At 38.4% G+C, this 288,358-nt stretch overlaps 7 protein-coding genes across 12 annotated transcripts; 4 read left to right on the top strand and 3 right to left on the bottom strand.

The window, feature by feature from the left end:
- Positions 1–55,241: 55,241 nt before the first annotated feature.
- Positions 55,242–138,505, top strand: DLG1 (discs large MAGUK scaffold protein 1; the record flags this gene model as incomplete). 4 transcript variants are annotated; one of them, XM_082288380.1, is made up of 22 exons in its annotated part: positions 55,242–55,466; positions 78,807–78,899; positions 82,154–82,207; positions 84,637–84,687; positions 85,725–85,849; positions 86,913–87,082; positions 87,595–87,731; positions 89,678–89,822; positions 97,415–97,541; positions 99,316–99,472; positions 100,563–100,665; positions 111,295–111,409; positions 117,806–117,982; positions 118,763–118,832; positions 123,223–123,319; positions 125,639–125,680; positions 128,816–128,866; positions 130,879–130,980; positions 131,225–131,397; positions 134,954–135,063; positions 135,426–135,517; positions 138,166–138,505. In XM_082288380.1, the coding sequence occupies 22 exons, from the start codon at positions 55,242–55,244 to the stop codon at positions 138,270–138,272; spliced, it is 2,523 nt and encodes an 840-aa protein (XP_082144506.1). In that variant the 3' UTR covers positions 138,273–138,505. The 4 variants fall into 4 exon arrangements, with proteins under 4 accessions (XP_082144506.1, XP_082144505.1, XP_082144508.1 ...); XM_082288379.1 differs by having other exon boundaries at positions 123,220–123,319; XM_082288382.1 differs by lacking the exon at positions 125,639–125,680.
- A 4,301-nt stretch (positions 138,506–142,806) lies between these two features.
- On the top strand, positions 142,807–161,082 carry MELTF (melanotransferrin; the record flags this gene model as incomplete). The annotated part of the gene is made up of 15 exons (XM_082288315.1): positions 142,807–142,852; positions 145,269–145,423; positions 149,090–149,189; positions 150,514–150,696; positions 151,018–151,174; positions 152,036–152,103; positions 152,775–152,962; positions 153,145–153,325; positions 154,270–154,421; positions 154,834–154,930; positions 155,750–155,944; positions 156,910–157,066; positions 159,171–159,238; positions 159,334–159,521; positions 160,310–161,082. The coding sequence occupies 15 exons, from the start codon at positions 142,807–142,809 to the stop codon at positions 160,586–160,588; spliced, it is 2,214 nt and encodes a 737-aa protein (XP_082144441.1). The 3' UTR covers positions 160,589–161,082.
- A 1,595-nt stretch (positions 161,083–162,677) lies between these two features.
- PIGZ (phosphatidylinositol glycan anchor biosynthesis class Z) lies at positions 162,678–164,782 on the top strand (the record flags this gene model as incomplete). Its single annotated transcript, XM_082288154.1, has 2 exons — positions 162,678–162,795; positions 163,221–164,782. The coding sequence occupies 2 exons, from the start codon at positions 162,678–162,680 to the stop codon at positions 164,780–164,782; spliced, it is 1,680 nt and encodes a 559-aa protein (XP_082144280.1).
- A 2,505-nt stretch (positions 164,783–167,287) lies between these two features.
- On the bottom strand, positions 167,288–167,976 carry NCBP2AS2 (NCBP2 antisense 2 (head to head)). The gene has a single exon (XM_082287706.1). The coding sequence runs from the start codon at positions 167,971–167,973 to the stop codon at positions 167,719–167,721; it is 255 nt and encodes an 84-aa protein (XP_082143832.1). The 5' UTR covers positions 167,974–167,976; the 3' UTR covers positions 167,288–167,718.
- A 167-nt stretch (positions 167,977–168,143) lies between these two features.
- On the top strand, positions 168,144–171,799 carry NCBP2 (nuclear cap binding protein subunit 2). Of its 2 annotated transcripts, XM_082287851.1 has the most exons (4): positions 168,144–168,326; positions 168,406–168,587; positions 169,362–169,500; positions 170,063–171,799. In XM_082287851.1, exons 1-4 carry the CDS (start codon positions 168,246–168,248, stop codon positions 170,132–170,134), a joined length of 474 nt encoding a protein of 157 aa, XP_082143977.1. In that variant the 5' UTR covers positions 168,144–168,245; the 3' UTR covers positions 170,135–171,799. The 2 variants fall into 2 exon arrangements, with proteins under 2 accessions (XP_082143977.1, XP_082143976.1); XM_082287850.1 differs by having other exon boundaries at positions 169,362–171,799.
- Positions 171,800–183,208: 11,409 nt separating this feature from the next.
- Positions 183,209–203,182, bottom strand: CPB1 (carboxypeptidase B1; the record flags this gene model as incomplete). Its single annotated transcript, XM_082288087.1, has 11 exons — positions 202,734–203,182; positions 202,554–202,629; positions 200,834–200,958; positions 198,385–198,484; positions 197,708–197,809; positions 196,342–196,443; positions 193,870–193,980; positions 193,701–193,791; positions 192,799–193,001; positions 184,633–184,717; positions 183,209–183,396 (listed from the first exon to the last, which is right to left on the bottom strand). The coding sequence occupies exons 1-11, from the start codon at positions 202,802–202,804 to the stop codon at positions 183,209–183,211; spliced, it is 1,254 nt and encodes a 417-aa protein (XP_082144213.1). The 5' UTR covers positions 202,805–203,182.
- A 23,070-nt stretch (positions 203,183–226,252) lies between these two features.
- Positions 226,253–246,349, bottom strand: AGTR1 (angiotensin II receptor type 1). Of its 2 annotated transcripts, XM_082288084.1 has the most exons (3): positions 246,272–246,346; positions 241,607–241,724; positions 226,253–227,979 (listed from the first exon to the last, which is right to left on the bottom strand). In XM_082288084.1, the coding sequence occupies exon 3, from the start codon at positions 227,924–227,926 to the stop codon at positions 226,847–226,849; it is 1,080 nt and encodes a 359-aa protein (XP_082144210.1). In that variant the 5' UTR covers positions 227,927–227,979; positions 241,607–241,724; positions 246,272–246,346; the 3' UTR covers positions 226,253–226,846. The 2 variants fall into 2 exon arrangements, with proteins under 2 accessions (XP_082144210.1, XP_082144211.1); XM_082288085.1 differs by lacking the exon at positions 241,607–241,724 and having other exon boundaries at positions 246,272–246,349.
- Between the last annotated feature and the right edge of the window lie 42,009 nt (positions 246,350–288,358).

Raw genomic sequence — 288,358 nt, 5'->3', positions numbered from 1 at the left:
GCTCATGTGCAAAGCTGTTAACTACATTAAAACTGAAAACCTTCATATGGGGATACAATTAATACAGCATACACAAATGTGATTGTTAAATTCACATATATTGTGGTAGCAGTTTATACCCTTGTGTATTACATGATGTAAGGACAACAGTTCACTGGTTTACATGGACAGTATCCAGAGCAGTCTGTTGTAGTAAACGTGTAACTGTTTAAGGTCATGAAATGCTGAGCTTGTGTGGAATTTCCTGGCATTTATTTAAGAAAAATCATCTATAACCCACAAATGGTCAAGATGCTTAAAGTGTAAAAATGCAAAGCCTAAAAACAGTAGGTTACTCTGACCATTAGAGGAATGGTTTCAATTAAAAAAAAAATAAATCACAGAATCATTTAAGGTGCAAAGGACTTTTATGGTCATTGAGTCCAACCTTTAACACAGCATTGCGAAGTCTACCACTAAACCACATCCCTAAGCACCACATCTGCAAGTCTTTTAAACACCTCTTGTGACTCAACCATTCTCCTGGACAGCCTTTTCCAATGCTTGACAACCCTTTCAGAGAAGAAATTTTTCCTAATTTCCAATCTAAATCTCCCCTGGCACCACTTGAGGTCATTTCCTCTTGTCCTATCCCTTGTTACTTTGAGACCGGCACTCACCTCAACTACAACTCTGTTTCAGGTCGATAAATAGTAAATGCCAATGAAATTTAATTGGTTCCCTCCATACCATAATACAGAGGTTCAATATCAGAAACCAACATCATGTAAAAAAATTACAGGGAGTTGCTTGATGCTTGTTTGAAAACCAGAACATATCAAAAGATGGTCAGAGAGGAACGGAATGGGAGACTGAGTAAAGGGAATCTTTCCCATGGAGGTGCACAGTGTTGAATGTTTCTTCCTCCTCACTGTTTTGTTGAGGTTATTGTTGTTTGCTGACATATTCTATGCTTCACTCTTTCTTCTCTACTTTGCAGTTGCATTTGAATTTCTTGTATGTACTGTGTATTTTATATATGCTGGATGTTCTTTGTTCTGTTACCCCCTGAAATTTTTTTGCCCAGTTCTCAAGGTTGGCTTCCTTTGACCAGTAATTAGCGGTTGCTGAATTGCTTGTAGACTTGAGGCCTCTGATACCATCCTGTGTCTTTGTTTTCAAGGCCTCTGCTGTCATGCTATGCCTTTGCTCTTCTATGCAGCTTTTTTTTCATGAGGTCATAGGTAATCCATTCCCTATGGAATAACCCATTTTTATTGGCATGTGTTAGCTGTTACACACACACAGATGTAAATTTGTACATTCAGTCTGCGTGTGTGCATGTACTTGTATTTATGTACAGGTTTTAGTTAGCTTTGGACAACTGTGTGATGTAACACTGAATGATTTCACATATTTTTGTATACTATTTATGGAATATATGTAGCAAGTATTTATTTATGTATAAGCTGTGTGTATTATTTATAAAAATATTTATAGAAATAGGTGTTGGCTCACACAGTTGTCTGAAGATAAGTAAAAGCCATGCAAGTTAGATGAGTCGCCTGGTCTTTAGATAGTTGGTGGTAGAGTTGGACAAACTAAAACAAAGCTCTGGGCAGGCCAGGACAAGTGCAGAGGCCTGGTTATTCACTTAACACAAGGCCCATGGACTGTTATGAGTAATGCCAACACCTTGTATATAGGGTTGCACCATTCCCTTAAGAAAATGCTATTATAGGTATCCCGTCTTTCACTTGCAAAGTTAGAAGTTATCAAAAGGTTCACATGTAAGTGGATGCAGGGAATAATTCTGATCAGCTTAATTGTCCTAGCTGACTATACTAAAATTAAATATTCCTTTCTGTAGGTGCATGTGGAGAACTTGGCTTGGCAATGAGATTTTTTAGAACATGCACTGACCTTAAGTTATCTTGATTACAAGTGTACCCTCTGTTGAATATATAGCAAAAAGTAGCAGACACTGCACATACCTGTACAAATGGTAAGCAGAGGCCTTATGTTTGATTTCTAAGGAGCGGGGAAGAAATTGATCTTGAGGAATGGTGTCATGTTGCTGGTTGGAATCCTTGTCTGTGGAGGCAGATTCTTTAGACAGAATTGATGTAGTCTCTTGAACTGCCCTCAAATGCACTTTAGGAAAGAAAAGAATTTGTTTCTGCAGTTCTGCTGTTCTTTTAATTACTGTGTTGTGGTTTTTAGTGAAGCTGGATCTCCCTTGTAAAGTCGATTTGGGTTTCAGTTTGTATTTGGCAGATAACTCTTGTTTGCTTTAAAAGTGAGCAGTTTTAGCTTCTGGCATATCATGTTACTGGTGAACAAGCCTGTTCAAAGAACAAAACTAAGATGAGTGGAGAATATGAAAAGGGGGTGAGCAATACACCAGCAAATGGCTTTTAGAGTAAAAAACCCCAGTTTGTCACCGTTGCTTATCTTTTCACACTACTAATAGGCTAAGAATACAATTTTCCTTTTCATAAGAGTGCTCATTGCAGAACTGGTGGTCTGTCACTTTGTATAGGCTTTTGTCCTTTTTGCTGTCAACCGTATTTCTGATTTGGCTACTTAATGTGGTTTTACTTATAGGCAGACCAAATTTCAGGATGGTTTTATGTGTTGCCCACCATTCATCACTTTTTGTCACTTTGGATTCCTAAAACTCTGTGCTCCTATTTTTCAAGTTTCAGCTGTTCCTTTAATGTTCCCCTCTAGTTTTGAAATGTTCCCCATCGGTGTTTTCTTTTGCTGATTTGTGATACCTGGTTTGAAACAGTTTTCTGTAGCTTAGTTTTCTGTAACTTAGTTTGAGATATAATCTCTCTTGCAGTTAATATGGGAGAAAAGTGCTGTAACAAGAAATGGCACATCCTAGCTTGAAGAAGGAATCTGACCATAAATATAACTAAAACTTAGTATTTTACTACCTGCTATTTGTAATAATTAGGAAAACGTTAGAACTTTTCATATGCTAATGTATCCACACATCATTAATGTGTTCAGTACATATTCAAATGTGTTGAGGTGATGAAATATTTTTGTGAGCTGATATATAGCTGTAGAAAAGAAGAAGGAATTTTTAGATTTAATTTAGTATGGTTTAAGTTTCTTGCTTTATAAAAGTGTAATTGTCAACTTGCATTCTTGTGGACCTAATGCGTTCAGGGTTCATAGGTGGCTTGCCTATACTTGTACACACTTAATGTTTGCATTCTGAATAGTAAAAATGGAAACTTTTTTTAAGAAGGTAGATATTATCATATAGTACCAAGTTTCTAGAAACTTTGTGGATTTGGAGCAAGTCCAGGATAAACAGAAACTAATCCCCTCATTAAGTGGTGCATATATGTTTTGCCATCTTTCAATAGCAAGTCTATTGTGGTGTCCTGCATAGAGAAGTGGAGGTGAGGTATGGGAAATGCTGTGCTTTTTGAAATGAGTCGTTCTGCAGGAGGAATAAATGGCTACCTCCGCTGGCAGGGACTTAAAAAGAATAGTAGCAGAATTGAAAATCGGTGTCCTAGATTTCTGTTGCAAAACAGTTGCACAAATAACCCCTTCCCATAAATAATGTAGTGATCTTCCTGGCTTGGTTGCTGTGGATTGCAGCTATAGAATCAACTTAAACCACTGCCTATTTTAATGTACAAAGTACTCTCTGTCGGGGGAAAAAAATCTTTGCTGGGTGTGCTTGATTGATGTATTGATGTTAATGCAGCTGCAAGACAAATTTGCAACTGAGGGAGCTAATGTGAAAGAGATTTAAAGGCAATTTGTATCTCTTAGGCTGCTTTGCTCCTGTATATCTAGGTCACTTAATGTCTTCTGCAACCCTCACTGCTATTTCTTCCAATCAGCAGCGCCAAGAGCAAGTATAACTTTAAAAATTAATGTAAGCTGTTGGTAGGAATTTGACTCTTGTTCAGAGGAAAGATACAAATGCAATTTGAAAATTTCAGTTTTCTGAACTGGTAGAGAGCAAAAGTGCAATGTCTATAAAAACACGTAAGACTGGAGTGCCAGCAACAGTATTTGCAACTCTTAGTTGTGTGGTCTTTGTTTTGTGGGGGTGGCTCTATAAAGGAATTGGTTATTGTGCCTCTGTTACTGATTCTGGGCTGTTGCTAGAAAGCTACAAAACTGCAGCTTAGACTCCTCACTCATGGCTGGGTCCTCTTTCCTTTGGCTTACTGTGTTTGTATGTTTGTCTTCTATGAAGTTGGTGTGATTAAAAATCAAGAGTTTGCAACTCTTGATTTTTACTTTGAATAAGAGACTAAAACCTTTACAGGGCAACTTCTTAGTTTGCCCTTCCCTTAGCCTATAGCTTCTCTGACTTTTTTTTTTTTAAATGTGTGTGTTTATGGATCTGATTGCAGTTGTGATAGCAGGTTTCATACACCTACACTTCATAGGAACACCTTTGGTGCTTCTTTATGTTGCATTTTTTATTGATCCTTCATGTAGTGAGTAGGATGTCAATAAAAAACGCAAGACAGCCAAATTTTTTGTTTCTCAGATGTTTCCAGCTGAGTCTTCAGGGTTATGGAATAAGCTGTTAACTAGTTCATGATGGGTAATTCATACTGTTAAGTTTCAACCTATTTCTGTTACTTAGACTGAAAAAGCAGATGATGACCTATCCTCATCAATCTTCACTTTCCCAACTTCTAGCAGCTTCTCTCTTGCTGATTTCATCAGTATGCTTCTATTCTTCTACTTCTGTGATCATTTAGTTGAAACATGTACAAAACAACCTTCTAATATTGCCCTTGAACAGTAGATTTCAGCTAACCAAAGGCTACATTAGTTGAAATTATGTTTACCAGAAGTTGAAACATGGACACTCATCCCTTCCACTATTCCACTGCAGTTATTTCATGTGCTTCTGCTGTTCCTGCTGCAGCTTGTGCTCCTGGGGTTGGTGGCAGAAGCCCAGAGTGAGTGGGTAATGGAGGCTCTGAGACAGGGGCACAGAGAACAAGTTGTGTGTGTGGTGGGGGAGGTTCATGTGATCGTGCTGATCCCTATGAATTTACCCATGACAGATGAAGCCATATCTAATCCGTTTTGCAGGAGGAAGATGTAGTTAAAATCGGAATATTAGAGGAACTATCAAGCCTAACTGCAATTTTTTTTACATGTTTAGATATTCAAGAATTTTATGAAGTGACCTTATTGGACAATCCAAAATGCATTGATCACTCTCAGCCATCTGAACCAATCCAGCCTGTGAATACCTGGGACTTCTCCAGCCTTCCAAGCACAACAGTGACATCAGAAACATTGCCGAGCAGCCTTAGCCCCAGTGTAGAGGTATGATATAGAAATCGGTTTTATTTTTCTTGTTGAGACTATTAGTTCAACATTGTTCTCTAAGTTTCCTTCATTTTATAAAATATTAATTTTCAAAGAAAATGTACATTATTAAGATCAATAGTCATAGGGGATTTAATTATTGAAATGTTTAATAACATGTATGCATTTTGCTTAGTCAAAAATTTATAAACTCATTTGTCAAATGTACCATTAAGTGACCATTAAATTGGATTTATGCTTTGATTTTGGAACCTCACTGACAGGTTTAGTATGCTTATACTCATCCATGCTCATGACTCTTGAGTCATTCCTTCATTAATTATTTGGGAAATCTGAGACTGTTGTCTTTCTGATTAGTAACCTTTTCAGTCTGATCATAAGAAATTCTCTGCTACTTCTATATCTGTGTTCTGGAAGGACTTGTTTTTGAAAACAATATGCAGCCATTCGTCACTAGTGAGTGGTGAGAAAAATGAGCAGGAAAATGCTCACTGTTGTACATTTTTCACTAAAGCAAAATCTCCCTGATCAGTTTAAACTTAAAATGTTGACTATTTTCACATCAGAGCTATTATTTGTCCTCAAAGAGGTGAACCCTTGAAGTGTGCCCTGGAAACTGACACCACTGGAAAAAGTGTGTGAGTTTCTCAGTAACTGAAGCCAGTGCACTGGTGCTGGTCCATTTTCATGAAATGATTGTGGAGCTCAGGAGGAGCCCTGGGAGAGATCAGCCAAAGGACTGGTGCTGCAGCCTGTAGAGAAGCTTGGGAACTTGTACTACTCAGCAAGATAAAGTGGTTGGGATGTCTTAGTGAGTGAACCTTTATCAGGGGCTGTTGGGACTGTGTAAGAAGGTTCACTTAGCTGCAGATCATTAGTGTGTGATGTGCTAATGAGTTTGTACAGTTAAAAAAAAATGCTTGTGCTCATTGTAGCTTTTTTCAAATCTGTCATATTGAAGCTAGTATGAAATACATCAGGAATGCTTTAAAAGAAGCTATAGAGGAAATCCAAAACTTGTATTCTTTTGGAAAGTAAAAAATGGTGAGTAGGTAAAAAGGTCAGCCAAGCCAGGGGCAAGAGTTATATATGCCAAGAACAGCCATTAAAATATCTTTACATGAAAAACTGAGCAGCCTAGGCATACTGTCTTTTTCAGGTTTGTAAGTAATTGAACACTGAGGAATTGAAATTCTAGTTGAACTTGCAATGTGGGAATAGATTATTTTCTTGTTTGTGAATCTTGGTTACACAAGATTATTATTAAAATTTAAATTTTATATGTCTGTGGAATCTACTACCTGAAATTGCATAGAGAAGGCCACTGTCATTGTAGTCACCCTAATGAATTGTCATTGGAGGAAATGGGGTAATGCTGGAGTATATGAGAAATAGCATGGAAAAGGCTATTGTGCTATTTACCTGTATGCCATCATCTAAATCTGAGGCTTAGAGCTGTAGAACATCCCTTTTTGAAGGTATGGTGGGAATGGTGCCTCTTAAAAGCAAGAGCAAAAGGAGATGTAGTCAAGGAGAGGCAAGGCTTATTTTGTCTACTAAGATGTTTTGAAATAAGCTGGTTCTATTTCATGTTTGCATGTGCAGAGAACTTAATGAGACAATTTGGGAGTCATTGCAGTTGCCCTTAGTCATGGAGGATGCATGAAGTTCCCAAAAATGGCAGATGGACAAATGCCATCTTTTAAAAAGGGAATACATAGGAGTAAGGCAGGAGAGGAGGATTTAGGTTTAACAGGTACAGTGAATGATTCCACAGTTTTTTAGTAGCTCCTTGAAAGTGATAAAGGAGCCAAATAATAGCTCTCATAGTTGTTGATGACAGTTTTGTCAAACAGTTTCTTTCTATTGTGGTAATCATTCTTGTGGTAGGAAGAAACCCTAAATGTGATAAATTCTGACTTGAGTAGAACTTTTGGCATGGTTTAACAGGCTATCTTTTGAGATAATGTATCAGTTAAAGTTTCTCAAAAAATGCATCCTAGGGTTGGGTTTTTAGTGAAAACATCCTTATTAAATTAGAAATTGAACCATGGGAAGAGAATGGTATGTTACTGCTTCATCAGCTAAGACTAGAATGAAGCCTTGGGCAGTTGACGTAATTAATGTCCTACATTTTGGCTGAACTAATAGAAGTTGAATAGCTAAGAATTGGTTTCTCAGAAAAGGTCTGGGTAATTTTTGAATCTTAAGGTGAGTCAACCATGGCATGTTAATAGATGAAAAGAACACCTTATTGACATAGGTATGGTGTAAAACTATTCTATTCTACTTGGTCTGCATAAGGCTTTGCTGGAGATATTGTCAAATTTGAGGTATCATGGTGTGAAAAAGATGTTTGATTTCAGTGCTTAGAAGAGAGTGACATGGAAGATGTCATCTTGGAAAGAAGTGAAGACTGGGATGGTTTGGTGTTGCTTGAAAGAATTGGACACTTAATTGGGAAGAGAAATTTCCTGTATTTATAGAATGTGAAAAAGAAAGATAATATTTTGTTTTTATACAAGATGTGCTAGGCTTACACTATAGAAATAGACTTACAAAAGCATTTAAAATGTTTTTCTGAGCACCAGAATAGCATAGTACATGGCCAGTTTCCCTTATTGAAGGTCTTTTGAGGCAGCATGATGGTCTTAAAGGTCATAAATGTTTTTGTTTTGTTTTGTTTTTTAATCCCTGTAATGCACCTGGGAACAGTGTAATAGACTTGAGGATTCATGTCCCTACCAAACCATTTTGTTATTAGTAAACATGCTTCAAATTCTAGCAGCCTGGACTTGAAGCATGTATTTGCTGCTATGAGATTTGTCTTATGATGTTGCCACTGTAGGACGTTTTGTGCTTCCCCTATAGGAGAAGCAGATGTCCGAAGTGGGGAATAGTTTGTGGTGTTAAATCCATGCTTTGTGATTATTCACTCCCTGCCCCTGCAGAAACGGTTTGCAGCCCTATACAAGGGTAGTGTTGTCCCTGTATCTTTCTATGTTGTACATGAAGGTGTGTTTTTATTCTCATGTGCAGTTGGACTGGCAGGACTTGTCCTTGACACTGCACCAATGACACCAGGCACATTGTCATGGCAAGGTCACTAATGCATTGAAAGAACTGCCTGATTTGGAAAGGCTTACCAGAGACGTGTCTGTTCTCAGATACACTGTTTGCTTCTCCACTATAGTCTGGTGGCCATGCTAGTGTTACCTAACAGAACCTGATATGGTGTGGATTACTTTGTTATTTTTCTAAGTGGCCCAGATTTGAACATTTATGACAAAGCTACCCATCTTCCTTCATATTTTTTGTCTTGAGTATCATGTGAAAGTCACTATTGTTTGACCTTCAGTATATGAAGGTCAGGTTTTAGTTTTACTTCCAGTATTTAAAACCACTGTATTTGTACTTCCAGTATTTAAAACCATTTGCATATACTGGTGTTGATCCCAGTTCATGTGAAACTGAAAGCAAGCTTTTCTCGCAGTCTCTGTCACTTACAGTAAATGTTACCTTGTATTTCATTAGTTAGAGTACTGTTTCCATGTTAAATTGTAAGGTGAACAATTTTGAAAAGTGGTAGTTTGGTGTTGGTTTCTTTTTCTTTTCTCTAATATATCCAAATGTCCAAATATATATATATAATCCAATAAATATATATATAATTCAAATATATACGAAAACTGTTACATAAACATATAATCTTATACCTTTTTATTGACCTTAATTCTTTCTTCTTCAGCGACTGGTTTTTTTATCTTTATATACCTGCTTGGCAATACTTTTCCTTCAATATTTTAAAATTTAATAAAAATTATGAGGAGAAATTTAGCATGCTTGCTATATGTAGTATGTGAAAATTTATGTTTTAATGCTCAATGCATTTTTGGTTTCGGTAATGCTTTTTTTAGCTACTTAGGGTTTTTTTAAAAAGTTCTTTTATATTTGGCTTTAATAAACCCAAGGGAGTAATAATTCTGGTATGTATTTAAGCTAGCTTTTAAATTATAAATTCTCACTTTTCAGACTTTTCAAGGCTGCTGTCCAGTTCAGTATTAGTTCATTAACCAGACTCAAGCAGATTGGAGCACTCCATGCACTTTGAGATTATTTTAACTCTATCCTGTGCCTTGCCAGGCTGGTGAGTTTGCAGGTGATAAGAATGGGATGTTTTTCTTCTTGCTTGGACATTGTTAGCCTTTGAAGTAATGTATTTCAACCCTGTTTCTTTTACCTTGCTGATAATTTTTTGCTGTAGTTACTGTGGACCAAAATAATATTCTTCCAGCTGACACTTTGATGGTATATGTGAGAGTTGTTGTGAGAGTGGGAATGTAATGCTCCCCTAAAGAGATTAAGGATTGAATTACAAGAACTTTCTACACAGCTGACTTTGGGAATGACTTTTTAGCAATGTGTGGTTGTGTATATACATAGAATAGTGGTATACAAGCTTAGGTTGCCTGAGGACTTCTAATGGCACGTAGCCTACTTCTGTTTTTCCCTTCCTACCTCTGAATCCAAAGACTGGAGTTTGTATTCCCCATAGGTCGTGTATTAGAGAAAGCCAGATTGCAAGTTTTCCTGCTCACAGCAATCTGTTTTCTTTTCCATGCTCTATATTTCCTGGAACGTTATTTAACAGTTTTATTTGTTTCAATCTCCAGTACAAAATTATGGGGAAAAAAAAACACTAAAAAAAAAAGTGATTCAAGAAAGTGATAAAGCAGGAAAGGAATGTTAATCCTTTCAGTACCAGGAGCTAGTTTAAAAAAGAAATATATGCAATCTGAAAAGGACGAATGGTTCATGCCTTTTCCTTGTGTGCATTAAATGCTGAGCTCAAGTGTGCCTGGCAAAGCGAACAAATCTGAAACAAGATCTCGGCGCTGTGTGAGAGCAGAGCGTGTGCGGGAGGGAGCGGCTTCGGGAGCTGTTTGCTGTGATCTGTGGTGCCATCTGCAGGTGGGACACTTGGTGTTTGACAAATACGCGGTGAAACTTAAATCACTGGAAGAAATCTCTGACCTAATTGAGTAGTGTATTGCTAAGGAAATAGTAGTCTTGTGACATTCCTTTTTCTCTTTAAATCTGTAGGATTTGTTTTAGTATTTTGATTGTTTTAAATCAGAGAAGTTAAGATGTTTGCTGTTTAGCTTGAATTTAAAAGTAGCCACAATCATTTGATTTTACATGTTGAAAAAAACCACCACTGAACAATGTCTCAAAGGAAATTTTTTTGCCTTAGGACGTGGAACTCAATATGGAGTCTCTTACAGTTGCATGAGGATACCTTTGTATTTAGTGAGTAATGGTGTCTGAAGGACTTTGTTCTGATCTGTGGTTTTCCCATCTATCTGCACTTGCCAATGTGTTTAGTGTCTGGCATGTAGAGACTGGCTAGCTCACCCTCTTCTAGGGCCTTTTGCCAAATTCTTTTTTTATACAAAGAAAGCAAAAGAGGAAGTAAGGAAACAGCTGATAAGTCTGCAATTTCAGCTAAAATTTGATGCCAAGGCAGAGTGGACAGGAAACTCGCTAAACATCTTGCAATTACAAAATAACTCAGTATCACCTAGGAGGTCAGTTATATTGTGAAGGATTTTGACTAGCTAAGTCTTGAAAATCTCAAGAACTGGAAATGCAAAACTTTTCTGTCAGTCTTTTCCAATGCTTGACTATCCTCATGGTGAAAAAGCTTCACCCTATTTTTGATTGAAATTCCTGTTTCAATTTATTTGTAGTTTCTAGGGTTTTTCCATCATACAACATGGACTTGAGTTTGTCTTCTGACATCCCACTGTAGGTACTGGAGGGCTGCTTTTAGGTTCTGCTGAACTCTTTCTCCAAGCTTAAACAAGCCCTGTATCCTCATCCTCTCTTTAAGGGTCAAGTCTTCCAAAAACCCTCTCAATGTCTTAATGGCCCTCGGCAGAACTTGCTCCACATTGTCAAAATCCTTGTATTGGGGCCCTAAAATGGAATGCAGTATTCCAAATGCCCCTAGTGGAAGTGCCAAGCAAAGGGGAATAATAGAGTTTTATGTTACTACTGGTTGTGTTTCTGTTAATGCAGCTCCTGTTCTCCTTTGCTGTTAAGGCCTGCTGCGGGCTTGTGTTCGCTTTGCTCAGTATCTGTCAACATGAATATTTTGGAAAGGGATAAAGTTAAGCTAACATCATTTTCACCTCCAATATGGGAATTGGCTTTGTTTACAAAGCAACCAGTAACGTCTTCTTAACCTTTCTAAAAATGTGACAGTTCTGTATAACTTCTTAATAAGATAAGCTAATGTAGTCTGGAGGAAGGAATTTGGGATGTCTAGTTTCTAGTGCAATGAAAAAGTCTATGTTTAATCAGTAGCAGTTTGTATTCAGGATGGAATGGTACATCAAGCAGTTAATCAGAATCTCAGAGGAAGCCTTGTGAGGAGATACCTGCAAATGTAGAGTACATTATTAAAGTGCAGGATGCTCTAGTTCTGTTTTTCTGTTTCTGAATTTTAACTGCAATATCTTCATCTGGATTTTACAAAGTCATTCTTACCTGTTGTATTAACAAGCTGTTCCTGTGAAAGTCCCCAACCTATTGTACTATGTTCAAATACCTTCTTTGCTTTAATATTTATACAGATTCAGTTTTTTAGCTTGATAATATGCTATATCTGATTGCTGTGCTCCTTGTTATTGTACTGGTCCTTTATGCCTGTATCTGTATGTGTGTATTGCCCATTATTTATATAATCTCCTTTGCTGCACACATGATGTGCTTGTTTTGTTTCAGCACCAATATAGTCCTGGGTTACTCAGAAGCTTTGCTTTCTCTGTGTTAACTTTACAATGAGGAAATGATATTTGGTTTGCTATGTATTTTGCTTTCAATACTTGAAGTCCAGGCTGTTTGTACAAAGAAAAGAATGTAAGTCTTGAATGAAAGCTGAAAAAGTCTTCCAGGGGCAGGCTTCTGGTGAAAGTGAATGCAAAAGCAAATAAACAAAATCCCCATGCTCTGTTCGGGGTGTGTATACGAGCAATAAAACCCTATTATTTCTAAATTTCTCAGTTTAGGAGTAAATAGACAACTTACAAATTCACTTTTTAAAAAAATCTAATAATTACATCTTGCAGCCAGGTTCAAAGATAGCTATATAAATTAATTTATGACATCTTACACTTTTAGTGCTTTCTTTACTAAAGTAGCTGAGAAAATGCTTGCAGTGATGATAGTGCTTGATGTTTACTGAGTCTTTGATATGTCTCCTCAAATATGCTGAGGTTGGGCATTTGACATCCCCTTGCGAAGCTGAGCTGAGCCTGCTTCTCTGGTTACACCTGTGACAGCTTTGTGTTATGTGGCTTTTCTCATAGAATCCAAGAGCAAATTAGCATTTAAATAACCACATGCACTTTTAGATTTGTGAATAGATTAAGAAATTATTTATCTGCAAAATCAGTATTTTCCAAAGCATTGTTTTAATTTGCATGATTTATTTCTATGTGTAGTTCATCTGTGCATGAATTTTCCTTTATTTAGTTATCTGGTGGCTTTGTAGATAGAATCTTCCACACTGGAAAAAGAATAAGCCTGTGAAGGTACAAAGAGTGACTGCCAAACATAACCTAAAAGAATTTATAAGTAATTTTTCTTGTCTTGAATTAATCTCTTACTTTGTGTTTCTCACTTGAGAATCATCCTTTGGTTTTTAATATTAATGCCATGAATAGTGGTGAATGGAAATGCACTTTTTCCTTCTGGCCAAGCTGTATAGAATAGTTGTTACTGGTTGTTACTGAGATCACTTGGAGCTGACGGGACAGAAGGATTTATTTTTAATAAGGATGAATGACATTGAAGAGATCACAATGTTTCTCACAAATTCAGTAGAATAATAGTTTTTTTAATGACTAACAGCACTATGTGAAAATGTCTTACTCTTCAGTGCATGAAAGGATGACTTTTCATGCATTTCATTATTTTGATTCAAGTTTTGGTGTGTTCTTTAATATCTTTCTTTTCCTTCTCACAATATGGTTCAAAGGAAAGAAGGTTCTAAGTTATTTTATTAAATTGTTTAATTACAGTAGTTTTACTTCTGAATTTTTTACCTATTTCTCATTTTGAAAAACTTTCTTCTGCTCTCCAAAATTTAACACATGCTTGCTCATTCAAGGAGTTTTATAATTTGTTTTCAAAAAGCTGTATTATTTTTTTGTATGAGAATGCTAAACCTCCTGAATATTTGAGCCTTGGTCAATATTTTTTGAATGTTTATTTCTTCTACATACAGTATTTCCAGTGAAAAGTCTGCAGAAACTGCTTTAGGGCTAGGAAATACTTATTTTATCCATAGTACTCTTATTTTTGAGTCCTTCTCTCTCTGTGCACTATATTTATGAAAATGTGTATTGGTGTTTGCCACAAAACTTTTTGGTGTACTGGTATGGAATTTTTTCCTCTGTGTGTGGACATTGTTAGCTGAAGATGGATCTTGGGAGAACCATGTGCAGTTACCAGAAGGACTTTTAATCCATTGTAGTGGTGCAGTGCTTGGTAAAGGGCTCTAATGTAGCTTGGCTGTACATCCTGCTCCAATTTGTGCAGTGTATGCTTTACTACTTTTCAAGCACACTTGTTATGAGATGACTTTCTGTCTGCCCTGAAGTGTTTAGGGTCCTTGTTCAAGGTGAGCAGCCTGATCCACAAATCCTCAGCAAAGAAATGCTTTTTCCTTACCTCTCTGGATAGGTCTCTTCTACGTCTCATGGTCTGCATCGGCAACTTGAAGGATGTTCCGTGCTTGTTATGACAGGAGTAATGGGTCTTGTTGGAAGGATGGTGGTGAGTGCGAGAGGAGAGAAATGATATGATAATGATCCTTAGTTCTGAAAGCGTCCCGAAGAAGGCAAGAGAATGGAAAACTGAGAATAAAAGTGATTGATTCTGAACATAAGCTAATTGTAGCCAGGATTAGTCTGCAGAAGCTTAATCTTGAACCAAGGTGGCTGATAGAAATTTCAGTGATGAGCAGGATCGTTAATCTTTGCCCTTCATGGACAGAGCATGCAGTTTCATGCCAGGTTTCCATGTGCTATTGGGATTCCTAGAGCTGTTTGTGCAAGAAATGTACATTTGGACTGACTGCATGTCTTGTATTAGTCATTGAAGATGTTTCTGGCCTGGACACTGGATATGTGCCAAGTTACCTAAAAATGCATTTCCTTAGTTTTCCTTACCTTTTTGAATACTAACACTTTGTTAATTTCTCAGAACCATACAGTTTTCCCAAAAGAAGACTTGGGAAATGCAAGAATAATTTCTTCGTGAGGTACCTTGTGTGCATTCAGCTATGAAAGTAATCCCTCCCTCCCTTTTCTGACACAGGAATGTTTCATCAGCTTAACTTGGGCTTTTTTGTTTTTTCGAGTTAGAACTTTTAGCCTTCTGACTTGAGTTCAGCCAGTTTCAGCAGTCTGAAAGATGCATAGTTTTCCCACTGATGCTTTGAAGCAGTGAGAACTTCACCTAGGTGTTCACAGCAGAAATTCTTCACAGGTTTTATAGACAGTGTAAAAATGAAAAATATCTCTGGCTTGACTTGGACATACAAGGTAAAAATCATAGTCTTAGTGGTTAAATGGTGTAAGATTTATCTTAAAATTCCATTCAAGTTTGTCCCATAAAGATATCACCTGCCCACAAAATAAAATGCATGATTTTGGAAAGATTAGTTTCCTTATATAGTAGGTCACCCCCTTCCCTGCCTCTAGCAGCCCCCCACACCAGACCACTTCTCCCAGTATATATGGAAAAGCTGGGGAATCAAGTGGAGCAAAGTTGCAGAAAGCTTAAAGGGAGTGTTGTAGATACACAGTGTATTCTAGAGTTGTTTTGATGCAAAATACAGTCAGTTGTACATATTGGGTTAAAAGCAAAATGATGCAGATAAGATTTAATAGCTTGAAATTACTCATTGAATTTTTTCAATATACTTCATTTTGTTTGCAGCAAAGTGTTAGTGGGGCACCTAATAGGACAAGATAGTGAAAACTGAGTTTATGAGCTGCTTTCAATGCTTCTTGTGGGAAACTAATGTACTAAGGTTCTTACCAATGTATGGAACTGTCAGGTTAGTGTTTCAGAGTACACAGGATGTTGTTTTGTGCCCAAGTGTTAGACTTTTCCCAGCCGTGCTAATTAGGCTAAGAAGACAATGCCTGCGCATACAAACTTTGCCTTGTCACTGCATTACAGCCTTAGAAAAGGAAATGAAATTCTAGGTTAATTCAAGGCTCAAAATAGCATTTCTCCTGCAATATGCATTACTCTTTCCTTGCCACTTTCTTCTCTCCCTGATCTACATGGAATATTCCATTCATTACTGCTTAGGAAATCAGTTATTTTGCAGTCTGCAAATGCTGAAATGACGTTAGAGGAGAAATACTTGTTTGCAACCAAAACTATTTTTGAACAAATGCTTCATTTTAGAAATTGTAACCAGCTAAGAAAAGCTGAATTGAGATTTTTTGCTGTAAAATAATTTTGTATTGCATTTCATCAAATGATTCCCTGTGATGCTCATGTGTTAGGTAATCCTGACAGAGGAGTATATGAAATAGAATACGAGGAGGTACTTAACTGGTATGGAATAGGATTTGACATCTTTTGTAGAATATTTTCAAGGATACATTTAAGTTTTTCAGACATAGATAACCAAAATAGGTTAAGAATTTTTCATGAAACTTAAAGCATCTGTATTTTAGCCTGCTGCTTTTTCTCCACGGTGTTTCTACCTCTGAATGAATCCAAAGGGAAAGCTGGCACTTACTCAACTGTTTTGACTATTAAACAAGTGGGCTTTTTCTCATTCTGTTGAGATGGTGTTTAGCTGTGACTGAAAATAAACCTTTTAAATGTTTGGAAATATACCTGCTATGCTGAAACGATGGATTGCTTATGCATTGTAACAACAAAGGTAAGACGATAAAGCTTTTGATTAATGCCTACAATCTTGGAAGTTCTTGTTGAATCTTTCTTCCAGTTTTTACTACCTGTAATGAAAATGCCTTGATGGTTTTCTAGTGTTGATTTTTAAAAAATCTTTAAACTGCACAGATCGTCAAAATAAATTCCGTAGTTGTTGCTAAGAACAATTATAGATGTTAATGCTTTGAAGAGCTAATTATGCACATATTGAGAAGTGTAGTAGAATGATTTTTTTTCCTTCATTCTGCAGTAAGACACCCTTTTGTAAAAACTCACTCTCTTTAAATGTGCTAAAATAGTAGTTTGCTTTTTATTCCAGAATAAGGAATTCCAAATGATATTTTACATAACCTTTATCAGGACATGTTTAAAATAATGGTCAAAGAGAAGAAGATGAATCTGGCAAGTCATGTTAGGGATGGATATATTTCAAAATGCTTTATTATTTTGACATCTTGCTGCTTTGAGATGAAGACACCCAGATAACTTAGTGTCATTACTTCTGTGCTAGGATAAAGTTTTATTTAAGTTTTTCTTTAATGCAGTCCACCTGTAACTGCTAAAGATAAAATCTGATGCATAAACGTAATATATTAGTACTGTGCTTGTGAAATATTGACTTGGTGAGTTTGATTTTTTGGAGGCTTTATTTTCCTTCAAGTAGTAAAATTGTTCCGTATTGCTCCCCTTTCCCTGGATGTTGGAATAATTTAATTTTTTTGTTTAATAGTTTAATTTTTTTTGACAAACTGATTTAAGTTCTAGCATTCTTCTGGATAATTTTAAACCATAAAACTTGCTTATACAAACACACGTCTCAAGAAGTAGAATAAAATTGAACATCTTTGAGACTGTTAGGTGGATTTAATGATAGCTTTTATAAAAGAAAACATCAAGATTCTTACCAGGTTGTTTGACACAAGGAAGCAAAGGCTGACTGGAATGAGTGAATTACTTTGTCTCTCACCAGCAAAGGAGTATTTCTGGTGTCTGAACTGTCACAGTTTTTTTAGAAGTGAAACAAACCCCTTTAAATCATGTCTGACTGATATTAATTTGTGGCATTTTGGCTTTATTTATTTTAGAATATTCTCTTTTATTATGGTGAGATTGGGATTGGGTGTCAATTGCTTCGCTTCAGTTATATTGATATGTACCTTAATTTTATTGTACTAATTTAAAAAAAGTAGGGGAGAGGTAGAGCTGTCATTTTTATAACTAAAATGCTCGACTTCAGTTTTATTTTGTGCATTTGTTCACCTTCACATATCTACTTGACTAAGAGCAGAAAGACAATTTACATGGAAAGTTAAGCCAACAGAAAACATATTCTGTGAAAAAAAAGTTGTTTTTTAGTATGATTAGCCTGGCTCTGTGGGTGCTAAGAAAGTAAGACTGCTCACAGAAATGTTGCTTGGGAGAGGGAGAGATCATCTCTGCACAGCACAGACTTACATGGGCTAAGACTGATGGTGCATTTCCACCTGGAGTTATCAGAACTTAATCCTTCCTGCCTGCTTCTTGTGAAGTTTTGGCCTCATTTAATGAAATGCTGTAGTACCTTGCAGCTTCAGCTAAAGGTGTTTATTTAAAGTGGGGCTTAGGAAAGAACTGTTTGCTTCCCTGTGTACCCGTGTATATCTGATTACTCAGAAGTTGTAGTCTAATGAGAAGAACATTCCTTGGTTTTGTGCATAAACCTGTATTTCAAATCTCAAGGAAAATCAATGCATGTAAGTAAGGCAATTTTGCAATCAGCATTAATGTAATGTATGATAGGATTAGTAAAAATGTTAAATGCTTCCCCTTTTTCTACCTTGAGCAGAGGAGTATTTGAAACAATTCATTGTTACCCTTTATTTCTGACTAGGGAAAAGAAGAATTTGGCCAGTGAGATGAATTTTCTCATGAATTTGAGAAATCTTTTGTAATCTGATCTTTGATATTTCTGTTTTATTATTCTGCTTAATTCAGAATTCAGATCTAATTACAATAGGTGAACAAGTCCTTAAACTCATTCCTGTCCTGTCTTTAAAGGTCTAACTGGTTTACTTTGCCCAAATCTAGTGCAAAGAATACTGATTAATACAGTATTTTTTCCTCCTTATGTGGGCACATTGGTTTGATGTAGGTAGGCAAATTTGCATCACTGCAACCATGGATACTATTAAGAGCAGGCACGTGGGCTGAGCTTACAGTAATGATTTTTATTTAAGTCACAGTTTTAAATGAGTTCATGGCACTTAAAAATACAGAATATGAAAAGCCTTTGATTTTTCCAGAAAAAGCCATTTTTAGCAGTCATTCTTAACTTTGTTCCATAGTATACTTTCAGTAAAGCAGTAGAATTTAAAATGACAGTGATCTAAAATAGCTTTAAATAATATGTCTAGCCTGACAAGTGTGAAAAAACAATGCTTTTGTACCATTTTTATTTCAAAATACTAAGAAGCATCCTGCCTGGACTGCATCAGAGCAGTATCAGTGTGGTCCAGTCCTTGTTTCTGACAGAAGCCAAACTCCAGTATTTCGGGAGAGGGGAAATGTATAATGCATCAACCTGTTACTAAGGGAGAAAGATGAAGGGTTTTTTCCTAAGTTGTACAACTTAAGCCGTGAGACCTCATAAATTCTAAGTGAGTTCAGTGGTGTGGCTGCAAGGTGCCTGACCACAGGAGCACAGCTACAGCTGGCATGGATGAAGTGGGAAAGGTGACAGTGAGTTTGTGTGATTCCTGCAGCTTTTCTCACTTGGTTGTGCATTTCACTGTAATTCAGAGTCCCATTGTTATAGAAAGTTTTTGGAATTTGCCTCAGCTTAAATGAATTGTGCATAATTGAATTTTTTTGTGCTGAAAGTGATCTTGTCCAACCATCTGCTTAAAGAAGGGGCAGCATCAACTCAACCAGGTCACTTAGGGCTTTGATTAGGTTTTGTAAGCCCCCTCAGCATTTTTGTAAGCCACTCAGTTTAAAGTTCTCTCCTCATGCTGTGCACAACAAGGGCCCAGTTTTGTTTTCTTGGTGTCTCCTCTTAGACATTAGAAGGCTGTTATCAGCTCCTGCCCAGTGCCTTTCTCTGGGTTGAACAAGCCCAGTCCCCTGAACCTTTCTTCATTGTGCTTCAGCCAAGTGACCATCTCGGTGGTTTTCCACTGTACTTGATCCTATATTCCAGGTCCAACAAGTGTTTCAAGAAACATAAAGAGAGGTTGCAATGCAAGTTTTAACCTTCTGTGTTATGTACTGTGTGCATAAAACCTGAAAGCTTCGATGTTGGTAGGAAGTAAAATGTGAGAGACACTTGTGTGAAAACTGAAACAATTAAAAGCTAAGCTTTTATGTATAAACTTGATGGAAAAATTATTTGGTGGGGCCAAAGGAATTTGCTTTCTTAAGTGAAGGAACAAAATACAGAATTTTGAATTTAATGTTGTAGATGAGATGTAAATGAGTTATATGGGAAATTATTACACTGAAAGCTTAAGAAATACTTTCAGTACTTAATAGTACACAACAGCTCTTCCAAGTTGGCACATGTGAATGGTGTGTCGTAATGGGGTTTGGCCAAGGACTTCATTTTGCCAACATTCCATGTCCTCACTAAAAAGCTAGTTGCTTTCCAAACATATTTGATTGGATAAATCACAGATATCTGGTGAGCCAGTTGAGTAGTGCTATTAGTAAATCACCTGACTTTGCTATGTTATCTGGTTACAGTGTTGAAGAAAAGGATGCAGAATCAGTCACAAAAGCTTTGGGAAGTGAAAAAAATGGTGCAGCTCTAATGTTGGCAGCATCAGCAGATGGTATGATATTGCTCTTGCATGTGAGCTTGACGTATAATGCAATGCCAAAGAAACAGCTGCCTACTAGATAGTTGAGAAGTGTCAAAATCAAGGATGGTTGCCTATATTCTAAAGGATTGGCCAGCTTTCATGTGGAATAGGAGACCAAGTGTGTGAAGTATGTTTGCTGTATTGGGTTTAAAGGGTATTTGACAAGAGCAATGAGGAATACAAGCCAAGAATACTGACCTTATGGTCATGCCAGGAGAAACAATGTCCCAACTGCTTGTTATTTGTGGTTGTGAACAGCCCTTTAAAAAGTTTGAAGTTTTAATATACAGAATGAACTTTTGCAGAGGGTCATGCTTCTAATCTCTACATGGCAAATAAAGAAGCCCAGTGCAACATCAGATAGCTGGTGGGTAATTCTAGAGGTTGTAGCTAAAGAAATTAACAAATACTATATTTTGGATTCTGTGGATGGAACTGAAAGTGGCTTCTCTGAGTTTTGAAGATGAATGTGTTTGAAGGTGATAACTGATGGCACCAAGAGCGATGCAGGTGGCAGAGTGATGATGGAGGAAATGATGAAGGGACCTGATATGCAAAATCTGAAAAGCTGTATGAAGAAGTATGAGAAAATAGACTTACTTAAGGCAAATCATTAGTACAAATTTACATTCTTACTGTGTATTGATTACAAGGACATAATAAACTTTCTGCATTTAACTTCTTTCTAAGGGAGTTCTCTGGATTTCAGAGTTCTCTTTCTGTTAACATGGTTTTTGGTATTCTCCCAAACAACAGCAGTTTAAGACTCAAGAACTTCCTGAGCCAGAAGCACCTGTTCTGTAGTATTCTTTGGCTTTCCCTTACGTGGATTTTCTAGTCTCATCAAAATGCACATAGAATATAAAACGAAGGTATAAATCTGTGGTGTTTTCTTCTTATACAGAGCATCTTCTAAGATAATCTTTGTTTACTTGTGCTTGCTTGCTCTTTCTAAATGGCTGCAGGTATACAGGGTTGTGTAATTGATAACCTGGAAGTTATTAGGACTGTGTAGTTATTCAGGCAGGCAGCAGTGATGTTTATATTTGTTAGTTTGTGTGCTCCAAGAAACTGGATGCCATGCACCCGAGATGTTTATATGAAGCTGATGAATCTTACATGAAGATCTTGTGTCATTGTGTGTGTTTGTACTTATTTCTCCCTCTGTTTTAAATGTAAAAGCTGCTAATTAATACTAGAAATAAGTGATAAATTGTTATATTTGGCTATTGCACTAGTTCTGGGAGTTGGACTGACTCTGAGAACAGGGTGTGGAATATGTTTAGACAGGAGATGCTGAATACAGTAGCAAAAAATCAATCCTACAAATAAAGCCCTTCAAAGTATTTTCTCAACTCCATTGCCTACGTGGAACTGTGTGGGTTTCAGAGGAGCTGATGATCATAACCTGAGTAATTTTCCAGGTATTAATGGCAGCAGAGTGGTGAAGCGTTCATTCCTGATCCCTTTTGCTTTGCTGTCCTTGTTTACTACAGGAGAAGAATTCAATCTATTGCTTCATGAGTGACAATGAAACCCAGTTGGTGCTACTGAGAATGCTTCTGCCCCTTTTTGTTCACTGCTCACCTGCTAGGAACCTGGTAGAACTCTGTATGCTTTTCTGCTAGCTACTGAGTGAAAACAGCTCACGGAAAAGTCAAACAAGCACTAGACCTTTTGAAAGATAGCTGCTGGGATGGAGAGTTGTTAACTGTTGAGTAGCTAAAGTCACTCAGGTGCCTGGAAAAGGCAGGTAAAATGATAAGACTTAACAGCTCAACACTTTTGGAAGGAGAAGGTGAGAAGAGCAGTGATTCTCTCTGCAGCAGAATCAAACTGCTCAGTTTGGAACTGGACCCTTTGCGTGAACAACTTTGGCATAGTTTCCTGTTGTAATGAAAACAGTGGGAGAAAACAGTGGGTGAATAAATGTAGGGTTGTTCATAGTTGGGCATATGGTCTCCAACACGATTCCTTCAGTGTAGACAGAGCTATTTAGATTTCTTGATGGCGAAAACCCCAAAAGACTTCCTCTGTTATTTGAAGTGAGATTTCAGGACGTCTGAGCTCACTGGCTGATTATCTGGTATGCTGCTAGTCAGATTTGTTTTACTAGCCAGCACTGTGCTTGATCATTTCTTTTGTCAATGCAGTGCATTGCACCAGGGCTTTGTTAACATGAGGGGTGTTTTTACACTTTCTTTGAGGCTTAATCATAGTCTGATGTTTTGTCAGGGGGTATTACTCATACTTTCATAAGTGGGAATATCATTACTTGAATCTCATTCCTAGGACTGGTATTTACCAGACCAAAAAAAGTAAAACATTGAAAACATATTCAAGTGGAGACCATGATTATCTAAGGGATATTCAGCCTAGTTATGCTTGTGTGTTTTTAAGGTGCGTTTCTTTGAAGACCATACACTGGCATGTCTTGGTTTGGAGGAGGGAAGGACATTGTTTAATGAAATTCTAATGCATGCTTAAAGTATAACTGAGAGCTGCTGTCTTAAAGGTCAGTGTGGGCAGGAATCATCAGCATTTTCTGAATTCATCTAAATGCCCAGCAAAGAATGAACAGGCCTTAGGGGGTTTTAGAGACAAACCCATATTGCCTGGAGGAATGATTCCCTACCCTCCACGCTGTGAAAACATTAGAACAATAATTAATTCCTTCTTTCAATCTTTGTGCTCCAACAGTGAGTTTACTTCTGCCACAAATAATATTGGTTGAGGACATTTTTGCTCTTTCCTTGTCTTGGTGGGGCTGTGTGTGCCAGCCATCATTCACAGTTCTCTCAAATGTGCCACTGAGATGGAGCACTTATGCAGGAAATTCTCACTCCTCTGCGACTGTTCTTTCTTGCCTGCTGGAAAAAGTGTGTTATAGTTGCATTTAGGCACCTGCATTTGGGGGGCCTTTATTACCTGGTGAAGACACCATTGCTGAGGAGGGCTTTGTTTGCATGTTGTGCAGGTGACACACCAGTTGCACATCTTGTACCCCAAGCTCCAGAGCTTTTCTCTTAAGCAGACTCCAAAGGCTCTTCTGACTTGGGCTTTCCAGCTGCTGTGGTGGTGGGTTGGCCAAATGTAGTAGCACTGAATCTGGAACTGAACAGTCACTTCTTGCATTCTTGCAAGATTCTTGGACTTTATTTATCTGTAGAATAGCTCTGAAGTCCTTAGAGTGTTATAATGATGAACTCGGTCCATTTTTCTGCTGTAATTAAAAGATGGCCTTTCACTGGTATGCTCATTATTCCTTTGAAAATATGTAGTAATTCAAAACTGTGTACATTTGACTTGTAGTATATTCCTGTATGTTTTTGTAAATGTTTTGTCCAGAAGGAGACTTCTTTCTTACTCTTCATTCTGCTATTTTTCTATTTGGAAAGAAAACCCAAACCCAAGCCATTCATATGTGGTAAAATGCAACTATTTATCACATGACTGACTGAGTCTGAAAAATCTACTTTGGTTGCTTTAGCTTTAGTTTAGTTAGTTCAGGTACAGTTCTCCTCAAAAAAACTCCGGACTCAAAATGAAGAAGAAATTTCTGTCATAATTCTGCAGTCTGAAATGCTGATGCTGTTGCAGTTCATTTTAAAAAGAACTCCCAACCAAACCACCTTTCTGCTGCTATTTGTAATTAAATTCCATAATAATTTGACAGTTACTCAAGAAGGCAAAAGGAGCACTATTTTATTACATGAAATCCTTCTTACCTGCTGGGTTTCATCTTCCTTCAGGCTAAGGAAATGGATAATGAATACTTAGTTAACTTAGTGATCTGTTATTAATAAATGCATTTTAAAAGCTGTTTGCAGAGAATTTTGTGGAAATAAATGTCACTTGTATGGTGAGAAATGGATCCATTTTTTTATTTACTAACTTCCTAATAGGTTGTTTACTGGATCTCATGTACACAGCTGGTTTTAGGCCAGGAACTATAGTTCAGGTGACTGGAAAGAAGTCTGTAGTTGGGCTAGAAGATGCATGGTCTTTATAGCTCTGTTCCTGATCTTATTTTGATTGATTGAAACTCTTTGGAGGCCATCAGGTTATTCTGAGGAGATGGAAAAGTTCTGTTTTACAGTGTGTTATATAAGGGCTACTGCAAATTGCACATAGACAGCTGAAAGTACTATTAGAGTGGTGAGGGAAGTGCTGTCTGGGAAGGAGGGGCAAGAAAAAAAAAGCTGAAATAGTTTGCCTTGATGGGAACGTGTTAGGGAACATGTTTCCAAACTCAAAAGATGGTAGTGATTTTTCAAATGAGATGATGCTGGAATGGGAACAATAAGAATTAAGCCAAAATAAATTAAAGCTGGAAATCAAAATGATCCTCGCTGCTAAAGTAATTACTTAATAAAAGACTTTTATAACAATAATGTAGATAACACAAGCTCATTATAATGTAGCTAGATGATTTTAAAGATCATATTAAGTTGTTTATTATGTGTTTAGGTTGTGTGAGTGACCTAGCAGAAAAATCTGTCTCACTTTGCATTTTGAATGAAAAGCATCAGATTGGGTTGGATCCAAAAATGAGAATTTTTAGTCATCTCAAATTCTTTAAGCACCATTTGTAGCATGTTCTAATGTATCTCTGCTGTCACAGGAATTGTAAAAGTACATATCTGATAACTCTAAACAGGGAAGTTAATTTCAAAATAGAATTGTTTCAACTCTGTGACTGCTAACTGGCAACTTGAAAACCTTTACTTTTTCTACCACTAATGAAAATATTTCTTCATTTGTTCATTCAGGTGCTCAAATAAAATTTAGGTTCTGTGCATCGGCTCACCAGTGTACTGCAATTTATAAACAGCACGTTGAAACAATTTGGGCACCAGATTGTGACTGTAACAAAGGAAATTAAAACCTTTCTGATAGAATCAACTTGTTTCTTCTCTGGTTTTGTTTTGAATTCAGATCTGATGCTTGGATCATAGTGAATTTTTTTTTTGTCTTTGTAGAGAGTGAAGTGTGCTTCTGTTAAACGAAGACTTTGGAAGCAGGAATATACTCTCGTCTTTAGCGGTTTGCATCCTTCCCTTTAAAGGCTGCTGTTGCAATCAGGGAAATGCTGTCGAGTGGCAGTGGAGAACTGCTGCCCTCTGCTGTGTTCAATGTGCTTTGTTCAGGTTAAGAAACCGGGACAGTGCGGGATCTGCTTCCCAGAATTTGCAAAGCTTCCTTATCCCTCCGACATGTGAAGTATGTGAGGAAGTTCTTTTGAACGGTAGAAAGAAATGAAGTGTTAACTTACAGGTTACAGAACTGATATTAATTTGTTGACTTGCTGATCATGAAGCTGTAGAATCTTGTTGATACTACATATTTTTTTTATATCCCTGTATTATTTTGGAAATTCCTATATACAGTTAATATTCATCCACCACCCTCATATAAATATATACATGTGGTAATTTTCATTAAAATTGGATTATCCCAGCCCTCATTAGCCTAGGTAATGATTTTCTATAATATGAGAATGGGCAACACTAAACCATTTTTATTTTGGTCATCTCTGCTTTTTTTACTGGAATGTCTCAAAGGACTTTTGAAGACTCTGGCAAGTATTGCTTTTATCTCTTCCTTTCTTAACTTAAGCTTGTGTGTCATCAGCAATCCAAGTGCTATGAAAGTGACTTCAGCTCTGTGTGATGACTTCTCTTACAGCATCAAATAAACATACAAGGAATGTGAAAACTTTCCTGCTTGCATTCTGTGTTGTTGGCTTTGTTAGACACTGCATAGCACTGCAGTTCACAAGTGCATTAAGCTTTTTGTAATTTTCATTCCCTTTGCTTGTCCCCTTTCTGTTGTTCCTGTTTGTTGTTACATCAGCATTTCTTTAACCAATAGTTAAGATGCCCAGGGGAAGCCTTGAGTTGATCAGTCTCTGATGCTCTGGTGATGCAAATGGAATTCTTCAGTGTACAGGTACTCCTTAAAAATGGAGTAGGACTTGTGGGTAAGCTTTGTGGATCTCTTCCAACTGTGACTGGTAATTCATCTTAAGATGAGGCTTAGGTTAGATATTAGGAAAAACTTCTTAACTGAAAGGATGGTTGGGCATTGGAATAGAGTGCCCAGGGAAGTGGTGTAATCACCGTCCCCAGAAGTGTTCAAAAGTCACATTTCATTTGGGGATATTGTTTAGTAGTGAACATGGTAGGGCCTGGCTAATGGTTGTACCTGATGATCTCTTGAGGTCTTTTGCAGCCCTAGTGATTCTATTTGATGATTGTAAATGAAGGACAAGTGCCCACTTCAGTTGCTGTCCCAGTCCATCACACAGCATGTGAAAGGTTTCCTGAGATAGTGATTACACATTTTTATTAGACCCTGGTTTGTTGATTTGCTCTTTTCCTTTTTAATTTGATATCCTGGGCAATGAGCTCTGTGGTACTTTCTTTTGTTTGCTTTCAAACATCTGCTGGGCAATTTAATTGTCTGCTAATGCCTGTGTTGTCCTAAATAGTTAGCTGGTTTTTATGTCTTTTCTATGCCATTCATCTCTTCAAAGATTGAGTGTCATATTTCCAACTCAGCTGCTTGCTTTTTATAAGATGAAGAGCTTTGTCAGTTAAGCTTCTCAATAGAAGCCACTGAGTATCTTTATCCTTGATGTTATTCCCTGTAATTTTTTTTATTTTTCTGGCTTTTATCAGATGAGATGATCAGAAAAGTTTCCAATAGGCAAGACTTATGATTCTCTCAAAGTTATACAGAAAAGAAATACTTTCTGGTTTTCTCTGAGTTTCTTTTTTTTTCTGGAGCTAATAGTTTTGCTCCACTTGGTGGTTTAAAACCCCTCTATAATTTTAGTTGAGGCACTATTTTCCAGGTGTTTTAAAGGCAGCAGAGGGGAGGAAGAAGTGGAGAATGACCTATATTAGCTATAACATACCGTCACATTCACTCAGGTATTTGGGTCCTAACTGAAGTAATTTCAAAGCTGAAGTAGGGTGCTATTTTCTGTAGCATCTTGCTAAAATATACTAAGAAGAAATATTCTATTTTGGACAGTTGTCTTTTTGAAAACAATTGTTATAGAAGCTAGAGAGTGACAGTCCTGTGTGTATTTAGAAAGTATTTGAGCATCCACAGAACAGCACTGTCATCTAGATTCTGTCCTGATCTCAGCAGACTGTTTTATAATTGAGATGTGATCGGTTTTCTGTTTTTAAAACAGCAGGACTGGAGGACTGAGTTGCGTTTATCTCTGGGAACAACCTCACTGTCTGCAGGCGAGGGAAAAACCCCCACTGTTATTAGTATTGTGCAAGCACCTCATCTCCTGGCTATGAGAGGTTGTTAGCCTCAACTCTTTTCTGCTCTGCTGCTTTGATGTAGCACCAAATATGTCAAATTGCAGTCTCTTCTTGACGTGGTGTTAAACAAGCATGAACAGCTATTGAGATGAATCTGGAGTAGTTTGAGGCTTTACCAGATAAAAGACATGTATTATTAATATATTTTCTCTTACTCATTTTCACTTGTTTTTTTACCAGTCTGTCCTTATTTTTTCAAGGGAGGCACAGATGCTTTATTAATTATTTGTGAATTATTCAGCAGCAGGTCTACTTTTTGTGGCTACTTTGCACGGACCATTTAGAAGGTTTTCCACTACTGAAAACTGCTTCTCCTAAAGGTGCTCTTTCAAAAAGATAGGATAGGATGACTTGGATTCTGAGCAATTCTACAATATTTGAAGGATCTTCATATGTTATCCATCTGGAATAAACCTCAAAGGTGTTGTCCCTCTTTCCTCCCATCACACTCCCCCTCCAAAAGTTTCTGCATTAAAGTCTTAATCAAACTAGCCTTCCGTTTAAGCCCAACAGGTGCATAAGGAAAACTATGTTTTGGAGGATGTGCTTAGCCTAGTCAGCCTGGGTCCTACAGAGAACAATCCAGAGTGAAATGACATCCTTGCTCCAGCCTGGTCTTGTCACTGTGGAGAGCAGTTCCAGCTAATCACACTCTGCTGGAATTAATTTTTCCCACTGAGTATAGCCTTGAGAGTATAACCTTGTTTGGCTGGTAATTACCACTTGAGATTAGAGTCCATCCATCAAATACAGATTGGGTGAAAGCTTCACTGAAGGTGTGGGGAAGGGACGAGACAAGGCTGTAAAGCTTTTGGGTCTTTCAGGAGGGCTTTTTATAGTTTATCAGTTTTATCTTTGTGATTCGGTGTCTGTTGTTCACTAGAAATCTTTTTGAGAGTTCCATGGAACCATTTAGGGCTAAATATGAATACTTTTTTTTCTCCTGTGTGGACAGATGGAGGCAACACATCAAAGGCAACTTTAGATTAATCACATACTTTTACTCTGAATGATTTCAGGAATGTTTTTTGAATGCAAATATCTCATAGTTTTTAATACTAAAGGACTTTTCAGGTCAGACTGGTACCAGGTTTGGCTGGGATGGAGTTAATTTTCCTCTCAGCAGCCCATATGGTGCTGTGTTTGAGATTGTGACAAACTGTTGATGAACACGCCAGTGTTTTAGCTGTTGCTGAATAGCACTCACACCGTGTCAGGGCCTCTTATTTTCTCACTCTACTGCCCTGGCAAGTAGGCTGGGGGTGGGCAAGAGGTTGTGAGGGGATACAGCTGGAGCCTCTGACCCAAACTGACTGAAAAGATACTCCACATACTTTAATATCTTGCTCAGCAATAATTTAGGAGGAAGTGGGTGTTGCTGAGGTTGGCCATTGACCTGCTGGTGGTTAGTGATTTGGCTTGCCTCACTTGTATGTGTGGTTGGTTGGGTTTTGGCGTTTTTTATTTATTTTTTTAATTTCCCCTTTCACTTATTTATCTCGTCCTATGAGGCTTCTCCTCTTGATTTTGCCTTTCTGATTCTCTCCCTCATTCCTCTGGGAGGGAGTGAGTGAGTGGCTGGTTAGACGCTTACCTGTCATCCAGGTTCAACCTACCATGGACTGTCTCTGGACATGCTAAATATATTTGAAGCAATGTATTACATTTTGATTTTAGGAATTTTCTGGTTGAGTTGTATTCTAATCACAGTATAGTCTAGTCAAAATACAGTAACATTCTTTTTTTTCCTCACTTAGATGTTGCTAATATAATTTTCCACAGTGAATTTAGCAGACGGTCAGATAGACACATATCTGCTGCAAATACAATGCCTTTATTGGATCAAACTTCAAGTATTGCAAAAGGGAACCACTTATTTTCAGTCATTTCCTAGTCTGTATTGAAGATGTTCTCCTGACTGGTGGTTTCCAGCTAGGGAAAAATAATGTTGAGTTTTGGCTTTCATAGTAGTCATACTAGCCAATTCTGTGACCTCTCTCATTCTAGGGAACTCCTTGTGTGAAAACTAAAGACGTAAATCATGCTCCAGTTGTGCTAAAATACTTTCAAAACATCTAAGAAAAGGAAGATATTTCACTCAGGGCATTTTTAATTCCAAAACATACAATGTCCTCATGCTTGTCTTAGAAAACATGACTGCCTATAACTTTTTGTCAAGGTGTGCGACTGTTTTAATATAAGCTCCTACACAGCATTTTGCTAGACTTTCCCCCCTTTGATAATCTGTCTTGTATAAATTCTGCTTGTTGTTGCTTAGGCAGCCTTACCCTCTCACTTGTTTCCCCTTCCTTTGGTGGGGTTTTTTTGGTGTTTATTCCTATGCTTGCTACCTACTGACAAACTTGCACATGATTGATATCCTCAGAGACCTCTATCCCTCCAGTCAGTTTGGCTGAAGTTAAGCTGTAGTGTTAGAATTACTAAGAGGCAAAATATCTTTGAAATGACACTTGGAATATGTAGGACCTCTATGCAGTGGTAATTGTCAGGAAAGTCTGTTTTTCATGAAGTTTTGCTTCGGAACACTCTTCAGTCTGTCACCACATATTTTGGAGTCTGATTATTTTTGCGTTTAGAGGACATGACAATGCAGACACCTCTGGGTTTTTCTTCAATATGGCATTATATTTTCCTCCTCTGTTTTGGACTGAAAGAACTCCTAAAGCAAGCTTGTACAAATGCCCATAGTGATGGTCACTCAGTTGGGAAGGGAAACAATCTTGTCTTTTTTTTGTCTTGACTTATCAAGGCTTATGAAGGACCTCATCGGAGTGATGTCCCAGATCTGTCTTAGATGTAACAATTTAAGACTTGGAATAAACTGGGAGAAAAATCACAAACACCCACTGAAAAGTTTCTATTCATAGGACCTGTTCTGGGCTTAAATGCTGTTGCAGGGCAAGTTTACAAAAACAAAAAAGGCAACTATTAATCAGCTTCCTCTTTCCAAAGTAACATTTTATGTTCCTTCTTAAGTTAATGAGGCTGTGGTATTCTTCAGGGTTTTGGAAACTTAAGACACAGACAACTGTATTTTGCAAATTTTGTATATGAGAGTATTAAGTTTCTTACAAAGGAGAGATGCACATCAGCATTCTGAACTGGATGTGCAGCAGTGGCTGCTGGTCTAACTCTTGCAAAAGGATTTACCTGCCAAGCTCACAAAAAGATGTTTCTAAACTATGGAGATCTGTAAAAGATGCCCTTTAGAAGGGGAATTTCAGCTCACATTGTTTTGAGCATAAAAACCTCTTTGCCCAAAAGAACGGTGCAAATGATTTTTTTTTGGCTGTTTAGGAGAATGCAGAAACAAGCAGTGCATTTTTTGGCTACTCTCTCAAAATTGGCTTGGATGGTCATCTGATACTTCAGGGAGCAAGAACTGCAGAGCCAAAGAGCTTCCTGGGTGCTGATGGATGCAGTTTGCACCAGACATCAGTTGTTCTCAAACTAGTGTTCATATTTCATTTGCCTTATAGAAAATGCTTAGAAAATTACTACTCCTTGAGTAAGAAATCATTACAGACATTACATTAGAGCTCTGTGCTAGTATGGGGTAATCTTAAACCAGCATCCAAGTTTTTTTTGCAGAGCTCTTTATCATTTTGGAATTCTGTGTACTCTTTGAAGACCTTACAGACTACGATTATGCAGAAGAGAGCATAAAATAAGTTTATTAGATGTAAGTAATTCTGATGCTGAAAAGTGTATTTTTCTTTTTAATTGGATTGTATTACGTATCCCAGAAGTGTACCAGGTCAGGCTTCTGGGGAAGGGACACCTAAGCTTGAGTCCCACCAGCTTGACAGGTGCCTGCAGTGGTACTCAAGGGACATACTCTATACTCTGTCTGAAGAATTATGAAGCCTTTTTCCCTTTGGTTTGGCAGTCTGAACAGTTGGTACATTTGTCAAGTTACACCTTCACCACTCATTTCATTAAAAGCTCCAAGTTTTGCAGCTTATGAGATTGCTGTTTCTTAAACTGTGTTTTATTGAGGATACAGGTGGAATATATGAATCGATGAAATTGGTACTACTTGTGTTCAATCAAGAACAGTTGGCAAGTGCTGAACTGAAGCATTAAGTTTCTAAGAAAGTCTTACAGTATGTTTTTTTTTTTTAATGCTGCATGGCTCCTGTTTCTCTCTATCCAATATTCTTAGTGCTCAGGGAGTTTTGGAAGTAGGAGCTTTCTTATTTTATGGTAACAAAATTAGTCTTGCTCACTAATTGAAGATCATAATGATGTGGGTATTTTTATTGCGCATGTGGGAGCCATACATAAAGATGGGTTATTGCCAAGTAAACATTCAAACAAAAGCTGAAATAAAGACATTTCATTTTATGTAGTGTTTTTGTAAGGATGAAACCAGTTATTTTCACTCAGAACACTTTTGAGGAAATATGGAAATGGTGAGTTCTGACTCCAGGAGCTCAAGCTTTTATGTGATAATACAAAATACAGAGTAAGAAATTGAGAATGAGTAGTGATAGGTAGTTAAAGCCATATTCTTCTAATTAATGGCTTAGTCATTGTGTTAATACATTATTTTTTGTGTTTTGAAATGTTAATTCAACCTTCAATTTGAATCAGAGCAATAATTAAGTGTGGAAATGTTTCTTTAGAGTTCAAAAGTAGACATGGAAATAGTTTCAAATGTTTCTCTATATGAGAACATACTATATGTTCATATTTCAGCAAGATTTATGTTAACTGGTTTTTTTAAAAAACCTTTTGAGCACAAATAATTGTTTTGAACAAGTGAAACCTTCATTACAGTTAAATCTCAGGATTTAGTCAGCAAAATATGTAAGAATATATTTTAATTTTATAAGCTTAAACATTGTATTTTTAAGCTTGTGGGCAGGCAAATGTGTAAAGTTTCATCTTTGTATAAAGGTCAAGACGATTTTATAGTGTAACCAATTTATTTATCTACAGCTGCAAATATATGGCTGAAAGATTCAGATGTTTTATGTGGTCTTCATCAACAATGTAGATGTAATTGCCTGAAGTTACTTAAGCTTTCTCTTCTTTATTGTATCTCACTGATGGAATGCTTTGTGGATGTGTAGACTGTATCTTCCTCTTATTGATTCTTCTATGCCTGTGGCACATTAGAGTTTATATTTTCTGCATCACAAAAAGCTATTTCTGCAACATTCAAGAACTGCTTTTGGCTCTTTGACTTTGTTGTCATGAAATTGCCACACATTTGACTGTGTTATTTCAGTGAGAAATTATGTTATTACAGTGTGATTAGAAGTATGGAAGTAAGATGGATTGTCAATCCATGGTGCATAGAAAAGGTTGTTTTGTGGGATAGGAATATTGCTGTGTTTGGCAAGAGAGAGCGCTCTGTGCCTGTGTTCCTTCCCCTTGTGCAATGTGCCATGTGTGGTGTTTGAGTATGTGCTCTGCCCTGCTTCTTCAGTCAGGGGTCTGTTTACTGTGACCCCCCCAGCCAGCAGAAGGAGCATAAATGGGTTTTAGGTTCTTCCATCAGTGTGTTCTACTTAGGGTTACCCTTGGATATTCTTGCAAGCAAAACATAGTCTAACTTAGCTAGACAAAGAAGGTGCATTTTTGGTTTTTTTTACACTCTTTGTTTCTTTTTCTGTGACAATTAAGTTGAGTGTTAGATTTTTTTCTTTGGTCCTGCCCATATTGCTGTACTCGCATGTGGAAGTGATCTACTGTGGGAAATCCTGTCTAAGGTCACAGCACATGGTGGAAAGAAAACCATGCTTATTAATATGGAAATACTGTCATCGGTAATCCTTGGAGAGTCTACCAAGAACAAGGTCCTCATGCAAATGAAGTTTATTTTGAGGTTTACTGTGGGCTGAGTTACACATTTTTCTCCAGACATCTTGCCTTAGTTTTGGTTTCATCAATCTGCACATTTATATAGAGATGACTGTCTCAGTATAATTCATGAAGTTACTAGTTTCTGATCTGGAAGTGTGGATGCAATTTTACACTACGCTAAACTTGCAACCTCGGGGTGCTTATCAGGTAAACCAAATGAAGTAAAAGGGAGATGACAAAAGGCTGCTACAGGTGTAAACTTAAGTGAACAGTCATGTCCTAAAGAGACTTCTTTACAATACCTCTTGATGCAGTAAAAATTAGGAATGATGGCTAATGTTACATTATTGAAGTTTTTTGCAAAGGCAAGTTAGCTTATGGTACAAGAGCAGTGTAATTGCAGAGGGCATGTTTTGGATCAATTTCTGTAATGCAATTTATTAAAATACATAAATAGATTGAAATCCTGCAGAGACCCCTGGACTTGTAAAAAATGAAATAAAGTTTGAATCCTATAGCATTTGATTAAAAAACAAACCCCAAACAAACCATTTAAAATTTTTGCATCTTAGATTTGTTAGCACACAACAAAGAACAATAAATTCTAAGGAGTCTATGACAGTATTTACCTCAGTTCCAAGGAAAAAAGCCTTTTTTTCTTCAACTCTTTTAAGTGTTCTTTTAAGTGTACGGTTGTTTGAAATGCTTTACCAAGAGCTCTTCTTAATCAAATAGATGCATAGTCCAGATTGTTCATGAGTTCATAAGTGATAACGGGGAAAAATAGCAGTTTCTGATTTCATTGTATTGAAGTTGGAGAGTATTCATGTATTTCTATAGATGTTCCTTTATTACTTTTGGTAGACCATTAGGAATTTTACTCAGCAATTAAAGACCATTTTTTTGGCGTGTCAAATAACCTTGAATTTTTAATGTTCGAAAATGAGGATTAAATATCCCAGAGCCATTCATTTTGTGGTCTGCTGACACTTCCTTGAAAAAGCCAGTGTAAATTGCAGATCAGCAAATTCCCTGCTGTTAAGCTTACAACGTCCCTGGTTTCATAATTACACACAGCTGATTTTAAAATGGGTTTTCACATGCTCATTGGTGCAGTGCGAAAGCACCTTGCAGGAAGCGTTGGGTTTATCTCTATCGGGCCGTGTAATGAGTCCCTTGCTGCAACATCTCGCCCCTCCCCTAAGCAAGCAGCACACACTGAGCAGTGGCTCTGCTGGAGTTGCTTCTGTTTTCATGGAGGAGATAGCAGTCCTTGCACTGCAGCAGGTGGAGCTGCCTTGGATCTAACCCGGGCTTCTGGCTGAGAGGATCCGAGTATTACTTTGGGCTGTGAGACAGTTGTCACTTCAAGCTGGCGCTAACGTAATTAAATACAGAGCTGACTCAAAAATTTTAAAAATGGACACGGGATTTGTTCTTTGCTTTTTTAATAAGATCTGGCTTCTAACGTGAAGCAACATTTTTCCTGAAGGATTCAACCTATTTATATAAAGGCTTATTTTTGAACACTATGGACCTAGATTAAATGTCAAAGACAGGCAGCAAGCAGCGCTTACAGAGGCATTTTTCTGGAATCTCAGTCACGGATCGATTGAAGTGCACAGGGTCTGAAAAAATGTCTCCTAGCATAAAAAACTTGGATTGTTTTTCTCCGATGCTATGCCACTGTAAAGTAGCATGTACCAACAACACAATATCTTTAATGTTTGGATGTAAGGTGGGTCTATAAAAGGACTTTCCTGGAAATGTAAGCTGCATTTAATGAATGATTGCCTTTGTGTATAATGTAACTGTACTTTAAATTTCTGGTTAAATAAGTGTGTATTTTGTTCCATGCCTTACTCAATTATCTGAGCTCTTAGTGATGGTGACAGAAGTAATGAATTGTCATGCCTACTGTTTAAAGATCCCTTTGAACAACATTTTGAATTACTGAATGCCGCATGTAAAATGTCGTCATTCTTCATTAATCAGCATTAATCATCATGTAATCAGTTTATTGCACTTGGCTTTCATTTTCTTCAGCTGTAGAGAATTAAATACACAGGAGACTTGCACTGAGATACAGGGCTGGAAATGCCTCCTGACATCATTTTGATGGAAGCAATTGTTAGTGGCAGGTTTGGGTTTAACAGTGCCCTCGGGCATTAAGTCATTTTAGGACTATATCAGCTGTTTAGGTTTCAGAGGAATAAAACATATATAATTTGGTAATCATCAGAATGGTAAACAATATATTCAGTGTTGTGTCAAAAATGTTTTTTTAAAATTTTTTTCAGTAAAATTAACAGGCAATGTCAAGGATATGAGGAGAATGTTAAGTACTGGAAAGTGCCTTTAAAATTAAAGGGATATGTGTATGAAGTCACTTTTCAGGCAGAAATTAGGAAATCTTTCCTTCTAAAACTTTCTTTATATATTCAAGGTTTCCAAGTCAGTGTTTGGTTTTGGTTTTTTTTAATATTTCAGCTAGATTTTATTTTATAAAGGTGGATCAGTTGTGTGTGTGCATTTATACTCGCATATATGCATGTGTGATGCATTTATATATACATATATACACACATAGATGTATCACAAAATCTTGGTGGTGAATAAATGTCACCAAGGTTGGGAGGGAGGAGTCTGAATTTTTATGGTTCTTTTGATAGTGTAAATATTATAAAACTTGAAGTTGAACGCTTTATTTCCAGGAGGAAGACTTTGCCTTGTTTTGAGTCTGCTTATCCTTCCTGTGTCCAGAGCATTTTTCTCTTGGAAATATGTATCTATTTATTGATGCAATTTGGGAACTACTTGATATAACACTAAGATTTCTTTCCTTCTTTTTTGTTTCTTTTTCTAAGGAACCGCACACTCCTTATTTATAAGATATACTCATGTTTAAACAATGAACTTGGGAAGAAAGCCGTGGAATGAAATACTCTCGGGCTGGATTTTGCCCGTTGAGCTGCAGAGCAGGGATGCTGTTCACTTTAAGGGCAAACTAAAAATATCCAGCCAACACGCAGCCTGCACTTCGGGCATGTTGTGGCGGGGCCGAGCGATGGCGGCGGTTCCCTGCGCTGCCGCCGCCGCCGGGGGGCGCTGCCGCCGCCGCCGGGGGGCGCTGCCGCCGCCGCCGGGGGGCGCTGCCGCCGCCGCCGGGGGGCGCTGCCGCCGCCGCCGGGGGGCGCTGCCGCCGCCGCCGGGGGGCGCTGCCGCCGCCGCCGGGGGGCGCTGCCGCCGCCGCCGGGGGGCGCTGCCGCCGCCGCCGGGGGGCGCTGCCGCCGGCGCAGGGGCCGGGCCTCGCCCGGCGTCGGGCAGGGCAGCCACGGCCTCCCGAGCGCGGCTCACTCGCCAGGGCCGTCTGTACAATGTTTTGGGCTGATTGTGCACAGGCTCGAGTTATCTGCGAGTAAGCATGGGGTGCTGTTAATCCCGAGTGGGTGCTCCATGCTACCTACATACTACCTACATTGTACCTCTCTACTGTCTGCATCCCAAACGAACTGAAGGATTTCTGTTTGAACGGTAACTTGCTGGTAGTGCAGAGAGATTTTGCACCAGGCACTTCTCAATTTTTGAATAAAAGTTGTTGGGCTGGATAGCACTAAAAATAAAATGCTCTTGTCATCTGAAAAGAGGCACCCTTTGAATACTGAGTAAATATTTAAATAACGATGTGAAACATTAATACAGGGTTACCTGTACCAGTCCTTCACGTAATGAAACAGTTAATCTCACACAAGTAATCACATGAAATAGTGTTTTCAGTTTTTGTCTTTTTTTAGACCACATTAAAAGAACACTCACAATCTTGAGTGTTCCTTTTTTATTTTCTTTTCCTTGACCTTCTGGAACAGGTGAACTTGATTACAAATATTTCTGGAGTTTTTGTCAATGTATATACTTATCTTCAACTGTTTGTGGACGTCCATGACATGAAGCATTACATAAATAAGTTTAACACTAGCTGTGCATTTTGACATATGATGGAACACTGTGACCTAAATAATCATGTTATAAGCAGTTATAGTCAAGATACAATGTCAAACTGAAACTATCCAAGAAGGGTGAAATGCTATGTCTTTGTCATAGCTGTAGTTATTAGTAAAAACTTAGTGCTTTTATTTGAGAATGAAGCAGTTTGTTACTCGAAGTACTGAACTTGTGTTTGAAAAAGCAAACCCCAAGATCAAAAACCCTCTTCCAATATTTCCAATCATTCAGCTTATCATATGTTGAAGCCTAAGTTGAAAATAGTACTGAATGTCCTATTCCATGGTCAGTTAAGAAGTTCTAAAAAGACATGAACACTATCATCTTTTCCTACATTACTTTTCTTTTGTTATTCACAGCCTTTCAACTTACCAGTATGATTTGCTGTTTACCTAGAAAGAGTTTTTATTTGGCTTTCTTTATTTCCTTGTTTTTACAAACAAAAACTTTTAAAGTTGACTTCAGTTCTGCAACAGTAGAGCATATCTTCAGTTTCACATCATTTTTTTTTTCCTTTCTGGGGAAGGCACTGTTATTTTCCTAAGCACTAGTTTCTAGTTTAGCACTAGACTACAGGAAAGACTTGTATAAAATGCATTAGCATCTTTATTATATTATTCATTTTTGATTAGTTTTATTTTAGCAAGGTATGCAAAATTTGTCTGTATTGTTGCTCTTGTTATTAGAGTTGTTGGAAGTTGTTTTCTGCTGAAGAGTATCTGGATGACAGAGTTGTGAAAGCTGGGGAGATGTGAGAGCTGTAGGTATTTAGTCTTCTCTACCCATTTGTTTTTGATGTTGCATTCAAGTAATTCTATGCATGAGTGGATGCATTGCATGTCAAACAGTGCTTCACAATAACTTCACTTGCTGGAATTATTTTTGGAAGGGTCCTTTCAGATTTAGTTTAATGGATAAAATGGAGAAGTGACTAAAAAGGGACAAGTATTTAAACTTGGGGAATTCTGTGCAAATGGTGTAAAACTACTTGGTTTTATCACGCTGCCTGTTTATACTGCCTCAGAAAGGGTCTGGCCCTGTGAGATTCTGTATATTTATCAAATTCAAATTATTAGATATACTTACTCAAGTCCTCTTTTGTTCTTAACCTCTTTTTAAACATGGTTGGACCTGTACAGTGAAAATGAAAACCTAATCTAGGGACAGACTATAAGTCAGACTGCACTTTCCCAGGGTTTGTTGTTTTTGTTGTTGGAAGTGAGCAGTAACCTGGGAGTTGTACGGCTGGTGGGTGGGCTAAAGTCTGGAGAAGGGAAAGGAGTTTGAAATATGTTATTTTTAAAATACAGATAAGAGATTAGGAAGACTAAACTGAACCTCTCAGAATAAGTTTCCTAAAACTTTTCTCTGCTTCTCCTGTTAACAGGGGATCTCTGTTCTGAAAAATGGTGCTATAAAATGTCTAGAAAATCCTTGTTTGTCCTGCATATTGTTGCAGATACTTTGTTCATTCTTATTTCTGTCTAACTTTGCTAGGCCTGAGACTTGAAGCAAGGATGTTGCGGGCCTGAAAAATGATTTTGCTGTGGTGAATTGGGTTCATTTTCTCATCTCATGCAAGCTAGCCCTGGTTTATTAAAGTAAATGGATTTTTCAGTAGTTTACACCAGTGACCATAGAGTTTGGTGACATTTCAAAACTTATTGAGGGTATAATTTAGCCTGAAGATATCCTGTTAACTATGTTGTATCAGAAGAGAAATGTTTTAAATTGATTTTGCCACATCTGTATTGTGCAACAGGTGTATATGCCCCTTTGGGGCAGTATCTCTGTCAGAACTGTGTGTTAAATGTTTAGCACTCGCTTGCTTTGGACTTAAAATTATGGTTATAAATTGTAAAGCAATAAAGCTTCTTAAAAAGGAGTTAAACTGCTTGGCCACTACCTAATTCAGTGCTGGGAGGTGTGCAGCTGAGACTGTCTGCAAGTTCAGAGCTGCTTTGGCACACCTTTTTCTTTCTTTTGATGTGTCCATTGCTCGGCTGGCTCTTGTAAATTAGGGTCTCCTTGGAGCCTGGATTTGGGTGCAGGATTGCATTCTCTTACTGGTAAGCAGACTAATGACCTGCTCCTAGGCACTGGAGGTGGGTTGGTCCTACTCTTTACCTGCTTTTCTCCCTGTTATGCCAGCATTGCTGTGTGCCTCAGCTTGTCATGAGGACAAGGGAACTACAGAAAATTTGTTATTCCTGGAAGAGGGGAAAAAAACATTCTGCTGGATTAGCTTGCTGAGCTTGCTCACTGTGTGAAGTCAGCTGTATGCTCCCAGCAAGGGGCAGGGAGATGAAGTTGTACAGCTTGACTAAGAGCAAGTGAATGGGTTCTGCTTCTTCAGACCCTGGCTGCCCTTGGAGTGAGCTGGGCTGTACTGTGAAATCGTGTCTTTAGACCCCTACGGAGAGGAACTTGCACAGGGCTTTGGATGCAGCAGCGTAATTAACTAGGCATGGCTGAAACAGCTGACTGAGTTCTTGTTCAGGGGCTGGAAGCTCCTGGGAGAGGAAGGGAAGGGGCAGTGGTGAGTGGTGGCTGTTTGACCAACCCGCTCACTTGAACGTGCTGCCTCAGTCAAGAGGCTCACTATTCAGGGGTGGTGCTCTGTAGTAGAGCACTAAACACACTTCCATGGAGAGTTAGCTGTTACAAGATACAGTAGTTTGCTTTACTTAAAGCACTTTGCTCAAAAGTAGTTTCTGTGAAGGGCTGTGGTACCTTTCAGAATAGGTAGTAGCGTGCATATTATGTTTTCATGCACTTCACAGAATCAACAAGGTTGGAAAAGACCTTTGAGATCCTCAAGTCCAACCTATGACCTAACACCACCTTGTCAACCACACCATGGCACTAAGTCTTTTCTTAAACAACTTCATCTCAAATAGTAAAGTCAATCTTAAATACTGCAGCAAAATCTAATTAGCAATTCACTTCTAAATTTTTTTTTTTTTTTTTTTTTTTGAGAAGACTGTAAGCCCTGTCAGTGCCTTTTAGGGGAGAATTCTTTACCACAACATTTTCTTATTTTTAATCAAAATAATGACATACTGATCTATTAAAACTGCATATGCACTATTATATTAGAAGCACTGATACACTCTATAGTGTAAACGTGTATTTATTAGTGAAATCTAGAGCCTGTTTGCACTCAGTCATGTTCAAGTATCTGCTTCTAATAAGTATGTCTGGTTTCAGGAAAAAAAGCAAGGTAATTCTGTGCTTTGTCTAAGGTATTACCTGTTCTGTAAAGGAAATTAGTTTTGCTTGACTTGTGATTGTTTGACTAGTTAGTTTGTTCAGGTTTTTCTTTTTGTGTGGATGTTGTTGTCTGTGCCCTGGCCCCCCAGTAAAACTGGAATGATCCACTTTTACTTTCTTCAGGATCTTGTCTGAGATGATCTGGAAACTAAATCCACTTTCAATTAATTTTCCTGTTTTTCATAATGAAATCAAAGCCTGAGGTCTGCTAGGAATATTTTGGATCTCAAGTCCAGCCAAATACAGTCTTCATCAGGGGAGCAGGCTGCTTTAAGCTCTCAGAATTCCTACATTCTCTGATGCTGCAAGACATTTTCTCTGCTTCTTGAAGCTCCAGTGTTTATTTTCTCTAATTGCCAATGTGGTCTAATTTATACTCTGGTAACGTACCCTTGTATTTTTGGCCAACACTTTGTTTAATTTATAATTCTTCTCTGTTTCCAATGTTTAATATGGCTGCTCTAGAGAGCTAATGTCAACTCCTTTCAGGGTTTTATTTTGATAAGTGAAAAACAACTCAATCTCAGAAAAAAAGATGAATGGCAGCAGTCTGAGGCTGAGCAATCCAGTATCTCACTGCTGCAGGGAAAAGAAAGAAAAAGAACTTTTTATCTTCTGGTAGTAGTGAGCCATTAAGTTGGTTATCTCATGAAACCTGTCTACTAAAAATTTGAAAAATTAGGGCTTTTTGAGTAACCACTGTAATTTTTCACAACTGTCAGACCTCACCATCTCTCCTTTGATATACATCCAGCTAAGCAGAAAGTGTGGAAGTGTTTGGAGTTGGGCTCTTGTGGTAAGAGAAGTCTTAATGCTCTTGCTTTCCTCCTTGGAGTTATTTCTTCTGCCACAAGAAGTTGGTCGTCTTCTTCTCTGCTAAGTAGTGTTTTTGGAGAAAATACACTTGAATTGCTTCCACTTTACAATTGGGTCAAGAATGTGTTAAGCATTACAGGAGCTGGTAACTGATAGATCATCTCAAGCAGTTTCTTTGTAGTTTATCCTTTCCCTATGAACTGTTAATAACTATATATGTACTTGGGAGTGTAGCAGTAGTGTGTGAAAGTGAATTGTGCTTAGAAAATATTGGGATGCTTCTTATGAACACAGTAAACCCTGCTGGGGTTTATGTAGCTGTGGGACTAAAAGGGCTGGAACATTTTTGGATAGGACCAGTCTTTAAACTAAAAATGCTAATTAAAACTTTTATTTATAGATTTTATTACTTTGAAGTCAGCAAGGTCAGAAGAATAACTATTTCTGTCTGACTTAGATTTGCTGGATAATCTTTTCTCATTTCTGTGGTGGCCTGATCTTTTCCTATAATTTATTTTTTCAGAAATACCGCTATCAGGATGAAGATACACCCCCACAGGAGCACAGCTCTCCACACATTGCCAGTGAGGTGACGGGTCCAGAGCTGGTTCATGTATCAGAGAAGAACCTGTCACAGATTGAGAATGTCCATGGATTTGTTTCCCATTCTCATATTTCACCAGTAAAGGTAGGCATTTTTAAAGTTAGAGTGAACTGTTTTGGTATGCTCTTTAGGAATTTCATTTTGTGGAGAAAAAAAAAAAAAAAAAGGCATGTGAAACACCTCTTTCTGTTTTTTATGGAACTGCTCATTTGTAAAATTTACTGTGTAGACATTAAAGCATTGACTTAGTTTCCACAGATTCTAAGTAGACATGGATGGTGGTAAAATGCCCAGAAAACAACTATAGGTAACTTAAGATTTTGGATATATTTTTGAGGGGCACTGTAGTTTGTGTTGTCAGTTACATTTTGGATTTTCAGTCAGAATCCCGTAGAGTCAATTCTGAGTTTGTTTCTAGTAAGTATTTTAATTGAGGATCTATGTGCAATATGTAATAAGCCAAGTGCAATAAATGTCTCTGGGGTTTTTCAGCATGCAGCACCATTATTTTCAAGATTGCTCCAGAACTTGAAGACAAATTTAAAGATTAAGACAACAAACTGAGTGTGAGGTTTGGGAGGGGGTTATAACAGGCAGTTTTATTTACTATGTTAGAAGATAGATGTAGTTCAATCATTTTCTGATGAAATGTGCTTTTGTGTGTTAGACTAAGTGCTGTTTTCTATAACACCTCTGAGTCTTTATGGCTGGTTTTGAGGAAAAAGTGTAGAAATTATTTGATACTGGGGACTATTTGGGCTTTAGAGTGATGAGATGGGCTTACATTGTGGTAGGCTTATAGCCTGATACTTTTAGCATGCATTGTTTGTGTGATAGTGTCCTTTGTAACTGCAAAGAACAAATGCTGTCACATTGAGAGCAGCCCTGGGGAGAAGGACTTGGGGGTGCTGGTGGATGAGAGTCTGGACATGACCCACCCACATGCATTCATAGCCTTGAAAGCCAAACATGTTCTGGGCTACATCCAAAGCAGAGTGGACAGCAGGGTAGGGAGGGGATTCTGCCCCTCTGTGCTGCTCTGGTGAGACCCCACCTGCAGTACTCCACCCAGCTATGGGGTCCCCAACCTAAGGAGGACATGGACCAGTGGGAGCAGGTCCAGAGGAAGGCACAAAGATGATCAGAGGGCTGGAGCACTTCTCCTGTGAAGACAGGCTGAGAGAGTTGGGGATGTTCATCCTGGAGATCAGAAGGCTCCATGGACATGTTAGAGCCCCTTCCAGTACATAAAGGGGCTACAAGGAAGCCTGAGAGGGAATTTTTTGCTTGGTAGTGATAGGACAAGATGGGGAATGGCTTTAAACTGAAAGAGGGTAGACTTAGGTTAGATGTTAGTAAGAAATTCTTTCCTGTGAGTGATGAGGTGCTGGTACAGGTTGCCCAGAGAAGGGGTGGCTGCCCCATCCCTTGAAGTGTTCAAGGCCAGGTTGGATGAAGCTTTGAGCAACCTGGTGTGGTGGAGGGTATTTAAGCCCATGGCAGGGAGTTTGAACTTGATGATCTTTAAGGCCCCTTCCAACCCAGACCATTCTATGATATTTTAAGAAAAAAATGTTTTGAACCTAGTTATAGTTCCATTTTTTTAATTAAGAAGAAAAATTTTTTTGAATGTATCAACTCTTTATCATTGACTTGTAAAGATTCTGTAGAAGAACCAACTGTAGTGTGTGAGTGCATTTAGTAGTTACTTTCCAGATTTTCTAAAATTTTAAAAATGTATATGATGATACTGAACCAGTTATTTTTACTTAAATCTCTAAAATGAACTCTCAGTATTTTTCCACAGTCTTCAGCTAGACAAGCTGAATTGTTCAGCCCTAACAAATAACCTTTCTGAAGTGGGCTGTATTGCCCTCTGAAGAGCCTTCTGAGAATACTAATGTGACAAAGCTTTCATTTTTGGGAATGGCTAGGACTTCAAACTTTTCTTGCTTATGAGGTTAGGCACACAATAATACACTTTCGTATGTCTAATTCTCCAAATTTACTGATATTCCGAAAGTAATGAAACACATTTTATGTGCAACTATTAGAAATAAAAAAAAAAAATCCTCTTCCTCTGGGGACTTAAGGTCAACTCTGTTCATTCACAAGATTTTTCTAATTCCTAGAGCAGTTAGTCTTGCCTTTAGAAAGCATAAAGGGATCAAAAAGGCAAAGAGAGGAGCTGTAAAACTGCCTGGAAGAAATTAAAACTTTTCAAAATAGAATTAAGGAGAATTAAGAATTAAGTATAGTTACAAAATATGGTGAGGCCTTTTCAAAATGCTGTGTGTCTTAGGTCTCTGAGGAGGATTGCTGTTATTCTCAAATTGGTAAATGTTGGAAGATCGTCACTCAGTAGGGAAGAAAATCATCATGCAGGAGGGAAATATCACTCAGTTTGTATTACCATTTTTAGCATATATCTGATTATTTTCAGGTAACTCCCCTGTATTAATATCAAAGCAATGTACGGTAAATTGAAATTGTTCAAAGCTTTGTTCATCTAAAACTAGGGTGGGTGCTCCAGGTTTCAGTTGTTTACCAGTGTTTTGTGTAATTTTGAATTCTGATGCTAATTGACTGCTGGCTTGCTTCTCTACTGAAGAAAAAACCCAAGGTTGCTATTGTATTATTAGCATAGCTGGTCTGCTCTGGTTTTGGCCTGATGATCTGTGAGGTATTCATAGTTTTGGCATAGCTCATGCTGAAGATCAATTTAGCAACAACAGCTCTGATTTAAGAGTGCTTTGGGTGATTTATTTGGTAGTTTGGCTTGGTGCACTGTGCAAGGACCAGGTCTTGGCTCATACACAAGATCCTGATCAGCTTTCTTCAATAGTTCATTGCTTAAGGAAACTAAACATTACATGAATAAAATAATAAGAGGAGTTTGGTTTTTGTTTTAAATGTAAATGTTAAATGCACTTAAAATTTCAAATACAAAGTTAGTAGTTTGAAGAAGTCAGTGGTTTTATCATTATATGCTTTTTAAGCAATGCTGCCGAGGGCAGTAGAATTGGATTTTGAGGTATACCTTCTGTTACAGCAAGCTCTCTGCAGTATGGAGCAAGAATATGGACACAGAAGAGAAGGGAGGTGCCTGGTTCTGACTAGTTTGTATATTGTTCTTCAGAGAAGTTTTCAAATACTCTATGACTTAAAACAGCTTTTATAACTTGCTTGGACAGGTGGATGCTATTTCAAAGAGCAGTTTTTGATGACCAAAAATACAAATGTGTATCCCAAATTTTTAGATGATGAGTATGTGATTGCTATTTATCAAATGTTAAGTACTGTAGTAATTGAAGGCAGTTTATCTTCTTGGCAGGAGAACTACCTCAGATTCAGATTGGGTTAAAATATTGCATGTTTGTAGTAAGAGTGAAATAAGAGGCACTAGCTGTGCTGATTTAAAATTTAAGTAAGACTTACAGGTTTGGTCTTGTTAGAGTGGAGCTTTGTCAGTTTAAGAAGAAATGTTTACTTCCTGTGTCTCAAGTAACAAAGAAGTAAACTTGGCCCAGGAGGTTTTGTGTCCTCTGGTCTAATACTGCATGAAATGGAACGCTAATGCTGTAAAACAGCTTTTAAAACAAGTATTTAATGGTAGAGAGCCATGAAGAGATAGTGAAAATGGTCAAACTTCAAATCCTTCACAAATATTCTGTCCCAAAGGTTTTGAAGAATATTTTCAGGTAGCTAGGCAGCGAGTACCGCAATTTCTTCAGTATGGGGTTTCCAAATTCCACCTGGAAACGTGTGGTTCCAATGTGTGGTCCTGAGAGTTCTGAAATTATCTGCTCTGCAGATTTGCCACGAGATGGCGAGCTACAACAGGGTTTCCTTCACTGTAACACTGAATTCAGTGCTGTAGCACAGTGAGATCACAGCCCTTTTGGAGTGACGGGTTTGGAGTTAAAATTTGGTTTTATTAAACAGCTCCAATCAAGTCAATCTGTCACTGATATGATATGGTACCAAACAAGTTTTTAAACTGTGGAGTGGAAGCTGAAGTTTTCTATCAGGGAAAAAAGCTTTGAATAACAGATTATTAAAATGCTATAAAATAGCAGGTCATGGTGCAGTAAGACTAAAAAAAACCCAGACTCTAATCTTTATTTAGAACAACCTATGTATGACAGATCTTTATCATATATATATGATGTAGCATGGCAATTCAGTATTTAAGTGTAGAACTCGATTGGGGCTTCCATATATTTCTGTATTATTTGTGTATTGTGTGTTGGTATTTGGAGCTATTATTTCACTGTTAAGACAGAAGCTCTAAAGGAAACATGTAATAATTTGTAAGATGCTAAACATAACTTGTACTGGAAAGATATACCATGATTAGTATGATAAATCTATATCTTGCTCTGAAATAAATTCCTAATATTGCAATATTCAGTGCATTTCCATTATAGCCGTAATTCCCATTTGAAATTTGCACAAGTTCTTAAAAACTTTTCAAAGTATTTGATAAGTTTATAAATGATATTATCGTGTGGCTGCATGTGGTAACAGGAGGCTAGATTTACTGACTGAGAAAAGTCTCTGCAGCTCTGTCTTTAATCAAATCTTTTTTGATGATTTGTCTCTGGAGATTTTCACCATAGCACCAATCTTCAAAGGGTGTGAGGAAAATGCCTGCACTCGGTTTGTTCCTTACGTGTGTCACAGATACGGGCAGCTGAACAGAAATGTTTTAGTTGGAACATTGTACTGGTTTTATAAGTCTAGTAAGGGGCCTAAAATTGCTTATTCATGCTATATATGGAAATGTTAATTATTGACTGAATGGTACATCTGTAAGGAGCTAAAGACTTTCTACTGGTTGAATATTTGGTATCTCTAGAACAGCCTTGTGCAATCATCAGTGGAGTAGCAGCATACTCTAGGAATTGTAGAGGAGTAGATTGGGATTGGTGGAGGAAGTCTTTAACTTGTAGTTCCATAATCATGGACTCATGTCCATATTTCATGTTGGCCACTTTCACACAGTTGGACACTTCCCTGTCCTCATATGTTCACAGGAATGGTCATCCCTGTTCTAGGGGTGCTGGGGACAGACAGTGCTGAGCAGGTCAGGCAGTGCAGGGATTACCTTCCCATTGCTGGCTGCCTGTTTGATCTCCTGCACAGACCTGTCATTCTGGCTGGGGCTGTTGGATTCTGCTAGAGCACTTGTGCTTCAGGTGATGCAGTGAAAATCCCCACTTCCCTTTACCAAAGGGAACATGTGGATTAATGTTGTTAGCCCATTTAAAGCAATTGGAGGACTCTTTTGTGGTTATATAAACTTACCTCAGTGACTAAAACTGTGGCTTCATAATATTATGACATTAAATGCAAATGAGTTACTGTTTTCCTGTCTCTGAATGATTCCATGATTTTTTTTTTTTTTTGCCTTTTCTTTTATACCCCTTTGATATACCTTTTTATAGCTTTTGTATTCTTAGTGGTTTTTAGCCTACATTCTTAAACTGATTTGTCAAGCTAGGAGACTAAACATCTTAGAAGCCTCGTAGTTAGGGATCAGAAAGCCCCAGACACCAAGGTCCTTTCCAGAACACATTTTGTAAACTGAGATAGGATCATCCAGGGGAAGGTTCCTTGGGGAGGGGGGCTCACTTGAGTCTCTCATTGGGGAATCTACCTGATCTGTTGGGGGTGTGCATTGCAGTGTGCATTTTGGCACATTCCACCTGGACATGGTGCACCTTAGGATCCTTGAAATAAATACAGAGGTGAGATACCTTTTTCCCTTCTAACCGTGTTTGATTCTTGATTTTAAGACTAGGAAAAGGCATCATAAACAATGAAATGCTTCAAACTGAGGTGAAACTGGTCTCCATTGAATAAAAGATGGAAGTTTTACCCCTAAATTTTAACTAAAGGAATCTTTTTGCCTGAGTGACGCACCCAGTGAATACCTTTGAAGCAGTAGCTGTGCCCAGTGTCAGTGCTCCTGTGCTTTATCTCTGCTTACACCTTGCAATGTCAGATCTGGGAGAAAATATTCAGGCTCAGTTTGCATTGGAGTGCAAGTAGTCTTGTATTAGAATAAAAGCAGTAAGACAAGAGTTTACCTTCTTTGGCTCTGTGAACCTCTGTTGGAGCTTGTGGTGGTGTATTGAGCAGGGAAGGATCGCTCTACACCTACACTGTTCACTGCTGAGAGAGGCAGTAGGTTAGTTGGGCATTTTATTTGACCTAGTCCTGTGAGTGCCTGTAGGGTGAGACGTATGTCCTTCAGCCTTTCTTCTCCTCTTACTTAGAAGCAGCAGCTTGTGTTTTTGTGTCCCATATCCTGCACTTTGTGAAGTGGATACATAGTTTCAAAAAAACGTCTAATAGTCTCTCAGTGGTACCCAAACCTTTGCCAAGACAGGCTTTGTAATCCTAGCACAGCAGTTCTGCTGACTACATGCCCTGTAGTTTTACTCTGTGAAATAAATATCTTGTGCCCACTCGGTGTATGCCTGCTTTTTTTCACATGTTTAGTCATCTTTGGAAAAGTATTTCCAGGACCTAATGGTATTTAAGCTTAATGGTTTTAAATTAACCCTGATTTGAAACTGCTTATCTATTAGTGCTGCAGTGCTGTGTAACAGCCTACTTATCCTGACTGTAGTATCACAGGAATGAGATATGGCAAGGTGATTCTTGTTCTTAAAATAGCTTCCAGAAGGGAGAGGAGAAATTGGAACTCACTCTGATTTCTGTACTGGCAAAACACGGTGAAACTGTTCTAAAGAGCAGAATCAATGAGCATGTGGAGAAATTAGAGATGAGAAAGCAGTGAATGCATTGCAAAGAGAATTCCTGCTACACAAATCCCTTAAAGCATGTGCTTAAAGATCATCTTGTTGATGTAGGTTTTTAGGTTTTCTTAGATGCACACAATAGATGCACTCAAAAAAGATTATGGAGAAACTTAAGCTGCCATGAAATAAGGAAAAAAATATTTTGGTATTTAGTTGTTAAAAAAACCCAAGCAAACATAAATGCCCCACCAAAACCAAACCAGCAACAAAAGGAAAGTAGAGGTTAAGGAAGAAGATCGGTAATCATGGATGGAGGTTACCAGAAGAATCTTTGAAGAACTTGTGTTCTCATTGCATCATCTCAGGGGAATAAGAGCTGAGGTTTATAACGGATTAATGGAATAATCATCTCAGTACTCAATTTACAGTCAAAAAGGCAAATGGAATACAAGGAATAATCGGAGACGCAAATGGGAATATAACTGTGTTATCTTATCGCTCTAGAAATCTGCACCATTCATTATCTAGATTAAGAAGGAAAATTTAGATACTCAAAGAAGAACAACAAGAATGGTCAGAGACAGGGCAGCTACTGTGGAATGAAGAATGAACTAGTTTGACCCCTCAGTTTGGGAAAGAATTGACTCAGGAGATACCAATGAAACTAGAGTTAATAATGCTGAGTCTCTAAAATGATGAGAATGACTAGGGAATGGTTATTTCAGAAATGAAAATTTGTATTCAGAACAATAGATTAGCAGGTGACAGTTGTTTTACAGCCTGTAAACACAGTGATCTATAATCAGCCTCTGACTTTGAAATAATCTTTCAACTGCTGATAGCCTTTTGGTTTCTGGCTATACCAATCAAGGTATTACAGCATACATTGCTTGTCTACTCTGCCCTTTTTCTTCAACTGCAAACGAGCACCTTTATTTAACTCCTTCCCATTAATCTGTATGGAAATAGCTATATTATATATAAATATGTATTATATAATAGTTATATAAATGTGCATATTCACACATCCTTCCTTCAATGCCAACAATCTCCCTTCCATGTGAACCCAAATCTTGTGCTGATAGTCTCAATAGGTTCCCTTCTTTTTATCTCCTGGTGTGTCTTCCCTCTAATCCCCTCTGTTCTCTCAAGTGCTTCCCCAGAAGTCTTTTTAGTGCTTGTGGAGCTGCTGTTAAAGCGGCCTTCTCTGTAAATTTGGAGAGTTTTTCTGCTCTTGGAAAGGGTAGTGGTCTTCATGATTTGAACCGTGCAGGTTCAAGGTTAACCAACAGTCAAAGTAATTTTAACTTCCTCTTTGCCCCAGTAGATTTTCTTGTCCTGCTCCAGTCTGAGCAGGTAGGTGAGGAGGTTATCCTGAAAATGAAAATACTGTTTCCATTTAGAAATCAAAGATCATGTAATTTGCAAGATGGGTTATGATTGTGAGAAGGTTGCAATCTGTTACTTTTTTCTAAATTGAGAGCTTTGTAAAGCTTTACCATCTTCAGCAGAAAGGCAGTGCTTCTGGTGTTAGGAGCATACCTAGAATACTGGGAATTATAAAGAAAAACTTGACCATACCCTCAGACATATTTATTTTTAGACTAGTATTGTACTTTGGTGGTCACACTTGAGAGGAGCTGTTATGCAGTCTTTAATTAAAATGCATTGCCCAAGTTCTTGGTAGGTTATTGCTCTTAAACTTCCTGTAATTAAAGAATGTGGAAATACATACAAAGGTGTCAGTTTGTGTTTTATAGTAAGAAACAGTTGACCAAATCTGCCCAGTTCTCCATATGGATCTGCTCAATAAATTCTTGTCAACAGAGACAAGAAAGAAAAACTGTAACAGATGGACTCTGGATTAATCCAAACATTAGAACAACCTAAGATACAGTAATCAACATCAAGTCATCCTAGTAACAGGTTGCACTGTTTTCGCCCCAGATTTTCCTTGAGCTCTCAGTGCAGTTGGGTTCATTTTGATGACTGAAGCAAGCCTAAGGAGACTTGCATTAAACACAAGATGTTTTTATCAGTCTGGCATGCCAAAAAGATGGGCAGGAGGTTCATGAGCAGGGTGCGGAAGACCAGGCAATTCAATCTGCCCAGATTGGTAGGTTGTCTGAGGTGTATTGTGAGTAATAAGGTAATGATCTTTTATATTAAATATTTATACTAAAATAGATCATTATAGTATAATTGTGATGGGATGTTTACTTATAAGTTAGTTCCAGCAGTAAGATATGTCCTTTTTATTGATTATGTGTATGACACTTGGTCAAGAACTATTCTTCAGTCCTATCTGAACTAATAGTTAAAATAGACTTTCTGGCATCTCTTAGCAAAAAGGGCTAACAATTTTTTTTCTCCATAGTATTTGAGTCCTGAACTCCTGGGCTTTGGCTTAAAATATTGCATAAACTTGTTAATGAGACTTAGACTTGTTATGCCAGTAAAAGTTTATTAAATCTAGAATTCTGAAAAGTGTAAGAAATAAACATGAGTTTGTATCTATGTTTTCAGTATTGTTTTTGTTCCCATGCCTGAAGAGTTTAAGTTGCGTAGTCTTATGTTTGAGTATCCAAGTTCTGCACATTTCTTTTGTCTCTTATTTTTTTTGGTCAAAACCTAAGTGATATTGAAAATAAAATAAGTCCCTGCCATTGTTTTAGGTGATTCTTGAATTTTCTCTGTTATTTCAGTCAGGTTTTTTTCCTTTAGGGTCTGTGCTTATTTTAGCCAATACTCTGTTTAGCAGAATAGTAGTAAAACTAATATAAAATACTTTTCAAATGCTTCAGGGGGATTGTTGTTTTTTGTTCAGAAAGGGTAATTGAGGTATAACTGCTGTTTCTGTTTACAAACAAGTTTTGTTCCTGTGCCTTTTTAATTTTTGGGTATGCGTTCTGCTTGTAAAGTTATGCCCAGGAAACCTTTATCTGAGAAATTAAAATAGAGCATTATGTTATGTTTTTACTTGTCTCAGCAAACTGATAATACCCATTTGCTTGGATACTAAGTCAGAGGAATTCTAGCCCATATATTTGATATTGATTTTTACATTTAATAACCACTGCGATTACTGTATCTTGTTAATTGGCCACAGAACAAATAATGTTACTCTGCTGCCACAACAAATGCAGATGAATCTTGCAGTAAATTTCTTAATCTGTAGACAGATATGTGTACTATTGTAGAAATCTTAATTATGTGCTGTTTTATTTCAGGGTAGAAGTCTTTTCAAATCTGCGAATTCTTAATTCTTGCCTAACAGTAAATAGTGTTTTTTGTTTTGTTTTAGTATGTGATGTTTTTTGTTTGCTTTGTTTTTAATTTTATGCCCTTCAGTTCAATATCCAGAATATGAAAAAGAGGTGATGAAAGCTCTCCACTCCTTTTAGGTCTTCCTGCAGTTTTCCGATGAGCCTCCCTGTTCTGCCTCCTGACTCTGGAGGCATTCACAGATGCAATTCCAGCTGCGACATCTGTGTTGATGATTTTCCTTTCTCTGGATATTGCCTTTTCTGTGCAAGTAGAACTTTTTCCAGTTTCTACTCATACATGTTTGACCCTCTGTTGAAATGCTCTTTGACTGAAATGAGCCCTTGTTTTTACTGCCTCTCACTGATTTCTCAACTGTACAAGTGACCATTCTTCTAATCTGGACTCCTTTGTGCTATCCTGATTTTGTGCCACCTCTAGAGCTATGCCTTGCCTTTATCTTCAGGTTGCTTTGTAACATGTAAAAATCAGGGTTTGTATCATCACCACAGTACTGGCTCCTTCTACAAATAACTGCAACTGTGTCTGCTTAGGCGTCAGCAAATCTTGCTCGATATCATTGCATCCATATGGAGTGTAGGTGACACAGATTGCTGGCTTGCATCACCAATGGGGTTGCATAACCTCTTCCTTAAGTACTTTTCTGGATTTCTCTCTCAGTTGAAATTAAATCATTATTGCTTCACTTTCAGGAAGCTTTTTGTCCGTATGATGCTTTCCTGAAGTGCTGATTTCTAAAATGACTTTGTCATTGATGCCATAGCGGATTGTTGGCTGTGTGGGAATCATCCTTGAAAGAAAGTGCCTTAAAACACAGCAAACCTCTCTTATCTTCAGACAGATTGATGTAACAGTAAAAAAAACAGGTACTTGATAGATTGCATGTCCATGTATTATGTTTTCTTCCAGAATTTTAAACAAACTCTTCCATGTGATTCTCTGTTTGGAGCCTAGGGGGAAAAACAGAGAGAGAAATGAATTCTTAAAGAAGTTCTTTTGAATGTTAGACAAATTATTGTGCTCTAAGATATTTAATAAGCTGTATAGCAGTGTTGACATTCAAGGCCAAATGTAGAAAAATATAAAAAATATTTTCACCTTGGCTCTTTATAAAAAGACTTGTAACTCAAAGCATGACATTTGTACCTTGTTCCAAACACCTTCAATTATAGCCAGGGATTAATCGATTTCTCCGGTAATAAATTCATAGAATTTTTCAGGCTGGGTGTGTCTTCTGTGTCTGGAAGAAGGTAGGGCTCAGGAAGGGCTGCAGCCTTCCTGTGACAAAATTCCCATTATAAATAGCTTGTCCATTTGAAAGGATCATTGTATCTACTGTGTCTCAGGCATTTCTCAAGCTCCATTATTTATCTTATGCTCATAGCTTTAAGGGCACGGCACAAGTCAGACCGAGTTTCATATGACTTACAGTGATAAACCATTGTATTTTATAAATATTAATAAAGTCTGTCTGAAAGGTGTGCTCAGAATATTGGCATGTGGTGTGTTATTGAGCTGTACTAGTTACTAGAAGTAAATGGTGCATTGATCTCACTACGACAGATTTCAATTAATGTACTTCTTATTTCTGCTTGTAATAGAAGCCAGCAGGAAAAAACTGTAACTCAGAATAGGATTGCTGTCAGTAAGAATTTGTTAAACAGCAGATTATGTTGCACCCCAAAAAGTATGTGGGGGAATGTGGTAACCCCACTAAAATGCACATCATGAATCAGTGGATTTTTAGAATTATGTGTCTGTAAGGAATTTTTCTGCCTTTGTTTATCATATGGAGACTTTTCTGCTTTTTAAAAATGTTTGCCCTGGTGCTATGATTATGACTGTAGAAATATACCACAAATGGTTTTGATAACTTTTGGCTTTCCAGAGATGAGCTAGTAATGAAAGCTTGACATTTAACTGATTTCCTAAATAATCCCTCTGATGTGAGCTGGAGGATTTTTTTAAAGATAGTCGGCTATAAAAATTTGGATGGTGAGTTCTGTAAGATAACTTGAGTTCCATATAATCTTTCAGATAATTATTCTGAATTCTTTTTTACTATGAAGAGAGCAGAAAAAACCTATAACAGTAATGCTTGTCGTGTGCATGGGAGATCAAAATAATCTTACTGAAAAGTCATTAGTGAATAGTAAGAATTTTTTGGTTTTGAATTATTCTTGTACTTTTGAGAAGTAATGTTGTGTCACAAAGATATGTATTTATTGTTTTCATAATATGCTTACAGTAGCCACAGAAATTTGGGCATAGGTGTTATGAACGTGACACATTATTCACAGAACAAGAACAACAGAGTGTGGACTTGTAGTGTTTAATCTTAGTCTCTCTGATCCTCTTGATAATTAAAAAAATCCCCAAACCACAGCAGAACAACCTCACTAGACATCCTCTGATACACAACACAAAATGACTCTTCTGTGGCACTGTGATTCACTCCCTCCATAGTTGTTTTATGCACAAAAGAACAGGGAAAAACAAGAAGAAACCAGCAAACAGTTGTTTTTTAGATATTTGTTTTGAACATGGTGTTAAAGTAGTTTTGCTCTGTGGAATGTTTTCATAAAGACAGAATCAGTGAACAAGTGCAGTTCTGCTTTATATTCCCTGTTTTGTTTGCTTCAGGTTCATAATTTATGCAAGCAAGGAAGTGAAAAGATGCTATTGGATATTTCTACAGGCAGTGATTGAAACTTGGTTATTTTTGATCTGTGCTTTCTCCACCCAGTAGCTGTTATCATCCACCACCATCCTCATAGCTGTGAATTTGTAACGTTGTACTGTACCTGCTACCCAGCTTCCCTTAAATATCTGTTGGCAGCTAGGAAGAGAAAGCAAGGTTTTCATCCTGTGCATTCCGGAAAGGAAAAATAAGGAAAACCTTTGCTTGCTGCTTTTTTTTTTTTTCCTTAATATTTGAAATTTCTCAAGATTATACTCCTCATTGTAATCAGAGGTAGAAAGGGGATGTAAGGGGTGGAAAGCCTTGGAAGAAAAATAGCATCAGTTAGCAAGAATTTTGTTTTCCTGGTTTGTAAACGATGCTGCTGTAATTCTATCTGCATTTTTTTCCTCCTGCTCATTCACCACTCAGCAGCTGGTAGGGAATTAAGACTGCCTGGCAACCACCTGCAGAGCTGCAGAGATGAATTACATTTTCGGAAATAACACACTTCTCTATTCTCGTGCCAGTCGAGGCAACACTGGCTCCAGCCACAGCTCTGTAGGCCCCAAACAGAAGCAGTGGGCAAAGAAAGGCTCAACAGATGAGTTACGGACTGAGCCTTCCCGGTGGCAGCAGATAGTGGCATTTTTCACTCGGAGACATGGTTTCATTGACTGCATTTCTGTCGCTGCCAGCTCCACCCAGGTAATATGCCACTTGTTAAAGTGATTGTGTCTGCATGTTTTCTGGTTACTTGCTAGTCAGAAAGAGCAATTGTTTATATATGCATGGTTTCATATAATCTCTTATTTATGAATGGCATTTTCTGTCTGCTTTCATTTTCATAATTTAAAGAGATCTGTATAATTTCTAGTATTAAAGCATGAAAATGAAAACACTAAATGAGGTCTGATATTTATTTAAGTTATTTTGCAAGTGATGAGCCTCCAGCAATTTTAAATATGAGATGTTCTAATGAAACAGTGAAATATTGAAAAATGTAGTTTGCATTCTGCTGTGTAGCTCTGGAGGGCAATAATGTAGTTAAGAATTATCAATTCCATAGCTCTAGTAAGATATCAAATCAAATAGACTATGTATTTAATGGTTAAGGAATTTTATCTAAAGAATTAAATAATTTAAAACCTTAACTCGAGGTAACTCAAGTTCAATTCTGTAACAGCTTTCTAGGTTTTTTGGCTACTAATAATACATAAATGAGATGAAGGAATGTCTCCCATACATACAGGGTGTGTATTCAGTAGTGCAGTCTGTAAGAAAAACATGACATTTTTCAACTTCACTGTCCATCTGCTCTATGTGATGTTTGTATTAATCATCATTCAAAGTCAGGTAAAAGCAAGCAAGCTAAATTTTAAGTGTGTGGCTTTCAGATGAGTTCTTAAGGTTGACACTGAGAGAAGTTTAAACTTACTTGCATTACAAAACTAGTATCTCTTTGGAAAATATGACTAAGACCTATGGAACAATGCTGAAATGTCAGAATTATTTAAACATGGGAGATTAGGTTTGTTTTGCTTACTGTCAAGCAAAATTCATCATTAGTCAAGATGTCTTGAATGATTTAACCTGAAAGACTACAAAAACTTATAAAAGAAGGAAAAATTTGTTACCCTCAGACACTGTAATTTTATTAGTATAATTGCTATCTGTTAGTAATTGTTTCAAAGATGGTAAGCTGGCACTTCCTCTGAAATCTGCTTATTGTTACCTGTTTTTTTGCTTATGAATTTGGAGTAAATGAATAGGACAGCTTAGGGTGAATTTTCACTTTCTTGTTGCATCTTGTACATGATGTGGAAGATGGATCCTGTAGTTTCTCTAATGGGTCATTATACAAATCCAAGTGATGCATTAGGTAGACATAATAGCTTTTAAATAGTGTTATTTTTTTAAAGTCAAAATATACAGTATTAACCTTTCGAATAAAAGTTGTAGATGCTCTTATTTGTTTAAAGCTTGAAGAAGCAATGTTGGAATGTTTGAAGCTCACAATTGGACTGACTAGTCAGGCCTAGAAATCTGCTGATAAATAAAATATGGAATAGCCTCTGCTTTGAGTGAGGTTTGGACCAGGTAAAGTTCCTGAGATCCCTTCAAACCAAAGCTGTGATTCCATGAATATGCCAGTGTTTGTTCTGTTTTTCTGCTATGAAAAAGATTGCTTACCTCTCAGCCAGCCTGCCAAATTTTTTCGTAGCTCTGACAGTTCATTAAAAAGAACTATTTATACATGTTCGTGGCCTGAAGGAGGGGAAAAAACATGAAATATTTTGAAGTGGTTGTTAAAAAAACCTTAATGAGCATGTTCAGAAGTAATGCATTAAAAACATAAGAGCTTGTTGAAGCCAGTTCCTCTGGAAAGATGCTGTACTGTGCTCATACCTTATCCACCCATGGCAGCTGTTCTACCTTAGGAGAGGAAAAAGGCATTTGGAGGTTGTTCATTGTGGTGTAGTTTTGTTTTTCAGTTCTCTTCTGTTTGTGTTCTGTGTTGTAGTATTCTGAACATTCTTGATGCCTTTTATTTGTTCATTTGAGATACGTCCCCATCATTTGAATGTAATCACATTTGCAGAGTCCAAATAAGTAATTAAATGCGATATACTTCTCTAACCTGGCCTGTAGAAATTTTACTTGTGATCGTGGGCTTTAATTAGTCTTATTGTTGTGACATCATGATTTTTAACAGATACAAAATCAATTTGACGGTTTTTAAAGTAGTTGTATCCTGCTTCCTCTGTCACTCTGCTACGAAGCCCCCAGTTTCAGCCGTCCCTTCATTTGCTTGGCTTTGTTGGATGGCATGAAATGGTCATACTTGCTTCATTCCATCCATCTCCAGTGCAAGGGAAATGAATCCTGGAGAAGGGGCAGCACATGCCTGTGCTTCTCTGGGACCTGCTTGGGTTACTGTCACCCCAGCAAGGTGGTAAGAGGACTTTGGATTTTGAGGTAGGGTATTTTTTGAGTAGGGTCTTTGTATCCTAAAGAAACAAGGCTTCAGTTGATGATGGTTACGGTAGCACTGCTTTTGCTGTGGTTATCCCTTGGTTTATGCCCAGAAGAATTCACATGTGCCCAAATGCATGGTGCCCAGGTAGCCACACCAGACTTCTTTATGAGTCCTGGAAGCAGATTTAATGTGCTCAGGAATTCGAGGCCGTTATTTTTTCTTCCTGCTTGTTCTCTGTGATATGGTATTAGTCACTCAATTAGAAGAATTAAGGAATTTGATTAGGAGCCGATATATAAATTTTTATCAGCAAATTTATTAATTTCTTTAATAAAAGCCGAATCTGTGGTATAAAATGGAAGGTAAATGAAAAAACCAAGCACACAACAAATTTATACTGTCACAAGGGTGAAAAACTGTGCCATGAGCTTAGGAAATGTGCAATATTATGCAAATGAGAAATAGTGGGTAATGTCAAGTGCTGTCCTAACAGGAGGTATGCATCTTGCATCAAGGAAGATAGCTGTATCCAGAGCACTGCTTTTCCCTGAAGTCTTTCTAGAGCTCTAAGAAGCCCCTATTCTTGCCAGTCAATCCAGCCATCATGTCTCAGAAGGCATTTTAACCCTCGGTGTTTGGCCTGTGCTGTGCTACAAATCCAGAAACGGATTTGTCTGAATGCCACATGTCATTAAACTGTTTTTAACAGCACTGCACTGAGGCTGTTCTTAGCACGTAACCGAGCATGATACACTTGCAGTATTTGATACTAAAAAAATGTTTAGCTCCTTGAATATGCTGTGCTAATTTTTACTTCTATTTTCTGGGACACGTTTTAGGAAAGATGAGAAGGAGCAGGGCAGAAAAATCATCCTAAATCTACTTAACCCTTTCAAAAACAAATTTCAGAGCTTATCAACTGCTTTTATGAGTTATTTGAGCTCAGTCATTTCTCGAATTTGTGTATCTTCCTTTTAAGATCTTGATAGAAGTTTTACTGTGTCATTAGTCCTAGACTATTGCTCTCAGAGTCACTGGAATATTATGGATATAGTTCTAGCATGTGTAAAATGCTATGTCTAGTCACACAACCACATAGAGGTGTTGTAAGGTGTGTCAAAAAGATAATGATTAAAAAAAGTCAGGTCTCTACCCTAATCCCTCTTTTATTGTACTTCTTGAAAATCTGATTTCTTAGGGCAATATTTATCAACCTTCCTGTATTTTGATATCGATTGAAGCATTTATATATTATTACTGCTAATATCGTGATGAATGCAGGAGAAAGCAGCTTTAAATAGTACGTGCTTTGGATGATTTTCTCTATAACAAAGCACCTTCTGAAACTGAAACATGGGTTTTACTGTACTAAGTTTCCTTCTTATTCTTGATTTTTAGATATGTAAAATCACACATTTATAAAAGAGTGAGTTTATTTTGCAAATTAGTTCTGCTACTGGTTGCATTTTCTGTAAGGTGGCATTGTAGCAGTGATGAAAATGGTATGAGTTTATTCTGTAAGAGGAATGCGTTAATATGTGTTCCGATCAATAGGCTAAAAAGTAGGAAATTCTTGGTAGTTTAACCAAAGCATTAAAGGACTTTCTCTGGAATGTTTGGTTCATTTTGTTAACATTTTCTGTGTGCAGTAGAGATTAAAACTTCTCAAGACTGTGAAATTTGCTTGACATTTTAGAGATAGGCAGTTTTAAAATTATAATAGTAGTAATAAATTTTAAAAATATCTGCCGTGACTCATGTAATGCTATGTAGACTTTGTTAGCATCCTGCTGGTTCCCTGCTGTAGGCAATGGTCTCCTCTCCTGAGGTCAGGCCTGTGCAGTGATGGGGATGTGCTATTTCCTTCTGAGCGGTGTGTGTGACTGCAATGCTGGCATGTGCAGTGTGTTACCTCAGCTAATCACCTGCAGCACAGCAGTGCTGATAAGAACTGAAGGAGTGGTGATAAGAACTGAACCTCCAGCTACCTGCAGGCACTGCTTCCTGCGAGAGGCGTTTAGGTTCCACTTACTCTCTCCTGTTCTCTCACAGCTCTTTCTTGCTCAGAGCTGGTAACATAATTTCTTCATATTTCTGTTGCATTGTATTTCAAGAAAATTTTCCAGAATGAGTCAGAAATCTGGTAAACAAAGAAAGAGACACAGAATTTTTTGCTCTTGGAGTTCTGCTGCTGCTGCTACTACAGGGGCTTTCTGTCTGCACTGTGCCCAAGAGTCTGAATCTTCAGGCAAGGCAAACACTGGATCCCCTCTTAATCTATTGTCTTCAGCTAATAACTCAGGTGGACTAACAAAGTCTTGCTGCATGAAGCCAGGTGCATGGAATCCTGTGAAAAAGGTAGGACTCTTTAGGGCTGTTATATAACTTTCCTAATTTATTTTATACTGTGATAGTTGCCCTCATGGTTGAGGCTTGTATTGATTGATAAAGTGTTTTGAAAGTCAAATACAGGCCAGTCTGTCTTTTACCAGCTGTCAGATTACTGAACAGCTCTAGCATGGCTCCTGTAGTATAGCATTTCTGTTTTGCTGCCAAAGCTGCTGCACATGTTTCAGTTAATACAATTATTAACTAAATTACTGTCTGATAGAGCCACTGAATCTAAAATGAAAACCGTCTTCTTCCTCTTCTTCTATTTTGGTCCACAACATCAAGAGCACTCTCAATTATGATTAAGAATGGGCAGGATATTTCCTTTACTTTGAAGACTTTAGCTCAACAGAAACTTACACTTTTAGAAAACATGACCTTGTCTTTTAGAATGATGTGTGCATCCATGTTTGGGAGCTAACATGGTATCATGTTGTGCAATTTAAGACTTCTAGTTTATATCCAGCTCAGAGTCCTGGTAAACTTTGTGTCCACAGCCTTTCTGGGATTTATAGTAACTCAAGGAGAGAAATTGTTTTGTTAAGCAAGAGAAATTGAAATCTTTATGTGCACAGCAGCTATGCAGTATCTTTTGAGAAGAATTTGGTGTATTTTCCTAGGACCTCTACTGGGGCCACTGCTTTTATCTATATTCCAAATCAAAGGAGGAACTTAAATTTCTCCTGATGAATAACAATTACTTTTTAAAATTTTCAGTGAAGCATGTAGGCTCTTGAACTCCCTTATTTTTTTCCTTTTTTTTTTTGTAAAGATGGGCATGGTAGTCTGAGTGAAGAATGTGTCCATCACTCCTCTCCCTGGGAGAGAGTTCAAACTAATTTCAACATGCTGCTCTTTGCTGAACTTCAAGCATAATCATACTGTGAAGCATTTCCAGTACAGTTCAATTCTGAATTATTTTGACAGATCCACAGAAGATGAAAATGCAAGGAAAACATCAACCTCCTCATGTTGTGTTTCTCATGAGCAATTGAAATGAAGTGCCTCGTTCTTGTTTATTGGTTTAACCACATCACTCACATTTTGCTTATCGTATAATGGCTCTGTAGCAGAGGGGTCCCAGTGGAAGCATTCTTCTGTTGAGGAAGGATGCTTCTTTTAATGCTGTTTCTAATATGTCTTTCCAAATTTAATTCAAGTGAAGATTGCATAGTTCTATAGATGATTTTAGGAATGCTCTACAGGTTTTTCCAGTTAGAATTTAGGAGAAATCCTTCTGATCTGTTGGCAGCATTCCTCCATTTTATTCCTTAAAAAATGGATAGGAGCATTCCTGTTTCACAACAAAGGCTGATAACCTGTCATGTCCATCTGTCATGGAAGCTCAGAAAATGTAACACAGAGGCCAAATTTAGTACTGAGACTTGACGACTTGTTAATACCACACCACCTAGCAAGACGTCCCTGAATCCTTTTGAGGATCTGCTTTTTCTGGTCTCTCCCAAAATAACAGTAGCAACAGTCATTTCTATATAGGTTAAAATTAATTTGTCAATATTCTCCCTGAAAGCAGTTTGTCATGACAAAAAACAGAAAAAAAATATCACCTACTCCTTGATATACTCAGAAAGCTGCAATATCTTTTAAACTGTACCTCTGTTTACTTGGGATCATCCACTGACCTCTTAAGTGGTCACCTCTTGCTACTATTTGAGTTTCTTCCAGGAACTGCTTGGACTCCAAGACAAACCAGTAGCACTTCCTGACTCTCCTGAGCTGCAGAAGTTTTCTTGTGCCTCATTAAGGTTTACCAACATTACCTGCTGGAAGCTGCTGCTACAGGAGGTGCTAAAGTTGTTAAAGTTCTAATCCCCACTTGACCAGCATGGGCATATGACCACATGATGGTTCATTCCCTAAGAAAATGTCAAAAATGCCCAAGCTGGTGTGGTTCTGTCACTTGCCTTCTGAAACACTTGAAGCTCCTTTCCATGTACCAGGTTTTTGTGGACGCACACACCAGGTTCAGTATCAAAAGAGCACACTTGGAAGGACTGAAAGAATCCTCAGAAAGTAGAGCAAGGATTCCCTTCTGTCTGTCTTGTATAATTTTAAAAAACCCTTTTCCACCAATCAAAGCACTTCTGGACTTGTTTTCCAGTTTGGTATTCCTCAGGGTATCTCTGTGCCATTTATTGCTCTTCCATGTGACTTCTTGTCACTATCGAATTTCATCTTGTTTCCTATAACGCACCTGTCCAATACATCAGCCTTGCTCTACAGCTTGTTTCTGTTGTGCATTTGCTGCCCTTCTCTTTTTGTTGGTGTTAACTGCACATTAGGATGTAGTTGAGCTGCTGACGTGTTCTCCAGACAGATAACAGACATTTATGACTCATTTTGTTTCTTGTAAGCTGATCTTGGCATTTATGAATTTTCGGTCTATTGCTCCGTTAAAGTGTTTCCTTTGTATATTCTTGTCCCTTGCAACAGTCTTTTTTGGAAATGATACATTTAAGCAATCATTTCCATAAAACCAGATCACCTTATACATAGTTTTCATAGGAGAAAAAAAGAAAATGTCAGGATAAAATAGTTTAAGGTATATCAGAACACTGGTAAAATAGAATTGCTTATCTTTTTTTTTTTATGTCCTTTTAGTCAGCTTAAGAGCTAAAGTTTTGGGTTGTTTTGTATGCTGCCAATGTTTTTTACACTGTATGGCAGTTAGTTTGTTGTTGTTATTGGAGACTAGCATCTATGCAGCTGTGTAAGTCTTCTTATAGGACTTCAGACGTTTATGGGGTTCAGGTATAGTACAGGATTTTTTGTTGATGGAATCTTCACTTCCCACTGCTTTATGTGGTATTTCCTCAAACTGCTGTACCGTGGGAATGTTTTGGATGAGTCTTCTGGCTTCTCCTCCTTTATTCTCTTTATCAGTGCTGCCTCACAGTGTGTGCATTTGCTTATTTAAAAATGTTTCTCTAAGACTGATGCCTGCAGAAGTCGGTTGAGGAGCCTGTGTTATATTGCTCCCAGGTAGTAGTGTTTGGCTTTCATAACAAAGTAGGGAGGGCAGTAAGGATTGCTTGTGCTTCTGGGGTACAGTTCTACTTCAAAGCAAATTTAATTTACTAAGTAAATTGTAGTTGTTTTTCTTAGATAACTAGCTGTAAATACCCAGTATGATGTAGCAGGTGAGAAGGGAGTCAGCTTTCCGGATGGAGAGAAAACGAACTCTGGATTCTGTCTGCAGCATGCAGGGTAATCAGTCTCAAATCATGATAAATTATTGGAGTTTTCAGAAAATTGTTCTATAACTGTAGATGATATTCAGGAACACCTGCTTAATAGTGAAAACTTAAGAACCTCTGCATCGGAAGGAGAGTCAGGACATGATATTATCACAGACTATAAATACGTAGGGATAGATTTCAGAAACTAGAAAGCTTGTTTATTTAGTAGAAAAAAGCATCTGTATTCCAAGTCAGATAGAAAACTTAATTTTAAGGAATCATAATAATACAATAAGCATTTAGAAAGCTTAGTGGGACACTATGTAGTTGCCAAATCAGGGTAATAAATTAGTATTTCCTATGTAAAAAAATATAATAACAAATAAAGTTTCTACTTGAGAATGTCAAAACAGATCACAATCTCTGATCCATCATCTAATATAATGGCTTTAAACTGCCCTTTGAAAGCTGTAAACTGTTGGAAAGCAATTTATATGTTTTTAAAACCCCCTCTTTTTATTGCACTTATTTAGTACTGCTTTTAATTTTTCTTTTAACTCTGTAATTTAAAAAGATGAATGCAGTGGGGGAAAATTCTGTGTACAGCTTTTTAGACTTTGAGCACATTAAGCCTCGTTACAGAGCAGCACTTGAGTAGTTAGATGCTAAATCAAGGGCTATGCAAATTGACCATGAAATACTGCTGATGAAGGTGGTGATAGTAGAGACCTAAAACTATATTCCCAGATAGGTGTGGAATGCCAAAGCAGATGCCTATCTCCAAGCAGAAAACTAGCTAGGGCTGTCCCAGCTTTGAGCACAGAGTATTTCCTACTAGTCATTTTACTGTATTAAAAATAATAGGATTCAGGTGCCAATAGAATTTAGATTAATATATTAAGAGGCACACGTGATCAGTAGGAGATGACATTTATTCAGGATTTCTTATGAAATTTGTGTTTAATATGGCTGAACTGTCTGTTATGTTGTGTGTGACCCTTTTGTTTAAACTGTCGTCGTATTCCTAGAACAAAAATTTTGAAAAGGCAAATATGATGCTCTTTTTAAAAGGAGCAAAGCTGTACTCTCTGAGACTGCATCTAAGCAGGTCTGATTTCCTTACTGTATGAACTTTGGGAAATTCTTTATTATTACAAAAGAATTAACAGGTAGATGGATAAACAGATATTCTTAAGACAAGTCAGCTTCTTTTTGTAATGGGAAGATAAAGACTTGCAGATCATCCAGACATCTTTGAAAACAGGGAACATGTAGATCAAAATCTGCACAGGAACATGTGGTCATCAGAAGGTTGTTATACATACAGAAGTCTTTAAAAACTATGGTTCTTGCACCAAAGTCTGTTAAAATTAATGATGCCATGAGATAAAAGGGATATGATCGACTACAAATGAAGTATTTCAATTCCAGAAAGAGACTTTGGAGTTGCCACTGATTATATAAAAATGTTACCTTAGTACCATGCAGTAATGAAAAGGGTAAATGAAATGTTGGGTATTATTAAAGAAGTAGTAGCAAATAACACAGAACATGATCTGAGTATATTTATTGTGTATAATTTGAATTTTGTGGAGGTTCTGTTTTCCTTATCTTAGAAAGGATATAGCATAACTAAAAAGGAAAAAGATAATAAAGCATCAAGGGGAATAATCTAGTTATCTATGAGGACAGATAACTTAAACCAGAAAAAAAAAAAACTGAGAAAAAATATGATAAAGACTTACAAAGCTGAAATGAAGAGGGTTCTCAACTAGAAATTCTGTAATAGATATCTAATTCTAAATCTGTCACAACTGTCCTGTAAAATTTCTTCTAAAGTTGTGAAAGTCACTGATACAAAACACTGGAAAAAATTCTCTTTTTGAAGGCTCAAAAAGACAATGACTTAAAAGCAGAGTTAAGTGGATTTGCAAGGAGCAGGTGGCACAAAGCTGTTACAGAGAGTGGTTCAGGAAGACCTTGACTGTCAGGTTCTGAGATGGCTTTCTGGGAAAATTAATGGGTGTATGTCTAATTCCCACTTGCCAATCTGTCAGTTTTTACTGCTCGTAAGACTCTCGACCAGTTGGGCCTTTGCTCTCATCCAGTATGGCAACATTTGTGGGTTGTGTGGAGTTCTCTTTCTTCCAGTGTAGAGGGACATGAACTATCTGAATAATTTATCCCTGTCTGTAGTGCACTATGGTTGGTTGTTTTTGTTGTTGTGTTTTGGTTTTTTAATAAATTACACTAGGAAAAAACCAAAGAACCAGAATAAATGTCTAGAGGATGTTTGGAAGCTTGGCAATAGTGCAAGTTGAATGCAGGGAATAGAATCTCAGTTTCTGGCCTTTGTGTCGCTCAGCAATGATGATCACCTGACCTAGAAATCTCCAAGTCTCCCAAGGAAACACAATCTGATAGATTCATCCCCTGAGTGATGTGTCAGTCATGAGATGATCAGAGTGGCAGGAATTAATCTTGAAATGTATCTGGAAAGGACTAGTGGTTAGATTAATAGTCTCAGAGAATGTGATTAATGATACAAGTAACAGGTGAATTCCCAGCTGCTGCCCTAAGGCATGTCTGAATTAGAAAGATTCTTGTGTTTTACTTGCTATACCATCTCCTAAGTACAGTAGATACAATGCTGCCCATCTGGGAACCATAGAATCTTTTTGTGGTCTGATGAAGTTGGGAAATGGCAGGAGTGCTGGCAGGTTGGGTTTTTTCTGGTGTTAATTTTTCCACCATACATTACTGCTGTCACTTAAATTCAAGTAATGCAGGAGTTGAAAAGCGTAATTGACAGTTGCTAATTTGGGTTTGAGCCTCAGAAACCAGCACAAAAAGATACATTTTGTTTTCTGGTTCTTGAAATTTAAAGCAATTAAGTAGTTATCTGTTTATAGCATTATCTCTTGTTTTTACATATCTGTTAGTCTACTCCCTTCTTTCATAGTTTTCAGTGTTAATTTTTAACTTGTTTCACCCTGTTCTTCACCTGCTCATTTTTACCTTTGTTGCAGTGCTCAATTTTTATCAACTTTCGTTCTTCAACTTCAGCAACCATAATCAGATGAAGTAGAATGTCCTGTAAAATACAATTTTCTACTTGCTTTTTTGCTCATTGGTAAAGAAGAACTGCCAAAGAAAACTATTGGGATGTCTGTCACACTGGTGCCCTAGTTTCAGCAGCAGCCAGAGCAGAGGGTTAGGGTAGAGTATAATCCCAGGCCAAAGAGCTGTGATACTTCCTGTGAAGCTTTCAGAGATTTCTGCCTATTCCAGTAGAGGGATTCCAAGGGCTGGAGATGACTTGTGTGTTTAATAATGCTGAGTCCATGAGTTTTCATTAACTTGGCCAGTATTCTTTTAGTGGCAAGGATTCAACAGTCAAAGAGCTGCTTTTGCTTGTTTGTAGCCTAATGAGGGGGAGGAGAGTTGGGGTTATGGGACCTGTTCTTCTGCATTATGTTCAAAGTTTTTTTAAATGCAAGACAGTGTTGGAAACAGAATTCAGGGTATTTTTTTAAGGAAATAGCCTTTTCTTGGATGGAAGAGTCAGATTTGTCTTTTCTGTTCTGTTGTTGACTCTATTTTATTTTAGTTCATTACTCTACAGAGGCAGACAGGGACTAGGCCAGCTTAGAGCAGTCTGGGAAAGGAGCAGCTTGGACTTGGACACTGGACACTGGTTCCAAAGTGGAACCTCACTTGTCAAAGTCAGCCTGAAACTCAGAACTTCATTCATGGCCTCACCAGTGTTATAACAGTGTGGCTAAAGACTGGTATCTTGTTGTTCTGAGGACAGAAAAAAGTGAGTGCTTTTTCAGTAATTGTGGTAGGTAGGTAAATAAATGCCGGCCATAACCTCACTTCTTTTTTTCTTTAAACTGTTTAAAGATTTAATTAATGTCTCTTAGCTTCTCAATGTTTTAGGACTTGAAACATTAGTAGAAATATGTTGTGTAGTGTTGTTGGTTAGAGATTACAAAAAGGAAACTGCAGAATTTTCCTTAAATAGCTGAGACTCTTGAGGGTCTGATTAATCCTGTTTTGCTTTTCCTGAATCATAAATTCAGAAATCAAAGCCCTTGTCTTAGTCCTTTCTACAGACTTTTTTTGTAGTGAAGGATTTGAAATTTCAAACATATTATAGATTAGGCACTTTAATTGCCTTTACCAAATGGAAATAGGCAGAAATGATTGTGTAAGCTAGTATCCTGTCACAATTAGACCAAAACTTAATGGAAGTGAAGTTATAACTCAAGAAAAGCTTACATTGTTTCATATATTTTATAACAGTCTGAGAAACTTAAGCTGTTACTTGTACTATTTATTGTTACCCAGGTTTTTTCAGGTCAGTATAGTTAATATTCCTTTTATCCAGTGTAAATAAGGCAAGGAAGTGCCACACAAAATGGATGTTTTGGTCTGTTTGATATCAGCACAAAATGCTGAGTTTGTCATCCCAGCTTGCAGGGTCTCCGTGGTGCAAGAATGAATGAAATCAGCTGAGGAACCGAGCTGGTAGATGTGGGTAGCAATATAAAGCCTTCAGGACCGTAGTGAAAGTAGCAGTGTATGTTTGTGAAGAATTCAGCTTGTGTCAAGATAAAATGCTACTGCCACTGATATGAATGAAGCCTTTTGTAAATGAAGGAGTGGCTTTAGTATAACACTAATCTAAGCATAAATCAAGTAATTAATTTTCCTTTTTTTCCTGACATTTATGTCCTGAAAGCTAATGGATTTTAATTAATGGGTTTTTATAGATTACTTTCCTGGTGTGGTTTTCTGTTTGCTGTTCACTAATGTGAGGTAAATGATGTTCTGCTCATGTTTAGTGTTCTATGGCAAATTTATTTATTTTATAAAAATATTTTTCAACAGAGAATAGATTGTTCATAGCTTAATACAGTTGTCAGTAAAATAATAAATACTTCTCTTAAAATGGGAAGCTGTAGCTCAGATTCACTGACTTGCTTCAGATCACTTCATTACTCTTTGTTTTGAGACTGTCCTTTAAGTACTTCGAGGGCAGTGGGGTGCTATAAGTGAACCTGAATGTTTCTTACTCTAATTGTACTTTAGGTAAGATGAAGTTCACATGCAAAGTTTTCATATGTTATGAATAATGGTTCTTGTAGATACACTCAATTAAAAAAATCCCAACAAAAAAAACTGTTACAGAAGAGTAGTGAGATAGTTTTGACAATTAATTGCCACATTTCTAGTATTGAGCGAGTTCCCTTTTCAGTATGACAGCTAGATAGGACTTCTTTGATATTTAAATGAATTATAAATAACAAAATGGGCATTTTGTCTAGGTTTAATAATTTTCTGAATAAATTAGAAATTATTGCAAATTATATGTTCTGAGAAACATGTAAACAGTACCTAACCTTTAATGTTGTATTTTGATTTAATAATATTCCTAGGAGTGAACAGTTTATCACATCTCAGTTTCCTAGCACAGCAGACCCTTTCTACTGTGAATATCAAAAATATTGACACCCAAGAGCTGCCATTATTTTTCTGTAATAAAGTCTTAGAATATGTTTTTTTCTTTTTCTGGGCTCTTTCTGATGCTAAAACCCTGCTTGGGCTTCTTTGTGGATGCATTAGCATTATAATGAAAGCTATTATTCTTAAGACTGATGTTTCTTTAAAGGAGCTTTCTAGGCCTTGCTTTAAGTTGCAAATTAAATGCATTAAATTCATACTCAATAGCACTTATGAACTTAATGAGGAGCCTTGTAATTCTGTTTTGAGCTTAGAGTGTTGAGTTGCTTGGTGAATACGGATGACTAACCTGCTGCAAAGAGTTCAGTACTGGACATTTGCTTGGTATTTAAAAAACAGAAGCCACAAATTAGTTTTATTAAAACTTTTATTAACTTTGTGTGTGGATCTGGAATATGACTGAGATTAAACTCAGTTCCTGAGAGATGTGACAGGACAAATTAATTTGAGCTAAGTAAGTCTTTCTGAATACCTCACATAAGAAGTGGACAGTAAGGCAAGTCTTCAAGAGTCCAGTTTTAGGTCTTAACAGAGAGAGAACAGATTTCATTCTGTTGAGGCTGTTGTTTGTATTTGCATGAGATTCTTAGCACCTGGAAATTTTACTCATCGAACAACCATAAGATAATGTGTGGTAGCATTGATGATAGTTTTGTAGGTCCAGGTTCCCCATTTCTGCTCTGCGATGTTCATTTATCTCATACACAAAACTCTAGTTTTGCTACAGCCTACCTCAGCAATAAGAGTCTCTGTCGCTGCCTTCACTGCTTTACTTTGGCTTGGGTAACTGTGGTGCAAATTGTTCCTCACTAGGCTGTTTTTGTAGATAAAGATTGCAATAAGGAATTGAAACAGTAAATAAATTTCTTATTTGTCTTCAAATCAGTTCAGGTCATTCTCACCATCTGTGATTTTACTGAAATTCTGCTGTCTTTGATTTTACCCTTCAAAGCTATTTATTTATATTTTAAGTTCAGAGTTTTAAGTTCATTTGAGTTCATTGTAAAATGCTGTGGGGTTTGAGGAGGAAACTAGGTTAGAGAATCAATTTGTTGACTGAGTTTAAAAAAAACAAAACGAACCAACACAAAATCAAGCAACCAGATAACCCCTACAGTTTAGAATATCTTGCATGCTAATGGTGTGTCTTTAAAATAGAGTGCTCACAGAGATAAAATTTTCAATAGCCGTGGTTCACTCTGAAAAAGGTGAGATCTAAAGTAAAGTCACAGGCACTCAGATTAGTCCTTTTAATCCACAGGCCCTGTCTGGGTATGTCTTTTCCTTTCTGGGATCCAGAAAAACTTTGATATCTTTGTTACAGAACTTACCTGAACTGATGTTACAGCTCCAAGATGAACTTGCCTGTCCTCAAATTCTCATTGTTAAACCATTGTGTACTAACTCATCCCTCTTCATGTAGGCAGACCTGGAGGTCTGGCTTCAAACTCAGCTTCTTTGTTGCTGGGCTTTCTGTCCAAACTCTCTTTGGAGAAACCTGGATATCATCCAGGTGGAGACCTAGGGGTTTTTATTCCTTCATCCTTGGGACACCATGATAATCAGTCTTTGCTCTATCATGGCAAGGTACAAGAGGAGCCCGTGAAAGGGGTGGGAGAGTTGGAAACACAAATCAGAAACCCAAAGTTATCTTTGCATCAGTGCAGAATGTTAGGAAGGCTTAATTGTAACCACCTACAGGTTGAGGCCATTCTGGTTAAGCTTATAATTTACCCTGGTCAGGTAATAGTGAGTTGTTCTTGTATTAACAGTATTGTCTTATTTGTGGGTTCTGCTTCCCGTTCAGTGTATTCAGCATATTTTGTTCTCTAGACTGGCTTACCAGTGTTGACAGGACTCCTGCCTGGCCTGAGCTAGGGCTTGTGTCTGTGCAGCTCTCAAAATTCAGATACATACAGCATATTAACCTGATTGTGTTACATACTGGTTTGACGTATGAATGTTGTTTGAAATGTCAAGACAATACTTCACTTGCAACATGATTACTTATGTTCAGATAGTTCTACATGTTTTTAGCTCTTGCGAAACTTGGTAATTTTTGATTTGATTTCTTTGAAACTCAGTTGGGGCTTTAGGGCTTGTGTTATGTTTTGTTTTCAGATGCTCCTGAAAGCTGAATTTTGTTTAAAGTAGTGCAGAAATATACTCAGGAAAAATATGCATGTCTTCAAATTTATGGCTTAGCAATACAAGTCACTAACATCATGGTGCTAAGGACCTGCCAAAGCCACAGGCTGGCACTGACTTAGAGAGGAACAGGACAGAGATGGTGCATGAGTTTAGTGCTGGCTATGTGCTCAGAGTTAGATCCTCTGGGCAACATACATGGATAGCATGGATTAGGAATGAGGATGAGTGGCAGTTGTGCTTTATTCTTATCACTGTCAGACTCCATTAAACAGCCTATAAATCCCTGTAGGTATTTTTAGATGAGTATTGACTTTTGTGATTTTGAGGAAGATGGATGCAAAGTTCCTAAAATAGCGCACACACTAGTGACATGTCCTGTGGCGTTCTAGGATGTAGTTCAGAGAAAAGACACAAAGCTACACTACCAGGCCTTAAACTATATATCTCTAGAAAGAATCGATGCCTTTTAAATTCAGCTTTGTCAGTGGATATTGGATCAAAATTGTTTCTTACCACTTTTAAAGTTTTGTGCACTACTTTCAAGAAGAGATAATGAATATGGACTTGTTTTCGTCGGTCAAGTCATATTAACAGAAGTTGCTGATTTTGTAGTATCCGCTCGAAGGCAATGGGAAGGGCAAAGTACAAAATTATTTTTGGAGTATTCTTCCAGCTATTAGAATTGCTTTTTGAAGTAATGAAAGTTGGTCATCAAAGCTTTAAAAAAGACCTTTGCAGTAGACATCGTTGGTTAAATATTAGTACTATTTTCCCTTTTAACAAGAATTGTTGTTATTCAGCTGTTGAGTGGGTGGTAGAGAATGTGGAAAGAAAATGATTCTTGAAGAAAAACTACTTATAGAAGATTACTGGTACTTTAACAGATTGCTGCAAAGTGTGCACTGTATATTTGATGCAGTAATTTAAAAGAATAAAATATTGATGAATCAGCTTTGTGTTAGCAACAAATTGTTCAGAGTTGGTATTTAATATGAAAGCACAACCTGATCCTGAACCCCCTCTGGTTATGAAAAATCACTTAGCACTTGATATTAGAGCAGAGCAGCTCATGCTAGTAATTAAAGTAGTCTGCAGAGAACATTTGCTTTCTGCAGTCAAAAGATGATCTGCCAGACCTGTGCAGCTTCAGTTACACAACTGCATTTTTTCCTTTGGGTTGTGCATATGTCCCACTCCTTCGCCAGAGTTTTTTTATTCTACCAGTGTGACTCTAAGGCAGGCTCTGCCTTATCTCACATGTGAATATAATTGGGCAGACTGATCTCTATGCCTCTCAAATATCTGATTAATCTCTTTTAATAACATTCTTCTTGTCTTCTCTTCCTTGTTGTTTTGTTTTGTTATGTTTTTATTTTGTTTATACTGTGATTGTTCTATATAAGCATTACTCTGCTTTGATTATGTGTACTCACTTTCTATACTTGCATAACATGAAATTTCAATGCAGCCTGAGCTTTTTCACTGGAGATTGTCGTGGCACACTATGCAGCCCTGCATGGGGTTAGGTATTTTGCCTGTACCTCTTGTTCCTTGACTGTGTTTAATGATTGGACTGTTGCTTTTGGAACTACAATTGCCTTCGAGTTTTTGTTTTCTTTTAATTATTGTTACCTTACTGATATCACCTCAGGGACCAAAGGCATGACTGCCAGAAAACAAAATCACGCTGTTAGCAGTTTTGTGCTGCATCATGTTCATTCTTCTGCCACTGAAGTCAAAATGTCTGAAAGCACACTGGAGATATGTGAATTCCTTTGTCTCATCTTTTGCATTGTGTCTTCCCCTTTCCTGTTTGGAGGAGAATATAGGAAGCCGACAGCTGAGTTTCCAAGAATGGAATATCCAGCCTCTCGTCCCCTTGCCCTCAATTTTTTTACTTAGCACTCTTAAAAGCTAATTTATTTTTGTTTTAATCAACACACTACTTGTTCTATGTGTTTTCAGCAAAGTTGATGCCTCCAGGAATAAAATGTTCCTTTTGAATCTGGAACATCATGTATTTTAGAATTTATTATGTATGCAAGAGAAAAGCTTTATACCCTTAGCCCTTTTGTTTCTTCTTTTCTACATTTTAGTAATTAGACAATGTCATGCTGGGTACTGATATGCAAGTAAAATGGGTGGTATAAATGCATCCTGCTAAACCTCAAGCGATCTTGAATGTCTCTGGAAAAGAAATGTTTGTGGTCTACAAAAGCTGCCATTTAGCACAGTTGCCAAAGAGGATACTGATATAGGGGCTTCAACACAAGACAGCCTCCATCCAAGTAATCCCTGCAGGCTGGAGAATGTGCCTTAGAGCTGCTCAGTATTAATGTGGATGTTTCTCAAAGGAGAAAAAGTTGTGATGTGCTGGTTTCGAACTATTTACCTTCATGCACATTCACAACGTGCGTATCATCATCTCTGCCTTTGCCCTTGAGTGTTAAAATCTAGAGGTTCTTGGGCTCTCTGGAACAGAAGAACCTGGGTGCACCTGCCCACATGTATTAGTGGAACCCAGTCCTCCAGCTCCCAAATGCTTCACAGGTCAAAGACATCCCTGCCATGTACCTGCTGAAGTCTGAGAATGTTGGTATGGCCAACACGTTTCTGGTTTCCTGTCACTGGCCAGAAACATTTCTGTCTCTGCATTATGAATATTGCATTAATGATATGTTCTGCAGCTCTTGATTACATCCATTCTGGACAGAAGATGAGACATGGCAGCTCTTGGTGATTAGAGGAGCATCTGTCAGTACCCATTTATCTCTTAATATTCATGCTATAAATAACTGGAAATGTTTGTACTTAGGTCTGTATGTTTATTCCTTTATTCTGTGTGTAAAAATTCTGCTGACTCATAATTTAAATACTCACATTTGCTGTAGGAAGGTGTAATGTGAGACAGAGAATAACCATGTTTTAATGCTGTGAACTGATGAAATCTCTCCATGTTATCTAAATACAGTACATCTGCCCTAATCAAGTTGTGTTTCCTATGGGGCTGGTGTCCTTCATTCTCATCATACCCAGCACCAGATATTCACATCCACAGCATATTCCTAGAACAGACCCACTGGGCAAGAGGCAGATGGTGCACGCTGTGCAAATGCTGGTTGTGTGTCCCTGCTGAGAAGACACTGGCCACTGATTCGAGCCCACTTCTTTCCTCTGTAAGGCTGGGAATATGGGTGTCTGTATTTAGCTGCCCATTTTCATATAGATGCTGGGAAATGACCTTTGACCCTTACCTTTTTTTAGAATTTAAAATAGGCTGGTAAAGTTAAATACTCAACAATGTCTTTAAATCAAGCTAGTTCCTCTTTTTGTATTTTTGGGGGGGAATGGGGGAAGGACTCATTTTGGAGCTTTTTTTGTTTTGAATATTGGAATAAAAATATAATATAGAGATCATGCATCCTTGGCATTAAAAATTGAATTAATAATAAGAAACTCATGTTAATTTAAATGCCTTAAATTTTTAAAAAATATTTTATTTTAAACAGTGTGTGCCTTAAAGTTGTGGTTTCATGGTGCTGCTGTATTTCATGGGAATGCAACGCTTAAAATTATTAACACAAAGTAATTCTTCTTAGTATGGTATTAACAAATTTATTTTCTTTGAAATTTTAATGTTGAAATCTTGTACAATGTATCTGCTCATTCGCAATTCATATACTTTCCATTGTGAACTTCTTGTAAATTCATTAATTTTCTGCCCCCATGAAGCATTCAGAAAAGCAGAAGAATTAAAAAATTTTCTAGATGTAAACCTTGAAGAAATTTTGAGGTGGTAAAATGGAGAAAAATTAAGGGATAGTAGGAGCTTATGGGAGAAATAACCTTTTGTAGCTTCTTTATAATAGTCAGATGACTTTTGCCCTCTATTCAATAATTTGTGCATTGCATTGATTATTTATGCTCAGCAAATTGACTGTTGTGTGGTGGTTCAATGGTGCTCTTTAAATAGAGTGAGAGAGCACACAACATGCAGACCTAGCTAATGCAGAGCATGTAGGGTTTCTTCCTATGACCATAATCTAGAAAACGTATTTTTAACTTCCTCAGGAAGAAATATTTTCATTTATTTTTCTTCCATAGTTTGGTTGGGTGGTTTTGGTTTGGTGGGTTTTTTTGGTTGTGGTTTTTTTTTGTTTGTTTGGTTTTTTTTCCAAAAAGTACTATTAGTGTTGCGACTTTGATGACTACTCATGGTGGTGAAATGGGAACGCTCAAGCTCTCTGATTTAACGAGGAACCCAAGAATGGAAATACGTCAAAATCCTCATATGCAGCCAAAGCAGCTGCTCCGGCACCCGCAGTGGGCACCGAGCACTCGGGCACCTTTCAGTTCCTCCACGCTGCCAGTGTCTGCCAAACACAGAGGGAAATTTGTAAACCTACGTGACAGTGTAAAAAAGAGCCCTACAAAAAGCACAGCAAAAGTAAAAGCTGCTAGTGGTTGGGTGTCTGATGGCTCGTGCTCTAATTGCTCTTTAGGAAAGGTAGGTGTTGCACTACGTGTTTAGAGATGTGCATTTTTGATGAAAACTGTAGGAAATGCGTTGCATTTTTTTTCTTTCTGTAGTTTTATCCCTGCTGTTTCTAATGACTTCCTTACTTAATTTTCTTTTGTATTTTATGGCTAGAAATCAAAGTAGCAATTATTGAAATCGGATTAGCAACAGAATAAATGCTCTTATGTTTTCCAGTGAAGGTCGCTGCACTGTATACAACATGGGGGTTTACAGTAATTTCTTCAAACAAGGAAAGTTTGGTTTGCTTGATTTTTGTTCTCCAAAGTGCATCTTTTCATAGTTTACTAAGAGCAGTGTTGTAGAATTTGCTGGCTTAGTTGGTCTCCTTGAGGATGTGTATGGTGCTCTGATTTAGTTACAGATTAGCTGGTATTTCCTCACAGATGGACTTACTGTGTGTGGGTTAAACATGAGAAAATGGGTGAAATTACTTTTCACAACATCTGGATGTAGTGTTAGATTTGGAGGCACTCAGTTGATCACTTAAAGGCATTGTTTTCGTAGCTGTTGTAAACATTCCACTTAAATGATTTTTTAATATAAATTTTAAAGTCCATCTTTAAATAAAGATTTACCACTTTGACAAATATCAAGTAACTTTTTTTTATACTGTTGTAACAGAATGACTTTTCATTGTAGGTGTTAGCACATTTATTTTGGCTGGCAGATCTGTTCAAGTGAGTTATAGTTCAAGTTGTGCATTCCTACATGTAATAATGTATCATAATTGTGTACTGCAGTTCAAACATATTAAAAAGAAGGTTTTAATTGACCTGCTACTTTCTTTCTATTTTATATTGGTTTGTGTCTGTTTAAACCATGATCATCAAATGCTTTAGTCAGACATTTTTATTGAAAGTTATTTTGAGAGTAAGCTTTTATGTGTCAGAATAGTTCAGTGTATGTTTGGAGAATTCCTAAAAATTACAAATGCTTCTTGAAAATTCCTGGAAAGTAGAGCATTGAGATGATACTCTGGGAGCTTATTCAGGTGCTGTCACAGGTACCTGTATTGTATAATTATTTGCAGACTGATTGTGTATTTTAATAAAATCAAATCAGTGTTCTTCTGTTATAAAGAAGTTCCAGGTCATCTTTATCTAATGAGTGAAAATCTTTTAATTTCTTGTATTGTCCTTCCTTGTGATAGACACAGTGCCTGCATCAGTTTAATGTATTCTGTGAAACATTTAAGTGAAGACAGTGTTGCCTTCATTTAGATTTGCATATCCTTTGAAAGTGGTCGCCAGTGTTGCTGCCTCTTTCCTCATCCACATGTTAGTGGAGAAGGTTTTACAGGAACACTGCCAGGATGCTTGGAGGAGCAGTGGATCCTAAACCAACAGCACACAGGGAAAATACAAAGACAGCATGAATAACTTATGAGGCTGGACCCTGGAAGAATTAAAAGTCATGAACAAAGTCAGTTTTAAAATAATAAGGATAAAATCTGGAACTGGTTGGGAGGATTTTTGAAGCACTTTGGGATGAGAAACCCATAGAGAGGAAAGAGTTAGGAATTGGGGAAAGAAAGGAAGCAGGAAAATAAAGCTGACGTTTGGTGCAAAGAGAGGGGTGCAGGTTGTTTGGCCCATAAGGAAATCCACTGCAACAATGGTAATTTTTTTATCTGGTCGAAGGTCAAGGAAGTAAATGGTCAGGATCTCAGAACAACTTCCATTTGACCTTTCGTATTGCAGGAGTGTAACTGTGAAGCCAATGCTTAGCTTTTCAGCCTTAATGTTGTGTTGTATTTTGGTATGTAGTATGTGTATATCTGAAATTTTGGTTAATAGGATTTTTAGTGTGTACCTACATGGAAAGCCACTTACTTTGGAACAAGGCAGACTTGAAGGGGTGGCTTATTTTTTGCATGAGTAGTGCTGAGTGATTGCTTGAGCTGTTTACTTTGATCTGTCCTCTAAAGGCTGTGGTGTTCTTTCAGTAGCCACATGTTTATTGCACTGAGCATTTCCTGCATCCTTTGCAAAAGCCATATTGATATTTTTCTAGACCAGTTTAGATTCTCCCCTACCTTCATCTTTGAAACACTCGATATGTTGTGCTTTAGTCCATATGTGTAAGAGTGCTTTAATTAGGATTGCCTCTCAAGATATCAAATATATTTTGTTCTTGCATCTTTCAGTAATTGCAATGTGTTTCACCAGCTTTCATTTTGGGTGGATTGACTTTGAGCTAAAACAACCCTGTAGAAATACCATCTGTACATTTAATATGTGTTGCTGTTCTTGGACTGCTACAGGTTTCTTCACTATTTGCTATTGCTCTTTAATTTGGTGGCTGCTGTTGATGTATGCTGCTTTGTATTTTAAAATACCTCAAACTTTTAAAACGTGTTTCATACTGTTATGTTCTGGGGGTTTTATTCACTTTCAGGATCTAGTATTTTCTTTTGTCATTATGCTCATTATTTTTAAAGATCACAAGAACATCTTGGAACAACTAAATTGCAAGAACTTTGATCTGCTGTTCAGCTTGTAATTTTGATGATAGTTGCCAGCAGTTTATGTTGCTGACAGCATGTTGACAACCAGTATGTGAACATCTCAAAAATATTTGAGTCAACGTTTTGCTCAAAATGCTTTTTGGAATCTTATTTCCTAGCAGCTTAAGTGTCAGTAGGTTTCCTGGATATTATTTTAATGAAAATTCCTAATACCGAAATTCTCCTAGTCTGCAGATGTTTGGTAAACCTGTGTGAAGATCTTTGAGAGGTAAATTGGTTCTGTTTTAGGACCTTCCACCCATTTGACTAAAAGGTTTTCTTTGATTTTTGTGAAGTTTAGAAACTTTAAGGTACTTCTGATTTTTCCTTATCAAAGAGGATTATTAACTTTACTGAGTGCTATTAACTTCAGCCTCTGTTCCCTGCTTTTGCACTCTGTTGTACATTGGTGAAGGGATTCTGTTGTGAAACCAGCCCACAAAAAGCCTGAGTCTGTTCATTGATCTGGGCAGGTTTTTTGTCAGACCCCAAAGTCTCAGTGCTGCAGGAGTGAGTGCCTTGGTGTGAATAATCCACCTGGACACGTCCAGCTTCTTTGGGTTCCTTGCCGTCACTGCAGTGCTGGGGATGTGCTGCCATGTACAGTGTGGGTCAAGGGGACTGTCTGAGTTGTAGCCTCCAAATCCATGTGCTAGTTCATTGTTGTTTAAGCTGTTAAATTTGAATTTTGTTTGTTTTAAACTGTTTTTCTAGTTTTCATTATTTTTGACATTTTGTTGGTGATTTTTAGCCCACAGAAGCTGTTCCTTCCTCTTCTCCCATTGTCCCTGTGATCCCTGTCCCACCAGTCCCTGCTGAGACCATCCCATCCACCATACCACAGGTTTTTATTCCGTTTTGTTTTGTTCTGTTAAATTTGTTCAACTTTTATTTCTTTATTTTGTTGCTTTGTTGAAATATGCCTTTTGCTACTCCACACTTAGGTTGGAGGCGAGCTGTTAAATACACTAGAATTTCACCCTAACTTTTGTTCATTTTATGACAGCTTTTAGTCCATTTAAATATTTATATTTTCATATGGAAGTAATTAGTAAGTTGTGAAAGAACTAAAGAAAAAACACCCAAAAGAATGGAAAGAGGCAATAGGATATTTTGTGTTCACATAATAACTTTAGAGCCATTTCACCCTTACTAAAGTGTTATTGCTTGATTTATTTATAAATGCTTAATACATGTCTTTCTTCGGTTGCACTTGCATGGTGTTTCTCATGTTCTCCACCCATGTGTTGGTATTACTGTTTCAGGGGGCATTTAGAGTGCAAAAGGGATCTTTTTACCTCTCCATTCCTAACATATTTGACTCATAAAATGTGTTTCCCTTCTGGGCCTTTATCCTTTAGGTCCCATAATGTCCACACCCCCCCCAAAACAAAAACCAAACCCTACCAAGACAAATGAAGGCAGTAAACATGAGTTAATGTTAGTATCTCCCAAGTGACTTGGAATACGTGACCACAGCATGGCAAGCTATGGAGCAATCTAGGATAGGCAGCAATTACATTTTTGCATATAGATTGGCATTCTGCTTTTAGTTTTTTGTAACTTTACTGTAACTTTCAGAGCAGAAATCTGAAATGATGAGTGCACACCTTCTGAAAAGATGGGTCAGTTTTTGGAGTCATTTGGTGACAGATATTTATTAACTTTAAAAGGAAGTTAAGCTATCCAGAATATTACTTGTAAGTTTTTGTAGTATACACGTCAGTATTTTTTTCTTAAGTTTTACTTTCAAGCTACTTGACTAAACTTGCAACAGGAGGTAATTATTGTCTTTGCTGAGTTTTTAATTTTTGCATAATCCATAATTAACAAAAATTTTTTCAGTTGCCTGTTTTATAGTGTAATTTCCAGTAGGTGTGTTTATTTGAATCTGTCACCTGTACTTCTTCCATCAAGAAACCAGAGATTTGATTAGTTTTAGAAATACTCCTATCTTATAGAGGGCTTCTGCCCACGTCAGGATATGAGGTGGACAGGCCAGTGCAACCATGTCCAGACAGTACCTTCGGAATGCCTGGCACAGCTTTTCTCATTCATGTTTGAAAAAGATGGTAAATTGCTACTTCTTGATGGACAGTTTGGATAAATGCAGAAGGAGTGTTAGGAACAATCATGTAACTTACAAAGGGGTTTTGCATTGCTTGGCTGATTTGTGTGTCAAACACGCTGTTCACCAAACCTCACCTACTAACATCAATTTTACTTTTAGTAGTCTTGGTTTTTTTTTAAACATGGAAAGAACATCACGTATCTGCCTCAAAGATAAACATCATGGGGAGCCAGCTTTCACTGGCACTGTGTTTGTTGAATATAATTGTATATTACAGAATCCTAATATTAAATAAAAATACATTCCAAAATGGACTGAAGAGGCCATGACTGAGCAATTAATCATTGCATTCTTCTCAGCATAAACATAAAAAAATATGGTTTAACTATATTTATGGTAGCCTTAATAAATTATGGTGGTGCGTAATAGATTGGTTTTTCTAGTACAGGTTCTTATTTTTAATTTGCTCTTATTGTAATAGAACTTTAACTTGAATAAGAAGCCGAAAAGGAAATTTAACTTAATGGTAGAAAATGGTTGTGAGGAATAGTGTTGTTTTGACAGAGATTTTTATTGTGACATTAATAACTAGTGCTTAATAGCTTTACTGCATGAAGTGTACCCATGCTTCTATTGAGGGAATTGCTGGGTGAGAAAGGCTTTTGATGGCATTTTGACAGTCATATGTGTCATCCTTTTTGTTTCCTTTTACTTTTAATTGTCTGCTCTGTTAACTTGTGTAGATCCCACCTGATTTTAGTACTTACTAAATGACACAGGCTTAATTTCTGACACTTGATAGCAGATTGATGGCTCCTATGTAATGATGGTAGATTATTCATATCAGCCTTTTGAAAGGCACTTCTGAGTCATCACTTCCTAGATTTGGGAGTTTTTAAAAATCACAAAATCTTCAGAAGTATGTTGCTGTCATAGTAATGAAACAAAAATGCAGAATATGAATAGGTTAGTGCAATGAGTTTAATACTTGCTTCTTTTGCAGCCTCTTAAACTATCCCTAAATTTATTTACACACACACACATACCTAGGGGATTAAAAAATGCCTTAAATGTCTTAAATTTAAAGAGAATGTATTTTTATATGTATTAAAACCCTCTCAGATTCATTAAAGCAATAAGGAGATTAACTTTGTTTAGTGCCACTGAACTTAATAATCAGCAGTATTTGGAGTCTGCACACTCTTTGTTTCTTTTATGTTCTTAGAGCAGGCTAGATGCTGCCTATTTTAAAGGCAGATAATTGATGGATAAATCAGTAATCTCTTTTTTTGGAAATATTTTAGAGAAATCCCATCAGTTCCTATGGATTTTCTTTCAGTTGAACCACATTTTTCACAGAAAAATTTTCAGTGGTGTGAGAGACTAGAAGCGTAAACTTACTCTACTGGTTCCTAAATTGTAAAAATGCTAATATTGTTTCAGATTTCTGTGGCAATAATCTGACTGCTTATGTCCTGTTAATCCTTAGCAATTTTCTGATGGAAGCATGTGGTGCTGTGTGGTAAATCAATGTTTGCTGTGGGTTTGCTTTTGCAAGTCAGTTTTGTAGGTCCTTTCTTCCTTAAGTTGCATTCTGCAGGTTTCCATTTTGCAGCTTGCAAAGGGGGGTGGTGACTGTTCCTGATGGGAAGAAACGGAAATCAAATCCACCAAAAATTGTTTTTGAGATACTGACTGGTAAAACAACCTCTGTGTATCATACCACAAGTACTAGGGTAATTGGCATCATGTCAAATGGTAGCATTACTCAGGTTTTCTTTTGAAAAACAAGACAATAAATGTCAGAACTTAGATATTAAATATGGTCTCAGACTTCCCTAACAGTGTGGTTTTGTGTTAGGGAAGCAGTTTGCTCAGGATAGTAACAAGTGTTTCAGGAGGTCAATTTTGAGATTCTCAAGGTGAGGCTGCCTTTTAACAGAACTCTGAGAAAGTCAGCAAGTTAAATATTGTAAAATTACCATTAATATTGCATTTTCTTATGCTGTGTAATTTTTTTTTTAAAGGCAAATCCCCCTCCAGTGCTGGTGAATACAGATTCTTTGGAGACTTCCACATATGTAAGTCTACACTTGCTTTCAATTATAACTTTAAATCATGTTTTATGTACGTAGTTGTGTAGGCCTGTTTTTGCTGTTTAATAAAACCTATTTTATGTCTCTGATGGTGCTTGATTTTGTCAGCTCTCATGACAGTTATTTAAACTCCTTAAATTGCTGTTTCATGGAAAAAAAAGGTTGCAGATTGCAGGTGGGAATTTTTGTGTACCAATGTGTGACAGTACAAAACACAATTGTTTGAGGTTCCAGAGGTTCAGTGTTCAGAGAGCAATCTGTCCAACTGTGCAGGCAGCTGCTTTAATATTTAATATGCCATTTCCATTGCACTTCTCATAAAAGCATTTCTTCATGCAGTGGCTATACTTAAGGTTTTAGTATTCTAAAAGTTCATAAAAATTAGTTGGTTCTGTTTGAAACATTAAGGTAATAAGTGTAGTTATGTGGAGGCTGAGATTTTCGTTTGTCATGCATAATTATGACATTTATATAGAAAATCCTTCATTCAGGGGAAGACCCTGCAAATAAAGCTTAGCTTAGTGGGTCTGAGATCCCTTTAAAACTTGGAAAAGATAGACTAGGTCAATGATTTTTATCATGGGATATATCCTTGCTACTGTTTCTACTAATGTTTGGTTTGTTAGATAAATAAATTCAGAGGTAATTTTTCAAAAAAAGAGGGAGTCTATAGAGCTGAGCTAAAGGAGAAGATAAAAATGATGGAGGTTTTTGTTTGCTCCTGTTTATCTAGATGATATTTTTAATTGGATTACAGAGTTTTGTACATGGAAATAAGAGACTGCTTAAATATATTAGGATCAGCTTTTTTTTTGTCTAATGGCAATGAATAGGGAAATTATTAATCATCCTTGTTATTTATTTAATAAAAAAAAAGAAAAGACCATTGCACACTGATCAATCATCATGAACCTTTTGCAGGTACTGTAATGCTGGATGACTGCTTCAGTTAGCACATGTTGTTATTCCTGTAGATAATAGCTCAAGGACTAAGCTACCATAAAACTTCTTGATCACAGTGTCTTCTTTTGTGTTGGTGTAGCAATAGATTCAGTTTCAGGTATTCAGAAGGTCAGGACCTCATCCCTTTTTAATAGAGAAATATCATGTGTTAAAACCACCTTATCTTTTCCACTGAGCAAACTACTAAGGACATAATCATTTTTGAGGTACTTTGCAAAGATGATAATCTGTTATGTGTGGAATGGATATGGCTCCTATTGTATTAAGGGGAGATATAATTAGAGAGTGAGGGATAAATGAGCTTGATGTTAGCCTGCAAAAGTCATGGCATCACCAGCTTTTGGAGCATTTAAATATGTTAAATAAACATAGGAGAAAGGAAGTAGCTTGATCTTAATTTTTTGGGGGATGAATTAAATTTCCTTTTTAAATTCTCTGCTAGGAAATGGTCAGATTTTAAAATGCTTTCTTCTAAGCATGTTTTTTACCTTTAGCATGTTAAGAGTACAAAGTCTATCAGATACTCTGTATCTTAAGGATAGACCAGGTCCTTTGTAAAATAATAGTATAAATGTTACTTCTTACCTTGTTAAATAGTTCATCCTAAAAGGCTAGAAATAGGTAATTGTCTGTAGCTGCTGCAGGCAGCTGTGGAGGAAAGAATTTGAGTTCTAAGATAGGTCAGTAATGGGAAAAATAAAGCTTACTCTTGAATATTAAATATGAATAAGAATTTGTTATTTAATTGATTTTTCTTAGTTTTGATATTTGTTGCTTCTGGTATTTGATTCTGTCCTACTTCTGTAGGTAGCAAAGAATGTGGGTATCCTTACTAACCTGAGGATGTCAAGGCTTCTTTCTAGGATTTTGCTTTTTCATCAAGATATAAAATATTCTTCTAAACTCTTCTTCTCTTTTTGCCCCTGTTTTAAATTGTTGAACTTTAGTATGTATGTAACATGATATAAACAGTTGTTAAATTTTACTTTGGAAGGGTCTTACGCATTTCTTATGAGAAGGTGGTGTAAAGCATCAGTCTTTGATTTTCTCTGCTCAGTGTGGAACAACAATTGGCAAATGCTGCTCTATTCTTCCTTCCAATTCTTCTCTACCCCACATTCTCTTTATTTTTTCTCAGTTTCAAGTTCCTGTATAGCCTGAGGAACATCTGAGTATCTCAAGAGCATTTTTCTTTCTGGCAATCAGAAGCAGAGGACTTGTGCCCTACAGTAGTTGTGTAGAACAGTCTGTTCTCTGAACTGGCAACTTTTAAACTCGTACAAAAAGATTGTCTGATTCATAAATACAGAGTAGTGTGAAAATCACATGTCCCCTCTGACCTCAGTGGTCACTGTGAATTAGCTGAGATTTGATGGGAGTGAACTGCCAAGCAAACTGTGTCATGGAAAGTATAAGATTCTCTGTAAGTTTCACTTTTCTGTTTTTTATAGGTTAATGGCACAGATGCAGATTACGAGTATGAAGAAATTACTCTTGAAAGGGTAACATGCTAAATGTCGTTCTGTACTCTGTTTGAAATGGGATTTATGATACTTTAATATGAAAAATAGCAATCCAAACCAATTTTTACTCTTTTTTTTTTTGTTTTAGGTAGATTATTTAACCTGAAGAAAAAAAGTACATTCAATTGCTAAGCAGGAATTGAAAGTTTATTAATATCCTTGATCATTGAGAGTAAAATGGGAGGAATGATCTCCTCTAAGACATCCTGCATTTAATGCTGCTACCCAGACTTGTAGAGACTAACAACACAGATTCTGATTTCATCTGTATTGCTATTTTTTTCATAGGCTTTTACTTATATACCATTGAGTTTTATATTGAGATTATGTGACACTTGTCACATGCATTTCTTTGTTAGGTTTTCTACATTGAGTTCTAGCTCAGTTCACTTGAGATGCACTGCTAACAAAAAGACAGAAAGAAATTATTGTATCTAATACCTGTGCAGTTTTGGTGGTTTCTGAGAGGGTGAAGAGGTCTTGCAGTTGATGGTAAGGGCAAGCAATCCTTGAAGAGAAACATATCAGTCTGAATCTCTGCATCTGTGGGGATATATTAGAGGTAGGACACAAGCTATTTAAAGGCTTCTCTGGGAAAAAGAATATGCCACTAATAATTTAATGAGGAGCAAATATTTGTATGAATAACCTCAAATATCTAGCACATTAGAGATAGAAGATTTTATGTAGTTTATTGTAGGAACCCAGAGTGCAGAGAATATTTCTCTGCACTCTGGGTTCCTACAGTTTATCAAGTTCAATGAGAAAGCTGTGGGGCTGGAAATGTATCTCTTAGTTATACAGTGACTTATGTTCTCCTTACATATATTTAAGATGTAATTATACTTATTTTCATAGAAATAAGTTATATATGTAGCATACTGCTTAAACTGTCTTTTATTATTTTTGTTATCAGTGAAAATTATGTAGATCTGGTTCTACAGTGAATCAAATACACCAGAATATCTTTTCCCCAGAAAAGAAATGTATAAATCTTTTTTCCCTTCTATCTTTAGGGAAATTCAGGACTTGGCTTTAGCATTGCAGGTGGTACAGACAACCCACATATTGGGGATGATGCAAGTATTTTCATTACAAAAATTATAGCCGGGGGTGCAGCTGCCCAGGATGGAAGATTACGGTAGGGTGAATTTCTGTGTTGGGTTGCTAAGTGCTGTTATTGTATTTTAAACAGTGGATAGAAAATTTTCTGTTACTTTTAACAGTTTTATCATCCTGCATTAGATGTTAAATAGGGTTTCCTTACAGAAGTGTTTTTTAAATAATGAAGAATGTTTGAGTGGTCCAATATGTGTCTCCCAAAGTAATAATATTGACAGTTTAGGGAAATTAGGTGAACTTTTTCTATTGTGTGGTATAAATTTATTATACCATATGTTTCACAGTCCTTAATTTGAGAAAATGCTTAGACAGGTAGAATAGGTAACTCTTAGAGATAGTTGAGTTTAATAACAACCCTTTTTTATGCTTGGTAATAATTCAGTGTCTTAATTTTTCAGGTACCCATCCACATTGATTGTAGGACTGTCTTTTTTTCTCTTGTGTCACCAAAAACTTGCCCCATCATTTCCTGTGCAAATACCTGAATGTATTATGGGTTTTAGTCCTAATGAGGTTATTTCAAGGCTTCATTTTAGCTTGTTGGCCATTGTCAGAGGTACATCTGGCAGGACATGGTGACAGGTGGGCCTGGCATTGCACTCAGTGTAATGAGGACTCAGTGTTAGTGCAGCAACATGTTAAATGGACTGGAAGGCCAGCACTTAATCTGCTTGTGTAAAGCAAGATTGACTTGTTCCTATCATGGCTTAAAAACGGTGCATTTTCATTGTGTGCCTTCAAGGCTTTGATTTTTTAAATTCTGTTTTATAGCTGTAAACAAAAGGTAATTTTTACAAACATCGGATCAAAACACTGTCTAAATGAGGAACATGTAATATGGTGCCCTCTTCAGCTGTGAACTAAATATTCCTCTTAAATGCTTTCTAGTGATCCTTGATTTATTTTCAAGCAATAATAATTAATTTTAGAGCGTTGTCTTGAATGAGTAGAATTTTGAAAAAATATCTTCGTATTTTAATGTTTTAACATGTATGTTAGTGTATTCTTGATAAAATATTGGGCTCCTAATGTGTGCACTCTGCTATAGCACAACAGCTGAGCATGACTGTTGCTGTCTGCAGGGTTAATGATTGTATCCTACGAGTAAATGAGGTGGATGTTCGGGATGTGACACACAGCAAAGCAGTGGAAGCATTGAAAGAAGCGGGATCAATCGTACGATTGTATGTCAAAAGAAGAAAACCAGTCACAGAAAAAATAGTGGAAATCAAACTTGTGAAAGGCCCCAAAGGTATGCTGGAAATATAAAGCTTCTGTTTCATAAGGATAGGATTGAAAGTGTTCTTGCAGAATGCGGTGTTTTCTTTTAAATGGTAAAAATGTGTCTGATTATATCTAGTAATTTTTAAGTACATTAAAAATTGGAGTAAAATAATTCATTGGATTACCTAAAAAGGATCTTTGAGAGATTAAAAATAATTTAGGGAAAGTACTTTCTGGGAAAAAGTTCTATAAATATCAGCGGAGGTGCTATAGCTCTGCTGTGCCCATACTTCACAAGGCATGAAGTAAATTGTCTAGCTTTTGGTTTTCAGAACTTGTGTACAGGTTATGTCTTTTCTAGAACTTTATTTTTTTAGAAAATTATTCAAGTTCACTTGAAAAGGCATCAGAATTGCTTCAGCCAGAGCCTGATATTATATATATTTACGTGTGATACAAGGATTGTTATTATTTGTGTAAGAATTTGAATACAATGAATGCAATAAAGGTTTCTTGAGTAATGCCTTTATCTTCAAGCAGGTCTTGGTTTCAGTATTGCTGGTGGTGTAGGAAATCAGCATATACCTGGGGACAACAGCATTTATGTAACCAAAATCATCGAAGGTGGGGCAGCACATAAAGATGGCAAACTTCAGATTGGAGACAAACTTTTAGCTGTAAGTAAGAGCTGCATTTTCTTAATGGCCATTCACTTTTAGGCTCAAGAGGGGTATGATTCAATTTGTGGCTAAGCTGCCTGGAAATCAGTGATAAAATTAAATCTGCATCATTCAACGCCATCTCATCAGAAAATCTGAAATCTATTCCTCAGCCCAATGTTCCATGCAAAACCTGTATGAATCAGCATGTTTATTTCTGAGGCCTGCTATTATTTTCTGGGATCTGAGTGACAGCATTTTAAACAAACATACAATGGGATTGTTTCTCTTCTCAAAAGAGAAGAATGGAATGGAACTCCTTGTACTGGTGGCTAGCCAGCCTTTAGTAAAACTGCTGCTTATATTGCATTTCAGTGTTTGTAATGCTTTTGAATGGCATTTTTATTTTTTCAAAAGCTTAAAATAGCTTCAAAGTTGAATTTTTCTATGCACGAAGTAAAAATAACTTTCAACTTTCTTAAATTCAGTCCAGAAATTTGTTGTCCAGATAGAAAAATGAGAGCCACAGCCAGAAATTTCTGAATGTATTTCTGCATTGTTAACTCTAGTAAGGTTAATTGCTCTACACTCCTTCCTCTACCACTATTTCCTTATGTAAGAGCCCTGGGTACATCTGTACTCACAGTACAAAACAGCAGAACATGTATTCTACTGCTCTTCCAACAGTGAAAATGAACTCTAAATGTTTAGTGCAGAGTCTTCCATCTGTAAAAAGACTTTTTGGGTAATTTTGTCGCTTAAAACACAGAGCTAGGGAATATGAAGGTACTTAAATAATACTGGGATTATCCCTTTATGTGAAGAATCCTACTTCTTTTTAAATATTAGGAATGAGATCTTGGTGTTACAATGCATGGTTCTGTGGAATCAGCTCAAGACAGGAACAGATCCTTACCTGAGAACTGGGAGGAAAAAACAGAGAAATATGCTTACAATATTAGCTGCACAGTAAATATTCGTCTTCATATGCCATGCGAGTTCACAAACCTAAAGGTCCAACTGCTTGATGATAATGCTCTTCATATTTCATGGTTTTAAGATTTACAATCTTCATTATAGGAAGTATTTTTATTTATAGGACTTCTCAGAATGCAAGAGCACTGGAAAACTTCCTTCTAATGGTGAATTGCATTCCAGTGTTGTAATTTGTCACCTATACAAAAAATTTCCATGCTAACTTGCTTCTGTCATAAATTATAGGGAAGGCTTAAAGGAAGTTTTGTTATAAGTTCCAAACTTTTGTGACCAATTACTTTGTCCAGCATTACTTTATCCATTAAAAACATTTGGCTGATAAAATTAAATAAAAGAGTTTTAGATCAATATCAGGTACTGTTTCAGAGATACAAGGAGCATGGGCAGTTTGCTACTGGATATACTAAATACCGTGTCCTAGTTGGTGGTAGCTGTAATCATTCCCTCAGTTCATTAACTCAAGAAAGAAGTAAAATGTCATCTGTGATATCTTCACTATGAGGGTGGTGAAGCATTGGAACAGATTGCCAGAGAAGTTGTGGGTATCCCATCCCTGGAAGTGTTCAAGGCCAGGCTGGATGAGGCTCTGAGCAACGTGGTCTAGTGTGTGGTATCCTCACGAGATGGTCTCTGAGGTCCCTTTCACCCAGACCATTCTATGATCTTCTGATTAGCTGAATTTCACTTAGTCAAAGCTTTAGTCACTAAGGTAGAGATACACACCCATATATTGCAGAATGTAACTTTCTCTGTGTTTAGGTTGCACTACAATTACCAAATACTGCAAAATGACTTTTTAGTCTTCAGGAGTGGTAGGAATTAAAATCTATTTATGTAACCAATTATGTCCATGGCACATGAATCCTAATAAAGACTCTCAGTGCCAGTGCTCCAACAGCTTTCAGTGAGTGTCCTATGAAAACAGTACATTTTTCTGTGTTGAGAATTTGGGTTTTTTTTCTCTTTAGGTGAACAGTGTTTGCTTAGAAGAAGTTACTCATGAAGAAGCAGTGACTGCCTTAAAAAACACGTCTGACTTTGTTTATCTGAAGGTTGCAAAACCCACCAGCATGTTCATGAATGACAGCTATGCCCCTCCTGACATCACAAACTGTAAGTTCATCTTATCTTTCTGATTTAATTAATTTTCCCTTAAGGCTTTAACATATTTCATTTTTAGTATTTTAACTGTTTCAAGGTTTTAAAAATTATATGGGGCAAAAATCTGACATATGTTGATAAATGAGGAAAATTATATGCTGTACAGAACAACATCCTATAGCTTGTATCTCGAAAAGACAGCAACAGTGGGGCTCCAGGTGTGTTTTTGTGACTTTCATGGCCCAGTCCTAGAGGCTGTGTTGCTCATCACTTGCTGATGAGTACAAGCAGAGAGAACAAGTGCCTCATGCTCTTGGGGGCTGTGAAGAATAGCAAGCAATGCACTGTGAGGATGTTCAGTATCCTGTAAACTAAGCAAAAGACAATACTGTTTCAGCTAGAGGATAGTGATGCTCTGACATTTTTCCTGTTTTCCTGGTTTATCAGGAGCTTGCATACACTTGAATAAACTGACCTGGGAGGATGGGAAGTTCTTGCTCTGGTGCCTGTCTGTGAATATGCTAAAAAATTCCATGTTAACTTACTTGAAATCTGACTTCAGTTTTGACTTAATTGTTGACAATTCAAATAGAAAAAAAAGTATTCAAAAGTAGTTACAAGAATTTCTTGTTGACATAAGGGTACTACTGACAAGAGTATTTTCAAAGTCACACATACAAATCCAGAAAGTTCAGGGTTGAACTACAATGTAAAGAAATATTTGAGTTGAGTATACTTCGAGACGGTTTATTATCATTTAGTGGCTGGAGAAAGGGAAGAGAATGATATGACTGTGTCTTCCCAAGACTAAACAGACTGACTTTTCTGGATGACCAGTTTTACTCATGTTGTCACATGAAATGGTGAGTTATTTTAGGTATTGCTTTGTTTCCTGCCATTAGATATGTGTAATTGATATGTAGCACTGATCTGTTTAGATACTACTTCATATGAAAAAAAGGAGCACTTTGGGACTGGAAGATGTAATTGAAAACAGTATGTAAAGAACAGCAAACAAAAGTGCAGTGCAACAGAGGACTGAAGTGTACCTTATAAGCCCATCATTTATTGGCAATAGCTATAGTATCTTAATATCTATTTGTAAGCTTATTGAATTACAATTTGGAGGTAATTAGGTTTTATCTCCACTGTGTTATTAGAAGGATGCTCTTGAAGGCTCCATTCTTTGACATACCTAATTTTCAGCCTCCACTGATTCTTCCGCAGTGTTCTACTCATAGATATTATGGTTAAAGAGCAGCCATTTTCCCTTACTGTATCAAGTTTGTTCAATAACCTTTCCCACTGTTTCCTTGGAAAGTAGGCTTCCTTTTCTCTTTGCCTATAACTGATCTTTTCATATATTTCACCTTGAATTCATATGTTTTGAGGCAGAGAAATCTGATTTGTACATAGTGTTCCTGGTAGTGTTGCAGTAATGCAGTTACACTGCTGTGGATTGGGGTGTGACAAACATTGGAGTATCTCATCTCTTACTACTGTACCCTGACTCAATCATTGGAATATTTACTTTGTTAATCTTTTGTGGGGACAAAGGCAAAACCTGTAGAAAGTTTGAGGGGAGGAAGGTAGAGAAGGAGCTGATTCCTGATAATTTGCCTAGTCCAAATAAATAATGACACTGGCAAAGTAGCCACTGGTTGTTGGACCTCTTGTCTCAAATGGTGGATTAACTGGAGACTCAGTTCATTGAAGGTAATTGCATCATAACATGGAGCCATAAGAGAGACAGTGACATCTTCAAGAATACCTTCTCACCATGGCCATTGGCTGGACAGATCAGGAAAGTTCTGTCAAGGGTAATCCCACATAACTGCCGTGAGGATGTCCACTGCCATCTTGCCTTGAGTCCTTAATTTCTCAGTGGGCATGACTCAATGTCACATCCATTACCTGGAGATTAATGGCCTGGTCACACATGCAGGCTCCTTTTGTCCCATTACCATCCTTCCTGCAGAGTTTCTCTCCATTTGCTCTCCCTCTAAGTGTGATTTGAGAGATGGTGGCATTCTGTGGAGCCCAGTATCCCATTCTTTGTGGGAAGTGTCACTTCTGTCCTTTTACTGAGAAGTGAAAAGCCAATCTCCTGACCTTGTCATGTACCTCAAGCTCCAGCAGCTGCTTCTGGGAACATTTCTCCTCCTACTCAAACATTCTGAAAAGTTTTTCTCAGATTCTGGTGTCTTGTCTGTCTGTTAGTGACCATTGACAAGGTTTGTGGGCTGTCTGTACTTTTGAGTAGATTTTCTGAGTTTCATTTCATTTAGCTACAGTTCCCTTCAGTTCTCCATCTGAAGATACTCTGTTTTTCACTGTTTCTGGTAGACCAAAGAACATTCCTCTGCAAAGTGCTGGGTTCTTTGATGAAACTTTTGTCTGTTTCTTTTCCTTATGACAGGGAAGACTTTTCTAGAAACCTAAGACTCCATGAGCTTGTGTCTCTGTTAATCAAAGTGCAGCTGGCTGTTACTGCCGCTGATGCGGAGACTGAACCTACTGCCAGAATTTTGAACACAAAGCAGACCCAAAGGTCTTGCTGAGGTGTTTAATGACTTAATTCCAGGAAATCGGTTTATTTTTTAACTCAATCTTTCACTTATAAGAAACAACTGTGTGTATCTGAGCTGCTAAATGCTATTTTTCTAATACAGGACAGAACAAAAGCTTTTCCAGTACCTCTCAGCATTTGCACATTTACAACGGAAATCTCAAAGGGAGATATCAATCTCTTCAAAGGCTCTTTCTTGCTTTATAAAGGAGTTTGATAACTTTGCAACTAGAAAGCCTCTGCTTTCTGCAAGAAGCTGCTCAATTAGATAGAACTCTTACCAAAAAATGGTGGCACCTGCATGTAGTATTTTATACTGCATTTAGCAGAGCAGTAAAGAGCTCAAGAGCTTTAGCTTAGGGATTCTGAAGAGCTTTCACCAGATGGCAGATATTAAAGAGGTATTTTCTAGGATCACTTAGATTGTGAGTCAGTGTTGAAACAGTTACCAGGCTTCTTTCTTCACCTACTCACCTGCAGCTGTTTTGAGACATGTATTTGCAATCCTCCTTCCCATTTCTGTCCATAAGAATCCTTTTGTCCAGGTTCTTAGGATTTCAGTCCTACCATAAAGAAGTAAGTCGTGCACAGAAGCTCCCTGTGAACGTGTCTATTACAAATGATGTCAAGGTAGAAACTCTGCTCTTGAGTTTATATGTAAACTGCTCACTTACAGAACCCCCTTGGGAGGGTTTTTTGTTTGCTTATTTTATTTCTGCATTTCTTTTTTTTTTTTTTAATTCTCATTTTAACAGAAACATCTAGAAGCACAGTGCACAGTATTTGGTACTGTGCAGAACATGCAATAGATTGCTCACTGTGCTAACTTGTGTAAACATGGTAGTTAATTCCTAAGATTTTGCCTCGGGAACTGGTCTTTTTCAGGTCTGCCTCACCGTGGTGATGGGGATTTAAAATGCAGAGGTGAGGATACTGAAGAACTGTTCGAGAACAAGGTTCACAAATTTCAGTGTCTAGGTTTTGTGCAAAATCTGATTTCTTTTAGAACTCCTGTAGTAAGAATATCAGCCACACAATAGTATGGCCTTGTCAGGTGGTCTGATGGCTCAAAAGAAGGGATCAAATAAGTTAGTATCTATATAGATAATTAAATCATTTGATGTTTCCTTGGGGTTAGTGCCTTAAAATCAAGGGATATTTCATCAAGAGGTTTCTGAGCTTCTGATTTATGGCAGTATTTATTGGGAAGAGTACAGATGTTGTGCCAACACTGTGCACCTGGGGCTGAAAATTGACCTCTGTCATTTGATATTTGTCAGAGTGAGTGAACAGCTTCCAGCTGCCCATGAGGGAAGTTACTGTTGAAAATCTTGTTCAAGAAGAGTTGGGGTTGTTTGAGACTAGAGATTCAGCAGAGAATGAATGTGGGAAAAGTAGCTGATGGCTGTGTGCTGTAGCTCTAGAGACTGGGATGTGTATGTGTGATGAAAGCTTGGTCACAGACCTGGAATAGTTGATTGCTATGCCTGTTTCTATTGCTTCTGTGGATTTATCTTTTAGCTCTTGGGGTGTGGATTGCCAGTCTAAAGAGTTACTTTACAGTGATCTGCATTTTCTAACTCAGGAAGAATAAAATTAGGAAAGATTGTTGTTTCTGAGCACATTGCCCTCTGAGTGCTGTTCTCCACTCTCCATCAGGCTGAAAAATGCAAACTTCCCGTACAGAAAACATGGAAATGCAACAGAAGTCCCCCACTATATTTACTGTGTGCAGAGGAACAACAGCACTGCGGGTGGGATGGTCTTGTGGCCTGAGCATTGACGGCTCAGCTGATATGTGTGGGATAATCAGAGCTATTAGCCTGCTGTGGGGGTCATATGTCAGTAGGAGTGTAAACTGCCTCCATAATCTATATGTAAAATGTGGTCATTAAATGGTTCCTGGAACAAATACCCAGTGATTTGTTCATATAAATGCTTTTAAAGTTATTCAGTTGAAATACTACTAAGAAGGTGTAGTACTTGCTGTTTAAAACACCAACATTACCTGTGAAGTGCATGTAGTAGAATATCAGAGTCAGAAAAGTGGCTAAATGGTTTTTGAGAGAGAGTACTTGCTTCCTATACAGGCCTCCTTTGAAGACATTATTAATGATGCATTTTTGACTCCTAATTAATTTCAAAGTATTTTTTCCTTTGTGTTTTTGTGCCTTGGTACAGTATTTCCACACTGCATTGAGAAATAAAATACTGGAAGGTATGGAATAATCAGTTTCTTCACTAGACATGAATCCCTTATCATTTCTTAAATGGCATAAGTACAGGAAGAGAAGAATATGTAATAACAGTAAAAGAAAATAAAGTTTTAATTTTATTTCCCATTTTAGAGATTGTACTTGTGATTGGTGTCCTCAGTTTACAGACAATAGGAAAATAATAGGAAATCTTCCATTTTTTCTTTTTGTCTAGAACTGTCTTATGTGAAGGAGAGGGTGGATTTGGAAATGGAATTTCTTCTTAAGAGTCTGACTTTTCCTGTCAAAGCAAATTGATTTTATGCATGCAATTTTCTGTTCATCCAAAAGACAGTTCCTTTATCAGTTCCATCAGTAATAATATTTACCTGGAAACAGAAGTTTAGACCTCCTTTAGGATTCAAAAAGTGATGGCTTGCCTTTTATTTCTATCATGTTCATCATGAATATTCTTCAACTATAATTTCAATCTAAAACAGTTTCAGGAAGGGCACAGGCATGGTTTCGTGCCTGAGCTCCACAGAGAGCCTCTTTGTTTCTTGTAGGTTTTCTTTCATAGCACTGAGAACACCAGCCTTGAGAAAGGACCAGACTGTTCCAAGCAAGTAGCATATGTAAAACCCTATAAAGGATGTAGCCAGTGCTGTTGTGGAACAGTCCACAGGTCTGAAATAATAAACTGTTATATTGATTGATAGCTGACTTTTAGTTACATGGTGAAAGGATAAAAAAATGTTTAAAATAAGATTATATAGTAGTTGGTGTGTATGTTTCTGAACACAGTGCAGTTAAAAGCTTTAGGAACTTGAAAAACAATCAAGGGAGAAGCACTGTACGTCAATGAACATAGAATTTGTATCTAATTACTTCCTATAAAATATGCATCATTATGGCTGCCATTGGCTTGTTAAAAGCAATTTCAAATTCATTTTGTGAAATGAGATAATTTAGTGCATGAACAGAATGTACAGAGCTGCTGTACTGTGCAACAGTTGTTCTGGTTTTTTAATCAAAACCCATTTTCCTGTAGTTGGAAAAGAGCTCATAATGTCTTGCATTTCATTTTTTGTGCTTTAGCTTTAAAATTTTCTGAGAAAAGCAAAAGAACTGTATTTATGTGTGGTTTTGTTTTAAGCAAGTAGTGTGTACAATGACGTGGAAATAATAATGGTGTATTAAAAAACATATCTTTTAACTGAAAAGCAAATATTGCAATATGGTTTGGTAATCATTGTGTAAAATCTGTTGCTGAAATTCCTGTGTGACTAAAAACCCCAAGTCCTGAAACTGACAGTTAGGTGTCCGAATCTCTTACCAGTGCACAGAAACTACATATTGTACTGGGACAGATGGAAGGCAGTGGGATCTATAAAATCCTTGCAGGGAGTAGAAGGATGAAGGTGCAATATGTGTGTGTTACTGCTGTTCTAAAAAACTGTATTAGGAATCACATATGTTGAACAGTTCCTAAATTTTAGGGAATTGTCAGATGTGAATGCTTATGTTGATAATTTGGTTTTAGCAAAAGCAGCATTCTCTTTGCTTTAGACCTCATGAAGCCAAGCAATGTGAGGGAGCTTCCATCTGTCTGTTATAGAAGGGCACCAGGTACCTCTTGTACTTCAGTTCTGAATTTTGCTGAAACCTCTTGTGTATCCAGAATTATGATTTCCAAAAATTCTGCACAGTCTCATGCAACTAACTGAGGGCTGGTGTGTCTGAATAGCACAATTATCACCCAGTGCTTTTAAACTGCTGGAGCTCTTAATAGTGGATTTTAGTGCTTGCTGAAATGCTGACAGTGTTGATCTGATGCATATGCCATGTGAAGAATTTATTGCACACAGGTTTACTAGGAATCTAGAACTACAGGCACAGTCTCGCCCAGACCTGGGTGGTTTGAAAGATGCCTATTTAGCAAATATATATTGTGTGTGTTTGTGTGTATATATATGTGTGTATATATGTATTTATAAAATCACATATATAGATAGATATCAAGAGAGTACTCTTAATAAGTTTGTATATGATTGAAACTTTTTGATAATGGTTTAAAAAGAAAAGAAAAAAAAAGGAGAATATGCAGATTGCTTCTGCAATCTGTGTCATGTATGTTCAGTTAAAGAGCTTTGGGTTTAGTGTAAATCCTCAGAGGTCAGGTACCCCATCAGATACAGAAGGTAAGAGCAAAGAGAGTCTGGCAACTTTCATAATATTGAATCTGTGAAGTGTCCCCACCCTTCATATTTAAGCCTCAAAATTTGAAGTACATACACCAGGAAAAACATTTCCAATTGTAGAACATGCTTTGTAATAGCAAACAGTGGGTATGACTGTGCCTTAATGAGCACTTAAAATTGATGTGCCTAACTTGGAAACGTCATGCACCTTCTTAATTATTTATTGAAACAATTCTCCTGGTGTTGTAGAATATTTTCCGTCAATTGTAATCATTAAGATGCTAAATTTCTTCTAGTATGTGCATTGTGGTTCAGTTAAAACTTTGCTTCAGTCAAGTTAAAGACAGCTTTAAAACAGATAAATCTCCAGACTGTCCCCATGGGCTTCAACTACCCACAGTAACTGTTTCTAAAAAAGTTTTCTTTTTTTCAAACTGAAAAATTTGCTTACTGACTTGGTGAGGAGACCTGGGAATTTGCAGACTTAAGACAGTATTTTAGAGCTATGATAGTTATAATATATCATTTGAACTGCTATAGTTCATTTTTAGAAGAGGTCACGCCTTTGTTTCAGTTCCTCCAGCCCTTTTTCTGTCTTATCCTAATGTCTTTTCTTGTTTTTCTTCCACCTCTGTGAAGCTTACTCTCAGCCAGTGGATAACCATATCACTCCATCTGCCTACCTGGGACAGTCCCTGCCCCCAGCATCACCAGGGCGATATTCACCAGTTCCCAAGGGAATGCTTGGAGATGATGAGATTACCAGGTAATGAATAACCAAATCTGAGTGTCAAATTGATTAACCAGGGAAGCTCCAAGATGTGTTTGTGGGCAAAATACTAGTGAATGCTATATTTTATTTCAAGAAATAGATGCTAGTTTTTTAACTCTTGTGAACATTGTTGTAAGGAGAAAACTAGGTATATTTATATGTATCTATACACACAGTTGATGTATCAGTCCAGGAATAGCGTTAAAAAGAGAACGCCCTGGGAATGCTGCCTGCGTTAACAGAGATTTTTAGGATGGTAGTATGAGCAGACCAGGGATTTTCTTATTTTAAAGCAAACAATGTTTGGATCCTCTCTGCCCCCACAGACAAAGGTTTGTTTTGATGGATTCTAAACCCAGAAAGACTGGAGAGCTCTTAATCCTTTCCCATTAACAGACTGTTCATTCCTTCACTGATTCAGTAGATTGCATTAATCTTTTGTTCATCATTGCTGATAAAAGGAAGCTGTTGTAATTTTGTTGCCCTTCTGTTCTGCAAGTATAGGGATGTTATACTGAGTTTTCAGTATGCTGTTGCTGAATTCTGTGTTATACCACCATCTGATATGGATAATGTCACTCAGATTCCAAGGCAGGGTCCACCCAGGATTGAAACATAAGTGGCATAATGAATTGGAGAATTGATTTTAGTGTAGTGGAAGGTAGGATATGTCTTTGTACTGATTTTTAACTGAGGGTTAGGTAGACATATAAGCCAAAATTATTCCATCCTGTTGATATCAATATGGTTTTACTGCTTTCCTTTAAAATTACTGTAAAAGGCTGGTTTTAGATTTCTTCCGATATGCAAGGGCTATTCAGAAAAATGTTTAGATTTTCTTTGAATTACCTTCTCATATTACATTCTCTCCATCCCAAAAAGAAGTTTATAAATTTTGAGTGTTGTTTTAAAAGATACTGCATCTTTCTGTTCTCTCTTCTGTTCTGTTTTTGTTAATGTATTGGTGTGATCCAGAGCAATATATATATATTTTTTTCACAATGTCATTTATTTGTAATAGAATAGTACTCTGAAAAAATGAATATAATAGTTGATAGAGGTGAAATTTAAGAATTCGACCTTAAGATGATTTAATAGCTAGTGCAAAAATTGAGTGATTTTTAAAGATTGGACTAGATGATACTTTTTGTTTTGGAAAAGAAAGCAGCTTCTTACTTTATCCTGTAAATTAATAATTAATGCCTCCAAATACTTAATGTCCATTAATTGTTCTTTAGTGCTCTCTAGTGATTTTTGAAATGCAGTGCACAGTTTCTCTGCTTTATTAGAAATGTCTTTTTCTGAGATCACTTATGCTTTACTTTTATTAGATCGAGTAGCAGGTTAGTAGATTTTTGGAAGGAGTCTTTCTGCATTAGATTTTGACTGGTCTTATCAATATTTCTTCTTTCCTCCCCTCATTCAAGTTAGGAGGGTGTCCTATGAAAGAGATTGCAACAACTTGGTTAAGTTTAACTTTTTCAATTGCAGTTGCTTCACTGAAATTGAAAATGTATTTGAGAATGTCACAACCTATACTGATGTTCTTGAACAAGATGGAAAACATTAAGTAATGACATTTAGTGCTGAACAGCATTGTAGTATAATAGGAATTTATTTATTCATACATACATACATACAGATTTGTTCAGTTCACCTAACAACAGTGAGGGGATTTTATTTTGCATCTAGAAGCTTTTCTAATTGTTTATTTTACTTTTACTCATGTCTAGTGACCGAGATTTCACATTCCTTTCTTTTCCTTCAGAGAGCCTAGAAAGGTCGTCTTACATCGAGGATCAACAGGTCTTGGTTTCAACATTGTTGGAGGAGAAGACGGAGAAGGAATTTTCATCTCTTTCATCCTTGCAGGAGGGCCAGCTGACCTGAGTGGAGAGCTTAGGAAAGGAGATCGGATAATTTCTGTAGGATTCCTTGCTTCTTTTATTTAAACAGCAAGAAAAGTTTCCCCCTCCCTGCATATTAATGCCAATTAATGAGATACAAAGAATGTTATTAACTGAGCTAAATTTGAGATAATGGAACAGATGCCAATATACTTCCAAAGTATCTTCGAGGATTTTAGTCTGCCTGTTTCTCATCTATAACCTGATTAAAATAGCACTTCGTTCTCTCAGAGGCATTCAGTGAAGACATTAACTTATCTTAGTCTGGTAGCTGAGGGCTGTGTGTGTCTAAATTGAAAGAATGCTGGTTTCAGAAATAAGCCTTCTAATGAGATGGAGACACTTGGCAGCAGTGTCTAAAACTGGGTCTTTACTTCCTGCAGTAACTGCTGAACTTCCTGTTAGTCTTACAGAGATCCATCTCATACCTCACTAAGGGCTTTTTCTATATTAGTATTGAAGGTCATATATATTTTGTGTGTTTCTTTGTGAAATTACTTAATTCATGGAGAATCATTTCTTTGGACAATTACATCGTAGTTTGGAAGTTATTTAAGAGGAATTATGTCCTTTTAACAGCTGTTACTAAAACTGATATTAAAGCACATCTTTATTTTAGTTTGAACTATGAAAAGTGCTTTTGGTCTAAAACGTGGAACACACGTTTCTGCTTCATTTTTTTTGTGATGCTATTTTTGAATCTGCTGCATTGAAAACAATGCCAGATTCACAGAGGGTGTTGTCTCTCACTAGATGTGGTGACAGCATGGTCTGTAGGCACTCTTTGGCTAAGAAGGTCCCTGAACCATCACAAAAAATAACATTCTCTGTGTCTCCTTAAAAAGAAAGAAAACACACTTAAACAAGAAGAAAATTGACCATTCACTGAGTGATATACTATGATAGTCTCAGTAATTCTTAAGAGGGGTGTGTGTGAGAGAGGATTTTATTGACACTTGCTTTCAGGAAGGATACTGGGAACAGGGGAAATTCACATGGTATGGAAACTAGTTTGTGTCCAGGTAATTTTTTTCCACAGGTGTGTGTTCTGTGGTGATAAATACAAGCATTAATTTTGATGAAGAGCTTTTTTTTATATTACTTGTAGGTAAATGGAGTAGATCTAAAAGCAGCAACCCATGAACAGGCAGCAGCAGCCCTGAAGAACGCAGGCCAAGCAGTGACTATTGTAGCTCAGTACCGTCCAGAAGGTAAGGGCTGCTTTATACATTCAAGTTCTCTTGTATGACTTGAAAATCAGAGAAAGATAATCTACAGACTCCTTCCACCTACCACATCTTCTGAGGAGAGGAGAAACAAATAATGTAATGGATGTTGTCACACACATGTTAGCATAATTGCAAGTGACCAGATAGGAATATCTGCAAGTGTTGGTGCCGTGGCTTGCTACATTTCTTGCTTTCACCATTTCAGAATTTTAATTTCTTCAGTAAATGTTGCCACTGTCATAATGTGAAAATTAATCTAGTAAATCCAGAACTGAGTAGAAAAACCCTGTTGTTCTTTTCTATTTCCAGTTGTCTTTATCCTTTAATATGGTGGGTTTATATGCTTTAATAGTAGGAAGATAGAACACTAATTCCTTCTTTGCTGTGTTGATTCAGATGACCATCATTCATAAGGTTTTCATTCTTCGGTTTCACACTGAGCTGTTATTTCTATTTATCCCGCAGTTTCTTCTGGTCCAGATTAGAGTGCAGCTGATGCTGATTAACCATCCCTGTGTGTTCTGCAGAGCACTGCATCCATACACGTATTTGTCCCCTTGTATTTCTGCAGCACATTTCAAATGCCTTTGTCTATTTGTGATTTTAAAAATTTAATAGTCTGAAATGAAATGCTTATCTTGAGTCTGCAAACTTATCTATTATTGGTGTTATATATACTAAGACGTTTGTTTTATGAACTGTGATGATCAGCAGATTTCTCCAATTTTGCTAAATTGGTTGGCCCACCACTGAATCTTCCTTGCAGAGACTTGTCTGTTTGAAACCTTCCTTTAGCAGTACTGTCAAGGGGTAAGTGTAGGTGTTCATCAGGACTGGATGTGGAGCAGGATTGCTGCCTTCATCTGTTAGGTGGCTGATAGCAGCACGCTTCTAGTCATTCTTTATTTCTTTTCTGTCACCTTTCTTCTATCCTGAACTCCCCAAGTGTTTGAAACATTAGCTTTCACATTCCCCAACCCCTCCACCTGCATCAATATCATATCTCTCTCCTGACCCAGGAACTCTGTTCATAATAAGGCCAAATGATTGATATGTCTGCTTCCTGGTGAAATCCCTGCAGCCAGCCCTTGTTGCCAATGCCTGTATTGTCTCAGGAGGGTGTATCCTGGTCACATGTTCCATCTGTACGTTGCTGTGTTCCAGGATTCATTTTCTAAGAGCACTCACTCTTCCTTTCAAAAAGAATAGTAAGGTCAGCATTGGTTCTGAAATATTTGGTTTGGCTTTGTGTCAGAATTGTCAAATATTTCTGTTGGTACACATTTGGCCTATCCTCTTCTTGGCTCTTCAGTGCTGTCATGAGTGGGTCAAATTTATGCACCCTCTTGCTTCTTGGGTAGGGGCCCCTCACCTAATTGAGAAATAAAATGTATGCTTTTATTTATCCCTGAGTTGTCCTTTTGAGCGCCTGAGCACTTTTTTTGTTCAAAGAGGGCATTTATGGTCACTATTTCTTCTGCCAGGAAGTCATGGTGAGGTGTGGCCCGTAGGAGAAGAACAAATGTTTCTCTGGTGTAGAATATGTGCTTCCAGGACTCAAACACTTCTTTTTCACTTGCCAAAGGATATATGTAGACTTCGTACAAAATCAGCAGTTTTTCGGTCCTTTCTTTCTAGGATTCAGGCTTTAAGATGAAAAGAATCCTTTCATACTTTGAAAGTCAGAACCTTTTAGAAGAAGAGAAGGAAACATTTTGGATGGTTCCTGCTCTTTCTGCATTGGAAATAACAGCTTTCTTCATTACTACTTGTCCAAGTAGATAATTTATTTTATTGCACTGTGTATTGGGGTACTTGACTGACTGCTGAGATTTGTGTCATTGCACAGTGATTTGCTCAGAACAACATACGCTGCCTCTTAGAAATTACTGTGACTGTCACTTGTAGATTTCAAGGCTAGAGCTGTTCTTATTCCTTCATGGCTACTGAGGCATTCCGAACAAGACTGTGTGCAGTTGAGCTGTATTGAGAATTCAGTTCTCAAAGACTTATAGGGCCCATTTGAGAGGATGCATGTGGGAGATGTTACTCAAATTACCCTAGATTATGGGCAGACATCTGATAAATTAATCAAAGAAAGGATTGATTCCTCCCCTCAAGATGCTTGGTCTGCATTGTGCACCTTTCTTTCTGAAACAGTGCTTAAAATCTCCATTTGGAGTGAAGATGTTAGAGTCACATTAGGGCTTACTCTACCCTTTTGAGGTATGCCATGAAGGAAAAGTGTAACTAGCAAATTGAGATCCATTGTACTTTGGAGGCAAAGAATGAATTGACTTGGCCAGCCTACCTCAGAGAGCTCTAGTTACTGATGTCTGACATCTCTGCCTTGTTCTTACTCCTCGTAATGCAAGTTTGAATGGAAGTCCAGCTGTCAGCTTCGTCAGGTCTGGTGTGGGAGGAAAATTGAATCAGATACTCACTGTTTATACCTCAGAGATTAGTAAAAAAAATATTTCCTTAAAGGTTACTGTTTGTTAACATAGGAAAGCAGTCTGTTTGCAATTTGGCTTTCCAAATAGAAAATATCATCCGTGTGATTGAGTGCACTTTATAAAAGTGCATGTTTTTTGGTCATCTTCATATTTCCTAAATTATATCTTTACATGGGAGTCTTTTCTCCTCACTAGAGTCATTTACATGGAATACTTTATTTATATATATATATATATATACGTGTGTGTGTGTGTATAATTATCTTCATTTTTTGTTTATGCCATTTGGAAACAGGTTAACAAGTATTAAAATATTCATAAAGTAGTTGTTCATCATTGGTACTTCTCAAATGTCTTCATAAAGATGGAGAGCATCAGGTATAACTGCTTGTATTGCATATGTATTTTATTTATATTTACGAATCCAGCAGGATTTTGTAAAAGATGCTGACAGCTAGGACAGATCAAGGAGATTCTAGACATCCATCAGGATTGATTATAACCAAGTAAAGAGATTCAGTATGATAGGAGCATTTGGAAGACACTTGGGACCTGCTCACTTCACTCCCTGTAATTGTATATGACAGTTTGTATGTTCATAGATGTGATGGGGAATGCTAATTTATGTTTTTACATCCTATCACATTTCCTATTTTCCCATCATAAATTTCCCATTTATCTTTCTCCTCCTCTTTTTGGGAAAAGAGGATTTTTGCAAGCAGTTCTCTCATAGGAAAGCCTGAGTTAGGCTATAGAAAAATGAATCACTGAAAACTCTTTTCGTGCAAAGGGTTGAATTTTCCGTATCTGTCGCTTCAAATCCATGGTAACTAAACTCTAATTACAGGATTTGGGGTAGGCTACTATGGCTGAATGAAATTGATTTTATTGAATTTGGGCTCAAATTACGTAACTGCTGACTTCTTTCCCTTAAATCTCCACAAAGTTCCTTGGTTATGGAATTGAGTGAAAACAGATATAATTTCATTCTTTAAAATGTCCTTCTGGGTATTCCTTTAGTTTCTAGGAGTGTTCAGTAAATTTGAGGGATGCCTTACAAAGTTTTTCTACTCTACTGAATTAAATTTCAGCAACTTGCCAGCACTCTTTGGGACAGGTAAAAGTCAAACATGGAATGTGAGTGTGTTCTGCTGTTTACAGAAGTGGCTTATGCATCAGGCATGACCACACCTGTACTCAGTTGACCTTTCTCCTTGTAGATTCCAGGCTTTATCTTGAAACTTGCCAGGAGCTACTGTTGGAAACTGGTCACCTATTGGGTTGTGCTGGTACATCCTTCTGTGGTACATACACGACATGGGTGTGGATACAGAATCTCCCTAGTTGTGCAGATCAGTGGGTTTGGACCTGCTGAGGCTGGATGCTGCTGTAGAGGAGGGATCTATAATAGGAGATGGGCAAGAATTTGTGAAACAGGAATTATCCTGTAGAAATGTGGTTGGGAAGTCAGGATGCTGTTCTCATTTTCACCTTGATTTGGAAGCTTTTCCTTACTCCCTTACTTGTACTACAAATTTCTACCTGCTTTTAAGATGTCACTCATGAATAAAAAGGGATTTTGCTTTACTGTGAATTCCACTGGAAAAGAAGTACTGTGATCTGGAGCAGTTTCAAAGCAGGTGTTGTTGGTTCAGTACAAAAAAATTGTTTTGATAAACCGTTTTAATTTGTAGTGGCTTCTGCTCCATTTCATTGTCATGTTGCTCCCTGGTTCTGCAGACACCTCAGTGCCACACTACTGTGTCTCTGGGTCTCCTGTAGAGGTAGAATGGCAAGGAGGAATTGTCATGCTGGTGAGGAGGAATGAGAGGAAGCACTAAGCAATTTGGATATATGTGTATGTCCTGGGAGTGGAGATTCGGAGTGGTCAGAATTATGATCATGCTGCATTGCAGGGATACAGGAACTTGAGTGCTTGAAGGGAATGTAGTGAGGAGAGGAGCAGCAAGGGGGAAGTATAGGACTGTGCAGAGGCTTACAGCTCTTGGGGGCTCTGTTTCACATTGACATCCATTATTATATTCATTCAAATTAAAAGGCCATCTGAGATGTAATAATAATGTTGCCTCAAAATTCAGAATTTCTGGAAGGTTAGATTTTGCCATTCCAGAAAGGTATGAGGTGCCAGTAGGCTGCCATAACTGTATTATATCTTGAGTACATTTATGTGTTTAAAAATAATAGAACAGCCAAAAAATATATTAAATATATATTTGATTGAAATTGGGTAGAAAATAATTTAGTGAGTTAAGTTTTCTAGTGTAGTTATACTCTGCTAGATCAGAACTGAGCTGTGTTAAGGATATGGATAACATTAACTGCAGTTACATAATCGGTGAAGCTGCTCTTGGAGGGCCTTGAAGAAGGAAGCAGGCCAAGTCTGTTGGCATCAGCAGTCATTCACTGGTCACATCATCTTTCCTGAAAGCAGGGCAAAATTCATATAAGCCTATCATGACAGAAAAGGGTAGCAGTCCTTTCTGTTTCCCAAGGATTCACCTGACATACCAAAAATAAAATTATAATTTCTTTTCTGAAAGAGTGGTAAGATGTTTAAGTGATCAGATTAGCTTCATGTTCTTAGGTGATCTGGTGGATCAGTGTAAGATTAGGAGAAGGTGGAACCAAAACATCAAGAGAAGACTTCAAGGTATTTTTGTAAAACATCTGCTTCTGAACCTACATTGTTCATATAGATAGTTAACACACATTGTTTCAGTTTTGTTAATGGAAACTTTATATTTTTCATTCTCTCTTGTCTTTAAAACAAAAGACTCAAAAGAAAAACAAAAAAGGGGGGGAACACAAAAATGTTTTGTTAGAGCTCTCTGCTCAATGGCCAGTGTGTGGCTGATTTTTCTGTTTACAATGCTGCATCTATGTACTGTTTTCTAGTGGAATTCAAAAGAGAATAACAAAGCTCTGGGAAATGGTACCATTTTCATATGTATAAGCTAAGATTGCTTTCTGAGCATTAGCCTTGAAATATATTGTAAATCTTCTGTCTGCAAAAGTCCAGCTGGGGTAGCATGAAGCCAATAACTCTTGTACAAAACTTAGTTTTCATTAATTGTTTTTTATCAAGGCTGAGCTTCCCTTGCTTTCTAGATGATGACATGGATTGTCTTAAACAAAAGTGGTTAGAAAGATCAGTGCATCCCAATTTCATAAAATGAAAAATTCTTGAAAAAAATACTTCAAGTAAAGTTTGCCCTGTTTTTGGGTACGTGGTCCCTGGTTTTCCAGGCTTCTGTTATTGTTTGTTTTGTACCTGGTTCTACTCATTTGCAAGTAATCTATATTAGTCAATTAGAGTATCTTCAAAGCTGGACCCATCAAGATTAGAAAAAGAGTTTTGCTATATATAGCCCTGATAGACGCTGTAAATCGGCTTACACATGTTTTAATCCTTTAAAACCTCACTCCTACTCTTTAATATACAAAATAAAATTGGTTGTGCATGCTTGCTAAGTCTTCAGCAACATTTTTAGTGGATTCACTTCAGCAGTGACTGGACCTAGTCTCTTTCTGAGTTTTCCCAGTTCTGTAGGAGCTGTTCTTAACTAAATACAACTGCAGTTTCTCTAATCTTTTGAAATTCCTTGGTCTAGTCTTTCAAGTGATTAATGAGATACAAGCTCATTAAACATTAGAGTGCATGAGAGTCACCAATTACACATAGAATTCATTGTGGTCTCTCCCGGGCAATGTTAATATCAAATGACAAGCATTGCAGCAAAATAATATCTCCTCAAAAATGATCTATGATGTTTTTAATGTGGTCCATGAATTTTAAAAGAAAAACAAACGGAAGATCAATACAGGATCAGTGTGATGGTGGCTATCCTAAGTACCAGGCTCCATTTCCCCGTTTGGAGGCACCATGAAAAGGAAAATCGAATATTCTGAGAGTTGAGAAAAGAGTATAAATCAGTAGTTATATAAAATTGTCAGCACAAGAGTTCTGCTTAGACAGATCCAATGGGTCCTGCTAAAGAGGGCTTTCCATAGACAGATGGGAAGAGGGAAGCAAGGGGCATACTTTTTTAATTAAAGCGAACTTTTTCAGCTCTACGTGGGTTCAATATATGTAAGAATCTCTGCTGCTCAGCGCTGTGTTGCCATCTGTTCCCTGTATGCACATCCCTGCTTCCTGGAGTTGCTGTTCCTTCTGTGCTGCTTGCTGAATTTCCCATCCCTTGTGTAGCCTTCTGCTCTCCTGCCCCATTTGCTAGAAAGTGTGTTCCAGACCAGATGCATTTTCATTGTGGCCTCATTTTCCTCTTCCCCTGCCTGCACAGACAATTCACCACTTTCCTGTGTATCTCTGTGTTTTGTTGCCTGCCAGATGGGCAGTCCAGGAGAGTTTCAGTGATCAGATCCTTTCTGGAGTTCCAGTTTTCTGTTCAAGTAAATATTGACATTGAACACACTACAGATTTCTAGGTAAAATCACTTCAGCATCCTGGAATCAGAGTAATCTACTAGGATTTGCTAATCTTCCCTCCTTTTGTTTCTTGCTGTGGAATGCATGCAGACATGAAATAGAGCAGATTTAGTCGAGTTTTGCACCATCTGGTTATCCAGTATAATTTTAAAGTTTAAACTTGAGCCCAGATGTATTCATCCTATGTTCTTAACAACTGATTATGTGTAAACCTGAGTAGGCTTTGGATTTTTTTTCTTTGGTGATGGTGGGGTTCTGTTGGATAAATGCCATGAATCGAAGCAGGAGGTGCTTGTGCTTCCTCGAGCTCTCTGTTATGATGGCAGATACTATTCCCTCCCTGCCTCTAAACTTCTTGGAAACTTTGAGAAAATTCTAGTCAAGTAGAAATGCCCTTATTCTAATGTTCTTATTTTATTTTGTTTCATGTTAGTTTTGCTGCCTGTTACCCTTTATTTGATGAATAGCATCAGCAGCTTTCCTAAAATCTAGACCTTGTGAGAGATTCTGAGTGAAGTTTCATTCAGTGCTGTTGCATATACACCCGATTTTGGAGCCTGATCAAATTCTTTCCTGAAAAGATTGAGAGGTTGGATTGTGTGGTTTTCATTTGGTTTTGAATTTCTTTTTGGGTGGGCGTCTGTGTTTCTTGTACCACCATAGTTTTTATTAAAATACTATTTCAGAGTCTCAGTGTTGTGATGGCTGTGCAAATTGGAAGCATATTTGTAAGTGGAGTTCCTATGACCAGCCTGCTTCATTTGGGTTAAAATCAGTTTTACTTTTTCATTTAAATAGTTTGCGCCCTTTCTATTCGGTTACCCTGATAACACTACACCAGAAATCAAACACATCCCTTCTCTTCATTTCCTGTTGACCAAGAAAGCAGGGTGTCCTTTTCATCTTGTCCACTGTGCCTGTTCCAGCTCCAAATTTCTAGAATGTTGACGTGACAAAACTTTTTTTAAAAAGTTACGTATTTATATATGCATTGTATGATTTTTTCACAGCCATGTGGAAGTTTTTTGTGGTGTGCACTGTGATTTAGGGGAACAAATATCAAATTTGTCATACACTATATATGGTTGTTATGCATACCCATAAGAAAGAAAGGACTTGCAAAGAAATAGTTCTCTAGCATTTGTGAGAATCTAGAGATGAGAAGCTGAAGGAAAGTTAGAGATTGAAGGTGCAAAAGACACTTAATATCCAGCTCTATCACAGAGATAGAAATATAGCCTCTTCCAGTCTAATTAGCAGAGCTCACACTTTATAGTGCTGAAGTTGAACCAACCCTACTTGGTCAACCCTTACCAGGGGACAGGTGATGATCCTTTGGGTATCAAACAGATACTGCTTTTCTGATGCTATCAAGAGTCCTGCTGCTGTCTTATTTTCTGTCTCCAGCATTAGTTTCAGTACCACTGTATGTAATACTAAGGTTTCTTTTTTTAAAAACCAAAATCCTGTGTACTTTTCAGCTCCAAACCCAATGATGGTGAGAATTCTATCCATCCTGTTCCTCACAAAACATTCTGTTATGAGGAATATAACCCAAATTTTAGCTAGCTCTACATCAAGGGAGCTCACCAGATTCTGACTGCACAGTGCTTAAGCTTCTTCTAAATATGAAATTTCTTGGCACTCCTTCTTTTCAAACATAAAGCCTTCTCAGTCCCAGCCCATTAGTTTCCTTTTTTTGCCTTATTCATATGGCAGGAGCTTCTGTGAAATTATTCTCCTCCTTACTCCTACAGATGTCCCTGTCATTCATTCAGCACTTACTTCCCAGGAGTCCTGATGAGAAAAATTAAATTAATTCAGGAAGCTGCAAGACCAGCAACATGAGGATGAGATACGGGGTAGAGTTAAGCAATACTGGGAAATAGCCTCCCTGGTAACCCTCTTACATCTGTGTGCTGCATAGGAGGAAGTCTGATTCTTCAAGCAAATGACACATGATACAGAAATTTGTATTTTTTTCCAGTAGCTATTACAAAGAGCTGCAGATATTTTTAGTACTGAACAGGCAGTAGCACAGGAAAATGCTTGGATTATCTGATCTTTTCTGTGCTTACTTTCCTTTCACTTAGGGGCACACAGATCTTTTAGGTTTGTCGTTTCTTGGGTATAAATGAGTAAAATGAGGTGACTTACCCAAGGCCCTGCAGGGCAGCAGTAGCACAGCACGAGTGAGTTGTTCTCTCACTGCATCTGAGCCCTTCCCCTAAGGAATGTTGCTTTCTAAAAAATGTCGTTTTCTCACATTCCTCCTCAGTTACTCTCCTGTCATCTTACATTCTTTTGTTATTAGTGACAGCATCAGTAGTCGTGGAAATAATGTTTTTTATTCTCTTGTCAAACAACCTCATCAGTTTGATTTAGTGCTGGTAAAGTTTTTGATCTGAACTTTATTTGTAAAAAGGCACTTGGTGCTATTTTAAAAACTAAGACATCTTTAAAAGCCACTAGCTTTTGCTTATAGAGGACAAAAGTTAGGGTTATTTAAGAGACTGTTCATATTGTCATAATCTGGATAGGGTTAATTATAGATGCTATTGGTGCTCACTGTATGATGAGTGTGTGGGGAGAAAGGGTCACAGAACATAATATGATAAAACATTCACAGTTTTTAGATGGATGTTGAAGGAGCCTTAGTTTAAAGATTTTCTCAAGATTTTTTATTTTAGAGCCCTTTCTCCCAGTCTTTCACTTCCTGAATAACTGTGGTGCCCACAGGGAGTGAGGGTGCAGCTCAGGAGAGCGGCTCATTGCCAGTCCAGCAGCTGCTTGCAGCACACACGCCCTGGCTCTCCCAGTGTTGGCTTGTTATAATCTGGCATCACGTGGTCTCCTGGGGAAGGTGGTGGCTGCAGAACATTTCGTTTGACTAGGAAGGGTTTACAAGTGGATCTGTTGATCCTGAAGTCCAAACTATTCAGCTGAAGGAAAAACTTACTTGCTCTGAGTTCGTATTTTATGCTGACAGCATGTAAGTACCTCACTTCAGGAGATGTTTGTCCTGAAGAAGCAATTGTTTTTTTCCTGCCTGCCTTTGTAGCTAAAATCAAATGCATTTAGCATAGTTTTATTAGTACATGGTGCTGCTTAAGAACACAATCCGTTTTTCCAGGATTAACATTGTACATAATTCTGTGGGGCCAGTTTGAATCTCTAATGCTGTTTACAAGTGAATTGAGATTCATGCCAGAATTCTGGATTTTTTTTTTTTTTTCCTTTCCTGAGCTCCCAGAGGAACACAGTCTTATTTCAGAAGATGTTTTGCATATTTCCCACCTTGTAGTGTTAAATTCTTATCTCAATCAAATCCAGTAATTTTGAAGTAAAGACAGTTTTCATTCCCATTTTTTTACATTTTTAATGTAAAATACATAGTTCTTGATTATAAACATGTATTTCATATGTATGTTCTGAAGTTTCCTTTCTATCATGGGCTAAAATTTATCTGTATGAGTCTTTTTATTTCTATGAAATGGATAATTATTAGTAGAAATGTTTGTCTTAATTAGAAAAAAATAGTTACTGTGTACTATAGATTCCAATCAAGAAATTTTGAAGTATAATATTCTTGTGTATTTTCTTCACCTAATCAAAATTATTTCAGATTTTCTTTCAGTTTAATAGCTGAAGTTTGGCAGGAAATTAACTGCCATGCCTTTGTTACAGAATACAGTCGTTTTGAAGCTAAAATCCATGATTTACGGGAGCAGATGATGAACAGTAGCATTAGTTCAGGATCAGGATCTTTGCGAACCAGCCAGAAGAGATCCCTCTATGTCAGGTAATCATCTTTTTCACAGTATTGCTACTGTGTTTTTCTGCTTTTCTGTAGACTTACTATTTTGGCATTTGCATTTTCTTACAATTATTTACTAAGTATTAATAAACGGATACTTATATGCAAGTATAATTTTAAAAGTACTTTATTTAGACTGATTAATGTAATATAGCTGAAAATGAAGTAATATCCCTGAGAACCCTAGATGAACTTTGAAGAGTGGTGCTATTATTTGCTTTTTGTCTTTTGCTTTGAGAAAGATGATAATCCATCAGCAAAAACATGTATTTCTTCTTTAAGTCAGTGTATGTGAAGTCTTAACAACTTGCTTGGTTCAGTTTGTGTTTTTGTGACAGAAGTCTTCATATTCTTCCTTGCTCAGTACTTGAGTTCAAATTTATGGTCTTCCTTTTCTTAAGATTTGACAGATTTCCATCTTCTTTCCTTCAGGTTACTTTAGTTGTTTTCTTGGCTTTATTAAGAAATCTTATTTCGCTATCCAATCGCATTTTGTTATGGAATATTTTTCCATGGTAACCAAGAGAGAAAATGCAAAGCAAATGAACTGAGCATACCTCATTAATTTATTCATATCAAGTTTAACGTAAAGGAGGCTGCAAGGAAGTGGAAATGTAAGCGCATGAAGCAGATGAGAATATAGGTGGTTTCACAGGGAAATTATGGCAAGGTGCAGCTTATTCATGTGTCATTTAACTCCTACATCAGTTATCATGTACTGATAAAGCATAACGTTTCAAGTATGGAACGTAGGTAAAAGGATTGCGTTTTTAAAAATAAATTGATTTTTGAGTTCCCCAAATCAGCTTATCTCTGGATTGAATCAGGGCCAGCAGTAGCCTCTTGGTAGGGGCCAGAATGTTTCAGTAGAGTAGGTAAGGCTTCAAGTAGTTCTGGTGCTTGGGTTAAACATGGTTAAAAATGTTGTAGGACCTCACTGATATACCTGCTAAAAGTAAGCAGGCTCAGTTGCTGTTGACTTTTCCCGTCCAAAGCAGATACTGTTTTGTTAATGGTGTGTTCTATCTACTGAGCTATGGGAAAGGAAGCAAGTCATAGATGAAGCAGTTCCCTGATTGCATTGATGGTCAGAAAAGTCATGGTCCTTTGTAACCTATTTCTCAATGCTTTGACACAAATGTAGCTAAATACTCATAGGGCTTCTGTTTAGCTTGACTCTAACAGGTAGTTCCTATGTTTAGACATATCATTTCAGTAGCTGGATTCTATTTTCTTAGATTTGAGCCTACTTTTTTTTTATACTTCTGTCTGCATTAAATATTTTGGGGGTCAAAATACAAATTTCTTAAAAAAAAAAAGCCGTAAATACTAAGGGTAGGTGCTTGATACCGCAGTTATCCATATCTTTGAATTTCCACAGGTAGGTAGGTAGGTGTACATATGGATATTTTGCTGAGATCTTCCTTTCCATAATCCTAAGATTTATTGCTTTAGCCCTCATCATATAACTAAGCCTAAACAATTCTAAGTGCTTTTATTTTGCTTGGTTAGCTATAGCCTGATTAGGTTCTAAAGCGCTTATGCCCATGTTCGCACTCTGGGCTGATATTTTAACCCACTGACAAGCATTTTATGTTTACGTAGCTTTTATTCCACTGATGGAAGTTGTTGAGCTTTTGACTTTGCCAGCTGCTGCAGAACTTTCAGCCTTCTCCAGGTTGTTGACAGAAGCCTTGTGAGGACTGGTTTCATTGAAGGTTTTTGAGGCTCAATAATCAGTGTTGGTATAAGTCAGTACAAAAATCTAAAATGCAAAAATTCCACTGCAGAAATACTTTCCTACCCACATCTCTTTACAGAGGGTGCTGTTAGGGCTTTTGGGATCTGCTCGTGTCATCGCACCAAAAGTTGCCAAAGACTGGGAGGCAACTTTGTATGCACAGAAAGAGTTCACATCTGTTCTGTCTGGTTTCTGATGCAATTTTGACCACATTGAAGTAACTTTTATGAATATTTTCACATATTGCTAGATACTGACAGAACATGTTAGTTATCCACTTTATTCCTGATAATAAGTCACTCTGGTATAATCATACTCTACTTTTAATTGTACCAATTCAAAGCCAATGTTAGTAACTTCAGCTATCTTTTTTCAGTAGTACTGGGTTTTGGATATGCCTTAAAGGATGCCAGTTATGTAACAAAATGCTGAATTGAATGGTAAATCCAACAGTAAAATGTTTATAGATTCAATCACAATTGCAGAAAACCTATTAAATAAAAATACTCTGAAAATCATCTCTGCTGGTTTCTCAAGATCATGGTAACAAATTAGTAAATAAAATCAGCTACATCACTGTATCCCTGTAAACATGGTATCTTTAAGACTAGTCTACCTGTAAACAGCATTTTTGTGGTATTATGTAATATTAAGGAAAAGGCAATTGTGTTTGCCTGAAGATACAATTTGAAGTAAAATGGAAGATTTTTCTTTGTAATTGTATGTATATCAAAAGTGATGCATAGCAATCTAGGAAACAGTCCTTGGAGAGCAATACAAATACAGCAGTTCAGCAGCAGCTGACTCTTCATTTGCACATCCAAGTCTCCCCCCACACCACCACCCTGTCCCCAGCTAATTCAGATATTCAGATGTACTGATGTGCCTTCTCTTATTTTGCTTTATATTTCTTCTGGTCTTTGTTCTAAGAGAAGACAGATTCTCTCATAATAATGTCTCTGGGTCTGCATCTGAGCTATATCCATATCATCTGCAGCTTCAAAAAGCCCATGTGAGATACCTTCATGGTATCAAGTTTCTGTGATAATATGTTGAGAGAGAGTAAATCTGTTCCATATTTTATCTCATCTTCTATGGCAAATCTCAGTCTGCAATGTGTGTAGCATTCAAAATCAAAAATTACTTTTAAATTTGTGCCTTCTTCTGACCAGCATAATACATTCCAAATTCAAACAATGGTGCAGATTTGTGCTTGAATCAGAGAAAAAAATGGTTATATCTCCAAGGTGAAGAAACATAACAGTTTTTAAATGACTAGGATATTTTAACTAAATCCTTTGGAAAAATAAGATCAGATATTAGCAGCAGGCTAAGTGTACTTGCCTGAAGTTTAATTGGGTCATCTCCATGTTATTCTCAGAGTTCAGACATTAAGTTTCAAATAACTACGAAAAACTCAGAAAAAGAGAACCTCATTTACAGGCTGGCCTTCATTTATTTGCTGCAGGAATTCTTGGTTGCTTTTTTTTGTTGAAGAAATGCTTCAGTCAACAGCCTATGATAGTGGAAGTAATGAGTGGGGCAGGTAAAAAGATACTATGGAATATTTGGCACTGTTACAGAGCCATGAAATTTTTGGCTTTGAAGCATAACCACTTATGAAATATGTAACCCAACTTCAGTTTCTCTAGACTTGTGGATGAAGGAACTGAGTTACCTTTTTTAGTGCTCTTTGGTTCCAGAGTAATACAAAGTGAAATAAAAGGGAGGATTTGGTGCTTTCTCTAGAAAATAATTTTTAGGACTTCCCATTTAAATTTAAATAGAGCTTTACAGTAAATATCATGGACTACACTGAAAGCAGTAGTTGATCAGAAATACTAAATTTATTTTTAAGTAAATTGGGTTTATAACTTACACTAGGTAAATGTATACATGGCATATTTAATCTGTAATAAAAGTCTCCATTCAGGGAGTTAATAGAAGCAGTATGTTTTATATACCAGCCTGTACATAAATGCATCATCTGGGCTGTGAAGTGAGTTCTTGGTTGATGACATGTTAGGCATACAGGAAAAGCCATGTTAATTACGTGGAATCAAAAAAAATGTTTGTTAATTCTATTTGCTTTTGAGGTCATATATATAATCATTAGCAGTTCCTGGTATTCCTATAAATGTTAGCTGCATGGTTTTGTCACTATTGTGTGACATTCGAAACGATCTTTTTCAAAAACCATCTTCATCAGCTTTGACTTTTTTTCCCAATAAAATTATTTTTCTTGGAGTGACTTCCCCAGAAGAAATGATTGAAACTGCCTTTCATTGTGCAAAAACTGTTCTGTGTAGCCATCTATCTAGTCTGATGGTTACACAGTTTGATGATTACATGTTGGTAATGATGACTTTATCCATTTCTGCTTCCATTTCACTCCTGAGTATTTTTTCTCATGTAGTCAACATATATGTTAATGCTGTTAAGCCCAGCTCACAGCTTTTATAAATTTATATGCAAACTCAAAAATAGAAGTTAAAAGAGGAGCTGGTAGAAATCATTACATGAATGCTAACAAGAAATCTCAGGAAATAAATTTCACGGTGCATGTAATTAATTCAGTGAAAATGTATATAACTTAAATCTGCATTGAAAGTACATACTGGATTATGTGCAGTTTATTTTGAGATATGAAATGATATTTGTCCAGAGTGTCTCTTGAAGAAATGTGCAGAATAAATGTGGAGGAATAACCACTTCCTATCTGAATAATTTTCTTACCTGCAGTATTTTGGCTGTTTCAAAGGAAAAAAAAAATTGTTCTGATTTTTTAAAAAATAATCAGGATATCTTAAGTATGCTATGGAATTAACCCAAAAGATCTTATCGTGAAGGTTGCACTGCTAAGGAAGGTGGTATTTCAACCTCCAACCTATTTCAAAATTGAAAGCCTAAATTTTGTTATAAACTTAAATTAATGGTATTGCAGACTTAAATATAAGGCTCTTTGTATATGAAGTGTAAATATTTTGAAGCCATTTTAAAATTTCTGTGGTTTTTTAGATATTTTTTAAAATGTTTATTAAAACCTTCAATCCTTTAGGAAAAGTTGTGTTATATTTTATAACCCAAGAAAGGCACGGTGTCTCAAACAACTCTGGTTTTGCAATAGATGCTGAAGGTGAATTGGTCTGACAAAATATTTTGGATTTTTTCCCTGTAAACAGTTTGTTATTAGTTATGAATAAATGCAGTTCAAACCCAAAGAAATACACTCAGTGCTTTAGAAAGGTAAAATTCACAAAGTGAAGTACATTTTGGAGCAAACAGGTTATGACTTACATGGGTTAAAAATTTCTGTGATATTAAAAATCTAGCAGAAAAAAGTATGTAAGACCAGTGTTTGGGATAAAGTGACAAGCCAAATTTGGACAAGGAAAATGACACCCTTTTAAATCATCACAATTTAATCTGTTGGCACTACTTTGTGATGGCTTGGTATAGAGTAAGTTGGATTCGGGTATTGTTCAGAAATTGCAGCACTGACAACGTACAAACTGGCAGATGAAATGATGTTGAGGATTTTTTGGATGGTGTCATACAAGCACTTATTTTACATAGGTGAGGTTCAGGAACTATTTTCAAATATAAAAGAAGAGTTGTTTAGAAGGCAGAATTTTAGGAGTAATTTCTTGCCGTTTGCTACGAAGCTTCTGTCATCTTTCATTTCCATGTCCTCATTAAACCCTCAGCTGTGCCAGGCAGCAGCATACTGCGGATATCTTCATTTCCTCAGGGAACTTGTCCAGGTATAAAATGATCCAAAAGGGAGAAAAGATTTTACTTGTAAACCAGATCAGTTCCACAGTGTGGTGAACCATGTGCCTTTTCCGGCACCTGTGCTTTCGTAAGCAAGAAGGGGAACAGGAGTCAGTACAAAGCAGGCATGGGTGTGGGCAGGGTAATAGTGGTTTGCATAAACCTTTCTTGCTGCCAGAGGGAATGTTAATAAAACTGTAGTCATGCAGCTGCTATTCAGGTATTGTGAGTGCCTATTATTTGAAAACAGGCTTACCTTAGGAAAAACGATGAGATTCTCTTGAAATGGTCAGGAATTTCCCAAAGGAACATGCATAAGGTTCTCTGCCTTTAGGTACTACAGTAGCAAAGTGGTGATCAGATCATATTTCTAAGTTGGTTTTTTTTTTTCCTGGGAGCAGGACACTGACTTTTATTTGAAAGACAGTACTAAACTGTACAAAATTACTAAATAATTTCAATTTATAACTTGATATGAAACAGTGTACTTTACAGAACTTTTGTCAGTGCTGTATGCTTTAACTACTTGCGTGCCTTTTTTATCCTAGGCTGATACATAACTTGCTCTGCACAAAGTACTTATTGAATTGCAGAAGGTGTCTTCTATAGAGCTTTTGTAAAGCACTAGAGGTTTGCTCTGGATGAAGTTTTTTCTTATTCATTAAAGCTTAGAACTGTGTGTGGATACCGTTCTACATATTCTGTGTGTGTATGAGAGAATGTATTCAGCCTTCTGTAAGTACCTGTCAGAATGATGCAATCATTTATGAATAGCACAGGCAGCTTGCTTCATATTTTGTGCTATTCATACTTTCCTGTTTTTTTTCTTGCTTTTTTCTATGTTTAATTTTTTCTTTTCAATGTAGAGCTCTTTTTGATTATGACAAGACTAAAGACAGTGGCCTTCCGAGTCAAGGATTAAACTTCAAATTTGGCGATATTCTCCACGTCATTAATGCTTCTGATGATGAATGGTGGCAAGCACGGCAGGTAACTCCAGATGGAGAAAGTGATGAAATTGGAGTTATCCCAAGCAAACGGAGGTATGTCGTACTTTATTGACTTTGAGATGTCTGCTATTAAACATCTGATCTGATTAATACATATACTGTATATGCTTTTCTCTTTGTTGTTAATTCTGTACCACATCAGCCACTTGTTTGATTTTGGTTGTTTGGTTTGGTTTGTTTTTTTTTTTTTTTTCAAGTAATCTGTAGTGGGATTCTCATTTACTTAATGAGAAGTTTATTAAAACCCTGTTTAGCCTTAGGAGTTGTGTGCTGAAGTTGATAAAGGTAGTCCACATCCACTGTCTCTGTTCTCATTGTAAGCAAGTTGTGGGTTTAATAACAGTTTAATAACCATTTTTGTATGAAAAGATGCAAAGTGAATTTTATTCAAGTCAGGACACTATCATGAATTCTTTCTACCCAGAACCTGGAAAACTGGAAAATCATCCTTTGGCAGCCAGAGCCAATGGAGATGAGGTTTTGGTTGGCATACTGGAGATTCAAATAAGAGTTTAGGTGCCCTGAATCTTAATATCTGCTGTTAACTGATAATTGAGGCTGTTCACTTACTGTGTCATGTTTCCTCTTTGCACCCTCTGGATTTATTGAATACATATAGCCACAAAATACTCCCAGTACTCTCACAGCTCATCACTTGAGAAATAACAGTTTTCCATTAGCAGGCTTCCATTTTCTGAATATGTCATAAGCAATAAAATGTGTAGTACGAAAGGTACATCAATATAGTTCTTTTGTAACAAGCAGTAACTTGAAGTTCTGATTCTGCCATTGTTGTGTGTGTTTTTGTGGCAGAGTTGAGAAAAAAGAACGAGCCCGTTTGAAGACAGTGAAATTCAATTCCAAAACAAGAGGAGATAAAGGGGTGAGTTAATGAAGTGCTGGCATTGTGAATGGTAACATTTTTCAGTGATTTTGTGTGGAGAATCAGTTTCAGATTTGAGTGAAAAGACTAAATTCTATCAAACAGAAATAAAATAATTCTGAACACCAAAGCAGACTTCAGTTGCCAAAACACTGCAAATTGCTTAAAGAATTAGCATAGAAATATATATGCTTGTTAATACTGTAATGTAGTAGGAGCTGTATATCCTAACCAAGTATTGAATAGTGTGGTTCCTGTCCCAGTACATGTGATGGGAATGAGTGGTGAGAAAGCAGTGAGCCTATGAGTAGTAATAGGAATATTTGTAGCCAAAATTATAGCAATTTCATAATGGCACAACAGTTAAATTTGTTTGTTTTGAGGGTGAGGCTTTTTTGAAATGTTTTGTTTGTTCTGAAATTTGAGAAACAATTCCACAACCTTACCATTTCTACAGTAGTATATGACTAGTAATTTCAAGACTTAGGCATGTGCATTTTAGATGTAAGTCTTCTAAAGTAATAATATATTGCCATTTTAAAAAATCTGAAGTATGCTTTAAGCTCCTGAGGAAGCTATTTCTTAAATAGTGATTATATTTTTAATTGCACTAATGCTGTAGCATTTGTTAGTTGTTATTGTAAATCCTACAAATGCCTGTTAGTAATTTATTTCAGTTACAATGTTTACATAACTTCAGAAATCACATCTGTAAAATATTAAAGCTTCAGTATTATGTCCCAATAGTGTAGGACTGCAAAGTATAAAGATTCTAAAATCCATATATACATCCCTCTGCTATATGGCAAAGGTTTCAGTTATTAACAAAATGTCATGGTTTTCCCCATATGTATTTGTTTAAAAGGAAATCAGTATCTCTAGCTACTTTCTGATGCACAATTATGGTACTGCCTTGGAGATTCACTGGATTAATTGCAGTATTTTTCTGTTTTGGTGCATTCATAATTTGGTATTGGAATAAAATGTTATCAACTGACATGGTAATTTGAGTTTGCTTTTTAGAAGTCATACAAAGAGTGGCTTAAATACTTCAGATTCTTTTCATTACGTTAAGTAATTTTTCAAATGTTACCATGTTCTTTGAAAGATAATTGCATGGTTTTGTAGTTTGTCTACCAATAAACTGCAAACAGTTAATTACTGACGTGTTTGAAGTTAGCATTTTGACAACAGCAGAGTTGGTGCACAGTCCCTGTGTACTAACAGAGCACCAAAGAAATGCATGGAATACTGAGTGGAAAAGCAACTACGCTTGCCATTGATGTAGAACTGCAGTTCTCTTTCTTTAGTAATATTTCATTTTGCAAACACACTTACACTGTTCACAATCTTTTGCTTCAGCTGTAAATGTTTTAACATCAGAGTTTCTCTTGAAAGTATTCCTCCTGTATTTGTCATGATGATACTTTTCCCAGTAAGTTGACTGCACTGTCCATGTTCTCATGGACCACGTGCCTTCCTGTGTCTGTGTATGCTAATACTCCATGAACAGGATGAAATACCCATTTTTACAGTTTTTGAAAATGTCTATTTCCTTGAAGAATAACCCTAGTGATGGCTAACATTGAAATCCATGTTCCTTTCATTGTAAGGAAAGCTAAAAAGTCTGGAGCAGAAATGGTTACATTTTATTCTTGCTCGTTCCTTTCATATACACATTTATCTCATTTTCTGTGCTGCTTCTGATTTAATATATTCCTGCTTATGATGCTTGTGAATGATTGCCAGTGGGCTTATGAAAAATTTAATGCAATTACTATGCATTTTCAACTAATAAGCAAATCCTTCTAGCTTTTTATAATCATGATATCTTTTAAAAGTAATCTTTTGGCTAATCTTTTATGCAAAATCAGTATAATATTACTTTTATTTTTTCTTTTTTTTTGGCAGTGGAACTGACTCTGACCATTATACATGCAGTATATAAACTTTCGTATTGATTCAGGAAGACTTACTGTGCAGAAAGTTAAAATAATTATTATGAAATATTTTCAAAACTATAATGAAGAACCTGATTATGTTTCATGAAGTCCAATAAATCAGCCACTCCTTTTAACTGTAGAAATTGCAGATTCTCACTGCCTCAGCTAAACTGAACCATTTTAGCTTTATTACATTTGTCTCCTTTTACCAAACTGAGGGACTTGCCCAAATGAAACAATTACATAGATGTGAGACTTCTACTTTTTGAATTTACATTACAGTATTTTTCAGTATACTCAGAAAGGATCTCCTCTGGACATATTTCTTTGTTGCCCTTTTTCTGTAGATTACATTACCCTTCCTGGTTGTGAGAAATCATTTGCAGTGACTTGACTTCTGTTAGAGAAGGTCAGGAGGACCATAACGTAAAAATTTGCCTGTGCCAAGTATTGTTCCTGCCAGCATATGATTGGCTTGAAACTTGATCTTTTGTCAATGTGTCAGCTTGATAATTTACCAATTTTTACAGTGGAATAACAGTTTTAGTCGAACACAGATGCAAGGCAATTAAAGGTTTTATGGATTTCCTCCTTATCACAGTATTGTTATTTCCAGAGCTCAATGTCACTGATTGTACTCCCATGGTACCATGTGCCTCTTTAACACCTTTTGATTTCAAGTAATTTTTTAAAAAAAAATTGGTAATAAAAATCACTGGATTTTTCTGCTATTGCCCAGCATAGCAAAAGCATCTGTATTAAAACAGATGGCCAGAAGGATTGTTAGTCCTGTAGCAGGATGCAGCTTTTGTGTTGCGCTGGAGGAAAAGAGCACAGCTATAGACATTCTCTTTAGGAAGGCCAAGTGCTAGTTTTCAACGGTACCAAAATATGTGGCCCACCATTTAAAAAAAAAATTTGTCCTGTTTGACCCCTAGTTGTTACTGTAATTCATTCCATACTTAATGCTGGTAGAAAGGATAATATGCCTTTTTGGAACTGTATTGCATATAATAGAAGAATGTGAGCTCACATGGGCTGAAGAAAGACAATTACTTGAAAGTTAACATGCTCCAAATTTTAGAAACAATTGTTAATAGAGTCTTGATTGCATGATGATTTTTTTTTTTTTTTTTTTACAATAGCTTTTAAAAGATGTTTCTGTGGTGCTTTTCTTACTTCCTGCTGCACGTAGCTTAGAAATAAATAGTTCCCCTACAGCACAGGGTCTCAAAACCAAGTTGGGTGTTTTCCTGTTTTGCCATCCTTCCCATTGTAGTTCTTTTCTGCAAACCAAATGACAAAAACATGGCAAATTTTATGTCTTGGCAAAACTGGTCAGATGAGTCACTCATGCCAAAAGAGGGAAGGAAATTTCTGCTGACTTTAAGTTAGCTGTATTAGCTCTAGTTCTGGGCATAACTGCAATTAAAACATTACTGACTTATTTATACTTTGAGGTTTTTTACTGACTTGGAACAGCAAATTAAAGGTGCTGTAGTCACAAGATGCCTTCAGCAGAAGACATGGCAGATACTACTAAACTCTGTGCTAAGTACCTATAGACATACCTATATATGAATGAAAATGCATTGATGCTCTCCATCACTTGGACAAGGAGCACAATAATAGTTTATATTCATATGGATGTAAATGTCTATGTAAGTAACTCTAGAAATGTTTGTAGCAACTGAGATGCAGAAATTCTTCAGCAACATGAGCAGTTAATGTCAAAAGTTGCTGAACATGATCCTTGATATACAGGGTTTTTCATGTGGTAAATATAAATGCAGTCTTGAAAAACATAATTGCCACAATAAACCAATGAAATTAGTCTGTCTCTTTTGAAAGTTAATCTTTGTATTGGGATGCAGACTTACATAGAACAAAGTCATTTCTTTCAGGGAACTTGCAATGAATTGCAATAGTAAAACATTGATACAGGTTTTGGAGTTGTTTGTTTTAGTTGGTTGGTAACACTGCCAAATACTTCTGATGTTCTGTTACAGTATCAGCTGTTTGCAAAAACCACAGCTTTTTTTTTTTTTTTTTTTTTGGGCTTTTTTGTTTTAAATACTGTAACCCCTAAATGAGATAATATCAGTGATTTAATTGACTTTGAGTCATTATGGTTTGGCCATCTTACAGCAGCCTAGTTTTCACTTTTTTTTTTACACTCACAGTAAGCCTAAATTTGTGAAATACAGGTCAGGCTGTATAGGATGAACTAGTTTTCTCAGTACTAAGCATGTGAAACATGGAGAATATGAGCAGAGTCATGATCCCAGTCTCTATTTCTTATGAGCTGAGAAGATAAGTGTTAAACTGAGATATGCACTGCATAATGTGGTTGTAGGAGTCAGCTTCCGCAAAGCTGCTGGTCTGGGCCTTTGTTCACACAGACATTAGACATCCTTTGTTTTGCCCCTCCTTCTCTTCTTCAGCAGTCATTCAATGACAAGCGTAAAAAGAACCTCTTTTCCCGAAAATTTCCCTTCTACAAGAACAAGGACCAGAGTGAGCAGGAAACCAGTGATATTGACCGTAAGTATGTGGCATTCGATGAAGAGCGAAGCACAGTAGAAGGGCCTGCTAGACTGCACTAGGGTGTTACCATGGAGACAGTTTCATGAGCTGCAACAGGCTGAAGAGCTTGTGGTGCCAATGGCAAACCAGTCTACCAAACCGGTGCAACCCTTTGTTTGCTGCTAAAATAAAACTTAAAACAAGAGTATCCCAGTTTGGAATAAACTGGGCAATGTTGTTGACTAACTGGAGGAGATAACTGCCTTCCAGTGCTGCCAGTGATACTTCCCTGTTTCTGACTTGGAGGAGAAGGCACAATATTGATGAAAGTATAATGGAGCTTACCAGCTTCTCAGATCAGTCCCTTTAGACTGGTTCTTCAAAGTCATTCATTCTAATTTGATTTTGCTAATGAAGAGAGGTTACTTTGATTTTCATTGTTCTTGCCAGTACTAAAAAACAAAGTGTATTCTCAAAACGTAGTTGCATAAATTTGCTAATTTAGACCAGGTTCAAAACACTGTTCTCTGCCATTTGCATTACTGATTGCACTTCATGTGCCAGTCAAGTCAAATTCTAGACTTATTTTCCCTGTGATGTTCTAGGAACTGTCTCCTGTCGTAGCGCCAATTTTATATATTACTGACAATTATTTTCTTTGTGATTGTCTTTTTATTGCTTGCCCTCTGGGGACTACTCTGCAGGAGGTCCCTGACGACATGGGATCAAAAGGCCTGAGTAAGTGATCAAAATACTCCCAAGTTATTTTAACCTCCATCTGAAAAATTACTACTTTTTTTTTTTTGACAGATCTCTTTGAGATTGGTGCTCTACTGGCATAAGGAGGTTGACTAAAAATGGTTCATAAGCTTTTCCTCGTTTGTAATCTTTTGGAGTTTTTGCTTTCAGGAACATGCAAAGTTTATGTGACTGTCACATTAGATTTGTTTTGTTTTTAGAAGCTTACCAGTGCTTTCTTGTTTGTCCTTAACAGTACTGTGTTTTTAAATTTGGTGATTATTTTTTAATGTTATTTATATCTTGTCCTTGTATTTTTATTTATTTAAAAATAACCTTATGGCTTTTTACAGTAATAGTACAACCATTGCCGTGCTACTTTAACTAGTTTCAGTTTTCACTCCTCTCTTTAGGCGACTGATGTTTACAGCTACTTAAAGCAAACAAAACTTTCCCTTAACAAATGCCATGAGAATTTTTCTGTTTGACTTGAATGCTCATGATGCTTTTAGACCAGGTGGAGGGCTAACAGGGGAGACTTATAAGCATTTGTCATATTTCTATTTGAATCCAGTAAGATTCAAAAGTTGCTCTGTACTCTCAACAGATCTGTTTGTGTATACACACCTCACCACTAAATGTATTGAAATGACAAATAAAAAAAGTCAGGACCATGATTTCATCACAGGTATTAAATACACAGGCACTTATGCAATAGGAAGAGTAGTCTCTAAAGGGATGTGCCTAAGGGTCATTAAGGATAGCATTTCTTCCCAAGGCATAACTGTAAGGCTCAGTGTTCGTGAAATTACTTGTAGGCCAGTGTGCTTCCGTACCTGGCCTCAATCATGAAGTAAAAATTCTAGTCACTGTAACATTCATTTTTCAATTCTGAAATGGCTACTTTCAAAGGAATTATTGGTCTAGACCAGAAGAATTTAGCAACCTTTATGGCCTTATGGTTTAGAACAAGATCAAAAGCAGCCTTTATGGCCTTATGATCATACCTAGTTTAAACTACGTAATATGGTCCAGAAATATCTCTAGATGACTCTATTCTGTAAACAATTGGCTTCTAGTCTGTGTTTCAGCACAGACTTTTTGAAACTGCCTTACCACACTTAATGCAAATTGTGTTACATGCTACACTGTACTTCCTCTAATTTAATCCATTATTTTCTGCTACAAGACTCTAAATGTAATCAATGAATTGCCTGCATAAAATTTGAAATGCCATCATTTTTACTCAACTCATGAAATCCCATGATTTTTACTCAAAAAAATTCATCCTGAAGTGAAAACCTAAAAATTGCAGGGTTACATGTGAATCGTGAATTAGTGTACTTTTTGCAATCTTATTTTGTGTGATGTTTAATGTTTTTCTTTTTATTAACATCAATTCCTTTCATATGAAATTAAGCTTGATCCTGAGAGCTATGAGAAGTACCTTAAAACTTTTATATGCAGTATGTATTGATTTCAGCACTTTGATATGAGTATTGTCTTTCATCTGGATTATTTTTTGTCGATTTTCTTTCTGTTTGACTCATGCCATTGGTGTATGTTCCTTATTTTTTTCCCATTGTGTTGCAATTTCAGAGCATGTAACCTCTAATGCCAGCGATAGTGAAAGTAGTTACCGTAAGTGTTTTTAAGTTCTTTGTTTATTCAGAACCTTTGTTTTGTAGCTCTTTCTTTGGTTTTGTTTGTCTGTCTTTTCTGGGTATTTACATGTTAAATAGAACTTCCAATCACCTTCAGGTGAAATCTGTGTTTGTGTATTTGGTGGAGTACTGCAAATTGTTCTATGTCTTTGTTTTTAAAAAACTTCCTAGAATCACTGCAAACCTCCTTTATGGATATTTTTATTGTTGCCTGTGATTTTCTTAGTTCAGTTTAATTTGAATCTGCTCCTATTTTTTTTTTCAAATTATGCAAGCTAGCTAGACCTGTTAAATTTAAATGTAAATTTAATACTGACAAATATAATTATATGTAGCTGAGACTTAATACTGGAAGTGTAACCAAACTGTGTAATCTGTCAAATAACGCCATAACTATCTAAAGTTTTTCACAACTGATAGTCAGATTTAATATGTATATACTTCAGTGAAAGTACAGATAAGCAAACATGTATTTACCCTTGCTTTCAGCTCATTTATTTTGTCAAGCATGGGTGCTTAGTATGAACTGTCTTCAAAGCATATGACACACATTCAGTGCTGGAGTCAGTTTTGATAAATCAGCATGCTAGTTCTCTCTCTCTCTCTCTGAAGACGTAGTGTCTTCTAAATACCACACTCAGTTTGCTTTTTCTACTAGCATAAGCTTCAGTAGTGTTAACTATTACCCAGTAGCACTCCATGTTCATGGTGGGTAATAGGCTGCATGGTGCTGCTCTACTGTGCTTTAACATGTCTTAAACCATAGCAAGAACTCGAATCCCACTGCTCATTTCCAGTGAACAGCTTCCCAGTGAGGTTGCAGTCTAGACCTGTAAGCCATGATAGACCAGAGCAGGACAACAGCAAAGCTGAGGATTTGAAGAGAAACATGAAAAGAAGAAACAGTAGAAGTCATGCAATGATTTGCTGCTCAGCTCCTGGCTGCCTGCTAACTGTGTAATGGGCACTGCAGAAATACGTAATTTATGTCAGGATAATAAGGAAGGTGGTTCATTAACAGATATATTTGTTTGGAAGCTGTAGATCTTTTCAGAGGTGATGAGCCACATATTTTCTTCCAGATGATTACACTGAAGGAGAGAATGTATATACACATATGCAAAATGCTGATGATGTTGCAGACTGTAATTGAAAAGAAACCAATTGAGGGAGGCATCTGTATTCCCTGAGAGTAACACAAACTTGAGCACATATGGAAGTTGCCTTTGACAAGGAGAAATTTTAATCATTTTTAATGACACACCATTAAAACTATCTAACCATGACTATTTCTTCATAAATTTGCTGCTTCGCTCTCTTCCCTCACTACCAAGGTTTTTCTGAGAGCTTGCTTTATATACATTTAAACCTCATTATTGGTACTACTAGTTAGTTTTTTACTCTATTGTTACTTGAGAAGCCAGGATTTTATTGTAAATGTCATGGATTTGCTTATGTCAATGTGTAACTCTGAGCACTTTTTATTAAAATATTCTTTTAATTTCTTCTTACTGCTGTCTAATATGAAAGTTATCTTGATTACAGATGAGTACGGTTGTTCAAAAGGTTCATTCCATTAATACTAATTTTTCTAAAGTATTGAAAAGCAGTGACAATATATACTTTTTGCCCTCAATCAGGGGATGCTTTTCACTTGTTCTTATCTCTTTAGTAGTCTGCATAACTAATCTTTGACCTTATAGCAATGTGACTTCTCCAAAGAAGTATCTAATTATACGTGAGCTGGATCTTTCATAGATGAGTTGATAGTTGGTGACTCCCTATTCCTCTCCCTAGCCTAAAAAGGGTTCTGAAAGTATATACTGTCCTTCTAAAATCCATTTGCATGAGTAACTTTTTGAGATATTAAAATGTACAGGTTGCATGGTTTTGTGTCTGTCTTAAGGTATTCCTCACTTGCAGTAATTTAGGAAATTAAAGTCTTCCTTCATGTATTGCTGTAGGACAGTTTGAATGCAAACTTATTGCAAACTAAGAGAAATATTTCTGTTAATGAAATGGTAAAATTTAGATTTAAAATATCAGTGGCATTTGCTTTGAAATAGAGATAGATATATAGAAGCAATATATGAATTTATAGAAGTCTTTGTCTGTCATCTGTTTCTACACAACTGTGGTGTAGCCTTGGTATGTTCCTTTGCCTGTTTTAAGTATGGCTTATGAACATCAAAGAATGCTCCAAAATTAGACAAGTGAAATACTGGAGGACTGTATTTTCTTCAGTTCAAAGCAATGTCATATAATTTGAGCTTGTATCTTCAGAATTATAAATTCTCTGCTGTCACAGTTAATTTTTAGTTATTTCATTGAAAGAAATTTTACTCAGAGATATGTTAGACTAGAAGTAATCTTTTAGAGACGTGGCAACTGAGGTATATTTCAGATGCTTTCACTAACATTTAAAAAGCCTACAGCTGTCAAAATTCAAGATTTTTGAGTTATTTTAGTTTCATTCACTGCTAATGTGCTTCCTGGAGCTGAGAACAATCCAAAGCATTCCTTGCTTTCAACTTTGTCTTTAAAAATTAATTGATAAAATGGTGGTTGTTTAGTATATACAGTTGTAGCGTTTTTGGTAAAATTAGAGTGGCTGAAGATGTTTATATAAATGCCAGTTCATGGTAAAGTTAATGGAAGATCTGTACACCTTGACATACATGGTTACCAGCCATGTATAAATATGGAAAAATGTAATTGTAAATGCTGGCTTCAGAGGATGGAGAATGCTCCCGATGCGGGTGGCACTGCTCTAGCAGTGAATGACAGCATGCGTGCGTTGCATCCAGGACGTGTGGGGAACAGCATCTCAGCAATGCTTGAAAGTTCTTCTTGTGCTTGACACCAGCTTGACATGCCAACGTACACCAGGAAGTTATTTACACTGTATGTGTCTTATGCTTTAAAGCTTGGTGTTTGGCTTAGCTTTGTGAGTTTTATAATTCATCGCTCTTGAAAGATGTCCCTCATCAGTATCACTGTAATGCATATTGCTGAACAATGTCTGTATCGGTATAGTCCATGGAGTGACTCAGCTTAAATATGTTGCTTTAGGAAAAAAATACATTGATATGTCTTTGCCTTTACATTTTAGGTGGCCAGGAGGAATATGTGTTGTCATATGAACCAGTCAATCAACAAGAAGGTTTGTAGATCTCGCTCAGTAAAAAATAATTTGAGTTGTTAGAATGCTTCATGTACCTTTATGTACTAAGCACCATTATAAACAACTTCACCCTTTTAAACTTACTGTTGTTCAAATGAATAAATCATAAAGGCATAAATTATTAAATAAAATGTCTAAATTATTTAATGCAAAATCCAAAGGTGGGCTACTTCAATAATTTCTTGTGTGGTTTATATTGTGGAAGGAAAATGTAGTATGCTTAACAGTTTCATCAGTGAGAACCTTGGAAATTATCTTTTTCTTCTGTTTCATATTGCCTTAGCATTCTCACTGTTTCTGTCACAGCAAAAAGTGTGTGAATAGATCACTTGTCTATTTACCAACTTTAATTGAAATGTCTCTGAACAGTCTCCCATTTCTGTATGGACTTCTTACGTGGCTAATTTGGTTAACAATTGCCAAGGGATTTTTTCCAGAAAAAAAGTAAAATTTAATGAAATGGAAATCAATAGGAGAAAATATTTTCTCACACTTGCATTTAAAAAAAAAATGCTTTTCACTGATTTCCAGTGGAATGGTTTTGTGTCTCTTCACCTTGGTCTTGATTGTGATTCACTGTGTGAATATAGACACAATTTTTAGTGTTCCCAATCACTGGTACAGGTGCTTTACATTATTTGATACATAGCTCATGTACTTGTAAATTATTCTGATGAAAGGAATGTCCTTTGGGAATACTTATCTGTTACCTATCAAATCAGATGGCAGTCAAAGTAAATATACATCACATATTCACAGGAATTTTGAGTGCCGAGATTTCATTTTTGGTTTCCTGCAGTGAGTGGTGTGGCCAAGTTGTTTTTGTAACACATACACCTGTAAAGACTTTCCACTCTGATTTGATAATCATGGCACAAAGGCCTCAGTTTATCAGTAATCTTCCAGAAGTAGTAAAAATTGTTATACAAGGCTAATATAGACTATATTATTTATGTAATATAATTTGAATTATTGCAAAATGCCAAATAAAGTTATGGATGAGAAATGCTTGAATTAAGACCCTACTAGAAATTGGGAGATGGTAGCCCTCTCTGATATAAAGTAAATTATGCCTAAAGTAGGAAACTGGAGTTTTGTCACCCTCACAGGAGCAGCTGCTGGTCTGTGTGTGCCCCCTCACCAGAGGGACTCACAATGGGAGAAAAAGCAAAGATTTTTGTTATTTAATTAATAAGCTGATAGTTACTGGATTCAAGACATTCCTCTTATGAATATAGTAATGCAGTGGAAAGGAAATAGCTCTGAGTCAAATTAAAATATGTTTAATATGCCAGACTTTAATTAATTGGTACTCATTTGTGCAGACAGATTTGAACCTAAAATTAAAATTTTTACTGCTGAAATTACATGATCATGACAACATACTTGGGCATTATTGTCTTAATGGTTCTTAAAGTGTGATTAGACATAATCTACTTAAGCTTAATTTTCAACTAAAACCCCTTTATTATAAATAATTAAACTACTTTTAAAAGATACTACACTTAATTTTGTAAGGGTGTTAATAGTTACAGAAACTATTTATAGTTGAGTCATTTTGTATGTGAGTGCTTAATTGTGGTCTTACAGGAAAAGGAGCTTCTTCCAACAGACACAGAATGTCATGAACTGTGCTGCTGCTTAGGTGTCTCTTTGAATTGAAAAGATTTTCAAACCTCCCCTCTTTCCTTTTTCCATTAAAATTTGGGATGTTACTTTGTGAAAAGGGTTTTTTTTTTCCCCAAAGGCTTCATAATTTAAGACTCATTTTCAATCACTGAGGATGATGATTTGAGAGTGAAGGTCTAACATCTTACTATGACTATGATATTAACTGATTTATGGTCTTCAACGTGTTTTTATTCTCTTTAGAAGTACATATTCTTTTAAGTATTAAAATCATTGCTATGTGAGAAAGCTTATTTTGATGAACTCTTAAAAGCTAATAATCATATGAAATATAACTGATGTTATTCCTTTATGTTTAATAGTCAGTTACACTCGACCTGTGATTGTTTTGGGACCCATGAAAGATAGAATAAATGATGACCTGATCTCAGAATTTCCAGACAAGTTTGGCTCATGTGTTCCACGTAAGTTTCAGCAAACACTAAGGCAATTTTAAATTATATTTTTCTCTTAATTTTTTAATAGACATCCTCTGTTTCTTGGGTTAAAAAAAAGTTAATATATTGTTTAAACTTTACAGACCTATCTTAATGTTGTCAATCTGTTTGTGGAAATTTTGCAGTATAAATGGGAGACTTTTTGGATATTGTAGGAAAAAAAGTCACTGTTTTTTATTTTCCTTTAAAAACTACTGGTTTATATTTAAAGATACTACTAGACCAAAACGAGATTATGAGGTGGATGGACGTGATTACCATTTTGTCACTTCTCGAGAGCAAATGGAGAAGGATATTCAGGATCACAAATTCATTGAAGCTGGCCAGTACAATAATCATCTTTATGGAACAAGTGTCCAATCAGTGCGAGAAGTAGCAGAAAAGGTAAATCAGTGCCACTTACTTTCATTTACTGAGGTGATTATATGCCTGTGCTGACAGGGAAAAAGAGAAGAATGGCAAGAAGCCATTAGGAACACTGACTTCTAAAGGAAATTGTATAAAACTAGAAACAAAGCACATTGTCACAGATGCATTTAAGGAAATAATGAAGCTTTGGAATAATGAAAGCATCATGATTAAATTGTAGGAAAAGAGCAATGATATTGTGCCCTCTCATTTAAAGAGAATATAGAAGAAATAATTGGAATCATAGGCTAATGAGCTGAGCTCACATACATAGATCATTAACTAATTAAGGTAGTGCTGGTAGAATTAATTAATATGATGATCCCTTTGACATAGACCTGTGCAGAAGAAAACTTGTAAAAATGTTATTCCTTATGCTCCTCATAGTTTTAGCTAACAAAGGGAAAAGAGTAAATGTAAATAATTTAATTTTGAAAGTATTTTTTTCTGTAACTACACTTACATTTTGAAGATTGACCTTACTGTTTCTATCCCAAAGTGATTTGAGTTAACTATTTCTTGCAAATTCTACTTATTTCTAAAGTCAATCTGAAGTTGACTTGATCTGTCTGAAAAAAAAGTGGGAAAAAGAAAGTGTATGTCTGAGAGTGCTCGTCCTAAAGAAAAATTTTTGGTGAAAATTTTTTGCAAATGTTCCATGTTGAGTTGATGAGTGTTGCTCTACTGCTTACAAATCCAGTGCATTTACAGTAGCCAATGTTATCTGATCTCTGTGAGAGAAGGACCAGCTATTTTCTAGGTGGGAACTCACAAGTGTGGGCACAGTCAGTCTGGACATGCAGAGGGTAAGTATGGGTAACCCATGTGCCACAGGAGTGTAGTTAAGTCCTCTGGAAAACTCTGTAGACCATTTTGACCAAATGGGGGAGTATTGCTATTTCTGGCAAATGAATTTACTGGAAGCAAAACCAGGGCAAACACGGTGAGATTCTGTGGGTCAAGTGATGTTTTCTTCTCCTGTCTTTCTCACCATAGGGAATGGAACCTGGCCCTGTGGGATATAGTGAGAAAAGCAAAGGAAAGAATATTAATTACAGAATTGTTCAAGTAAATGAACAGTACTTTGTATGGGAGGCTGAACAAATCTGTGAAATTATCATATGTGGATAAATGATGAAACTGTTGAACAGCTTAAACATCATAAATCTGTTGGCAGTTGCTTCACTTGGTAGCACGAATACAATCCTTCAGTTCCATCCTGGACCTGAAAGTGGCTCTGTTCTTTTGTCCATCTGTTGGGATTAGTAAGGTACAAAATTGCTGTGAATCTTTCACAGATGGACATGAAGAACAAAGTATTACCGAATGTCTCCATGCAGTTAAATGTCTTGCACAGGCACTGTGGGACTTTGGGTAGATGCAGCGACTTCTCAGTTGCAGCTAACTTTATTTTTCTGGGAAGCAATGGCCTGTCCTTCAGAACTTTACTTCAAAATCATGACAGGGCTGCAAACTGATTGATCTGGGACTACTCCCATCCTTGTATTCTTTTCCATCTTGCTGAAAAGATGAGTCTTTTCAGTGGGTTTTATTGCTGGGATACAAAAGATGATTTCCAGGTTTTCTACTTGGATCAATTTAAGAGAAGACAGAACAGAAGTGACTGCTATTACCCCAAAAGAACCAGAAACAGTATTCTTAAAATAGCTTTCAGTTGTGTTCATTTGCCCATGCTTCCAGCTGATCCCTGTCTCTCTCATTTCCTTACCCACAATGGTAACAGCTAAAGATGCTTTCTGATGTCATTGTTCAGTTATAGAGGGCACTGGCTGCTGTGCTGTGCTTCTCAATCAGATGCAGTGCAAGTAAGGAACTAAAATATGTAAAATATTATTCTAAATGCACTGTGCAAAGAGTAAAATAGCTTCCCTGGATGAAAACATGATAGTATCACGATGTACTTGTGTTTCTTTTCCTTGTTTTTCACTTGAAAAGAATTTTCATATCCTCTTTCCTTTGGAATCATCAGCAGTTTGCAAATCTCTGTGTCTTGAGGCCACAGTTAATGAACATTCATTGCTGATTTGGATTAAACTGTCACAGTTTCACAGTTATATCCCATAAAGTCCAGCACAGGTACTGTGCTGGCTCTCTAGCCCTTCACCCTTTGCCCCAAATCCTTTGGCTCCTGGCTTAAGTTGTTGGGCCAAACACAGCAAATAGTGTTTTATTTGAAAAAGAAAAAAGGACTAAGTAATGCTCTTAATTCTCAGTTCTCAGAGCATGTGCCACGTTTAAAGATGTGGACAGATGAGCACATGTAAAATACTCTGCTAGGACATACAGACACCTTTTTTAAATGTTACCAGTTGGCATCCAAACCCATGGACTGGATCTGGGAAACAGCTATCATCAGCTGAAAGCAAACAGACATATGCATTGTTCATGTGGGAAGAACACTTCTCTTTAAGAATTCCTGAAATAAAATTCTGATTTTGTTGTGCAAGAGATCAAATGTAAACAATCCTAGTTATTTCTTCTGCCAGGAAGCAGGAGCATGTCAGTAATTTCAGACATTCCTCCAGGAATGATCTCCCAGGAGTCCAGGAATGCTGTTGTATGGGATGAGTAACCTTTGGTTATATGGTACTTGCGGGTTTGTATCCTGGCTCACAGATTTCTGCAGTTCATATTGGTCACCTGCTAAAGAAAAAGCTTTTCTTAATGTATTCACCTGAGAGTGGTTTTCTGTTCCTCTTCCCCTGTACCCCTCTAAAATGATGGTATGCAAAATTAATCCTCTGCTATTCAGAAAGGAAAGAAATAAAAATGTATGATGTGGAAATGAGCATATCTGAGATGGAAGGAGCTGAGAACAGGAAGAGCCTTTGAAGGGAAGCTGGAAAATTCTTTATAGTGGGAGAATACAGAGGAGTAGGAAAGCAGCCTTACCACATTGTCTTCCAGCTGCCCAAAGAATGGTCAAGTTACATTTGTTTCTCAAGAGATGAACAATAAATCAACACAAATAAATTGCATTCACCATCTCCAATGTGGTATTTCTGCTGGGTGGTACCTGGGGGAGGAGAGGGCTTGTGTGCAGTTCCATCTGAAGGTTCTATGGTGGCATATTTCCCTGCCAACAGGGTTGTCACTCCCTCAGGTATACCAGTTAAGTCATCTGGCTCCTCTCTAAACTGCATCTGTGACATGGCCACCTCCCTAAAGCATCCTCAAATTAGTACCAAAACAAAGCAAAATAAAAAATTTGTTGGCGTGGTTGAAGTCCAGCTGCTCCTCTGTACGATTCTGCGTTGCTGATTGGGCTGCAACCTGTGATGAAGAGAGGAAGGAAGAAAGAAGGGTCAGGAACATCTCAAATGATGTCTGAGCTAACAGAAGAGATTGGGGGACCTTGTGCCAAAGTGGTGAAATCACAGTATCATTGATGCAAATAATCTAATTTTGTTGGTTTCAGTGGAGACATGTTTTCTCTTCTAAATTATTATGCTATGCTACTTCTGACTTAAACTTTACTTAGTGCCATTTTCCCTTCTCTGTCACTTTTTAGGGTAAACATTGCATTCTTGATGTTTCTGGTAATGCGATCAAAAGGTTGCAGATTGCCCAGCTGTACCCAATCTCCATTTTTATTAAACCCAAAACAGTGGAAAATATCATGTGAGTAAAAGTAAAGTACCTCAGGCTAAATTGTTTGAGACTGTTGTATTTGAAAAGCCAACCGCAAGTTATATGCAGACAATTGTAATGTTTGCATTTTAAATAATATTTAATTCCCTGAGTTTAATTTTTAGGAACTTTAAGATGGAGCTTCTAATCCAAATTAAAGTGCTTGGGAACAAATGCCATTGTGTTTAATTCCATGCAACATAATGCCAGAACAGCTCATTTCCACTACAGTCTTTGCTTGGTGTCTTTAGGGTTAACCCTCTTATTAGGATTAATACTCAAACAGTTTAAAACTTTAAAGACTCCAAGTATTTGACAGTAGTTTAAAAAAGGTATGATGTTTTCCCTTTCAGGGAAATGAATAAACGTTTAACAGAAGAGCAAGCCAGGAAGACATTTGAGAGAGCCATGAAACTGGAGCAAGAATTTACTGAACACTTCACAGGTGTGTTTTGCTTGTGACTGCTCACTTGCCAGAGTTGAAATTTTATTACTTGCTGTAAAAATAGTACTTGCCTAACCACTGAGATAGTGAGCTTGGTTTTTCAGATGACCTGTGATTACTTTGAGGTATAGAGTCATCTTAGTATCTCTACACTGATTTCACTTTGATTAATTAATTTAATAGACACAAAAATTTACTGGGAACCTAATTTAGGTGTTAAAAACTCTTAAGACTTTCTACCATTTTCCTGGGTATTGAAATGCAGATGTTTGTTTTGTTGGTGTCTTTTACACATAAAGCTTTTATTTGCAGACCTGAAATTGCTCAGCAAAGCTGCTTGTAGGAGATTGTTAATTACCTTTTTTTCTTTTAAATTGGGAAGATGATCAAGCATAATGGTAAATGAAGCCTCTGAAAATTGAACACGCTACAGCATTATGATACTTAGGGAATCAAATTTGTGCATGCCATGGGCCACACTGTAACAGCAAGGGACGGGCTGCAGTCACTCACACTGTGCTCTTCTTCTCATTGTGGCTTCTAACGCAGGGAGGATGGTCAAGTCATGACCTTCAGGAGCCCAGAAATGAACCTTCCCTGTTCCTACCCTGACAGACCTTTCCTTTCCCTTATATTCTCTTTTGCAGTGTTTTAGTGTTTGCTGCCCCATTCACTTCTTTCCTCTGACATGACTCCTTTGTCCAGTTCTTTTCCCCACATCCTGTGTGGGCAGAGCTGTGAATGCAGCAGTCTGCTCCAGCTGGGCAGAGACACAGGATGTGGTGATGGCTTCACAGGGAGGAAGACAGAGGAACCAGCATATTCCCTGCCCAGTCTTCCTGTGCCTTGTTCTCTGCATTTTGTGCTACCCAGTTGTCAGTTTATCCCAAGACTGTACCTTGCTCTTCCCATAGCTGTCTATCTGTCTGCACCCAGAAAGTTACGGGACTCTGAACATATCTTGAAAATTCTTCCTATTATAGAGTCCCTTACCAAATAGCTTGCAAGTGTATTAGGTTTGTTGTTCAGAAAATGAATGAGTGTATTTTAATACATATCAATTACATATTTAGTCAGTAACTGGTATTATCCCAGGCTGTCTCAGGGCATTATATAGGACACTTTTCCAAGAAATTAAGGGACATAAATCACGATGTTTCAAAAACCTCAAATGCTGTAGTGTTTAGATCCATGATTTTTCTCCAGAGTATAAGGCTTGCTGACAAAGGAAGATGGTCAGACTTCTCTCCTTGATAATCACGTTACAACCTGAAATTCTTTTCTGAATCTGTCTGAGATACTTGAAGGCATTATAGATCCCAGCTACAGTTTGGAGGCTGCCACCCATGTGAGTCAGGTAGTAAAACAGAAAGTGTGAGTATTCCCTAATCTGTGAAAAAATACCACATCCTGTGGTAACTGATACCAACTTCAACAACAGTTTCCGTTTCCACAGACTTTAGCTTAACGTGAAGCATGTGAAAAGCACATCTTTTGCAACTTTCAGGTTAGTGAGGTTTGGAAGAGCTGTCGTTGAACTTAGCTGGAGAGAAGGTGCTGAAGCTTGTGGCCTATTTGCATTGCAGAGACATTTCTAATTCTTCCTAATGCACTGTTGTGCTGTGAACATTGCACTTGGCCTATGGCAATGGAGCAGCCTCTGCCCACAGGCAGTACAGCATTGGGCTGCAGATAGGGAGAAAGTTTTTAAGAGATGAGAATGGAATGGTAGGAATAAAATGGAACTAATTTGCATGAAAGCAAAGCTTGGAAGCTGTAGTACTCTTAATGCACAGAAGAGTGAGTCTGACTTGCCTCCAAAACTCTTTCATGCTAAACTTTCTTGGATTATTGACACTGAGATTGTGACACTAATTAAAAAGAAGTTGCTGTCTTACAGTGATTGTTCTTCCAGGCTGAAGTGTTGGTAAGAACAGCTCAAACTTCATCTTCATTTTCACCAGACCATACTTTATTCTCATATGTCAGAACACATTCATATTGGCTCATTTCTAATTATTTTCTAGCCTTGGCAAAAATATATCTTAACTTACACCATAGAAATGAGTATAGATTGTGCTTTTAACTCTGTTAAGAAGCCTCTTGTCTATAAAACTTAAATCTGTTGTCTGGACAACAAACTCTGTGAGTTTCTCCTCTTTTTAGCCAAAAGCAAAGGTAGAGCTAGCAGGTAGACATCGCAAGGTCAGGCAGCCTTGCTGTGCCAGCTTCAGGATCGAGCGGAGGAGTTCACCAGCCTGTGAGGACACAGCCCTGCACTGTCTTGCTTTGTGTTGGGAACACAAATGAAAGCTGGGCCAAAAACAATACTGGAGGATGTGAATTGACTCAGGCAAATTGGAACATGTGGCTAGGAAAAAGTTAAAAAACTCCTTGGTTGTATGTATATACTTGGTAAGACAGTGGAAGCCACTTCATGTCCCCAAGGATGTTCTGTATGTGTCCTGCAGTACCAGGCTGTGCTTCACTCCAGCACAGAAACCAGGAATGTCCATGGGTGTCTGTTCCTTCAGCAATCAGAAATCCTCCTGCCACTCTGAGGGGAAAGAGCAGCTTGGCGTGGAGCAGCCTGGTTTCTGCACGGAGCGAGGAGGGATGATTGCTGATTGCCACATTATGTTTTGCAGCTATTGTCCAGGGAGACACACTGGAGGAAATCTACAACCAAGTGAAACAAATCATAGAGGAACAGTCTGGTCCTTACATCTGGGTTCCAGCAAAGGAAAAATTATGAAAACAGATTTTTATTTTTCATTTTCTAACTGACATCACCTACTACATCTGACAACTCTTAAGCCCTTCCAGTGGAGCCTGCCTCTAGCTCTTTCCAGCGTGGTTCATACCCTAACCATCACATTCTGCAGTTCCCATAATGCTTTACATTTGGTGTCTCTCTTAGTTTAAATAATTTGTATTATTGTGTGTTGTTGGTTTGCCATTTTTCAAACATGACAGTGGAATGGCCTGACCAGCTATTAGTTTAGGGTGGGGGTGGGAGGGAATTGCTTGGTAAAATTCCTTAATGTTTAAGGGAAAGTAACTTTCAAAGATTTTTCAAAAAGCTTTATAGACATTCTTTTAAAATTTCATAACAATTGAAAGAAATGTTGTATTCAAGGAAGTTGTAAATTATGAGTAACTTTGCACGCTTAACTTTAATAGCATGGTTTGGTCAGGGCAATCAATTTCAGGTTTTATTTTCTGAGTTCAATCCTATTGTCACGGTATTTTCTTTTCTTTCCAGGCAGTTAGAAAGAAACTTTCAAATTTTGAGTTAGCATTTTCATTAAGTCCCATTACTACTCCTGAAGAGATATTCATTTTCATAATTTCATATGGATATTCTTATAATCTATTTTTTCATTTTTTGCCAATAAAATTGCTAGGGACAAAGATGTGTAATGTTTTTAATCTTCCTCATGAAACACTATTTATAGTGTGTTACAGAAATTCTTTATAGATAATGATCATCACACTTTTTGAGCCTAAAAATATGTTTAGGTGCTAGGAAACCTTGTATTTTTCAGAGGAATGCCAAATTTCCATTGGCAGTAATTCAGAAAACAGCTGCAGAGATGGTCATTAGGGCAATGAAAGAATGATTCATAGCCTAAAGATATGTGTGTTCTTAGGGGTCAGATTTTAATGAATATTTTACCCACAATAACTGCCTATTTTGTTATAATAAATATATATATATTAAACTTTCTTTAACTAAACTCTGTAACTATGGGAATTATTTTCTTTACATAGTTGCGCACACATATAAATATATATATAAAAAATATATATTTTTCTTTTACCACCTACTCCTAGCTTTTTGTTTTGAATAAAAAAAAAAAAAAATTAGAATTTACCTTCCTTAATCACGGAAAAATCAAATGGGCTGTGATGGCTGGGCATGAAGTCCAGGGAATATTAGTACAAGAAAAAAATACTTGCAGGTTCTCCTCTTTTCTATGGAACTCCAGGTATTTCTCTTCCCCCGTCCCCTTTGTAATATGCATGTCTTAACCAAAGGGAGAATTCAGAGTCAACAATATATTTTTTTCTGTACATGTTCGTCTTGGATTGCACAGTCACAAGATTTTCCATTTGCAATGCACAAAATTCTGTGCTGAATGTTATGAATACGTTGTACCAAAACCTCCAATAATGAAATTCTCTAATTCCTGTATTACTTGGTACCTGCCATTGCTTGTATGCAACAGATTGTTTTTGAGAGGGATGTACTTATGGCAGTCATGGGGCAGTCACACAACCAAATCAGCTTTGGTTTGTAAAGAATTACCAACACTATCCATTCCATTTGTTAGAAAGAGGAGAACAGCTAATAAACTTTATTGTACAATATATTTGTCAAGTGTGTTTTTAATTATGCTAAATACAGGTGTTATAGCACTTTGGAATAATTGACTGAGACTGTAAATGAAAATCATATGTGATTTTCTGGACAAGTGACCACATTGGGGTCTGTGAAGTTACTGCATTAAAAGCAGGTTTAAACTTGTGACACTATTATTGCTGGTGTTATGTGGAATGCTAATGAGGCTTACAGGAAGTTAAAGCTGTTGGTGCATGGCCCAAAAGAGTTTCTGGTTTTCAAGATTTGGGAAATCAAGTGTGCTGCCTTTCTGAGAATTCCTGCCCATGAAAGTGCATGGTGTACTGGATTGATGCAGCTTTTGATAAATAATGTCATAAAATTTTAAGGCAGCTAGAAGTGTACTGTTGTCTCCCTCTTTGAAAGTGACTGATTGTTTGAGGTGTCTTGTGAGACATCTTAAAAGACCAATTCTAAAAAAAATAGAAGGATATGAGTCTTTATTAAATCTGCAAACACATCTGAGATCTCTGTATTGTAAACACTTCTTTTTACCTCTTTTTTTAACCCATCAGAAAGAGCCCTGTTCAGCTGAGTAGGTCTGTGAGGAATTGCTCTTTCATATGTTGGAGTGTCTGAGTAACTGTCACTGAACTTCACCCCCAGGCACTTGTCATAAACTAGCCAGGTATCACCAAATACTCCACTCAGACTGAAGTCCACAGCAATTACCTTGCACAGGTGTCATGCTGGAGTGAAAACAAGTTTTGGATCAAGAAAACCCAAAGGACTCTGGAGTATTTGCTTTGCCTTTTTTGTTTTGTTTGCTTCCAGTGTTGCCTTGGAGCACTGGCAGAAAAGTTGATTCTGAAAGCCTTTATGCTCCTTGTTGCATTACCTTGTGTAACTGTCAGGGTTTTGCATTACTTAATGTTTCTCTGGGGGGGGGTCTCATTTTTCCAGCATCAGGTGCTGATATATCTTTGATTCTTGGGTACACTTTTCTGTATTTTAGAGTTACATTTTACGATACATGTACTTTGCTTAAGGCTTCTACTTTAACTACTAGAGTAATTAGGAAATCCAAATGGCATCATACTGATTCATTACCACTCTTTTGCTGGCGCAGTGAAGGCATCGTGGGTTTTCTTCCTGCCTGATGATAACCCAACTATTTGTAATTGCTATACAGACACATGCTCGATGAAGTATTTGTTACTCTCTATTATTACTGTAAGTTATATTATTTTCTTGTGGGCATTTTTGCTAAGGTGAAAACTAGGAGAAATTTAATATCTCCTTAAAGCGAAGGTACTCATAGAGTTAAGAATAAAATAGGAAAATTATCTAAATTGTGATGAACTGTGCTTGTGTGATTGTTTAGAGGGGGTTGTGTTTGGAATAGACCTCCTGTACAAAAAGGCTGCTCCTCTTCCTTCTGAACCTTTACCACAGAGGATCAGAAGAGCCACAGGAGAGCCCTGGTACCATATTCATGTCTTACTAATCCTGCCCTTGCAGTCCTAAGCAACTGGTGCTAGGACTGTGCATCAGTCTTGTTATCTGCATATGAATGTAAGCCCTTCTGCAAACATCAGGGAGAGAGGGCTTCAGATGTTAATCTGGCCAGTACAAAGGGCACAGGAGGGATCCAAGCAATGGGTCCTTGAAGGCATTTGGAAATACTGCAGTGGCACCAGGTTATTCTTTAACATGTAAGACAAAAAAGGGACAATAAATTCCAGATGGTCTAGGCAGCCAACAATCAGAGTTCAGCCATAAGGTTTTGTTTGGGGAGAAGGCCTGGAGGGATCATTCTCTCTTTTTTTGAAATTCTAAACTTGAAATAGCAATTAATTGACTCAGCTGTTGTTGTACAGGTGCCTACTAAGGGTTAGAGCATCCTGCCAAACTGCAGTCAGGTAGCTGATGAGTGCTGGAAGCATTCTGCCTCACTCCCTGCTGTACAGGCTGTTGGATGCACAATGCTGTGTGGCTCATGCTCTCCCTGGGTGGGAGGACTCACGGGACACAGCCCTTCTGTTTCTGGGAGCTGGGTGCTGAGCTGAGAAATGGCAGTCAGCAGAGTAAAGCAGCACTTAATGGCTTTCATCTAAACAAAGTGTTACAGGCACCTGCAGTTCACTGACTAATGAGAAATGAAGAAAAGGGCAGCATAAATGAGGCTTGCTCTGTGAAAGTTACACTAAAATTCAGAGAAGCTTTTAACAGAGCTACTGTCAGCAGTTTTGGCTCTTTCTGGGAGAGAGAATCCTTCCTGGGCCTTCTCTTAAACCTTAAAAAAAGTCAGAATAATTCAGCTATTTTATAGGACTTGCTATTAAATTTCAGGAAATGTGCACTTAGCATGTCCTGTACCACCTGTACAGGCTTTGCTGTTGTAAGAGCCTGGGCTTCTGGTTATGGCTTTATGCAATTTCTGACAATGCTGAGAATGTGGCATCAAGTGACTGTCTGCTCTGCCAGATAAACTGCTTACCTTGAATCTCCTCCTGCTTCCTTACCCCCACGTACAAGGGATACATAGACCTCAGCAGGAGTACGTGGTTAGTGCGTGGTTCCCCAGCCCTGCCCCCACCCCTGTGTGCCGGTGTGTAGCCGTTTATTGAATGAAGTCTGTGGGTGGGTGGTGCCAATGCAGAAGCGACCTCATTGGTACCTCAAATATTTTGCAATTTCCAGGTCTGATGTTTTTTTCCAAGTGTAGAGGCAGGGTGGAGAGAGGCATGCTTTCTTTTCCAGTAGTCATTACAAGGTGACGTGTTCCAAGGTAAGCAAGGTATATTGGTGAACAAAGTGCATCGGCAATTGAATGCAGCAGATTTTCACCTAAGAGCAGACTGGAGAGAGCACTCTTGCAGAAGCCTTGATATCTGGGAGTTCTGAAGGCTGAAAAAAAATCACAGATTCCAAAATTTTCACCATGAAGAGCTCCAGAAATATCTTCTATCTTCTCTTCTTTCATGCTGGTAAGTTGTCCAAAAGCTTTTGCTGTGGCATGGGACCTCTGTGTGATGTGAGAGAGCACAAGGAAACTAGAACCACTTCCGAGCCAGTCTCATATGGCCAGAAAATAAACCAAAGGAAATTATAGAAAAGCAGTAGAAAGGCTGTATTGAACACCATGTATGCATCTTGATTCATTGTTATCAAATGTTGTATTTCCTCAGCACAATCAATTTCTGTTCAGTGGTGTCTGTTTCTCACAACAGTGAGCAGTTCTATGACGCTTACTTTGTAAAAATAGAAATAATTGCTTTATTCCACTTATCATGCTCTGTGCAACATGTTGGCTTTCTCCTGTCACTCCTAAATTGTATTGGTGAGTGCTTTTAATTTCACCAGAGGTGTAGGTGCTGTTTCTGAAGCAGTCTTCAGTTCTTCAAAAAAGAAATGGTCCTAGTTTATTCTGTTTTTCCCCCCATTGTTTCTGTTGAAAGCCCATGATAGTGTAGTAGTAACTGTATAAATAGCCATTTGACAAGATGTTACACAATGGAGTACCGTTACTTTGAGGAGTCATTGGGGTATTTGTCAGTTATAGTTATAGTGTGCTTAGGACCCTGAGCATATTTCAAATGGAAGTTGCCAGCTTCTGCCATTTCAAGCTTTAAGTATATCTACTGATATACAGAAGGGCCAGATTTGAGAATAAACTTGGGTTCAGACATTGACCTGATGTTTTAAGCAGGTTTTCCTTGGCAGTAGGAAGAGAGGCTAACTGCAGGCCTTGTCTGTGCTCAAGCCCACTTCAGATGGGTTAACTTGTAAGGATACCTGGTTTTTGATGAGTGAGGAAAAAACCAACAGATTCATGCTGTTTCACTATTTTGGCTGAAATATAGAGCTAAATGAACTTAATGTTTCAGGTGTATGGCTAATGATTTCATCATACAGTTCATGTTTTACCTCCTGTATGTCTATGTCTAAATTCAGAATGCTGAGGCTGAAAAATGGCACTTAGCATCTATAACTACTGAGATGCTCTCCATCTTAATTTCTATTTGCTTATGTTTATAAAAAGAAAACTCCAAAATGAAAAACAGGATTCTTCTTTCAGTCCCAAGGAATTAATGCTGAAAATTTCACCCCGGCAGAGGAGTTAGTACGAACATTAAGTTTCTGTGAGGTGTGTTTTTACCATGACCTGTTATGCCTTTCTCCCAACCATCTTGGTTCTCAGAATTCCTGCAACTCAGAGATGGGCAGTTGTTTCTCCCTCTACTGGCACATGTTGCCATGAAAACTTCCTGTAAGCTTTCCAAGTCTGACTTAATATTTGTTGACAGCAGTAGAGTTGGCTCTGTGTTGCAGAGGAACAGAAAGCCAAACCCACTGTTTCAGTATTGGATCTTTTGGCATCAACAGTCTTGTTTAGTCTGCAGCCGCTAAGTCAGAAAATGTGCACAGAGCACTATCGGGCACTAGTGGAGTAATTTTTAACTTGCACCGTCAGATGTGGCATCTCAGCTGCATGGCACTGGGGGGGAAGTAGAGGGCCAGCTAGAGGTATTAGAAAACCACATGATAAATGGTTTACAGCAGACTCCAGCTTAAAAATGGAAATTGTAGACAAACAGTGGAATGTTGTGTCCCTGCTTACGAAAATGACCCGTGCCTGTTTGTCAGCGTAACCCACGGGTGCGTTTCCATTTCACCGCACTGTCTGGGCACGATGACATCTCCTTACAAAAGCAACCAAGTGTTTGTAACTTTGGCACTTAGGAGGGTGGTGTTTGGGGCCACTGAAAGGCACCTTTCTTTGCTAATTAATGGAAATCTCCACTACTAAACTTGAGTCTTTTCCTTTATGGCTCTGCCCTCCTCTTTTCCTGACTGCAGTTATGATCTCTTATGAAAGACTGTTTTGAAGGGCCAAGTTTACTTTTCTAGTTTTCATAATAAGCCTAGTGGCAAGGCTTTTGAGCACCTAAGGTTGCTTTTTAAATTCAGACCAATATGGGCAGGACTCCAGGTACTAACTAGCAATACTTGAGACGAGTTGTCTTTGGACAGTCTCTGGTTTTGTAGTGTATCATTTTAAATAATAATTTCACATGCTTTTGACTTTGATTAAGATGATGTATTCTGCAAGGTGTTTAGAACAGTCTGGATGCCCTGACCTATTCCACAGTATCCACATTTCTTATGACAGAAACAAATGCCATTGGATTTCGGTATCTGAGTCTGATCTTGTGGTCAGGTCAAAAAAACTTCAGGATTCATGTTAATCGGAATGCAAGTGGGAATCATCTCTAAGGACTCACTGCAAAGTGAGACCTGATTTTTTTCTGTTTAGGGAGGAGAAGCAGAACAAAAGTTTGCTTCTAAATGGTAAAGCTCGGATGTATTCTGTAATATTTTCTCTTGGTGTTGTGTTTGCAGCTCTCGGCCTGGAGCGTATCCGGTGGTGCACAGTCTCTGAGGAAGAACTTTCTAAGTGTAATGGCATGAGCAAGGCCTTTAGTGAGGCTGGCATCCTTCCCCCTCTGGAGTGTACAGCAGGGGGGTCAGCTGCTAACTGTACCCAGATGATCAAGGTGAGTTGTGAGTGACAGCAGTGTCATTGCTTTAATTTCTTCATGTGCCTAATAATAATCCTCTGGCGAGGTGCACAGGTCTGTGGTGAGTGTCTGGCCATCCAGGCAGCTGACCCTCTGCTTCCTGGCACTCATGGCTCTGAAAAATCAAGGCATATCTTTTTTAGAAAAGACACAAAAGTATACATACGAACTTGAACGTCAGAATGGCCCCGTGTCATCTCTTTGGCTGCTCACATATGGCCAGTCGTTAGGAACACAGATAAGGTCTTAAATATTTCCTCCCAAATACTAATCTTTGATTTGGAAATTGTGTCAGATTTATTTAGCAGACATTTAAGAAGGGATGGAGCTACAAGATGCAGACAGTAATTAAAGCTATGCTGCTTAGCCTCTTAAGTAGATTGTATTTTGATAAACTCTGGATCAAACTCCCATTTCAGGGTCCTGTCATGGAAATTGCTGTATAAACAGATGAGCTGAGTGTAATCAAATCAAATCTCCCAATACTGAGTACAAGAGAGAGGCAAAGTAGCAAGTGGGGTGAGCAAAGGGCAAACCTCTGTATTAAGCTGTATTAATTCAGCTGCCCAGGGTATGCTCAGTTTCCAAAAAGAGCGTGCCTCTGGGAAAGGTTTTACAGACTGGGAACATGTGAATTTGCAAAATGATGTATGCAAGATAATTCCTTCCTTTGGAGGGGGTAGAAGGTAAAAAGTGGATGTTAGAAGCAGTGTGGAGGCAGGTAATCATGGTTGTCTTCACTGGCAGAGTGTGGGGGAAGGGAAGGTTGGCTGGCTGTGTTAATCAATAATGCTCTTTGTGTATTCTCTGTAGATATGCCCAAGAATCAGGTTTTTGTGGAGGAGATGCAGCCTGTCAAGGACAAGAGGTTCAGAGCAAGGAAAGGAGATCTGAAAGAATAGGTTGAAGGGAGATGAGGCAGATGATTGTGTGGCCAGAAAAAAGGAACAGATTTCAAAAAGTGATGTCTTGTAATTTTTGTCAATGAAGCAGAATGGTTGACTCCTAAGACTACCTCATTGCCTCTTGATAAATACTGTTCTTGAGCAAGGGAGTCAAGGCTGTATTGAAAAATGCTGAGAGCAGATACCGATACAGATGTGGATCTTACCTTGGGATTAGACAGGGCATTCTAATGTCAGGTCTTCCCAAAACCACTTGGCTGATTGCTGCATTGAACAGAGGGACCTGTTAGACTCTGCAAAGCAGATTATTTAAAGGGCTGATGCCTGTCTGCTTCTGAAATACAGAGCTCACAGAATTGCATTTGCAAGCCATTGGAAGTAGCAGGCAGGCAGACAGCATGAGTAAGTTGCTTTCTGATGAAATGAATTTTCACTGTAAGGCTTCAGACAAGACTTTGTCCTTTAGACCTCTTTTTTTTTTTTTTTTTTCCCTTGTGCTAATAATCTACTAAATATTCAAGCTGACCTACTCTGTGTAGGACTGTGTGGAACCCCTGAGTTGGCATCTGCACTGAACTCTGATCTTTGAGGCCGAGAAGGGAGCAGGACACAGTGGCTGAAGAGGCAGGTGCTGTTTTGTAACACTGCATAATTTGGACTTAGACCTGTGACTGTGTTAGCACATGGATAAAGGAAAAAACCTTTTTGATTGAAGGTGTGTAAAAATTAAGAAATACCTAAATATTTAACTAGGGAACCTGACAATATTTAATGTGACCAGTGCTTATTTTCAGCAGGTCTTTGAAACACTTATGTAGGTAATTCTGAAATGTTGTGGTTGTGACATACAGAGATAAACTTCCTCTGAAAATAATGAATAGAATATGTCCATCACATGTATACTTATTAAAAAATTGTATGTGAGTCCCATGCTTTTGCTAAATTTATTGGCAAATGCTTGCTGCAAAAAAAAGTAATACACCCACACTGCTGTTGATATGACACCTCAGCAATAATTGTGCGTATTTAAAAGAGATGTCTGTAGCCAGGAAGCTAATTCATGTTAAATACAACAATAGACTGGTTTTGTCTTGTGCTATTCTTATAGAAGCTATTGATCAGAGGCTCTGTGTCTAAACAGAGCTCGAAAGTTCAGCTTTTTGGTCAGAAAAGTGCAATTTCCTATGAAAATATGGCCATATAATATGCCTCATGACTTCTGTGATACCCTTTCCATTATATCTGCTCTATTTTCTGTCCACCACCAATTCTAGAAGCTCATTTTGTTCTTCTTCAGGGTAAGATCCTTCTAACTCCCACCTCCTCTAACTCCCACCTCCTCTCCTGTCAGGTGTCCCTCCTAAACAACAGGCTGTATTTGATTCCTAAACTGTCCTGTGCTCTAACCCTCGCCAGTGGAATATCGCATGTAGTTATTCCAGAAAGATTGTGTCTGTTCTTTAAGATGCAAATATCTTCCAACACCAAGTCTGCTTTAGGTTCCCTTGGATTTATTCAGCTCTTATTCATGAGAAGCAACTCTCAGGACATCTCTTGTTTCAGCTGATTAATGAATATAATCTTTTTTCTCCTTCAAGCCAAACAAGTAAAAGATTTCAAATTACATGGCAACTTCAAATCTGGTTTAGATGTCAACATCAACATATTACCTGTGCTCTCACATGATCCCTTAAAAAATGTTCAAGCTCTGTATGTTGTTCAGCCTGTGGGAATTTGCTGTGGTGTGCTGAGTAGTCCTAGCCCTGCCCTGACCAGGGCTTTGCAAGCTCCCAAGGGATGGAGAAACTAAATTACTCCCTCCAGTGCCAAACCAGAGGTTAAGCAAACTGGTAAGAAACTTGGAATCAGCTTAGAAATGCAAAATGTCACACTGCTGATTATTTCTTGGCAGTACCTTGTCTCTGGGAAATGCCCTCTCCTGGCTCCCATAGGTTCAGCACACAGTGGGAGCTGGCTCTGCTGGCCAGAGGTGTGTACAGCAGTTCTCCTGGCCTTGCTGCTGTGGGAAGTCCCGTCCTGTGCTATCCAGAGCAATCCTGCATCTGTAGCAGGATCCCAGCCAGCTTGGTGTTACAGTCAACAGAAAATACATTGTGCTGTTGGACACGTTCCCCAAAGTGGATGCCTCAGACTTGTATTCTCCCAATTTGAACAGTCTTTTTAGATACTTCCTCCTTCTCGGGAACCCATTGTCACCTGCTCCCCTGCTGACAAAATGCGTGTCTGGCTTGTGCTGAGCTACAAGCCAGCAGGATCTAAGGGTGCTTTGGAGTGCACTTTGGCATTCAGATTTTGTAGCCCCAAAAGATACTATTTTGAACTATCTCTGTATGATCTAAAAATGTATTTACTTTATGTAAATCTTCAAGAGTCAGGGTACTAGCTACAGAGATGAATGAAACCTCAAATCACTGGGCCTTAAGATCCTTCACAGAGCTGCAGCATCCATTTCTAAGGTTCCTCTGAACTGTTAACACTAGTGAAGCCATCATGGTGCAGGGCTGGTTTCTGCATTGTTTCTGCAGGAAGGCAGTTTTGAAGGTCTAAAATCCCTCTTGGTAAGAGTTGTTCAGAAATTTGTGTGCCCTTAAAATAACTGGAAAAAAGAAAACACAAATACAGATTAAGGGGTGTCTTCTAAATGCATGGGCACTCTGGTTGTTAATAAATACTGAAATTAAGCTTTAACAAACATTCTGCCCTTGTGTCTGCACAGGATGACTTGGCAGATGCAGTGACCCTGGATGGCCGCTTGATTTTCCAGGCTGGAAGGGAGCATGGTCTGAAACCTGTGGTTGGGGAAGTATATGATCAAGGTCTGTTCTGATCAAATGCCTTTTAGATCACTTAAAATGCATAAGAAAAAGTATTTGCTGTTTGCATTTTATTTGGAGTCCTCTTGAAGACTCTAAACAGTAGGTAGTATTCAGGTTCCCTCTTGGTTGCTCCTGCCTGTAACAGACTGTCTGGGGAAACAGGAGACACAGGGCTGTGGCTAGTGTGTCCTGAAGCATTTGGGTCAGAATAGCTGTTTCTGTAATAAGTTTGTTGGGTTGTTTCTTGTTTCTATTTACTGTCTCTCTGCTTACTGTGTTCTCTGTTCCATACTTTTCAGATTAATGAATTGCAAAGCATGAATTATTAGGTTTATCTGTCAGTCCCATGCATTAGAATAATTAGATTTTGTTTTTACTAGTGTATACGATTACCTGCTGGAAGAAAGGAAGTACTAGATTATGCTTCTTGTCTGGGTGACCTTAAGCTTTGAGTTCCTTTCAAGGCAGAGACAATAATTCAGTGCTTGTGTAGTTCAGAGCTGGAGGATGCCCCCCATAACTTTAAGACACAAGGGAAGGGAGAGCTCTGGAAGCAGTTTGCTGGCAATGCCGTCCCATCACTCTGTTGTGAGATGGAGCTGGATTTGTTTTGTAGCTGGGTCTCAGTGTCACCTGGCCAAAGGCATCCTCAGAAGTGGCTGTTGGGCTCAGTCTATAGGATCTTGGGTCATCTGCAGCAGCCCCCCCACCCTGTTAAACACATCATGACTCTGGTGAGGGACCTGTGCTTTGGCTTCTTAAAACCAAATGGGCCTCAGGACCCAGAAGCTGGCTATCTCCATTAGTCAGGCTACGAGCTGAAATAAGAGAAAAGGGAAAGAAATTTAATGATTTCTGATCTAAATAAAGTCAGATTAAATGACCTTATGATCACTTCAAACCCTCAACTCTTGACTCTGAGTTATATTAAACTGTAAAACAAAGAGAATGAAATCAGCAGTGATGCTCCAGAGACAACAGTTCACTCTGCTGTAACAAAATTAAGACCAACTGGGGAGTAAATTATATCGGTTTCAATTCAATCCAAATATATCTAAAGTCAGAAAACTTCCTCCAGCAAGGAACCTCCCTTTCAAAGCAGAGTGACCTCCAAAGTTAGAGCAGATTGTCTGTGGACTAAGACAATTCACACTGAAAAAATAACAGGGTACATTGATACACAGGCAGCAGGTTCTCACCAAGGATGTGAACAGAGTGACTTGCTTGTGGGTAGGGAAGTCACAAGAGGCCAAAAATCAGTGTATGTCACTGTAATGCTGCTGTGAGGCTACTTAGGTTGCTTCTCTTTCTTCCTATGCTGCAGAGATTGGAACTTCCTATTATGCTGTGGCTGTGGTGAAGAAGAGCTCCAACATCACCATCAACAGTCTGAAGGGTGTGCGCTCCTGTCACACCGGCATCAACAGGACTGCAGGCTGGGATGTGCCCGTGGGTTACCTCACTCACACCGGGCACCTGGCAGCAATGGGATGTGACCTTCCAAAAGGCAAGAGTTAGAGGGCAAAGATCTCCTCAGCAATGCTCTCCCAATGGTCTTGGGACCCTGTGTGTGTGTCCAGAGATGTGATTCAGCTGCTGTTTTGTTCTTTGACTTTGGTGCTCCTTGTACGATGGAATAGACCTAATGTAGGTCTGATGAAGACTGCAGGGTTTTGGTTTTTTTAAACTTGGAAACTACCTTTTAAGAAGAAAGTAACTTATGCCTTCTATGTCTTTGTAGAGATGTACTGTGTGGATGTGTTAAAATGAAATTGTAGGATCTTGTTTATTCATTGCTAAAAACGTCTCATTCTAATTTTGCATTTAGCTGTAAGTGACTATTTCAATGCAAGCTGTGTTCCTGGAGCAAATGGTGTGAACTATCCTAAATCCCTCTGTCAGCTCTGCAAAGGGGACTCAGAAGGACAGAACAAATGTCAACTAAATTCCCAGGAGCAATACTATGACTACAGTGGGGCTTTCAGGTAAAAATCGTGTCTTTGTCAATTTTTTTTATTGCTGTACCCTCTCCGTAGTCATCATGTTCAGGCCTCACTGACAGGAAACTGAAGCTACAGAGCTTCCAGTTGATCTTGTTAGAAAATTTGTAGTTTTGTTAGGATAGCCATGCTTTTAATTTGACTGAATAAAAGTAATTATTAACCCATTATTTAAGGTATTAATACCTGAATATTAAAACCAAATGGATATTTAGCACATATACTGGGTAGGGAAAGCCCCCTGCTGTTTGCTGTCTCCAGCTGTTGACACAATCTGAGTGTTTCAGCAGGCTTTACTGACTTATCTTTCCCAGTAAAACCTGATGATCCTTGGAGTCTGAGAGCTGAACAGCTGCCCTACTTGGCTATTTCAGTCATCCCACCTCAGCTGCACTGAATTATCGAGCTGCTCTGCCCTCCATTTTTGCACACCAATCTTTATTTTCCTCTTTCCCATCTGTGTGCTGTGTTGCAGGTCCCGGTCCCCGAGTCATAGCATTAATGAGGGCAGAATTTGCTTATGAGAAACACTTGCTCCTCCCTGTGAATTCCCCAAAAGATTATGTGCCTGCCTTAGACACAGAACTGTATTGGACAAAGAAGGTCATGGTGTTTGTCCCAGGCAGCACTGAACATGTTGTTCATGTTCACCAAATGACAATGATAGTTTACTTCATGCTCTAACAGCCACTAGTCTCTGCCTTGAGCAAAACTCTCAGCACAAGGAAGTAGGTCAGTGTCTGTGGCTGATGGAACGGAGCACAGAGCCCTCAGGCTGTCAGCCGGCAGTGGCCAGAGCACGGGGGTTTTATAATGCATTTTTGTGGTTGGATTTGTATTTATTAGGTGTTTGGCTGAAAATGCTGGAGAGGTTGCTTTTGTGAAGCACAGCACAGTGCCTGAATATACAGATGGTGAGTAATCCTGAAGCTTGTTGAAAAATAGCTGCAAGGTCTGAAGTACGGTATCTGTAATGACAGTGTAATATCAAATATTTGATGTATTTTGAATTGAGGAATCAGCAAAAATATGCTGTAATATTGAAAACAGATGTACCCTCTGAGGTGTGCACCAGGAGATAGAGAATTTTTAAAATGTTTGATAGTGTTGGTAAAGGTAAAAGGTGGAATCCTAAGCTGCTTCTGGAAAGAGGCCTTCAACAGCAGAAAACTCTTTTTTATACAGTCCTGGGCTGTCACATTGCTCCAGCCTGCCAAGGGATTCAGTGGAGACTAGGAGAGTTAACATGCCCTATCTGGCACTGTGTAAAAACTTCCTTGAATCTAACATTGTTTTAATATCTTGTACCTGTCTGACCCAGGGGAAAAAAAAAACAGAAAATGCTGTACATGATCCTAAACTAGGGATGCTCTTGATACTGCTGCAGACACCAGTACAGCTCAGTGCAGTCTCACAAGTGTTACAGGACTGAAGGACGACAGAGATGCACAGGATATCCTGTGCAGGCAGGAACAGTTCAGAGATGCTCAGGAGATGAGTGTTCTGCTCCACATGTGAAGCTTGGAGCCAGAAGCATCAGCCCCACCTGATGTCTGTTCCTTAAGCACATCCTGTCTGATTTCAGGGAGAAGCCTTTCTTCCTGGGCCCAGAGGCTCCGCTCCCGGGACTTCCAGCTGCTGTGTCGCGATGGCAGAAGAGCTGATGTGACAGAGTGGAGAAGCTGCCATCTGGCCCGAGTCCCTGCTCGGGCTGTGGTTGTGCGGCCTGACACAGACGGGACAGTTCTCTTCCAGCTCCTAAACCAGGGACAAGTAGGAGACTCTTTTTTCATTGCTACTTTGCATTTCAGAAGGGTTCTCCCACCAGTCTAACCAAACTGAAAACAGGATATCTGAGCACTTTTGGCTCTGTGGGGTTTGAAGTGGTATGGGGTGTCACACATTCCAGGTAGAGAGATATGTGACAGGTGCTTCTTTCTTCTTTAATATTACAGCAAAGATTTAATGGGGTGGATGCCAAGTTTCAGATGTTTGACTCTGCAGCCTACGGTGCCCAAAATCTTCTGTTCCGAGATGCCACCACGGAGCTTGTTGAAATCACAGCTCAGAATTACCAGGCATGGCTGGGTGATGAGTATCTTCATGCCATGCAAGCTCTGAGCTGCAACCCCAACAGTAAGTTGTCTGTAGATTCCTATTTATAACCAAGAAAAAAGATAGCTGATAACACAGATCATCTTGATTCTGCTTTATTTTCTTCCCACTCTTGGAGGGTTCTGGCAAGATGCGAATCTGATTTTTGAGCATGGGCAAAGGTCACTTTTTGACCTAGAAACAATAGTGCATTGCAGAACATTTTCCTGTGCAAATTGGCCCACTTTTTTATAAGATGCAGGCATTTTTCACCCTTGCTAGTGTATGAGAGACATTAATCTGGTAAGATGCTACTGCTACCTGGTACTTAATTTCTTACCTGCTGACAAGGAGAAGTAATGTGCTGCTATGCAAATCCTCAGGTAGTCTATAAAATATGGTGAATGGGCTCCTAGCAGAGGGTTTCCTCCACAACCTGAAGGAAACCTTCAGCTGCTCTTTATTGAAGCATTATGGTCCTTCTTGCTATTAGAAGAAAGTAGAAATTACTTGATACACGTTCTGGGAAAGTCAGAAACACAAATTACAATAATCTTTGCCTTAAGAAGCTTAAAAATCCTGGCAACTGAGCCTCCCAGATGTGATCTGTGCTGTGGCAAAGCCCCTCACCTTCCTGACTTGTCTCTTCTGGGCATTGCTCCATGACTGTCAGTGTGAGGAAGCTTGTGTTCAGGGTGGCTTTTTGCTGCACTCAACTAACACATTGTGGCTGGGCTTAATGGTCAGTAATTGTAGAAATTGTTGTTCCTTTGCTATGGAGAGGTTTGCAGTGTGGACATAACTGCTCGTCAGGGAGTGCCCTGGTTCCTGGTCTGGTGTAACTCTGAGCTGGAGGGATGGGGAGCAACACAGGGGCAAATATTTTCAATAACATATATGGGACACATGTGACAGTGGGCAGTGTGATGGCTCCTTGTCTAGTGCAAAGAAAGTGAATGTAGTATCTGCTTTTCAATTTTGTGCAGCAATGCCAGAAAGCCTGAACTGGTGTGTTCTATCCACTGAGGAGATTTGGAAATGTGGTGAAATGGCCGTTGCCTTTAGGAAAGAGAATCTGAAGCCAGCAATTCAGTGTGTTTCAGCCAAGACAAAGGAAGAGTGCATGGAGCTGATCCAGGTAGGCTGCTGCAGTCATTGTGCCATAAACCAAATGAACAGAAGCTGCTCTCTGCTGGGTAGGTGGGGTTAGAGAGATGTGCACTCACTTTGGTGACCAGTAGGAACACTGGATTTCAAGATGATCTGTAGCTCAGATGGTCTGGATGAACCTGGACCCTGATGATCTTTGGCTGTGAGAACACTGTTTCCCATCTAACTCAAGCCTCTGTATGTGAAATCTCCTGCCTCTGTTTCCGTGATGATGCTTTATGCACATTTGGGAGATTTTCTTTAGCAGTGTGATGCTCTTTTGCTGGCAGCCTTGCCCTTCAGGGTGCCACAGGTGTGACCATAAAGGTGTCGTCATTGTAGCAAGGAAAGTATCTGCTGGGTTTTTTTTCAGAAATCCTATATTTTCTTTTATTTTTCAGAAGAAGGAAAGTGATGTTGTAGTTCTGGGTGGAGCTGATATTTACACAGCTGGGAAGACATATGGCCTTGTACCAGCTGCTGGAGAAAGTTATTCTGGTAAGAAGGTCCAGAAACATAAATATTGGCCTTATTTTTCCAGGTTGTTTGAAAACAGCACTAAAAGCACAGTCCTTTGTTCCCAGCCCTACTAGGAAAGCTGTTTTCAAAGGAAATAAAAATCATGACCCTCTCATCATGGATAGAGGAGGATATGAGATGAGCTTCTATAGTGAGGCAACTTCTGTCTGTCCTGCTGCAGGACCAGGTTGAATCTTTGGCAATTTTTAGTCTCGTACCTCTTCATTTGTTTTTTGAATTCTGAAAAAAAAATATTTTCAGTGGAAAAAACTAGTATTCACAAAGTCAAAATATTTTTAAGAGAAGCAAAAATACAGAAATTGCACAGTAGATTCTAGTTAGAAGCAAATTCTTCCTGTCAATGTGGCTGCTTCAGAGTCACGGATTAAAAGAGGGCTTGTGTCTACAGTGTCACTAAGGCAGAGCTGAAATTTGCTGCCAAACTCATTGAAGTTTTAATACAGGTTTGAAGTTTTCACATAAAAACAACTTCTTGAAGCAGATTTTCTAAGTTACTTATGCCCCAAACATTGTTTTTCAGAGGGATGTATTTATAAGAGCTGATGGTAACAAGAACACTTTCATCATCTTGTCTGTAGATTATTCAGCTCAGGTGTGTAGCAGTACCAGCTTACAGACCATAGGTGAATGCAGCAGCATGTACATCCTTACTCCCTGACTAGCAGATTGTTGGTGCAGTTGAGGTTGCCACCAGATAAGTGTAATGGATCCACAGATGATCACTAAGGTGTGAGAATGCTTAAGGAAAGCTGTAATGTGTTGTTTTTTTTCTACAAGCTGATGACAGCAGCAATGCATACTATGCAGTGGTGGTAGTGAAACGAAATCTGTCCAATGCATTCACCATCAGTGACCTGAGAGGGAAGAAGTCCTGCCACACAGGGCTGGGGAGAAATGCTGGATGGAATATTCCCATTGGCATACTAATTAAGAGGGGGATTATTAAGAGCAGAGACTGTAATATTCCTCAAGGTAAGACAACATTATTATATATCAAAAAGATAGTAATAGTCTAATGATAAACTTTAATTAGGGAATTAATTTTGATATTTCATAGCTCTATATTAATAATACCTGTTTGTGAAGGGGTGTTGTGTTTTTAATACAATGATTTGAAATTTTAAGTTTGCCACCAGTGTGGACTAGTGGAGATCTCTAACAGAAAATGTTACATCTAACACAAAAGTATCCTTTCCTTTATCACAAAATCATTGGCTAATTTAGGTTGGAAGGGACAGTTTGAGGTCATCTAGTCCAAACAGCTACTTAAAGGTCTGGTAGCTCATAGTGCTCAGGGCTATGTCCAGGCAGGTTCTGAGTAACTCCTAGGACACAGATTACATACAACCTCTCTGAACCCTGTCCCACTATTTGACCATCCTTGGTACAAAGGATTTCTTTTCTTGTATCTAATCAGAATTTTCCTTCTCATAACTTTGGTCTGTTGTTTCTCATCCTTTTGCTCTGCATCCCTGAGAAGGACCTGGCTCTGTCTTCCTGAAAACCCCACTATGTAAATTAAGATAGCAATACACTGTTTGTTGTCTTCTCTCCAGGCTGACCAAGCCCAGTTCTCAGCCTGGAAAGTTCAAGCTGTGCTTCAGCCAACTCTGAGCATCCAACTGTCTTTCCACTGTATTTGCTCTAGAATGTCCATGTCCTTTTAACACTGGGAGTTCAGAGCTTGCCACAGATGTCACAGGAGAACCTTCCCTGACTGCTCCCCCAGCACACCCCCACTATTTTATTGACTTTACATAGTCAACTAAAGAGTGCTCTGAAAATATTTGAGAAGTCCTGGTTTGTGAGTTCCAGTAAGGCAGCTGTAACTTGTATTTCTAGTGTTCTACTGAAACCTGCATCATGATGTTGTATCTGCCTTTTTTTGTGAAGAGCCCACACTTTTCACTCCTTATGTTGGTTTTGTCTTTCCCCAGCTGTGAGTGAGTTTTTCTCTGCCAGCTGTGTGCCCTCAGCTGAGCAGGACAATTACCCAGCAAAGCTCTGTCAACTGTGTATTGGAGATGACAGTGGAAAAAACAAATGCAGTGCAAGTAGCCAAGAACGTTATTACAGCTACAGTGGAGCCTTCAGGTAACTGATACCTACCGTTGTGATTTTGTGTGTCAGCCTGCCAAAATGCAATGAGCACCTGGTTTCCATCCCAGTCAGCAACCAGAGGTTGTTGTTGCTGCAGCAGGTGCTGTAAATTAGGTGGGATGTGTGTCCTTGCAGCCAGCCAGGTGACCATACAGCCCAACCCACATGTCTGTGCCCAGAGCACCCACCTCATGAGGATCAAGTAGATTGTTGTTGGTGTGCAGTCTTGCTTTAATCCAGTGGGACAGGGAGTCTGCCACTCTGGATGGGCAGCTCATCCATAGGGAGCTCTAGCAGGGAAGCAGACACACAGTAGCCACGATCTGGCTTCTGTAAGTCCCTGCAGAGTGACAGGCTTGTGATGAGGAGCCTGGAATGTGTCTTCACTATTCTGATTCATTGGTGGCTGTATCTGAAGGTAGATTTCTGAACAGCACAAACAGCTATGGCCAATGTTCAATCACCAAAACCTATTCCAAACAGAGTATGTTAAAAATACAGGGGGGAAAATAGTATAGAATGGAATGAATACTTAGTGTAACAGCGTACATGTACACATGGGGCCATACCCAAAGACTGTGAAACTCTCAGATATGGAACAAGCACTTCCTTTTCCTGACTGTCACCTCAGAAGGTAATGGTGCATGTAACAGCTGGCAGAAAGCCACCTGTTTCCTTCAGGGGAGGAGACTTCCACAGCAGCTGCCTAGTAAATACTAAAGCGTTAGATAGATTTGGGTAACTTCTTTTTGCAAATCTATTTAGTTGAGTCCAGCTGCTCTGCTGGGTTTGCCTTGCAGGCAAACTTCAGATCCTCTGCTGTACTTCATGAGTACAGAACATAGACTTCATGAGAACAGAGCCAGCTCCCAGTCACCAGACAAATGAGCAACAAATGCTGTTACAGGCTGCATGAGCCTTGCTCATAATTCTAAGATTCTGCATTTGATAATAGTGCCCATACAGTCAAACTTTATATGGAGATCACTTTTGTTTTAATAGAGAAGGTGTTTAATTCATTGAGTGATGTGGGGCATTTTAAGTATTTAAATGTGTAGAATGTGAAAAAATGGAGGATCACAGTCTTCCTCAAGGTAAGGGTAGGTCTATCCGTGACACTCAGGTGATCCTGTCTGAAAGAAGAATGGGTTGTGGAAGGTGATTGAGATGGACTTCAAATTCAGATTTCCAGATTCCTTCAACTCTGTCTTCAGACTAACTTTACTAGAGGTGTGATGTGAGAGGCCATTCAGTGTTTGTGTATATTCCAACTGCCTGGGGCAAATTAAACTGCCCAGAGTAGTAAAAAATCTGTTAGGAAAGCTTTTTCTGATTGGGAAATGCACTGAACAGCCCCACTAGTCCTTGTTGTCTGCATGACCGCATCAACCACATCGTGGTAAGACCTTTGATTAGAACTGCTGATGTTAAACCAGGTGCAATTGAAACATATGCATTTTTGGTAACTGTTACCAGTAATAACTTTTCCTTGCATTTTGTATTGCATAAGCCGTGCACAGTTACAGCTTTACATCTATTTCATTGGTGGGTTTAATTATTTTGTTTTAGGAAATGCTTCTTGAAAACACTTACAGAATAAGCTACATAGGAGAGGAGGTGGTTTTAGGGTCCCTTGTCATGTTGGGCTGCTTCTGCATCAGAAAATTAGAGAAAACTGAACTTAGTTCTGGAACACTACCCTTAGAAATTGCAGTTAGATTAACTAGAGGTCTTCAATATACAGGGCTGCAAATGCTGCATTGAGTATCACATAATAGATCTTCTGTTTCTTTACTCACCTAATACTGGTCTTTCCTGTTGCTTTTCACACTCCTTTTAATAATTTTTTTCTACTCTATTCCACTCTTGAAATTTGTGATTCAGAATATTTTTTTTTTTTTGTATTTTGCAAAGATGTTGCCTTTCTCGACATCCAAGATGCTTAATTTCTCTGGTTTTTCTTACTAACTTTGGACCCAGTACATTTGTTTAAGGAATGCCTGTAAAAAAAATTGCATTCTAAACCTATGAGTTACTGAAAAAATGTGGTTCACATAGAGATGCTTTGAATTGAATTCATATCTTTGACTTTCTTTAGGTGCCTGGCAGAAGATGCTGGGGATGTAGCCTTTGTGAAGCACTCAACGGTGTTTGAAAACACAGATGGTACTTAGTTTTACGTGTCTCTTTATTATAATCCAATTATTTTTCCTTGCTCTAAAGCATTCATTGCTTGAAAATGACCAGTTTCTTTTTTTCAGGTAAAAACACTGCTAGTTGGGCCCAAAAGTTGAAGTCCACTGATTTCCAGTTACTATGTCCAAATGGTGCCCGTGCTGAAGTCAGCCAGTTTGCCAGTTGTCACCTGGCTCAGGTGCCAGCTCAGGCTGTTATGGTTCACCCAGATGTCAACGTTTTTGCTCTATATGGACTACTGGACAGAGCCCAGGTACTAATAATCCATTTATTTTTGGGGGGAGTTCCATATGGTCTAACACACTCCGAGGATAAGGACTGCATCATGGCACTGGCAGCATGTGCACAGTGCACAGCCCTGGGAGTGTGACAGAGAAGGTAAAATACAACCATGTAACTCACCCAGTAAAACCACCCTGGTGCACAAGGGATTTCAACTTTTTGCCCAGCCACTGGTTGCAGTAGTAATTTCCCATGGCTTTCCTCTGTTTCTGCATTACTTTGAGGTCTACAAGAAACAGAGTACATGCTAACGCTTTCCCATGCTGGAATTTTCCTTGGAATGCAATAGAATGTTTGTTTGTGGATTTGTTTATGCTACAGCCATGTACGTGGTAAACCATGCAGGCAGAGTGTGCCTGGCTGCCACAGCGAGGTTCCTTCTTCTCCATCCTGAAGTTAATTAGTTCAAAATCACGACTGAGCAATATCCCCATGGTAGGCTTCAGTCATGTCTGTAACTTCTGGGCAGCCAAACCCTATATTGCATAACAATATTTAGGCAGGAGAATTTTTAAAAAACTACAGCTCTTTTTCCAGATAGTAACTGAGAAAAACAAAATCACAAATGCTGTTCTTGTAATTGCCAGTGGCAGAATTCTGTATCTGATCTACTGGAGCGTCTAAAAGGAATGCATAAGAGATTCTGCAATTGTGTATGAATTTTTCATCTACAAAACAGTTCCTGTCATATTTCATGTTGTATGACAGGAACATGGCACTTCATCTTGCAAAATACTAAGAATTTTTTATTATTTTCAGGTCTACTTTGGAAATAGCAGCAATGGAAATGGATTCAAAATGTTTGATTCTTCAACTTTTCAGGGAAAAGACTTGATTTTTAAGGATTCCACTGTTGAGATTGTGCCAGTAGAAGAGAGGAGAACATACACAGAATGGCTGGGAAGTGAATATATTGAGTCCCTTGAAGGGATGCAAACGCCCCAGTGCTCTGGGGCAGGTAATAAGATAACACAATACTCACTCATGGCTACTGTCATTCCCCTGCTTGTTTTATGGCAGATACAAGGCTTGGACTAGCACAGTCCAAAGGGCAACTCCAGGCCACCTCTGCCCTGCCACCTTCTCTTCAGAAAAGCTGCTGTTTGGATAACGTGCTGTGCTACCATGTGAATGCCTCTTCCTGCCTCTCTGCAGGGCAAGTGCCAACAGCATCTGCTCCTCAGGGAGTGGGATGGGGCTGGAAGCTGCCCCTGTCTGTGTGGATGGGGTGGAATTTGGGGCAGAAACCAGCAATACAGTATCAACATGGTTTACAAGATTAGTCTAAAACTGGAGCATTTCTGCTATCATTGCTGATATTGAACCACCCAGGATTCCCAAGAACTGTTAGATGGATACTGGGTTTCTGACCTGTAGAAGAATTTCTTGGAAGGAAATATCAAAACTCTTGCCTAGTGAATCTTCTCTCTAGCAGCCTCCTGGTGGGTTATATTCAGACTCCACATCCCTGCTTTACCCATCCCACCCAGTTTCCCCTGAGCTCTGCTGCCACAGAGGTAAGCGCGCAGAGAATGGACAGGCTGTGAACAGAGACCAGTCCAGCTTCTACCATGGACAAAGTCTTCTACCTTCCAGCAGAAGAAAGTAGGGGAAATTTCCAAAGTCACTGGATGAAGAGGAAGCCCTGAGAGACTGGGAGGGGGACTACCCTTTGACAGAGAAAAGAACAAAGCCAAATGTGAGCATCCACTGAGCTTATTGACTTTCTACACCCAGTGCTCTCGTGGCTGGACAGAGATGTCCTGTGATCTTTAATTTGATGCAGCCTTCATCAAGAGCCTCATGGCTGTCCTCCTTCCACATGGGGCTATCCTGAGTGTCTGTGCATGAAGCTCGTATTTGCTGTAGGTGAAACAAAGTACTTCACTTCTGAGTAGCCATTTCTACTGGCTGTAGCATTCAGGTTTTATTTTTATCCATAGCTGCACTAACCAGATGTTGCTGTGCTGCTGGCAAGCACTGTCCTCTTGACTGTAGAGACCACCTCATGATCCTGGGATGAACAGACATTTGGTGTAATAAAAACCTTGTAAAGCCAGATAGTAATCATGTAAATAAGTGAAAATAGCAAATAAACATCAGAAGTAAACACACTAACGAGACTCCAGCCTGGTAGCTAAACTACGGCTTTTCTGGGACATGAATATTTGCCTTTCCCTTTCACTGCCCACTGTTCCATTGCTCCCAGTTACTGGGGCTGGACTGGGACAGACTGATCCCAGCCCCCAGCTGTGCCTGATGGGGTGAGTGTGTCTGTGCGAGGAGCAGTGACGCCGTGCCCAGCACTCAAACCCATGACCACTGGCGAGCTGTGCCCAGCTGCGTCCCTGCTGTGTTTCTTCTCCTTGTGCTTTTGGTTAATTATGAAACAGTGCCTGAACATGAGCCGGTGTGTGCCCAGCTGGCCAGGACGGCCCATGGCATCCTGTCTGGCCTGTATCAGGAATAGTGTGGCCAACAGGACCAGGGCAGTGACGGTCCCCTGCACTTGGCACTGGTGAGGCCACACCTTCAGTGCTGCTTCCAGTTCTGGGCTCCTCAATCCAGGAAGGACACTGAAGTGCTGGGATGTACCCAGAGAAGGGTTTGGAGCACAAGTCCCATGAGAAAGCGGCTGAGGAGGCTGGAGGTGTTCAGCCTGGAGGAGGCTCCAGGGTGACCTTATTCCGCTCTACAACTCCCTGACAGGAGGGTGTAACCTGTGGGGGTCGGGCTCTTCTCCCAGGCAGTGACAGAATGAGAGAACACACTCCTAGAACTCTCAAACTGTGCCACGGGAGTTCAGGTTGGACATCAGGAGGATTTCACAGAAAGGGTGATTAGACACTGGAACGGATTGCCCGGGAGGCGGTGGAGTCACTGTCCCTGGGGGTGTTTAAAGAAAGGCTGGACGTGGCGCTGCGTGCCATGGTGTGGTCGACACGGTGGTGTTGGGTCAGGGGTGGCACCCGATGATCCCCGACTCGTTTCCAGCCCACTGATCCCCGGATTCCCCGACTTTCAGCCGGCCGGGGGCCGTGCGCATGCGCGCCGGGCTCCCGCTGCGGAGCCTCGTCCGTGGGCCGCGCGCCCCCTGGCGGTGCGGTGTGAGGGGGCCGGGGCCGCCATGGTGGCGCGGGCGCTGTGGGCGCTGCTGGCGGCGCTGCGAGCGGGCTGGTGCCTCCTGCCGCAGAGCGGGTACCTGCACCCCGACGAGTTCTTCCAGGCACCCGAGGTCATGGCAGGTAAGGCGTGCGCCCGGGAAAGGGTGGTCCCGCGCTGGCTCGAGGGGACGCGAAGCCGCACAGCCACGGGCACTGTGTCCCGCATCGCCGGGCGGACGGGTGTTCCCGAGGGATCCCGCTCCGTGACACAGCGCGTCCCGCAAGCCGGGCAGGAGAGGATCTGCAGGGCTGGCCGGGTGGGTGGGTTCCTGCTCTGTGCTGTCCACAGCGAGTGGCGCCTCGAACTACATTACCGTGACAGGCTTCTCGATGCTTTGTGGAAATGAATGGTACACTCCTAGACATGTCAAGATTGACGCCAGTCTTAAAAGTTTAGGAATTGCTCTGTATTGTGATGCCTGTTATACCAAGTAGGATCCCTAATGCTGAATTACTGAATAAAATGTTATTTATGTATGTATTTTTCTTTTTCTCTCCCTTTGTAGGAGATATTTTAAACCTACAGGTCTATTATCCATGGGAGTTCCTTTCCAGCTCTCCTTGCAGAACAGTTGTTTTCCCTTTAATGACATCAGGAGTTACATACTGGGTGATCAAGTCTTTGCAGCAGTTGGACATATGTTCAAGTTGCGTCAACAGCTACACTCTTCTTGTATCTCCTCGCCTGCTCTTTACAATCTTTTCTTTCATACTCGACTACAGTGTTTATCGATTAGCTCCTTATTGGGGAGCAGATCCATGGAAAGCACTGGTACTTCTTGCTGGATCATATGTCACACTGGTGTTTTATACAAGAACGTTTACCAACACACTTGAAGGACTCCTCTTTGCTCTTCTCATGGTACTGGTTTCTTCAAAAAAGTCCAGTGGCAGCTCAGCAGAGCCTACAAGCAGCTCTCTCATAGGTGTCATAACAACTGCTGGGTTTTTCAACAGGCCAACCTTTCTGGCGTTTGCTTTAATGCCCCTGCTTTACTGGGCCAGTTTAATTGTTGACTCTCAAAAGAGCATTAAAACTCTCATAAACCACTTTTTGAAGCTTATCCTATGTGCATGTTTTACTGCTATTGTTTTCATAACTGCTGACACCTTCTATTTTACCTCCGTGAGCTTAGACAACTTCTACAGCACTAACAAGAGCAGCCTAATTGATGTAATAGCTCAGTTACATGAGAAAATGGTAGTAACCCCCTTCAATTTTCTCAGCTATAATCTTAATCCTCATAATCTTGCACTGCATGGAAGTCACCCACGAGTTACACATTTTACGGTCAATGGAGTAATGCTGTTTGGGATCTTACATATTCTGGCCATTGGTGCTGGCTTTAAAATGCTAAAGAAATACGTCCATCAATTAATGCCGGTCAGATGGTGTTACCGTGGGCCACCTGGGCTGTTGATGCATTCCGAGGGCAGTCCAACATTGCTGCTGTTTTATTTTGTTCCTTTGGCATTTCTCTCCCTGTTCAGTCACCAGGAGCCTCGGTTTCTCATCCCTCTTATCCTGCCGTTGGTCCTGTTCAGCTCATCACCGAACAGAGCTGTGAAATGGAAACTCCTCCTTGTTCTGTTCAATCTTCTGGGGGCCCTTCTGTTTGGATGCTTACACCAGGGAGGGCTGATTCCCTGTTTGTTTCACTTGGAGCAACTCATCCATTCTCCAGCGTCCTCAAGCTATCCACGGCACTACACTCTGCTCTTTGCGCACACCTACATGCCTCCAAGGTCTCTGCTCAATATCAAGAAGACAGACATGCATGTGGAAGTCATTGACATGGCTGGGTCTGGAGAAGAAACCCTCTGCCAGACAGTAGAGGAGCAAGCAAGCAATTTTACCTGCAGCGACTGTCACATCTTTATTATAATCCCTGGTACGGTCAGAGCCACAATTACAAAGTGTGGTGTCTCATTCAGGAATGAGACTTTGATATTTCCTCACTTATCAATGGAAGACCCACCACGAATACCTGTCCTATCCAGTGGAAATTGGAGGAGTCAGTTAGGACTTTACATCCTTGAGCTAAACAGAGATCATCAGAGCCTTTAGATTTTAGGAGAACAAAGTTTTAGGTTTTTACTTTATTTGGGTGCTGTCTGATGGTGCTGTGAGACCTTCCTCCTTCACACACCCCCCTTTCAGCACCAGCAGTGGCACTGGGAGCTCTCCCACATCTCTTTATTCCCATTCCTCATGCTCTTAGGGTAGCCAGTTCTGGACAGAACCTGCTTTAAATTTGACTTATTCAGCCCTGTGGTGTTTCATATGAACTTTTGTAATTCTCCTGATGAGAGGGGATGAAATCAGAGTCCCCCAAAACTGTGATTGAAGTGTAGCTGTTTCCATGTGAGATTTATTTTTGAAAGCTCTTATAATCTCTGACAGGGTTTGGGGACTGCGGGGTGTTTACTGATAATAGGTATTAATTCAGCTGCTGGAGAGAGGTTACAGGGCTAGAAAAAAAACTGGTCTGACTCAGTAATCTTTTATTTTATGCTCTTTAAAATTCATTAGACCAGACTGCAGTCACAGTACTGTACCACTGTCTTGGGTGGGTCCATCTTGAAAAATCCCCAGCACTGATCTGGCAGAATCTGATTTAGAACATGGAAGATGCTTCAGCCTAAGTACTTGTGCTAAATCCCAGAATCCAAGCTTTGCCTGTTTAGCCTTCCTTGCCACAGTTCGGTCCTCGTGAACGTGTTACCCACGTACCGCCCCGGGCAGCTCGGGAGGACAGCGCTGTGATGGCATCAAGCGTGTCCGAGGTTCCGCGGCTGCAGATCGGGCGCTCCTTCCTGCTGCTCTGTCACGACTGTCACTCCGGCAGAGGTCCTGCGGGAGCTGGATTGAGGAGCTGCACAGGCAGAAAGCGGGTAACTGGGAGGGATTTAATCCTTCGTGACATTGGACCAGAAGAATCTCTGAACGGGCTCACCACAGAGCAGAATCCCTCGATTCCGGTGCCGTGGAGGGAAGGCAGCCCCGAGGGAGGAGCCGCATCCCCTGCGCCCCCTCCCCTTGCAGTAACTGCTCTCCATTAAATCAGCTCAGTGGGAATGACGGCTCATATCCTGGCTTTCCACTGGAGAGCAGTCTCCTTTTAGACTGGACACCAAGAACTGGGCTTCAGCTGACCATGGTGTATATGCTCAATAGCACAGAATGACCTACAATCTTTGGTTTTGCCTATGTGAACTTCTGGATCCAAAACATCCTGACTTGGCACATGCACTGTAGATCAAGCCTCTCTCTCTGAAACAAATCTGACATCTGAATTATTTCTGCTCACAAAGGTGGTAATGCTTTTGGCAGTTCTTCACCCACTCAACCTTACATAAGGTCTTAAGAGACAGGTTTTCAACAGAGACAAGAATAATACAGGTTGATGCCAGGCTCTAAAGAGAAGCTAGGAAAAATCAATGTGTGAGGGATTTGCCTGTATTTTCCAACCTATAGGTATGACCTAGATGTTTAGGGAACATAGCTCTTGTTCTCTTGTAAAGCATTTTGTGCTGCATTCCCTGTATGTTCACCCACATCCTTCATTCCTCATTGCTGACCTGCCTGTAAATTAAGGGAGTGTGTTTGGGGGAAGGCAGGGGGAGAGGAGGTGCCTGTCTGTTTGTACTGGTGACTCACAAAGTAGTATAAGTAGTTGTGAAAGCATTGTGACAGCTAATGTATTTTCAAAGTTAATTTTCTTTTTGCTCTCTTACACTGGGGTGACACAACTGTGTGCCACAGCTGGTACTCCATGTCCAGCTTCCCATTTTCAGCTTTCTTGAACAACCTTAGTCTTGATAATTATTTTCATAAAACTTAAGAATTCTGGCAGTCTGAGTGGGGAACATCTTGAAACTCTTGGGGGATGTAATGGAGCACCATTCCCATAGGATGATGACTGTTCTACCACTGCACAGGTAACCTGCATAGAGCCAGCAAGGGAACCTGGACTAAAAGTACCAGCTCAGATTGACAATATACTGCTTTTGTCTCACCACCCAGACCGTTACAATTTACACTGTAGATGGAGTTTCTCCATCCATGCACACCTGTCTTTGTTGGTGAGTTAATTTTACCAGCAGTGCAGGAAACTGTATCTCAGACAATGTACAAGGTTGTTCTCACCTGGAATGATACAAGTAACAGAAGTGACCCTCCCCAGTTAACTGAGCCTCTACTCAGCTGCATCAAACCGTGAAACATGCTCTGAAGGAAGGTTAACTGCTGTAGTGTCATAGATGTCATCAGATCCAGCATCTTAAGCAAACCTCCCCAATGCATTACACATGATGAATGCATCCTTTTCCATTACATATCTGTATTTCCCTTTATATGTAGGGTGGCTCTATTGGTCATTTATTTTCCCTGTAAACCCTTGCTACAATAGACTTGAGGTGTGCTTTTAGGATAGCTACTGAATTTCTTTTACCCCCCTGTAAGATGTCCATTATCCTGTCCATCATCATCAACACTTAAAACCCTTTTGGGAACAAAATTGTATCAAATATAGAGTATTACTGCTGTATACACAGACATTGTTACAGGTACTCCCGTGAGAATTGTGGTTTTATTTCAAGTTTTTAATCAAGCACCTGAAAGTGACAATCTTCACAGCATTGTAGATGATTATTACGTGAGTCTGCTTGTTCCTGAGAACCGTGAAACGTGTATACTGTCTTTGAAATGGAAATCCATCACACCGATGGAGGAGCAGCTTCCCGTGTTCATGCTTTCCGGAGGAGTCGTTTCAGGCCATGCGATGTGGAACGCACCGTCCAGTCCGCAGCTCGCCATCCACAGCCCGGGCACCGCCGGGGTCCGGAGCGGCTGCCGGGGCCCCGCTGTCACCAGCGCCCGGGGCCCTTCACCCGCCGGCTCCAACACACTGCGTGCGCTCGTGCGCTCGGCGCAGGAGAGCGGCGGCGGTTCCCGTCTCCTCCCCGGCGCTGTCCGCAGCTGCTTCCCGCTCGAAGCGGCGATCACGGCGCTGAGCCGGGGCGGCCACCGCGGCCCGGCCCGCGCGGCCACGGCCACCCCCGCGCGCGGGCGCCGTCCTTGAGCTCGGCGAGAAAAGCGTCGCGCAGGCGAAGCAAGCGTGGGGCCAGGTCGCGCTGGCCGCGGGTGAGGGCGGCGGCGGTGACCCGGGCGGCGGCGCGGATGGGCCGCGACTCCGAGAGCCGCTCCACGAGCCGCGGGCTGGACAGCAGCAGCAACAGCGCCCGCAGCAGCGCCATGACCACCACTCTCGCGAGACCCGGCGCCCGAGCGTCCCCACGCACGGGGCGTCCCGCGCCTCTCGCGAGAGGTGCCGCGCACCCCGCCCGCCGCACTCGCGAGAGCCGCGCAGCGCCTCGCCATTGGCTGCGCGGCCGGCGGCGCGTGCGCGGGGCGCGGGAGGGCGCCGAGGGGCGGCCGGGCTGGGGGGCGTCGGTCGGTGCTGGGCTGGGTAGGACCCGGCCGGGCCTGCTGGGTTGGGCTGGCCTCGGCCGGATCGGGCGGCGCCGCCATGAGCTCCGGAGGAACGCTGAGCATCCTGCGCAGCGACTCGTACGCCGAGCTCAGCCAGTACCGAGACCAGCACTTCCGGGTGAGCAGTGGCCGGGGGCGGGCGCCGCGCGGTCCGGCCGGGCCGGGCCGTGAAGTAACGCTGTGTCCTTGCGGCCCAGGGGACGCGGTACGACCAGGAGCGCCTCCTGAGGAAGAGCTGCACGCTTTACGTGGGGAACCTGTCCTTCTACACCACCGAGGAGCAGATCCACGAGCTCTTCGGGAAAAGCGGCGACATCAAGAAGGTCATCATGGGGCTGGACAAAGTGAAGAAAACCGCCTGCGGCTTCTGCTTCGTGGAGTATCCTTGTGCGGGGCGGCAGGAGCGGTCAGGGTGTGGGTGAACTGCTCTGCACTGCGGGCCCTGCGTCGCGGGAGAGCTCTCCGAGGATAAAATTAATCGTTTGCTAAAGCGTCTGTGGGAGACCCTGGTGAAAGAGGGCAATGCTGGGCTCACGGTTGGACTTGATGATCTTACAGGTCTTTTCCAACCGTGATTCTGCGATTCGAACATGCGCTGCATGTCGAGCGGGGTTAACAGATTGCTTTCGCTTTGATACTTTTAACACAGACATGCCTTAGGTAGTTGACCTCTGCAGTAAATTCATGTTCTCCGTGCCGAGGTAAAAAGGTCTTTCTTTTTGTACACACATACTTGTAAAGTTTCTGTTGGCATCTTTCATGCCTGTCACGTGACTTCATTATGTGCACGTTTCTGAGGATCATTCTGTTACTGGTTCTAGTGAATTCACCAGAATGGTGGAAGTTTGCAGCATGAATGGAGCATACCTGGGGCTTCCCACTCATTAGCAGTAGAACTTTGTGTTGTTAAATGTCAGCGTAATTGACAAACTTAATCCAATACATGCATTTTTGATGCTTGAATTCCTGCACGTTCCTGCCTTTCACTAGCAGTTTTCTCAGCTGGTGTAGTTTCAAAAAAGCAATTGCTTTTTGAAGTAACTGAGCAGGAACCTGGTTAAAGCAAAGACTTGGTTTTGTAGCTCATTTGATATTGTTCTTTTTTCCATGTGTTGAAAGTAGAAGTCCATTTTTTTCATTAACCTATTCTAAGGTATTATGCTAGAGGAGATGCTGAAAATGCAATGAGATACATAAACGGGACCAGACTTGACGACAGGATCATAAGGACAGACTGGGATGCAGGATTTAAGGAGGGTAGGCAGTATGGCCGTGGAAGATCAGGGGGACAGGTAGGTTGTTGTACTGCCTGGGGTTTTAAGGGAATGATGACTTTGCCAAACTTCTTGGTTTTGAATGAGCACAGAACAATTTCAGAAATAGCAACTTAGGGGTCATTGTTTAAGATAACACTGGAACACATCTGATCAATGGCAGTGTAATCCAATGAGAATAAATAACTCTTTCATATATTTCACTAAAAGTACTTGCAGAAACAACTCTTAGCTTCCTGGGGAGATAATACTTACAAGTAAGCCCAGAAAATGTAAGGGGCTGTCAGGAACACACAGGACAGCAGCTGGCTTACCCCAAGTGGAGCAGGTGGCAGTGTTGTACTGCTGAAGCCCGAGGCTGGCTATCCTTGCTTGGACTGTGTCCCCAGACACAATTAAAGAGCAAGTTGGGATATGCTGTTCTGGGCTTCTGCGTGATGCGCTTCTGTTTTGTCAATCAGCTCTGTGTAGCCACTTACATGTTGTGATGTCAGTATAACTGTATTCTAATGGTGTAACAATTTTGAGAAATTGTTTTTCCTTGTCTTTACTGGACTTCCCTTTCTCCCTCCTTCGTAAGGTCCGAGATGAGTATCGGCAAGACTATGATGCTGGAAGAGGTGGCTATGGCAAAACTGTTCAGTGCCAGTGACTCCTCAGCCTCACAAGAGAACCAAATCTACATTGTGAATGTCCCCAGGCACAAAGTAGGTCTGTGGCACATGTATTCACAGAAACTCCTATTCATGTTTCTGTGAGCACATCCTATGTTCAATACCTCTTCTGTTTTAATACCAGGGTCCAAAGCATTGCAGAGGACCTGGGAGCAAGGCTTTAAGCATTAGAATGTCTGGGGCTTTGGTCTCAACATGCTGCTGTAACTTACTGAAAGGAACAAAGATGTAACGTTATGGTGCTTTTTTCTTCTCTGGCAAAACTTGATTATTCTGCCACTGGGTTTTGTTTACATTGGTATCACAGGGTGGAGAGCAATGTTAAAGGATGATTGGTGGATGTTTCACAGATGAAAGAAAAGGCAAGGAGCCTGAAAAGGAAGTGGAATTTCTAAGGAAATTTTTCAATTTCTAGGGAAGACTTTAAGTTGCAGATTTTCTGGGGCTACTGGTTTAGCATCCTTTTTCACTGGTGCTGTTCCTAGAACATTAAATGAACAGACATAATAAAACAGATTGAGTTCAGGACTCAAAGTAAGAAGAGAGCAGGAAACACACCTCTGCAGTCTTCTCCGAAGTATAATTGTGATTGCATGACAGAAAACAGTAAATATAAGAATTACAGTAGCTGTTATTTCACAGTTTGAGTATTAGTATTTTGCCCTGTCTGGTAGCTCTCTACAGCCTTAATGTTTGAGGGTAATATCTTCCCTGTGCCTGTAAGGGGTGCATGAAGCCAAATCACCCCCAAAATGGGGTGTTTGAGGACCTGGGGTTATAATGAGAAAGTTTCTTCCCAAAATAGGTTTTCTATTTGAGAAACTTCATTTCAGACAAATTAAAAATAGTAACAGAAGAGTTTTGGGAGGAGCCCAAAACTTTCTACTGAGCATGTGATAAGAATGGCAAAAAAAAAATTTCAGGATTGTGTAGCTTGTTGGGTTTTGGTTTTTTTATTTCCCCACTGGATCCTGTTCATACTGCTTATCGATATGTTGGAATTTTGGTGTACTGCAGGCATAAGTTTAAAAAATGTGATCCCAAGATCAATGAAATTGACCTGCTGAAATGAAATCATTTAAAAGGAACTGTTACAGGGCTTTGGAATTTCTTCATGGACTTCTGAGTTCCATGTGAATGGCCATTCATAAAGGTTTGTCCAAATGTTGTCCATGATTCCTTAGAAACCTTTAAGGGTATGTGGAAGTTGACTTTTACTCACTGAAGGTATTTAGGAAATCTTGATGTGTTTCTTGTGTACAGTTAGTCACAACTGTTACTTTAGGTTGCAAAACCAGTGAGATTGAACAACTGCTTACTTAGGAAATGTGGTTTTGGGTGGGCTTTGAGGTTTTTTGGCATGTAGAGTAAAGCTAGATTTTTGGGATCACTTAGCACTGGTCTGCAAACAAGACTTGGAACAAAGTTATCTTTTCCAATACAATACATTTTATTCTGAGTTTACAGCCTGTAATCTGCTCTAGAACATTGCTGAAGTTTATTTTTCATTGTATCAACTTTGTATAAAAAATGTGTTGCCAAAAACTCTAAAGTCACTTTCTTTAAAATAAAGCTGCAACATTAAAATGGTTTGTTACTCTTTTTTTTTTTTTACAGAATCAGTTGTATTCAGAAAGGAGCTGTATTCAGACTCTTGGCCACATCCTTTGTTTTAGTCTCTTTTAAGATGGAGAGAATGAATATTCTTTCCCTTTGACTGGATTTTCAGCCTTATTCATTTCTTACTGGAATTCTGAAAGGTGTTTGGTTAATGCTCTTCATTCTGGTTTGGATTTCTTTGGGTTACAGGACAGAAATTGTGTACTGATAGTGAAGTAAATGTGAAAATCTTTGGTGTGTAAAAAGTAATTTTCTAGGTGATCTTCCTTACAAAAATGAGGTTTAAAATTGTTTTTTATTGTAAGTACTGCCAGACAGTAATTCTCAAATGAAATGGAGGTGGTAATAAGATTGTCACAACAATTACTGTTCTTTGCTGCTTATATGCAGCGGGTCTGGAAAGAGTCTGTTTTAAAGTGAGATTTTCTGTTTTGAGAGAGATACCAATCAAAATGGGAGTTAAAACCACGTGATGTGTCATGTGAACTCTTAGAATCTCAAAAGCTCATATAGAGGAAATTGAACATGGTTTGATTGTTGCCTTCCCTAATTGAAATGAGATCTGGGTCTGCTGAACCTAGTGTTTAATGAAAGGAACTGAATCAAGTTTTTGAAACTTCCTCTGGAGACTTCTACAGCTTTCTGACATGCTGGTGCAGTGTGATTAGGTTGTCTCAGAAGGACAGAATCTCCCATGCTTCTTGGACATGCTACTTCATTACAATTAAGAGCGCTTTCATGGAAGTTCAAGCTCTGTGTTAGTGTTTCTAGGTACTTTTTCATCTTAATTAGCTACTTTTATGGAATTGTATCCATAAAGAAAAACAGCAGCTAAGAATATGAGTGTAAACTTAGATATGCCTTGATGGAAGGGAGGCTGTTAGAAATTAAAGCAGTGACAGCTTCAGTCTCTCCCTCAGACTGGTGCAGGCTCATAGGGTGATTTACATGCCTCTCTTAGGCAGCAATGGCTGCAAGTAAGATTTGTATTCACAGCATTTGAATCTTGGTATTACAGGGTAAAATGAGTGGAGTGTAAAAGCATTAGAGGCATTTGTTTCCAGTGACTGACAAAATAATCCCATTAGCAGTGTCTCACTGCAGGCTCATTCCAAGGTGGTCTGTGTGTTAGGTTACTTCACTGCCTGGTGCAGTAGACATGTTCCTGCTCAGGTTGGTGCATGCACAACAGCTGTTGGTGTTAATAGTCCTTTCTACACAGACAGTTCTGAAAAAAATATTGAAATGATTTCAGCTAGTATCCAGCACTTCATCTTCCACATCCTGTTGGATTAGGCTTCTTGTGAAGGTAAAAATTTATGAAAACTACTAAAATTGACATGGTTTGTACATGGTTTCATCTCTAGATGAAAGACAATTCTAGTCAAAGGAATGCAATCCACAGGGACTGACCTGCTCATAAACTGTTGTTTATTAGCGTTCCTAAAGCACAAATTGTACCTTATGCCAGAGCATATAAATGAAGACAAATTAAGGTGTACATTTTTCTTTGCAGTTTCAGGTTTCTGCTCCTAGCTGAGTGTATTTGGTACTTTCAGGTGAATATGGAGCCTTACCCACTGCAGGTAGTGTACTGAAAAATGAGAGATGGTGGAGAGAGTGTCCTGGGCTTCCAAACATTGTGTTTTTGAATCCATAAAATGATAGTATTTGTACATTAAGACTGTGTAACTGCACAAAGGTAGGAAGTATTTTGCACCCCTGCCAGTAGAGGACAAAGTTGCATGAGAAGAAAGTTTGCTGACCTTGAGAAACTCCTTTCTGAAAGCAGGAGAGATCAGTTCTTGTGTCAGGCTTCCATAATTTTTGAGGATCACCTTCCTGCCATTCTGCTTCCCAACCTGCTTTCTGAGATGTGCTTTACTTCACTGAAGTAATATTTTCCAAGATTATTTTAGCTTCTACCTGAAGGCCATTTGAGTGTCTATTTGGGTTCTTTCCAGAAAACAAAAAAAAAAAGATAAATAGGAAGCCGGAGTAGTCTTTGCAGCTCGGAGTGGCTGGTGAGTTCAGATGTGACGTGAATGTTTCCTTCAGCAGGAAGATGAAGTTTGAGCGTGGAGCACCCGAGGGGCAGCTCCGGGAGCTGTCGGTGGCCCCCTCTGGTGGCGAGCGGCGCGGGGCAGGGGCTGCAGTTGTGCTGTCGAGATTTTACTTTGATTTGGTTGTAGAAATGACTAAAAACATGATTTTCATCAAGGAGATAATTTTAATCTGTAGACCATTTCTCAGAGTGGAGGCAAACGGAGGTCAGGATTTGCAGGTTTGTAGCCCATTGCTGTTATCTCTGTTTAGCAACAGCTTAATTACCTTTTCCACTGGATTGTGATATGCAGTGGTGTGTGGTGACTTCTCTCCCTGCTCCCAGCAACCTCTTTGGATCTTGCCAAAGCACACCCATGATATTGGAGGAGGGCTTGACTCTAAGATACCCAATCCGTGTTTCACAATCTCACATTAATTGTAGTTTGTGTTACTGTGCCAGCAGATCTTGTGCCAACAGTCTGTTTTTCGGTCTCTAGCAGGTTATAAATTGAAGTTCTCTATTGCACACGAAGTAAATGTCTGCAGCTTGACAAGAAGTTAGGCAGGGTTTTAAATGTCTGGTTTGTCTCTGTAGAGTCACAGTAGTCCTTAAGGGACTTTGCAGGCTTAAATGTCTGTTGCTTCTGAGTATCCCTATGGCAAAGTGCCCTTTTATTTAATCTTAAAAATTTTTTGTCTGATTCATAGGAGGCTGATGCTGTGTATGACAAGCCTGTGGTGGATGAGGTGCTTGGTCTCCTCAGTCCTCGTGCTGGCAGGGCTGTCTTTGCTAACTAATATGTTTCACAGCACAGTAACAGGTGAGAGTAAAGAAGACACACAAGTAGGTGCAGTAATCCCAGTGTGCATGACCTGAGTGAAATGTAGATTATTATTTTTTTTCACATTTGGACAAATACGAGTTATTCCTGGTGTAGGATTTTATTGCTTTGAAGGTGCTCCAGCAAATGCTTTTGAAAACCCTTTCACACCTGTTCAGTAAGAGTTGCAGTCCTGCTTGAATATTCCTCCCAGAATCTTTCTCTTTGTCCTCCAGTGCTCATCTCTGACTACATAAAACCTGCTTGTATTTTGTTCTGTTATCCTCCTACCAAGTCTAGACAAAGCCAGTTGTTTCTGCCCTGACAGGAAAAGCTGCCACTGTTCCAGAGCCTGTATGAGGGGCTGAGTCAGGATTTCTGACACCAAGTTGCATAGAGAAAAAGTGAAATACCTTCCATCAAAAACCAATGTGAATTAAGGTTTACTCAGTTAATGACTGGGAAGACATCTTTCTTGTGTGCCTTGATGAGTATGTTTGTGAAAAGAAGACTGTGTATTAAATAATTTTGTTGGGTTTCATTTATTTAATTGGAGCTGTTTCTGATTTCAAGGTGGGCCATCTCATAATTTTTCTGGGACTGATGTTTTCCAAGTAGAATGGTATTGAACCACAATTTCTGTTTTTTTCAGGTAAAATTAAAAGACATCTTTTCTCATAACATAATTTGAAAACAAATGAGAAATAAGATTTGCTATTTTGCTGTTTATCCAGTTACATGCAACATAAATATCAGAATAAATTAGTCTAATTGAGTCACCTTGTCATTACATTTCTGAACAGTGAAGCTTTTCCCTTCTGTACCAATCGCTCCCTGGAAGCAACAAGGTGCAAAGAAAATTCCGATTTTCTAGTTAGAATAGGTAAGAATATGTTAAGTGCTAATAATACATACTTGTATTATAGTTGTACATCTGTACCTCACATACACTTTGAATTGCATTAGAGTGTTTTTGTTTCAGTTTTCTGACTTTATTACTGTAAAATAATGCTCCTATTTTTTATGCTTTGTGTCTTCATTTTATGGGGAATCTTCCCGTTATGAGAAAGTGCTGCTAGTCTGTTCAAATTAATTGATTATGAGTTGGTCCTTTTTGTTGTGTGTTTGATTTTCTGTAATATTGTTTCATATCTTAAATTACTTTTTTGAAAATAAAAGCCCTGTCAGCTGCTCCTGCTGCCACAAGATGTCGTGAGAAGCCATGTCTGGCTCCAGGATGAGTCAGGGCTGCCAGGATTCTCAGTCAGCTGAGGAGCTGTTGTGGAAGGAACGATGTGTTCTGAAAGCATCTCATCTCACTGTGTAGCTAAAGCAGCATCTGCATTTCTTGAAGAAACTCTTGCATATTAGAATTCTGCTTGAAACAAAAGTGACTGGTGACTGATTAAACTGTCTTCTACATGTCCTGAAGCAGTAGAGTTAGGAGTCCCTTAAGGTTGCTGATGTGTGGGATGCCTCACAACAGCATGCACCATAGAACTGAAAGGTTGTGCAGGCTGGCAAAGGACTGGCATGTGATTTGGGTTTTGTAGGGGTTTTCCCCCCTTTGAATTTACTCCAGTAAGAGGAAGAAAATATTTCCACAAACTGGAAAGAACTTCTTCCCATTAAATCTGCACTTTTGCTTGTACTTTAAATTCCCAGCTGAATTTGCTCTTTGGAATCTTTATATTAATGTGAAAAAGCCTTCAAGCAGCAATCTTACAAAGTTCCATCCTGCACAGATGCCAGGAGCAGGTGTGTGCTGGTATCTGAGCTTGCCAGGGGGACATTCAGGAGAGATTTTAAAGTTACTCAGATCTCTCACACCCCTCCCTGAGTCATGGTGGATGTTTTGATGCATTGTTTTATAGGGTACAGTCCTGTCAGGAACTTCTATCTCCCATGGAGTTCAGTGAGATCTGTGTGCATAGTGCTAAATTACTGGATGTGTTTTAATGAATTTTGTCTACTTAATTCTCCATAAACTAAGCATGTAACATGCTGAGACACCAGGCAAATTCTTGAAAGGCCTTTGGGAACAGCATTGACTCCTGAGTTGTATCTCAAAGTGAGTTAGGGAAGCTGAGCAAAACAGTGTCACAAAAAGTAATGAGAGCATTTTGAAAGGGATTCTAAAAATTTCTCAGGATAATTGTCCAAAATCACGTGCAGGACAGAATTTTTCTCAGAATCCAAGGCCATGATGGCCAGCAATATTACTTGGTTTACAGAGTTTGACAGGAAAGACATTGCTGGAAGGATGTGAAAGGTGAGGGAAGATTCCAGCTGATTTGTCAGTAATTCAGATTCTAGACACAAAATGGTCATCAAGGCAAAATTAATTAAACATTGAAAGAGGCTCAGAAGCCTGAATAAATATGTGGTGTCCATCAACAGTCCCTGGACACGGTGTTGATTCTGTGTTTAATCATAAATTTTCCCCTAAAGATGTTTAATTGAACTAAACCAGGTGTGAGAATGGCTCATTCCCTGTTAGAAATCAAAATCACTTTGATGTCCGTGAAGGAGTGGTGCTGTTCCTCATGCTCTGTGAACTGTCCTCCTGGCTGGGCCAGGTGCTGGGCAGGCTGGAGCTCTCCCTAAGCAGTGCACACCTGGGCAGGCACAACACCCTCCTTGGTGACAATATGGAACTGAGAACTGAAGAATGAGGCAGGGCTCCAACTTCTGACAAATTTGAAGGTAATTAACTATTCCCAGACACAGAGTTGTTCTGAGAGAGGAGCAAACATACCATGCGAAGCTGAATGCTGCAAGTACCAAAGCTTTCAAGGTCTCAGGGTTGTGGTGGGCTCTGGCAGTGGAGCTGGATGGGTAGCACTGCAGAGAGCCTGTTTGCACTGGAGGTTTGCAGCAGAGTGGGTCTGACTGACTCATCTGAAGGATGGTCAGTGTTCAGCTGGTGAAGGCTGCAGAGCCTGTACTGTGGCTGCCTTCTGTGGAGAACGTCTGGCTGCTTTTCCCTGCACGCATGGCGCTGCTGCAAAGCTGATTTCCCTTTTTTAATGGTTGTGGCAGGTGCCTGCTCTGTTCAGGAAGGGGGCTGCAGTGCAACTATTAAGTCTAGGAGAATTTTATTATTTTGTGGATATATGGATACGTCCACATGAAGTTTAGTCTGGATTGAACTTCATGTGAGAGTACTGGAATCTATATTTCAGGTTTTTAATATTTTACATTTTAATAGATTTTAAGTGAATATGTTAGGGCACATAAAATGCAGAACTGCCTCTCAAGAACTGCTTTTTCATGTTAACCAGAAGTTTATACTGGGCTATGCAATTTAACAAGGAAATTCTCCTCTCTTAGCTGCATATCGTTACAATCCTAGGAAATTAGCTTCTTTGTGATTTCCAAATACACCATATCTGAACAAAGTCAAGTGTAAGTATAGTGTAATAGGGCTTTTTTAAAAGCAACTTTTAATTTATTGTAATTCCAAGGCATAATTGATTTTCTAGTTTAGAAAGCATATAATAAAAATACATTTTGTGTTAACATTTTAAAATAATTCAGTATTTTTAAAGATTTTTTTATTGCTGAATATGTTGTTGCCAGAACTTCTATCAGTGACAGTATAACTTACAGTAGAGATGTGAGAGACTGAAACTGCAAAGGAATAGTGGTGACAAAAGATAGAAATAAAGCATCAATTTCTATTCAGCCTTCCTTTTAAATGGAGGAAAGGTGTTCCACATTTGTAAGGATTATATTGTTGCTTTTCAGACATGATTCAAAGATAGGTATTGAAAGAGGGAAGGTATAAAACATAATTATGTCATTAGGAATTCTAGTTCCATTCAAATAGGAAATACTCTATTTATGATCCTTAAAGAAAGCCCTCAGGTCATGAACAGTATTTCCATTTGTTGAGAAAAATCTCAGAATAGTTCTCTGAAAGTCTGTACCAGATGAATGTTCCTTTTGAACCCTTTATTCATTCCATTTCTGGGCTCATTTAAAAAAATCATTGAAGAATTAATAAAAGCTATGTGTAAAATTACATAAAACCCCCTTGGTGAAATTCCAATGTTTTCTAGAGCATTCACGGCTTAGTTTTTGAGTGAAATAACTGTTGATTTCAGTAGGCCTGAACTTGTTAGTTGAATATACCACAAGGAGGACCTACTTTTCCTTTGATTTTCTCCAGGGTGGGTGAAGAATTTGTTCAGAGACCTTTGTGGCATTACTGTGTATAGGCCAGGGAGGAGAATGGCGGACAGAGGTTTTTTTGTCATATATGGGGGACATTTTTTTAAGAGAAAAGGATCTCAGAGTCTAGATTTGAGACACATTAGAATATTATGCTAAATGTGCTGAGCACTTGAACTTCTAAAACGTCACATGTGAGGTTATTTTCTTTATAAGGAAAACATCCTATGACCAGGGACATAAACCTATAAGTGAAAAGCTTTTTGCATCTACTGCTATATTTGCAGTTTCCTAATCTGGGTGTGTTGCACCTCTGCAATGGGGAAGAAGGAGCCATGTTGATCAGTTATGATGATGCAACGTACATGTCAGCAATGACATTGCTGTGCTGCATGACAGCACATTTGTCTTTTGAGTTCTGTTTGCCATTTATAAAATTCACTAGCATCTCTTGGTTTTTGTGGAAGGCTGATTAGGTTCTGGGCTAACTCTGGTAGGAGCAGAGGTGCTCTGAGCTGTATCACTTCTGGACATGAACTGCGATATGGAGCCATACCCAGTGGCTTCACTCTCTTACGTCAGCAGCTGCAACACAGGGATCTGTGGGAATGACAGCCATTATTCCTGAACTGTTATCTTTCCCCCCCCCCCCCCCCAATTGTACCCTAATATATCAGTGTATTAGAAAGAAACCTGAATATTTGATTTTTCCCCATGAAGCCAGGAAATTGCAAGTTGATTTTTTTATTAAAGCAGCGTGATTCATACTTTCCTTGAAAAATTCCAGCTAAGCATCTTACGTCTTCTGCTAAATGCTGCAGGAAAGGATTTCAGTGCTTGTCAACCGTTAAAGTCTTGAAGAAAAAGGTTTAGATGCTTGGCTAGATTTCCCTGTTTCTTGGCTAAGCTGTATATATTCACTTACTGATAGCAAATTATCTGTTTTCTGTGGTTGCAAAGTTTGCCACAAGTAGCCTGGCATCCTTCCTGTAAAGGACAAGGACCCAGTCCCATTCTCAAAAGCATTTGGCTGTTTCCTCTTCTCCTGTAGTAAATGCTGTATGCAGCTGTAATGCAGCTGTTCTGAGTGCAGCAGGGAACGCAGAGACAACCAGCTTCAATGCACAGCCCACATCTGTCCTTGGAAGAATTCAAAGTGACAGGAAGCATGCTGAGGCCATATGTCGGCAAAGCAGAGTGCAGAGCAGGCTGCACTGTAAGCACAGGTTTAATAAGGCTGCACTGTAAGCACAGTTGTGTCTGGATCATTAAGAGCAAAAGTTGCCTTCTCTGAATCACCATTATGTGTCAGCAGTTGCTTGACAACTTTGAGTGAACTTGGAAATACCTTCCCCAGAAGCTCATCTTTAAGTCTCACACAGCCGTTGGGGCTTAATTTCATTTCATTTCATTTCATTTTTGTGTGTGAGTTACCTTTTTATATGTTAAAGGCTTAAGAATTTGTAAGTGTTGCCTTTGTTAAGGGCCTTTGCAGCTGTGATCTGTACTGAAGGGACATCTCTGCTAGTGATCTGGTATCTCCAATATCACTTCTGTGAGACCTGGCAGAGGGACGGTACATTGTCTTTAAAGCACTTCATCAGGTCTTAATCCCTTTTGAGTTTGGGAACACTGAAATAAATTGGCTGTTTGAATGCATTTGACTAAACAATAGCTTAATGTGAGAAAGATGGCATCTTTGTGATGTGATTCTTAATCAGGAAAACAGAATGTTCCCTTTCTATTTATCTGATTAAAGTAGCAGTATAAATCAAACAGGAAAAGCTGAAATTGTTCATCTCAGTCCTTGGTTGACCTGTATCAAGCAGACATCAACAGGATCACACAAAGCACAAAGCTGGTTGCCCAGGGCCGTGTCCAGCCAAGTTTTGAACAACATCTCCAAGGAGGGAGACTCCACAACATTTCTGGGCAACCTGTTCCAGTGTTTGGGTATCTGTGATAAAAAGGTATTTTCTTGTGTTCACATGGAGTTTAATGTGTTTTAATTTGAGAATAGGTAATCAATCAGTTTTGCATGTGAAATTTACATGTTTTTGGAAAGTGATGCTAGAATTTGAAGCATTGTGACTTCTTGATGAACTTTTGCTTCCTCTCCATGTTTTCTTTCAGTGTCTCTGCACTAGCAGCTTACCTGCTAGCAGAATGTCCTTTCCTGCTTAAATTTCTCCCATATATTCTTTGGCTTATGTTCCAAGCTGCATGGATGATAATACCACATTTGATTGCTCTTCTCTGCATCTGTATAATTTGCTCAGCAGTGCTAGTGAGTGCCTTCTGGGGAGAATTTAATTGATAAAGCTAGACTTGTCTGCTGAAAATGAGGAAAGCATAAGGTCACCTAATGGGAAGCTAAGGCCAAAATATGAACTTCTGGGGAGAAGGCACAGAAAAGCTGCAGATCACTGCCTTGCTGTGACTTGATTTGTGGATGTCAGAGCCACCAAATGTGTACCATATTCTGCCTCAGAGTCACACATTTAAATTAATTGGGGTAACTCTAATGCTGTTGGAGCTGCTGGGTGCTGTGACCTATCCCTCAACTGCATTTGTAACTGTGTGTTTGCTTGCCTGCAGTCAAGTGCCTGCCTGTTACTGGATCATAGAATCATAGAATGGAATCATTAAGGTTTGAAAAGATCTCCAAGATCATCAAGCTGACTGAACTTGTCAATTACACCATAGTACTAAGTGCTGAGTATCAACAATTCACATTGCAGTTGGTGTAAAACCTGTGACATCTTCCCAAATAACAAAGTTACAGTCAGGATAGTCCCTGCATGGTTGCTAATACTTACTTAAAATTAGCCAAAATATTTTATATTCCGAGAAATTTATTTTCCTGTCCTTTGTGACATGTTTGGCTCTGGACAGTATGTTCTGCTCACATCCTGTGCTATTTTTAGTAATGTTGATTATCCTTCCCCCCACTTCTATTGCAAAACAGAATGATATGTCTTTTTATTGGTACGTGCTACTTTCACACATGGGTTCAGTTTCACCAGTGATCAAAACCAGATGGATCAGTTGTGTGTGAGGAGTAGTTTAATCTCAGTGCTGCTGGGCTAATTGGAGTGGGCTAGTGGATGTGTGCTTTTCTTTTTCTTATACACATCAATGAAAGAGTAATTTTAAATTGGACCCTGTCTTCCTTTTTTCTTCCACTGAAAAGGGACAAAAAGGGAGAACATCTAGTTTTTGACAGGTCTCGAATTTGATTATTTTCTTTGGACAACCATTTTCTGTAAGATTCATTCCTGGGCTTCTGTTGACTAGATTAACTAAGGACCTGCCAGAAATAGGGTTAATTCCAGGATCATCAATGGACAGGGGAAGTCTCTGTTTAGAGCTTCCAGCAGTGGCAGGGAGATCAGCCAGGTTCTGTGTTGACATAAGGTTTTTCCCTATCATTGTGCAGAGTGTGTCCCATATTAGGCAAACTCCAAACAGCATTAATAGATGCCAAACACATTTTCTGCAGCTCTGTGGGAAAGATGTCGAGTAGCAATTTATCACTTTCACTCACTGACCCAATCAGACCCACATTACCTGTACAGAAAATTGATTGGGAGGGGATAACTCTCTACAGCTTTTCATGAAAGAAACAGTTACTCATTTATCACCAGTCTTAGTCTTTATGGCTGTTTATGATTCTTCCACTCATGACAGTAGGAACATGTGGGGCCCCAGGAAGTACCAGGACTCTGAGAACATTTTGGGAGATGCTACTGTAGTGAGTATGAGAACCTTAGATGCAGGGTAGCATGATTTATATCAAGTTTTGGCCATTAATAGTAATTATAATTTTCATGACTGAGTCCAGATTGGACTACCAGTGACCTCAGATCCAAATTATTTTACAGTGATGGGACAGATCCAAGGTAGGTTTTGAGAAAATTCTAAAGAGCGCATCACAGCTAACATAATTTAAAAAGTATGTGATGTGAGCTTCTCCTTGCTACTGTTGCCATTAAGGCAATGAATGTTTGGGTGAAAGTCCATTTATGTGGATCACCTGGCTGTTTTCCTTTTGGTTAACAGGCAGTGTAAGCTCTAATGCTCAGCCTGTCTTCTATGTGTAAAGATAATTTTAATCAATAAGGCGACCTTTACCTTAGTTTGATTAATCTTCTTGTGCTCTTTCTTTTTCAACCCCCCGACTATGGACAGTGCCTTAATAAAAATGTTTTATTTCTCTTGAATTTCTAAAATTTCTCTTGAAAAACTTGTAGTTCTAGTCACCTGTGGTGGACTAAGAATATGAATAAGAACATTAGGTATAGAGAAATAAAAATGTATTGTTAGGGAAGAAAAAAAAGGAAGGCTGCTTTTTCTAAAGCCTACTTTAATAGTTTTTAGAACTCTATTCTAATACAAGTGCTCAAGGACATAGTTGGCAATATATTTAACAGCAAGTGAAGTCTCTTCACAGGTTGGCTTTATCTGAGATTCAGGGAGAAGAAAACCATATCTCCCGGTGTCCCGGAGCTCGAAAGTGAAAGCATACTTGATGCCTTGATCATAAGCCCAGTCATCAGAGCCCCCTGCAGCAGGATCTGTTGGTAAAGAAATGAAATAAAGCTTAACTGGAAAAGAGTGGCTATACATCAAATGAGAAATACTTTGGAGTCAAGTCACATAGCCAGGAATGCAGAAAGGACAGATAAAAAGAAATATTCAGTGAATTGATTGATTTATCCTGTGCATGGGAAAGCTTCTGTGTTTTCAGGCCATTTTTGAGCTTTTTTCCAGCTGATTTGTGCAAGCAAATGTAAACAAGCTGAACTGCTCCCTCCTTGTCAGTATTGTGGAGAAACCATGGGAGAAATGTCTAAGGAAGAGGAGAATGGCACGGTTGCATGGGGGTGTTTAGAAAGGCTTGGTATCAGAAGCAAATACTTGCTCTCTGTGTGACTTTTTGAGGTTCACAGAGATATGAAAGAACACATATCTAGGATTTCAGCTCCATCTTTTTCTGCTGGACAAATAGTACCCTCCCTTTTCAGTAGCTGATACAATAAAAAATCTCTTTGCTAAGGAAGGAGCCTTCAGAATTGCCAAGCATCACCAAAACATTTCTAAAGGAAGAATCTCCATAAAAATTGGAAGAAACTGGGTTTTTTAAATGTTTGGGGGAGGGGTTAACTATTTGAGGAAGGAGAAACAGGCAAAGGAAATTAGTTTCCATATTAAACTAAATTAAGAGATCTTAAATATGGGAGATATTAAAGTTCTATAAATCTAGATTTGGCAGCCTCAACTTGGCTTTTGGCACTGCAAAGGCCATATCCGCAGCTGAGTTCCCAAGAAGGGTAGAATAATTAGTCATAGAAATTGCAAATAGCATTGCAATTAGTATGTGTCTCAGAATACTATGCAAAGTAAAAGAAATTTGTGTTGCTAGAGTGGTTGAAGGATTCACATCACACAGTGCAATCAAAGGATTCACATCATCTTTGACTTGGAGATACTGGAAATGCAGAAAATCTCAGGTCAACATTTTTATGTTAAATCTAAGTTGTGTATGATTTAGGAATTCATGCTATGCACATGAATTCATAACCATTTTACTACATCACTTTGCTTTCCAGGGAGTCACACACTTCCTGGGATCCCTAAGGAATAAATTATCCCAGAATTTAGAAATGACAGATCCCATATATACCTAGTATATGCATGTGAAGAAGGAAGGGAACTACTTAGAAAGAGGAACAAAAATCACTAAAAAACTGCATTTTGTAGTCCTAGTAGCGCTTAATATAGATTGTTAGTATATTTAGGTCAATACTTACAGATTGTTTCAGCTCCCGGTCCATATGTATATTCAGTGTTGTACAAACTGGCCAGCTCTTTGGAAGCAGCCCTTGCTATGGAATTCTGTAGGAGAAGAAGAATGACAAATGCAGATTTTCAGAAGCTTTCTGAGTGAATCTAAGCAACTACGTTGTTGAATAAACTGAAAAGCCATGCTGGAGAAGTTTTTATGTGAAAACTGTTGTTCACCTCTCAGTATGACTAGGTGTCAGTAGCTGACAAGGCCCAGCTTGTCCTGATGTTGTGAAAAGAGCTTGGCAGTAAAGAACTCGTTCTCCAAGCTTTAAGAGTGTGCTCCAGTCTGTGTATGGTCTGTTGCAGCCTGGTGTACAGTCCAGTGGGGTTTGGACAGATAAGGGGACAAGAGGTAACAGCACTTTCTAGACTTAGAAGAAGCTTGTACAAGGTTAAAACTAAGTAAGGAACCTTACTTAGAGATAAGAGAATCTTAGGAGAGTGGTAAAAACTTGGTACAGTAAATTGCAAACATACAATAGCCTTTCTTTTCCTTCTGTTCATGCAGCCATAAATTCAGAGTAGAGTCGCCTCAGTCAGGGGAGTTGAACATTGATACAAGTGGAAGCAGATTAAGGTCTTATAAATATTAACAGCCTAAAAAGGCATAAATTACCCTGAAACCATATGTAGTCTCATTAATTTCAATTCATTTCCTGTGCACAGAGGGACTCTTTCAACTCCCACTGATTTCAGTGAGGGTTGGATCAGGCCCATCAATAGTACTATGAAGCTCTGTGTGTTTGCATTAAGGAAAATTACAGACTTTTCTTTGGAACGTGTGGCTTTTCCAATTCTTCATTATACAGCATGTTGGTAATAAAACATGAAAACTATTACTAACAGATGATAAATATGAATGATTTTTGAAAGCATATGTTCAGTGTAAGAATAAGCAATGGGTTGCCATATATTTCTTTATAGCTTGCAGCTGAATGGCTTACTATTCCAGGAATTTCCTCAAGCCCTTTCCTCTCTGTGGGTTACACTCTGGCTTACTTCCCAGTGGAAGATATATTGGAAAATATTATCTGTTCATCCTTATGCTTCAAGTGTTCCTCTGAATTACTCAAAAAGGCCTATTGAGCTATGTGTTTAGAAAATTTTAGTTAAGTGAGAGAACTTTCTTAGCTTCTAAAAAACAACATCACAACATATTTGCATTATCACTGGCAGCCTACTCTCTTGCAGAATTCCCCCTTTAGTTGCCCCATTCCCAAATGTTTGGTTTTGAACATTTTAGAATTATGGGAGTTTGCTCTAGGAATTTGTGGTCCTTTAGCATTGAAGGATATTTAAACAAGGCAGACCAAAGCATACCTGAAGCTTGTCTTTCCACCTATAACACTGGCTGTACTTAAATGTGGGGTTTGATTTCTGGCCTCTCTATCACATAAAGATGAGCAATTGCAGGAAGAATGTTGTTGCTCTGCATTTCACTATCTTGGATCCAGAGCAATTGGAGTAGCTGAGGTCTCTCCTGTGGTCTTCTTTATGTTTGGTTTGGGTTGGGTTTTTTCTTTCTTTTTTAATCCCTCAACAAATTGATTTTTTTTAAACCCATAGTAATTTCTAACACATGTTGAGGGAATTGTAGAGGTTGGAGTCTGCTATCTGCTAGTGATGCCATGTTTTCTTCAGCCATCAGTTGTTTACAATATATACGTTTAATCAGCCTCTGAGATTGAGTCAAATCTTCTCTCAATAGCAAATGAATTTTTAAATGTAAACTGATTCTTCCTCTCTTCAACGGTATGCAAAGTGGAAATAAAATGTGGAAAGATTGTCTGATGCAATATGTAGACCTGTTGGTAACTGGTATTTGCTCTCTCTTTAGTAAACTAAAGTAGGGACAATAGAAGAGCAGAGCTGCTCTTTGGGGCCGTTTCACCCAAGGCTTTCCTTCCAGCCAGCAGCCAAATGGTGGCTTTAAATCATACCAGAACAGATACCGGAAAAAATATGTCAGGAAATCTTTTTACCTGAGGGATTTTTTTATTATTGGCCAGGAAGTTGTAAAAACAGAGATTTGTAGAAAGAGCAGTTGAAATTTCCAGCTGTTTGGTGCCTAGAATCCAAATAAACAACTTCCTCAAGCTCTCCAGGTGAGATAAAGGGGTGTTTTAAATGACCCTCTCTAAGTGAAAAACATGCCTAAGCATTATGACTTCATCATGAAATGAAGCTTTATCAGAAGTTTTGATATCTTTTTGTTTTCCTTTAAGTAACTCTCTACCATTTACTTTCCTAGGAGATTTACAGTCCAAAACCTAAAGGTAGAAAAATAAATTTCAACTTTATAGGAACTAATGTAATTTCTTAATAATATAATATAAACCAGCAGGAATAATATGTATTAAGTAAATACTTGTGAGTATAAATACAAAATATGAGGAAAATTTGTTTGGTATTTTTTTCCAAAATAGCTCAATTAGTCAAAACAGTCCATAAGAAGGAAATAATAGGGAGGTCTTTGCAGACGTATATAAATATTGCCCAATGTTTTCCAAAAGGGTGAAAAGTGGTTTAGGTTTTCAAGCTTGTAAGGTATTTGGAGTACACCTGCAAGGAGAAACATTGTTTTCCTTTTGACCTTTGAGGATATTCTTTGTTGTTCAATGATTTTCTACACTTCTTGGCACAATGGGCTTAACTGAATTGTTGTGGTTTGTTTGGAGTTTGTTTGTTTGGGGTTTTATACTGTTAAGAATCCCTCTTTTGTAAGGAAAATTTTGGAGAGATTTATAGTAGCAGAGAAGCAAGTGGCGCCCTGCAGCCAAAGAAATAACTCCAGGGTAATACCTTGTAACTGGGAGCAGAAATGGCTTTGCAGCTTCTGACTCCCAGCTGAGCTCTCAGAGCTGGTCATTTCAGCAGAAGGTGGCATTTCCTGCACTCATCACCCATCTGTGTTTACACTGCAATTACCAATATTTTGCTTGATCTTGTGTACAGAGTGCGTGGGCCAGTGAGACAGCAGAGTTGTGTTCTCAGTTGTCATTATCTTTCATAATTAACAACCTTCAAACCTAGGGTTTTCAGTTATTAGCTTTTAATGAAAGATGTGGTACTGGCTTTTCTTTCTCACCACATCCGGAAGTTTGGACTAACAAGATAAATTATCAGGCTAAGCATATTTTGTGTGTTAATAGGTTATTTTTATGGGAGCATCTCCCTCATTTTATTCTTGTATCATCAGGCTGGATTTGCCAGCGAACTGTAACCATTTAGAAACACTCCACAGATGTTGATTATGCAGCTGCTGTTTGTGAACAACTCCCTTTTCCCTCTCAATCTGAGAGTGGTCTGGAGAAGCCTTTTCACTGCTTGACTGGACCTGTTGCTCTCTTCCCTCACTGGACTGCAAACTGATTTGCCCAAGCTGTATTTTCCCTTCACCTTGGTCTTGTGTGTTTTACTTGTAAAGTAAAATGACCCTCAACTTCCTTTGTAATGAAAGTCTGAAAATGTGGATTTTCTCAGTTGGCTTTAGCCAAGTGAATCTAAACTTCTGAGCCTTCTTGTTTTGCCAATAAAAACAGACTCCCTCCTCAAGGCTCCATGATGATGTGTAATTTAGTTCACTGTTCTGTTGTTGCTCATGGTCAAGCATGTGCTCCAAGAGCCCAGGGAATCCAGCCAATGAGGACTTCAGTGGAATGATTCCTTTTCTTTACAAGCCTGTTTCTCTGTGACAGTACTAAAGAAATTGGTCCCTGGTGAGAGGGTTTCCAGTGCAACTCAGTTAAGGTAAATGGGCCCTACACCTGTTGGAGACTCTTGTCTATCAGCCAGATTCACCCATGAATGTCAACTGGAAGATGCTGCTACTAAACACACCCTTTTCACAATTGTAAGACTGCCAGTACAGAACAGTTCTGTTGTGGTAAACTCAACAGAGGAGCTGTGAAGCCAATTTCAAATACTGCTTTGCTGCCCACTTTCCTGTTTGTTGTGCTTCCCATTTGACTTTAACAGTATTTACTGTAGCAAGTAGTACAATCACAGTAATGCAATCTGTGCAATAGCACAGATACAACAGCAGCAGATTGCAACTGCTCATTGGCTTGTCGGAGTCTCTTAGATGTAGGATTTTTGCTATTCAACAATTCTTACCCACAGATCTTCATATGCCTTAAACATATTCAGAACTTTACAACCAGGCACTAAGTTAAATAATCAGACTGATATTCACAGTGTCATGCTAAATATTTGAAATTCACTCTTGCAGGCTGCACAGACTCTGGGCATATCTCTGCTTTCTATGTCCTAGAAATGTCCTATTTTAAGCACTCAAGAGGAAGTGAAATGCTAGACTGACCCAATATGGAAGGTGAATTTTGATGAGGTGAAACAACAACCCATGTAGCCAGAATGCATTCAAGTAATACAGACTGGAATTATCTTGGGTTGTAAATAAGTGTAATATTCTGCAGCCTGTGAAACTGTAATAACACACCTACTTTAATCTGGTAAGTGAGTATGGGCTGGCTGCAGAGATATATTTGGTGCTGAGTTTAACTGAGAGATGGAATCGAAATGGGAAGGAAGGAAGGGCACTATGCACATTCCTCTGCTCTCTCAAACTACAGTTCAGTGCCAATTCAAATACAAACAAGAATTGATAAAGCTAGATTTGTCTGCTGTAAATGAGGAAAACATAGGGTGACCTAATGGGAAGCTAAGGCAAATATATGAACTGATTAAAAAATATGGGCTGAACTGTTTGTGAAAAGTCTGATTAAATATGTAGTTCTTTATTGCAAGAGGACAAAAATGTGAATAGTAAAATAAAGATGAAAATAATCTTTTTGGGGTGTGGAGAGATACTGGCCTTGCCAAGCATATTTTCTTATTGTGAAAAGCTAATGCTTCTGTTGCCTGCAGGAGAGGGATTCTAGTGTGTATTCTGTGTTCAGAGCAATACTCCAGGGTATAGTAAAGAATGAGCTAAGAGGATTGTGAGGCAGACAAAATGTGATTCTCCAAAAGGAGGACATATTTCTTCTAGGGTGTCATCACAAGAATATTGTGTAACTTCTGAGAAATTCCTGACCTAGATTTTCCTGTCTTGTGTGTTTTTATTTTTGTTGTTTGGATAACAGTGAAAGTTTTGTGCAGCTCCCCACATTGTGGGGAGCAAAACAACAACCCTGAATAAAGGGAGACAAATTTAGGGAAAATCCTTGTGAGCTGTGGGATTGATACCTCACAGATTCTCTTGCATCTCAGGGGAAGAGTGGGAAGTTGTAGGAAGGAAGGGACATACTTGACTTTCATCACATTTTACACCCCAAGGCCAGGCATGGTTGAGGGATAATTCTAATCCCTGGCTTTAAGTAAGTTACAGTAACTTTGAGGTGTTCTGATTTGCTGTAGCAATGTAGTGGAATATAAAGGGGTTCTCAGAGTGCCCTGTTCTACCTGAGAAACCAAAACAGTTTTAGGCCTTCTGGTGATTTCTTGAGGCTGTAAACATAAAAAGTCTTTTGAGCCCCAAGGACACACTGTTCACTACATGTTCAGGGAAGGAAGGTACAGGTATTCTCTGGGCCTTTCTCTTCTGCAGACTTAGTGCCTTCAATCTCAAATTACTCAATTTTTGCACCCTTCTATATCTCAGACATTGGAATGCAACATAAGCTCCATGGTATTATGTTAGCTTTCATTAAATACAATGGAACAAAATGTTATTAATGATAAGCAGACGTGAGATTTTGTTTAAACATATGTCCAGTTGCTCACTGAAAGAGATAAGAAATTGCAGCTATATTTCCTTTAATTTATTAGATCTGTCAGGGTAAAAATAACATCTAAGATAAGATAATGGCACTATAAATTTTGGTTCTTCATTTACAAAATGATTTATGATTATTTTATTTGCCCAAACAGTATCTATTAAAAGTCAAGATTCTCATTCTTCAGTATTTCTCCAAATTCTAAATTTAGACAGAACTTTTAGACATTAAACACAGCAATTGGCATATAAAATAGTTCCTCTTTTTGTAGCTGTCTTGTCTCAAGAAAGTACAGTTGTTGATTGAAAATGTTAAATTTTCTTTAGTCACATCTTAAATGAGCACTTGTGAACCTGACCCACAGCCTGTGGAAGTCAGTTTTTCAATTTAATTCACTGACATTGGGGTGCATAAGGCCCTTTCTGTTTAATTATCTCAACTATAGGCTGTGTTGATTGGGTGATACTCTGATCTCATTGTCCAAAAGGACTCTTGGCAACAAGTCTTCCCTTGTTAAAATCAGATACTGCACAAGTTGAACACCTCTAGGATCCTGCTGTCTCTGTTGGTATCACCAACAGAGGAAATAATTTCCCTTAATTAAGATGTGAAAAGCACTCATAAGGTCACCTTGTCATGGTGGTGAGATTTGTGGTTGCTCTGTAGAAGAATATAATGGAACTCTATCTGGTATCAGTGTGACTCATTTAAAATATAGGATAAAGTGATATTGGAAAGACTAATATACAAAGTGAAATCAAATGGCTGAAGAGGAATATATGTCCTGTATTCCTGAGCAATTTAATTTTTATGCTCTATGGTAACAGCAGAATTGTCTTCTATGGCAGGAAAGGGAATTTAAATTTTACTGCATATTAGAATAGAACAGTGACAATGTAAAATTTAAATTTAGCAATTTTAAAACCTAGCAAAGCACATAGGTTCTTTCTTACTGCTAAGGATTGTTTTAGTAATGAGTTATCAATGTAAACTTTTTCTATTTAATACTCTGAGAAACACACTGTACTTTTAGTTACATTTCATCACATTTGCTCTTCATTCAAAAAATGGGGAGAGAATGTCATGCAAATTTTTGACAAATAGGGACTTTGTGATCTTGACAACAAAGCAGCTTCAAGTGTTTAGTGCTGTTTTATTACTTTAGACTGAACTGCAATGTGTGAATTATGAAGCTTTTGTAAAAAATGAAGGCAAGATATATCACTCCCTGGAATAATTTCAATTACAAAATTCCTGGAATATAAATTAAGAAAACAAAATCTTCCTTTTAATTTCATCTTCTCTTTTCGGCTGTAAAAAATCTAACAAGAAAGTTCACTCTTGGCCCCGGTTTGTATTTGTGTTCAGAATCAAGACATGTATTTGGGAGCACTCATAAATCTGTCAAACCTGCACAGCAGAGCAACACACAGTGTTGTTGCCTTGGACTTTTGGCAGCATCCAGGAAAGAGGGGGAATCAAAATGTGTTTGTTTTCTCTTGCTGTGTTGTTTTCCCTGCCAACAGATTCTAATTGCTAATATTCCAGAGAACTGAAGTCATTTTATTATTCATGATTGTTGATTCTTGGCCTATGAAATGTTTACAGCTTTTATACACATTTAATAGTCCTAGCCTCTCTATCTGTTTTTAAGGAGCAAAAGAAAAAAATCTTTCTTAAGTGGCATTATATTGTGGCTTTTCTCTAGAATTGATAAAAGATGAATTGTCCTATAAAATACCACATTCATCCTCTCTTCTAAATAAAATGTTTATGTTTAAATGAGGGCCCCTTGAAAAGGGTCTCAAAAGGGAAACTTTTCACATCTTTTGTAGCTGTTTTCAATTATACTTTTGTCAAGAACTGCCTCATTGTCCTGACCCTGTACCATCAGGAGTTTCATCATTTTACTTCAGTGAGGACTAAGGTTCAGTAGAAAGTGGTAGACAGAGATCCTTGCCTGCTGTTGATACCAGTCGAGTTATTTAATAGTTATTACAGTCTACAAAGCTGCTAGCTTGGCTTACAGACCATAGTGGTTTTATGTAAAATATTAAAGGTACACATACAGCAACCTCTGGAGTCAGGAAGAGGCAGTGCTGCACAGCAGAGGGGATTTCTGGATGGCATGACTGGAAGACCAAACTGACGCTGTACCAAATTCATTGCGTATATGGAAATTAAATAAAGCTCTTAAGTTCATCCTGTGCTTGAGCTATCTTGAAACCATCATGGTTTCCCTTGTTCTTGCTAAGAAAGACTAAAATATCTTCAAAAACTGGTGGTGTGGATTCTTTCCAGATGTTAAAGAAACTGCTTAAAGGGACCTAAGTAGCAAGTGATAATTTTTGCTTATTCTTTTCATTAAGTCAAAATGACAAAGAGACTTACCAGTTCCTGGTAATCCGGTGGCAAATTGTAAGTGTATGAATAAGGAAACAGTAGCAGCTGGGAATAGGAGTGAATTGTCAAGTATGCCTTGATTGTAGAAAGATGTTCACGAATAAAGTCAGCCAAAGCCTTGGTCTCCTTTTCAGACTCAGGTGCAGAGCCACAGTAAGTGGCAGCACAGGGGGATTTTGAGGCCCCAGTAGCTGAGAAGAAAGGTGAATTTAATGAGTACTTAATGAAAAAGTGGGTTGTTAGGAGAGTCATGTTACACCACTTTTGTAGGTAAGCCTTGGAAATCCTGCTAATACACATGTCATATCAGAGGAGGGAATATTTTATGGCATAGTTAAGACACTGGGAAACATCCCATAGCAATGAATAAATATGGCCTTTAGAGTGTGCATAGGTGGAAGGACATGAATATGGATGTAAAGCCCTATATTATGGAAATTATTTGGGATATTGATTTGCTTCAGTACTCTACAGTCCTTTCCTTGCATATCTTCTCAATTTCTAAGGCACTTCCATGAAACAGAGAAGTGGAAACCACTCAAAAGAGACCTCTTTCCATGAAAGCAAGCTCCTTTGGTTTCTGTTCTGAGCTCATAGCCGTGTGTGTGTCTATATGTATATGTATATATGTGTGTAAGTGTAGGTGTATATATACACGTGTGTGTGGATATGTTCATGGAAGTAGCCATACTGATGATGCTAGTAGTCAAAGTTTGGCTTTTTTTCCCAAAACAGCGCTAAAAATTAAACACAATCCACTCCACAATGCTCCAATGGTGGCCTTCAGTCAAGCTGAAGCTGTACCATCAGGTAGGGGAAATCCATAATTAAGTATATTGGCTATTGCACTTGTATATAATTATTTGCAACTCTTGTTAGAAGACACTTACTGCACCAGCCAGCATCAAAATTCCTGTTGGGATCTGTCCCAATGCAAATGCTATTGGCATTTTTAGAGCGTGTCTTTCTCCACATGCGGTCCTGTAACAGAATCATAGATGAAAACTAAGAGTAAGTTCTGACAGTTGGCTCTTCCAACAATAAGAAGAATGTACTTACATTTGTCCAAGTGTAAATGTAACCATCAATGTTAAGCACAGGCAGAACATAGAAGTCCAGATTGTCAAGAATTGTTGTCATGACAGTGTCTTTTCCATAGGTCTCCACAGCCTACTTGGAGAAAAGCAGAAAAAGCTGATGATGCCTTCACAGATGTGTATCTCCTGTGTGTATGTAAGGGCCTGGGTCTGGAATCAATGAATGTGGTAGGTAAAGTCATCCAGGTCACTCCAGCACATGAGATGGCACCTCTGTGATACTACATGTGCTAGTTTTGCGCTGACTCAAACCACACTGGTGTTAGAAAACCATCTTATGCTGGTAGATAAATTATAAGATGAAGGAATGTTGATTTTGAATAGGATGATAAATCACTGGAAAGAGACTTCCATTTACTAGCTTCCTGAGTACAGACAGAACAGTATTCCTGTCCATATATATTCCTGCATCCTAACACCTTACAGGTTTGAGTTTAATTTATGTGAGAAGGAAAAATCATTATTTCCATTTTCTATATCTGTTGTGCAGAAATTTCATCAACAACCAAAATTATAGACAATATTTCTAAGTAGCATCCTAACTCATTTCCAGTCATAATTCTGTGGATGCATTTATTCATAGGGAGGCAGATTTTTCCCTGCACTTTTCCAGACACATGTATTGAATAACAAACAGGAACTCCTGCCCTATTCTGTATATCCTGGTTGTTTATAGCCTGGCACTTGCTATGCTTGTTCACAGAGTCATATCAATGTTGAGAAACCATACAATGATCATGGAAACTTACTCTAAGTGTGTTGCACCCATGTTTTGTTTACACAGCCATAAAGGACAACACGGGGAAATGCAATGGAGAAAGGCTTTTTTTTCCTGTAACTCACAAATAGGAGGGTAGGATGTAAAATCTAGAAAAGCAGTTTCATATCACTTGAGATTACTTTTCTCAGGTTTTATTTTACCCTTGTTATTGGTGGGGTTTTCCTTTTTTTTTTTTTTTTTGTTCGTTTGTTTGGTTTTTTGTTTGGTTTTTTGGTATTGTTGTCTTTTTCTGGGTGGGTTTCTTTTTTGAGATACATATAACAATCCACCTTGCTCGTGTTTTTCTCTATTTTTTTTTACTTTTATGTCTGGAAGCAATCACAGGTGAAATGCTGATGGTGCTCAGAGGTCTGCACTTCTAAAGCACTTCTGCCTATGGACACACTGAGCAGAGGCACTGCTGGTGTCAGGTACACGCATGAATTAAGTGACCAGACAGTGAAAATGACAGCTGCAGTGACGTGAATTGCTGAGAGAAAAATGGTACCACATACTGTCTGCAGCCTTATTAGGCACTAATGAAATCATATTCCCATTGGCTCCACTGAAATGTCACTTCTAATTTCCACTGCTCCTTACACAAAACCGCATGCCTGTCTGATAAGACTGAGATTATACTTGCCACCAAAGCCTCTGCCAGCATGGCTGGTTCACGTGGATTGGCTTTCCTTTTCTTGGGTTTTAAATTCCAGCTGCTGCTTCTGGTGTGGTTTTTATTTGTTTGGTTGGTTTTGTTGGTGGTTTTTTTTTAATCTTCCAACAGAACTTATTACAAAATTTGAGATTCAATCAGTAAGTTGCTCTGCTAAAGTGATTGATCTGCCCCATCTGAGGGGTAGTATACCTGTCTCTGTGAAGATGACTGTGCAGCATTTGATAACCCCCACCTGCTTTACAGTGGTGGTGAGAAAGAAAATATGAAGGACATAACATTGTTTAATTCAAGACCTAAAGTATCCCAGACTGAAGTGAAGCTAATTTTCACCGGTGCAGCTCTTCCTTGAATATGGTTTCATATTTTTGCACCCATTCTGTACAGCTGGAAGTGGCAGCTCGAAGGGATGTATATGCATTTCCCTCTTCCTGAGTGGAGCTTAGGAAGCTTCATTTATAGTCTTCCTCCTTTCTTGGGTACCTTTCCTCAGTGCTGAGCTGGGGGTAGGTTTCCATCCTCTCTGTTGCCTTACTGAATAAAGCTGGTTGCAAGAAATCCACCACCTGGCACTGCAGCAAGTCAGCTGTTCTGAAGTGCATTCAGGTGCCCTCTGATGTGCCCTTCAACTTCCTTATTCCTTATGTCTGTGTACAGAACATGGCTATGTTTATAATGTTACTAGAGCTGTTTGCTTTTCTCTCACCTTTCTCTGACTACAGGTGCAAAAAAGAATTTACAAATTGTGTGAGTAACCCTAGTAGTTGCCAGTACCTCTTAGACATGTTTCAGGTTGTTTTAAGCTGCTGAAAGATTACAGGTCCAAGCACAAAGATCTAGTTTAGGTAGTTACACCCTGACCCTTTGAGGTGAGAGAACGCATGAACAGACACATATTTAGAGGGAGAAAGGCGGTGGCCTGAGCTCTTGTTGCTCTTTTAAGATTTTCTTAAACATAGTTGCATTCTGTAAAATATTTTTTCATCATTAAGCTTACTGACCTCTTTCACAAACCACTGGCAGAAAGCAGGGCTGATCCACTCTCTTGCATGGAAACCACAATCCATAAAGATGGCCTTCTTATTTGGACCGCTTTTTCCCATCTAGGAAAAAAACAACAAAAAGAACCACCCCAGGGCTTGAACAAAACAAATTGTATGCAGAGCAAGTCAGTCAGCTTGCTGACCTAAAAATCAAACTTTATACAAATATAGCATTCCTTGTTTAAATGGAAATCTATGGAGTGCTCCCATCTGTAGCTGACCATGGTATTCAAGCTAAAACAATACTCTTAATATTTTCATTTTTATTAATGTAGATAAACTTCTCCCAATTATTTGATTATTCTGCACTGTTGATTTATTTCCTGTAGTATATCTAAAAGTTCATCTTATATGTTTGAATGATATATTATTGTAAATACTTGTGCATTTTGGGGCAAGTACTCCTTATCCTTTCACCTTTATTTAAGTTATTGTTTTATTAATTCATAAAAGTTATGAAAAAAAAAGTCTGTGGTTTAAACCCAGCTGACAACTAAGCACAATGCAGTAGCTCACTCAGAGCAAACATGTGGGCTGAGATAAGCACAGTTTAATGAATAATAATAATAATGACGATGATGAAAAGGAAAATAACAAAACCAAAGAAATAAACCCCAAGAAAGACAAGTGATGCAAATGAAAGCAATTGCCCAGCCAGCCCCCGTGCAGTGACCCTGACCCACCTTCCCCCTAGTTTATCACTAAGCATGAGCCGTGTGATCTGGCATATCCCCTGGGTCAGTTGGGGCCAGCTGTCTCCAGCTGTGTCCCTTCCCAGGTGCCATTCTCCTGGCTGGTGGTGTGAGAAGCAGAAAAGGCCTTGGCTTTGTGTAATCACTGCCCAGCAGTAACTAAAATATCCCTGAATTATCAACACCATTTCCAAATCAGCACAAATCCTAAACAACCTCCTACAAGCTACTGAAAACAGAATTAACTCTACCCCAATCAAAACCACCTCAAAATTACATACAGTGAAGATAAAAATTTGTTTCCTATTGCCAGAGACTGACATTTATAGATGCTTTTAGAACAAATGCATTTACATACAACAGATGGAGAGAACATAAAGGTAGATGATCATTCAAAAACTCTCAGGAGTGTGATTGAATTTATATGTCTGAACTTCTAATAATTCATTATGCTACTTTAAAAAATTATAAAATTGGAAAAAAATCATAGTAATAGTAAAATATATTAGATTTTCTGCAAAATGTCTATTACTTTAGACATTTTATTAGCATCACTGGTGTTTTACTAGACATCATAATCTTGCAGAGGTTAGTAAGGGAAGAGTCTGGCATGGAGAAATCAAGACACTTACTTTGAGAAGGTACATTGGCCGTCCTTCGTATGTTTCCCCAATTATACTACGAGAGACAAGGTCTGGGTTCTGAGCAGCAATATCAGCAGTCCAAGCAGCTATCTGTTTAATAAAGAGGTTAAATCTATTGATGTCTGTGTTCCTCAGGTCCAGAATAATTAATTTGCAGACTTTAAGCCAGAACAGTCTTTCTGAGCATCTAATGTGGCCTAATATTTAATACAGTTTGTAGATTTCCAAGGAGCCAGTGCAAAGATGTGAAGAGTAACATGGCCACGATTACATGTCAGGAAAAATGAGCATGGCTGTGAAAGAAGGAGGAAGGGGGCAGAATTTATGGTGGGAGATGAAGAGCTTGAACTAAGGCAAGGAATGGAATCGAGTTGTTTGGCAGAGAACATGGGAGAAGTAGTGAAAAGAAAAGAGGAAATTACTAGTGAAGCATCTCAGCCTGGTCACTGTATTTGTGCCAGGGGTTCTTTGCAGCACTGGGAGCAGAAGTAGAGGAAATAAGTGTAGGTTATACGAACTAGCTCAGTAACAAAGAGGAAGGAGAGTTTGGAGGCATTATCATATCAACAGATGGAGCAGAAGAGGAAAAGGGAAGAAGGCTGGAAGCACTTTGACTACAGAGGCTAAGGTACCAAGCTAAAAACGTGGTAAATTCTAGATTTTACCGTGTCCCAGTTGTTGTACTTCTCATAGCTGTGCCTGGCAGTACGAGCTTTGCTGTCAAACTGGGCATCCAGTGCAGCCTGCAGGTTGTCAATCAGAACTCTGCAAGAAGGCACCACGAAAAGTGTGAAGAGAAACACACAACAATCCAGCACGAAAGTAAGACATTTCAAGGTCCGCCCAGCATTTGGGCTGCATGGATTGTGAAAGGAAATGTGGGCAGGTTGAAAATAAAGTATATTAGTTTCAAGTTTCAACCTATGTCCTGCCTCAACCTTGCCACCAGAAGGACCAGGGAACTATAGGCTCCTGCCAGCTAGCACCTGCCTTACTCCCATACTAACAAACCTCCAGGGTAGCAACAGTTTGGTTTCAGAAAAATGGCAATGCTGAGATAGAGTGCGTCTAAAAATGAGCTCTGGGCTGATTTTACATTGCCAGTTGCTTCTGCCTCAATAGGAAAAGGGCCCTCTTGAACTTTTGGCACTGAAGGAGAGCTAGACTGCAGCAATGTTTCAAAACTGTGCAGCAATCCAGGGATGTTTGCCTGGTGAAATTCCATGTCAAACCAAGCTTCCAAAGGTTAGATGTGGTTTGACAGCTCTATTGCAACATTATCCATCCTCCAAGCTACTTTATTGCATGTGAGGTGAGCTATTAAATAGAACACACAATTGCAAAAAACCTCAACATCCTGTCTGGATTGGTTGGATCTCTCCTGTTCATCTTTCCCTGGGGCTGACACAAAGGCACAGCTTATCACTGAGTATGCTCTTGAGGACCTTTTGCTTATATTTCAACCTTGGCTATCAAAAAATGAAGTCCTCTTGTTTTTCCAGTGCCCGTCTTAAAACTCTTACAAATCTTAGTCATCCAGGATATGTCCTTGATCATTTGTGATTTGGATAGTGGAACAGGAGTCCAGTTTGTAAGGCACCAGCAGCCTTCGGAACAAACAGTGCAAATGACATTATGTCATGTCACTGCAGCTGCACTTCAAAGGAATTATAACAGCTTGGGTTGTCACAAGGACAATCCACTCAAGTTTGTCAGGGACAGCTTCCAGACATTCTGGCCTTTTGTTGCAATCAAAAGATTTGTGCATGGACCTGAGGAAGTTCATGAATATTATAGGAAAACTAACACATGTAGAGTAACTCCTTTGCTAAAGAGGAAATTCCACTGAAACTGGGTCCCTGTGCTGTATGTGCACTGTGGGATTATTGAAAACCATTTATTCTAGAGTGTTTTTAGATTCTGTTTCTGCAGCAGCATCCAAATCAGACATGATTGACATGAGGCCAGTAAATTTAGGGACGGATTACCTTTGGATTTAACAGATCATGAAAGTTGTCCTGAGAACTGTGATGTCCAATGAAAGAGTTGGGTCTCATAGCAACAACAGTGGGGCTGAGAGACAAAAACTCCACACTCAGTGGAATGAAATAATAAAAATTTGATCAAATAATACTGACTTTCAGTGTCAGAGTACATGATGTTGACAGACTATACTTTACACATCAAAGAAGCCTGATAATGGAGCTGGGCAGAGCCAATTTGCAATGCTTAAATGGAGTGAGAGGAGAAATGAAGACAGACAACCCCGCTCCACTCCAGCTCATAGTCACATCCTCAGTTTATGCTTACACAGTGATTGGAAGATATGAAGTGAAGCACAGGATCAGGCAACTCCTTATTCTCTTTATTCTTCTGTTAGTGCTACTCACTACGATTCTTCTGTTCCCAGTGGTGTGTAATGTGGCAGTGTGCTGTTTCCTCCACTTGTGCTGCAGTCGTATTCAGTCAACTCGGGCCCTTTTACTTCTAGGTAATATACACTTAAAAGCTCTCTCTTTGGAAACATCCTTGCCATGGATCTGCTATGTGACTTCAGTCAGCCCAAGGCTGTCCTGGGAATTTGCTTTCCACTCTTCCTTGGTCCTTCACCTGGCAGCTGTCTTCTGTCTGTCACCTGCTGGATTCTTTGGCCCTCTAGATATTGTTCTGCAATTCAGGGGGGACCTGCTCATGGTGGCCCTTGGGACTCACCATTTAATTTTCTAGCTTCTGTTCCCTGTCCATTTCCCTCATCTGGTATGTTTTCTGGCTCTTTCTAGACCTTTGCTACATTTTGTCTATAATAGGAAATATTTCTATCCCCCTCTGTACTCCAGCCTTGTGTACTGCAGTGAGCTTTCACCTCAGGGAAATTCTGGTACTGCATCTCTGCTTCCTGCCTCTTGCCTCTATCAACATTTCATCTTACCCCTTCAATGCACTGTAGTTACAGTCCATTTGAACTCTCATAGGAAAGCTAAACCCAGTAGAGGCACACAGGAGGGATGAAGTTTGTGACAGCAAAATCAGTTGACCAATATGAAAAGCTCAAACACATTCTCCCTGGTATTTAGTCCCATTCTCTTCAAAGTACAGTAGTGAGAACAAACTTACTGATACTCCATTCCACTTTCTTTCAAAAGATCTTCAACATCAAAAGACTTTTCAGCTTCAATTCGGAAATCAACTTGCATTTTTGGCCTTACCAGTGTGACAGAGTCTGGCTGCCAGAAGTCAACCTGAAAGAAGGCCAAATGAATACATAAACAAATAAACACCTACATGTTGCTGTGATTTTTAGGTTGGTGCATGTGTGCTGGTGAGGTTGTGATTAATATACTGAATTTCATGCCTGCCTTGTTACACTGATTCAGCATTGCTTGCCACAAGTGTCAGGCTAAATTTTAACTGGAAATTGATTAAGAAGATTTTATTAGGCCCCGCATTTTATATGGCAGAATTCTGGAGATGAGAGTGACAATTGACAAATGTCAAGTATTCTCCAGCATCTGCATTCATATAGAATTGTGAATATTATAACTATATTTACAACTTCTTTCGTTCTTAAAGCTTTGTTTGTTTTTTGCTCAGGTTTTTGCCTACAAAAGTTAGAGAGAAATTAACTCAATATCAGGGATGCAGTATCTGAATATTTTACATAAATCAGCTAAAAAAGACTGTTGTCTGTATGAGTGCTTTTAAGATGTTTCATTCCAAGAGGGCAACAAACAAAAGTGTTATTTCTACTTCACCTTTTTTTGCTGAAGTAAGCATCCAAGCCTCTGGATTTAGTGCCCTGTTGAAGGCCAATGGAAACAAAGGTGATTTGCCAGCTTGATGCCTTTTCACCCTTTCATCTCATGAAGGTAAAAGAAGTTGGGGCTGGTTATTAATGAATTATGTGTGATCAAGTGAGGTGATTGTTCCAGAATATACAGTTACATCAGTCCTGACTGACTGCTTTGCATAACAATGGTATTTCAGTGATCTTTTCTTAAAAGAAAAAAAAAACCAAGCAATCCCTTGATACTTCACATTTAAAAGCAAGCATGGTATATATTAATTTTCTTAATATTGGCAGCACCATTCCAATAGTATGTTCTTCTACAGAAATCTGTTTCAGCATGCTGTGGTAGTCTGTTGATAGGTCTCCACATCTGTACTTCGTTAAAAATACCATCCTTTCATCCTACAGCTAATGGTGTCTTTTTCACCAACAGCTATTTTACAACATCAAAGCTGAACAGAAATATTGAAAACACATTTGCTGTCTTTATTGTTTTTCATTGTGTCATTGTGTCATCATATATCTACATCAAGGTCAGTGAGAAACATGCAGCTTAGAGAGAAAGGAAGCTTTAAAGGAAAGTCAGAGAAGAAAAGATGACATGAGAGACTAGAAGCCAAAGGAAAATTCATTTTGCTGGGAATATAATTTTTCAGATTATTTATATGAGAAAAATGTTTCACCTGTAATGGTAAAAGTTTTGGTAATTGGAATTTCCATGATTTATCTAATACATTCTTGAAAGCACCCCACACTGAATACAGCATTTAAGATTTATTTATTCTATTAATAAATTCTGATGGGCACTTTGACATTCAGACTGGGTAAACCAGACTTTCTAGGAAGGTATTTGAATGTTTTGTATAGCTGTAATTTTATCAACTTGTCCTATTCCTTCCGAAGAAGCACTCCAGCTGACTTGACTGGAATCAAGATTAGGTCTTTAATTCAGTAGCAAGATTTTTTTAAAAAAATATGTCTGTTATTTGAGCAAAAGGACAAATACTTCTTTCAAGTACAATCTAACCACTTCCCCAAGTCCTTTACCTCCATGATGCTGGCAAGGAAATTGAGGATTTCCACCTGCTCATCAGTCTGTGGAATCACACGAAACACCTTCTGTCTGTAAGGGAAGAAAAGGATTCGATTTAAAACAGGTAAGGCATTTGAAAGCCTTTTGATCATGCAGAAGAAATCACAAATATAAAAATTGATGTCTGTTCTTACCCATCAAAGGAAAGATCCTGCAGGTGAGCAGAAGCAGATGCAGCACCTATGAGAACCAAGAGTGCCCACATTTTTACTAAGAAAGGAAAAATAGACACGTTTTCTGTTCTCTTGTGCTGCTTTTATAACTTGTTTTGTCCTGCTTTTTATCAATTATACACAAGAACAAGCCACTGATCAACTGATAGATTATGCCATTGGCCTTGTTTTATTTGTATACTATTTACAGTGTGTGTTTTCCTCTACACCTGTGAAAACAGCTGAAAGTCTCACAGGGACCTGGCTAAAGAATCTTGCTATTTGAGCTGGATAAACTCTTGATATGAGAAAGTGAATTTAATTTACTTTGTTATTTTCTGTTTATGTGAATTTAGATTTTTTTTTTTTAATAAGTTGGCTGCTGAATTACAAACTTTATAATATTGTATTGTTACTTTATGTAATGGTAGGTGTCCATCAGATGTTGTTGCAGTGTGCCTGGTCTTAATCACAGTGTTCCTTTTCCTGAATAATATAGGTTTGACTTTGACGTAGTATTGTCAAAGAGGAATATACCAATTGGGACATACCAATTAGCTTTTTTTTTTCCCAACAGAGAAGGAAAGTACTGAACTGGTTCTTTGGTCACTTCACTGGAACTTGAGTCAGGTGTCTGCAGAACTGAAAGCATACAAATTTCTAGTAGCAGTAGAGTTGTACATATTACTCCACATAATACAGCCTCTGATTCTTATACATTCTCTAATTTCATCATGTGTGGATGAGAGGTAACTATCTTACAGGTTAAGCAATACTGTAGACATTACATATATGCTAAGAAGATCAAATGAAATGTAGTCATACAAAAGCATTTTTAGCTTTAACTTTCATGTTATGCCTACTCTGAGCAACAATGGCGTGTTTGCATCAGTGCACTTGCATCTGTTTAGTTTTCATTAATGAGTACTTGGCATTGAACACAATGTTAATTATCTGTTGATGTTGTGTCCTGATGTGTCTGATGTTTTCGACAGGGAGCCTCTAAATGAATCAGTGTACAAATAAATAAAGAATGGAATTTATGAGCTCAGTTCTGTCTTCTGTTATGCCTAAGTAACCAGGCAAATTAAAGGAGTTCAGACACAGATAATCTCTACATATATGTGTATTAGATAGTATGTGAAAATTTATTAGAAAAATAATATATATTCATCTCAGATTAAAAGATGTAGTTACAGTTAAAAGGTACAGAAATTTTAATTGTCATTGAGCATTTTAAGAATGAGTGTGGCATCAGACTTGACACCTAATTTTTTATGAGGTTCTCTGGAGTCAACTCCCTAAAGCAGCCTTAGATACAGAATAGCTAGAAATATATTTTTAAATAAATGTGCAGTTCATGCTTATCAATATGACCCATAATTAATACTTTCCTAAAAGGAGAGTCAAAAACTCTACTGGGCCTACTTACAGAAAACTCTTTGCCAAACCATAACATTTAAACTTAGGTTGCAATTAATGATCTAATTTGTAGCACTGCAAGTTCTTGCCCAGTAATAATCTTATTTAGAGACAAGTTTCTGAAGACGGATGACATCAGGAGCCGTTCTGACTGTGTCAAAACAATACTGCAAAGTCTTCAGAAGTTTTAGTTTTATTATGATGAGATCATCACTGCAGATATTGGTATCAAATAAAAGGGTCTGATCCCATAAAGACAATTGCAAACACAATAATGTGGAGATGATCAAGACCAGATCTTACAATGAATAAATGATCAGGAGAAGTAATCAAACAATTTGCAGATGTCATCATTCCCTGTTGAGAAGCATTTTGGAAATAGAAATTGCCAGATTTCAAAGTCTGAGTTTACTTTTAGTAAATTTCTTCCTTATTCAAGCAGTTGGAGATGATGGGGTTTTTTTGGTTTTTTGTTTGGGGTTTTTTTCTCCAAACAATCAGTGATGCAACATCTACTACTGAGTTGGCAAACATTACCAAATACTAGAATTTGTAATGGCAGTTTTTGCAGTTTCCATCCCAGACTACATCAGAAATGAACACTGACTTAGAATCCTACTTAAGTGATTTATTTTGCATCTTGGGATGGATGTTTTTCAGGTTAGCTCATAAACTAGCTCTAAACATTGTCTTGCTCTTCTAACTGTGTAGTGTAAATGTTTAATACTTGTATGATAAAGGGGCAGCATAAGGATAAATGAAATAACAAATCGGATTTGGTTAAGCCATCTGTTCTTTTTAGCATCTGATTACAAGCCAACATCGCATCAGTTGGCCATGGCTGAGTAAACCTTGGCCTATCACAGAGAGCAGAGCATTACCTGTATCTCTGAATAGATTCAGAAGGACAATTAATTTTTGTGTAATCAAGGAAGTAACAAAATCCAAAAGGAGAATGTGTGGTTTCCGTTTGTTTCCTTCAGGACTGTATTTTGTCTTATACTCAATGTAACTGAAGCTAAAAACAATGTCAGCAATTGCAATTTTGTTGTAGTTGTTTGCTTTTTAGATGATTAAAAATACAGTCTCCTATGATGTTGTCACTCACAAAGATTATTCCCTGTAAATAAATGGCTACATTCCAGCTGAAATTCATCTTTGTAGTAATTTCTTATTTCAGTTTTTGGAATAGAATTAATCTGGTACTCCTCTTTGAAAAGCATATGAAGGCTAACCACAGACTGATAAAAGGAAAAAATACACATCAATGTTAGCATTTCAGAAGCATCCTTTATCCTACAAAGCCTTTCATCCCATTTGTTATCAAACTGAGTCCAAAAGTCTGAGGATAAATAATGTCTATTTTTCTAGGAGTTTCAGTAGATAGAGGTTTCCTGAATCCAATAGTTTGTTGATCTACATTTTAAAAAAGTCCACCATCTTTGAGTCACAAAATATTGTCAGTTCTTACAATCTCTGATTGACAAATTTATCTTCTTAATATTGTTTGATATTTATTATGTTCCAAAAGATCAGCAATGTGCAAATCTTAACACTGCTTATGCATGTAATGTAGCAAAGTCCTAGCATGCGCCCCAGACCAGGCACATGTGTTTGATGTACAGGCACCCTCTTATTTGTTAAGGTAATATATTCTAACCTTAGTTTTGAAGAATAATACTATTGAATATATTCCAAAGACCTTTGAGAGTACTTTGAAGAGGTCAGGATCAGCAGAATTTGCTATCCAGCATATGATTCAAGATTTCTTGATATTTTCTCTTTATTTATATATTATTAATATTGCATCTTGTAATTCATCAAAGGCTTTTTCAACTTTAGGGCCCTGGGACATGCTCATATCCTACTGTTTTGGTAGCTATGTGTAGGTATCTTCCTTTAAAATCTTTTTTTTTCACATTTGCAGATGCTACTTAATAGGTAAACAGGTACTGGATAAGAAGAGAAAAGAATGGAAGTGATGAGATCAAGGGTAAGGAGCAAAAAAAGAGGGAGCTCTCATGACTTTGGGATGTGTTTGTACCTCTATTATTGACTCATCAGGTGAGAAACAGCAAAACTTGTCCTTTGCAGAGTCAGTGGGTTCTTGCCAATGTATCTCCTGTGAAATAAGTATCATATTTTTACTATTGACCTCTATGAATCAGGATTAAGAGTGTAGTATTGCATGATCCATGCACAGCTTGCTTAGGATTTAGAAAGTATTTTATTACTCTAGCTAGAAGTTGAATATATAATATGCCTTCAAATTCATATTTGTTTGAAAAAAGGTGTGAAGTATACTAAAATAGAAGCATTGAGCAAAGGTATTTGCAGTGCCAGAATTCCCAGAAACCAAGCACTGAGAATCTGTTTAGTGCTAAACAGAAAAAAGATGTTTAATGAAGCAATGAGAAGGACTGACCTCACACCAGTTGGTTATGGACATCTTCTGCTTAATTAGCTGGTCCTTGGGCTGAGCTTTCTGTCTTGTAGAAGGCTGTGGTCACTTCTCGTACTCGAGCCTATGCCATGATCTCTGTGAGGCTGGCAGGGTCATGGCAGGACTCAGTGGCAGCTCAAAGACACACAAAAGCATAAGGCCCTTCCCGTTTCAAATTTAAGGCACTGAGATCAACATGTGGTGTGAAGTGAGATCATAACTACAGCGAACAGTTCCTGCTCTAGAAAAGTACACAGGTAACGAGGTGCTCAGTGCTCTTACTAATAGAAGCCAGTTTCAACTCCCATCTTTGTGCAGGTTCTACCTGATGGGTCTAGGAGTTTCTCTTCTGGGGTGGATCAGCACATCATTTGCACCTGTAAATATCTCCAACAATGCCAGAACCAGATGCTTATGAGGTAGTGCTAGAATTATTCTGTAACAAGACTCAAGAGTGTCTGCCCACTGCTGAGGCCTCTCCAGGGTATGTAATTCAGATTGTTAGCATGTTGTCTTCCTCAGTATTCCCCTAATTCCCATCTTGGGCTCTGCAGGAACTGAAGGTAAATCAGACTGTCAGTGTGCACTCATCCACCTCCATTTTTAACAGAAGGATTTAGACAGACAGATGGATCTCCGTTTCATCCCACTAAATATGATCCAGATAGTGATGCTCTATTGATGTTAGCAGAGCACAGCAGGACCACCACGAGTGGGAGTAAAGGCACATGATATTTAATGGGAGAGTCCAGGATGCATTTAAAAAACATCAACAGGAAAGGTTCAAGGAAGAGGCTGGACTGAGAAGTTTGATTCCACCCTTAGGCCTAACTGAAATTTCTTTTTACAGATTTCTGGCTAATTTACTGTTCTGTTTTGCTTTTTGTATGTGATGGCCTTCATGGGTTATGTAAATCATGAACATTTTTCTCCTGCATAGCTTGTTTTTCATCTGCAGGCTTGATAAATCTCAAGCCTAGTGCTTGGATAGTTACTCTGGATGATTTTGAAATCCAGTGCCCTTCGCTGAGAGGCAGGTTGTTATACCTGGGCAAAGGTCAGGGAGTTCTACCATGTCAGAAAAACAAGACTATTTAGAAATTAATAAAGTGTTCTGTTCACATCTATTGAAATAATCCAAATGCACAAGCTACAGAGGAAAGTAGAACTCTACTAATCAATTAAACTTTGGCTAATTCTCTGGCTTCCTTCCCAACAAAACATGCATGAAAAGATCAATAAAATTAGTTCCTTTCTTACTTTCTAGAGGAGTTTGGAGTTAGACTTCATATAACATACTGCAAAAAAAGAAAAAAAAAAGCCCACACCAAAAGAAGCATGTAAAAAATACCAAACAAAAAAGCTCAAATAGATTCTGCACATCAATTTGTTCATGTAAAAATATATTCCTTCTCAAACAGACCAACAGTTATTAATTGATTAGAAGCATTCATAAAACTCTTCTCAAAGCAATTAATTGGACTAATAATTATACTTGGACAGCCTTATTAAAACATGCTAATTGCAAAAACTGATGAAAGCTCACTCATTACAAGAGTATGGGGTAGCAGATTAAGAGGAAAGAATTAATCTTGGCACTCTGTTCCTCTGTGAACATGTAAGTAAACAAAACTCAAACTGAACAGAGAACCTGTCTGACTTAAGCAAGTGTATTAGTTATTTGTGAGACATCATGGGAACAAAAATCAACAACAAATCAAATGCATGGTACTGAGAGGTGTGGAACCAAATCTGACTGAGGTATGGATTTTTTTCTAGGTTTCTTTTATTCACAGAAGGAGTTCAACTACAAAAAATAAAAGTGGACTTTTCAAAAAATTAATGATATGGTAGTTTTTAGTAAACAGTAGGTTACATGGAACAAAGGAAAACACAGAGTGCAAACAATTTAATCTTGTCACCATAGTCAAATTTCATTTACGTGAATTTATCTGAAAATAAATTCAGTTGGACAAATGTCTGTTAAACTTGTATGAAAAGGGCCTCAATGAAGCAAAAGAGAAGCAAGCTGCAGAGCATAAACAACACCATTCTTGGGAAATACTTTTGCCTGCACACATGGAAGTGTTAGGCATCACAGATAAGATAGCTGCTTTAAATTCAGTGTCCAGATTCTTCTCTATTACACCCAGGCAACTCCAGATGTTTAAATTATTTCCTTTTTTTTCGCTTGGTAAAGCACAGTTGAGAAAGAATATTCTTTATACGAGCTTGATTGGAAACATTTTGTAAAACTAGGTTGTAATACACAAATACTGTGACTGAGCAGGTCCAGTTTTAGACACAGGTTTTTTTGCTACTAATTTATCTCTGCTTCTTAGTTATATGTTGGTGCACTTCTCAGCTTCCAACCCTGAAATCAGATCTACTAGGAAGGGGTGAAGGAGGAGTAAAGAGAGAGACCATGCTTTGATCCATTGCCTTCTGAAACATCATAGCTACCTGAAATCCTTACATTTTCTGTGAATTATTTAAAACATTTTCTCAAAAAAAAAAAAAAAGTATTTTGATGTGGAAATGTTTCTGTAGTAGTGCTTCATAGAAAAGGTAGAAAAGGCATGCCAAGGCCCAGTGCTGTATTCTGCAGCCAATATGGCACACCCATGATGTTCTGTGACTAAGGAATCTAGCCATGGAGCAGCTCAGCTGCTGTTTCTGTGCAAATGTCATCAGGAAATCTGGTCCAAGAGCCTGGCCAGATAAAATAATAATTAAAATATGGAATATAGAATCTTTAGATATTGTCACAATCCGCTAATGCAAGCGGGGGTCGTGATGGTTCGTTTATCGATCTCAGAGTGTAAAAGGACACAAGAGATTTCAGTTTTAATCAAAACAGTGCACCTTTATTAAGTGCCCACAACACAGTAATGCAAGAGAAGAGAGAAAGAGAGAGAGAGATAAAGAAACACAAAGTAGAGAGGAAGAAAAAGAGGGGGGGTAATAGCTACCAACGGATGAGACGAAGTCCTTGTGGTCTTCTGCCAATAGATTCGTCTTCTTTCCGTGGGGAGACCTCAGACTTGGTTATTTCAGAAGGTCCCTTTATAGTCCTTTTCAGAAGCGAGGGGCAACTGGCCAAGAGGTGGGGAAATCTACAGCCATTGTTATGGGGCCCGTTGCTTTGGGAAGCAGGTACAGGACAGACGTACAGGACAGGTGTACAGGACAGGTCATTCCTTTCTGCTTCAGCGCAGTCCTTCCCGCCTGGGCAGCAAGAACGGCGCAGTCCATTGGGACCTGCGCTAATTTTCCTCAGGAATTGGGTACCAGTTCCCAGTGGGCACACCCGCAGGCAACACTTGGCAGACATCCCACCTCAGCAGGGCTAGGACATCTGTGTTCAGTCTCTGTGCTCGGCGATGATCGTGAGGCAGATGAGGGATCTTCAGACCATCTCTTACAGATATAGATATAAAAATACTATTTTCTCCCCCATAAAACTCCATAATACTCCTACCTTACCTTGAGAATTTTCGTAGTGAAAGGGGATGTTCCTTCCCTGTTGTGGTTAGCTGATTTTTACTGCTATGCAGCTCTAGAAGGGTTGGGGAATTTTTCCCTTGGTTTGCTGCCAAAGATTTTCCTACCTAAGCAAAGTTGCCTCTTGGTTTGTTCAGTATGTTGCTCACATTGGACTTTGTTTTCTCACTGGAAGGCTTAGAACAGAATATGTGAAGTTTGGGGTTTTGCTTGGTTTTGATTCATGCAGTTTTTAATTAAATATTTTGCTACATTAATGTATTTTCTGGATTAGGTAAATTGCTGGAACTTCTCTGATGTTTGAAGAAACTGTAATTGTTATTCAATCATGAAAATGAGAAGAGGTCATGGTGTTCAGTACCTCTCTCTCACTGAGTAACAAGCTTCTGGAACTTGAACTAAGAGATTTTGTCGTGAAATAAAAGTGACTACTTTGGCTTACTGGAAATAATTCTGGATTAAATTAAGGATTTACACAGAATGAAAGATGAGAGAATGCTCTCTTCATCAACTTTCTCCTTCATTATGCTCTAAGATGTGACCCTAACATTCACAATAGTTAGTTTGGTGTTCTTTCTAACTGTCATATTTCACTAAATTCTGGTGGCTTGAATGGTGAGTGGGTGGAAGGTGGATCACTTTGTTCAAGGCAGATTCGTCACATTTTGCTTGGGAATTGCTTGGAAGAAAAACCCATTCATTTTGAACCTTTTTGTGTCACTTCTCCTTTAAAGCTCATTCTTGTATCTTCGTAGCCACAAAAGAAAGGAAGCACCTGCTTGTTAATTCTCCTCACACACCTATTAGGTAAGCAAATCCTGTTTTAGTCATCGATGCAGTCACTTTGCTGTAGTTGCACAGGAATGTGTAGTAGTAGAGCCTTCCACTTCAATGGCAGTTTTACTGCCGCTTTTCCTTTGGGACCAAAGAAAATAGTGGGAACACAGATTGGAAGTCAGAGGTATTCCAGACCTACTAGCAAACAGCAGCATAATGAAAACTGAAGATCTTGAATGATAGTAAAATAACTGAGTTGGTAAAAATTCAACTGATGGAGCTCTCATGTGGAACATATTGTGTCTACAATGTTACAGGTCATTTTCTTTGCCTTTCTCTATAAACATGTTTTTCAAATTGGTTTCAAATTGGTTTCAATTGGCTTCAATTGGTCCAGCTGCTTCAAGCCCAGTGTATGGAAAGCATATTCATATGACAGATAACCAGCAGCTATTGTTGGAAAATTGACAAATGAAGGGTTGATGTTGCTTGGGAGAATGAACTTGTGCCTCCAGGCAAAACATCTTCCTCAATATTTTGCTCATCTATGAGTTTTTCATTGCAAAGGCTGGGCCAGTGACACTAAGAGGCTTCTTTCTTTCCAGATACAGCTCTAGGAAATGTAGCAAAGAAAGAAGAAACAAAGATCCTCGTGGACTCTTTGGTCAAGGCACTGAATGACAGAGAAAAGCTGTTCTTAATCTCTCTGGAACTGTTCTCTCTGTTAAAGAAGATACTGTCATTTGTTAATCCTGTCTCTGATTTATTCCTACCCATAGAAGTATTCTGTATTGAAGATCTGGCAACAGTGTATGGGGCAATACACATACCTCTGTGTTCCAGAGGCAATCTAATCCATTTAACCATGTCCTATCTCCTATCTCTTTGATTCAGACTTTTTTTTTCAAGCTTTTTTTTCCCCTTCAAATACAGTTTAGTTGAAATGCAGGAAAGCTACACTTTTCATGACTAGAAGAAATATAATTTTCTTTTGCTTTGATTCTTGTCTAAAACATTGCATGTTTGTCCTGAGAAGGAGAAAAAAATGCCACAATCCATTTAACTGGCAACATAACTTGCATATTTTTGTATTTAAATCTATCAAGATACATGCTGCTTTATGTTTATTGCCATTTTGATCCTACAAGTTCCACAAAAACATTGCTTGTAGTTGTCAAAGACCGTACGTCCTCCTTAGCAAGAGATGTGCTTTGATCCACTGCTTCAAAGTTTCAAATGCACTCAGAGCTTTTCATGGAATTTTGAAAAACAATTATTGAGAAGAGTAATTATGAAGGTAGTAATTTTCTCACTGATGTTATTTTCTATAATTGAGAGTTAGGCAGTAAGAGTATTGTGTTTCTCTCTATTTTTTTTTCCTGCAGCAGAATCCAGAAGGAATTTTGATTTCTACAATTTTTCCTTTTTAATTCACTCTGCCCTGAGGAACTGCAGTCAGTCAGAAGGCTAAGAGACTGCAAGAATTGAAGCTTATATATGGAAGCAAATATAAACTACCTGGCAAGCACAAAGTATTAAAAAAACCTACAAAAACCTGCATTTCAAATAGGCTTACACCACAAGTTCTTAAGCTTGTGGCTAAGGCCACATGGTTACAGAAGGATTGCCCTGTGTAGTTTGTGTCTGTCCACTCAGAAATTGTGCTGTCCTTCATTCCCTTCATAATTTTTTAGCATTACAGAAATGGTAGTTTTCCAATTTCTTACTTGGATAAAGTGTTTAAATGTATGTTATACTTCTTTTAATGCAAGGAAACTGTCTGCTTCCTAGAGACCCCTCTTGAGAAGTGCTGACTGAGGCCACACTCCAATAACAGCCACAAGGATACAAATATGTGGAGCTCTTTGCAGATCATTACAGGAAGCTGTGTAATGTTACAAGCTGATTTTGTTTTTAAGCTGCATTGATGCTTTTTCAGGCCCTTATTAATTTTTTCCATTTGTAAAAAATTGCATATTCATAAAATAGCTGTTCAAGGATTATGATCTTTTAAGAAAAATGTAATAGTTTTGTTATGAATCAGCCGAGTTCTGACAAAAAAGAAATTTTTTTTGTTTAAAAATAAATATTGAAGTTCTCTAAATCACAGAAGTGAAACCTTGATAACTTTTACTCTTTTTTTTTGTCTTAGCTCTCATGAAGTCTTGTTCCAACAGCATTCAGAAGTAAACTCTCTTGGACTGTTGTTTTTAACTCTTGTATGGATCCTGAATGGAGTAATTTCTCACTTGCTTGACAGCTAGACCAATTTTTTAAGGCTGGAGGAGAGAAGGGAGTTATATTTTACATGTAGAGTCAAATAACTCATAGATTTTATAATCTAAACCAATGTTTCATTGTAAGGTTTGAAGAATTTTTGTACTTTTTTCAGGTCTCAAATATCAAGGTTTCCAAAGGGAAAATGATGAACCTTGTAAAACACGTGTGTTCACAATACAAATGGTTCATCACAAATATAAGTCACTCATGCCTTTTTCAGCATGTAAAAATAACAGCATAAAGCAGAGGCTCTTCTGCCATCTTTGAACTGTATATCCTGCTATCAGTGTTTGGAAGCTGTTTGGTGGGAGAGACTGCAAGTTCTGAAAGAGTCAAAAGTAGTTAAAGAGCATTGATCTGAAATGGCTTCCTGTGAAACAGCACCTGTGGTGGAGAAATATCATCCCAAGGGACAAGAAGACGAAAAACATTATGCTGAAATTGTGCTGAAGCTCTGCCAAGGCCTTTTCTAATTCTTCCAAGCTTATCACAGGCTGTATTTGTGTGCTATAAATCAGTGTTGTCAGTATCATGAACTGCAACCTTAGCACAAGGCCAGCGCTGTTTGTAGTGAATGGCAGGGGATTTGCCTGCTGGTTTGAACTGCAGCAAGGACTGAGGAAGCTGATGTCTAACAACTGAATTATTCCATCAGCTCATCCTCTGCCTCAGAAGTGTTTCTACACCCATAGAAACTTCTGACCAATTAGTTAGTCCATGGCTTTGTCCCAAAACAGGGTAATCTGTGTCATTCCTCATAGGGATCCAAACTATCTGTTCTTAAAATTTTCCAGGGCTAAGGTGCCAAAATTTCTCCTTATCTGTGTTGCAAAAAGAAGTGGTTATATTTGGAAAAGGCTGTTTATGAATGGATTAAACAGGTTGAACTTTGTGGAACCCAAGTCTGGATTCCTGTCTAATGAGCCAAGAAGAAAATGGTGAAGGACTGTAGCTGCAAGTTCAGGCTGCCAATGCCCCATTTGACATTCCTCCTCTAAGGGGTTTTATCACTAGGCCAAACCTGTCTGCATTGCACATTACTTTCCTACCTGTTTTTTACTGCTTGTCAGTTGGACTGCCTAGGTTTGGGAAAAACCCTTAAATCACCTTAAATATCCAACAAAACTCAAACTTGTCCCCAGCTGAGACTGTCTTAGAAAGCAGCTAGATGCTAAAACAAGACTGACATTCTTTTGACAATCCTAAACAGTCATTATGGATTCTGAAGTGGGATTTATGGAGGATGCAATGCTAGTGTTGGGTAAGCTTGAGTGGAAATCTTTTACATCCTAGTCTCTGCTACAGCTCCCTTTCAGCCCCAGAGACCACTGCCAGAGTAACCTCAAACCTCTCAGTGCTCTTCTTTTGGGCTTGGTGAGCGGCACCTGGGAGGGACACAGCATGGGACGGCCAAGCAGGGCCATGGAGATAGAGCTGGGCTGGGACGGGACAGGACCAGAGCTCAGTGTCCATCAGCATCACTTAGGCTGGGACACACAGCCCAGGCTGGGCTGCAATGGGCTGCTGGGCCAGGGCAGGGTGGGGAACCCCCAGGCGCTGCTCGTCAGGCTCTTTAAAGCACAAAAGTGTCCTCAGAGCCTGGGGTGGGTCCTGAAGGAGTGTTGCAGAAAACGTGTGAGCCCTGCTGTGAGCCCTGCTAGGAGCTGGGCAGGAAGGGCAGCACCCAGGAACCCTCTCTCCAGTGACAGGACACCCCTGTTTGGGCTGGGGTCTCTGTGAGCCCTGTGCTGGATGGGGAACAAAGTCTTTGTGCTGTGAAAGTGAGAGATGGGTGAAAATGCTTCCCCTCCAGTGGAACCAAGGCCACAGCCTCACCAGCCACGGACGCCTCACGGGGAGAGGACAGTGTTGTTCTCTGGGGTAAGCTGATGGTTGAGTGGGCTTTCACATGACAGAATCACAGTGAGTTCCCTGTGGCAGCTGATAAATGAAGTGAGCAGACAGTCATACTTTGTGTTTTGCTGGTCAGTGTCCTGGTGAAAGGCAACCATGAGCTCTGTGAGCTGCATGCCAGCAGGGAAGTTATGCTGTGGTTGGGTCGTGGTGCATCTGTAAGAATTTATATAGCACTAGTTGTGCTTTTTGGGCCAGGAAAGCACAGATGTGGCCAAATCCTGATCTCAATTGCATGTGCACAGCTCCCAAGGCAGCAAGGCTGCATCCTGGCTCAGCACTTGGTCTAATGAGGGCTTGCATGATTGCAAATAATGTGCATGGCACACTGGAGAGTGAGCAAACAACTGTTCCCTGTGTCGCTGTGCTCTGCTCTGCAGCATCTGTTTTGCTTCATCATTTTTTAAAAGACAACCACAAATATTTTTCACTAGGGAGCTGATAAATAACAGTGCTTACATTTAAAAAAAGTTTTAGTGGGGATAAAAGTAAATCTTCTAGTGTATAAAATCCTTATGCTTTGATTTGAGTATTAATTCACAGATTGTCTCTTATTATGTTGTTCCTAGCTCAGTAAATCCTATGGGGTTTTCGCCCTCAGGAGATCACATGGGGTGATGTCTTAGCGTGATTTATTTTTATTTATATATCTAAGTTTGCACAGAATTGTCTTCCACAGCAGCAGTTTTACATGAAGATTTGTATTCCTTGGAAAATTTGGCAAACTGGGGAATATTTAATAATTTGTCAATGAAACTTTAAGTGAAATTTGTTGCAACTTTGTGGATACACATGATAAGTGTGATGTAGTAAACTAAGTATCTATTTTAAAGGGATGTGGTCAAAAGATTGTATTACATTTTTTTCATTCTTAAACAGCTTTCTGAGAGGAAATGTGTTCTAGCAAATGGCAGACTACATGTATGAACAGAAGTGGGGCTAGCCTAAAGAGTCTAGTTTTAGCATTTCTCTAATGCTTTGTTGTCTTCCTTGTCTTCATAACATTTAATTTTAAGATTAGACATAATGTGGAGGTCAACAACAAAGCAGGGGAAACAGTGTACATGTGTGAAATGGAAGAGAGAAGTCTGGGCTCTCTGCTATGGAAGGGGTCTCTCCCTGTCTGCTCTGTGCTCTCACTTGGAAAAGCAGAACAGGAAAACCCTGCTACTTCTAGAAGCTGATGGCATAAGCACTGGAAGGTGTTCACCTCTTTTGGAGAGAGGAAGTGGTCTGTAATAATTATGTGTTTGATAGAAGCATCTGCTTGCTTTGTTGGGATGGGGACTGCTGTATTTTTACCTTTCTTTATGGTTTCAAGCTGATGGTGAGCTCTGCAGTGGTGTTTGGAGTGAGCTGTGTGTGTCTAAAGTTTTGAGCATTTTTTTGAAGTTACAGGGTTAGCATTGGACCTTTCCAAGTTTATTGACATAATGTGATTAAGTCGAAGACAAAATTAAAATAACATCAGAGAATACCAAGACAGGGAACCTTGTTTGGGAAACAAAACAAAATAGAAAGGGCTATACCTAAATAAAGAGAAGAGTATGTGAAATGAAGAAAAACAGACCCTGAGATCTGTGCTTTTTCTAAATGAGAAAGCAATTGTAATAAATGTACCCCCTACATGCACAACTCCTGCCCCCAAACCAAACAAACTTGTAAAAATCAACAGAGCACGCAGACACACATTCCCCTCCTACCATTTCACTGACAATTTCTCAATAATGCTGTTCTGCATTAAGCCCTTAAGGCAGTATTGCAATTTAGTTGCTGCAGGGCTATTTTCTGATTTTTGAATAGGTGACCGGGAAAGAATGTGATTATGGGTCTGAATATGGTCTCTGCTATGAAGAATTGTAGAAGTTCTCTGTTCTATCCAAGTCTTGTTGTATGAACTTGAAAATTAAAAACATTTTACATTTCATGACGAGGTAGAAGTAATTTTTAGCTACAAAGAGAAAGGTCTGTCATGATACAAATATTGTGGAAGTGCCTGGATGACTCTGTGTAGACGTGACTTTATTGCAATACTGATTTTTCTTTTCGTAACATACATCTCGCTGACAATAATTCTGACTGAATTTATTAAAATTGTTTAACAGTAACTTATCTCCAATAATTCCTTCACTATATTGGAGTGTGTATTTTCTATTGCTGTACAGCATGATCTAAGCATGAGGTACTGAAGTGCATATTGTTACCTTAAAAACTGCTTGGGTGACAAGAATGAATTACAATTATTTGTTAGTCTCCTATTTGACAGTGGGAGTTTCAGCAAAATGCTGGCACTGGATGGTTAGCTGGTGCTAATCTGTGTATTCAGTTTTGGATAGTCTAAAGAAGATTTGATGTTTTGTTTCCTGAAATAAACAAAAGCAGCTTCGGAACTGTCAGAAAACAACGGTGGTTCTTAAGGGCTAATTACTGATCTTTGTCATGGGGTTGCAGTTTTTTCATGAATTCTGCTTCAATCAGGGAAAAATACTCTTAAGTGCCAATAAAAGTTTTTATGTTGCTATGGTTTCCTCCTGCTTTCCTCCTCTCAATTTATGACTTTATTTCACTGTGTCTGTTATTAAGTGACACTTTACGTGGTTTTAATGCAAATTACTTCAAACTCTCTGGCTAGGAAGCTGCCTCAAAGCATAAGGAAATAGTGTTTAACTTCTTAGTGTTTTCTAGATTGGCTTGGCTGTGTTTAAAGCAACCTTTACAAGCAGATGGATCAAATGCTTGGCTCCATCATTTTGCCTTGATCTGTTTTGTATTCAGCCACTCAGATGATAGCACAATGCATCTTATATTTTCATATCTGTCTCAGAGGAGATAAAATGATTTTTCAGATGCTATTTTTTCTCTCCATTTCTAAAGTGAACAGCAGCATGTGATATGTTTTAGAATTTAATGTTGTCTCTTCATTGAAGCCTGTAACTAAATTCCAGCTGACGCCAGTGTGAACAGGATTTAGTCAGTGTTTTGTGCTTACTTGACAAATTTCTTTTCCACATCACAGTGCCACTCTGCATATTCTTAAAGTACTTCAATATTGTGCACTACAGGTAATTGCCTAGTTTTCTCTTTTTTTCCATAATCTTAAAAATGCAAAGTCTCATTTACCAGACCAGCAATTATAATCTTGTCCATAGAGCAATAACATTTTAGATGGGAATAAAACAGATTTTGGCACTGCCCAACGGAAATCTTAAAAGGGCTATTTAGATTGCAGATAGGAACAGCTGTGACAGGTTTATGGCCAATGTTTACAGACCTGCTTTGACTTCCCTAAATCAATGTCAATGCTTGCTATTACAAGGTGCAAATTGAAGGTTGAAATGTAGAATATCAAGGGGTTTAAATACATGATTGCAACTTCAATTCCTATAGTTCCTGAAGATTTATATCTTTGGAAGAGCCTGAAGTAATGCTGAGCCTTTTAGAGAGGCTCTTAGTTTGAAATCATCATTTTCAATACAATGAAATTAATAGTGGGTAATGCAGCTCTAGGAACCACAGCTGCATTGACCTGTCTTCCAATATTTATCATCCAGTGTATATTTTAATTTTTACCCTCTGTTTAAAAGAATATTTTATGTCCTGTTACTGAGAGGCCCTCTGAAGGAGAAAGAAATACTGGAATGACTGCCAGCAAAATCCTGTCAAATGCACAGTCAGCAGTTAAAATTTAAAATACTGTCTAAATTGTGATTCAAAGCTTGTGCAAAAGAATGTTTGTTTGTTTTCAAATTTGTTAGAGGCCTCCTGAGAGTTGCTCTGTGCTTTGGGAAATCAAACATTTCCCAAATTAAAAACATATAGGGAAAGTCTTAGATTCCTTTGTTTTCTGTGAAAACACACATTGAAAAACAATGTGGGATTAACACAATGTGTGTTGGAGCAAATTGTTAGTATTGCCCATGTGTTTTTCTCCACTATTATAGTGAACTTAACCCCCAGAGAGTATTTCATGCCTAGCTGTTAGGAGAAAAACACAGTGGAAAGCCCAAAATTTAAGTGTAGACATGATGAATTAAATGCAAAGCTTTGCCAAACACAAACAAGCCCTAGTGTTCGTTCTAGTCTGTACTTCCAGCATGCTGGAGTGCAGCAGTGGCATGTGTATGGTATGTGCTGGCTGGCAGTCAGTTATCAGTTAATGCTATCAGTAAGTGAAATACTGTAGGCATTGCAGGTATTGCATAGTAGGTGAAATTCAGGGATATCTCTACCCACGGTAATTTTTGTTCAGGCTGTCATTGCCTCCATGGCTGTATGGGGCCAAGGGAGTAAATTTTATTTTGCAATAAATGAAACTGGATTCCATGGCTGTGCTCTGAGCACACCAATATTCTGTGTAGGTTTGAATGCCGGGGTGATGATCTCCTTGTAGCTGGAAGTTCTGGAGCTTTGCAGTGTGGATCAGCTTCTCCTGTGACATAACCAGATCATCAATCAAATGATATGCCAGGAGTGATAAAGGCATGTTCTGTTGTGGAAAAACCTTGTCAAAATAATTGAACTAACTTGGCAGAAAATTTAGCCTTTAAACAGCTCCAAGATAAACAGTGAAGTGTAAGGAAAATTTTATCTTGCATGATGCAATTGACTTTTGGGCTGGAGTTGAGATCAAAATTGGAATATGCCTTTAGATTTTTTTTTTCTTTATGTACTGTGTATTTTTCTAGTGTCTTGACAGTATTGTGATTCACTTCCACATTTAAATCAAATGCATATTTCTGGGTCACCGTGCTGAATGTTGACACTTTGGTACTGATCTGTCAAGATCTTAAAACATATTTGATGTGCACATTAGTGGTGAATGCCTCATGAAAACAATTGTAGGAGTGTATCCCTTGGTAGAACATTATCTAGGCTTGAGCAGTAAGTACAACGTATTTTTTCCAGTAAATGTTTCAGGTTTTCTTTAATTAATAGCCTATTGAATCACAAATGTTGCTGATCCAAAAAAAAATTATGAGCAACTTTAGAATTTCTGGGGTATAAGCTCTACAGATAATGCGCATCTTTTAGAATCAAGTGTTCATGCCAGACTCTGTACATGATTCTGCTCCATGTTGCTGAGTTAAAGATAAAAACACAGTTACTTGTAGGGCTAATGAAAAACAGTCTAAACATATGGTGTGAAGTGTAAGTTAAACTGACACTTTCTTAAGTTATTTTGTATTGTTTTAATGTTTTCAGTATTTTAAAATACAACCAGTCTGATGTGGATAGCTCTGTGAAAAAGGTTACTGGTTTTACAGTCATGTTAGACAGAAAGCTGTCAAAAAAGTGGTAATTTCTTTTTAAACAGAACAGTGCTTATCTGCTGGCTACTCTCATGTAAAAATTACAGACGACAGTATAGAGACCCATCAAATAAAAAATACCAGAAATATAATTCTTCAGAATTTCACATGTAAAAATGGCACTGTATAGTACAGTCTAGTATACAGAGTATGCCTTTCTACTGCTTCTTTCCATTTATATCTAGAATAATCCTATCACAAAACTCAGGTTCAACATTAACATTGCTCTGGTAGGAGACATTACATCTCATGTGCACTTATTTATGTCCTGTCTTTGAAAAGTATCCTGTAAATCATACACGTGGCCTCACTTTATTGGTGCTGCTTTATAGAAAGGGCTTTGAGTCTGCAATCTTGCTTCTCATGCTTGGAGATCTTTTTACAGTGCAAAACATAATCCTTATAAAAGTTTAAAAATTACTTAAATGACTATAAACTTGTTGAAGTTATTTTAGATCCTTTAGTGTTCCATAGGTGTTTTAAAAATTAAATATGCATAGCACTACTGTAATACATATTTTCACAAAAGTAATTTATTTCTGTTTTGTTTTTTGGTTTACTTGTTTTGATGGGGTTTTGTTTTGTATACTTGTGTATGATGTGATAAACTAAGCATGAGGAGAATTCAGGCTAAACTAAGCAGGAGGAGGATTCAGACTAGGTATGCAAAGGTCATCTAAGCCCACAGGCAGTATGTTGTTTTCCCTTTCCTGGGTGTATAATAGTCTGATGGATTTCAAGTGCATAACTCAACTTTTTTTCTGAAAGAAAAGTCAATAGTAGCAAAGTGGCTGCTACTATTTTTTTTCCCAATATGTGGCACTGTAGGACAGTATGAAGTGGGGTTTACTAGAGATTTATTTTCATACAAATTGGAAATGGCAAAAATCCATTCTATCATTCTTTTCAGGGTCAACCCCTTCTCCCCTCCCCAGTCCTCTCTTATTATGGTGGAACCTGATGGTGTTTCCACTGAAGCCACAGTACGATATAGCACTGTTTATGTTCTAAGTGGATATATTGGCATTGAATACTCAGCTACAGGCAGCCTGAGTCTGGCTTTTTAGGGCCATTATAATGTAATGTGATCCTGTACTTAACACAATATTCTATATAAATCTATCCCTAAAATTAAATTTAGTTTCTAAAAGGTTAAACCTAAATTTGGCTTCAAACTCCAAGCTGTATATAGGAAAATTAGCAATTTGTTAAGTCTCCACTCCAGGTAAACTTTATTAGCTTAGCCTGTTCTGGGATAAAGAAATGAATTACTGAACTGCTGCTCTACATGTGATTTTGGAGCTAGCTGGGTATCTTCTCCATTATGAATTGTAGACACAACCTGTTCATCTCAAAGATTTAAGGGAGAGCTGGGTTAGGATGTGCTTTAAAAGGAATGAGGAATAGTGGTATAAAATGTTACAGCATTACATGGAAATACTTTAAGGATGATATTGCCTATGAGATATAGATATATAGATATATAGATATATAGATATAGCTGTAGTTATACTGATAACAGTGTAGTACTTACAACAACACAGAAACAGATCTCTTTGCTTTGGGTGCTTAACACAGCAGTGGAGAGGACTTTCACAAAGACATCTATTGATGACCTGTATGTTTTTAGTAATACTTCAGACAATCAAAGTTGTTATATAATTGAGGTAAAATTCTACAATATAAAACTATCTCTATTGAAATAGAAAACATTTAACATCCACACTTCACAAATTACAACTGCACAAAAATATTTAAAAGAAAATAATACCTAGTTTTTGTTACCTAACTTGCCAAGTACAAAGCTGCAGGCCATGGCACTAGTCCACTGAAAAGATCACACAGTGCTGTTCTCAGACATGATCTGATCTGTCCCAATCCCTCGAGTGTCCTGTCACATCTGTAGAGCTCTCTGGTGACAATGAGCTTGATGGCTGGGCTGTAACATTGAGGATTTGTTAGTTCAGCCTTGGCTGGGAGGTCGCTGTTGAGATGCACTCAGTGACTGATAGAACAGCCCTCATTTGGCGTGAGCTGCTGGGATGAGGGTCTGGCCAAGCCTATAAAGCAATGCAGAAGAGCAGGGCTGGAGACCCTGACCTTGTGAGCAGTGCAGGAATGGTTTGACGTATTCCAAACTGAGCAGGATGTTATTAAGAAACTTAGAGTCTCTCAAAACTTTCTGGAAGATTTTACTAAGCTGAAAGATTTATTCTTTTTGTGTGTGTGTGCTTTTTCCCCCCCAGTCTGTTGCAAAACTAAAAATAAGTATTTACATTTAACACTTAATATTTCCAAATTCAGCAAGTCCCTGCTTTAGGCCTTCTACCACCCTCTCCAAAGTATTTTTCCCCTTTCAGTGGCAAATATCTCCCTGGGAATACCTGCACTTTAGGATACTTAAAAAGGAGGTCAGGTTCATAAAAATAAATCTTTGCTGAAGCTATTCAAGCAAAACTAAACCAAACCTGGAAAAATTACTGTACTCTCTGCTGCTGTCACAGTTTCAAGTAGACAGTGGAAACTATCACAGAAATAGTAATGCTGGTAAAAGACTTTTGGTCTTGTGCTTACTCTGCAACGTCTTGATTAACAACTTAAACACAAGGAAATTGTTAGGCCAAGAAGCCACATTAATCCCCACTGTATCTGTAATGGTTTTGTTGGAATTTGGGCTAACCAGCACAGAGTATACAGTATGATTGAGAATCAGCATACAATGGGCAAGCAAGCAGAGAGTAGAGCACGAAACATGAGCCATGTAAAGTACTATTGCATAATAAATAGAAATAAATATTATGCATCTACATGTCAAATATGTGATTTAGTAATTATTCATCAGAAAAAAAGGTGTTTGTTCAAATAAATACAATTGTGGTGGAACAGGAGTTGTAATGCCTGTATTTAGGGTTATATGCTGTTCCCATTAGTACTGATTTGGGCTCTGCACAACAGGAGAGTATAAGGATAGACTGAGTTTGGAGTATTTTACTTTGGTCATCCCAGGAATGAAAAGCACTGTGGATACTCCTTTTAAAAATAACTGCATGCTATTGCATATTAATTAACTCTGTGTTCTTTAATGTACTGGGAGTTTGTTTGTAAACATCTATAGGCAGTTTTGTTTTGATATTAAGAGGGTTCAACCGAAAGTTCCCAAAAGATGGCAAAGTCATACAGAGCCAAATCTTACTCCCTCCTTTGTTGGCACTGGGTAGGTCCTTGCACCAAAGAATATTCTGGCCTTCTCCTACCTGCTCCTCAGTAGGGACCACATGGCCAAGGGTCCCCAGCAAAGGCCAGACCGTCCCCTTTGTCTCACCTCTGCCTGCCCCACGCACAGGTCTCCAGCCCATAGGTGGGCAGGGGAGCATAAGGATCAGCAGTAACCTTTCTCAGCACCTGCCTTAGTTGCAGATACATGATTGAAGTATCATGGGTGTCTGTCCTGTGGGCTCTTCCCTTAGCTGTCAGCTTGGGATGTTGTGAAACTGCAGGATTTGGTTGTAGACAGTAACTCTGTGCTCCAAGAGTTTGCTTTCTGCTGCTACCCAGTTAGAGTTGCTGGAGAGTTTTATCTCTAGATTCTCTTCAGTATCTGCTGATTTGCTGGGGTTTTTTTGTTTGTTTGTTTGTTTTTTTCTTTTAAGGAGCTAGCATATTCAGCAACTGATGTTTGTTTTCCTACTCCTTAGCAGAACAAAAGTTTCCCAGCATTATTTAACAGCAGCTTTGCCTTCCACTTTCTTTGCTATCGATTCAAGGTCAGTGTTGCCCTCAGAGCACACCAGCTGCAATCCCCTCCTACCTTTCCTTCAGTAACAGAGCTGAATGTGCATGCTCCTGCTTTTTCACATGGCACAGGTAGGCGCAGGTGGCACCGGTAGCCTAGGATACACAGCCTCTTAAAAATGCAGGATCTGGCATGAAATGATCAGGATCAATAACCAAAGGCTTTGATTTTTACATCCTCTCTTTGAGACAGCTCTTGTAGGAATGCAATCAATGTTTTGCAAATCAGCTCCCTATTATGGCGACTGGGGACACTGGGTTTCAAAAAGGATGAGCAGGTGATGAGGCAATGCTTGCTTAGACCCCATCAAGGAAGTTAATGGTGTCCCAGATGAACAAGTTTGTATTTTATTTATATAGGAGTTTCGCCACAGGTGAGGATCTTCAGATCCATCAGGTGGCAGGGAAATGTTGCTGGTTTTTCCTGTGACAACTTTTGAGATGTAAGCAAATTTGTGGCTGCATCCAGCAGGTGGCAAACACAGCACACTGAATTTTGGCTGAACAGAGATGCTTCTGCCGGGGGAAGCTCCTGATGCTGCTCAGCATGTGCACGTGTGTCCATGAACAAAATATACAGATAAATGGCAATCTCTGCTGGTCTTTTGCCAGCTTACAGAGTGCTGGGGTACTGGTCCTGTTCTGGGCACTATTGATAATGTGTGGGGTTATTGCCACGTTCAGTTTAAGCAAATGGCTGTCTCACATGTAAGGATACAAGCTAAATAGAAAGTATTCAGTATAAGAATTTAAATTTGTCTTTAAATGGCATAGCTAAATGACATTTAGGCCTCAACTGTTGAGATACTAGCTTGCACTTAAAATAACTTAAAATGTTAATGAAGGAGAGCTTTTTTTTAACATACAGCTTTAGAAATTGTGACTCCTCACAGTGCCTTGTGACAGGTATGAATAGACATTGCTCCCATTTTGCAGCTGGAAGAACAAAGGCAAAACTGAAAAAAACTTTCCTTAAAATAAGTGAATGAAAGAGTAGGAAGATTCCTAGACCTGGTTGTCCCATTTTCTCCATAAAAAGTACTAAACTACAGAAATAACTTTTTTGTTGTGTTTTGATTTTGATCATCAGAAGATATGGATAAACCAACCACTCATTACTTGAGACAAAGCCACACTAGATGTAAAATTTTGGAGATTAAAGATACTGCAAATTCTGAAGGGTCATGTAATTGTCTACAGGATATATGTAGAGTTTTGGATTTTTTCTTAAGTTTTGTAATGTCAAAAAGTATTCATGAACTCATTTATCTTTGAGGACAATAAATGGGTGTGAATCAAGAATGAATATTATCTGAAGCTCATTTTTTGAGGTAAAAAGGACACATATGAGGATATCATTAGTGGAAACTTCTTACTGGGCTTATCACCTTTCCCCTTCACTTGTACTGAGAGTTTGAGCCAGACTTTAGTTCTGATTTATGCTAGTATAAATCTGAATTTGTTCCATATAAATAAAAAAAAAAAATGTTCTACAGGGAGCAAATACGCTGGGCATAGTTTTATATAAATGGAGAGAAATTCCGTAGAAGCCAAGAGTAAAGTTTGATCTTGGAGGTTTCGTGATGGGACTAAAAGTATTATTAGTTAAACTGATACATGAGCATTGTCACAATTTTGCTTATCAGTTCATGAGTTTACTAAATGTGCAGCAATTTGAAAAACTAAGATTTGATTAGTTGGTAACTTCTCTCACTGAGTGCCCTGGTTATTATGAAAAATAGTTCGAAGTTTTCTGATCACCTCTTTCCCAGAACTCATGTTTTCAAATACAGAATTTTACTTTTAGTCATACAAAGCATGGAGTCAACTCCCTCTGTACGTAAAGTTCTTCAAAGTCAGGGTGGCTTATCATGAGTAAACTGAGTGAACCCCATTTTTGTGTCCACATATATAGTTATTTTTTTAAACTACTATAAAAATACCCACTGGGATATAAATGTACATTTCTGAAGCAATGTTTGAAATGTATGAGTAGGAATATAAATCTAAAAATATATTTATTCTATATTTAATAAATAAATCTGCATTTTATTGCATATATTATTATGAAAAAGTTGCCATTAAAAAAAATAGTAGCATAAATCAGAATAAGACCAATTTCAAGGACCTTAAATTTCCATTTGAGTTTAAAATTTGGCCTCTATATATAGCATATATTTGAAAATATATTATAAATATGATTATAGGACATTTATGTAATTAAGAAAAACACCAACAAAACAAGCAACAAAGCTCCACTCCTTCAACAGAAAAGCTCACATGTATGCAAATTATGTTTTTCATATTACATGTAATTTATACAAGCTTTTCCTTTTAAAACACCTGTGAACGTAAGTTAGGAGTTTTGCCTCCTCTTCTTTCATAGCTCCAAGCAAACGGCAGGATGCTGGCAGGAACTCTGACACACCTGTCCAACACTTACACCGCTTTTAGTAAAGAAAAACAAAATTAAAACCAAGCAGTCCTCTTTACAATGTAAGGTGAAAGGCCACTGCTGACTCTTCACAGTATGATTTCTCTGAGATGATCCAGGGTGTTGCTGTAATGAGCTGTGGTGTTCAGGACCGCAGATGAATCTTGCTCTTGCTGCTTTGCACACAAGGTTGTTCAAAAGAAGAACTTTGCGAAATGCCTCAATCGGTGTCGAAAGGCCCAGCAGTCTTTTTAGTGTGCAAGCAGATATTTTCTGGTGGCCGATAGGACAGGGAGCTCATTTTGGTTGTTAGGCTTGGATGTGCACTGACATTCGGTGGGATGTATTTTATTAGCTGAAGGAAGTATTTTTTAAAGTTTTTTCCAAAGAAAACATAGAAAAAAGGATTCAGACAGTTGTTAAAGTAAGCGATACAAATGGTGAAGGGCATAGCCGTATCTACAATATCGGTGATTTTGCAATCTGTTATTACATGTAATTGAATCAACACATCCAGAAAAGTGAACACTTGATGAGGAATCCAGGAAAAGAAGAAGAAAAATACTATTGCCACAATCATCTTAAAAATATCATCATTTCGAGTCTTATTTTTTTGGATTTGATACGCCTTCTTCAGAGTCTTCCAAATTAAGGTGTAGCTTGTTAATATGATCAGAAAAGGAATTAAAAAGCCCAGCAGATTTTTGGATAAACCTAATCCGACCCGGAGCGTCGTGTTATTGCTTTCATAGCGAAACCCACAGACTGTCATGTTCAAGTTCTCAGCAAAGAAGATGTTGCGGTGAATGATGACGGGCAAGCTGGCCACACCGGCGAGAAGCCAGATGGCAACGCAGGTAATTCGGGCTACAAACATGGTGCGGCGGATCCGCGACTGCACCGGGTGCACGATGGCCAGGTAGCGGTCGATGCTGAGGCACGTGAGCAGGAACACGCTGGCGTAGAGGTTGAAACTTATCCCCGCCGATGCCAACTTGCACAAACAGTTGCCAAAAGGCCACTGGTACTCCATGGCTGTGTAGGCCGCCCAGAGGGGCAGAGTTATCAAAAAGCACAAGTCAGCCAGTGCCAGGTTGAGAAGAAAGATGCTGGCTACTGTTTTTAGTTTCATGTAGCAGTAAATGACAATAACGACCAGGCTGTTCCCGAATATGCCTATGATAAAGATGATGCTGTAAACGGTTGGAACCATAATGTAGATGTAGCTGTGCCTTCCTGAAACGGGACAGTCAACATGGATTCGTTTAACAGCTTCTTCAGAAGAGTAATTTGGAATCATCTTGAACTCTTCAGCTACACCGTAGTTTCAGGGAGAAAATATGAAGCTCACACCTAGGAGGGGAAAAGAGGAAGAAAACAGTATTTGTGATAGGGATTTAAGTTTTAAAAATTCTCAACTAAATATCAAGTTTTTTTCAAGGCTAATGTGGTCAATGTGTCAATGTCTTTGAATTTTAAAATAAGCCATCTTTAAATGTTTTATCAACCAATTCCCATTTTAATACAGACTTTGCAGAGTAGAGGTAAGAATGTTAGGAGTTGGCTGAACATTTTTAGATTCTTTTAACATAAATGAAATCTAAAAAACCTCTTTCAATTAACAAAGTTCCAATTTAAAATAAAACTGGTTAGTGAACATATGTCAAAAATAATAAGAGAGACTGAAAATAGCAGATAACTATAAATTCAGGGGAGTCTTTAAATTATTTTCTTTCCATAAATAGGTGACACATATAATGAGCTAAGTTATTCAGATATCTCAGAAACTAAACTTAAGCATTCTGAATACTAATTAATTATGTAAATACAAACTGCAATGAATTAAGAAAATAAGTGACTTTAGATTAGGTACTCATTTTTATCTCTGAGATGAATCACTAGAAATTTTTATCTATATATTGAGCTCAATTCTTTGAGACAATTTTTTACATCACAGAGAGAGATGAAAACACACAACCTTGTATTCCGTTGTACCAAAAATACCTTAAATATTCATCGTTTACTTAGCTCCCCATCTGGCTTGGAACTATGGTATTTAACTACTAGTGAGGGAAAAAGAATCTGAAAATTCATATATGTCCTGATCTGTTGCACATTAATAACTGTACAAAGAGTTTAAGAAGGGTGCAAAGGGGAACATACTATTTTTCCTGTTGCTGACAAAATTTATGTATCCAAGAGTTGAAGCTGTATTTCTGGACCATAGTAAGTGTACAGCAAGGATATGAAATCTCCTTTTACAGGGCACATGCTTGGTTTGCCAGGGACTGTGTGTTCTACAAGAATAATTTCCTCATTAATGGCTGATGACTTTAGAAAGCAGGTAATACAGTGTTAAGTGCCTGTGATGCTAGTTACTTTCCCGAGTCTACAAACAGATAGTCTTCCCTGAAAAATATTGGATATTAAAAAAAAAAAAGAAAAATTGATAGTTACTATTGCACAGTAGTGTTTATTGCTGTTTGCAGGATCCTGACAGCTGTAAGCCAAACCCAACTTGTGCTTCTTAAAACAAAGATTAACTGAAATACTTTGGCTTCAAAAACAAAACAGAGCAAACCCCAAACAGCAAAGAAATCCTTTATAAATGTAAGACCCTGGGCAGTACAGATGCATTCAGAAAGCAGAGATGCCCATCATTACAGACACACCAGCTATGTTGTTACAGACGTGTACAGATGCTTGTTATTTGAGTGGTTCAGCACTGATGTTCCTGTTAGTGTGGAATGCCACTGAGTTTAGTGTTTGACTTGCTTTTGTTGGAAGATAAATCTTATTGCAAATGGATTGTGTTTTAATAGGGAAGTGAGGCACAGATTTGTTTCAGCAAAGCCCACACAGGAAATCTGAAGTGCAGCCAGGAACTGAACCCAGAATATGGGCTGCAGGCAGCATCTTGTGAGCAAGGTCACCCTTAGGCTCTCAGTCATTTCTCTATCTTAGCTCATGTTCTAGCATATGTTTGCATTAATAACCTGATTCATTTCTACAAAGCTAGCCGGGTAATTTCAAGATTTAGGTTCTTGATAATTCTATCAAGTTTAGAATATCTAGTAAAATGCAACTAATAGACCTTTTGTCAAGACATGCCATGCAACACTTCCCACTCTTCCATTCATTCTGTGAATTGTTGCTTCAGTTGGTATAAATGTCTCAAAATGACAGCAGCTATTTTTGCCATGTTTAAGAAATTAAAAAGTCAAGCAATAGAGATAACACAAAGAAAGGTTCGCCATTCTGAATGTGGCACTCTAGTACATCCTGAGCAAAACTTAGCTTTCAAACTGTGCCAAATCTCAAATACAAGGTGTTTGGCTCTGTGGAAGGTCAGCCTATCCCTGGGACAGGGAAACCACAATAAAAAGATTTCAAGATTAGTCCTCTTATCTCATCCCTTGGTTATGAAAGTAACTTTGACAGTAACTGATATGTTCTACAACATCAAGGTCTGGCAATGTTTACCCTGTCCCAGCTACATGCTGGTGTTGTGTGGTCAGTTTTAATGTTTGCTTCCTTATAAACCCACTAAAATTACAGCCCAGAACTTTGCAGTAAGCAACTGTAGTGAAGCTTCTGCTCTGGAGATCACCTGGGCAAGTTCAATGGGTGAAAACGACAATCAGGCCCAGTTAAGGCTGGGCAAGACCTTTCTCAGTGACAAGATTAACCAGTCCCTGGTACTATTTGGCTCTGTGTGTACTGAGTGACAGATTTAGTGTCTAAGGCAAATGCAGCTGAGGGTGAATATTCCCTGTTTGATGGGGCTGATTCTGTGCCATGGTAGATGCCAAGGCAATTTTCTCATGGTCTCTTCACACACCCCTTCAATGTAGTGTGTTGTGTTGTTTTGCCTCCAATTTCCCTTTTCTACCCAAAAAAGGGTACTGTTTCATGTCAGTAGCAGCTTTAGTTGATGCTAATTAATAGCATTTGTTCTCTCAAGAAAGAGTAACAGTGATTCTATTGCATTTTCAGAAATATGTTAAAATGAACAAAAAAATAATTGAGTTGGGAAACTTGTCTGGCACTCTAAGGTATTGAATTCCCTAAGCATATTCTGGAGTGCTTGGGAAATAAAAAAGGCAGACCAATTCTCATGAAGAATCAAGAATTTTGTCAAGAAATAATATTATACCTCAATCTACCTCTGTAAGAATGTGTAATCCTTCTGGAGTTAAATGTTTTGTTGTAACACTGAAGTCAGTGGAATTGTGCAAATGATGTGTCTGATAGGCTATCAGTTTTAAATTATACTAAGCAATTACAGTCAATAAATAAAATAAATCCATCAATATTTTCAGTAAATGAAAAGGAAGCAGAAATATGTAATGTGGTTGCTTTTGGGTAAATGCATATGGATTGCCATCTGTGTATCTGAAAACAGTCTGAATGTTGCTGTGAGAATGAACCTCATAGGAGCTGTACATTTGAAGCACAGTAAGGAAGGCACTGCTAATCCCAAATGGAATTTTAAAATTTCCTGAAAATTCTAAAGTTTCAGAGCTAGCCTTAGGTGGATCTGCTTCCTGGAGCACAACTGTAACTTCAGAGCATTAGGAAAAGCTTCAGTATCGGAGAAGGTAATTTGTTTTGGAAGGCATGGGCCCATGGCTGTGCTGAGTAGTGAGAGAGGGCCACCATGGCAAAGTGAATTCCTTACAGGCAATGATTTCTTTTCCATCCCACCGTCATTTTTTCCTGTTATTCTCACTTGCCACAGTTCCTCTGCTTGTCCCAGGATCATGGCTGTTCGCATTTATGCAAAGTAGATACTTCTACACAGGAGGAACTGCAGATTCTTTTAAAGTGTTAAAGAAATAGATGGCTGGTACAGCTCTATGCTGCCAGGATTCAACACAGTGGGTTAAACCACTGTCCAGTTAAATGCACATATTGAAGTTGTGCACATGGATAATTCCATGTAAAGCATCTCAAATGACCTGTGTTAACATAATGATAATTGGATCATTTTAAGGCTGATACAAAAGGAGCTTTTTCTAAGAGGACTGAATTGATGTGACTGTGAATGGCAAACAAATTATCTGGTGAGCAGCAAACTCCTGTTCTGAGGTACTGTCCTGTTTGACCTTTTATCTTTTTTAATTACAATGATTACAATGAGTCACTGATAACGAAATGCTTCAGACTGGTCTACCAACTATTATTTACCACTGCATTCATTGCTTCTGTTGGGTGAACATGCCTCCTAATTAAACTGCCTGTGGAAACAACAAATGCTGGGCTCATGCAAGGTAAACAGCACTTTGCCTACTGAAAGATAAGACAGCACTGGCTGTGGCTTTCCGTGAAAACTTCATCTGCTATAAATAGGAAAGCAGGTGTCACGAGTCAGATTTTGAACAAAAATGTACTTAATACTTGCTTTGACAAAGACTAAATAAATGCAGGCTGACCAACCCTGCCACAGCTCAGCCACCTTACCATTAGATAATGTGCACTTCCCTTCTTCTGACAGTAGGCGGGTTATTTGCTTTTCTTACATATGAGAAGATATTTCCATGTTTAAGAGGATGCTGTATTCTATTTTTATATAAAATTATTGCAGAGGGAGTAAAGAGAATGAAAAATGTTTGGAACAATAGGTTCAGTATATTAGCTATGTTTATTTCTTTCTGGTGGAATAAACTTTCCTTTATCTTAAGAGTTTAGTCCCCCTTTTTCCTAATTTATTCTAACTGCTGAGAAGTAATGACACTTACACATGCTTTATTGCACAGGCTTTTAAGGTTTTTTTTTCTGCCCAGCAGAGTAACCCTTTCTATTCTCATGGCCTTAGTGAATAGAGCTACTTCTATTTCATACACACACTACGGCATCTTCTCCACGTTCCTGGAGTTCCTGAGCAGTATCATTGTGAAGCTGTAGATTTACCTTTCTCCTAGCTCTTATTTCTTCTGCTAGTTCTAACAGTCTGTATTTCCCACTTATGGCTTTCCTAAATATCTCTAAACCAGAGTTGATAGATGAATTGTGAAGGGAAAGAGAACTACAAACAAGGGTATATAATTCAAACTGTGGCAGCATTACAGTGGGCTCTTGTCATCACTGCTATCACCTTCCACAGAGGTTGGCATTAAATGTCAATAAATCAAAATATTACTGAAGAGAAACTGTGATAGGTAGTACAGCACGAGACACTGTCTGCACATCAGCTCACAAACACCAAGAACAGAAAACAAACCTCAGCAGACCTGTGTTAGCAGCTGTCAAGCTGGCCATTGCTCTGCAATTTTGGATCAGGAGGTGGTCTGACATCAGAACAAACAGAACTTGCAGGACCTTGTACTTGCCTTTGAATTTTCTTTTAACGACTGTGCAACTGAGGCAACTGCCAGTCTGTTGAAATTGCTGTTAATTTTGTGAAGTTTGCTTTATTTATTTAAAAGTATGTATCTTTTTAATTGTTTAACGTATATATATGGATTCTTTGTGCTTTCCCCTTGCAAGAGCTCAAGCTTGTCTGCTTCACTTATGCTGGCTCTAGATAGCTGGAAAATAAACTGCCCATGATCCTTTTAGGATCTGGTTCTCTATAACATCAAAACCTAAATTTCTTATTACTTTTTTTGTGCTACCAGAACAGTTCCTGTTACCTTGCAAATTTGATCTGTTTATGTACTCTGACCTTCTCTGTAAGAACTTCTCTGTATTTATTTCCTCTGGCACACTTCAAAAGAGTCTGTCCTTCTGCAGGATGGCTTTATAGTTTATTCTGAGAAGAATTAACATCTCTCTTCTGTTTGTTCTCATGGACTACTCTCATTAATTTTCTCTTTACTTCCCAAGTATCTTTCAAGTACTGTTTCGGTTATAAAATTTATGTGGAAAAGGACAGATGAAGGGGCTTTTTTCCTCTGGGAAAAATTGTGGAATATCTGAACAGTGGAATTGGGGATGTGTGTGATTTTGAATGATTATGGCGGAGGAAAACGCAAAAGTAAGTAACACAGTTAAACAGTGACATTTAAATTGCTTTGAAGTTTAGCTCATAAAATATAGATTTTGACCACTAGAGGTCTGTATTTCCCACTTTAAAATAAGAGACTTGCTATGTTTTATACTCAAGTGCCACCACTTTTCAAAATATCCCCTTTGTTCAATATTGCCTTACATTTTCATGTTAAATAAAATACATATCCTTGTATTCCTGTACTTATTTAAATTTAATGTACCTGAGGTAATTATTTTCACTTTATTTTAGCATCTACTAGCTTCTATCTAATTTCCTGTATTCTGGCACATTACTAGTTTTGCTAACTTTCAGTCCAATTCTTGAACTTTTAAGTCTTAGAATAAGATCTCGATAGTTTATTTTTTCAGAGACATATGCAGCATAAACTCTCTGTGATCCAAATTAAGAAGAATATTTTCAAAGAAACTTCACTTTAGCAATGCAGATGGAAAAATAGCGACACCTTCTCATTCAACTAAGGTTATTTTAGAACTAGCTAGACATGTTGTTAATCATACAGCTCTTCTTCCAAATATCAGCCAATTTTGAAGGAAGATATTTTTACTGTTGAAAATGACACTTCAAAGTACTCTTTTTTTTTTTTTTTTTTTTAAAGCAACTTAAGGGACTTTTAGAAGTTGAAAGGTAAACACAAGCCTACACAGTGTTATCCAAATAATGTATATACTTCATGAATTGTAAGAAATGTAATAATTTGAAAATAGAAGCATATTTAACACTTTTTACACTACTACTAACCCCCACTATTTCTAATATACTTGGGTTTACCTCTTTGGACAGCGTCAGTGCATGATGGTGTTATTCTGTGTCAAATTACATGTTAACCTAAATAGTTTCCTAATGCTGGTAAGGGCAGGCAGCTTTTAATTCAGATGGAGCAGAAGGGTTGTTAGTGTTACGATGACATTTATTTTATTGAAAATAGTAGATGAGCAAACTAGAACCAAAAAAATGACATAAACTATACTGTCCTATGCCAGATGAGTTGGACTAACCAGTATCTTGTCCTGTATTTATGTCCAACGGGTTATACAGTGTCAGTGTATCTCTGTGCACTTAGGGGATGTTTGGGTACAAGCATACAATGTTTATATCTCTAAGCTGCTAAAAATAGGAGCATTTAGAGAGAATAGAAGTGATGTATAAAGAAAAAAAGCAGCAAGCAGTTGGCTTGAGTTAAAATAAAGAATAAAGCAATCTAATCCATTATTTTAACACTTTGTTAGAAATCGATGTGGCAAAAATTGGAGTAAGAGAAAGGCCATTTCTAAACACTAATTTATAGGGCTGTGGAGTGATGAATAAAATCTTTCAAGTATATTTTTGGACATTAAATGCTAATATACTACAATGTAAGATGTGACAATTTTTCTGCTCTTTTTAGCAGTCTACAGTGTAATAATGCCAGTTATAATGAGAGCAGCTGCAGTAGCAGGGAAAGTTTGGGCTATTTTTTGCATATACTCTCACAGTACTCACAGAGCCCAGAAACACTGGAAGTATCTCTTCCTACTACTTTGCTCTTTGGACACAGCTAATTATACCAATTCCCAACTTGTGTACATGGTTTTTTTCCCCAGAATCTGGGAAGCCCTGATTCTATAAAATTTTACTTGTAGATGTTAATGCCAAAAAAGGATTGCTCAACTTCACTAGAGTTTCTCAACCTCACCAGAACTTAGTGGTTTAGTGAATGCTACCATAGCAAAGATTATGGGTATTTTTTTGTACAAAATTTGTTGACTGACAGATCAACAGGGAACTCATTAGAGTTAGCCAAAAGTCTTTCAGTTGAGGGTAAGTCTAATTCTCTCAGTTTATAGGTTTCATTTTTAGGATTCTTTAGATTTAAGTTTCAAAGTAAACATTGATTTCCTCTTATACACACATAATTTTGTTTTCTCTGCTGTTAAGAGTAAGGAAAACATTCTTGGGTTCAATCCATGTAGAAATTGATTCCAAAACACTGAAAGATTAACCACTGTCAACATTCAGTGTGTTTAATCCCTTGTGGAAGATCAGTGGGGTGGTGGTTTTAGACACTGCTGGCTCTAGCTTGACAGTGTACCAGATATTTTAGACTTTTCTATCTAGTTTTTTTGTCTCTTTCTTCCCATTTATCCATCAGAGCAATCTGTTTTCTTTCTTTGACCAAGGCTGCACAAATGTGTTGCAAACTCTCTGGTGTTTAATATGTCTTAGGTATTATATATCCTTAAGAGATATGAATATGAAATTATCCCCAGAGCAGTAACTTAAAACTGAAAAGATAATTAAACAAAGTAAAATATATTTCTAGATCAATAGTTCTGTTTCAGTACTTCTGAAACTAAACATCACAATGCTAAGCTTCAGAAAAGATGTTTGAAAGGGGAATCTCACTGTGTCCTATCACCTTAGTTGGTCTGTCTTGACAGAAATGAGTATCATCTTTTCCTTATCTAGATTATTAAACCTATAGCCAAATTAGTTGTTATAGCAAGAGGCAGTCACTGCTCTTGTTTATAACACATTGTAAAGGATTGTCTCTTCCTCTAGTAGAGGCTGAAGATACATGCATATTAAGACTTTGAAATGAGTGCATTAACTACCATCATCAATCCAGCATGGGTCTTTGCACCTCTGCTCTGGCCATTAACTTTACCAAAAAGGAAGATTGGTACCCTTCTGGGAGAAAAAAATGATCAATAATCAGTAGGCCAACCTCATGTCTGCTTCTAAAGATCATGTCATCTCCTCATACTGCTAACAATGTCATTTACAGCACATTAGATGAAAGTAAATGAAAGACAAAGTATTTCAGAACAAGGTAGGACTAGAATTTCTAGGGTTTTCAGCACTGACATGAAAAGTTTTTTGAATAGCAACACAATGTGCTATTTTAGTATGAATATATATCTTACTGCAAGTTTTTAACTTCAAATTTGATGCCTGGTTATGAAGTATCTTTTGGTATTTGGAAATACATGAACGATTCAATAGTTAACAAGAATTAAGCCATCAAGTCCCAGAACGAATAAAAATGAGATTAGTTTGAGCTGTGAAAGGTTACATGCTGCATGGTTACTTTCTCTGAGTGATAGTAAAGGAATGAATTAACACATTTCCTTTATTGCAGTTGGAATTGCCTATATAAAATATAGTGTGCCCCATGTGATTGTTTTTAATAAAAGACAGAAATCGAATTCAGGTTTGTAAAATGTGAATGAAATCATTTGATGAATTTTAGGTTTCTCTCCTGGTAGCTTAGTTCCATGGAATAAGAAGTTTTAAAGTTTTTTTTGTTTGTTTTGTTTTTTTAATTACGTTGCATGGCACACCCTACACAAATGTAGCTCCTGGATGCCTAACCCCACACGTGAAACTTCTCCATTGCTTCCATATGTAATGCACCATAAGATTCTATTGTGAACTCTTCCAATCTGAGAAGTAAGGGAATTTTCATTAATTCTGGCCTTGACCCAGATTTGCATTTCAGTCATATTAAAAGTGCTGTGGAGAGGTAAGAAAGAAAAAAACCTTATTGAAATAAAAAGCACTGGTTTCAGCACACCTTATCATGGCCAGCTGTAATAGCAGAGATCAGGTACAATGAATGGGGTATCTCACCTCCTTTCAGATCATTTATAAAGCACAACTGGCTTACTGGACATTTCTGGATATTACTGGATATTTATGAATCTGTCCTTAAGGTTATATGACCCTCTTCACTGAAGCTTGAGGGTTCCTTCTTCAACATGCAAAAAATAGTAACAACTGTTCTTCTTGCCCAACTTGTAGGAGAAATGCTATTATATTACTGTGATTTCAAGCAAGTAGAGCTTAATAAAGGGTTACAATACATTTTATGTGCTGTTTTGAGTGTCACTGGTCTCTGATCACTCCTATTCTTGCTGGAAGGAATGTTAGCTGGAATGCAGCCAACACTGAAAGCTTTTAAGTTTCATTGTCCAGATCTTAGTCTTAGTCAGTGGTTGCACTGGTCCAGCAGAAGGGAAGTATCACCAGGAGAGTGCCCTTTTGTGGGGAACAAAGGCTGCTTCCACAAACTGCTATAATTGCAAGACAGAGCTTGCTTACCAGTCTCTAGGTAAAAACAGGTGAGATTTACATAAGTTTAAGCTCTTGGTTATATTAGTGGCCGTTAATAATTTACCATAAAAAGGTATTTAATGCATCTAAATTAGAAATAATAATGTTATAAAATGGTTATTGCATGAGTGGCATGCTCACAGCAATATGCAATCATTGTCAGAACCTTTGCTGCTGCTGGCAGAGATTACAACAGAAAATGGAATGGAAAAGCCAAAACTTGAATTGCTTTCTCATGAACCAAATCCCCCACTTCTGGGAGAAAAGGATTTTTCTTGGTCTTTGGTCTTTTTCTGGCTTACAGCTTTACTGTGAAAGACACAACTCAATCAGTGGTGTTACTAGTATAAATGTAACAAAATAATGTTTTAATTAGGTTTCTGTTGCTCCCTCTAGGCAAGGATGTTTCTAGGAAGAAGGGTAGGGGACACAGCTAATAATTTTGTAGATAAAGTTGGGAGGTGATAGCACTTCTTTGTGGAACTTCCAGTTAGTCCAAATAGAGGCTTTCTTGCTTTGTCCAGGTAGTTTATTTTATTCAGAGATCACAGTGTCATTTGCCCCTCTCCCAGAGTTGTGTAACTTTTCTGCTAAGCCAGAAGACACAGAGGCAAAAATGAACATTATGTTTGCAGTTTATTTGCACTCCTGAACAACTTTCCTTAGTTAAAGGTGACGTAATAATGTGATCAGCAGCAAACTCTGCAAAATAACTTTACTTCTACTTTTCTGGTACAAGGAACTGCCTTTCTGTACTTTCCTGTAAAACAGTAAGAAAGGTGCCACCAGAGAGCATACAGAGATTTGCTTCAAGTTCTAAAAAAAACCAGTAACGTCTTGATGTGCATGGCAACATTCTGATGGGTGTTGAAGCCTTACCTGTACGTTAATCCTCAAACGAACATTTTTCTGCCATTGAGCTAAATCACCAGGCTGGGGCTATGATGTGCCTACGAGTTTAATAGGCTCAATATGTAGTCCCTTCTGCAGGATGGGCTTATTATTTTTACATCCCACTCCCCACCCAGCCCCCCTGCTTCCCCCCTAAATATAAAAGGCAAATGTAAGTTAATGAATAACAAGCTTTAGAAATGCATTGCGAAGAGCAATTATCTTCATCTGCATTGATGGCTAATCTGTCAAAAGCAGGAGAGAAAAGAAACACTTAAAATTCTCTGCTTCTACTCCAGAAATGGAGAGACCTCCTTCATACAGAGGTGTTCCACTTTCTAATCCAATGGAAATTAGTTGAATTGACTGAGAGTAGCTCATGTTGCATATTGTTACCTAAAAAGGCTTTCGCTCTCTAAAACCCTCTGATGAATCCCATTCATGTTACCTTTCACCAATGTGGCTAAAGTAACAGAATCTTTTGCTTTGAGTAATGAAGTCATGAACTGAAACACAAACACATGAGCAGATGCAGCATTTCTATGTGAACATAGACAAACCAGTATCACTGAAGTGTCTGTCATGATAACTAAACCAGCTAGCATGGAAGCTTTAGCACTACATATCCAATACGATGGCTAGTGATTTCCATGTAACTTCCCACTAGTCAGTGCTACGGCGCTGAGGAAAGCAAACCTTGCATTGAACACTTTTTTTTCTTTTGTCTTCCTGCTGAAAAACAGTGTTTGTCTTACTGAAGAAGCAAAGGCAATGTATTGTGGATTTCTGTGCAAGGAAATGGAAGTTAGATTTCAACACCTTAGTTCAGAGGAAGCTTTGTCTTGTAATTCAGCAATCTGTAATAGGATTTGGTTCACTGTGTCTGACTGAGACACTTGATTACTTTTCTTATTACATAATTAATTTAGACATCCTTACAGTGGGAAAATATCACACAACGGCAATACCCCTCAGAAAAGACTTTTCTTCCCTAAATGAGAATGTTAGGAACAGCCTGGAGGGAAAAGTTAAAAGATTAAAAGCAAAAGATCAGCATGGAGGCTTCTTAATGAATCGCTCATTAGGGTCAGAAAAAGGGAACCAAAGGCAGGAAAGAAAACAGTATGAGTAACTGGCAAAGTACAAGAGTTTATTCAGACAAAAAAAATCTTTTAAAATGGTAATGCAGCTAAGCCCAAGAGAAGTTAGTATCATTGTAACTGTTGGTAGGTATAACACTGAGAGCATAGAGGCCCAATTGTGCTTTCAGTTGCACAAAACTCCTGTTAAGGGCAGATCATTATGAGGACTAGAAGAAAATTTGAGAATGTATGAGTCAATTGAACTAGTGAGTTTCTAAGGGGTTAATCAAAGAGAAGGAAAGGTCAAACATAGACACTGTAATCCATGTCAGTGTGAAAGGTATTAACACCCATGGAAAAACAAGTTACTATGATCCTTAGCACTTTGTCTGGAAGGCGGCACACTTAATAGAATGATCCCAAAATAGATGTTCTGCCAAATTTGTACAGCTTGTTTCCTGTTGTTTTTTTTTTCCCCCCCAAAGTAAGATTTATTGCTGTATTTTGAAAATAAAATTAATTGCTGAACTCTCTTTGCTGTCCTGAGTTGTTCCTTGTGGATACTGAGGACCAGCCACAGAAGTAGCAAAACAAAGGCAGCTGTTACAGCTGGAGTGAGCTAATCTGTGATACTGTGAATCAGTGCATCCTCAAGGACGTGCAGTCTTGGTTCTCAAGCAAACAAAACTGCATAGAAGTCCAGAAAGAGTAGTGCTGTGCTCTCCCAGAGGTGCCACATGAGCCTCACTTTAGTGCTAGGAAAATTACTGTGCAAATCCTTGGGTGTATGGCTGTCGTTTACTGACATGGCGCTTTTTTTCATGGGATGTTTAAGAACATGGAACAGCATTGTAAAATATATTTGAAGGCAAAATGTTTTTGAACCCTTTATCTTTGAAGTGCTTTTTAGGAAGCCCATGTGAAAAGAAATATTTTTACCTGATTCAACAAAAACTGTAATTGTCTAATCATGGTAAGCTGCTAATACCAAACCAAGAGGAAAACAATAAAGACAGAAGTCTAACAGCACAGCTAGAGTTCCAGTTTGAAAATATGTTGATTCTTGCCCCATGCTTTCCATTTCTGACTGTTGTACATTGAGTAAAAAGCCTTAGGACAGAGAAAACAAACCCCGAGCAGCTCCAATGGTAGCAGACTAACTCCCCTGGGCAGGCGGATAGAGTAAAATTGTATAAATTTAGGCTTGGGCAACAAGAACGATTGGAGAAAGGAGAAAAGATAAAAACTGATAGAGAGTTTACAAAGAAAAAGATAAGGCAACATACATCCTGTCAACTTAGGACATGAATGGTTTCTCAATAAGCAAGCTCAGGCTGCATCTTTGTACATCATGTGCTGCCTGCTTTGAGCAAAGGCTCTGGCCAGGCTGTGCTGATGCTAAGGCAGAGTTAAACGGAGGCCAACTGCCAACAGAACATTTTTTAGAGAAGTCAACTTCTGCATTTTTCTCCTTGCGTAAGCCCCCCATCATGAAAGTACAGCTGTTCAGTGGTTTTCTGGAATGTTTCACTTATTTGTGTGTGTCCCTCTAAGCTAGAAATGCGGAGGCACAGCTCTCTTCTGCAGTATCTTCTCTCTGTTTTTAGAAAATTGAGTGGATTCAGGAATCCACTGAATTTTAATTTTTGTTTCCGTTCCTATACTTCATCTACTGAGTATTAGATTCCACTACCCAAGGATCTATCAGTAACTCACAAAGTTGAATGACCTAGAAGTAAAGAAAGGAATAGGTGAATTAGCTGAAATTAGGAGTTTAGTTAAATCCTTCTTTGTTCTGGCTGTAAATTTAATTATAGCTTTCACCTCAAGCAGTGAAATACTGTCTAAATATTGACCTTGCCCAAATTCAGTACTAGTTTCTTTAGATATTGCCAGTTACCTTTTGCTGCAACCTGATTTTTGTCTTGTCTTCAATCATGCCACTCACTGCTGCATTGCCAATCTGATCTCACTTTCCTGCTGTGAGGCCGTCTTCGGTTATTACCTGTTTTCTGTGCCTACAAGAAAAATGCTACTCAGCTACAATAAAAGGAGATAAACACCACAAACAGTAACCAAGCATTCTAGCTAGCCTTGTTATATAGTGAATACCTGGACAGTTTTGCTATCAAACAAAACACAAAGGGAATGAAAATTGTAAAAGACACCTGACCAAAGGCCAAAATCTGTAGTTCTTTCACATGATGGTACAGCAGAGAATACTAACAGCATGTCATTTGGAACATGATATTTTCCTGTCCTTTGCTGCAATTTACTTGAAAGCTCAGAGTAATTTTAGTATAATCCATCATTTATCTGAAGATAGGACCAAAAATTATTAGACCAGCAATTCTATTTCATATGTGCTTTGTTTCAAGCAATCACAGCTGTTGGGACTTACACTCAAGATAACCTCTTTTCATTTGTTTGTTACAGCTGAGGTAAAAAAATGTTGAGTATCATAACTCCCCTTGTTTGTCAAATTTGTTAAATTCCTCAAGATGTTCCAAAATGACAAAGATTCTTCTAGGGTACATCTTGCAATTTTAGGGGTTTTTTGTTTTCTTTTGTTGGCAAAGGCTACATTTTAGAAAACGGTACAGAACATGGAATGAGCACTCTGTGTAGAATGACTGTCTATTGGTGAAAGTGATCTTAAGAGACAAATTTGTTGATGGAAAGGGAACTGAAAGAAATACTGTCATTAGCACAAGATTACTGGCTTGCTCTTCACTGCAAGGGTGTTTGGGATCAGAAGGAAGAGACAGAAAATGCTACTGTGATTATACGCAGCCATAATTCCATTGAAACAGTTTCACTGGAGTCTTTCTGTTCTTCAGGCCTCAGTGTTTTGGCCCCGTGAATCAGTTCTGTACATCTTGAAACTCAAAGTGTACATTAGGCTGCCACCTGCTCAAACTGTCCAATGCACTTAAATTCACCTTGTGTTTACATGCAAAAATTTTAACTTTTATGCAAAGTTAATTCCAGGTTAAGTAGCTGAGGTTCAATTCCCAGCAACATCAACCTCTTTATTCCTGGTGGTGGTGTGGAAACTAATCCTACAATAGTGAAAAGAATGATGTAAGGCTTTCCTCCATTTCCCTCTCTCTTCAAAAGTAATCAACATTTTTTATTCTGTTTTCAGAATTCCATGAGATTTCTAAAAATGTTTCTTAGTAGTATTCTGCCATTTTATATTCTCAAACCTGATCCTAAAATGCAGAGGCTGACTTCTTAAAAACACCATAGTCGCCTTTAGGACTAACTGTCCAAAAATATGAACTGTTATCCAAGAACAATGAAAAATTCTTAATTAATATTTGAGAGGCACACATAGTAAAACACAATATCTGTATCACTGCATTTCTGATGGAATTGTTGTACAGCTGAGGGCAGGAGGAACAAACAGTAGCAGTAAACTAGATAAGGCTTGAAAACTGACCCAAGATTACCCGAAGGCTAGAGATCTAGCTAAACAAGTAATAGAGCCTACAATACAAGCAGGCTGCCTGTAGTGGCTGTGCCCTGACCCAGTCCTCCCAGCTGTGAGCTCTCAATCTTACCATGCTTGCAACTCTGAAAAGATTCTAAGTTTATGCTTCTCTTTCTGGAGAGAGATGGTGGTTGCTGTGCTGCCAGCATTGCTATCAGAAATAGGTGAGGGGAGTACTTTGCTTTGCTGTCCACCACCCTTCCTGACTTGGCCATTTGGCCCCTTTTCTTCATGCATCTCATGTATAGCCCAAGCAGATTTATTTGTAGGCCAATGAATATTGATAATCCATCTCCCCAACTCAACTTCAGATATAACATATCTAAATTCAATTTTAGTTGATCTTTCCTCTTATTGAGGTAGTCTCCTAGAAGATAACCATTAAATTCAGTCAAAAAAAAAATGCACAAGATTAACCATGTAAGTCAGACATAGTACTTAATTAAAGTAATGCATAAATATCCACATTCTCTATCCACATCAAGACTGAATCCGACCTTCTATGAAGTCACCAAGGTAGAATAGGATACTTGAGGTGCAGGGAACAAATACATGCCAACCACTCAGACAACTGGATGCTTCTTAGAGTGTGATTAGGACTCCAAAAATTTGGGCAGCAATAGCCACAGGTGAGCTCATAAATACTACTGGTGAGACTAATAGCTTCTGAAAAGCAAGAAGTTCCAGAGAAAAAAGGGTGGTAGTGAGCAAACAGGAGTAATTTGTGGCTGCTTAAAATGTTTTAAACTAACACTATACCTTTGCATAAACAAGATTTTAACTAGGTCGGTGTAATGAGAGTTTGTAATTTATGTAACTTCAAATTACCATATTAATTACTGTGCTCAACAGTAGGCCAGAGAAAAGAACTACCTAAATATGCTCCTTTGACAAACATGGAGGATAAAATTACCACAGAGGAGAAAACTTAGGAGTAGAAAAATGCAGTCAGTGCCCATTATTCAAAATAGAATTTTTTTAATAGGCATTAACTCTGACACTTATTCCCATGTCAGTCTGTACATTTGTAGAAAGTGTAAATAAATCACCATGTTTACATTCTGCATCTGCCTCTGTTTTTATAGTACAACAAATAGTGAAATTAAATATATTTTCCAATATTTAATATAATTAAAGATAATATTATTCAGGAAACACAAATACCATCATGCATCTTCTTGTTCTAAGATGTCTGTAAAAAGCAGGCTGTTGAGCTGTGATATTTGAAAGTTAAAGGCAGCACTCTGCTCACTTCTGCAGTGCTGTGGGTACTGGCATTTCAGGATGGTATTTGCTGCCTTTTAAACCAGTAACTTCTAGCAGCAGTTTGCACATGCTGTCCAACTCAAGAAGGTACTGTTTTGAAGCAGGAGGCAGGACACCTTATACTGTAGAAAATAGGCACACCTCTGCTTTCCTGCAGTGTGAAAATGAACTGTTTCCATTTATTACTATGACAAAAGTAAGGGGAGAATGAAACCAGCTATATTAAAATTGAATGATAAATGTGACTTCTCTTTATTGTACAGGACCACTTTGCTTTATCAGTTCAAAAGCATAAACTAGAAAGAACCCAATAATCACAACTGATTTTTCTCTGCTATGTAGTTCAGGTTGTAGAGAGGAAAAGTTCCTACTGGAAAGGCATATATTTTATACTCTTAATACATGAGCAAAAGCTGAATTTGTAGGCACTTAATATTTTTGAAAGGTGCTGTAATTTAAAAGATTATAGTGGCAACAAGCAAAACAGACTGCCATAGTCAGGAGTATGAAACATTTGTCTGACACTGAAATAGACCTAAAAAAGCCTCTCTACATCATCATGGTAATTACCTGCTTCAGGCCATACTTAATCCTCCTATTCAGACAAAAATCTAATCATGTTAGCGCTGTGGGTTCATGCAAGTGACAAGAGAAGAAGCCTCCCCCATAGAAAAAAATCCCCCTTTATTGCCTCTTCCTGTGATTTTACTGACCCCATTTACTACCTTGTCCCATGCTATGCAGCACAACGCAATCAAAATGAGTACTGCTACTTTTGGAAGTGATGAAAATTCACAGTGAACTGTAGCATGCTCTGGGCAGAATCCTGCTGTCCCTTATTGCCATATATCTCATTAATTCTAGGGGTTTTGCAGAAATACAGAAATAGTTGTAACTGAACACTGCAATTTTACTGCTTGTACACATCATGATCTGACTGACTTAGTTACTGATAGACCAGTTGACTTAGAAGAATATAGGGCTGGTACCTGTATGTAACTGGTAACATTAAGTGTTTTAGTGCATGGAGCAGGGAAGAACAGTAAATATATTACAGGACTTCAGCTGAACTTGTTGAAGAACTCTAGTCCAGTGTGAGTCCAAGAGAAGTTTAGAAACTGGCCAGGCAAAAAAAAAAAAAGGCAGGGTGGCATTTTAACTTTACTAAAAGTAGATCGCTCCAATTCTTGCTCTGTAGAAAAAGAATAGATCTGGGTACGGAGACTGTATGCTACAAACTTTTGATTAAACCAATACTTGCTGCTAACTGGTGGAAGTTACATTGCCTGCTAGATTGAGAAACTGAACTGTTTGCACAACTCTTAAAAATCATAAGCATCGCTTTTGGTGCTTGATTAATTCTATCATGAGTTTAGCACAGCAATAAAAATCTAATTGCTCATCTGATCCTGAGCAGAGGTGCCAGGGCTCCCTCTTGTAGGATGTTGGGATGAGCCTTGACGGCGTGGTGGAGTTACCGCTCCGAGGGCTGTGCCTGCTGCCAAAGGGTGCCTTTGCTTTCTCTGCAAACTGTTGACAAGACTCGAGAGCTCACACACGGCAGGGCTGGGAGTCTGCGGGGCACTTAGTCCTCTCTAAAATAATTATGTGGTGCGGGATTAGCGAGCGGGCCTCGCAGGGCAAGCCAGAGCACAGGGGTTTGAGTGGCTGCGCTTCGTGCGGGACTGAGCCTTCCTGCGCCAGCTCCGCCTAAACCGAGTACAAATTCAGCAGGAGGCTGCGCCGCGCTCGCAAACGCTCTGGTTGTCCCTGGCCGAAGGTGCCCGGCCGGGATGCGCTTACCTGGGTCCGGGCGGGGGTGGCTCAGCCCGCAGCGCACCTCCCCGAGCTGGGCTGGGCTCCGGGAGCGCTCCTTGCCGGCCGCACCGCTCCTCCGGCTCCGTGCGCGGCCGCTCCGTTTATAGCGAGGGGCGTTGCGGCTCAGCCCCGCTCGCCCGCCGCCTCTCCCCACCCATCTCCCGGGACGGACCCCTCTGACCCGGCTCCCTCCCACTTCCCCTCCTTCCCAGCCCGTCCCCGCCCGCCGCGGCTGCGGAGCCGGCCGGCAGCGCCGGGGTGCCCGCGGGATGCCGGGCAGGACGGGGCAGAGCCGGCCCGGGGAGCTGGGATCGCTGCGGGAAGTGCGGCCGCCAGCGCAGCGCGGGCTGCGGGGATGGGGCGACGGATGAGCATGGGGGGCCCCCTTCCTTCCTTTTGCCCCCACACTCCAGGGGAAGGGGTCGCGAGTGGTGTACAGGCATTCCCAGTTTCTCTAGGACTCCCTCGGGTCGCCAGTGAGCACAACTGAAATGTTCTGATCGTCACTAACGAAGTTAAATGTATAATTGCCATAATAAATCTGGCAAACTTTATTATTTGGTAGTAGAGGGGAGTGGAAACAGAGGAAAACCCCTTGGAATACATGTTCTAGGAGGACTTTTCATGTCACTGCTCACTGTCATTTTAAGAAAGGATTTTGTATATGAGGGATTTTGCTTGTTTGTTTCTCTCTTGATCTGGTAAACAGGACAGGGAACAACTTTGAAGGCAGGTTTTCTGAGATTGTCATGCTCATCAAGAACAGGATTTCAGAAGTTATGTTTCATTTTAGAGTCATCACACCATAGTTATGGACAGAGCTAAAGCTTCCAGTGGAAGCTGCAAAACTGCAGATTGCTTTCTAATCTTTTTATACATCTAGTGTATTTTTAAAGGCTCTCTTAAGAAAGACATGATCTAGGATGGCAATATCCTTCAAAGATTGGCAGTGTAACTTCATTGTGGCTAAGAATAATTGCAATCTATTTAGTTACAGTGGTAGGAGAAGCAAATCAAGAGGAAATATTTGGATTCTGTAGTAAGAACCACTTGCTTTTCAGCATCTGCACATGTATAATCAGTAAGGTCTTGTCTGGCTATAATTTGTTTTTGAAAATCTGTTGGTTAAATCAGAGATAGAAATCAGAGAGAAATGCAGAACTGTGGCACACAGTATAAATTCAGTTATTCCAGGCTGTGTCTGATGGCCGATGAGTGTGTTACATGGAGGCACTAATTAACCTGTGACATAATTTTTTGTCCTGATCTTTTTTATGTCGTGACAAGAAAAATCATCTGCATTTTCATCAGAACAGCATCCAGGATTGAAGCAGTCTATAATGGCAGCATGCTGCCCTCCTGCCACTTGGGGAGTTTGTAATTGGCTTCCTTTCTAGAGAGATCCTGCTGAGAGATCTAATGATGAACCATGTGCATGTTTACAGATTTATCATGACAGGGACTAGAAACCACTTGCTATGAGTACTATTCAGGCCTGTACAACACCTGAAGCTGGCTACAGCAGTGTGCTGTGTATCCCCATGTATGCTGTTGGTTTTGTTACATGGAGCTCTTGACATATGGGACACATTTTTTCTATCCAAACAATTCTTTGTACACGTGTGACTGATTCCCAAACTCTACTGAGTAAAAATGTATTTGGCAGCTATTGCCCACTTCTGCCTCAGTGGGTTCTCTGGGAGAACCTGCTGGGTGGAGCTGGTGGGCAGGAGATCTCCATAAGGTGGCATTTGCAGGGTTTCCAGTTCTCACAGAGCTGAAGGAACTGAAACCAAATCCCAGTGCCAGCATCAAGCACTGGCTCTTTACAATGCCTCTGTATGTGTGAATCACTGCCTGGGATCAGTTGTGCTCTTTATTGCATTCCATCATCTCTTCTCTTCAGGAAAGGATGGAAAAAGTAGATGATAACTATATTTTAAACCAGAATAAAACGAAAAAAAGCACAACTTCTTTTTCAATTGGATTATTTTTTTAAAAGATGCATGTAAAATTGAATTTGGGTCTGCATCTCTCTGCTGAGTTCAGTCCATCTTTGGGGTATGTAAGCAAGAGATGTAATTTAATGTAATTTTGGGAAAATCTCTTCACTTCCAGCAGTTTTGTGTCTGGAATCCCGATAACTGAATTGTAACATGATGAGCACTGCAATATGCACTCGCTATAGAAATGTGATTTACAGGAACATCCAGTGAATAAGAGGCTTGATGACTAGAATCCTGTTTTCATTGAACTGCTGTAAATAAAGAGGCTTCTTCCCACCAGAATTGATTGAGGTGTCTGTAACGTGGAAAGGGTTTCAGGGAGCAGGTTTCATTCTATTGCTTGTATTGGAGCAAAGAGCTGTCATTAAGAAGGTGACTGGGCTGAGCAATTTGATTGCTATGAAATCAACTAAATAGCTCTCCTAATAGCTGTATTTATTAAAATCGCTAGTAGTCTAGTGAGAATAAATAGTTTAAAACAAATCTTCATTGGGAACTCAAAATTACATTTTCCTTAAAACCCTTTATTTTTTAGTAATACATTTGGAATTATGCACACCTGAACATTTTGGCTGTGGCTTTTTTACATTTTCAAGATATTTCTTTTTGCTAGAACAAGAGGTACAAAGTTATTTTCTTTGTTGAAACCTGATCCTCCTTACATAGATCCACATGCATCTGAACACCAAGAGCCAGGCTTGAGGAAAGTACCACAGGTTGTGAGGTTTGTGGCATGCTGGGTCTCTTCATTGTGTTCTTTTGTATGTATTTCTGATGCATTTTTCCACTGTTGATTCTTTCAGGAAATAGACTGGAATGTTGCACATAGAATATATCTGTACATTTGCTTAGAAGAAAATGAGTAATTCAGCTGTAGAATTACTGGAAACCTGGACATGTCCTGGTAGCAATCTGATGTGAGTAAAACTGATGATTTGCCTGAAGATAAGAAAACTTACAAAAGTTATTTTTTAGGAACATGTCTGGTCAAAATAATCTCCTTCTACCATAAGGAGTATTTCAGTTTTGTCCTGTTTATATATCTCTAAACATTTTCTGAGAAAAGACACCTAGAACTGATCCCAGGTCGATGCCTCTGTGATTCAAAAATTTTTATCCACTTTTGTCAATGATGAACTGTGTTTTCAGAGTGTGTTCCCTTCTATCAGGTCTACTAAAAATGAAAGTTACTGGGAAATACTAAGGAAAGAAAATTTTGAGAAAAAGATATGTTGTAATTCTCACTGTCTCTCTCTAGATCCCAAACTTTTTCAGCTGTAGGAAAAATGTAAGCTTCTGCTGTAGGAATAGGAATGTATGTTACTGTTGTCATCCACTCTCTATGTGAGACCAGAACATTTTGCTTAGGCCAGCAGAGTAATCTGTGTTTGTGTGTGTGAGAGCAGGACAGGGTGAAATGTCTTTTGGGACAAGTGAGGGAGGTCATTTGCAGGCTTTTGAGCAGCAGTGGTGCTAATATGCACAAGATCTGCCTCTCCAGAGCTGTGGAAATTTACATTATTATTTTTCTCTTATGAGGTCTGTGAACAATTAAGATAGTTAGCTAATCTCTTTCCAGGAAGATATATAATTTAACTTCTAGTCTTCCTCAGCTGGTATTCTTTAATTGTATCCCTTATAATCATCATAGCATACAGCAGAAGTGGAGGCTGGAAAATGTGAAGATTCTAAGGAAGCCAATATTTCAAATCTCAGCATTTCCACAACACTTCAAAGTTTAACTGGTTTGATTTTGATAGATAAATAGTAGATTTCTTTTTTGGCTTCTATTGCATAAGAAGCTGAACTGAATGAGAAGTGTGTGACATCATTTTCTAAAGTTTACAAAATAGGGCAATTATGTACTTATTTTTATATGTAGACTTGGTTGTGCTTAATCATTAACAACATGTTGTTTAACAAGAAGTGCTTTGGGGGTTTGGACTGTTGAATACAGTGGCATATATAACGTGTCATGGGTTTGGAGTGCAGGAGCTGCAGGTGCCAGCAAGGCTAGGCTGGGACCAGGCTGCAGAGAGACTGCAGTGAGGCCAGTGAGTGCCCTGCCCCCAGCCCTGCTTCCAGCCCTGCCCTCAGCTCTGTATCCAGCCCTGTGTGGGCAGCTGCCATTGCTAATGGAGAAGTAAAATTAGGTGGCTCTGTGGACAGGGAAGGGATGGAGACTTAGACTCTTCTTTATCTGTAAATCTCTGCTTGGTGACACTATCCCATCACCAGATAAATGCAAACCCCTGGCTCTTCTCCCAGAGCTCTTTCTGTGATAGATACCATCCTGGTTTTGAGGCAGGGATCTCCACAACAGCAAGTGCTGGATGTTGCACTGCTGGGAAGCAAGACTGGAGCCAGCCCAGCCCGGGCACTGGCAAGGCAGGGCCTGGGGGCTGGGCTGGGCTCCCTAAACTGTGCTCACACAGCTCTGCAGTCCACAGGGTCAGCTCTACCAGAAATAACTGGAAAGAACTATAATTTGGAAGATATTTCCTCTTCTTCTGAAGACTTTCTAGGATTTTTCAAGCAAATGAACTTAATGTCATGAACTCTTAAAATAGTCTTTAAAATAAGAGGCTGTATTTGCTGCGCATGTGCTACTCCATCTGCATAGTCACAGGAGCTGCTTCTGGACTGGCAGCTCCAAAAAGCAAATATCTGTCTTCCTGTGTAGGCAAAATCTGTGTCCAAACTGCATGCAAAGTAGACTCTGTTTTGCTGGACTCATTGTTCAATTTAATATTAAAGCAGGCAGCAATAAGGGTTTTTTAAACTACATGATGTGTTTTCTTCTTGTGTATCCTTCCTTTTCTTTACCTTCGTCATTTCTCTTTGCACATCTGCCAAAAATCTGCTGGTTTTTAAATGAATGAATAGCCCTCTTGATAAAGAACCTTTTACTCTGCTTGTGATGCCTTTCACCTGACTGGAGCAGGGAGAGCCAATAAGAGACATCTTTTGAGTACCTCCAAGAAATATCAGGCTGGAGAAAAAGTCTGACACTTGTAAGTAGGCAGGTATTTGAGGTCTTTGTTCAACAAACATGTTGCTGTGCTTTTGAAAATCAGCCATTTCCCTCAGACTTTTAGACTTTAGTTTTTAATAGTTTTGTTTTATCCCAGACACAGATATCAATTAACGTGGGTTTGCCACTTAAATCTGGCCTGTGAATGTTCACCCCTTCTTCACGATCATGGCCATGTTCTTTCTGGGAAATGGCAACAAAATGTTATATTTAAAATGTGTTTTATAAAATGATGCATGCCATTAAATATAATATTACACAGATCGTGCCATTCAAAAGATTATTTTTATGAAATTCGGCACAGCCCAGTGAACACTGAACATGGTCATGATCCAAAGTCTGTGCAGTTTGGCTCCCATTTCCATCACTGACTGTCATGTCTGTTTGAGATTCACCTCTGATCTCCATACAATGCCAAACGAATATCATCATTTATGTTTCAGGTTTTATAAAAGCAGAATTTAAACCAACAAATTATTCCTGTGAAGGGAATAATGTTTAAATTCCTTGGAGCTGGAAGCAGTGATGATGACAGTGGAGTACATTTGGACAGGCGGTGTGATTTGTTCTCAATATGTGATGCTGCATGTGAACTGACTACTGTTAGTGGGGAACACACTGTAGTCCTTTATTTACCCTTCCTTTGAGTAAATTCATCTCAGTTGAAGCAACCTTTATGTAAAAAGTATTTTCAGGGTAGAATTGAGTTAAAATTCGAAAGAAGAGTATTAAATACTGAAGTAGAGAAATCTAAGTTATAAAATTTGTGATTACTGTCTATGTGGTTCTTTTATAGTGCAGTAGAAAAGGATAGTTTAGGCACTTCCTCTTGGCATGTTAATGATGTAAGGCTCTTGTAGGTCACAAGAACTATCCCATTTAATTTTTAATAAAATTATCAGTTTCTGGAAAAGGGAGCAGTTATGGTAAAGCAAGATGTTTGCATTGCTTAATCACCTCTGAAAAATGGGTGTGGACTAATGTGTAATTAGTAATTTTTAAAATGTCTTTTCTCAAAACAACAAACAAGCCTTCCCATTGTGGTAAACTTAAATACAGTATGTATTTATAAAACCACATTTATACTTTTCAACAAGAGGAGAAACAGAAATTGGTGTTTGAGCTTGCCTCTACTTGTTGACCCTAATCATTGTGATTAAAATTTAATGGAAAGTGTGCAGTGCTATCAGTGATAATTACTATGTGAAAAACTCTCTTCTCCAGCCTAACTGTGGAAAGATGTAGAGATCAGTTTTTATATCTGGGATTCTGTAAATTTACCAAGAAATACACCTATAAGACCCTCCTGACATTATTTGCTGTGTTCTTTGAGCTAAACAGAAGTGCAAATAAGTGGGTTTTCCTCTCTCTGCAGATTGTTTGGAGAAAACACTATTTTCTAGTTATCAAGGAGTTTTGCTGTTTCTGAAAAAGAAATGTGACCAACAGGAGAGTAAAAATGGTATTTTTAAAACAGAGTTACTGAGCAGTGTCTTTTGTAAGTTTTTCCCTCTTCTCATCAGAGCAGTTCAGAGTGGAGATGATAATTATTGGAGATATGGCTGAACACCCAGTGGTTCCAGGCACACATGGCTCATCAGCCTAGCCCTGCCTAGTTCCTGTGGGATGAACAGAGAGGGCAGAAGTATTATCATCACTTTACAGGGGAATTAGGCTGTTTCATCACTCAGTATCTTGCTGGAAATCCTCAGAATGCTTATGGCAGAGTGGAAGTTCAGTCTCCTTACTCCCTCGGCCCCAGAGCAGTGCTATCTGCAAAGCACTGTGGTCTGAGAATCAGCAGTTTCTAATCAAGTTATTATAAATAGACCAAACATTTTATACAGTAAGATAAAAAGCAGCTAAATTCCAATACTCACCAGCTGATAACGTTAAAAACAGGCGCAGGCTTCCAGGTATGGAGTAGTACCTGATCTACTGGAGACGATACCCTTCCTTGAAAATCTGTCATTTCAATCAAAACCTAACCAAAGTGCCCAGTGTGCTGCTGAAAAGGTGTGTGTGAGCTGCAGAACCAAAGAGCTTGAATCCTCATTGACTTATGTCACCACTCACACCTCTAGATGGACTAGGTACAACATCCTGGCAGAGCAAAAATTGGAGGCAATTAATACCTAATGCAAATATGTAGAAATATTTAGAAGATGGGAGCTACTATTTTTCAGGAATTCCTCACATTTCAACATGTTTTTCCTGAACTGGAAGTTGGCCTCTTTTGTGAAGGGAAAGGTTTGGAAAAGACAGGCCTAGAGTGATTCGGTTGATTTGTAAGGTGATAGTTTAAATCTCATACATGTTGTCGTAAATGTAATGTATGATTATGTGTTTATGCATGCTATGTTATTAGGACACCATGAAAACTAAAGAATACTGTTAGAAAGACATCACTGAACGATTGAAGCAACTTACGTGATCAGAATGATTTTATCCCTGAATGAACACAATTACTGGGAGTTTCTCTTTTAGTGTTTCAGTGCATGTGAAGTACTTGTTTGAATAGAAAGTGACTGGCATAAAAATACGAATTTGAATAATCACTTTGGATCTATAACATCTTTTTTGAAGGTGGTTTTTGCTTTCCTGACTCCTATAGCTTAACAAGTATCTGTGCTCTATCACTATCTGAAATACAAAAGCCAAATTCCCAATATGCAAGATTGATGTTTACAATTTTTTTCCCAACCTGTGAATCTAGATCAGTTTGCAATTTTCAGACACTCCACCAGTTTGGAGTGTTTGCATTGGATCCAGAACTTTGGTTTTGATCCAAATTTCATAGCATAAAATCCCTCAGAGATTCACAGTTTCACACACAGAGCGTGCGTTTGGAAGTCCCTCCATTGTGGAGCTGGCAGAGCACTGGGGGGATAGGCTGTGGCAGGAGCTGCCAGCTCTGTACTGGCCCACACAGGAGCTCCCCCCTCACCTGCCAGAGCTCTGGATTGCTGTGACTGGGGGAAATGACACTGCTGCTGTCCTTTTTCTCTCTGCCTCTACACTCACTACATGTCACAGAGGGTGGAGGGCTCAGAGAACATTGGGACTGCATAAGAAACATGGGGAGTGATGCTGGGGCAGAGTGGGGGGATGACACTAATTAGTGGGGCTGACTGCCTGCTTGGATTTGTTGTCTTTCACAATTAATGAATGTCTTGAAGACCTAGTTATTTGTGCTAATTTTGGTTTTTAATAGTGCAAAGGACATCTCTGTATGATTACATATGATTTAGCAGTCTACTTTAGGTGGCTGCTTTTTTGTTTAAATCTTGGCCAGCCCATGCTGTCATCCCTCCTTGTAAGCCATTAACTCAGTGCTCTCAGACAGCCAGTCCAGGCCAGGGTGTGCCTTTGGCACTCTGGTTTCATGGCTTTCAGATGTTATCTGTTTTCACTGCACATTTTGGGGGCTGGATTGTTTATCCAGACATTGACTGTTTTTCAAAAAAGTAAAAAGTAGTTCCTAGGCAACCTTAATGAACAGTAAGAACATGTTAGTTTGTTCATAATTGAGATGACTTTAGCTTGTTTACTGTGATGTTTAGTTTATTTCAAGGGACTGGCTTAGCTTATTGACAGTGAACTATGTAAATATGAGGATGAGAACAACAAACCACCAGAGCATCACAGAATGGTTATCAGAATTTTTTTTATTATTGTTTAAAGTGTTTTTATTGAATAGGTTTATACTGTGAAGCTTTTAACACCAAAGAGTAACATTTAGAATGCTTTTCTCTTTAGAAAACATGAACTATATTAGGTGAATGACAGTTTCCTAGAGCCTTTCTTAGTGCATCTACAAAGAAACATAAAAATGTATAGATATTTAAACATATCTATATAAACCTACCTGTATTCTCTGTACACTTAGACAAACATGTAAAAATGTTGTGTATTATAACTGCCATTCAAACTTTTTTTTCTCTGAAGTAGTTTTGCATTTTTGTGGTTATCCTTTATTAACAGGAGCTTGGACTACTAGGCTTATGAGGGAAACTCTGGTCACAATGACTGATGTCCTTGATTTTCTTCTCTGAAAAGGTCAGGCTCACTCTGTCAGATGGTGCAATCAGCAGTCATTAGATATTGAAGTCATCTAATGCATGATGTCAACGTGTTGAAACGTTGCTAAAATCAAAATACTAGCAGGGGCATATAAATCCTTTTAGAAAAGTACTGAATGAAATATAGTTGCTTCCCACAGGTAACCAGGGAGTGAGGTTCTACTTATGAACACATTTAGTCAGTAAACTTAATTTTTGGAAGTGTCTGGGAAACAGAGTATGTTGCTGCCATTCCCAGTTTATATTCATTCCACAGTATGTTCTCCTGACCTATCTGCAGGCATTTGGATACATTTTCTGAAGGAAGAGCTGACACAACCCAGCTGGAACTGTGCTGTAGCACTGAAGGAATGTAGAGTGCTTTGAATAATTGGTGAAGAACATACTTATTACCTCCCTGTTTCGGCATGTTAACTCTAAAATATAAGCAAACATAAATCTTTGGGAGTAGACACTACCCTATAAACCTCTCTTTGGAAGTGCCAGGTACAAGTCTTTGTTCATATTTCAACAAACTGTTTATAGGCATCAAGATTCCACATGGTTTTCAAGCACTGTTACTCTTTTGCAGTGTTTGAGCCTTAACTTTGTGCATGGGGCTATAACCATGAGAAATTTACTTCAGCATTAGGGCAAGTCGACTGGAAACAATGTCTGGTTTAATTACATTATTAATTACAGAATTTAATGTTCTGGTTTAATTACATTAAGCCAAAACAGAGAATCCATACAGGAAAGTGTAGCTATGTGATATAATAGCTCTTTATCAATTCACAGAATCAGCAACATTCTTGGTAATTTGCCTTGTATCTGAGCAACATGAGATGGCAGAGTATACTCTGTTCCGATTTCTTTTTAGAGCCAAATACAGCATTCTTTCTTTCACAGAACTTAGATTGTTTTCTATTTTTCCTATTTATTTCTATAAGCCTGTCAAAAAAAAAAAAAAAAAAAAGCAGTTCTAATTAGGAGTGAAATGGTACTAGGAAGAAAAACTAGGCTTTTGCTTACTTGGAAGTCATAACTGTAGTGAGCTCTCCAGAACTGCATGTAGACAAGCTGGCAGGACAAGAGTTATCTGGCACATCTGGCAGGTCTGCTTTCACTGCAAGCTTGGATAGTTCACAGGACCCAGAATGTAAGAAAGTCATAGAGATGGGAGGAGGAACATTTGTGGCCTTGCTGGGTAGATTGTGTATAATGGGTTTCAAACTACGAAATGGAATCCAGGATGGGAGTCTGCCTCTCTATACCAGACTGCCAGTAGCACCCAAGGAGAGGTTTTCATTGCCGGAGAAAGAATCTTGCCACAATATCCTGTGTTCATTATGCTGTGTCTGAAGCAGGGATGAAACAGGAATGTAGTGCTGGCTGTAGATTGCTTCAGAAGCTGGAGTCTCCTTGTGATCAGACTCTGGGTATTAGGACAACATTGCTCCTGGGCAGGCTGCTCCAGGGCAAAGCAGGACTTGGTGGTGCATTCCTTAATCTTTCATCCGCAGGCATCTTGATTAGGAGGCCTTCAGCAACCAGCTTACTACTTTGTCTCTTGGAAAGGATGTTCCACCTTTTAGCAGGGATCACATCCTTTCTCTTTTGTTGTCTTTTCCTCTCCTGTTATTTGTGTTTGTCTGCTTTTTGTTCCTCATGATGTTGTTGCCTTTGCACCTGTGACCCTTTCTTCACTGAGGGAGATCTTACAGGATTTGTCTATCTCTGTGTATTGTTTTGGTATCCCTCCTGCTTGTGTGCTCTGGATAAAGTAAAGGCATAGAGTTTGTTTATTTTTTTGTTTTTAAGAGCTATTTGGAAAGATCATTAGCATTGTAGAAAAGCCTACAATAATCAGGAAATGAAGGAGAAGGAAGAACAGCAATTTACAAGCAGATATTTTGCCTGATTCTTTGCATTCTCAATTTAAAAACCACCTTGTTTTTATTTTATTTTATTTTATTTTATTTTATTTTATTTTATTTTATTTTATTTTATTTTATTTTATTATTATAGTACCCTAGTATGCTAAAGCAGCCTTCAGGTCTGTGACTCTTAAATTACTTTTTTAAGTGCTCAGTATTTCCTTCTTTATTATTGCTGAGAAAAGAGCATAGCTGAATCCCAAAGCCTAATATAGGGTGGTTCATGTTGAAAATTGGTAGCGAATACCAGCATTAGGTATTTGTCTCCAGATGTATTAAATTAAGATAAATGAAAAGAAAATGTCTTGGAATGTTTCGCTTGGTGGCAATGTCCTTTTGTGGAGATACAGTCTCTCTGCTACAAAGAGGTCACAGAGGTAACATCTGTAAAATAAAGCAACAAAAGTATTCTTTAGCATTTTGCTTCTGTTTTTAGTGATAGGTGTCTATAGCTTGTTTGTAGTGGGGAAACTCATAGTAAAAGCAAGAGTTCATTAAAGTACAGTAGGATGTTATAATAGGAACTCATAGTTAAGAATTTAGGACATCTTTTTGCTCATTGAGTCAGAACAGACAGTCCTGATCCAGAGGTTCAGCAAATTAAAAATTTTCATTATGTTTTATTCTCTCCTTGACCATATTTTTCTAATAACTTTTCTGGACTCTCAATGTTTACAATATTCTAGCCCCAGTATCTCCAAGACTCATTTTGAGTCTTTCTTGCAAATGCTTGGGATTTGTTTGTTTGTTTCATTTTGTTTTGTTTGGCTTTATTTTGGTGGAGTTGTTGTGTTGTTTTGGTTTTTTAAATTACATTCCTTTATCACCTAAAGTATGCCTTAGAAGAAAACAATCTGCTTTGAGGGAAGCCCTTAATTCTGTTTAGGTTAAGGGCCAGTGGTGTATGAGAATTAAATGGCCTTACTAGTGAAAGTTATAAGTCAGAATTGAAGTGCTGCTGCAGGCAAAACTGAATTCAGTAGAACAAAATTGGCAGAAACAAATAGCAACAGGATTTTATTTAAAACATTATTTTATTTAAAAAGTGGTGGAACTGGTCAAGAATAAAATATAAATGGAAAAAGAACTCATCATAAACCCAGAACATATCTAGAAAGAATAGCATCGTGTTCAAACACCCAAATTCTGTCAATGCGTAATTCTCATATCTTTAAACACAAAGGTTATATGAACATGAATATTCCATGTTCCTTTTCCTTATGACATGACTCCATGGAAAAAAGGTGTGAACCACTATCTGATGTATTTAATGTTTTGTCTCTGGGATGCTGGAATTACTGCCCAGATCTCATGGATTTTTAAATTTCTTTTGTTCATTTTAAATGCCACTTTATGGAGAATGTGGGAAGTTCCTGAAGTATTTTTCTTTAATGTGTTCAGCTTACCAGATTGCAGGCAACAATTTGGATTAGAGATATATTGCGCTAGAAATACGCATTTAACCCAATGGGGTAAGTGTGAATGAGGAGCTGAGATGGCTCAATTACCACATCCAAAAGGCAATTCATATGGCAGCTTTTGCCTGACGATTTTCACAAGGTGAATAAATGCTTACAAATCCAGAGTTCTGATCAAATATGATGAGAGGACATGGAGATGGCGGCTGAGGAACAAGAGTATTTGCAATGTATGACAGGTTACAGGAAGGGGTTGGAAGATGTTACCTAGAGGGAGTCTACATCCTGCCCCTGGAGAGGGCAGGCTCACTCTTCCAACCCCATAACTATGTGAGTAGACAAACAAAACCCAACAGTTTCCAAGAGCCATGGGCAGGACTTTTCTGGTTTTTGAATCTGGCTGCTGAAATTCTCACCTGGGGAAGGTGAATGTGCAAGTTCTGTCATTAATTAGCTTGGACTGGGGCATTTGTGGGGTCTGGTGAGCCATCGCACTGCATGAAGAGTCCCAGCTGGTGGAAAGTCTGGATGATTTCCTTTTGCAAGTGATAAAAGAGTGTGTTTTGGAAACTCAAAATGTAGCACAGCAAATTGGTTCATGTTGTTTTGTTGAATAAGGAATGGAAATGATAGGATCCAGTGAAGTACCTGGTGTAGCTGTGGAAAGGTGGGAGGGGGAGCTAAATTGCAATGAGCTCACTAAGGTGCATCCACAGGCCTTGCTTTAGGAGAAAGACTGAAAGCAAAACAAGAGAGGAACTTGGTGGGGGCCTATTCTGATAGTGAAAATAAGAGGAAGTAGAAATTAATCATAACTAGGATTCATTAAAGAGAGTAACTGTTGTCAGCTGCAGAAAAATGGAAGGACCACTTCAGGGTTAAATTCTCGGGCTCATGAGAGGCTTGAATGGGCAGAACTCCAGCTGGATGATTAGGAGCTACAGCTGCAGAACTTGGGTGATAGAGAGAAGCAATGATTTTGAGGTCAAGCAGTTGAAAAGAAATAGGCTTTATAAGAGGTGAGGACGAAATGCCTGCTCAAGAGTGGGCAAATAAATAAGTTAAAAAAGTAGGTGGCTGATGGAAATAAAAACATGCATCTGACTGAAGAGTTTTGACACTGCTTGTAGGATGTGTGAAAAACCGTTCCCTCAGCAAGGCATAGAGTCATTAAGTTTTGTGGCTGACCTGCAGAAATGTAATGAAGCTCTTTCCTTAAATATGGTCAATACAAGAGAAGCACTCAGATGGTGCACAAGCACTTGGAGAAAAAAATGGGTGTGGTGATGCAGCAAAGAAATGTGGAAATTAATGAAATCTATTGTGGTCACTACAGTGGTTGTTTTTAGAAGTAATTGCTGTAAAAATTTTATGCGCCCGGAAACTTAAAATGTAGCTAGTGATTAAGAACATAAATTCCAGTTGTATTTCCAAAAAGTAGCATAAAAAGAATGGCAAAAGCCAATTTTCTATGGTGGTCCACAAATTGATGTGCATTTGAAAGACAGTGGTGTCAGGAAAAGGACTGGTAACTTGTCAGGAGCCCTGAGAATACAGTAGGTAGGTGGTAGGAAAATGCATTTTCTATCAGCCTTTTTAGACAGCTTGTACTTTACTTGTGTAGTGTTAACCAGGTGAATGAGGTCTTGAGATGTGGGAATGTAGAAAGTACAATTTGCTATCAAGTCCAGACCCTGCTATCAGAGGCTGTAGAATTGTATGTTTTTTACACAAACTAATTGTACTCATTTGTAAGGACCTGCGGATGCCATACTGATATTTGTGTTGTAAAATGCTTTCATAGAATGGTTTGGTTTGGAAGGAACCTTAAAGATCACCTAGTTCCACCGTCAGCCATGGGCAGGAACATCTTTCACTAGACCAGGTTGCTCAGACCTCCCATGAAACCTGGCCTTGAGCACTTCCAGGGTTTGGGGCATCCAGAACTTCTCTGCACAACCTGTGCCAGTGCTTTATACAGTAGCATCCTTCCCTACCGAAATACCAACTTCTGGTTTGTGTTTAGAATTTAGAAGAGAGGCCTTGGTTGGTGTTCGTAGGTTTGTACTCTCTGTTTGAATTTAGGAGCTGTATAAAGTTATAATGACTGCTGTGCTTTCTGTGTGCTGAAGTTGGTTGCTGCCTGCTTGGAACAAAATACAAGCATTACTGCTATAGCAGTGTCACTATTCCTTCAATTGCTGTCCTATTCTGCATCCTAAAATTTATCAACAATTTGGACAGGTCCAGGAGTTGCCTCTTCCTGTTTTTAAGATTCTTACCTCTTTTAGACCCTGCTTTTCTCTGTGTGGTAATGGCACATTCAGGTGGCTATGACAGCATGAATCACAATGTTCAGCTAGTCTTCAGTATGTCAGGATCTCTTATGTGCTACGAACAGATTCTAAAGTAAACCAGAGCTGATACATTACAGCTTGTTTCCAAGCAAGTCTGCTCAACAGTGATGACTGGAAAGCCCTGAAAAAGTCAGGGTTTGGTCAACAAAAATTCTTCCGAAACATTTATGATGTGAGGCTTGCTATAAGCCAGTGACTACAGCAACCAGTGCCCCTCCTTTCATTTTGGACAAATCTAAACACACTTGTTTTGCTGACTAACATTTACACAGTCAAGTTTATCTTCCTCATATTCTCTCACCTTGATAATTGTCATGTAATCACCCATGCTTCGCTTGCTTGCCTCCCTGCTTCCCCTCATATACACATGGAATGAAATGTGTCTTCTGGTCTTCAGACTGTTGGGTTTTTTTTCCACTTTATAAAAAAACAAAAACCCAAAAGCTTAATATTTCTCTTAACTAAAATTCTTTAGTTCATCTGCACATAAACTTGAGGTTGGTTTTATCCCTAGATGATATGATTATGATACTGGTCCTGAAACCTTTGTGAGCTCCCCTTTTTAAATTTGTACATGAGAGCTTGGTAACTGCTGTCTCAAGACAGCCAAGGTGCGTATTTTGTGTGAGGTCTTATCCACTGACATTAACAAAAATTTCCTTTAGCTTTGGATTACATAAATCCTTGTGTCCTGAACAGTAACATAAACAATTACAATGGATACAGCAATGGCTCACAGAAATCATGTAAACTAATGTGGAAAGGGATGTTAGCAGTGTGATTAGGTACTGGGATCTGTGTTACCAGCTGTTATTTCAGCAATGGTAAGTGGCAGATTAAATTCTTAGTGGAATTTTCCTTTCTTCTTTCAGGCAGCACTTACAGGATGTTGGTCCCTTCTCTAAATTTCAATGAATATGTCACAGTTCTTAGCAAAAAAATATGGTGATCTTTTGTCAAATTTTATGCTATGTAATGTTTCTATTAGAAACGAGTATGGAAATAAATTGGTACAAGAATCCCCCTCCCATTCTTCCTAAAGAAATCTACAGTGATAAAAACTCTTTTCCTACTCTTACTTTGTCTGTATCTAAGATATTGGGGCACTTTACATATGTTAATTAGGCTTTACAATGGGTTGGAAAGTAGGAAAAAATTGCTAGATTCTCTTCAAAAACATATCAAGTTCTGAGTGGAAAAACAATATCTGTTTTAATGCTAATTGTGGTGCTATGAAATAATCTGAAGGAAGAAATCACGCATATAGTGACAGCCAAAATGTTTGAGGAAAATTAGGAAGGAAAGCAGTAATTAATTGGAAAAAAATTGCTTGGAGCCTGGAGCTAACAAACTTAAATTTCAGAGAAAGTACCACAAATTTTATCATGATTATATGCAGAGCTACCTTTCAAAATTTTTCCTTGTACCAGCAACAATTTTGATATGTTAACAAATTGTTTTATAAATTGAGTCTGAGATGTAATTATAAATATGGTATCTGGCAACAGCAACCTAATGTTGCCTTGTAGCACTTTTGAAAGCAAACAACTACCACATTCAGAAAACAGGAGCAAGATTAATCTATGCTGATCCTACAAAGTCAAATATTCTGTTGGCTTAAGAGAAAATCCTTCTTTTCTGACACTGTGCAGTGTGCTGGTGGCTGATTGGGGGGTGCAGGAGCCGAGGGTTAAATGTTATACATTGCACACTTTAATGCTAATCCTAAAAGAAGCAATCAATGAGCCGTCTGCTTTCACCTCAGCATCTGTTTCCTCTCTTTGGGGCCACAGCTGAGGTGGTGAGAGTATGGAAAGGTGCAGTGGCTCACACCTCCTGCACAGCAGTGGGAGTGCAGCACAGGGTGCACTCCCCCAGCTGGGGCCCCAGGTCATTCATAGCCTGTTCTACACTCAGCAATCATGGATTTATTTTAGTTCCTGGCAGCCATGGGACAGGTCTCCAGCGCTCAAAACCAATATTAGCTGATTTTTTTCCTTTCATTTTTAATACATTGAGATAGATTAAAATGTTGTTATTACCTTCCCTGCAAATTAAATTTTATTTCCAAAAGGTCCTAATCCTTGCTGGAAGCTTTCTGGAATAACACCATTGGTTGAATGTTAATGGTACTTAAAATCCATGCAATTAATATATTTATGGACTTAGATATTGTCCATAAAGTCTGAAATTGTGAGAGGGTTATATACACTTAGTCAGTGTTTAACTGCATACATTTTAATAAGATTTTAAATGTCTAATTTGTGTTTTTATTTCAAATAGCAATAACATAACAATTGTGTACAAAGGGGATTTATAAACTTTAAAAAAAGCCCAACCCACATAAATTTCACGATGTGCACTAATGCTTATTATCCTAATTACAGTGGTCCCTTTTGAGGCAAGCTTTGGTTTAAAATAATTAATTTTGATGCCTGCAGCCTAACATGTGTAAGTTGCTTCTGCCAGTTGTCTTATTGTAGAGCCCACAAGGGTGGAAACTGATACTTAAGTATATTTTTGTAATTCTAATCAGTCTTTTCATAGATTTATAAGCCTTATCTGCCTTAGGGGGATCAGCGCATAATACAGTGTTATACAAGGTTAATATGTTCCAAGGTAAAAGGAAACACAAGAGTTCCCTAAAGCATATAGGAATACAGAATTGGATTAATTTTGAATCAAGTTGGCTAGAACATGTTAGCATTTTCTAGTGCATGACTATCTTCTTCTCCCAATGTGGGGTTACTGGTGATACATTTGGCTAACTTTTGTACATTTGCTCTAACACGGGTTAGGAGTCGATGTGGGAAAGGCACTATCAATTTGAAAAAGGCTTCAAGGCACTCCCAGTGATTGTGATTGATGGGGATAGCAGATGATTAAATCTACTTGAATATTGGTAACAGCTTTTAAATAAAGAGAGCCCATTGGGGGTTAGTGAGGTGCTGAGTGCTGGTAGCTTCTGCCTGCCCTGCATTTGTCGAAAATGCCAAACACTAGAGGTGGAGGTTTAAGAGGGAAGAGGTGAGGCAGCCCAGTGATGTAGCCTTCTTTTTCCTGGTGTTGTGTTTCATTTGGTTTTAGTGTCATTTGGATCCCAGTGACATAGGAGGTTACAAATGGGTACAAGTTCAGTGTGGAGCCCCTTTCAGCAGGCTGGTATGATGAGAATAATGAAGTTAAAGCAGCTGGCAGAAATGTTGGTATTGACCAACTACTTTGTCTTTGTTGAGACTGCTCCACAGTCCTTGGTACCTCCAGCCAGAAATCTCTGACTGACAACCTGTTGTCCAAGACCTTTGTACAGCAGAAAAGAGACTCTGCCCTTCCTTAGTAAGGCAACATGGCCCACTGTGATGGGATCTCACACTTAGCTCTGTGCTGGCAAGTAAGAGAAAAAACATTGTCTAACACTGGCAGGAAGAGCAGCAAAACAAGGGAGCAGGAATAAAAAGAGAGATAATGTTTTAACCATTTATAGAAATGGTTTTGAAGAAGATTATGTTGGGCACATAGATATTCTTAAATGCAGTTTCTGCCAGAGAACTGTGTATTGTTTGTCAGCTTTTTAGTAAGAAACTAGGCATTGTGACTTTAAAAAAATATTTCTATAGTTTGATTTGGCTCATCTGTAAAGATGAGATCCATTCTAAATTATTCTTTGTCCGAGAGTGGCTAGAGGAATTGGGATCTCTTTCTCAGAATATATACTTTCTCTTACATCTTTACATATTATGAAACTTGTACTGAATAAGAGATGGAGTATGTATCTGGGATCACAGATATTTTAGCCATGTTTTTATTTATTGTCCTTTTTGTTTCTTTTAAAGCGTTCTTAGAGAGTGCAATGTAAAACTCTATCTTCATTTAACTAGACCAGCAGAATTCTAAACCTACGTGAAATTAATGATGTGTAGAAAATCAGATTATTACCAAAAGCTGCTCAGGAGGAAAAGCTACAAAAGCTAAATGAGAGTTTAAAGGGAAGAGGTTTGTTTCTAACCTTGGTGTCAGACTTGGGTAAGTTTTCTGGCTCTTTGGAGAGATTTTGCTCTTTTTATGCTTAGGGGTTAAGGGCCATGTGGTAGCAAGCTGTAGAATTTCTGATGTTCTGCTTGAAGACCTCACCTCACTGCTGCCTCCTGGAGTAGGCAGTGTTGATTCTACAGAGGCAGTAGCTAACTTTGAACTGAAGCAATTAATTTCTTGTTGTTGCACACTTATTTTCACCCATAAAAAGAAACGAAGTGAAATTTCTTTTTCTTGTATTCTAAAGCAAAATGTGAAGGTTTTCGTTCTAAAAATGCAAAGTAGTTAGCAGTGCTGGATGAGTCAGCTATCTGGAAGATCACAGACCCTTTGGAGCCTTCATGTGGCTAATGGAGAAATGATGCTTTTTTCCCCAACACTACTAAATGTTAATAGAGAAATGCTATTGGAATGTCAGTTAAAGGTGGGGTTTTTTTTCATTGATCAGTGTAAAATCTATATTGCAGTAATGACTTTGGATGAAGAGCCAGGTACTGCTGTTACTGGCTTTGACTGTTCCTCCCAAAATTAAAATTTCAGATTAGATAATGCAAAAAGACACCTTCCATTAATAGAAGGTGACATTTCTAATAGAAATGTCACTTATCTAACACCTTCAAGTTGTTTCTCTGTTGCTGGCACAGAGTTGACTTTGGGTGAGCAGCTTTTTATCTAATGTTGCTCATCAGTGAGGGCTGTAAAAATTGAAAACAGAACTGCAGATGACCATATGGCCATCTATTCCAAAGCATGTGCATAAATGGCCTCTGAACAGAATAAAGCACAAGGTCTGGTACTTCCTGTCACTTTTTGTTATAACTCTGAAATTGAGCAAGATATGGTATCATGCAGGAGGGGGAGAGACAGGATTTACTGCAGAGGTGAAAGTACAAACCTAATAACTAGTTCACCCTTTTGGTAAATTCTTAAGTGTTGCAAAAGCGGGATGTTTAATGAAAATTTTGTTTCCAGTTGTCTTGTGATCAGTTTTTGGTGTTTTGGTCAAAGTAAGCTTCATATCCTAGTTCAATATCAAGAAAATGTTCATCTGTTTTAGTTAACACTTTGAAGAGATTCATTTGAGGCTAGTTGTAGTATGGTCTTCCCATGTCTTGTTTTGTATGTAAAATTATTCCCAAATGTGGCAAAGTTCACACTTGTGTATTTTACAGCAAGTGATAAGAAAATTCCTTGTCAGTATCCTTCCTGTTTCTGACCTGCTACACATTTGTCAGTTTGCTAATTAAAATAGGCAAAGAACACACAGATATCTGGTTTTAATTATGGTATTTATTGGATAATACATTGCAGATTCCTCTTATTCACAAGTGTTTTGTCAAAACACGTTTCATTGTTCTCTTACTCTCTTAGTAGTGCAGTGGTCACAGCTAGAGTATCAGATGTGTTTGCCAAGGTGGTCAGTGGCAGCACCAGCAAGAGTTAAGGGCAAAATAAGAGATCAAGTGGGACTGGATCCACTTCTACAAATACTACCAAATTCAGAGGGAGTAATACTGATAAGTGAGAGCTTGACTAAAGATAAAAAATGCACAGGCAGTGGCTGCTGTATTCTGTTCTTCAGTCTCAGAAAATTAATTCTTGACCTCAGTAACTGAATGAATGTGATTCTTTACAGTGAATCTGTCTCCTGTGCAGAATGTGGGTTTGGATGCGCTGTGAAAATGAATCACTTCTGTGTAAGGGGGCATGTCACAGGCTATTGCTAAATCTTTTGCTAATGAGACCTGATGCAATGATGAAATCAGTTTTAGGCAAAAGTACTTCTCACTTATGGAACAAATTTTTGGAAGATGCACCTTTCACAATGTTCTCTTGAAAATCTGTTCCATATGGAATTTCTCAATATTTCATTATTTTGCAGCCCCTTGCACAGGAAACATCTTGCAATTAAGAATGTTCTTTTGTGTTAGTTACTGTGCATGGGTGTTAACTTTGGACATATACATATACATTTTTTTAAATCCTGTCCTTCTGTCCTTTTTGTAGCTGCTTTGATGACTCATTCTTATCTGATGGCTTATTGGTTTTGATAATAAGTTTTCTGCAAATAAAAGACAAACTGTTTTTAAAATACAGGACTGAGTACATTGTGTTAGCAAACAGCCATGTGTTTGTTGCCTTCTAAACTGTGAAAACTTCACTCCAGGTCACCTGAGTTCTTCTGAGCCTTGCAATTACTTTCAGTGTTTTGCTGAAGGTCCCTCCCTGTCTCTGGACTCCCTTCTGCACTCCAGCTGCAGTCTGTGTTCCGTGACTCCTTTGGTTAATTATCTGTCTCTCCTGTCTTGTCTCGTTGTAACTTTACACTTAACCTTGTTCTTCCTCCTTCAGTAGCAATGCAATCTCATCCTTATGCCAGTGGACCTTTAACTTGTCTGCTTCAAAAATAGACACACAAAGAAAAATCTGTGAGTCCTGGCTTTGCCTGAGCTAACACAGCCTAGGCAGTCTCACATACCTTGGAGTTCAAGGCAGAATTTGCCATTCAGTTTAGCATCAAAGTGACTGCAGGAAAATGTATAGGCTTGGTTCCTGACAGAACTGCATAATATAGATATTTCTCCTGCAGATCTCTTTGACTTTGGCCTTTTAATTAGTTTTACTCAGCGAGTTAGATTCTCTTTTATCCAGAAATCATAGAAATATACATTAAATAGAATTTATCTACATTTCATTCTTTCTCTTATGATGCTTTTGTCCTGTTTTTCTATCTATTTCTTACTGTTTCTATTTGCTTCATGAAATACTGCTGTATCTCTAGGCTAGATCTATGCAGTGTTCGCTGCTCTACATGGAGAAGATCCTGACCTGAAAAGACACTTGATTTTCTTTGGCTGTGCTTGCTGTTAGAAATTAGCTTTCAGAAAATCAGTGTGTTATGTGAGTTTCTGGAAGGATAACAAGTGCCTTCCTGACTGAATTTTGCTGCATCCTATGTGCTATATAATATTTTGCTTGTCTTTGTTAGCCTATATGCATTTTTCTGCATTGACTGAGGGATGGTTGCCCTGAAGAATAAATGATGCAAATACAACACAATGAATGTATAAGTACTGTCAATAAATATTAGTTTTACTGGGTATTAGCTTTAAAAATGGTTAAAATATGGCAATTGGCTTCAAAGTGGAGCAGACTGATTGTGGGCAAATTGTTTATAAGATTATATCTCCTTTAAAAAATAGTAAAAGAACCCCAACTCATAAAACAATTAGCCTTTCAGCATTCTCTGTATGTTCCCTTCTTCCCATGCACACCCTCAAGAGCATGCAATGGAGAGAACTAATATCTGTTCCTTTCTTAAGAATGCATTCAATCCCCCTGAAATACAATGGCTGAGTGGAAGTTTATTATTACTTTCCCCTTGTGTTGGAAAATTAATGAAGAATAAAGCCAACATTTCATAGCTAAAGAGTAGGCTGTCCACATTTTCAAAGCATGATTCTTATCAACTATTCTTATGTGCATGAGAATTTAGAAATGCCTGAATACTATATAGGTTTATGGTATCCCAAGATGTCAAAAATCATCATGTTGCATCCTGAAAACTGCTCTTGGAAAGTAGAAAGAGTGTGGCCTTAAAAAATATACAAACTACTTTTGTCTACCATTGCCTAGTTAAATACACAGTTGTTTTTTCTGCATATTTTATTAATGTTATTGTTGAAGAGTGCATGACATTTTTAGTATTAGAATAATTCTGCATTTTAATTTATTGTTTTTATGAGTGAAGAATATGGCACTGGTCTATGTGTAATCAAATACCGGCTCTACATGAAATTCTGAATGTGTGTATGGCTAATAAGAAAAATATTTTGGCAAGCTGACCCTTCAGAATCTTGCAGGTTGTTTATCTGCTGATAAGTATGCATCATTCTGTTTTTATTTTTTGTTTCCTGTAATTCAACAGAAAGTAAAACCTTGTGAGCTAAGAAATACCCTTCCCTGAGTTATGATTCAAACACAAACCCTTTTATTATTGATGTTTTCCTTCAAGATATGTACTGTTTAAAGAATAGGTGATGATACAGAGCTGTTGCCAACTGCTCTCTTCTTGATGAGTCAGATAACTCCCCAGTGATTTTTCAAGGCAATGTGAATCATATCCATTTTGGTGCATTGTGTGCTCCACCTCTGGCACCTTATGCATCATTTCCGTTCTCACAAGAGCAGATATTCAGTGGCACCTGATAAGGAGTCCTTGAGAAAGAGACACAGACCTTTCACTGAGCAGTCCCTGTGATGCCACACACAGACAGAAGGTCCTTATGAAGCTCATACCCAAACTGAGCAAGGCAACCCTGTTGTGTACCAGGGTGTGTCCTGGTGTGAGGAACTGTCCTGGTGCCTGTCCTGTCATGAGGTGCTAGTTTCCACAGAGCAGACAGGAATGCGAAGTCTGTCTGGAGGAGAGCATGGTTCCTCCTAAGAGAGCTCGGTTACTTCTGTGGATTAGTGTATCTTCACAGTGTCTCTTGGATTGTTTTCAGGAGAAGCTCACCAGAGAGAAGGGATAACAGAAACTGTAAAAAAGCTTTCCTGACATTTGCTCCCCTTCTATGCTGGATGTGTCCTTTGGGCTTTCTGGCAGTAGTTTATATGTTTGTCTTGCTCTCTCAGGCTCCCCTAGAAGCTCTTGGTGGTTTCTCTGCTGTAGTCATCCCAGCTTTGTTGCATTGCTCTATTCCTTTGTCAGCAATGACAGCAGATTCTAGCTGATAAAAAAGTTCTATCTTAAAACTTTTTTTTTTACTTGCTAAAATAAAGTCAATTATACTGTTGCTCTAAGGGAGACAAGAGATGTCCTCAAACCTCCATTTCAGTACCTAGAAACAGCAAGGAATAATATATTATTACATCAGCTCTAATGATTAATCATGCTGCTCTGGTAGTGATACAGATCAATACTGCTTCTCCACCTGGGCATGGAAATTGCTGTTGCAGGTTGGAATTCCTGCTCCCTGGTTTAGTGCAGCCCAAAGTGATGCATCTTGTGCACACGGTGTCTGTCCTGGGGCTCGCTGGAGCTGTGACGCATTTCTGTGCTGGTCGGGAAATGAGTCTCATTACCTCTGAGGACAGTGTGTTGTCATTGCTGTCACATACACAAGCTGTACAGCCAAACAGCTGTTAGGAATGTGAGATTCATGTTCTGCTGCATTTACTTCACACTTCACACATTTGTTCTCGCCTCCAAAGTATTACATGGTGCTGTGTCTAATCATATTTTCATTCGCAGGCAAAGGAGATTTGCAGAACATCTCAGTGTGAATAATTTACATTAGCAATAAAATAATTTGGTATATTTGAGGAGGCTGATAAAGTGGATTCATGCTATACTAACAGACTTAATCCTAAATTAATAAAGATTCATACCTCATGAAAATCTGTTGAGAAACAACTGCTAATGCAATTTTTTGAGTTGTGCATATATTTAGTTTCATACAGACCTATATAAAAACCTTCTTGTATACTTTTATATACATTGATTTCTAATGTGACCTGACAGCTACTGTTTGTATAAACAGTCACTATGTATATAAATGAGATTAAAAATAATAAAAGATCATAAATATAATTGGGAAAAGCCTGTTTACTTTCAATTGCAAAGCATCATAAATACCAGTGACTTGAGTCTATTCTACTACATGCTGTTCTAGAATCTGATTTGTCTGATTTATTTAATGAATTGCTGAATAATTCAATTCTGAAATACAGGAGACACTACCAGTAATGCTTCAGAAAGCAAAAGATTTTAAACATATTGTGATACAACAGTATTAAACATATTGCAAAATAGGTTACAAACAGCAAAGTCTTGTAATTGGACATTATTTAGGGGTATAACTGGACATTTTTATTGTATAATCTGCCTTCATTTGTGTAAACAGCTCTATTGGTAAATAAGGACTTAACTGCATTTAACACACATAAAATTACTTATTGCTTCAAAGCTGAGAAAATTAATTCCTTTCCAGTATGGTAAAAGAGGAGATTGTCTTTTGGTTCATTTTTCTTATTACAAAGGACTCAAACAGCACCTTCTTATTAATCAGAGTTGGATAGCAAAAGGGAAGTAATGGAGAGAGACCAGGAGAGTTCCAAATAGATTAAATGAAATTTGAACAGTTTAGTGAGTGTCTCCTGTGGATCTGCTCTGTTTTCCAGAATGGTGGGGGTGAGAGAGCAGGGTTGCTGTCCTGAGAGAGCAGAAGAGGAGAGGAATCCTTCCTTCTTGAGTAACCCCCCTGCAGCTCTGCTGGCTGCTCCCACTGGCAGCATGGCTCTGGCTTCCCAAGGGCACAGCTGCTGAAGGGATGGAGCTAAAAAAGGCTGCCAAATCTCACACTGTGGGTCATGTTCTTCCTGCTTTATTGTTTCTGGGGAGCTATATTACGGGCCCTCTATTTGACCCTGTTGTGCTGTGTATGAGCTGGTTATGTCCAAGTTAACTTTAGCTGGTACAAATGTGGCCAAAGTCAGAACGTAGCCACTGACCTGCCTGTGGTAGGTACTCACAGTGTGAGCAGCTGTGGAGCCAGTGCTAGAGGTCTTTTTTTAGCAGAACCCCATGAGGTTTGCAAAATGACCTGTACTTTTCCCAATACTAGCCAAATAAAGAATATGATAATAGTAACAGATCTCATCCTTTCTAGACTAATGCTACCATGTCATTCCTGAGATTTCACAGAAGGAAAGAAATAAGTGATTTTTATTTTTTCTAGGCCTCCTGGACACAGCAAACCTAATTTATTCCTTCAACTGCAAGTCCTAGTCACTTAGTGCATGAAAGGAATGAGTAGTTTATCCAAATTCCTGATTTACCAATCTAATAATTAAATAATAATTGCCTATTATTACTCTGAATAAAATTCTCAGTTTTAACCAGAACAACCCAGTGGATTGTTATCCATTTTTTCCATTCAATTACCAGATATTTCTTAACCTGTCTGTTTTGTGACCACAGTGCCTTGACTGACAGAGCACATGGGGAGGGAACTCTACATGAGTGTGAGTGGACAAAAAGGCAGGAGATAAAGCTTCAGAGTGAGCAGTACAGGTAATGCCTGCATGATTCTCGACTTGGGGCTGGCAGTTGAAACTCAGAAAAGAGGTAATTGAGCCATCATTTACAGTTTCCTAAAATTGCTGTGTCAGGGTGCGGTGGTCAAAAAAGCCATCAAAATATTGGGCAGCCTTGGGATTGTTATTGAGGGGGAGGCAGAGGCCACTGCCTGTATCTGTTAGGATGTTAAAGTGAGTAGTCAGAGATGTATCCTCTGACATTCCTAATCGAGGTAAGTGGTAGATGCTGGGCAAAGCAAAGGGGCTCTAGAGAGCGTGCTTATGTGCTCTTCCCAATAGTTTCTCTCAGTGCTGCCCTGTGGATGTATGCACAGGGGCCTGGTCCCATTCCTCACATAATCAGTTTAAATCTTACTTTTGTCTTGAGTGGACATATTGGAGCAATCTCTCAGCTGTCAGGTAGAGTAATTTCAGAGCTGTTTTGTCCATATTTGAAGATAAGAGTTCATACAAACAAACCGAGGTTAATATGTTGACTCTTAGTGTATTTCCCACAGCAAGATGGAAACATATCCTTAAGAGGAGGTGCTTTTTTTATTTAAGAAAAATGGTTAGCCACTTTTCTGTACCATCATTAACATTCCCCTTGGACAAAATCCAGTGATGAACAGCTTCCTGATGGAAAAGGTCATGGCTTTTCCCTCTCCCATAAGTATTAAATGTCAGTAATATGTTTGAGAGTAGTGATGCAGATAAAGCATGTTTATTATTAGGAGCAGGGCAAGAAATTAAAATTTTTTAATTTCTTGTTGTACCTATAGTACTCTAAGCCTGGCAGAGCTTCTACCCACGTATGGGAAGGTGTTAGTAGAATTCTGTTTGTGCTGTGTAACTGTGCAGAACAGTGGCATATCAGACACAAGATGTTAAGGGGGAAAGAAAACCTTTAGCAATTTTCTTGTTATTTGAAAGTCACAGAAGTTTAGTCAATTTAAAGTCCTCATTAATGTCCCATACTGATGGGTAGAATCTGTGCTATGGCTAGCAATACCCTGCAGCTGGTGTGTGTGCACTGCCTTACACACACAATGTGTTAATAGAATCACAGAATAGTTAATCTTCCTCACATTCCACAGTCTTGTTTCCAGCAGTATTATTTACTTGAGCTACAGTGTGGCTGGACATTTTAATTTAGGTAAGGAACTCATTTATTTTTGTTCTCGCATAGTAAAGCAAAATACTTTTTTTGGTGTGAGTTACCCAAAACCAGTGCTTTTTCTAATCTGTTTTTCTTGGTTGGTATCAGGGAACCTTGATTCATTTAGGGAGAGCTGTTAATTTGTATGCTGAAGACAGCCTGATAGGATGTTTTTTCTTGCATTATTACTGGGAACGCTGTCAGCATTTAATTAAGAATTTAAATTTTAAAAAATTGTTTTATTTCTAAATGAAACCTATGGCCTTTATTAAAGCCTTTAAAGGGAAGACTTTGGTCTCAGAAAACACCACAAAGTTAAAGTCATGCTTTTTTCTTTGACAATCTATGAGACTTGTGTGGTCATTTCCCCTTGGCGTCAGACCTAAACTGTTATGAGATTTAAGTTTAAATGTGTGAAAAATGAAGAAATGACTGGATGATTCAGGACTCTTGTTACCTTTGTCTGGGGCAGGAGAAAAACAGCTTTCAAGAAAAATATTTGGATCAATTATTAAATTCAGTACGGGATATGAGACTTTATTTCAGAAAGTGTCCAAATTCAATTCAGAAGCTGATGTTTTAAGGCTCTTTTCTCTAGCCCACAACACAATAAAGCTGGCGTTTCCAGGAAAACCATTTAGCTTCTGAATGGATATATGGGGTAAATTATTCTTATTTCATGTGATTAATACCAGGCATTTAGGAGAAATATAAATTTGTCCCACTGATAGATAGTAATAAGCACATTTGAAACATTCAAACCTTTTTTAGCGAAATATCCCCAAGCTAAACTGGGGCCAGAGAGCTGCAGAAGAGCAGGAACTTGGGACCTGCCCCACTGGCTTGAACAGGATCGAGATTTTGGTCCAGTTGACTGTAAGTACCAAATGAATTATTAGAGAGCTGGAGCTGAGGGCTGCTCTCGAGTGTTCTGGAGTACAGACAGGAGCTGGATGTTTGTTTCCTGTGACTGTTTTCAGGTGGTTGCAAAATTGCCATATTTTGGTGTGCTCTGGTGTGCTGCTGAATTTACATGATGATTGCCTGTCGGAAACCAAAAATTCTTGGAAGATTTTAATTAGAACTTTGTATTGAATTCTAAAAGAATCTGTTTTCATAATATTTTTTTAAGAAAGGAAGGTATATCTCAGGGAACTTTTATGTTAGAGGCCCTATGCTTTGGAGCAGGAGCTTCCTGTGTGAAACATGGTCTTAGACAATTTTTGCATATGCTGTTTTGTGGAAAAAACAAAAAGCAACTTCTACGTTCCTAACTCCTTATGCCTGACACCTGACCTTTCTGTGTTAGGCTTGAAGGCAAGGAGTGTGTGCTCTGATGCTTTGTGAGGAGAGCAGGGAGGCTGTGGGTGTCATCAATCAGCAGTGTGGGTGATGGGGGTTTCAGCGTAGATCTGCAAATTCCAAGTCTTGTCTCTGTGAATTTTGTGTTCTCTGTTCTGTGATGCAGGAACTGATTTTTCTCCTTCTTATGCATGCATCTGCAAGCTGGTGATGATGATGATAAAAAAAATTTTTTAGTTGGTGAATTTTCTGGGAAAAAGTTGCTGCAGCAAGCTGTTGCTAACAAATGTTGTCTAAAAAATTAATCCAACCAATTTTATCTGTTATTTGGCCTGGTCTTGTAAAGTCAGCCTAATAAATGTTTGGAAGCAGAGAGGCAGTTAGGTGTTTTACCTTCACTTTGCTAGCATAAGGCATGATTTCAAGTTTCCCCTCTTTCTGGGAATATACACAGAAATAAAACTTCTCAAATGCTTGTTTCTGTAAACATTCCATTGGCCAAAATCCATGTAACTAAAGGAGTGCTCTAGCTGTACTCCTATTTGCAAGGCAAAGTGGTTTACATATGTGGAAGTTGTATTCCAGTCCTGGGAAGATGAGACCCATATTCAGTGTATAAGAAGGTGCTCTCTGTTCTGCAGTCCTGTGGTCTTGTGATCTATACTCAGTAGCGAACAGCCAGCGTAAGTTCCTGGATAAGAGGCCTTTTAAGAGGTGCTTGCATGTGCTAAAGTAGTTTCTACAGAGCTTTAAACAGAGGTTAATTGTGGAGAGGGCTTTGAACATACATGTCTGACTATCAGTACTGAATCATTAGAGCTACTTGCCATGGTACATATCTTCATGTAGTGATCTGTCTTTTTTACTAAACTGTTCTAAATTAAAGACAGTGTAGAAATGGTGTAAAAGGATATATCTGGCCTTTTATGAAAGGGTTCTTGCTTCACATGTAGTCCTTGTTGCTGTGCAATAAAATCAAATAGTAAATCCTAAGTCCATAAAGTCAACTGAAACGTTTTAAAGATGAAATTGCATCTGGTACTCTTAGGCTTTGTGCTTTACTGTCTCGTATTACCAGCCTAAATCTATTTGCGCAAGTTTTGCTTTTAGTGACAGAACTATAAAATAAGCTAAGAGGTATCCATGGAAGTGTCATAAAGAGTTTATGATGTTCGTAAGGAGACTTGTCACCACCACCATAGTCTTTCATTTAAGAACAGCCTGCTTTGCAGACTGGTGGAGTAATGCACAATAATCCTAAATGGGTCTTCAAGATGGAGTTCTTACGAAGTCATGTTATGTGTCCAGCCAGCCCCTCCACTGAGCATGGAAACAGGAGGGGGTTTGGCACTGAATTGTTTGGGCCTCTTCAAGTGCTTCTTTCAGAATTTTGTTAAGCTATTTGGAAAGGATCCTGTAATTGTTAAACAATACTTAATTTTTATAGTGGAGTTGTAACACTTGGAGAAAGGGAGAGACAAAAACATTTAAAAAAAAAAAAGTAGGCAACCAATAGAAATGACCCAGAAAGTACCTGACAAGTGTTTTTGCATTGCAAAATTTATCTTAAATAAATATACTGAAATATGTAAAGGGGATGGAAAGATTTCATTATTTCTACACAGCTGATATATTTCCAAATGTGTATTCCATTGACCTGGCCAACTTTCAAATAACATGTCTTCCTTTTTGGCAAAAGAGATCTCTTAGTTATTTAGATAAGATATTCTTGGTGAGCTGCATTCTCTGAATAACTATAGCCAGTATTTTTCTTTTTATGATGAGTTAATGGTGGCCTCCTGTGACCACTGGTATTTTTTTCAGATAATTTCTTTTTTCTCTATGGGCAATTTCTACAGATTTTATGCTATTTTGATGATCTGTTTTCATGGAAGAGGTCATGCCCACCCAGGAATATAGCAGGGCAATAATTAGTAATCTTGAACCACGGGATGAGAGACTCAACCTGAAGCTTGAGTGACGTACAAATCCTTTCTCAGATGCATGGTTACATCTGGTATCATACTTGTGAAGGCATTGTTACCTTCTGAGACATCATGTGCAAACCAAAATGCATTTGTTAATGCATTGAAGTGTTAGTCAGGGGACTCATGAGCTCTTTTGACATATGATACTTAAAAAAATACTTATTGGACAAAATTTAGCAAACTAGGAATAAATTAGTTATTTAGTTTCAGTTCCCATGAAATTGTGTATTTTTTGTTTGTTTTTCTGTATGTGTGTGTCTAGTGTTACAATTTGCCATCACTGACTGGTTTCTATGGAACATATTTGGTCTGAGCACAAAGGATTATTCCCTTCTATGTGTATTTGGAGGTTTTAGTGCACAGTCTTTACCCAAACTCTGTGAGAGTTAAGTCTGGCTTCCTTTCAAGTAATACAAAGTCTCCTTCCTTGTTTCAAAAACTGGAGGAACCTAAAGAGCTAATAATTAACTCTACTTGAACTCGGAAGGCTTTAGTGTTCCACTACAGTCTTTTTTGATTTTTTAAAAAATCTTTAGCAAAGTGAAATAAACTTTTGTTCTCATGCTGGCAAGTTTCTCTATCCTCACTAGTGTACGCTGGTTACTTTAGGAGTAAAAACATTAGGAGACTGTAATGTCTATGCCAATTCTCTTAACTCTGGTCATTTAGCAAACACGCAGATTTCAACTAAGCTAAAACCTGGGAGTTGTTCTGTCTTTTAGATGTGATGTCTTAATTTTTGCTTCTTACAGACCATATGTAATCTCGTGTTCAGCTCCATGGAGCTTTAAGTATGTTTTGCCAATCTTAATCTGATTCAACCCTCATATTGGTTTAAATTAGGAAAATCAGGATATATTTCATCAGAGAGGATGGCTAGAAAGGATGGCTAGACTCTCAGGTACACTGCTGCACTATTAAAGAAAAAACCCTTTTAGACCATGAAAGACAAAAATTGATATTTAGTTCCTTTATATGCTTAGAATAATGGAGACTTTATAGACCAGTTGCCGCTTCTAACCCCCCTCAAGGCTGGCTAAAATGAAATCATAAGCATCAATTCATGAGGGGGAAAATGTAATATGGAAAAAAATATCAGCATTGCTGGCTCCTGGCAACATGGAAACATGAATGGTGGCAGGCATAAATGCCTATGTGGACATTGAGCTCTACATACTCTCTATATAGTTTGTCAATTTTCTGTTCTTGGGTCACTTTCTGATGTAATGCCCATTTTCATTGTTACAAGAATTGAGTAAATACTTTAAATGAAAAGAAATTGTTTGCCACCAGCCATCCTGCCCTGAATCAATACAAACAATAAAAAGTCTGCAATGTGTGTCATATCTCTTCAGTGAATTCTCTTCTGCATATGAGCACTTTCTGAGCAATAAAACTGATGAAGCTTGGCCTCCCTTCATTATGTCATATGGTGCTACATTTCTGTCTCTGGGCAGGATGGCACACCAGAGCTGTCCATGTGAAGTCTGACCTGCCGGCTTCTCCCAGGCTTACTGCTGCTTTTGATGGCTTACAAAGTCTTAGGAAGCCCTGACTCTTGGCTGCTGCACATGAAATTAGTGGCTTTAGGGGCATGTAGGGTGGAAATCGTCTTGTACGGAGATACGATCCATGCCATGGTGGAGCTGTGGACTTTGTCTTACTTGTTCTGGTTTGAATAACTTGTATATTTGTGCTTTATAACGAAATTTGGACAGACAACACCTAATATGTTGTTCCTTCTATAATGCCAGTGAATTTTAGAGAAACTGAGATGAAGCAACAGACAGTACCAGAAACAAAAGTAGAGCACAGATTTTCCAGTTTCCATTCTTCTACCTGCTAAGTCATGGATAATCATGCCATCAGTTGAACTGGTAGAGCTGAAATCACAACAGGCTTTAATATTCATTCTTCAGTTAAAATGCATTCTACAAAACCCAAGCAAAAAATTGATTCCTATTAGCCCAATTTATATTAGTTAAAAGAATAAGAATCCAGAAAAAAAGAGCAAACCTTTATGCTCAATCTGTAGGCAAAAAATAGTAAGTTCTGAATCTACTCCCTTTTTACCATTTTAAAATATTTTTCTATTAATGGAACTTCTTTGTTTTTAAAGTGCTTTTTTTTCCCCTCCCAGGAGATTTCTTTTAACATGGGAAAACTGAAAAAACTCGTTAAATAAAATACATGATAATTTCAAAGGAGTCTTGTCAAGACAATAAAAATAAATGGGGAGTTACAATTTTAGATTTATTATAGAGTTGTGGAGGGGGAAGCCATCTGTGTTATCTGATTTGAACATAAACACAGCAAGCACTTCTAAATACAAGATATATAACTGGTTCTCAGTATGCTAAATATTGTTGTGGTTTAGTGCATATAAACAGGAAATCTTATAGAAAAGTCAAGCCATGGTTTAAAAATGTTACAATCTGTAACAAAGGGATTAAACTCTTCCTTCACTGGTGATTGATCATGAACGATATCAGGATCAAACTGCTTTTCTATTCATTTAGTTATTCTGTGCAATCAGGATAAAAATTTCAAACAAAGTAAGTTTGAAGATAAGAAAAAGTTAGTATGGAGGAGTCAAACATATTTCATTATAAACTCCAAAGTCCTTGTTGAACTTCAAACTGCATTGGGTTTGGACTTAATGAAAACCTTGAGGCTCCAAAGAGGAGTGAAACTTGCCCAAAACAGATCTTTTTATGGGAAAAGTATGACAATAAAGCTGTATGGAGAAACTCCAATATAGGTATTAAGCATTAAGAATTTACAGGTGCAGTTTTTTGCTAGCTCTTGTGGAAACAGCTTCAATACCAGCCTATTTTGAAGCAGGTAAATAAAGTGTTATTTAGTAGCCAAGACAAATACTATAGCAGAATCAAATGGAGACCAAAATAGGGATCAGAATAAGAGATTTGTAAGTTTTAAATGGAAAAAAATCCTTGCTAGAGACAACATCATTATCTCAGTAGTCAAGAACAAATGACATTAAAGACTGTACAGGTACATTCATATTTGAATATCTTTAAGGGGGAATAACATTGTTTTTCCTTTGTGTCTGTGGAGGCCGTGTGACATGTGAATACTTGGTTGTCATGCATTTGGTATTTAAAGCCTGCTGGGTGCTCTGAATCCTACATGGAAGAAAGTTCCTGTATAGGATAAAATGGTTCAAAGCCCCTCACTTTTAATATTGATGCTTTGAAGAAAAAAAGGCATTCTTTTTTGTGACTTTTATTCTCTCAACATTTTTATTTACATATGATACTTCCAACCTCTAGTGCATGTAGGTAACTTATCTTCCTGCACAGTGCTGGAAACCTGCATCATGCGTATTCCCTTTCAGAGAAGAAATTAATTTTTTTGGTTTGTTTTTTTTTTTAAATAAAGCCAGATTGAGCAGTAGGAACAAGAAGAATGGCATTGCCAATATCTCTAAGTTGTCATCTGAGAGAGATTTGGAAGAGGGGAAGATGATGTCCAGCTGTGCTATTGCTTTGCTTGGAGTCATGACATGACATCAGCTTTACATACAGCTGAGTGAACAGAGATTTGGAGCAGGGCTGGGATACTGCATTATGTTTCTAGATCTGCTACTGACTTGCTGTGGAATGTGATTATGTGCTTTAATTTCTTCTTTTCTTGATTTCTTTACCTGCAGAAGTATTATATTATAATATTATGATGATTTTTGCATAGAAGAAACACTTTATATCAGAAGATATAATTCTTACTAGTTAGGAGCGGAATATTACCTTTTCCTCTTGCATGATTTCTTTTTACAAAGATAAAAATATTGGATGGTGCTGGAGCAAAATCAGTTCTATTAGTTCTGATGTGCCACATGTGGGCATGTTTGGGGACTAAAATATAAAGGATGTAAATAGGCTTACACAGACCACTGTGTGGCTCCTGTTCTGGCTGTTTGTGGAGTGAATGGATGCAGGAAGGATGTTTATGTCTTCTGCTCAGGATTGAATAAAGTAACAGCCAGATTATTTCAGAGTCAGAGGTTGACCACAGCAATCTGTAGTGTCCTGCCAAAATCCACTCCAGACTTGTGAATGAAATCACAGTTTTTCATTTCATTTGTACTCTCGAAAGTAGCTGAGAACACTACAGTAGCCAAGTGGTAAACTCTGTGTAAAGTAAGCATTGCACAGCTTCCCGTTGTTCCAATTTTTGTTTAGTAAGTACTAATGATATAAGGCAGCCTTCAGTTGAGCTCTTAAAATGTTTTGTTCAGCACATTTTTTTTCTTTCATGTGCAGTTGACAGTAGAAATGTTCTTGTTAACTTCTCTGCAGTACAGTTCACTCAGTTTGCTTCTAAATCCAGATGTGGAATTGTGGTCACTGCACTAATGAACTCCATATTTATGCCAAATTGAGGATATCTGTGAACTTTGACATATAATATAGAAAGATATGCCTTTGGATAAACATGCCTTGGTAAAGTGCAATGCCTTTTCCTTGATGTGCAATAAAATATTTCCCATTTTTATACCTTGCATTCTTTGGAAAGTGGCCACTGAAATTACTTAACTGAAGCTATCTTACTTAACTGTAAGACTTATATTACTTAACTGTGTCTCCTTATGACAGAACACTCTAGAAACACTGTAGAAAGTTAATATTCAGAATGTTACTTGTGCCATTAGGCGGTGCTTTCAAGCTTCTCTAGCATGAAGAAAGAAGCAAAGGAATGCTGAGCTTTGTGCAGGACGTGCTTTTGCAGAGCTGAGGAGGGTGCAGTAATGAAGCCCAGCTGTGATGGAACAAGATGCAGCTAAGGGGTTCTGGGAGAAGGAGGTGGGTGAGGCTGAGATTTGCCTTGTGAAAAGTTTGGAGGAAGTCACGTGTGGTCTGTGTGCTGTAAGTCTAGAAGATGATTCTGAGCCAAAGGAGTTAGTGACGATAGTGCTGGTTTGTATTAGCCGAAAGTCTGGCTGATTGCACGTTGACTTTGGATGTGCCCTAATGTCTTTAGCTCTCTCACTTTGCTGTAGATTGCCTGCTATGCTGCCATATTTATTTCGAATGTGATTAAGCTCTTTTTACAAGAAATCCACACTTCTGGTTATAAGGAAGGATTTTTGAAGTGTGTACAGGCTTTTGGAGAATGGGTAGGATTATTCTGGGGTCCTGTTTTACTGGGATTGGTTTTAATCAGGCCAACTTCCACCTCCTCAGAAGCTTTTTGTTCTTGAGGAAAAGAAATAAAGAGTTGAATCTGAGCCTGTCAGTGCATTTGGATGGCTGATATTATTTACCTGGGTCACTTTCCCCACAGCATTACTTGGGCGTTGACGAGAAGTGAAGATGATTTACATAGGTTGCTTATCATGTACTTAAATGTTTGTCATTGTGTTAGAGGGTGAGCTGGGGACTGGACAGATGGTTTAGGTGCTTGGATGTTCCAGATACGAGTGTGACGATGTCTTGAGCTCCTTGCAAAGTTGGTGTCCTTCTGCTTGGTAGGTCTGAGTACCTGCTTGGGAACTGGTTTTTTTGCTGCATCTATGATACACAAATGATGTGTGGTTGGAGCAAACTGCTGAGCCCCCATCAGCCCCTTGCATGAAATAGGGGGCCAGAGTCTCCTCTCATGTTTCTCTTACCTTTTGTGTTAACCACATAGATGGAGAAGGTGTCCAGTGCTAAAAATGTTCTTGGGGCACATCTTAATTGGTGGTGAAAATATAGCAATTGGGATCTAAATAAAAATATGTATGGGCAGAGTAATCTGTACTTGTCAGTTTTGGGGATTATGGTTGCCTCTGGAAAATTGTTTGAAATCATTGTCAGAGGCAGAACATTTGTGTTGTGGAATAACAGCTGCAGTCCAATATGGCAGGTCCAGTTTTATGTAATGTTACTTTTATGGTAGCTGGATCTCAACTTTCTCTCAGTCTGTGACTAGGTTGTCTTTACAGTAATTCTGTGGCTAAAATTTACTATTAATTGATTTCTTTTTCTGCTGTTCACCTTCATATATTTTTGTTTTCATTAAAGTTCCACTTTCAGTATAGTTAGTAGCCCTGTTAAGCACCTGCTCCTTCGTTTACAGAAAGCTTGTGGTGACAAAATCCCACACTATTACAATGATCAACACTCACAAGTAACATTCATTTTAATGCACTGTCATGAGTTTTTTTCTCTACAGATGTCTGTGCTTTGGGACCTATTTTTTTTCAGATTCTGTGGAAATCTTAGCATGGGTATTTCTTCTAATGGCTTTTGTGTGCTACTGATGCTATTTTTCTTTTTGTGGTGAGATCTGACCTATGTGGTTAATACTACAGAATAAAACCATCTTATTCTTAAATCTAAGTTTAAATAAGATTGCTATTCATTTGTTCTGGGTTATTTTTAATCCAATGTCCAGCTTTCTATTTCTGTGGTTGCTTCTCAGGCTGTTCTCCTGATATTTGTGGCCGGGATCCCAGGGGATATACAAGAAGTCATTTCAGTTACAGTAGTTTATTAAGTGCTTAAACTGTTTTTGGTTACATTTTTGCACCAGTATTTACATTAACATAGTACTGAAATAATATCTCCAACATTTAAATACTTTTCTTCAAGATGCTGTAAACACATAGCTGGAAAAATCACACTGTGGAACTCCTCAGAAATACACCCCATTGCAAGAATTAGGCCTACGGAGAAGAGGAATGATAAAGTCCTGCTCCAGTATTATAGATGAGGAAATGAAACATAGAATAAGTCTTGAGTATAAGAAAGCACAAATGAATTAAAAATGTTTATGCATTTTTGTCATAAGTTGATAGGATTTTCTTATTTAATGGGTGTGTTAAATTTTAATGAGATTTCATTGGTAGTGAAAATCTGCTGTAGCGTACAGTATTCTAGAAATTCTGAATAATAAGAGCAACAGCTTGCCAGTAGTTTTTAAAAAAGTGAAACGGTGACTTCTGGAGCTATGGAAAATTTTATTAATACAAGAGAAATTATAAAAAGGAATTTTAGAAGGTCTTTGAAAGAGAAGATAGAGGGCATAAGCTTTGGTAACGGGCTGGAAGAAATAGTGGCAAGTTATTAGTTATGATGATAAGTGCTAAAAATGTACACAGCACATAAGGAACAGTTTAATATCTGTCAACAGTGAATCATTGTGAAAAACATTGGTTGGAGGGTAATTCTTATTTCCTAAAGGATTAACTCAGAAAGAATTACTTTTTCTCATTTTTTTTATTAATGACTTTGGCATAAGCAGTGGGATTATGTTGAAATCTATTTATGACAAAAAATTAGGAGGGACCATAAAGATTGTTATTTTGCATTATAAAAGAAAGAACTGAACAGGCTTGGAGACCAAAATAATAGAGAATTAATAATGCAAACCCTTGGTCTGGGCACTTGGGAATTAAGGCATCTCTTCCAGAGGCTCACAGCTGGAAGTAGTCAGGGAAAAAAGAGGATCTGGGTGCATTGATTGAGCACTTTTCCTACATAGGATGTATATTGAGCCATCAGTGGGATCTGGCCATGGAAAAAATGAAATGTGTATCCAACAAAATGCTCCCGAAGGGTGAGCCCTGATACTCATGTTCAGACACTTGAGGGACCTCTCTGGGTATATTGTGAGCAATTCTAATCGCTCACGACCAAAAGATCAGGATCCAAACTGGAATGTCCAGCCAGCATCATTAGAGGAATGGAAACTGCCTGTACAAGAGGAGATGGAAACTCACTTATTCAATGTCACAAAATAAAAGCTGAAGAGGATGTTGTGGCTGCTTATATCAGGAAGAAGAGGGTTTTTTTTTTTATATTATTATTGACAAAATGGTACCAAATAGCCTTGCATAAAATTACAAATTTGTATTTTAAAAATACTCTCAATTATAAAATGTGAGGGTTTTGGAATTGCCTAGTTATTTTGGGTTTTTTTAAATTCTTTTTAAATCAGGAGAGATGGAAACGTGTCAGTGTTAACTGTAATCCCTTTCTCTTTAGTTAGTGCATGGTAGAAAGCCATATTTTTGAGACAACAAGAAAATAATGATTTTCTAGGTCTAATCCCAAGTTCCCAGTAGTCAGTAGACAACTTTTGAAGTGGTAGTTGCTTGAACACCTTTTGTATGCTGAGGCTTCAGCTTCAGAATGATGGTCCATGACAGCTCATTTACCTGATCCGTAGCAGTGCAGGACAACGTGTTCTGGGAAGGGAAATGAAACTTATTCAGCCATACTGAAATAAATATTTAAAAGTATTCAGGCAAATATGTCCTCCTAATAGATATAATTTCAGCTTTTGATTTCTGAGAAGTTCCTCACCTCAGCTGTATCATTCCTTTCATGTGAACACCAGACCAATTGCAGATCCCCTGATCCAGCTGCCTCTGTGGGCTCAGCTGCTATTTTGAAACCTTGTATTGCTGTGGTTATGATCCTATTTTTAGGCTTCAGTAGTATATGTGGAGAAACTAATAACTTAGTTCAGTATGATTTGACAAAAACAACTCCCCTTTTCAGAATATCTCAGTTGTGGTCAGCTCTCCTGATATTTTTAGCACATTACCATCCAGGTTTGCGTGACTGCCAGGACTGGCGTCTAGGAGAGAAAGGAAAACAAAATGTTCATCCAGATTAGAAAACAGGGTATTTTCTGCCTTTTGCTTTCCATTTATTCACTGCTGACCGAGCTTCACTAGCTTGTGAAGTTAGAAACACTTTCAAAATTTAAAGGAGTAAATGCAGAGTGCTCTGTGCATCAGGTAACATGTGTCATTGGCATGGTCTTAATGCAAACTTCTATATAGAAGAATTTTCTTTAGCAAAAGAATGTGACACAGAATGTATGTGTAGAATTTTAAAATGAGATTTTAATCACAAAACTAATCAGCAGCATACAGAACACATTTTGAAGATTGATTCAGTTTTTCTTGACATATTAAGATCTCTTTCTCTTTGGGACACTGTACAGGCAAGTTCCCAAATCGATACAACATGAGTTATCTAGGCAGCCTGCATATTTCAAACTGGGATCATGAAGTATGAAACCATTTACACCCAGCTCAGAGGGGCACTCTGTCTTTCCTTTCCCAGCCCTCCCCGGGAGAAACTATCCCCTTCAAACTGTGCGGCCTTAACAATGATATGTGTTTTAATTCCTTGGGAATCTCATTGTTGGGATGATGCTTATGCCTTTTAGCTGAATGGGAATTTAACTGTCTTTGAAAGACCTTGGACTGGAGCTGTAAAGCTAAAGTTTTTGATCCCATGAATAACTGTATCCTTTGTGTCATTGAGGTATTTAACTTGATGGTTTCATTTTTCCTATGATCACTTCTCTTTTAACTGGAGATGGATACGAGAGCAGGCTTCATTTTGTCTACTGAGGAACTTCTAAATATGTTGCTGGGGATTGCACAGAGTAAAAAAATGTTTAAACTTGCAGGTAAGATAATGTTCAGTTTTGTTGTCTGTGCTGTGGGCAGTAACATCTACCTATCAGAAAGGGCAGTACCAGCAACTTACATAACTGCAGCTGTCAAGGTGTTATTCTAGGGCAGATCAGAAGTATCTTTGCCAAGATAAAATAAATTTTATAACCATTAAAACCTAAACAGTAAGTTCAACCTCAGAACCAACAGCATTATGTTCTGTTTCTGGTACCACAGTGCTGATCTCTACCAGAAGCAATGCACTAGAAACTAACATGGAAAGGTTATTATATTCTGATTCTTAGATTTCAGATGTGACCCTTGATAGGTTTTTCAGTTTCCTCTTCTTTTTTATTACTATGAGCCCAGATTTCTGTGTAATTTGATCACTATTAATCTTTAACATATGTGCCGTTCTTCTTTTCCCATGGTTAATATAACAGATGTAAGCCCTATTTCTTTTCTATGCAGCATTATTTTACTGTATTGTTGGAAACTAAAAATGTCACGAAGATTTAATTTTTATGCTAATGGATATGGGACCAGAAAAATTATGTCTTAATTACCATTTACAGTTAGGTTGATTTCTTTGAAATTAGAAAACTATATATACTTGTTGGCTATGCACATCAACATATGAATAGAGTGCTGTGTACTGAACACATGTAACTTGTGTGTCCTACAGAAGGAACGCAAAGGGAAAAACAATCTCCTGCTACTTTGTTATTGAAAAGAAATAATTCCATTTGCTGTACTATTATTTCCTCTTAGATGCATCCTCATCTTTGTGGGATGATACACTGGTGGGACTGCAGAGCTGACTGCCCACTCCATACCATTTTCCACACACAGTGAAAAGGAAAGGGAATTGTTAGACAAAATTTTATAGCTTGTGTGTCAATGGGTGCTATTTTTCATAGGACTTAAATACTGCCAAATTAGTGCTACGTGCCTACCAAGTGAGATAAATGATAACAGTAGCAGATAGTTCTCCTCAACATAAAACACTTGTAGGAAAAATTCAGTGTGAATTTTATTTAAAATCGAGGAGGGTCTTGTTATAAATGTACATTCTGTACTTGTTAAGACATGCATTTGTTTTACAGTTAAGTAGTATATATGTTATTGCCTCTTGAGGGTTAATCACTGTGAGTATAATAGACTTGTTTTGCTAAGACTGTACTGAAAATAAAGATTAAATTACTACATCTTCTTCTTCTTCTTTTGTAAATATACAGTACAACTACTTGCAATGTCACTGTAAGTGAAGCATTTCTGGCTTGTATTTGCCCTTTATCTCATTGTAACGATGTCAGAGATCCAATGTAAATATCCTTCTGTTCTGTCCGGCAACCCATACTTTAATTTGGTGTAATCAGAAAATAATAACCTCTGTAAAACAGCCTGTCAGGGAGAAATAATAGGGCTGTTAGACATTTGGCAAAACTCCATTGCATACTGCTGAGATACAATATCCCAGTTTTGCAGGACGTTTGTCAAGACACTTGGTTGCTGTAATGTGCTGGGATGATCTTCCTATCATCAAATAGCACCTGACAGAAGACCATGAACAGCCAACTCTTCACAATTTAATGAGCAAATCTGGAGCAGTAATCCCCTCAGGAAGGGCATGTAGTGTAGCTCTGATTACTGTATTTGCCACCAGTGCTGTACTGAGAGTTTTCATATGGCTCCCTCTTTCTTTTTTTTCCCTCCTGAGACATTATTTTTCATGGCATTAACTGTGAATTAACCAGACTCTGTGGAGAACAAACTTTAAAGCATATCTGGATCTTTCAGTTACTTTTTCATATTTAAAAAGTATAATATTTATTTTTCTGAGCAGGTTTTTTCTTCTTTATTTGCAGTACTTCAGGAACATCAAATAGGCTTTAAAGTGGTTGTTGGAAGAAGGTAAAGACTTCTTTTACCCATGCTGTAGTGACTGGCAGCAGTTCAATTTGTTGCAGTCTGAGGACTTTTAGTACATCCAATATACAGACACGTGTAAATGTCTTGCATATGGAGCACCATGTGTTGAGAAATGTGACACTGCCTTCTGTGCACTCCTGAACACAGTTCTGTAGGACTTGTAAATAAAAACTGGAGAGGAAGGGGAAGTCTATTTAAAATGTTCAATAGAGAAAAGACAACTGAAGGAAAAAAACCCCAATATATAAATGCAAGCAAACCCCATTCATTTAGTTATACTCAACGGGCAAATTAATAGAAAAATGGGATATTATTTTTCAAAAGATAGCTCAAGAACACAGT

The sequence above is a fragment of the Coloeus monedula genome (assembly GCF_965178545.1).
Source record: "Coloeus monedula genome assembly, chromosome: 10".
Classification (NCBI taxonomy): Eukaryota; Metazoa; Chordata; class Aves; order Passeriformes; family Corvidae; genus Coloeus; species Coloeus monedula.
This window is presented reverse-complemented; position numbering and strand designations above follow the sequence as displayed.

What these genes read in the sequence shown, in the direction of transcription:
- NCBP2AS2 (XM_082287706.1), bottom strand. Translation starts at nt 167,973, where the DNA reads ATGGCGCTGCTGCGGGCGCTGTTGCTGCTGCTGTCCAGCCCGCGGCTC.
- AGTR1 (XM_082288085.1), bottom strand. Translation starts at nt 227,926, where the DNA reads ATGATTCCAAATTACTCTTCTGAAGAAGCTGTTAAACGAATCCATGTT.
- NCBP2 (XM_082287850.1), top strand. Translation starts at nt 168,246, where the DNA reads ATGAGCTCCGGAGGAACGCTGAGCATCCTGCGCAGCGACTCGTACGCC. An exon ending in ACCGAGACCAGCACTTCCGG is followed by an intron (nt 168,327 to 168,405) that starts GTGAGCAGTGGC and finishes CTTGCGGCCCAG; the next exon opens with GGGACGCGGTACGACCAGGA. An exon ending in TGCGGCTTCTGCTTCGTGGA is followed by an intron (nt 168,588 to 169,361) that starts GTATCCTTGTGC and finishes ACCTATTCTAAG; the next exon opens with GTATTATGCTAGAGGAGATG.